At 29.4% G+C, this 288358-nt stretch overlaps 3 protein-coding genes and 1 long non-coding RNA gene across 7 annotated transcripts in view; 3 read left to right on the forward strand and 1 right to left on the reverse strand.

The window, feature by feature from the left end:
* The window catches only part of LOC126744212 (conserved oligomeric Golgi complex subunit 4), a 19302-nt gene extending 15880 nt beyond the window's left edge, over positions 1–3422 (forward strand). Inside the window, exons 8-9 of the mRNA XM_050451572.1 lie at positions 2818–3038; positions 3100–3422. Of these exons, the coding sequence (XP_050307529.1) occupies positions 2818–3038; positions 3100–3142 (264 nt within the window). The 3' untranslated portion in view covers positions 3143–3422. The remainder of the gene's footprint in view (positions 1–2817; positions 3039–3099) is intronic.
* A 4332-nt stretch (positions 3423–7754) lies between these two features.
* LOC126744211 (neural-cadherin-like) lies at positions 7755–240261 on the reverse strand. Of its 4 annotated transcripts, none has more exons than XM_050451570.1 (23): positions 240061–240261; positions 99498–99641; positions 80235–80350; positions 79785–79949; positions 61127–61264; positions 55120–56055; positions 49865–50125; positions 49472–49489; positions 39686–39812; positions 39421–39630; positions 39169–39353; positions 38956–39111; positions 38664–38900; positions 38526–38612; positions 31458–31627; positions 31022–31395; positions 30653–30965; positions 30036–30592; positions 29788–29977; positions 27951–28192; positions 23100–23306; positions 17123–17290; positions 7755–14447 (listed from the first exon to the last, which is right to left on the reverse strand). In XM_050451570.1, exons 1-23 carry the CDS (start codon positions 240116–240118, stop codon positions 14335–14337), a joined length of 5172 nt encoding a protein of 1723 aa, XP_050307527.1. In that variant the 5' UTR covers positions 240119–240261; the 3' UTR covers positions 7755–14334. The 4 variants fall into 4 exon arrangements, with proteins under 4 accessions (XP_050307527.1, XP_050307525.1, XP_050307528.1 ...); XM_050451568.1 differs by lacking the exon at positions 240061–240261 and adding an exon at positions 128407–128491; XM_050451571.1 differs by lacking the exon at positions 240061–240261 and adding an exon at positions 124637–124760.
* LOC126744217 (uncharacterized) lies at positions 23184–28068 on the forward strand. Its single transcript, XR_007663076.1, has 4 exons — positions 23184–23330; positions 24257–24493; positions 24558–24641; positions 27967–28068. It is a non-coding gene; the product is annotated as an uncharacterized LOC126744217 (long non-coding RNA).
* On the forward strand, positions 134864–135582 carry LOC126744214 (putative nuclease HARBI1). Its single transcript, XM_050451574.1, has 2 exons — positions 134864–134987; positions 135044–135582. Exons 1-2 carry the CDS (start codon positions 134963–134965, stop codon positions 135550–135552), a joined length of 534 nt encoding a protein of 177 aa, XP_050307531.1. The 5' UTR covers positions 134864–134962; the 3' UTR covers positions 135553–135582.
* Positions 240262–288358: the final 48097 nt, after the last annotated feature.

The raw sequence follows: 288358 nt of genomic DNA on the forward strand, positions 1-288358 counted from the left end.
TTTAAACTTAATATTGCCTCTATTATATCCTCATTTGATGCAGGGCTCAGAAAGAATGAATACGTCCCTCTTTCCTCCCTCCAGTTCATCTCATGATCATTATGTTGCATTTGTTCAGCCAGTCTTTCTGTAATACTACAAAAGTAAAAATTAAACTCGTTTGCAATTTCCCTTTTATTGATTATTTCTACATTCAGGTAATTTTTTATAGAATTAATTACCGATCTATTACCCTGATCATTTGTGGCTTCCTTGATCACCTTCCACAACTTTTCGGAGTCATGAGCATTTTCCTGTGCTAATGTTTGATAAAAAAGATATTTAGCATTTTTTATTAATTTACTTAACATATTTCTGTAGGTTTTGTATCGATTGACTAGCATAATATTATTTTGATTGTGTGTGCATTCTTTTTTCAATTTATTTCTATTTCTAATTGATATTAAGAGACCACTAGTAATCCAAGGTTTCAATCTCCTATTTTTACTTTTAATTCTTTTAGTAAGGGTGAACTTAGAAATCATAACTTTTAGTTTATCTATAAAGATATTCATAGCTATGTCAATGTCTGTCTCCCTCATAATATCATCCCAGTTCTCATTATTTAACTGCTCGGAAAGATTTTCATAATTAATATTGTTGATAATATAATTTTTGTGTGGAAAGTCTTTCATTTCATTGTTCAGTGGTATATTAATAAGAATAGGATAGTGATCTGTAAGATCGTTCTCCAAAATAACAGAATTAATAGCTTCAAATAATTCGCTTTGACATTTAATAAAACAATGGTCTAGACATGTGCCTGTATACTCAGATTTTCTTGTTATGTTATTTATTGTACTTCCAAAACCATTTCCCTGAAGTACTGTAAGATAGTTATTTGTTATATCAGACTCAGTAGATAATAAGTCGATATTCATGTCCCCAACCCATACATTTATGCTGTTTTGATCTAACTTTAGAGATTGAAGTATTCTGGTCAAACTCTCAAGATAATTTTCCGGTGTGCTATATGTAGCTAAAGTGATAAAACGTGCTATATGTAGCTAAAACATTTACATTTTTGCAGTTCTTTTTCAGTGAGACCTTAAGTATCTTTAAGAATCTTTTTATTATCAACTATTACCCGAGATTCAGTAAAATATTCATTTTTAACATAAACAAGACATCCATCACATCGGTTTAAAATGCTCTCATTGAAAAACACTGTTTATATATCATATATTCATCAGCTATTTGAAAGGAAACTCTTATATCTCCTAAATTTAAATCAAGAGAATCAAATGATATTAAAAACTACAAAGGTGTGTCTGTAGTCTTCAATTCCATAAGTTTTTGATAGCTTAATCTATAACTACTTAAATTGGCAATATAAAAAATTAATAATCGATAAACAGCTTGACAGCAGGTTAGAGTACAGAGTATAGAGTATAGTAACTAATCTACTCATTTACAAGGCTAAAATGTCGATGCCTTGGAGAGAGGGTATCATGCCATATCTACCGACTTCTCTAAGGCATTTGAAAGAGCAAATCACTTGCTGTTGTGTAATAAGTTTAAAAATATAGGTTTTTCTGATAGGTTTGCAAGGTAGGTGCTTAGTTTTCTATGTGATCGAAAGTTCATGGTGAAAATTATGGTAGAATTAGATTAGAGGTAATTTTTTATCAAGAGTGATTGATGTAAACTCTGGAGTCCCTCCTCAGGGCGGCCACTATTCCCCTTTTCTATTTGCTTTATTTGCTAATGATCCTAAACTGTTTTTGATAATTTTGAATGATATGGATGTGGATTTACTTTAGAGAGATTTAAACAGTTTTTCTAATTAGTGGAAGTGCAACTTGTTAGATCTTAACATTGATTTGTGAAGTGTTTAAAATTTTCCTTTAATAAAAAGAAGAATAAGATTTTATCATCTTATTCAATAGATGCTAGTTTCTGCAAAATTAAGAACGAGCTAAGGATTTGAGAATGCTCTTTGATCCTCAATAAAATGTTAAGGAACATATCAATTAATTAGCAGTTAAATCATAGGGGATGTGAGGATTGCACTTGCAGCGATTAAGTTATAGTGTGTGTGTATCGGGTTGGTCAGATCGCAACTTAAATATGGTTAATTATCGAGACCTCACAATGTAATGTTTATAAGTTATTACTTCAGAGAATACAAAACAAATTTTTGAGGTATTGTAATTACAAGTTTAATTTGAATCTCATTTTAGGACAGAAATGTGCTCATATTTTAAACAAATTAAATTTATTAACAAATTTATATATTTTAAATTATAAATTTACAAATAATAAATTTTGAAATACGGAAAATAATTTATTTTTCATGATTTTACTACCGATACTTTAGTTTATCTGTTGCCATGATGGAAGACTGTTAAAAAATGTTGTAATTTTTTATGCCAGTATTATGCACATTAATTTATTGTTATTTTCATAGAATCGATTATTTATTTCTAATTGCTATAGAGCGTATATAGCTTAAATTTGATAGCAATCGTCTTTGTTATATCATCTGGTGCATAGATAATTCCTCATTGAATATTGTGGAGTTTCCCTTGTAATTTTATTTGTTTTAAAATAAAGTTTGCAATAAACTCCACGTGATGTTCATCTGTCCGCATCATCAATCTTCTGTAAAAATAGCAAACCCTATGCGAAGCTCATCACATTATTACATTAGCTAACAATTGGCTTCCTTCACAGATCTGGTTCATTAATTTTTCAATTTTTGCGCAAAGCAAAACCATTTAATAGTTGTGACTTCCTACCACTGATCACAAACTAAGAAAAATTTTTATCTTTTAGTTAGGGGGCTTAGTCCTAGACAAAGAAGTACGTTCACTAGCCGGGTATATCACTTCGGACACTTACTGGTCCGCCAGAGACCAATTTGCCAGACTCACCCAAATCGCCACTATTTTAAATTTTGAACAAATCGAAGAAATTAGGGATTACTGGGGGAGTTCTGATGGAGGAATAACTTGGAGACTTACCCCTAATGAGATCAAGAGCGTTTTAGCGTTGAGGTACAATATATTTACTGTGTAAAAACATATATTGATAAATTGTTCAAATTCAATTTTTTAGGGTTGATTTTAAATCGGAGGAGGTCAAGAAGCTGCGACTGTGATTTATTTTTAATATTTTACTGATTATATTATTTTCTTATAAGGTGTAAGTTTGGCTGTTCTTATTTTTTAAATAAATTGAAAGTATGCTTACCAGAACTATGTGGTAAATAGTCAAAAACAACTAAACATAAAAAGTTTATTTTTATTTTAAGTGTGTTTTCCAAAAACATATGTTATTTTCCAGTTAATTTCCTGTACTTCATGGTTTTCAAAATAGCCTTGATCTTATTTTAAGATAGGAAAATGTAATTTTTCGAAATTATATTCAATTTACAAACATTTGAAATCGTTTTTTGTCCAGACCCTGTGTCCTCTGCAGCTAAATCAGGTAAGTATTCTAGACGTAAAAAGTCTCTTCTATTGCACTCTCTTAGATGTTTAATCTATTTTATAGCAATTTCTAAAGCAAAAATCTTCATGTTATTCCTTCCTCTCTTACCTGATTTATAACAACTGTCTATTTGATTACCTTCATGCCATTTATTTCATTAGGTTCTATTTAAGTAGCAAACTTGGGTAAAAGCTAAGAAAAAACTATGGCAGGTGGGAAGAAAAGATTTTAGGAAACGAGAAGAAGTTTTTTCATTGATGGAAGGCAATCCATGAGATTGAAAACAAAATCGCAATATTGGACATCAACACTTTCGATTGGCTGTTTGTACCAGATGAAGAAGTATGAACCATTAGGAAATCCGTTGGGCTGATACGTCTCAAACCGCCTTAATTTGATGGTACAATTATCGTAGAATATTTATCAGCGTCAGTTTGAGGTAGCTATAAAAGCAAATGGTTGGTCACCCAGGGAGAAGGCAACTGCGGATCCCAGGAGAGGAATCGCTCAAGCGGACCATTAAGGAGCTTCTGGAGAACGTAGCCGTCAGGACCGGAAGCTTAAGTGCCTGAGATGTGGCAAAGGTAATATAAAAAGAAGCTGTCCAGAAGACGTTAGTTTCATCTTGGCTAAACTAATGAAACCCCAGGTCTTGTTCGCTGTAGCACCATACCAAGTTTTCGTCGAATCGAAAAACCTCCGCACTGTCTTGCTGGATATGCGGATCTTACAAGATTTGCTCAGTAAATGATAATGGCACAGACTCGATGCGGGTGGGCGGGTATTCCAGATCACAAATATCACTTTCTTGACCGGATATTAAGAAGGGTCGGAAACTTTCTAAGCGATATTGAGTTAGACATCTGGTAAGCCATTCTTTATCTACTGTAACCGCTTTATAAATTTCGAACCATGCTAAACTAGACAAATTTGGCTAAGGGTAAAAATAGACCAGCTTCAACTTACTGTTTAATTGGTCGGTTTCTTCTGTAGCGCAAATTTCCGCCAAACTAATATGTACTTTCTCATCGTTTTCCATCATTACGCCTAAATCTTTGGCGTTCTCAGCACCCGATAAGCACAAAATGCTCTAAAAATACGTAAAAGAATTTATATAAGACGAGAATATGGTGGAAAATGTACCTCTAGGTTCAGAAATTGGGAGCAATAAAATTTGAAATTTTTAAATAAGGGATTTTTGGATCTGTTTTGGCGTGCCAGCTTTGGACCGAGGATTCCTGTTTGCATTAGGACTTCGTAAGGTTCCTGAAAGAGGTTAATGTAAACATTCATTTTCCTAAAAAACAATATTAAGGTATAAACAATACGGATAGTATAAAATGGAATGAAATTCGATGAGGAAACCTGTAGGAAAAATAATCCTCGGATCCGACATAGTAAAAATCTGCGTCTAAGGCTCGGCAATCACAATGGCGTCTGAAGATTGGGAAAATACGGCCTTCACAGTGGGTGCTGGATTATGGCAATTGAACGTGATGCCATTTAGACTGGTCAATGCTTCTGCTACTTTTGAACGGCTGGTTGAAACGATTATAAGAAGACTGTCCTGGAAGACTTGTTTGGTTTACCTTGATGACATTGCTGTGATAGGAAAATCGTACAAGAATCACATGAAATAACTAGGAAGTTTTTCTAAGGCTATGAGGTTCTTCTTTAAAGTTGAGCCCAAAGAAATATCATCTGTTTTAAAGGGCTGTGCAGTATCTGGGTCATCTTCTTTCCAGTCAAGAATTTGCGGTTGGCAAGGCAAAGGTTCAGACTGTCAAAGACTGGCCAGTTCCCAAAGATAAGCATGAGCTATAAGCTACTTGAGAGTATGCACCTATTACCAACACCACACTAACTAACCCCACACAAAAAAACACCAGGATGACAGAAGGAAAACGGAAATTCTAGTTGTCCCAAGACTCAGAAATCTCACATAAAAGAGCAAGCTTTTCTGACAAGCGTACCTATCCTGAGCTATCCCCTCTCAGAAGGAAAATTTGTACTGGACACCGACACTGACAATGATAGCATAGGAGCTGTACTATTCCAAATCCAGGATAGACAAGAAGAAAAAGTCATTGCCTATTTTAGTAAGTCATCCGTCGAAAGTAACTAGCTGTCGTTAAAGTAATGGAACACTTCTAGAAGAACCTCTTCAACATGGTATACTCGAATACCAGGGAGAATTCATGACAATGCAGATGCCTTAGGGCGATACCAAGAAGACCCTCTCCAGAAGACTGCAATCATTGTCAACGGGCAGAAGAGAAAGATGCTAAGTTGGTAAGAACCACCCTCGTCGATGATATACTTGGCAAAACGGGGATCTTATAAGAGACCGAAAGAAAGAATAGGAAGGGAAGAAGCCAACTTGTGAAGAAGCTACCAAGTATTCTCCCAATGTCAAGTCATATTGAGCACAATGGTACTTCCTAATTTTCGGAGAGGAAAGAAAGCAAATCATTGTCTAAATGTCGGATTTCAGAGTTGCTAGGAGAAGTTCATGCCGGTGTGTCAGGAGAACATCTTGGAGTAACAAAGACCCTGGAAAAAGTTAAGGAAAGGTTTTACTGGGTCAATAGTCAGGCAGACAGACATAAGGGACTCGTGTAGGAAATGTTTTGTATGTCGGTTCTCTTATCAGAAGCAGGAAACAAGTACATTGTGGTCGTGATAGACTATTCCAGCAAATAGGTTGAGGAATTCCCGCTACCAAACTAGGAACCTCTACTGTTGTTGACGCCTTAATAAAAGAATGGATCTACCGATTTGGTGTACCTTGACGCTCCAAAGGTACACCACCAAAATCTAATGTAGCGATACATTGAGACCAATGATGCAAATTTTCAATCTAGCTTATTCTAGAACATCTGTAAGACGCTTGGAATCGAGAAAACGACGACTACCGCATTACACCCGCAGTCAGATGGCGTGGTGAAACGAATCAAAAGGACTATTAACGGCATTTGGCCAAAATAGTCTTAAGAGACTGCGATAGGTTTCTTCATTTGTTCCAGCCATTCATGAAAGCACAGGAGAGTCTCCGGCTCGAATAGTAATGGGAAGAGAATTCTGTCTCCCATGCAATCTGAAATTTAGGTGGCCGCCAGGAATCGATGTTTCCAGGATGGGCTACGTCAGTGAGTTGTGTAGAAGAGTAGTCAGTTGAAGGTCCCATAAGTCAATGCGAAAGATCAGAAGTACAGGAATGGTCGTGGTTTGGCTTTATGACCCTAATAAGAGATAGAAGGATATGCCACCCAAACCTCAAATATTCTGAGATGGGCTATACAAAGTGCTGGAAATCATCAACGATATTCGTTACAGAATACAAAAACCGCCGAGAGGTAAAGGTCGAGTAATTCACTTTAATCGACTCGCTCCTTATTATGGAAACCACGAAGACGCTGAGCTACGGCAAATCCAACCAGACTCGTGAGATTTCGTGGATTGTTATTTCTCCAGTCTTGTGCCGATATCGACATCTATCATCTTTGGAATGGAGCATCAAAGAGGGGCAACAATATTACCGCCACGAATACCAGCTGTTCTTCGACACCACTGGAGACCCGTGGAAGGTTAGCGAATCTTTCTCAACAGCAATCTGCCGAGTATATAAGGAGCCCGTGCCGCTGGGAAACCAGTTCAGTTTGAAATATTGGCGCTATATTTAAATCTATAGTATAGCGAATATTAAATAAATGTTTCTAGTAGTTTCAAATGATCGCGTTTAGTAGTGTGAGTATGTAAATGAATAAATTGACTATGTTTAATTTACACCTGGAGAACATTATAAATGCTTCTTAAAAAATTCTTAATGATCAGCATAGGTTGTTAAATTAGGACAAGCCTTTTCCAACCTTTTCCTTTCTTTGCTTAGTGACCCTATAACCTGACGCTGCCTGTTATCATCGACTAACTAAATATATGTCTAACTTCTTTTATGTATAAACCACGTGTACATACTATGTACGTGACCTTTTCTAAATGTTTTTTAAAATTATGTTGTAAACTTTTTAATGGTGTTGACAGTCAAAAAAAAGGCATCTTAGGAATATATACTTGGTTTTCCAGGAATATCACAAGAACGTCCTAGAGACGGACTTTTCCAAGGTGTTCTGAAATATTTTTCTTAAAAATTTCTGGGATGTCTTAGAGTTGGGCTTTCCACAATCAAGGACCCCAATAAGGTCTTCGATAGCCTTAAAACCAATCCAAAAATAGAACGATATTCCGCTTATGGTTTCCTAATTAAAAATAAAACAATAAAATATATTTCTCTATAATTTTATTCAAATAAAAAATCTTAAATAAAATTTTTACATACCACAGATACGTAACTTGTCTAAAAGCCAAATTTATTCGTAAAAAACCAAGAAAATTACTGGAAAAATTAAAAACGCGTATAGACTCGCAACCTGGTACAAGTAAAAATCACTTTTAAGAGTATTCGAAAGAAACTTGAAATTAGTACAGCTTATCAATCGAAATATACTAATAAAAATGCCCGTTTTACTATAATAAATTAATAATAATAATAATAATAAATACAGGGGTGCAAACACTTAAGTATCTTAGGTAATATAATTAGCATTCAGATTTTCTTTTAGTTACATTTAGGAGATATTGGCACGACGCATACGAATTTTTCATTCACACTATAACATTCATTTTTGTTTGCCCTATATACATTACCTACAAAATAAATAAACAAAAATAATATAAGAAAGAATACATGGATTTTTACCATTATAGATAAAAATAGATGTTTTCTCGCGTACATTGTTTTTTTTTCTAATATATAATAACTTACGTCAAATTTAAGATTTGCCTTTAATTTGGGTAAAATTGACGCCAGTCTCACAAATAATGGACAGAGAGTAATAATAATGGGTGGGGGTTGGAAATGGAAAGGGTTAATACTAAGTTTGTCATTTTTTGAGCATTAGGAGTGTTTTTTTACGCTTTCAATCATATACAGGGTGTCTTATTAGTTTTTGTATGTTAGGGTCGTTACTACTTATTATCCCTTTTGTTATACAAAAATTCGTTTTTAGTTAGTGTTTAACTTTAAGTCTGGTAGCAAACCTAATAGAATGCAAACAAGTCTCATGAGGGTCAAACGAATAGTCAGATAAAAATATCCATGTTTACCTTCCAAAGGGTTATTTTAGGTCCGAAGTTAGACCTTTGCGAGCTAAAAGTTGTTAAATTGCTAAATGTATTCCCGGAGGCCACTGTAGGATATTGAGGTGGGCGTAGGGGGTTCACTCTATGCCGACAGTATAACAAGATACATTTCATTAGTTTTGTTAAGATCCAAAATATATTAGATTTATGCGTTTGAGGAAAATTAGAAAAAATGCTGGCCTTTTTCATCAAAAAAATATTAAAAATGAAGTTGTGAAACTTGAAAAAGGAACTCTAATTTTATTCTATTAGATTAATTTTTAATAAAAAAGGATTTTTAAATGTAGGGTAGAGTGCTCTAAGAGTGCGCGGTCAATAAGAGTACGCACTCGTCGATTTTTGGAGCACGTCGTCGACAACAACAAGGTGTTAGTTTTTCTACTGATTAAGAGGAGTGTCTGCATGTTTCTTGTGCATTTTAAGCAAATAAACAGCGATAATAACGTTATTAGGTAAATTTAAGGAATTTTATCTGTTTTGTTATTATATTTTGACATTTTGGATATTTTACACAACTGTAGTTTTCAAGAATTTCGCGGTCATATTTTGTCATGCTTACAATAAACCTTGAAGAATCGTATAAATCATACCGTTGTTTACAATTTCGAACCAAGATGGAGGCAGCACTGGCGCCTTTTAAAACATGATCGTTTTGTAAGAGTGCGCAATCATTAATATTGTAAGAGTACGCGCGCACTCTTACAAACCAGGTTTTTTGTTCTAACGGATAAAACGTATTTTTTCTTGTGTTTCAGCATGTCTGGCAGAAAACGAAGTTCTCAACGTGCTTTATGCTCACCGGCGGTTATGGAGGCAGCAAAACAGAGGATTGAAAATGGAGAAAGTAAAATAAGCGTGGCAAAATCCTTAGGAATGGCGGAAGGCACGTTAAGAAAAAGGCTAAAAAGAAGATTTCGAAGATTCGACATTACCTTAACAGCAGAAATGCAAGAAGAGTTGTGTAATTATATTAAAACAATAGATAACATATTTTACGGGTTAACTTCTAAAGCTCTAAGAGTCTAGCATTTGAGTTCGCTGAAAAAAACAAATTAAAACATCGTTTTAATATAACTTCAAAAATGGCAGGCAAGGGCTGGCTGCGTGGATTTTTAAAACGGCACAAAGATGTTACATTAAGGCAACCCACCGCTACAATAGCATCGCCAGGGCTGTTGGGTTTAATAAACCACAGTGTGAGCGGTTTTATAAAAACCTCTCGGAGTTAATGAACAAATATAAATTTCCGCCACATGCAATTTACAATATGGACGAATCGCGATTTTCAACTGTCCCAAACAAGCCCCCTAAAGTTTTCTCTACAAAAGGAAAAAGGTGTGTCAATAAAATATCAAGCGCAGAATGGGGAACCAATGTTACTGTTGTGTGTGCAATAAATGCTAGTGGACAATTTATTCCTCCCGCATTTATATATCCACGTAAAAGAATGAAGGCAGAACTGTTGGACGGAGCTCCGCCATCTTCAATTGGAATGGTATCTGATAGTAGTTTCATCAATCAGGATTTGTTTGTTGATTATGCCACACATTTTTGAGATCATGCTAAGCCAACAAAGGAACAACCAGTACTAATGATAATGGATAACCACACTTCCCATTGTTCTATTGCAGCAGTTGATTTTTTTCGACAATATAACATTATCGCATTAACACTTCCTCCTCATAGAAGCCACGGTATGCAGCCACTTGACCGATGTTTTTTTAGCCCGTTAAAAAAGTTTTATTCCAACGAGTGTGAAAAATGGTTGACGAACCATCCAGGGCGGGTAATTACGGTCTACTAAGTTGCTTCAATATTTGCACCTGCATATTTTAAAGCTGCTACTTCAACGAATGCGATTGAAGGTTTTAAAGTGACAGGGATATGTCCCTTTAATGATGATATATTTACCGAAGCTGACTTCATGGCCACTTTAGTCACAGAACGAGAAAATTCTGCTACGGCTACAGTAGAAGCGCCAAACATTCAGTTAGAAGTCGCTGATAACTCAACATCTAAAATCAATATTCAACCTCATCAAATCTCTGAATTAGCCTCTGAAAATGCTTCCAAAGTTCTTGATAGTCCAACTGTTGTTCTTGAGAGTTCCACTACTAAGAAAAATTCACCTCAGCCTACAGAGCTGGTTTCCAACACATCTGCAATCATTTCAACTTTGGAACAAACAGTTGCTGTAGCGCCAGAAACCAAAACATTTGATTTATAGAACACTCCTGGAACATCATCCACTTATATTTAATTAACAACAATTTCTCCATTACCCAAATCAATTACGTTCAGTTCAACAAGTCGCAGAAGCAAAAAGTCGGAAATTATCACCAGCTCCCCATATAAGGACCAACTAATTGATGAAAAAGAGAAAAAAAAACCGAAACCCATAGTCAAACTAGATATGGGCGATAACCTACCACCACCACAAGAGCTTTCGAAAGGGAGTTTAAAAAGAAAATGCGCTGTGAACCTCAGACAGGCAAAGAAGACACCGAAAAATGGAAAATCTGTTTTGAAGAAGCCAAAATCACCGCCTCATAAGAAAATGTGGAGCTGTCCAGGGTGCCACGAAACATTTAAAGAACCTGTTACAGAAGACTGGATTGAGTGCATATTGTGTGCTGAATGGTGGCATCAAAAATGCAGTGCCTACGAGGGTTCCGGATCTTATACATGTGACCTATATTCATAAAATTGCGTGCGTACTCTTACAATACTAAATGCGTACTCTTAAAAAGCGGTTTTATAAGAGTGCGCAAAATCACTTTTTTTAAGTTTAATTTTTTCTGTTGAAGTACTGATGTTTAGTTTGCGAATTATACCTTATTTTGTTGTTGAAGTATCAACAGTCATAGATAAAAAAAAATATTTTCGACGCAATTCGTTTGGATTTTTTACCTGATTAAACCTTAAGTGCGCACTCTTGAAGCACTCTACCCTAAAATGGGGAGAAAATTTAATCAGTTTGTTTTTGAAATTTGGATAAGGGACACTTTTACCATTAAAATATACATTTATACAATAATGTAATTGAAAAACAATTTGTAAATAGAAAGAGGAAATAGTAGCAGTCCTTGCTTAATAATTTAAAAAAATAGCTATTATGTATAAAAGAATACATTGATAAACATAAAAATTGGGTAATTTTTTTCAATTTAAATAAGTATTGACATTATAAAATAAACTTTTAAATTAGTTTGTCAATAGATATACAAAAAAAATACAAATTAGAAATTTTAGCAAAGGGATTTAAAGCGTAATTTTAGGAATTTTGTAAAGTGTAATTAAGTCATACAGTATGAATTTTTTAAAGTGTTATAATGAGATATGACAAAACACTCGTGCTTTCACACCCTCGAGGGAAGGGAGGGTCACTGTTTTATTTTAAATAGAATAATGTGTTTTTCATTTTAAAAATCGAATCTACGTCAAATGTGAAGGAAGTTTGCACAAAAAAAATTAAATTTCCCTCTTGGTTACGGCATTATGATCAAAATATTTCAATTAAATTATAACATAATTTGAATATTAACCATACTAACCTACCCGTTATCATGGAAATCCTATTGCAAACTTAATTATGTTTAAAAAAAAGAAAACGTGTGGTTTCAGCTGAACGAAGCTCCACCCCATTATGACATACAGGTCCGTAATTATTTAAATAAAATTTTTGATAACAGGTGGATTGGTCGAGGTAGTCCTGTCAACTGGCCTGCTCGTTCGCCAGATTTACACACTCTTGATTTCTTTATGACGATTTATAAATGATAAAGTAATGGTTACTATACCTACGATTCCCAAAGGACATGAAAAACACAATTCGTTGCTTTTATTACCTGCTTGTTTATTAGTGACATCAACAATGTTACAGCCGATACGAAACTCATTTCAGGAAAGAATAAGAAATTTTTTTTAAGTCGGAGGCGGTCAGTTTGAACAGGCATAATAGATGATAAATAATAAAAAATTGGTAAGAATTTTTTTTTATTGCAGTTAAATACTTTGTCATAATTCCCTAACAAATATAGTGATTTTAATCTTTTTTGCAAACAGATTTCATATTTGACGTAAATTCAAATTTTGAAATAAAAAAGACATCATTCTATTTAAAGAAAGAAAGTGGAATGATGTATTTTGATTAGGTTAAGGAATAAATGTCAACAATATGATGTTAACAAAATGTTAAAAAAAGTTCTTTTTGACATATCACAGCCTAACACTTTAAAAAACTTAACTTGCATATTCTCATAAGTTTTAATAATATCTAAATAAATTCCTACAAAATTATTACAAAAAAAGAAAATTAATAAAAGAAAAATAATTTTAAAAAGGAATATTTTTTTTTTAATTTTTGCCCCAAACCAGTTACAAAAAAAATATTCAGTTGGGCTTGCTAAATAACCCAATAATCAGCTCAAAAAATACGTCTGATAATCTTTACAATTTTAAAACCCAATATTTAATTAAATAGACATCACATTATTAGATAAATGAAAATTGGTATTATCTCTTTGGGGAGAAAATGGACATTTCTAACTGCTTAAACCAGTAGTACCAAAATAACCTAACGAACTCGACTGACCCTGATCCAATCATAAAACTCAGAATCTTCCACCCTGTATATGCAAACCACCCAAAACGAAATGAAAATCCAAAGAAAAAAACCATCACTAGTGACCTAAATTTTAAATATAATATCGTTAACGATGAGTATTATTTTATGTTTATAATCAATAAGAGAGTTAATTTTAACATATTATGGCAACGTACAGTGCTCTAAATATAAAATTGATGTGACTTTCCCACCGTGGAAATGCTCCTATTTACATTCGTGTTAGGCGCCCGCGTTAGGGCCTAATTTGACCCTAACAAAGGCCAATTGTTCTACTTTATTTAATTATTAATTATTAAAGTGACTTTTCTACTTAAATTAGTACTGGGGCTTGGGAGGGGTACGAAATATGACTTAATTATTTTAAAACGGAAAGGGCTTGGAAGGGAATCGGAACTGTTTTTTTTTGAAAGAATTTACACATTTTCTCTCAAAACTTAAAACATGTTTAACAATAATTATAGTTTGTTTGCTTAATAAAATTCTCTACTTCTATTATATTAAATAACTTATTGGGATCTTCTGTAACAGCAATGCCTGGAAAAATATACAGGGTAGTTTAAATAAGTGAGCTTAAAGTATCAGTTTGGCAACATTGCTTAGGGTAGTGTGATAGAGATATGAGAATCTTTGCTTACTAGCGTTGCCAGTCAAGTCAAATCTTATTTCTGATCCACCCTGTACCATTAAGATATTACACAAATATCCCAAAAAATAACTTAAATATATCCTATATAAAAAAACGAACAAACGTACACTGGTAGACAGTCTTATAATAGTTACTTAAAACACACAGTTGTTACATCAAAGCATCATCATTTCGAGTTTCAAGGGGGGCATGTATAGGTAAAAGGGACACACACACGAATTTCGTTTTATCATAATTATTTTTTTTACCTAATTTAAAGGGGTTTCTTCTTTTTTTAGTCATCGTTAAATTTAATTTAAAAGAAGTGTGAGGAATTGAGATCTTACGACTTAGGTATATCTTTGGTATCGAAGTGAGTAAAAGGTGAGGGTGAGTAAAAAGGTCGGGTTTACTCCTCCAGTTCAGTCTCCTCTCCGGGGGCCGTGTACATGTCGGCCAATTTGTCGAATCTGGGGCCCCACGCGTCCAAGTAGCCGTAGTCTTGTTGTTCGTCATCGGTACCTTAAATAAAATTGATATAAGAGTTAAAGAAATATAGGAAAATAGTTTTAATATAGGAGAAAACAAAAACTTCAGTTATAGAGATGTTTAGTTGGTTTGTTAAAGTAATCAAAGCAGGGTTATTACTTTAACCCTTTAGGGGGTAGTTTTAGTATTGGTTCTGAAAATAATAGGGGTGTTTCAGCGTTTCTAAAGACCATTGAGGACCTGGGTGCAAGAAGGGCTATTTTTTCAAAAGTCGCATGAACTTCCGTAAAGCGTAATTTTACTATCGTTCGGTCCTGATGTCTCTGACTCTCTCAAGTTCGATAATTTAAAAACCAATCGGTTATATGCGTCGAGCATCTTGGTACCTTTCAAGCGCCAACTGACCTTCGTACAGACGGCATCAGTCTGTAATCAGCGTTTTCCATCTGGTGCGCATTGATCCCAGTTTTCGTGTTCCATTTGTTTGCACCTGTAAAGTTTTTACATTCCATTTGAAAACCAGTGCACATAAGTTGCACCGAATGCATGTTTTCACGTACCTTCGCCGGGAGATCGTGTCGGTTCAGTATATTTACCAAATATAAAATATTGCGGCAAAAAAAAACAATAAAGATCTAGCTGCTGCTATTTTATCCATATTAAGCAGTAATGAATCAGACTCTGAAGATGAAATGGTAATGTTTGAACGTATCCCTCAACCGAAAATAAAAAATTCTATAGATGTAATTACCAAATTCAATAATAAACAGGCATTTTCTCTATATTATTATATAATTCTGTTTATTTGTCTTATTTTTTGCAGTTTAAAAAATACTTCCAAATTTTTTTCCCTATAGCTTTACAAGTTAATCTGTCAATTTTTTTGCATAATTTTTGAAATTGTCAAAATCATCTTACTTTTTTAAATCAATTTTTAAATTGTTGTTAAGTTAAATAATCAAAATGTCAAAAATTTAAAAAAAAGTCGTCGGTATGGCTCTATATCATTTTTAATATTTAAAATCGTTTCCTCCTATTGGGTTTCGGTACATCATCATTTACAAAATATTTTTGTTTGATGACACACTTTCAAAATTATTCCGCTCTAATTCCAACAATTCTAGAATTTCTGTACTTTTTCTTGGGCAAAAACATCATCTGTCATGGCAAACATATCTAAGTACAATCGAAAGTTGTGTTTGGTTAGAAACATCGGGCCTTCATTCAAAACTTGCTTTGAAATGAAGAACCACTACAAAACTTGTTTTGGTAGTTTCTGATTAAATTTCATCAATCATAAATGTAGACATGGCTTCAATAATATTGGTTTGTATGACATTTAAAACTACCCAAAAAACAGTTGACGTTGTTAACAATTTCATGTAATTGCCTTTATCGTCAGAGTCATCCCCTTCAAAATCACCCCGAAAGGGTAATTCTTGTTTGGCCAAAAAACAAGATATCTCTATAGATATATCTATTTTTTACTCTTTTATCCTATATTCAGCTAACATAGTCTATTTCTCTCGTAATCACATATGATATTGAAACAGAAAAAAATGCCCTTGATTAACTGGAAATTTCTTGGATTTTTTTTTATAAATAGAAAAGGTAACTTTAATTACATGGAAGAAATTTATAGGAATTAATTAGCTCCCTGAAAAGGTTAAATAATCCTTGGGAAGAAAAGTTAAAACTACAGGAAAAAAATTAAAAAAATACTTTAGGACACTCTGAAGCAAGAAAAATATGACTGAAACTGCCTAAATGAAATAAAAAAAAAAACGCCTTGACTGCCTGGAAATTTCTTTAGTGTTTTTTGAATTACTGCCTGGAAAAATTTGTTTTTCAAGCAGTTTTTGAGTAACAAAACTGCTTAAAAAACAAATTAATCAGTGCCTAGAAGAAGAAAAAAAATCCTTGATTGCCTGGCAAGATATAACATTATATAACCATATATTTTTTAATTTGTTCTATACATTTAGACCATAGGTGAAAAAAGTGTGTAGGTAAAAAAATATATTACAATATTTCATAGTAGATAGTCATAAAATATTTATTTTTAAGATTTTTAACTGTTACCAATGGTAACAATGAATACATGGGTGCTTCTCCACTGTAGAATATATATTATTTGTTTTAGCAGTGCTTTAACTTATTACAGATATACTAAGTCTTAGTTATAAGGTTTTATTTGTTTTTGGTGTGCAGAGATGGAAACATAGGTAATTCTGTATAGAGTGTGTTTAGCTGTTGTTTTTATCAATGTCTAGCTGCAGCATTAGAGATAATAAAAATGTAAATTTTTTAGCTTAATTTTAAATAGTTAAGTTTATGTCGTTTTTTGTTTTATCTCATTTATTAATTGGGTATTATAATCTGTTTAAGAGGTATGAATAAAATAAAAATTAAAAAATGCATTTTCTGATTAACAGAAAAACCCCTTTTGTGCACTCTACAACTCTAAATATAAAACAAGTATTTCTTATTAGTAATTAATATACAAATTTAGGTGAAATTATATATACAGTGAATCTGTGTGCTAAAAACAATATAGCCAGTGCAAAGTGCTTATAAAGCGCCGAAAAATTGACTACCAACGTACTTGACTTAATTGAACTTAAACCATACAGGGAGGGCAACCGGTATCTAACAAAAAACACTAAATTTTAGATATTTATGCATTTAAAATGATAAAAAGTTCTTACCAGATGCCAAGGAGCTAAGCGATCCAGCGGTGCTACCACCCCCTTCATAAGCGTAGTTTCTTAAGTCGTCAAATGGGGGTGCGTTAGGGTCGCTGTCGGCCCGTTTTTTATGCTCCTCGATGAAGTTGCCCACGTTAGGTTCTTGACCATCTTGCACCATCATGGTAACTATAAAAAAAGTTATTTTGTTTCTTACGGCTTAGTTAATAGCAAATGAGGGATGTCTGGACTGAATAAATTCTGAAATTCATTCCAAAAATGTTTGGAATCAGGCTAAGTTGGACAGGACGTTCGAAAAAGGTTATATAGCTCCGCTTATCCCCTATGGAGGATGAAGATTACAATCGCAAAAATAACTGCAGAACTCGAAATAAGTATAAGTTTAATTCAAATTCATAAAATATGTATTTGCCAAATAAAAAAAAAAATTTACTCACCTAATTACAATGTTAATTTCCTACCAAATAGGAATGCATCTTGATTCAAACAGAATACTTTTATTATTATTCATTTGAAGATTCTTAAAGAAACCTTTTAAATATATTTTTTAAATCTATATAAAGAGTAATTTTTTGCATAATCAATTAAAAGATTCCATATATGAACGACTAGAAAGACGAAAGATCTCTGATCTTGCCTGCTAAGGTAAAACAGTATATGTGAAAAAATTGCATTTTTTGATTTCCCGCGCATACTTGGTTTTCTGTCCTGCTCTCTCTAATGCAATTTTTATTATGGTTTTAAGACAAATAGTTTCCGAGATAAAGGCATGGCAAAACTGTATAAAATTGCATGTACTTAGAAATAAACCAGGGCAAAACTATATAACCAGCATATCCTCCAGCTTGTTTGCAAAAGTCTATACAAAAACGCCATGGCGAAAAAAAAATAGATGGTATAATGGATTCATCTATGGTTTAAAAATATTTTAATTTACTATCCTTCAAAGGTAAAAGCGCATATACCTACATGCCTATAAGAGGAAAAAAGCAGAGCACCTAGAAATGGTAAGAGCTTGGGGTTTCATATCTTACCAAAATTTAAAGATTGTTTTTTAGGTTCTCCAGACTCGAGAACAATTCAAGAAAGATACGACAGTTCCATGTGTAGAAGCTAAAACGTTTATGGCAGATATGCAGAAAGTTGTTCTGCTTCCAAGAATGCCAGATGTTAAGGAAACATTTTTTATTTCACGTTTAATAACCTATAATAAAACCTTTGCTTCTATGCAAAAAAAAGCCACTTCATTTTATGGCACGAAGGCATCGCAGGTCGTAAGGCTGAACATGCGGCAAGTGCTTTAATTAAATTTTTAAATTTAAATAGAGATGCAAAAAAAATATTATTTGGATGGATAACTGCACCAGGTAAAACAAAAATTTTGTAATTTATGCATCAATAATAAATTATATAAACTCTGCATACTGTACGTCAGAACAAATAATTTTAAAATATTTGGTGAAAGGGCATACATTTATGGCAAGAAAAACACACAATGTTTTTGACTTATGTGATTATAAAGCTGCTTGTCAGAAGGCATCCACTCAAGCCGATATAAATGTTTTAGAGCCATCAGATTTTTATAGATTTAAAAACATTATTCGATCTCGAAAATCGAAATGTACTGAGGAATCAGCTGACAGAGGAGTAGCTGCGTCGAAAAAGGCAAATATTATTTCAGATTTGGTATCTAAAATGCCTGCAAATAGAAGGAAATTTAGGATACACTTACCTGACAATCCAGTTTCAGCGGATCTTTTACCAGAAAATCTTCAAATATTTCATTTTAAATTAACATTTTAAATAGCTTTCACAAAAATTTTATTTTTTGTTATTAATAAACCAAGTTTGTTAACCAACTCTTAATTTTTTCCCCTGGCAAATATATATAAATTTATCATATACAAGTTTAACTTGGTTAATTTTTTTTTGTTTTTTTTTTTCAACCTCTGGATAAAGAGTATATAAAAAAAATTAAACTCAACCCACATGAATTTAAATACGTCCTGTACACTAAATTATTGACAAGATAATTAACTAGTCACATTATCAATTTCATATTTGTAACTTTATTAATACCAAAACGGCATCAAAAATTCGAAAAAACCTTATTTTTACAAAACTATGTTTTTTCACATATACTATTTTAGTATATGTGAAATTAGCAAGCAAGTGCTACGCGGCTGTACGATATTGGACTATTCTATAACGATTAAAATATCTACTATTTTGATTATGCGAAAAATCATATTTTCGCCTATTTCCCTTATTTAAATAAAAGTGAAGATTGAGAAAAAGAGATATGCGACTTCTGTATAAGATCCATAAGAAGACCTTAAACAGAAATTTTGCAGTTTTTAGATAGGATTAGAGACTGCACCATTAATTGCATTATTAGAAACTATATATCAATCCTTAATTTTTGGGTTCATCCACTTCTGGTAGATTTATGTTTTAGATTTTTGGAGTATAATTATTCCTTGCTACTTCGAGTTGAATTTTATTGGATCTTAAGAAAATAGTACATGATTTATTAGCATTCAATTTTAGACTGTCATTTTTAGCATATTTAGAAATTATTATTATTATTTTATAAGATAAAAGCCAAGAATTTACATTCTGTATAGCTCTATAAACTAAGTAGGCATTACAATATATTTTAATAAATCTTCAAATGTCCAAATTTAAATATTAAAATGTTATCAGAAAAAAAGGACTTAGAAACTAAAACAGTGCATTAGTAATATCTTATGAATAAATATATCAAGGGCTTAGCTAAAGTTTAGAAGGCACAGGCAAGTTGTTGGTTTCTTATTTTCATTTTATCTTATATCAATAATGATGTTCACAAGACATCGGTAAAATACTAAAAGACCTTAAATCTTTAAGCTTTATAGGGTTGGAAACTTTAGCTAGTGGCTTGATTATAGCTTTTTTCCACAAGTCTTTTTTCCGCAATTTATTTTCTAAAATACACGTATTAATCATAAAATGAAAAGCTTTTTTCTGCAACAAGGTAAACATTAAATTTATTATATTATTATATAATTAACGTTAAATCTCTTATAGAAAAATCATCTTCTCCAATAAAGTTGGTACTGATTAAATTCATTAGTTTTATTAGAGTTAATTCATTAATCACTCTGAAACTAAGCATATTTTCAATACCGTTAAAGTTAATATTTTTCAGATGAAATAAAATAAATAAAAAAATAATTAGTCAGATAAAAATATCAAAATCGTGTATCCGGTGTATCTGATAAACTTTTAAAGTAACCATTCTTTTCACAAATAATTGAATGTTTAGTAATTTTTTTTTAATTTCGATAATAATCATAGACTTATAATATAATAAGCGTGTTAATGCATGTGCATTTTGGCACCCAGGGAAGAAATTTGTCGGAAGTGTATATAAATACATACAAGTTGGGGAATTGAAGATTACGAATTGTCTTTGCTATTTTCTGTTTCTCAACTTATTATGGCCTTTTATTCTTTTTCTGAAAGAGTAAAAAGTCAAATTAAAAGGTTTTACGGAGGCAATTTGGCAGTACATAGTAGGGATTTATTTTTAATTACATTTGAAACTAGGCCCATTCGTTACAAAAAAAAGTTTTAAATGTATCGAATTTAGGGACTTTTGTCTTCAAGATTGTTATAAATGCCACACAAAAGGGCAAGAACCTTCTATAAAAGGGTCCAGGAGCAAAAACGATAGGAAAAAATGGTTTGTAGTGCTCTAGAAATGGATTTACATGATCGAAAGAAACTGAGTACCAATCATAAAACTAGAAAGATAGAGAGAGATAGATAGAGAAAGGAGACTATAATTCAACAATATGATACAGAAAGAAAAAAGACTTGAACTGAACGGTCTGGAAGAATATTTTAATTGCTCCAGGCAGTTGAATGCACTTAAGTACCATATAGTTACTTAGTTTTTTCCAGGCAGTTGAGTGCATTTAATAATGTAATAGAGAGAGAAAATAAACTACTACTGAACTTGGAAGAATAATTTAATTTCTTCCAGACAATTGTCTGGAAGAAATTAAATTATTTTTAATTAATAAATTATTTTAAATATTGCACTCAAATGAGTGTCATATGACAGAGAGAGAAAAGAGATCCGAACTTAACTGGTTGGAAGAAATGTTTAATTTTTAATATATAAAATAATCTTGCATTAATATCCAGTGTTTGGAAAAAACATGATCACAAATGTTACAAATATTCCAAAATTCAGGAGATATTTCCCGAAGACCAGTATCGAAGAATGGAGATTTGTGAAACCATGATGGAATAATAAAACAAAAATTAAAATTTCTTACGAAATATTCTATTTTCAGATAAACCTTCATTTCCATTACATAGGAAATACAATCCTCCTATTGTTTGAAATTGGCCTGTGGAGAATCAGCACACAATGAATGAATAATGAATGGCCTCCTAGTTCTCCATATTTGTCCCCAAATGACTTTTATTTTAAGGTTTATCTTAAGGAGGCCACTTACAAAGACAAATTTAGTTACGAACGAAAATTGTTGAGTGTTCCATTAATTATTGCCTTTTATTTAAATAATTAATTTTTGTTGAGGATATTTTTAGGAGTTTTAAATTTAAATTTTGTATAGCGTTTCAACGTTTCTACTTCTGTCAAAGTTTATATTTTATCTTTAGCAAGGCTCTAATTTTCATTCTGTAATACACAGCATAATAAATGTATGTATGTAAAGCCTGTATTTGAAAAATAATTTAGAAATATCTGAACTCTCGCTTTATATTTTGCGAAATTTTTTTGCAAGTAATACAGTTAGCCCTATCAAAATCAGACACTTACTAACATTGTACTTAGAAACAAGGAAGTGTATGCATACATGTTGCTATATTTCACCTTTAAACACCTCGCTAAGCATAATAATCGATTCCCCAATATGTTCATGATATGATATTGTAACGAAATTCGGGAACACACTTTTATTGTCAACGTCAAAAACACTAACCTTACTCGCCTTGACTGTAGTTTAATTGTTTCCAAGGTAAAAACTGACTAAACAATTAAAACTGAATGAAATGTCACGAAGCGCATCCTTTTTAAAACCCGATGGAACAGTTTCGAAATATTTAGAATTATCTTCATTGTTTTTGCCGAAAGAGACCAATAATTTTAGGAGAATACTGACAGTCAAAGCAAGCAAGTATACAAATTCTAGAAAATTAAAACTACAGGGATCTACGATAATATAACCTAAATAACCTAAATTGGGGCCAAAATGGGGCTCTCGAACAAGATGAGTTACTTAAAATCTAAACACTATAGATAAAAATAATAAACCAAACGTAAGTAGAACCCTAAATAAACCCTATAAACCCTATATATATATATATATATTATATATATATATATATATATATATATATATATATATATATATAATTATTATGAAAATGTAAATACGTTAATTATTCTTCTAGTCTTTGTATTATTTTATTAGTATTCTGTAGGTAAAGTTGATTCGTATGTATATATTTATATTTATTAGATCATATTTTATGTGTATATTATAAGTAAGATTTTTGACCAACTTCTCCACTAAGGGTAATTTTTAAGGATTAAAACATTCTGAAAAGAATGAAAATTTTACACTTTCAGGTGGTATAATTTTTTTTTAGTAAATTCTCTTGATTAAGATTTTTTTTAAAGCTGAAACGTTCTACATTGGGATGGTGATGATAAACCCAACCAATTAATTTTACATGTCATTTAATTTAAAAAAAACATCCAACTATATAATTTTTGTGATATTTAGGTTTAGGGATAGTTTTTACTCCCAAAAAATAAACAGTACTCCTCCGGCATATCAGGGGTAAAATTAACTTGATTCCAAATTTTTCAGATTGCTTCAGTTTCATAATAGTCTCAGGCTATATATATATATTCTCCTTATTTACTAGCCTATAAGCATAAACTAATACTCACATGCCAGTTTAGCAGGATCCAAATCAGGATGATGTCCATTGATGGGAATTTGCAATGGCGTGATATCGAATGCTGTCATATCATCTTCGCCGCCTCCCTCGTCATCATAATTTATGATGTTTTCTCTCACGTCATCGTCTGGACCTCCTTGGTACTTTATGTGAGTTTCCCTTCTACGGTTGTAGACTACGAAGACCAGGACCAATACTAATAGAAAAAATGGCTTTACAGGTGTGTTTTTAATTATAGATAAGTAAGTGTAAAACATGCACATTCTTGTGTAGAACATACGTTTTGATAGAAAAATTTACATGGGGTAACTTAGTTTTGGAAACTTAAATAGGCCTTAATATATTGATCGCAATGTATTTCAAAATAGTTGACGAAATTATTTTAAAGCATCCTCTCTAAATGTTATTTGAGATTTAAGCTATTTTAAGGTGTAGTTTTAAACTGTACGTATAGTAATCTTTAAAAATTTAATATTTGGAATAATCAATTTATTCAATAGTCCTTAACCATTTAAACAATATCTAATAAAATACGTGGTTTCGAAATTCATTTTCTACAAATTTTGTTCGAGGTTTAAACTGGAAGGGGTCCAAGGAACAGTTTTGGAAATATTGATAATTTGTGTAGTAGTATTTAAGAGAAATGCTTAATCTTTAAGTGATGATTTATTTTAATGATCAAAGTATGGAAAACTTGTAAATTTTTCTGATTAAACAAAAGTGGTTTGTTGTTTATAAAAAGATCTTCTACAAAAGTCTATTAAGGCTTAAAAGTGTAGTTTTGAAAATATTGAAATTATTTGCTAAAGGGAAATCTGGGTAATACCACAGTACATTATTCTTTATGTTGTTAAGAATTCGAATTAAAAATATAAGATATTTGGCATGGTTTTGCCCTAAAGCTTTTACTCTATATTCTAAAAAACTAATTCTTATGAAGAAAAAATATATTTTTTAGAAAAGCGTTTTTCAATCCCAGCAATAATCGGGAAAATTTTGGTATATAGGTATTTATGAAAATGGATGTATCAAACGGTTTTTAAATACAAATAGCATGCAAAATCATGAATCGCTTTTCCCCATATAAATCTTAATCAAACCTAAAAAGTAAATCTATTAAACAACCTCCATACATACCCATTAAAGCCAGAATACACCCGACTAAAGTCAAAATAAAATCCTTCGAGGGCATAATGGCACCAACTGAGGCCAATTCCAATTCACAGTCCAACCCTGTTAAACCTGACGGACAGACACACTCGTACCTGATTGGCGGATGATGATCGATACAAATGCCACCATTGGTACAGGGGTGCCAATGGCATTCGTTAATATTTTCACATTTTTCTCCGGTTAGTCTATAGCCTTCTGGACAGCTATAAGGTAAGAAGGACGGTAAGTACTTACCCTTTTTTAATACGAGGGCGTCCTTTTTTTTGGTTTGTAGAGCACTGAGGATTTGTTTTTTAAGTGAAAAATAGCTATGGCTACGAGAGTGCGAAATGAGCATGCAGTACAGGGATGGTTTCAGGTAACATTTTAAGAATAAAATAGGGATTTTTATGTGCGAAAGTATTCAAAAATTTTAATTTATTTTCGATTATTTTGTTTAAATAACCCATGAGCGTACCCTAGATAATGTATATGACTTACATTTTAATTTTTAAATACAAAAAAAAATTAAAACACTACCTATTCAAATCTCGACATTTGCATGAAATTATTCTATGGTTATAATATTTACGAATGTAATTGATAATTTTTCTTTTTTTAAAATGTCTATTGTAAAATTTATAAGAAAAAACGAAATTTTTGTAAAAATTTAGTTATAATTTTTCTTAATTAATTAAATCAATTTACAAACATGTAGACTATTTCTTTTTTCTCTTTTACAATTTTATATCTAATAGATTAATAATTTAATAATTATACAGGGTGAAAATAAAAAGTTCTACCTGTAACTGTGACTATATTTAAGTATTAATCCATTTTTTTGCCTGAAATAAACTTTTCATATACTGGTTTACATAGCATAAAAAATGTACAATATTAGGCCCCTTGAATTTAGTAGAATGAAAAAGGCCTAAATGAATATCAACCGAAATCAACCTAAAAAACTGGACAACTCCAGACTATAAGAGAAGAATATCAGATCGGATCTCAGAAATTAATTGAACAAGGAACTGAAACGAATGAAGAACAGCAACTACTGCATTTGTGGGGAATGATTACAAATTCCATAATAAGAGGCGAAATTTAGAGAACGAAACTTTACAAATAGGAGTTGAACGTAGACAAAACAAGAACATTAATACGGAATAAGAAAGACCAAAAGAAAATAGCTGGATGAAAAATGCCAGACTATTGAATAAGACAAAAACAGACCCATAATACTCGAAAGTAGCACAGAAAAGTGAAAGAATCCTCCATCTGCCTATGTCAGTAGATGACATAGGCAGATTCATAATAGAGGAAAAGAATAAGGAACGATGGACTAATATAGGTATTACGGATTTATCCGCTGACGATTTTCCTAAAGAACTAACAAATAAGCAATTAAACATGTCTTTATATCAACCACCAATACTAACGGAAAAAAATTAGGAAAGCTTTAATAAAAACAAAAATCAGAAAGCCACAGACCAGACGGAATACCAAATAATTGATAAGGAAAACATCGCCGCATTACAAAAAGTTGTTAATTACATACACGAAACTGGGAACTTCCATCGAATCTGGTTAAAATCTAATTTTATAGCTCTACTTAAAAAAATAACGTCCGAAGATGCAAAGTCCATAGACTGATGAACCACAAAACGCATGAGGACTTCAAATTCTAATACAAATTTGTCGAGACATTAACAAGGACATATTTATACGCTTTGTAGATTACGAGAAAGCGTTCAACTGTGTTCAACACTCAAAACTCATGCAGATTCTAAGACAAACTGACATAGATGACAGAGATATAAGATGCATCGAACAATTATACTGGTTGCAATCAGCAAGTATTACAACGCAAGATATTACTACTGAAGATATTACAATTCGTAAAGGAGCCAAATAAGGATGCGTCTTATCTTCTCTGCTTTTTAATTTATACCTTGAGGCCATATTTACGAAAACTATTAAAGATCAAGGAATGAAAGTGAAAGTCAATGGAATCCCAATCTTAAACATGCCGTATGCAGATGACAGTGTTTTTATTGCTAATGATCTTGAAGAACTTTAACAGATGTGCACAAGCCTAAATAATAACAGCAATAAATATGGGATAAACCTTAATGACAAAAAAGCAAATTTGTGATAATCAGCAGGAAGAATCAAGTATACGCAAATGCTCGAATTCACACAAATAATCCGAATATAGAAGGAGTAAAATCTCGAATTGAGATGGCTCGTACAGCGTTCATGAGATATGAAAAAAATCTTAGAAATAAAGACATACATAATCCCTTCGAGTCCAATATGCGAAGTGCTATGTCTGGTCGGTATTACTATATGCAGTGGACTTTTGGGCTATGAAGGCAAACATAATCAATAAAATTGAGACCTTTGAGAGGTGGACTTACCGAGGCCTACTGAGAGTACCTTACACGGACAAGGTAACAAAGGAAAAAATAGTGACAAATCCTCAGAACAGAGAATTGTTTACAAGTATTAGACTAAGAAAAACAGCTTACCTTGGTCACATCTTCAGACACGACAGATACCAGTTGCTACAACTGATTCTGGAGGAAAAGATAGAATAAAGAAGAGAAACTGGGAAAAAACCGTTGTCATGTGCAAGGAATATCAGACACAGTGTATCGGATTAAGGACGAAGAGCTTTGAGCTTGTCATCATGGCAAGAGACAGAAATTAATTCCTACATGTAGTCGCCAACATCATTTTAGTGCATAGGCAGTTTGATTGATTGATTGATATTGTAACGACATTAGCTTAGCAACAACGCGAAAATACCAGGTTATCTCACTTATTCGAGATTCACCACAGTGAAGCAGCGTGGAAGGTTAGTGAATCTCCCAGAACCATGGTATGGCGAGCATATAAGGCGCCGTCAATGTCAGAAAGCCATTTCAATTTTAAATATTGGCGCCATATTTAAAATGGGACGTAAATAGTAGTAAATAAATACGGTGTAAATAAAAATTTCTAGTAGTCTATAGTGACCGTGTTTAGTATTGTAAGCGTGTAAAATTAATTGATGTACTATTTTTTTATGCATCGAGTGTTTTCATTCACACTTAACGAACGGGTAAAAACCTTATAATATGTTTTGTAAATATTGTTTTTCTTAATATCTAGATAAATAAAAAATTCAAAGTTTAGGTAAATTAGTTCTTTATTTTTTTGTTAAATTATATATTTTAGCAATCTATATTATATACGTACATGTATTTAAATTGCCTCGGTTTTATTTATTTAATTGAAAAATATGTTCAAGAATATAATCTCAATTACATTTGTCGGTTAAAGTATTGTTAATTCTTTGTAGTGTTCTAAGGATGTAGATACTTCGAGATTTGAAAAAGAAGGCTTTTGTTTCTGTTATTTTTTTTAGTATTCCATTCCGCCTAGTAAACAATTTAAAAAAATGTCTAGGAAAAAAAATAATTTTAAAAGAAAGTTCCACGTATGCACTTTGTAGATAAATCGAGTAATTACATAATGCAAATGCAATTTAAAACCCATTGCAAGTCACTCCATGCTACAGGGTCATGCCTTTACTAGCTACCCTAATATACTAATAACTAAGTCCATGGTTCCACAGCCAAAGTAACTTTCTAAACTACTTTAAACTTTGGCCATAAAACCCAACAAAAATCAAAATGCTCACTCAAAATGATCAACAGGCAAACCAAGATGGCCGCCAACGCGCCCATAGACAATTTCAACGTTTGCCCTTCCTGGATCAGTTGGCAATTTTCGCCCCAGAAACCGTCGGGACAGTTGCATTGGTACCGCAGATCCGGTTCCAGATTAAGGCAGGTACCGCCATTCAAACAAGGCAGATCCAGACACTCGTCTTTGTCGGTGCAGTCTTTCGAGTCGGAGGACATAACGCGACCCTCGCCGCAGCTAATTGGGTTAATTTAATTTTTTTTTCTTAGGGTTGTTTTAGGGCAAGTTTTGTAAGAGAGTACCCTTAACTTCTAAAATCTTTATTTAAATTCGCAGGTATATAACGTGCCCAAGATAAGGAGGGTCAGTACAGGAAAGTCGGTTAAATGGGAAGAATTTGGCGGCTTTGGGTGCTCACTGATATGCTACTTTAAAATCTAAAAAGTTTCGAGTAGTTCCAGAGATATCCGAAAAAAACCGAATTGTTGAAAAAAAATAATATTTTCTGCTGAGTTTTTTACAACAGATTTTCGAAAATAAATGACGCTTTCTGATAGCCACTTTTTTGTCTCTTTAAGATGCTGTTAATAAGTTTTAGATCCGACGTTTCGTCTTCGGGCCACCATCATCAACTTTTGTTTTTCAAATACGGACCTGGTTTTTCGATATCAAAGATGCTTTTAATTCTGAAGTTAACGGTGTATCACAAGTTGTGGTTTAATAATATTTTATAATTTTATTAAGCATTATTAAATATCTTGGATGCCTGAGAAGAAACGCAAACAGCATCATACGTCCTAGGTACGTAATTTTTATGTTCATACGTCCATTATTATAAAAATAACGTATTTAGTACGTACTTTTGAATACGCAGTTCGTACGTACAAAACAGTATTTCACAATAGTTGCGAAGAACAAATAATTTTTTTTATATTTTCTTAAACATTTATTTTTTGTTTGGTTTTTTAGACATATACATGTTTTGTATATTTTTATATATTATTTTATAATATATATATATATTCAGTTCTTATAAATAAGTTATTTTTCCCAAATACATTTTACGACACAAAAAAGGATTTGTGAAAACATATATATAAGAATAAGATATAAATTATGTAATTAAAAAAGTTCCCAAATTTTCTTAAATTGTTTAAATTTGTGACTTTAGCATCTTTAATAATACAGCTTTAATTAATCTTTTATCATAATTTTAATTCAATGGAACTATTACAACCTCTATGAGGCATGAAAATTACGTTTTACTCCTTATTCAACTACAATCTATTCAAGTTTGATAAATATTATTGCCAAACATAAATAATGTTTTTTTTTCATAAAATAATTTGCAATCAAATTGTGTTACAGGGTACTCTCTCATTAACAAATTAATTTAGTTACTTATAGTACAATATACTAAACATTTACCATGAATATATCTACTGTTAAACTACCAATAGAATCCAATGCGAAATACCATGTCACTGATCAGTATGCAATTGTATGTATTCAAGTTTACAAAATCAACGTAAAAGTGCAAAAAATCATAAATAAAGCGAATAAAACATTCACACAAAAGAATAGAAGAGAAATATCACGACTGCATATTTCTTGAAGATAGAACCCGCCACTCAATCAGTGGTGTTTGGCAAAACTAAATTGGAACGAATAAAAAATGATTATAGGAAAATTATAACAAAAGAAATACCCAGTGCATCTAAAAAACCCAAAAAATAAGAACATTTATGAAAAATTAAACAAAAATATCAGTGTTAATATGTTCAGTGTTTACAAAAACTGAATTAAGAAACATTTGTTCAATATTAACTTACGTGCATTCAAAATCATTCCACAGATCCACGCATTCAAATGGTCCAGGACAATGAACGTTCATACAGGGTTTATTTGATGGACAACCCCGATCCAAGTTCCGGGCCATTGTAGCTTGGCCCCATTGAGTGCCGTTCATTGCTGGTGGAAGAGGTAATTGCTTACCTTCTAGTCGGATATCATCAATGCAACCTATTGAAAAAGTAAAGTTTTTTTATATCCTTCAATAAGTAAGAAATGAGGGTCTTACCCTTTTGATAATCCGCATAAACCTCAAATGTTTTTACTCCAGTATACTCCGCCTTCCCGCCGGCGTATACTCCCTCCTGCTTATCAACCAATAACCACTGATGGCCTCCAAAATGGAACGTTTCATTATATCTCCGTCCCTCTCCACCATCCAGTTCCAACGTTGCCGCACTACCATATCGAGAAACTCTGGCAACGTGCCACTGCCCATCATCCACAGGTACTGCGCTCAACCAAATATCTTTCTCTTCTGTCCTAAGCGAGTTCAAATTGTACCTAAAGTACAGTCTGGAATCTTTTATTTCCAAAATGCCGTATTCGCGATTGTGTTGGTCTGATACGCGGAATAATTCCCCATGGACCTCGCGTGTGCGGAATCTGAGCTGAATTTGGGTGGAGAATCGATCCGGTTCGAAGCTTAGAGCATATTTTACATAGGATTGAGGGTGGAATGTTGTGGGTATGGTGGGAGTTGTACATGAGGGTCCGATGAAGCCTGGGTGGCATTGACATTTCACTTCGTGCATGCTGCCTACGCATGTTCCGTGTTCATAGCATCTATTAAAGAGGATATTTTAAAGCGTACAATATTTCATTATAAATTAATTACTAAGTTACCTTGCAGTCGTATCAGTTCTTTGGCAAAAATCGTCAGTCTGCGGACACCCGGCCATACTGTGCCTAGAAAGTCCCGGATGTGCCAAATCATACAGCTTCGAATTGTGGAATAAATTCCGGATGCAACCGTCAAAACTCTTTCCCACAGGCATGTATTGCCAATGGTAATAAGTGGGATCAAACTGTTCTACGTAAAGACCTCCAAGTTGTAGAGGTGCATTGACATTTAAGTACTCGTTAAAGGGCGGAATTGTTCCTTGAGCTTGGCAGCTAGAATCATCGAATTCTGGTGGAGTTCCATCTTCCAGTTCAACTAAATTAGGATTAAAACATTAATATGAACAAAAAAGTCATTCAGGCCTATCTTACCAATATCAGCACTTTTACAAAAATCAACCACCATCCGGACATTCTCGGTATCCCAAAATATATCCAGCCGATGCCACTCGCCATCATCCAAAGTCTTTTTCGTCTTGACCCTTAATTCCAAAGTGCCACTACCGAAATCTAGTAACAGTCTTGGATAGCCGCGTTCCAGTTCTATCGCGATGTAATCGGACACCATCACCTCATCCTTTTCCGGTGGTACTATTGGGCCGTTATATAATAAAAGTCCGTCCCCTTTTCTTGTTACGAATTCGAAGTGTAAGTGACTCTTATCGCACATATCGAGGGCAGGGTACCATGCCCATCCATTACCTCGGAAACTTCGAGCTGTTTGTTGGCAGCGAGGACCGTTATATCTAGATAAATTTAAAAAATATTAATTAGGGTGACTTTAGAGGGGGTGCTTAATTAAACTTACCCTGCAGGACAGGAACAGCTTAAAGAGAACCGGGTTTCACTACATCTTCCACCGTTATAGCAGGGGGTGTTTCGGCAGTTTTCTTCTTTGGAAAAGTTTCTGGCGCCACAGGTGCATTCGGCCATTACATCCACTCTTACACCAACGAGAGCTGTTTTATTTGCATTGACCTTAAAGTTTTTTTGTATTTAGTTTTGGGGTTTTTTTCTTAGATGAATTAATAAGAAAACGTATCGTATACTGTAGTAAATGGACTGAAAGATTTGACATTTTTTCCTAGATTCAGTATGGCTACGAAGAAAACCTAGATTTTGTCTAAGGTCAAATTTTAGTTGGAAAATAAAACAAAGCATAGGAAGAAACCTTTTTATTATTATACAATCACACTGGTCAGTAGTTAGCTAAGATATTACCAACATTTCAAATTTTAATTGGACAACAAAGAAAATACTTTAAAAGTTTGCTTCTTAGTAAAAAGTTAATGACAAAAATAATTTTAAATTTACAAGAAGGTTAAGGGATATAAAAGAAATAATTTTTATCAAATATGTTTTTTTTAAAATACTTCAATTTTATATATAGGATGTTTTTTTAATATTGCGATACAATTTAGGGAGCAGGGTGTTCCTTGGACGCAAATAAGCAAAATGTTTCTACGAACATATGTCCAAAAACGTCTTAGATTTTACACTACAGTGTGGTAAACTTAAAAAAAAAAACTTTAATAAATTTAATACATGTATGTATTTGAGGCATGTATTGCACTGTTTTAGCGAAAAAACTTAAAAGAAAATACTAAAAATAGAATTTAAAAGTAATACTTGATTAAGATACAGATTTACGTGTTCTGACTATCCACAATAATGGTTTTCATTTTTTTATGCCAGGACCGTGCATCGGACGAAAACTTACCTAAACCAGATATACTCTAAAAAAAAATAAAGAGACTAAAATTTCTATTTCTAAAATTTCTATTAAAAAAAATTAACAATGCAAAGCCCACATGAACGCCAATGACGAATATAAAAATTTAAATTGCGTTTAGGAAAAAGCGCTATGGATGCTTAGAAACTGCGTTCCAATTTTCATAAACATATTTACAGAGGTATCAAATTTAGCGAAAAAAATAAGTTTAGAACATATATTCATAAGAACTTTTTTGTTTGATTTTCGTAGAAACACGCCCCTGAATTTTGTCACAATATAAAAAAAAACACCCTGTATAATACTGTAATTATACCAGTAACGTACTAGAAAATCATAGCCTTACAGGACACTCTTGGGATATCCAAGTGATTTTTTGTGATATTTTAAAACCAGAAATATTCAAAATAAAAAAGTAAGAATATCAAAGCAGCATATGGACAATAAAGGCAGGGCACATTATATATTTTTCAAAAATAAATAAGAAAGAATGGAGATTGCTGAACATTTACAAAAATCTGTAGGAATATTTTTGTTCATTTTATTGGGGGTAGCAAGGGATAGAAGAGGCCCTAATTTACCAAAAATCTCAATTTTCCATTGAAAAAGTTTTTAATTTTTTTTTGACAATATTAAAAAGAAGAAATTCATAAAAATTTTCCATTCTCAAAACGAGTATGTAAAAACTTATTGAAATTGGCTAATTTTGATTTTTGACTTAAAGCCAGCAATATCTAAAGGTTAAAAAGAAATTATATAAGATATATAAGATATAAGACAGGTCAAATATATGGCAATAAATAAAAAATGTGAATTTAAGCACTGAAAAATTTTATATTTAAAGATAATCCTTGGAATATTTGGAGATAATTTAAAAATAAATAAAAAGTATAATTCTAATAAACCTAGAATGTTACTTCTTTTATATTTATCAGGCACAATGAACACAATTCTTTTTTAACTGCATATAAGCTAAAATTGATTATCACTTTCAATAATCACTTCCTTATCTTGTAATTAATATTTGTGATCTAGATTTTAGTTTTATTTTATTGATCATTCGATATAAAAATAAGTTTAAGGAACATATATTTAACAAGTAAAATATATAAATAAAAGTAATATTAAAAAAATTACAACAAAATATTTATATAGAACGCAGTTATTTTTGATTTTAATCTCTAATTTATTGGAAGAATAATATCAAATTAATTAGTTAAAAAAAAGCTTTTCAAATTAAATAAAAAATTTCATTAAATTGGCAAGGAAAGTTTAAGCAGAATATTAAAAAAAAGAAAACAAAATGAGGTATTTCTAAGCACTTTTATAAAACGTGATATTGCAATTAAAACTCTAAAATACAAATGAATTGTTTCTTTAATTTTTTTACTTGGCAATAACTACGAAGGTTAATTAAATAAAGAAAAATATACTTTTATAATTAAAAAACTATATATTTCTCATTTTATATATATGAGGAGCGCCCAAGCAAAAGCAAACATATGATCAAATTTAAAAAAATTAGTTAAATATTGGATCGCTTAGTAATGGTAGCCACACGCACAAAACTTAAAAGTAACCTAACCAAAAGCAAATAAATCCGGACCATTTCATATGTTAAACATTGCTGGCCTGAGCAAAAACGAACAAATGCTCAAGTAGCGCCCGATCAAAAGCAAACATATGTTACCAGCCAATCAGAATCCGGTAAAATTGATCAGGTGACGGAAGTTTGATTTACGCACTTTGGGGCTAGAGGTTCGTTTGATGTTTTTATTTTTCACGTGTTTTTGTTTTGAAACAGTAGTCAGTACGTCGTATTTAGTACGTTTTTCTAAAGTACCTATTTAAGTAAATAAAAGTGTGAGTGTTAAGTTTTTTGGCATGGAGGAGATTGACGAGGCTTCAGTGACAGTAAGGGAAGCAGCAAAAGGTAGCAGAAAGAAGAAAAAGAAAGAATCTAAGCAAGAACAAGCAAAAAAAGCGCGGATTTGTAGACCTCTGGGTTCCAAGGTTTTTGTGGGATGTACTCATAATTCAGCACGCTTTTCATGCAGTAAAGTTCGTCCTGGTGATGCCTTGTTAATTCGTGAAAAGTTGCAATCGTGTGGGAGTAAAGTTGCTCAAGATAACAAAGTTGCGAATTAGATAAGTGTCTCAGATATTAAAAAGAAACATAGGCATCAAGAAAATTGTCGAGTTAAACCTCACTCGTTTAACGTTAAATATTATGTGCCAACGCAGACAGGAAAAACTGTTACTGTGTGTAAAAAATTATTTATGCATTTGACTTGTTTAAAAAATAATAGATTAAATAACCTTTGCAAATTAATGAAATCTGGAGAGTGCATTGCAGAAAGGAGAGGAGGTGATCGTGTTGGCCATAAATCATTTAAAAAAAAGGAAAAAGTGCAAGAGTTCATAGGAAATTTAAAAGGTACCGAATCACATTATAATAGAAAAAAGTCTGTACGAATTTATTTGCATAGTGAACTGACGCAAAATAAGCTGCGTGCAATCTATAACGTATTTATTGCTCCTGAATTTCAGGTGTCTAGGACAATGTTTCAGAGAATTTTTTCACAATTTAACATTAGTTTTAAATCGCCTGCTTGCGATGTTTGTACATACTGCACGAGGCTATCACTGCAAATAAAAAGTAAAAAAGATATTGCAAACAAAAATAAATTGCAGCTGGAGAAAAGAGTGCATAAAATGAGAGCAGCTGCATTCTATTCTCTGCTACGTAAAGATGATAACGAGGATACGACAACGTATTGTTTTAATTTGTAACAAGTACAGCCCTTACCAAAGACACCGATCCGGCAAGCATTTTATTCTCGTCAAATTAGTTTTTACTGTTTCTGTGTTGTTGACCAATCCTCCAAAGAACCATTTTTTTATACGTGGACAGAAGATCAGGCTGGTAGGGGATCACTTGAAATATCTTTAGCCTTATTAGACTTTCTTCAAAAAAATATTCGAATTTGTGGTAAAAAAAACGTTAGATTGTTTTGTGACGGATGCGCAGGACAGAACAAAAACAATATTGTGCTTCATGCTCTATATGGATGGCCTGGTTGTCCAAAAATAGTGAAAGTTCTGTCCAGAATATAACTTTGTATTTTCCAGTTCGAGGCCACAGTTTTTTGCCTGCCGACAGAGTGTTTGGGAGGGTGGAACTTTCACGAAAACGAAAATTGAAGAAACTGACCTCTATAGTTTCCAAGAAGGAGTATTTTGAAGTTTATGAAATGTTTGGAACTGTTCGTACTCTCGGCGAGGACTGGGTTTTACAAGATACTAAGGCACTTTCCGCAATATATCGCAATTTAGACAATATTAGCAACTTAAAGCGAATAAAGATCCTCAAAGAAAAAAAAAGGAGAACGTTTTTCTGTTTTAGTACATGGTCATATGTATCACAGATTTGATGAAGATACATCGCCTGCTACACTATTAAAAAGAGGAGTGTCGCCTCAGAAAGCTTGCTCTTATGTTATGAATCAGATTCCTTTACAACACGCAATAGCAGGCCCAAAAAAGAAAGATGTGGATTCCCTTCTAACTCAACTTTATGGTGAAACATGGAGAGAATGTTTTTCTGCTAGAAACTGGTATTCAGACATCCTTGATGATGGAGCAACCCTGCCAGAAGTATCGGCAAGTTCAGAAGAAGATACCGCAGAATATAACTGCTTAAACGATGATCTAGGTGTGCATATTTGAAGATAAATAAAGTTGTGACTGCTTAATTTTTGTTTTATTATAAAGATTAATTTTAACTATCAGCTTTGGGAGCCTGCGAAAACAATAAAATATAACTTAGCAAAATTAAGTGGTTTAAACAAAAGCAAATATCTTATTCGATAGTCTGATCAAAAACAAACATATTATGTTAAACCCAATTAAAACCAAACAAATGGATAATAAAAATGTAAATAAATCTTTTAAAAATAAAATATAATTTGAACTCTTTAGTTTTATTTTGTTGCTAAATAGTACAGAATAGGTTTTTTATTTGTTTGCATCTTTTAACATTCTACAATGCAAATAAAAATATTTTACGCTTTAACTCAGTTTTTTATTTCAGGCATTTGTTTGCTTTTGCTTGCGCGCTCCTCATATAAAGTTTATTTTTGTTAATAGAGAAATTAGACATTACATAACTTTAATGATAAAAGAAAGTACTTTATCTAACATTCCCTCTTTTTTAAAATTTTTGATTTATTTGCCTTTTGTCGTCAAGTCCATATCATGTATTTCTCATGTAATTCTCATTAACCCAGTTTAAAAATAAATATAATTAATTTTTATTAAAAAAAAAAAGAATTTTATTTTTATTTACTTTAAAAAACATTGACCAAAAATTCAAAGTTCAAATTAGGGCACCAATATTTTAAATTTAGTTTCTTAAATAAATGCTATCAATTTAATTATTTTAAGCAAAAGTCTGATTTGTAAAAAAAACTTTTCATTACATATTGGTAAAAAGAGATTTACCAAGAATAAAAATAATAAAAAGCTATTTTTTTCCAAGAACAAAATTATAGCCAATGCCGTTTTCAAAAAATTTTAATCTAACATCTCTATATAACGTAAGTTTCATTGTAATGTTAAAACATTACATATTAAATATTTTATCTATACCGGTTTTATTCTATAAGTAAAAATATTACGATTTTGCAAAATAAATTCGAAAATAATTTAGACAAGAAAATACTATATATTAAATTTTAATTAAAAAAAAAGAACAAAAAATTATAAACTTCGGTACTGAGCATGTAAATATTTTGATGAAATTTTGTTAATATGGATGAACATTTATATTTTTCAATATCTACCAGTATAAGGTTCCAGCTTATCACTGAATTATTTAGAAGAAAATATGGTACTTATAGTAAGTGTTAAATATATAAATTATTATTTTATTGAAAGACATTATTTTATATAAAAGTTAACACCTAAAATACCTTATATAATAAGGGACTATACCAATAAGGGAAATAAAAAATGCCATATGATTTTAAATAAAAAAATACTTCCATAAGGATACATGTATATAACATAAGAAATGTTGAAAAATAGAGCATTAAAAGATTAAACAACTAAAAACTAAAAGGATTTTTTGCTAATCTTTGGCAAAAAATTACTTAATCCAAAAAATAAATATAGACAGTTTTCTCTTATAATATTCACAAAAAATATTAAGAAAATGTTTTGTAACTACTATAAACATATATTAAACAATTTGAATCACTTTGTTTTTATACAAGGAAATTTTTTAGCCTCCGCATTTTTTGTAAACTTATTTATTTATATTTAGCTTTTATATTCGTCGCATATTTGTTTTCCGACAAAAATGTTAAATTTTTTTTTTGTAAGGTCCATTTTTGGTTAAATTATTAATAGCAAGATGATAAAGCGAGCGTCAGGCATAACTCGCGACATCTCGGGGTACACGTGCAAAGTCTGAATATTGGCGCGACTTTTAAATCGAAATAAATAGTAGGAAATAAATACAGTGTTAAGAAATATTTTTATCAGTCTTAAGTCATTGTATTTAGTGTGTATGTGTGTCAGTTGACTTTTTTCATGTATCGAGTGTTTATATTCACACCTAACGATCAGTAAAATGGCTACAATATAAGATTCCTTAAACTATATGGAAGTTAAGAGAATTTTATAATTATATTTAATATTTTACTGTAGTCTGAACCTAACTTATATTTACTAAGTGTAGGTAATTAATCTAGAAAACTATATTTGCTACCTAAGAAATATTTTATTTATTAAATGCATTTAAAGCTTTAACATCCTACAAAATCAAGAATAAAATGCAAGAAGGAGACTAGTATGAGAAAAAGTCAAATAAACTATCCTGAAGATACGGTTAGCAGCTTCTTATTTTGAAAAATAACAAATTGGAACAAATAGTAAAGAAAAAAGTCGCCTTGGACAGAAGTTTTGATATTCATTTGGCAAAAGAAAAAAATAATTTATTATTATAATTATTTTAAACTGTTAATTAAATAACAAAATTAACATTGTTAAATCAGATTTCTTAGAACCTAAAAATCTATATGAAAATAATCTAACCAATATACTAATTGTAAAATCATCAAATACAGTTTGAGAACTTACCATATACGGCAACGCACTAATATCCAAAGTATTCGTACAGGAGCCTTCACACATCTGATTTTCATATAAACACTCGTCAATTCCAACCTATTAAAATACAATTTTTAGCACTAAACATTTAATCCAATACACTCTTACCATAGTTATATTAATCCCTACAGCCCTTTCAATCTCCTCTCGATGCATCAAAACCATCCCGTTTAATCTTACGGGTTTATAATAAGGAGAGCCACCGTGGGCAGAAAATCTAATATCCGTAACAGGAGGGTGTTTTCTACGCAGTTGAACACTGAACACGTCCACATTTTCCCTATCGATGTTTAATAGTTCAGCAATTTTATCCCGGAATTTCTCTGCCATTGACTTGGGGAGATCCTGTATGAAAAATTGAATAATAATATGGAACAGAGAGTGGCTTATCGGGACTTACATGTAATCGATAATCCCATACTCGTATGAATTGCTCGTCAGTTATGCCTGAAACCCGCACTGATCCAGAGTTTATGACCGCCTCATGAGGGATTTCTTTTACCGTTACTGTTACATTTGCTGGAACATCTGTTTGTGTATGTTTCCTATCGTATACCTGAAAAATTTATAGCGTTTTAATCAGGTTGCCATATTTGTGGTGACCTTTTAGCACCTTAAATCTTAAGTGGTAAATTCCGTCCCTAGTACCGTGACGCATTGAAATCATGCCTGTGTCCTCGTTTAATTTAAATCTTGGATGTTCGGAATTGTTTTCCCAATAGAACTTTTTATCGGGCAAATCCCAGTCATCCAGGTCGTAAACATACACACGACCTATTTCGGTTTCTGGAGATTGGCCTAAAAGAAAGAAATATATAAATGCTTATAGAAATAAAAAATTAACTAATATATATTGCCCACTTACCTTGATAATTATAAACAAAAATATTCTTTGTTCCCGGTTGCATTTTATGATCATTAACATCCCCAATAACCACAGTCAAAGTGCTTGTACCAGTCATAGCCGGATTACCATGATCCTTAATAACAATCGGAATATGATACTCTTTTTGATCCTCCCTATCGAAAGCCCTCAAGGCCGTTACTATGGCCATTCCATCGCCGTTTGCACCCTCTAAAAGAAAGCGATTAACATTATAAAAGAAAACTTTTACTCCCATTAAACTTACTTTGATCCTGTTCCACTCTAAAACTGCCCTTAACGAAATCGCTAGCGCTTGGGTCCATACGAAATTGGAATGGCGGTCCATTGCTCTTTGATCTGTCATCGTCATCTGTTGCTAGGATTTCCACTACCTGAAAAGATAATTATGTTGAGGGTGTGGTCGTGGGGCAGCCAGGCTATAACCCAGGCCACAAGAAAGGGAGGTGTTTTACAATATACGGAAAGCAGGTTTTGATGAAAAGTATTATAGAGAAAATGGCTTTTAGTGCTTATAAAGGTTGTCCCGAAATTACATCGCAATATTTTACCAGCTGCATCTTTGTCTAAAATTGAGACAAAAACTTCATAGACAGGAATCTTGAAAAGTTAATCGTTTTTATGTTATGTGGGTGTTTTATAATTCCATTTTGAAGATGGTTTTTTGTTAATATTTTCGAAACGTCTGGTCGTTATTTTTCGATTTTTTTATCATATGCTACTGTTATTGTTAGTATCTGATTTTATAACATTTAATGCCATGTAACATAAAAACGATTCATTTTTCAAGAGCCCTGTATATTAAGTTTTTGTCTTATTTTTAGACAAAGATGCAGCTGGTAAAATATTGGGATGTAATTTCGGGACACCCTATATATGGGAGTAGAGGTCTTTCCGGTAAAAATAAAATAACGCAGAAGGAGAAACATAGATCAGTAAACGGTGTGCAATAAACATTTAGGGGATAACACATAACTAAAATATTTATCGTAAAAATATTATAAGGAAATTTCTTGGTTTTCAAGTTAAGAAAAAAAATATAGGAGCGTTATCTGCAATCGACGTTTCGACCTTTAAAGCAGTCATTCAAAAAGTATTACATCCTGATTAAGAGTGTCTTATTAACGGCCGAAATGGCGGAAACAAAAAAATATATGTTGCTCCAATATCTTTTGATTTGAAGTCAAGAAATTTCCTTATATTGTAATGTTACACTCTAAATAAATAAGTATTAACCGTGTCTATCAATGTCCCTTGAAACTGAAGAAAAAAAATGCCTTAATAAATGTATCAAAAAAATTCTTGTACAAAATTCGTTACACCTTTGGATGAATAGACAATTTTTGTTAAATTTTTAGGGTTTTCAAGACATATTTGTGTATTTTGACCTCGAATTGCTCTATGGCTCATAAACCGTTCAATAAAGAAAAAAGTTTAACTTAAAAAAATGTTGAATGCTATAATTGTATACAAGGTGTCTACTATAAAAACCGCCAAACTTTAAGAGGTGATTAAACAAGTCGTATAACATTTTTTCGAAAAGTCGTTAGTTCTTCTGGTATTTAACATTTTTTGATTTTATCAAATTTCTTTGTTTTTTTTTCATATAAACAAGAATATCTCCGTTATTCTTACCGCCACATAAAATTTAGATATACCATAAGATATGCTATAAGATGGGTATATTTAAGTTTTTGAGTAATTTTTGTACCGGGTGCAAAATTAGTGTTATCTTCTTCGTTGTCGTTTTTCTAAAATTTGGTAAACAGGTGCGTGTTTTTTTTTCAGCAAAAACTACTGTATTTAATATGCTTTCCAATGATATACTTATTTTTGTGATACCTATTTGTTTTCACAGCATTATCATGGGCAAAAGAAAGAAAACCACAAAAATTGAAAATTTTTAAATTTTATATTTCTTGATTGACCAAAATTAAAGAATCAAAATTTCATTAATCAAACCTAAAATTATTACAATTGTTGAAAATGTCTTCCCTCTTGTTTAATACATTTGATGCATCTTCTTCTGACACTATCAACAACCCGTTCAAGTTCAACGCGTTTTTGTCGCATTTCATTGCAATACACTAATTCGATTAATTAGTTCGTCTCGAGTATTAATGTCAATACTATAAACATTAGATTTTAATGTGCTCCAGACATAAAAGTCAAGGGGCGTAAGGTCAGGGCTTCTGGGCGGCCATCTTACTGAACCTTATCTTTCGATCCATTTCTCCCCAAAGCATTGATTCAAGGAATTTTGCATAATTCTGCCATTATGGACTGAGCATCCGTCCATTTGAAACCAAAGTTCCTAAAGGGCTAAGGGGATTTCCTCCAGAAAGTCAACAAGGTCATTATTTAATAAATTTGAACTCATTGGAATTGAGCCGATCAGGAAGTATTACAGGCCCGAAAAGGCGACCTCTTATTAATCCTATCCATACGTTGACCCTTATCTTATGCTGAAAATATGAAACAACAGTCGCATGAAGGTTTTCTGTATGCCATATATGGTTATTTCTTATTAATTCATTATTCCGGCTCTTGTAAATGTTGCTTCATCTATCCAAAATATTTGATCTGTTCCCCACTCTTGCGACTTATTCAAGTACCACCTACAGAATTGAAGCCTCACCTCACCATCTACTGGGCATAAATCCTGGACTTTTTTCAAATGAAACGGATGCAAATTATTTTTTTAAGAACTCTATGTACAGTGGAATGGTGAATCCTTAATGCAGCACCAATACGGCGAGTACTTCTAGATCTATCTTCTGTAACAGCTCTCATAATCGCAGGTTCTTGTCTCCAGCGTTGACCATTTTGACCACCTTCTCTAATCCGCAAACCTCGAAAGGAACCAGTTTCCCCACAGCGTCTGCAAATGTACCTACTTCTATGGGGCTGCCGTCTATTAGGACAACTAAGCGCATACTCCCTTGCTGTCAATGTGAAAACTTTCAGTTCTTGTCAAATTATAAATATCTATGCTTTTGTTTTAAAATCAAGTAATACATGGTTTGTGAATTTCCTTCTTTTGCGGATTCATTGCCATTTACAAAAGAAGGAAAACCTGCCTTTTTTCTTAAAGAATGAATATCGCGATATGTTATTTGTTTACGGCTTCTCTAATGGAAATTTGTGGAGTTGTTGTGTTAGGGAAGATAGATCTACAAGTACTCACCCCATTGGTGCTCAAAAGGTCAGGATATATAAAATTTGAAAATTTTCAATTTTTGTGGTTTTCTTTCTTTTGCCCATGATATTGATGTGAAAACAAATAGCTATCACAAAAGCAAGTATATCATTGGAGAGAATATTAAATGCAGTAGTTTTTGCTGAAAAAAAAACATGTGTCTATTTACCAAATTTTAGAAAAATGGCAACGAAGAATATACCACTAATTTTGTACATTTCCCAAATGTTACATTTAACTTCTGATAACGTCCGGTATAAAAAATTACTCAAAAACTTAAATATACCTATCTTATAGTAAATTTAATCTTATAGTAAATTCGCTTTCAGATGGTATATCTAAATTTTATGTGGTGGTAAAAATAACGCAGTTATTCTTGTTTATATGAAAACAAAAACAAAGAAATTTGATAAAATGAAAAAATGTTAAATACCAGAAGAACTAACAACTTTTCGAAGAAATGTTATTCGACTTTTTTGTTGCAAATGACTTGAATAATCACCTTTTAAAGTTTAACGGTTTTTATAGTAGGTTTTATAGTAGATATTGGAGCATCTTAATTTGTGAACGCACGGACGCCCTCACGGCGTTAGCACGCAACATCTTTAGTCAGTTGTATTGTTAATACTATTTTGACAGACAAAAGCTGCTGTTCATTTTTTTAAATTAATAATTTGAAACCAGAAATAAAAACGCTAAAGTTTCCAAATGATTGCAGGGAATGGGTGTGCAAAATGGCATAATGACGCAAAACGACATATTATAGAAAATGCTAAAATGAATTGCTAGATGACGCCTCTGCAATCCTTAATAAATGCCGTGATGCTACTCAGCATGGTGTATCATACTCAGCGATGCCAGGTCTAACATTTTTGAGGTAGATTTACCGTTTTCGTGCTTTAGCTACCCCTCTACCGCAAAGCTGTTTATATGTACCGTTAAAACATCTACCCATATTTTCAAATTAATTTCCAAAAAAATAGAAAAGAATTAATAAATATTAGTTATTACGTTTCGGTAATTTGCCCATGTCTTAAAAAAAATCGTCTTCGCACATGAAAAAATTGTCAATAGTTTGATAGACAAATTGCCGGTCTTTTGAAATATATGTTAGCGTTTTGTAGTTTAAGTTTTTAGTGAGTTTATAATAGAGCTAACAATAAAGAACGTAAAATATCAAAGAAAATATAAATTTTTTAAATTATTACATATTGATGACATAATATTTAAAAACGCGTCATTAATAAACCCTAAATGTATTTTTGAAGGCACATGGGAATCTTTATTAGTAGCAGATGATTATTTGTTTCCATTATCAAAAAACTACAGCAACTATCTACAGCTTTAATAGATGTCATTCAGTCCAAATGATGCCATTTAAGATAAATCAAGTTTTGATATTCACGTTGAGCAGTATGTTCATAATCCGAGGTACATAGATAGATATACCGAGGTATATCTTCTGCTCTCAAATTTTGCTTTTAATATTTCAATTTTCCTCATTTATCTGCTGATGCAAAAAGGAAATTTTCACAAATTAATTTATTAAAAACAAAATAAAAGAACAAACGACCCACTAACAGTATTGTTGGTCTGATGCTTTAGAAAGAATAGTTAATGCTATAACTAAAACATTAGTCAAGAATTATTGTCATATAATAATAATAATAATAAATAATGTTATGCGGCAAAACAAAATCCATGCCACATATAACCCTCCCAATCATAATATAGCAGAAGTTTTAGACACTCTCAAACAAAAACTAAGCGTTGCTGCACAACGATTTCGAAGATATAAAGAATCTAACCTTAGGAAAACATCCAATAGGCTGTTCCAGAACAACGAGAAACAGTTTTATCGGAGGCTTAGAAGTGTCACCAATAACGGCAGCGGTAAACCACCATCTAAACTACAAGTCAGGGAGTTCTGGGAGTCAATCTGGTCCGTACCTACAACTCATAACGTCGAAGCACCCTAGATACAAAAAGAGATTGACAGAATGGAAGAACTAAGACCAATGGACGAGCCGATAATATCTCCTGAGCTGTTGAGGCAGATAGTGGAGAATTCCTTCAACTGGAAAGCAGCTGGTAACGACCGAATTCATAACTTTTGGTACAAACGGTTTAAATGCACTCATACATATTTAGCTCGTCATTTGTTCAACTTACATTGCGCAAGGACCAACATATTTGCTGCCAAAAGATAACGATCCCGAAAATCCTGCAAAATATAGGCCTATCACCTGCCTGCCTACAATCTATCAACTGCTTACAGCATTCATTGCAAAAATAATTTATAAGCACTGCGAAGACCACGGAATTATCGCTCTAGAACAAAAGGGCTGAATTAAGAGGTCTCAAGGATGTTAAAGAATAGTTACTTATAGACACTGTAAATACAGAAGCAGACAAACTTATACACCGCCTTTATAGATTAGCGTAAGGCTTTCGATACCGTTCCACACACTTGGCTGCTTAAGGTCCTTGTCCTCCCACCGCTTATCAATTTATTAAAACATATGATGGGTTTCTGGACCACTCAGTTGAATCTTAACTGCAGAAATGATAAGAACTTTAGCGATTGAGCCTATTAAAATACAACAAGGCCTTTTCCAGGGAGATTCCCTGAGTCTCCTCTGGTCTTGTGTGGCTCTGAATCCCCTCTCCCATATGCTTAATCAAAGTCAACATGGATTTACCGTTAAAGATAACAGGGAAAACCTTTATAATATTACATATCTAATGTACATGGATGATATCAAAGTCTATGCTGGGACATCAACGCATTTCAACTCATTGCTCCGAAATATTTTCCCACGGGACTAAAATGAGCTTTGGTATCGATAAATGCAAAACTCAAACAGTTATTAAATGTAAACACAACACCACAAACTTTGAGTTACAAGATGGTAGTCTCATTCGGGCTATGAAAGAAGGGGTATACTTATGAGTACTTGGGCGTACATCAGTCAGCCCATACAGAGCACAAGAAAATGAAGCAGAACCTCCAAAAGGAATATATCAATCGTCTTAAGCAAATTTTAAAAACTAAACTGAATGGAAAGAACATGATTAAAGCGGTTAATACCTACGCTATCCCTGTCTTAACGTATTCTTTTGGAGTCATTAAGTGGACAAAGACTGATATAGAGGAGATTGAGAGGAAGACCAGAACAATCCTCACGACGTTTCGAGCACACCACCCTCAGTCAGCCATTGAAAGACTTACTCTTCCCAGATCCAAGGCTGGCAGAGGACTAACTGATATTTCTTTTCTCTTCAAAGAACAAGTAGCAGATCTTCAGGAATACTTCCTCACTATGAGGGAAACCTCTTCTCTTCATAGAGCAGTGGTGCTAGCGGATAACGGATACACATCCTTGAATCTCCGTGCAGGTATAGCAGAACACATTACTGTAACAAGATCAGAGCACACAGCCATTAAATTTAACACATGTAAGCAGAAGGCAATACACGAAAAGCATCCTCACGAACTTAATCTAATTGGCGAAACTTGCCCCTATTACCAGTACAAACCAGAAACTGTACTTGAAAATGACGACTTTTGCCTCTACTGGGACAGAACTGTTTTGACCGATCAGACGCTGACTTCAAATAGACCAGATATAACCTTAATAAACAAAGCCCAAAAGAAAACCTTTCTAATTGACATACCAGTGCCAAATCCCAATAATGTCCTAGAAACGACACACACTAAACTTGCTAAATACGCAGATCTGGCTCACGAGATAAAACAACAATGGAGGCAAGATAATGTATATATACTCCCTCTAGTTATTTCATCCACTGGAATTGACTCTTTAACACGGTCCAAAAACCTTACGCATTGAGTCTTTCCTCCTGGACGATTGTCACTATACAGAAATATGTTATACTGAATACATGCAACATTGTTCGAAAGTTCCTAAATCTACCATAGCAAAATTCATCTTGCCTTCAGGCCGATGAAATTGACAACACCGCTATCAGCGAGCTAAAACAGAATAATATAGTAAATAGTATATTATAGTATATAGTAATAGTAGTATATAGGTAACAATCAAATTTTTATTGATCATAACTATATTTTTGTGTTTATTAGGTTTTAAAATAAAAAAACGATGTGTTTAATAATCTTATTTCTTGTTTTAAATACAAAAATAAATCTGCCGTTTTATCTTTGAATCTACCGCTTTTTTGATGATAAATCTGCCGCTTGCGGTGATTTTAACCTGGCAACACTGATCATACTTTAGTTACCGTTAAACAACTATGTGAGTAGCACGTGGTCAAAATTTTATTTTTACTCCAACAGCTTCTGGTGTCTGCTTTAGAGCATATAACGCGAAAACAAAATGACCAGGTAAGAGGATATTTTTAGACCAAGTTGTAGGACTGTAACTCTAACAAAAACTAAAGTTTATTAATGTTTGGTCCAGGTAGATTTTTTTAAATTTATATTTAAAGTGTGACCTAGTAGGGCAAAACGGCCAGAAAGAAAAAATGTGAAGAAATGAGAAGAAGGACATAAGGGACTGTGTAAATAAGTTACAGTACGAAACTACCCGGTCAAAAAGGCAACGATCGATGGGATTGAGCTTTCATAGCATCTCACAGAACATAGAGCCTCCAAAGTTGGATGGCCAAACTACTTGGGCAATGTACAAGCGACAATTTGAGCCAATGGCGGGCATAATGGAGATAAGGCAACTGCTTTGGTGGTAAATCTTCGAGGATTGGCTTTGGTGACCAACATTAAAGGCAGCTATACCAATCTCAGGTAAGATCTAGACATCAAAAAGTCTAAAAAACTTTACAAGAGTTTGAGGCGGAAATCGGATGCCTTGGTCATCTGGCCTACCCAGGAACCTCTGAGGAACTCCAAGATGAACTTGCTGCCCAATATTTCGTAGATGGCATTAGAGACCAAGAAATCCAATGAATGCTGCGCATCACCAAATTTGACAACAGCAGTGAAGCACTATATATAGATTTTTATTAAACAAAAAAAGAGTGATGCCTATCGTGGTGGTCTACAAAATCTGTGTACAAAGACCATCAAGGCAGGAATTTAATGAGAAAGTTATAGTGGAGGACTATGTGAACGATGTAAAAATACAGCTGCACGATGTTCACGAATTGATGAAGACCTGATACGGCCTTAAAGCAAACTGTTCAGGATTTCAGCAAGGTGACAAAGTGTGGCGTTGAAACTCTAAAATAAAGAAAGGGAACTCACTACTGATTCTAGCCTGGAAAAGTCCACATGATAAAAAGTATTAATGATGTCATCTATATAATCTAGCACAGCTCGAAGGCAACGATGAGGGCAGTTTTTAATGAGTGAATGAGTTTTTCATTTTTTTCAAAGTTTTTCACTAAATAATTAATAAGTGAGTAGAAATAGTAAGTGAAGTATTGAATAAAAGTTTAGTGTTCAAGTCTGCTTATTTATTGAACCCACGGGAAATCCTATTCGAGTATATTAACTTTTTTTAACGAGTTTTATAAGGCATTAAAATAAATTACTTAACTTTGAAAATACAATGAACAGTAAAATAGAGACATTGATAGCTCCATAGATTTGTTAACTTTAGCATCAAAATTTAAGAAAACACAAAAATTTAAGGGGGATTTTATTCTAGCCGTCATTATTCCACTAAACACAATTATGCCACTAAGGGGTTTCATTAATAGTTCTTTTGAAATATAAAATATTTTAGGAATTAGTCGTTGCGCATATTATTATGCCTATAAAAAACTTAATAACTAACAAAAAATTAACCAGAGAAAATGGGTTTTTAATTTTTAATAGGGAAAAATTAAACAACAATAAGCCAAAAGAGGCAATTTTCTTGGCATTAAAATAAACTCAAAAACACATCAAAAATTTTTTTTAAGATATAAAAAAATTAGAAAAAAAGTACTTTAGATTTAATTATTCACTGCTGTGTAAAATCTAGTTTTTTAAATGTATAATATGACATTTAAATGTAATTTAAAAAAAAAGTATTTTATATAAGTTTGAAATTAATATTATAAATTATTGAAATATAGTTTATACTGTGATTTTGCGGAGAATCTATTGGTTTATGTATGTTTTTACTATATCTTAAAAATTATTAGGACATTATTGTAACCTTTAGCTCTGTAAATGGTTTATACTGTTGGGCTGCACTGCTAAAAATAAATAAAATAAATAAATATACAAATAAGTGTTTTACACATTTCCCTCTTCAAACAAAAATAGATGGACATATTGGTATGTTATTGAATTTCGAAGATAATAAAAAAGTCTTCATTATAAATAGAAATGAAAAAAAAGGGAAAAATAGAACTGCTGTAAAAACATGTCAAACGGAATTTTGAGAAAAAAAGATTTCTTTTTTTATGCCACTAGCGATTGTTTAAAAAATCCAAATTTATTTATTGTGTTTAGTGGAAGACTAACCTAATAAGTTAAAAACAAACAATGATGAAAATTTATTAAACTTAATGGGGTTCTACAATCTATTATTCTATAGTAAGCTTATCTAAACCTACAAGCGAGCAATTAAGGTAAACCTGTGCAAAAAAGAAAAAAAAAGCTTTTGTAGAAACCATGCGCAAAATAATATTTAAAAAAAAGCCAGTTGACAAGATAGATTTAATTTTTAAGGGGCTTATTGATTGTTAGTTTTCACCTGGGGACTAGCCTAACCTAACGTCTTTTTAATAGAAAAAAGTGTACTAAAAAAAAACATATATTTTTTTAATGCATTTTAAACACCAAACAAAAAAATATAAGTTTTTGTCTTACGGTTTTTCTGGATTTTGTGTGTCCGTACTTACCTTTGTGATGACGGTTGTCTAAAAAAAAGTGAAACATTTATAAAGACAACACAAAAAATGAGTTTTTGTATTTATTTTTTTGTTGATAATTGGTAAACCGGTAATACCACAACTTAGTTATTTGCCCCTATTTTATTAAATTAAAACAAACAAAAAAAAATTTAAAAAAGGTAAATTTTGACTAACGAATCTCTACCAAGCTTGCAAACCTACGTGTTGTTTAAATGATGATAACTTATTAGGTCTGTGAAAAAACTAAACAAAGTAGTAGTTTTTTCACAAATTCAACTAAGAAAAAACCCAAAATAAAAACGAAAACAAACCGCCACAAGGCGGAAATTATCATCATTTCTCTTCCTGCAGTCAAACCCACTTATCATCATTATCACTTACCTTCTTATTTCCCACGTGTTCAGTGATAACTGGACGATAGTCCTTTAGGAACCTCGGAGCATTATCATTTATATCTTGAACAATAACTGTGAGGGTTGCCGTAGCGGTTTTTGGAGGAATTCCATCATCAATTGCCAAAATTTTAATTTGATGTCTGGGCGTATCTTCACGATCTAAAGAGCGTTGGATGCTTACGGTTCCCTCTTGGTTTATTGAAAATTGTCGTTTTCGGTCTGAACTACGGTCAATTGTATAAGAAACCTAAACGAATAAAAAAAAATTATTAATTTTTCATGAAAAAAGGTGATTAGAAAGTTTGAGATTCATATAAATATGATTAAAAAAGTTCTCCAAGCTTTTATTATTTGGATAAAAAGTTTATTGCGATAAGTTTTAATTTTTGTTTGAGACTACGACAAACATACATCTATTTTTCATGCTTAAACTCTGATGAAGAGCCAACGCTCCGTTCTTTGTGACTGGATTAAAGTAAACGTAATTTAGCACGAAAATTGGGTCAAACTCTCAAAATTCTCTTCCGGATAATTAAAATTTAAGTCGGTTGCCATCTTTGGTGTTTTCTCTCAGATTTTGCTTTAATACATTCATTTTGTATATAATCACCAACTGATTTAAACTAGCATAAGTGTCATATCCAGTTATGTTATGCATCGCACACAAATAGAATACATTCAAAATCTTTGATTTTGAAATATATCTTATTTTAAAAATTGCTTTATTTTAAAAAAGTTATTTAAATTTCATCTCTTAACCTAAAGCGTAAGTTTAACCATATAATTATAGGAATATTAAGATTAATTTATTATATAACGATTTTTTAATTATAAAATACTATAAAACTCTAATACCATTAAATAACTATTGTTTCGTCAATAATATTATTAATGCTAATGCCACACGACTTTCACATACAAAAACAGTAATAGATAATCTTGTTTGTACCACTAATAAAAAAAATACTATTAGTAAAATGAGGGTGGAAGATTCATCTTTATATGAATTTAGAATGACTGTTTAGACACATAATTAAAAAATATTTGAAAATTGAAACCAAAAATATTTATTCAATATTCTAAATTAAACATTTCCAAATATCAACAAAAAATTTAAAATAAATTTACAGAAAAAAATGTTTGCTTATTTAGTCACCTTAATAATGTAATTTCTAAATTTAAAAATCAATCTACAGGTATTAAAAATATAAAATGAGGCCAAAATCATGAATGGGTAAAATCAAACCTGTGAACTCAAATTAAAGAAAAAGAACTAGCATAAAAAAATATATGAAATTTCCAGGCAATATTAATTTTAAATTGGAATTTATAAGATAAAAAAATTCAATAAATAATAAAATAAAATCTGTAAAAAATCTTTATTTATAATTCAAAGGGAAATTAAAAAGGATAAACCGTATTAATATATCAATAAAGGGACAGTCTTGAAAAATACAACACGTAAAATACCTAGGTTTGATCATGGATGAAAATCTGAACTGCAATGTGATTGATCATATAAAAAACAAAATAATAGCTTTTATTGGAGCATTTGGTCAATGTGCATACTTTTTAGGCAATAAAGCTTATTACAAAATACAGGGTGTAACATAAGTGATGACTTTAATTTTAAGGGGTGATTCCTTGTCATATTTTAAGTAAAAAAGTTCATATAAACATATGTCCGGAAAAGCTTCGTTTTCGAGATACAGGGTGTTAAACTTTTTTTTTTTAAATCGATTTTTTATTAATATCTCATGAACGCATTTACCGAATTTGTTGAAATCTTTACATTTTATTAGTCACTTTATAAGGTACCTTTTGGAATTCTCACATCTGGCCTAGAAATGTCAGGGGCGTGCCCACGGGCTAAGTCGGATGATTTTTTTGTAAAAAAAATATCTCTCGGTACATTTTTTGTAAGTATATTTCTTTTAAATAAAGCATCTAAATTAAACTTTTTTGCCTCTTAAATTTTTTGCGTATAACATAGAATTTTTTGTTTCGTTTAGAAATAAATAATTAAAAATCATATCTCAGCACGTCTCAGGCCTCCATAAAAAAAAATAAAATGCTTTAAAATTAACTAACAAATTACCAGCATGTTTATTATTTAACAACTAAGAAAAAACCTTAAATAATTTTTTGTTGCAAAAAGCATACTTAACCGAAAACAAAAATTAATCAGATGCTATTTTTGATGTTTAAATTTTAATGCAATGGCGTCGCAAATGGTTACCTATTTAAAATTTATTTGTTGTTTGTGTACGCCACCATTTTTTTTGTGCGAGATATTTGTACAAATTTAAGCAATTTGTACTTTTAGAAGAGTTTACAATCCAGTTTTTCAAATCGTTTTCATCCACAACTGGCGTCGCATAAACAAGCGATTTCAGATATCCTCAAAAGAAATAGTCCAGAGGATTCAGGTCTGGAGATCGTGCTGGCCATAGCTGAGGTCCCCCCCGACCTATCCATTGCTGAGCAAAAGTATCATTTAGATGAGCGAGCAACAAGACTAAAATGAGCAGAATTATGCACCGTCGTGCATAAACCACATGGTATTTCTTATTGCTAGTGGTACGTCTTCTAATAAATCTGGCAATATTTCTTCTAAAAATTGTCTATAAGTATCACCATTCAGCCTAGGAGGAAGAAAGTGCGGTCCGATAAGATGATCACCGATAATTCCGGCCCAAACATTTACGGGAAACTGCTGTTGAAATCCACCTTCTCCAATGGCATGGGAATTTTCAAAGTCCCAAAGATGGTTATTGTAAAAGTTTCTGATGGCTTCCCGTGAAAAACAGGCCTCATCTGTGAAAAGAATTTTAGTTGTAAAATTTGGATTCTGGGCAGTTTTTTGAAGAAACCACTGGCAAAACTCTAATCGTGCAGAAAAATCTGTTGGCAATAGAGCTTGCACCAGCTGAATGTGGAATGGATAAAGTAAATTTGTGTGCAAAACCCTCCAAACACTTTCGTGGCTGATGTTAAACTGTAACAATAATCTTCGGGTGCTAGTTGACGGATCGTCTTCCGCTGCTTGCAGAATTGCTTCCTCTAGTTGTGGCGTCATAATTACCCTCGGTCTACCAACGCGCTCAGCATGAGCATTGACAGATCCAGTCTCACACAGACCGGCATGGAGTCTTATGAAAGTTCTTTCTGCTGGAATTGGTCTATCGGGAAAGCGTTTATGATAAATTCGAAGGGCTTCTGCACCATTTCCATCTGCAAGGCCATAAATGAAATGCATTTGAGCTAATTCGGCATTATTCATAGTTATCTGCACAGTAAAACACATTCAACTAACAGTACCCAGTACCTGGTAAACGTTAATGTAAGACATAGGAATGTTCTTATCAGAGAAATTTTTATACATACCTGCATAAATATGTAGTATTCCCAATAAAATCAATTTTGGGGCCTTTTAGGTTTTTTTTTATGGAGGCCCGAGACGTGCTAAAATATGGTTTTTAAAATTTATTTCTAAACGAAGCAAGATACGAAAAAAAATTAAGAGACAAAAAAATCTTATTTTTAGATGCTTTATTTAAAAAAAATATCATACTTATAAAAAATGTACCGAGCGATATTTTTTTTACAAAAAAATCATCCGACTTGGCCCGTGGGCACGCCCCTGAAATTTCTAAGCCAGATATGAAAATTCCAAAAGGTACCTTATAAAGTGACTAACAAAATGTAAAGATTTCAACAAATTCGGTAAATGTGTTTATGAGATATTAATAAAAAATCGTTTAAAAAAAAAAAGTTTAACACCCTGTATCTCGAAAACGAAGCGTTTCCGGACATATGTTTATATGAACTTTTTTACTTAAAATATGACAAGGAATCACCCCTTAAAATTAAAGTCATCACTTATATTACACCCTGTATATAGGGCTTATATCCTTTCGATCTTAAAATATCTTATTTCAGTATGGCGTAGATGCTGTAAGTGTCATTTTTATAAAGTTTAAACATTACAAAATAAATTTCTATCCAATAATCTGTACAAAATAATAAAAATAAACACCATTGACCAAATATTTGTGTTAGAGCAAGCAAAATTGATTTATAAAATAGAAAATAATCTTTAAATGTAACACTATACAATTGTTTATTCCAGAGATATACATGATCGTTACGTAACAAATAATAATATTCGCTTACTTAGTGTTCTTACTTAGAAAAACGTTGCTTTGAGAAATTCTATCGAGAAGGCATCACAGGCATATAATAATGTACCAAATAAAATAAAAGAAGAAAATAACTATATTAACTTTATAAAAAAAACTAAAGCTTAAGTTTGCAAACTAAACATATATAATTATACTAGGGGCTATGTAAAATGTAAATTAGATTTAAAAACTGATACCAATACTATGTAAAGAATTGATTAGAAGTAGTGTTTTCGTTTAGTCAATATAGTGTGAGTTAGTTCTTTGAATTAGTATTTTGATTTTTTAGACTCATACTATGAATTATTATTGTTATCATATAATTTTGAAATTTAATTATTTACTTTAAAAATTGCTTGTTACATTTAATGTATCCATATATATTATGTATTTATATCAGTGCTTAATATATGAAGTGCTTTTCAAAAAAATAGTTTTCTTGTTTTATGTTTTAATTTTTAAACTGGTTTAATTTTTTTTATTGTATAGCTCAAATTTGAAAAAAACTTCCATGAAGCCACTTAATCCTCTCTTCAGTCTTACTAGCATTCTAATTTTATTAAATGAATTTATTCTGATAATTTTCTGTGCGATCTCATTAATTGTGTAAAAATAACAACGCCAGAAAACCGTTCAGTCCTCCGTGGGACCTTGTTCAACTTGAAAATCGGATAATTTTTTTTTTATTAAACTCTATCGGTTTAATGTATAACTCAGATTTTAAAAAACGTGCATAAAGCCATTTAATCATAAGCTTTACGAATTTTATAAAAATTGTAAATCAATTTATTTAGAAATATTTTGATCCGATCTTGTTTGCTTTGTGAAAATTACAACGCCGGAAGGTTGTTTAGTCTGTAGGATCTTGCTTAACTTAAAAATAGTAATAATGGTTAATGAATTAATTATAGAATTAAAGCTAAAAAGCAAGTTACTCATAAAGTAAAAAATAACAAAACAAACTAATCCAACATTTGGTAATGCGAATTTAGGCACTATCATTAAAATAAATTATTTCATTTCGTTCTTTCATACTGATAAAAAGGATAAATCTTACCTTACTCTTTCCACCTTGATCTGGATCAGTAGCCTTAAACGTCTCCAAACTCTTCCCAACCTCCGCATTCTCCGGCACACTGACCTCAATATTAGGTCGTTCAAATATCGGCTTATTATCGTTGATATCTCGCAGCTTCACCACCACCCAACTGTAAGCCACGTGATATTTATCGTTATCGTTGTCCTCACCCTTGTCGTTCACTTGAATCCTAAACCTGAACCCATTACTTTGCAGTAGATCTTCAAAATCCAACGGTTGAACGATTTTCAACGATCCGGTGCCATCATTGTTCCGTACCATTGTGAACTTATCTGCACCGTAACCGCTATTCTCGATCACTTTGTATTGGAATTTATTGGTTTCATCCTCATCGTGTACAGTCACGGTTAAAATAGGCATTTCCGGTAAAGCACTACCATCCGTTTCATCCACTTCTGTAAACCACTCGTCCTTAGTAAATGCCGGAGGCATATCGTTGATGTCTTTCACTCTTATACTGGCTGTCCCTGTCCCTTTTAACCCACCCCCGTCCATTGCCACCACTTGTATCGAATAATCCGGAGTGCGCTCGCGATCCAGGCAACAAACGGCCGTTTTAATTACACCGGTTTCCGATTCGATTTCGAATATCGGTGATCCAGTTTCCTCTTCTATCACGTTCTTTTCGATAGAGTAGACTAGGCGAGCGTTGGTGCCCTCGGAAGGATCATCATAGTCCACTGCAGTCATAGTCATCACTACCATTCCGGCAGTACCGTTTTCAGTAACGTTTCCAAAGTAGACTCCTTGTGGGAAAATTGGGGCGTTATCGTTGATGTCTTTTAGGTTCACTTGGACATCGGCGTAGCCTACGAGACCTTCACCACCTTCATCTTGGGCGAAGACGGTGAATCTCCATTGAGGTCGGCCATTTGGCTGATCTCTATCTAAAGGCTAAGAAAAGGATAAGGTTAGATTTTAATTGTTTGTTTCTTGTTGCTGAAATACATGGTGAAAAATAAGAGATTCCCTTTTAATCATATTTTTGGCGCCATATAAGTTAGAAAAAAGTAAAAACTACTAGGATTACGTGAATATGAACTCTTCATGAAGATTCTGGAAAATTATTCTTGTAAATTGGTGACCCAAAATGGTGAACTAGAAGTGCTAGGTATTTTATGGGTGAATTGGCTAATTGCAGACGAAAACTGTTTGCTTCTAGCCAACATTTTAAATTATATTTAGTTCTTCTTTAGCACTCTACAATAGATAGAAAGAAATAGCTTATTAGAGTATTTTTAAATATTTGTTTCAAAAAATTATAAGTTAACATTAACGCATATCATAAAATTTCAAGAAGGAGGAAAACTATCAAAAATACTTCCAAAGTCGTAATTTTCATCCGTTAAATTAAAATAGCACCTACGTATTAGAGGGATTAAAACGTAGACATCAGTTTAAGGCCGACTACGTATAGGATGCAATAAAATTAAAATATATAGTAAAGAAATAGTCCATACTTGCAGTTGAGTCGTAGGTTAAGGTAAAATAAGAGACTTGCAGCGTTGATTGAATAATAGGTATAATATATAATAATAATACTATATAATAATAATACTATTATTCAATCAACGCTTGCAGTCTTTATCCACTTATTTATTAAACATTTAGTGATTTAAAATTCCCTACATGTTACGGACACAGTGGTGTCTATTATCAGGGAGTAAAAGCTTTAAAATTGGTATTAAACATACGTTCCAGGGTTTGATTCCATATCAAAAAACCCTCTATTTATTATTATTGTTTTTTTTCTTTATTTATTATTTTTTTAAATTTTGTTTATTTACATTCTATTGTTGACAAGCACCGAACAGAATGCTAAAAAAATTATATATGAAAATTTTCGGTGCTTGTCAACAACAGAATGCAAATAAACAAAATTAAAACCAAATAAAATAAATTAAAACAATAAACAATAATAATAAATAGAGGGTTTTTTGATACGGAATCAAACCCTGGAGTAGACATACGCTTGATAACGCAACTCCTACCCGATTCTTTGCATTTCATTTTCTTTTACCTTTTATTGTATCAGCCTTAGAAATAATCCATTTACTTTTCCTTCATCAAACTGGATCAAATAATCCATTCGGAAGAAACACAAATATAGAAAAAGTATACTATACCAATTTTTAACCTTTTACCCCCTGATGATGGACACCACTGTGTCCGAAACATGTAAGGAATTTTAAATCACTAAATGTTTAATAAATAAGTGGAGGGAGACTGCAAGATTCGTATTTTACCTTATTAAAATATATGATATTAACAAACCAGTGGATTAGAGAATTCAGTACTAACTAAAAAAACTACAGAAGAAATAGATGTATTTATGTATGTATAAAGTGCGGCTCTTAATTGTCCCTCCCTCTTTAATTTTTGTATACGTTTATATAAAAAATTGAAATTTGGCACACGTCATTAGCAACCTAAATAACACTTTTTTGGCCCTAGCTCATTTTGCAAAACTTCAAAATGGTGGCGGGACGACATTTTGAGAAATACTTAAAACTTTTCGGAAAGTGGCAAAATCAATATTGCGACATGCATCAATTATTCTTTGACGTAAATCGAAGATAGATTCTAGCTGGGTGACGTAGACTTTTTGTTTCCAGTAACCCCATAAAAAAGTTCAGAGGTGTAAGATCGGGTGACGTGGCTGGCCACTCGGTAGGCCCTTGACGACCAAAGCACTGATTAGGGTAAGTATTAGTTAAATATTATCTAACGTTTCTACTAAACTGAATCTTTTTGAAAAACTGTTTCCAACTCAAATTCATGAGGATTGTCTTTAATAATCTCAAAAGTTTCAATGGTTCTACTGCATTTTCCAAAATATTTGAGTAAAGGTCTCCTATCAAATTTTGGTCTTTACTATACCTAAACAGGTGTAGTAAAGAAAATAAAAATAAATAAAAATTAGAAAAATAAGATTTTGAAAGGCCATTTTGCTATGGGTAGATGTAATGACTTAATATTCTACGATTAGTGGGAGCTTTCAAACAAGGTATCGCATGACTTTATTTAATTTTATTTTTCAAAATGGAAGCGGATCGCCAAGTTTTGCAAAATAAGCTAGGGACTAAAAGGTAGCATTTAGGTTGCTAATGATGTGCGCCAAATTTCAAATCTTAATATAAACGCATTCAAAAGATATAAGAGGGCAGGAGATAATTAAGAGCCGCACTGTATATACATATGTAAATAACTGATAAAAATAATAATAATAATCTTTATTCAAGTATAGATATGTATGCAATGAAAAGGGAAGAGTGTAGCTGAATATAGTTTGTTTAGCTGACTTATACACTTATCCTTATATAACTTATATTGGCGCAATGAACTTTTTATTGAAGAAGATTGGGGCAAACATGATAAATCATTTTTAAAATGGTTAGAGAAGACTTGGAGGGTAGAGGGGTAGACTATTAGAAACTATAGTCAGGTTATATGTAAAAGATCACTCGAATTTTGTGGATTAATCTCTAGGTTTAATGCTCCAATTGAATTGCAAATTAGGTGTATTAACATTCGTCATGAATGTGATTATTTGAAACAAATATTGAAGAAATTTTAATGTTATTATTTTATTATACAATACACTTCTGTGAATAAAACATTTCTGTTTCATATTTGCCGACCAGGCGGACTCCAGTTTATGACTTACTGGTTGCCTACGGCCAATACCATGAATAAATCTGAGACAATATTTTTAAACTCGTTCTATTTTCTCACAATACTCTAATAAATTGAAGCAAAGGTATTTTTTATTATTATTAATAGATATTGATACTGCGCTATCATTATACCAGGGTTTTAGTTTTGAATAAAAGTAACTGGAGATTAAGTAAGGTTCTTAGCAATAAAAATTGCAACTCCCGCCTTGAAATAAGCTCTATCCAAACCTACCATATTGTAGCCTGTAAAAGACATGGTTTTCCTGGTTAGAACCAGGTTTCAAAAGATATTAGGTTTTATCAGATTTCCAGGACGTAGAATTGATGCTCTAGAAATGTGGTGTTATAGGAGAATACTCCAAATTCCATGGACTCCACACCGCAAAAACGAAGACCTTCACAAAACCAGAAAAAACCAGCGGTGGAGAAGCTGATCATAGAAGGAAAAGCAAATGGACAAAGACAAAGAGGACGTTCACCGTCGCGGTGGGTAGACCAAATGAAATACCTGATAGCAGAGATACCATCACAACACTCCGAGGCGTTTGCGAACGACGACCGTAATATAAAAATTCCTTGTACCAACTGTGGCAAGAGTTTTGTATGACAAACTGGAAGAACGTATTAAACTACATAACAGAGATGTCCTAAAAAAATGTAATTCACCCTGCACCACTATTTAAGGGACTGGATCATTATTTCGACTTTAATAATATATAAATTCCTAATTAAACGCAACATAAGTGAAATGAAGCCTAAATTCTGCTTATTTAAATTTAATGTGTTAATCACCTATTTGAATACTGCAATCAAAATTTGACATACTTATCGATACTAAAATCTGACAAATTACACCAATTAAACAAGCTATCTAAATCCTTTTGAAAAAAATTCACAGCCATATTATAAAAAATTATCAAAAATAGTTTAACATCATCAAGAACTAATAAAAACTCACAATCTTTTATAGAATCTGTAAGATTGTTGACAAGCAGACCAAATAGCAAGGAGAAACAATGGTCTCCCTGATAAACTCCAGAGCTTACATCAATCATTCTTCATAAAAAATTTCATCAGAATCTCAGATCAGAAAACCATATCATAAAGAAAACAAAGCACCCACCCTGCAAACCTTTTAGAAAAAAATATATTTATTAACTCATTAAACAATAGCAAGTGATTTACTTTGTCAAATGCCTTGGGGATGTCGTTATATACGGCATCAACCTGATACCCTCTCCAAGGTACCTGACAGTTTAGTGTTGTAAATGAGTAGATTAGTTACTGTAGGTCGGCTTCCTGTAAAGCCATGCTGTTCATCGATTATTAATTCTGTACATTACCAATTTAAGTAGTTATAGACTAAGCTATCAAAAACTTTTGGAATTGAAGACTGTGTAGATACTCCGCTGTAGTTTTTATTATTATTCCTTTGTCCTAATTTAAATATAGAAGATATAAAACTTCCTTTACAAATAGTGGGAAATACCCCAGTAAACAAACATTTTTTAAATGTCCTAAATCCTAGAAAAATAAAAATAAAAACTGAATGATTTAAGTTTTCTTTGTGGAACAAAACACCTTTCTCCTCAACCTTTTCTCCTTTTTTGAAAATCTATGACACGCATATTAACACTTACATATATAAATAATATAATAAAAACGTTGACTAAAGACAAATAGTTTTTTTTAGCAATTGTCCAATTTATCCACAAAACACCACTTCTGATTTGAAAAAAGTCTTAAAACTCTTAGATTTTCTATATAACCATTTAACATGGTAAAATTTAAGAAGACATGACTTTATTTTCAAAGTCAACATTTTAAAAATATATAGCAAGCATAAGACAAAAATAAAATAAATTCATTAAATTTCATCCCTTAGTGCTTTTCTTATGGCAAAATAGATCCGAATAATCTCAAAAAAGTTTCCAGTATCTAATCCCTGTAATGCAAATAACTCTAGAAGGGGTTACAGATCAATTTTCCTATAAAATGTGACAAATTAATTTATCAGAAGTCTACAGAGCAAAGTCAAGACTTAATCTAATCGGATTTTGTGCGGCTCCGTCTTTTTCCGAGCGGAAACAATTAAGCGGATTAAAATCTGATAAATTCTGGGCGAACCAAAAACCGCATTGGAGATTTACGGGTGTATTAATACACTACGGATCTAAAAACTCGTATCTTCCATCTTAAAGATTTCCGCTTTAAGGCCCATTTATGGTGTTATTTAGGAACAGTTTAACGGGGCGTATATTCCGCGCGAAATGCAGTAAATTTCTTACCTTTAGTACGAATATTTCGCCAGTGGTCCGGTTAATGTCAAACTTGCTATTGGCCGGATTATCGGGATCGATTCCCTGGCCGGTAAGAAAGTAAACTATGTTTTGGGGACGGTCTTTATCGCCATCTGTTGCTGTAACCTATATACATTGTTAAAACGTTATCATCAAATTTACAGTTGACTAGAAATTGCAAGAAAACGGTGCTGTCTAAAAACCAAGCAATAAAAACTACGTGCTAAATGTAACTGAAAAGTGCTACTTGGGAATAATTATTTCATATAAAAAGGGTTTTGATCTTATAGGATTTTAATAAAACATTTTTGATTTAAATAAAGTAACCAATAAGAGAATGCAAATTGATTTTTGAAGCAAGCAACAGTTCTAATAGTGAAAACGGGCGCTACCTTAATAATTAAGAAATTAAATTTGTAAGGAATTATGGCACGTATCCTAATAGGTTATTCATAAAAAACATTGAAATGAATTATTTTTAATGGCACATTCTAATAATATTAATTATTAGCCTTTGAAAATTATCACTTTTAAATTAGGTATATCTATTAAAGTTCCTTTAAGCAAATTTCTTGATTCATCTCATTAATAATAAATAAACAATAAAGGTTGAATATTAAGGAAAGGTGAAAATCTAATATCAAGAAACTTTTCAATATCCAGAAGTCTTTTAGCATAAACACTGCTCGAGATTTAGCTTTAAACGACTCCCAAGGGCCATTTGAACTTGATCCAAAACATTAATGAAGCTGCGCTGAATGCGTTCAAATAACAAAAAAGCGAAAAATAAAAAGAGAAGTAGTAAGGGAATAACATACCTGTTCTTTAAACTTCAGCTTGTTCAAGAATTATTAGTCTAAGATTAAAAAGAAATATAATCTTTTTAAACATGCACCATACCTTAATAGGTTATGCGTCTGAATTTACTATATTCGTATATCATAAAAAAGTATACGCTACTAAAGTTGCTCTGTATATACAGAGTGAGTAAATAGGCGATATAAGCGACTGTATCTCAGGACATGACAATATTTTAGCAATTATATTTGAATTATTTTTGTTTTTTTTTTCAGATTTCGAAATATACAAAAAGTGCACAAAAATTGAAGAATGCTTACAAAATTAATTGGTGCAATTAGGCACGTTTTTGGTTTGCCCAGTGGGCTCAGGATCGTTTTCCCGATAATGAGCATTTTTACTAAAAAATCATATTTTTGGACAAAGCTCATTTACTTCGGAAACTATGTTAACAGGCAGAATTTTTAGATCTGGGGCTCGAAAAATCCACACATGACCATTAAAGAGCCAATGCATCCACAATGCCTACATTACAGAAGTGCCTATACTCTATAACTTGTAAATGTACCTGTACTTGTAAATCAGCCCATATCTAAGCATTTAATAATCAAAATGGTGTGATTCTTCAGATGTAAAGAATAACAGGATCCAACACAACTGCTTAGAAGTACATTGTTATTGGTTCCAAGAAGTTTAAAATATTTCAAAAGCTTTCATTAGATAAGTCTAACACTAAATCCTAAACTCAACTGCCTGGAGAAAAGTTCCTAGTTGTGCCAAGCAGTCGAGTCTACTAACGCAAATTTGCCAAAGAAGAATATTTCTGTTAAATACAAATTTTTGAATGATTTCTTTAATTATAGTTAAAGCAGACAACAAGGGATCTCAAGGTTTAAAAATAACCTCATCTTCATCGTCAGGTGCCAAGATATTAACGGATTTGCCAGACATGATTGATTGTGTTTAGTACAGGAGCTCCTGTAATAGAAATTGCCCAAATCACGGGAGTGCCTATACTCAATAAAATCATGCATCTCTTGTAAATTAGCCTATGTCCAAGCACTTGATGACCAAAGTGGTGTGATTCTTAATCAGGAGGTGTACGGATCGAACACCACTACCTAGAAGTACAAAATCTTTTATGGAATAAGCATGGAATCAGCCTTAACTTAACTGCCTAGACGAAAGCTCTTACTTCTTCCAGACAGTTGAGTCTAAAGCAGATTTGCCAAAGATTATGTTAAGTACAGGAAGGGGCTCTTATAATGAAACTCCGAAAATCTTAACTTTTGCAGCAAGGATTTCACTGATTCCTTTGATCATAGTTGAAGCAAACGTTAGAGGATCTCAAGGCACAAGAATGTCCTCATTTTGATCATCAGAAGACAAGTTATTGACGGATTTGCCAGATATGATTGATTGTGTTAGGTACAGCAGCTCCTGTAGTAAAAAATGCCCACACCACAGAAGTGCCTGTACTCATAAAATTATTCATCTCTTGTTAATCATCCCATATCTAAGCACTTGATAATCAAAATAAGCTTCTTGATGAGGAGGTCTATGAAATGACAGGATCCAACTCAACTGGCTGGAAGTAAGTTTTTATTTAAGTCGCCATTTGGTGTGATTTTTGGTCTGGATGACATTATCGGCACATTTTCCTTCGAAAATGCCTAAGGAGCCGCCATTACCGTCAATATATTATCGAGTTATGCTCAAGGACTTTTTATTTTCAAAAATTGGACTATATTTGTAACAATTGACGATAATGCAAGAGATCGTTATAGAATTTAAGTATTTTTTGTGGGGAACCATTAAGGACATTATGTAACGCCAACCATACAGAGATATGCGAAGACTAAAGACGCGAAATTGGAATTGATATTAATAAGATTCAAGCTAAAACAATTAAAAAAGTAGTGGAGTATTGGGTTAATCGACTGGATCATTGAAAGGCTAGTTCTGGCAGCAATATAAACGATATCATTTTTTATTCTTAAACAATAACCCGCATCTTTTTAATAAAATTGAAATTTTAAAGAAATACTCACTAGTTTCTTATTATACAACCGATTTGAATTCTAAATGTTAAATGGCTTGCCTTGTAAAAGTTCTGATTGTTCCCAAATCAATACATCCTGAGATTACTTTACTTATTTGTTCACCCACTACATGAATAAAAATGTATGATAAATTCGATAAAGTTTATGTTTCCATTTTAAGAAAAAAATCTAATTTAGTGATATAATAAGTACTATATTTTAATGGTTAAGAAAGGAAATCACTTCCCTAAAGTACAAAGATAAAAAAAGGCAAATGAAAAGAGATTTTTTAATTAACGTGCATAATATGCTAAAAGGTTATGCATAAAAGTAATCAAAAAACTATTTTATTTAATAGGAACTGTAGTTCTTACTTTAAAAAGTAGTTTACATTTCTCTAGTGGTCACATTAATAAGATCAAGAAAATAGATTTTAATTATACTTTACCCAATTAATTTTGATGTTTTTTTTTTTAAATTGGAACATATCATTTATAATATTCAAAATTACTACCTGCATAAGTATCATAGGATAAGTCCCAGGTAACTCCTCAAGCACTTCCCTTTCATAAGAGCTACAGTTAAACTTGGGCGGTAAGTCATTGACATCTTTAACATAGATCACTACAGTGGTGTAGTTTTCGTTTAGGCTATCCGAAGCTACCAGGGTTAACTCGTACTAGCATGCCAAAAACCAAAAAAAAAAGAAACAAAAAAAAAATCAGGGCTAAGCTCGCTTGGGACATTGTAGTTTTTTTCTTAGACACGGAAATGTCGTAAAAATTTAATAAATGCTCCGGAAAAGTTTTTTCCGGAGTATCGTTACAAGAAAACTTAATTTCGATGCTTATTAATTTTATAACTGAACAAAAACAAGAATACATTTTTGTAAAAGATGGCTCTAAAGGGGCTGCAAATAAAAGAAATAATAAAACTGGCAAAAAATCCATGCAGGGCACAAGTTAGTTAGGATTGAGCGAAGTTCAGGTTGTTTTTAATAGTCGTATTTTCTTAAATAGTCTTGATGTAAAGGCAGTATGGTTTCCAAGTAGCACAGTAGTTGATTATATAGTTATATTTATTCTACCACTTATAGGGTAATACTGAATTTAGTTTTTTATATATTGTATATCTAAAACTTTTTATTATAAGGATTTTTTCCTTTTTATATTAACTCACCAAAAGTAGACAATGGATTTTATCTATGAGTAAGTGTATGAGTAAAAATTTTTATTTGGTTATTGGTTAAAACAGTGATGACATTTCCTAGATATTAATCCTATAAAGATACAAAATTTTAAAGTTATTAGTTAGGTTTGGCAAAATTGTTTTTAATTTGTATATTTTATTTCAAATTTTAAGAATTGTATTCTTAATTATTTCAAAGTATGTATATCGTCAACATTAGAAAAGAAAACTGATAAAATTAAACTGTGGCAGATACTTATGATTACCGGATTTCAGTTGGCAAAAATGTAGCACATTTTAAAAGTTTAGATTTTAAAGCTTTAGTTTCCCAGGGAGTAAAAGTTACAAAATTCGCACAAAAATTAAATAAATGGGTCATAAAGCTTCTTTACATTTAACTATTCTGAATTTAGAATTTGTGATGACACATAACACTTCATTTTAAAATACAAATAAACAAAATTAATTTGGAAAAAAATATTGAAGCTTAACAATACTGTAATAAATTAAACTAAAAGAAGATATTTTATATTTTGTTATAACTCCGCCTGAGGTGGTTCTTTGAAGGAACAAAGTAGTCTAAAGCCCATCCTTGCAGCTTCGAAACCTGGATATAGGAGTAGGGTTAAGTATTGGGCTATCAAACCCATCTTGTATTTTTTTATAAAACCAACCCTTTGCCTCGATATAAGACGGACGAAAGACAATGACTATGACTATGTATAAGGGATATAAGTATTGGGACCCTAAATAAACTAAGCTGGTATAAGACAGAAGAAGTACTAAAAATAATAGAACAGCTAGAAGACATGCAATACAGGAGATCCAGTAGCTGGATTTAAAATAGCAAAACTTAGAAAAACCAACACCATGGATTTGAAACTGGCTTTATCGTACGAGAGGAGCTGGTAGGATTTGTTGTCGAATTATTAAATTATAATTAAACCTATTACCGATCGGATTTGTTAAATCAGATTTGCATCATAAAAAGATAAATGAGGGAGCTTCTTATGAGGAAAGAAATGTTTGACTCAACTGCCTGTAAGAAATTAATAATTTCTTCCAGGAATTTAACGTGTTTGAAGAAATAGAATGGAAGAAACGATTCGCTTAACTGTCTGTAACAAATCTATAACTTCTTTTAGGCATTTGATGTTTTTAAAAAAAAGAAGAAGAAGAAGAAGAAAAAGAAGAGAACGTTTGACTTAACTTTCTGTAAAAAATTATTATCCCCAATGCATAACTTTAATACATGTGGTATGTATTGACAATTTTAGTTTCCATCTCCACTCAAAGTGAACCTAGCCTCGAAGATATACACTTAATAAATACAGAAACGACATTTTTAAATTTTTTGATAAAACAGGATAATACCCTTAACAGCACAGGATAATACCCTTACACTCATTACCCTTACAGAAATACTCGTTTCAGCGCATACAAAGGTCTTTCCGACTGCTATCCCTCGACCAAAAACCTTGCCATGTATTGCGGGCTCACTTTACCATCCATGGTCACAACTTCCTCTAGAAACTAGTTCTAGAACAGTAATCCCTCTCACAATGCAAAATAACTGTATCATCGTCAATCTTCAGGTTTAAAGTTAAACTCGAAACCCTTGGTGTTCATTATGTCCGTTCCGATGATCACCTCATCTTCAATCTCAGACATTATTACAGGATGTTTACATGTGACTTTTCGTATGGTGAACGTGAAGTTTATTTCACTATGGAAATTTTCTTTATCCCCCATCTCTGTTCGTAGACACCATTTTGATTGTCGAACTTTAGCTACGGATTTAACTACATTGGGTCTTATGATTGTCTCTGTCGCACCTGTATTCATCAGCATAGTGGGAGGGTTTAATCCACACACTCATCGATGAAAACAGTGTTTGTATGTTCCTGCAGCGAGGAGATTTTTGGCTGGTTACAGGTCGACTAGCATCGAGTAGAACTAGCATCTTCTCCACTTTGTCTTCTTACGTGACGTGCTTTGCGGCATTTCCAACACTCCAATCGCCGGTCACAGCGGCTATGTCCTCTATTAATCCCTTCAATGATCCTCTCAACTGATTCTTTGTTCCCTTTAAGTCATCTTCTTCTGGCATCATTTGTTGGACACGAGTCTGGCCCCTGTTGTTATTCTTGGCCGATTCGTGTTTAAGAGCCCGTGTTAGTGCATCTATATCGGCTTCTAATTCTTGCAAGGACTCCCCTCGGTCGATTTTTCGCATCGATTTTTCTTCTGCATATGGTAGTCATGTTCCAGGTGTGATTGGCTATAGCGCATTTTTCAAATGCCTCACTAGGTGGTCACTTCATATTCTTCGGGAGATCTTCTTTTCAGTCTCGCCTTCTCTCTATGACGAACCGTTTGTGTTGTTGCCGCATCAAACTGACGCTGATAAATATTCCACGACGTTATGCCATCAACCTGTACAAGGCAGTTTGAGGCGCATCAGCCCAAGAGATTCCGTATTGTTACAATGTTAATACCTTTTGAAAACTTTTAATTTTATTAGTTTTATTTTTTTAAATTTTAAACAAAAAGTAAATTGTTTACTAAGAGAATGTTTGGTAAGATTTGTAAGCAAAAACATATCTTCACCATTTTTTTATTTAAAATAAAATTTTAATCATAACCATTTAAATTATGCGTATTGCACCACTTAAGTACGAAGAAAAAACAACTTTTTTTTATTTAAATTTTTATAGCAGGAAATCAGAACTATTTAATTTATGACTAATGCATAACTTAAATGGAGGCAAAGGTAAATGTAGGTTTATTTATAAAATATTTAATAAAAATAAAAAAAATTGAAACGAGCCTAACTGAAAATTCCAAAGTAAGGTATAGTTAGAATTATAAGAGACTTAAATGCTAAAGTAGGCAAAGAGGAGGCCTTTAGACCAGTAATTCTCAAACATAACCTAGATCAGGACTGCAATCGTAACTTCATTCGACTAGTAGACATGCCTGAATTCCAGCAACCTATTGATCAAATCAACAATGTTCGAATACAAGAACATTCGTAAACAACATTGTATACTGACAATAGAGGAACAAAAAACTAAATTGGCCATGTCCTAAGTAGAAAGAAGTCTTAAAAGTGTAAATTCAGATGTAAAGTACGGCCAAGAATATCTAGCCAAAAGTATAACAAAATAGTGCAGCCCGTTTCATAGAATACTGAAACATTGAAAGATGTCAGCAATAATCGAGAATACCGGATGATTACAGGATGTTGAGAAAACAAGGGGGAACATTCAGAGGTCAGTAATTGTAAGTACGCAAACCTAGCGAGAAAGAAAGGAGCTAATAGGAGGAACTCTTGGTTCGATAGGGAGTCTGAAGAGAAGATAAGGGCAAGAAACATGGCTCGATTGGCGATGCTACAAAACTCATAATACAGACAAACAAGAGCAACAACATGGAGAACATTTAGAGTAAAGAAAGGAGCACTTGAACAAAAATTGTCATGACCTGGAAGCAAGTCGAACCAATAACCAAATTAAGCTTCTTTTTCGAGAAGCGGGAAGCATTAAAGGAGGCTTTAGACCGAGAACTGACATGCTTTAAACGAAAGACTGTTAACAAATATTAGCGGGGTGTAGAGAAGTTACTTTGATCATTTACTAAAAGCACAGAAGAGAGACCTACTATACCGCAGATCCACTGGTCAAAGAGTCAACTCTTGAGGGGGTAACGATCAGCAGGATGAAAAATGACAAAGCACTGGGTAATGACACAATATCAGCAGATCGATTTAAAATACTAAAAATTGAAAAATTTGTTGTCTTTTATAGCGGAAGTCGGAACCAACACCATGAATTTGGAATTTGGAACTGGTTTTATCGTACGAGAAGAACTGGTAGAGTTTGTTGTCAAATTATTAAATTATAATTTAACCTATTACCGATAGGATTTGTTAAATCAGATTTGCATTATTCCGTTCTGCCCCAACTAAAGAAAAAGGTAAATAAGGAAGCCTCTTATGAAGGAAAAGGCATTTGATGTTTTTAAAAAGAAGAAGAAGAAGAAGAAGGAGAAGAAGAAGAAGAAGAAGAAAAAGAAGAGAACGTTTGACTTAACTCTCTGTAAAAAATCAATAATTTCTTCCAGACTTCTATGGAGAATTAAAACGAACATAACCTAGAACACCAAAGAAAGTTATAGTAATAGAGTAAAGAAAGGAGCACTTAAACAAAAATTGTCAAGACCTGGAAGCAAGTCGAACCAATAACCTAATAAGGTACTTTTTTGGGGAACCGGGAAGCATTAAAGGAGGCTTTAGACCGAGAACTGACATGCTTTAAACGAAAGACTTTTAACAAATATTAGCGAGGTGTAGAGAAGTTACTTTGACCATTTACTAAAAGCTCAGAAGAAAGACCTACTATACTGCAGATTCACTGGTCGAAGAGTCAACTCTTGAGGAGGTAACGATCAGCAGGCTGAAAAATAATAAAGCACCGGGTAATGACCCAATATCAGCAGAGTATCTCAAATATGCGGGAGAAGCTTTTCTCAAACACTTATATTCCAGATTTGGAATGAGGAGAAATTACGAGGATGAAAAAGTGCAAGGCCCCAACTATCAGAAAATATCATTAATTAAATTAATACTGGATATAAAGTTTGGCTCCTACTACTACTCGACTAACTAAGACTAACTTTCTATGAAGACGATCAGCTCGGTCACTACCAGCGTCGGTTTCGAAAAAACCGGTCAATCTTAGATCAGAGCTTCACAATTCGTCAATTAATAGAGAAGTGCAAAAGGAATCCGATAAAATCTTTATCGCGCTTAAATAAGCCTATGACAATGTCCTGAGGTTGGAGCTGTGGAATGCTAGGGTAGAATTAGGAACTCCGAATAAACTTGTCAGGTTAATAAAGATCAACTCTTAAGTTTTTCTAATGAACATGGCAAATCTATTTTTTTTCAAATCTAAAGCCGCATTAATTCGGACGTATATGATTTTTTAATGCAGTGTATTATTCAAATTTAACATGAATATTAGCCATAGCTAACCAGTGGACAGCCTGGGAAAGTTTAAGTTATCGATCGTTCAAGGAGTTACTACAACAGAAATTACGAACGTAAGCAGATGCCAAGCTCATTTTGCTTTAGAATTTTTTACTACTTAGCAAATCTATTTTTCTATGATCTAAAACCGCAACAGTCGAGGCGTACCTATATAATAATTTAATGTAATCTACGGAAGGCTCCCTAAGCTCAGTATGGATCAAAGGTAAGCTCTCAACCTTTTTTACTCTAAATAATGGGCTAAAACAGGGAGACGTCATGCCATCACTCCACTTCTTTTTAATATAGCTTTAGAGAAGATAGTAAGGAAGATAAAAACTCTTTTTTTCTGAGAAAAAAAAAATTTTGAAAAAAAATTTTTTTTTTTCAAAATTCAGAGATATCGTGACATAGATATCGTTGGAAACTGAACTATGAAGGTTAAAGAAGAATTTGTAATAATTAAATCCGCTATAGAAAATTACAGGCTAAAAAATAAATGAGAGTAAAATCAACTACATGACCATATCAAGAGACCATATCTGAGCGTAGGAATCGGATTGGACAAAATGTGACGATGGACCAATAAAACTTCGAAAGAATCCATGAATTTAAATATCCGGATGCCACTATCACGTCAGAGAATGAGATGAGTAAGAAACTTTGAACATGAGAATCTAAAGTACGAATGCGTTATAGAAAATAATAAAATCAAAAATATATCTCGTTCGACTAAAGTAAGAATATACCACTCCATTCTAAAACCGATTATGAGTTATGCTTGTAAGACGCTTGTAAAAAATAATAAAGCTAAACATCCTTAAATAAAGGAATTTTTTTATACATAATAATGCTGTATTAAAAAAATTTAAGTTTAAATACAATTTTAAATTTAGTTTTTTATATAGTATCTTTAAGAATTATATAATTATACTAAATTTTACCCGAACAAAATTTTGTGATGTTGGGTTTACTTGAACTTCAGTGGCAACCATATTTTATTATTTACAAAGAAATAAGATGATGATTGGCAATATGACATTAAAAAAATCCCTACATTTCAATGCACTAATTGATAACTTTATAAAAACTTAAAATATTTACAGCTTTGTTAAGATTGGCTTAACTTTTCATTTTCAGAAATTTAATAGCAACAACACTGCATTATCTAAATATTATACATAATTTAATATAATTCAAAATGTAAAATTGTTTATTTTTTGCCTCTACTTCTGTGCCAAAATGCCATTAAATCGTTCTCAAATGCTATTGTGTAGCTAATAGCTGTCATGAGGCTTACCGCAATCCCCCAGTGGGATTTTTGAGGTTCAAACTCTTTTATTAGCTAATCCAATGGTCTGTCAAACTGGATAATTGGGCGCACAATAAACTCGCTTCAGTGATGTGATTGAAGTTACAATTTAATTGGTTTTACTGTTACGCAACATTATATCTTTCACTTTCAGTTTTTATGCTTTTTTTAATTTATTTTTTAGATTTCTAAGAACAATCGCTGATACGAAATAAAATTAAATATATAATATTGATATTTATCTAAATATCTCATTATTTAGAAATATGGAATTTCTGCTTTCTTTATTAGCAATGTAAATTTTTTCAATCACTTTTTTTTAATAACGAATGCAATTTACTTTATTTCTAACGACATTTTTTTATTACCTTGCATAATGAAATTGCCACTATCAAAAAATTATGCAAAATTAGATCAGGAAGGGAACAAATAAAAACCTCTAAAAGAAATACCACTTACGCTTAATAGGTTGTGCATCAAAAAGAGCAACACCAACTTAAATTCAATTAAAAAATTATCAAATCTAATTTATGAAAAATTTTACATTTACATCCTTAGCAGCGACTTGGAAGGCTGGACATTAAAATTATGTCAAATGCTTGAAACAAAGCAATTATTTTAATTTCCTGTAAGACATTTTACAAATTATTTACATTGCTTGGAATAAAACAAAAAATATCTCTAGTTTAAATTTGATTGGCCTAGTACTACAAGGAGAAAGCTAAAAAAAAGAAAACTATAAAAAATGCGCATCATACCTTATTAGGTTATGCATAAAAAGAGGCTTGCTATATCTTTTTTTTATTCTTTTGATGGCTTTTAAATATAATAAATTTATTTTCAGCAACAATGCTTTATATTTCAAATAATATAATCATGATAAAGGCATTGCAACATTCCAATTTCTCATTACAAGCACTTGTTTCACCAATATCTTGTTTTTAATAAGATTTACATATCTTTTTTACGAAAACATGAATTACTTCAATCAGGGGCGTAATCAGAGGAAAATTTTGGAGAAGGAAGTCCAAACTTAGATGTTTATATTTGTGATAATTCGCCAACAGGAATAAGTTTTATTTTTAATGCTAATATAAACAATAGTTTCATAGGTTAAAATTCATACGATGTTTAATCATTTTAGAAAATCTTTCTAATACTTCTAGTATTACTTTGATGACGCAATACACATGAAAGAGAGCACAGTTCAGTCTCTCCTGCAACATCGTAGTTCTGAGCCAAGATTTGTTGCGACATAAAGAAAAAAGTGACCTTTGGGCGTTAGCTTTGATGGCTAGCAATGTTCACAATATGTGAAGTAGTGTGTGAATGACTGGATAAATATCCTTAAGGCATTTTTTCAGTATCTGGAACATAGATGGCTTTCCGCAGGCCAGAGTTCCAATTCCAAGTTTCAATTTTCACTATTCTACATTGCCTTGCAAAATCTTTCCGAAATATTGAAGAAGGCAACCTAATAATTCAGTTCTTTCTTTTTCTCTTAATTTTGTGTTTAGGTTAAGTACAAGTAGACTTAAATTGAAACTTTTTAAAACTTCCTCAGAGAACCGTGTTTATATTTTAATAAGAGGTATGTATCCTGAAACCTTACAGTATTTTTCACAACTTGGTTGTTGCGATTACTTTAACGACCATAAGTTTTAGGTTTCTTCATTTGTATATTCTCAGCTAATTTTGTGACATTTAAAAAAAAATCGAATAAAATTACCGTCTACGTGTTACCGTCGTTCACTAAGTGTCGCAATCAATGTTGTTATGTCTTCTGAAGCTTTCGCAAGGTTCTCGTTTCTTTCTGTAGAATTACACTTAGTGGCTGCATAAGGCAGAGAATATCACATTTATCAGACTAGAAGCTTTAGCTGCAGTTGTACTTTTATATTTACTATTTTGATAAGTGCTTTCACAATTTCTGGAAAAGCAATGGTGAACGATCTTACATAAAATAGCAAGTGAGATAAACATAATGACGAGAAAGCTAAGAAAAAGAAAACTTTAATAAAAAATGCGCTTCGTACCTTAATGGGTTATGCAGCAAAAATAAGCTTGCCATATATATTTTTTTATATTTTATTGGCGGCTTTTAAATTTTATTAAATTCGTTTTAACTAATACTTTTTATTTCAAATATTGTGATTATGATAAAAGCATTGCAGCATTTCGATTTTATATACATATATTACAAGCACTTGTTTTACCAATATAATGTTTAAAATAAGATTTATATATGTTTTTATTCCATAAAGTCTTTAGAAAACATACAAAATGACATTAAATATAATGAAATATTACTATAAATTACTAGAAAATTAAAAAAATTGTACATTGCTGGAAGCTCAAGAAATATTGAAAAATTTTTAAATTTTTAAAATGTCTAATTATATAAAAATTATAAACATAAGTCACATGCTTGACAAAAAAAATTAAAAATACTTTTTTTAAAATTAAATTATTTCTAATGCGCGGCATAAAATTCTCTACAAAAAAAGTCTCAAAATTCTACTGTACCGTGAGTTGGGCAAGAAAGCAAAAAGACCAGTTCATTAAAAAAATACGCACTAGGCCTTAATGAGTTCCACCAAAGTGAGGCTTACAATATCTAATTGTACAGGATTTTTTTAATATGGCTTTTAAATATATTAGATTTAATTTTTTATGCTATGATAATATAAAACTCATTTTCTAAAGTGCTCGGATTACAAAAGTTTTAGAATTAAAAAGTTGTTGCTATCATAAAAGTCCTCCAAAATTCTAATTGCTTACTACAAGCACTTGTTTTACCAGTTTTTTTTCAATTTTTTTAGAAATACTAAATATATTTAATTGAAAAATATTGTTGCGGAAATTGTGGAAGCCTTTGAAAAACTTAAAGAAACCTAGAACTATGAGCATTGTTTTCAATTTATATACGATAAACAAAATCACATAAAATGACAGGAATATAATGAAAAGTACCTTCAAATGACTCGATGACAAAAAAAATATTATTTTTTAAAAAACCTCAATAATTTAAAATACGAGGACATAAAAAAATTTCAAATAGAAATAATTTATATGAATTTAAAAAAATACCTCGATTATGTAAAAGACACCAAAAAATACATGTCTTTAATAAAATCCTATGCAAACAGTGTGTCTTAATTTAAATATTTCCATTCTAGTACGATTGACGAAAAAGAACACTGTTTATAAAATGTTCATCATACCTTAACGAATTATGCATTAAAAGAGGTTTGCCATATTCTAAAATTTTTCTATATAGTCTTTTTTTTGCATCGACGCTCTTCCAGACTCCTTTTAACAATCCATCTTGTATTACCAACAACTTCTAATGGATCCAGTAAAGTAAAGATGTCTACAGTGTTCTTTTTAGCCCTTAAAATATTTCTTCACAATTTGCTGATCAACTAAATACCATTTTGTTCTTTTTTAGCTTATGTAGAGGTTTTGCAAGTTGAGCGAAATTTCTTATGAATTTTTGTAATTAAATAATATCTGCAAGCTCAATTATGTCGACACCTTTAACAAGAAGTGAGATCAAGATGGAGACTGAGAAATTAATAGCACTGTTATTAAACATGTTTCCTTTAAATTTTTTTAATAACCACAAATAGAGGCTAAATTAAAAAAATATTGGTGAATTTTAAAAGAATACTATCAAAGGCATGTGACGTATAAGAGAACTCTTAGAAAAAATTATATTAAATCCATTTAAAATAAAACTAGTAAAACACTTTTTTTTTCAAGTTACATAAATTGCCACTTAATATCGTAAATTTTTGAAGAAGGAAAGTTTTCCTGAGAAAAAGGGCCAAATCATATTAAACAAAATTAATCTGATAAAAAAGAATGAAGGGTTTTAGAAAATTGATTGAATTGAATTAAATTCAGTAGTTGGGGCGTTAAATAAAAATGATTATTTTTAGTACTATAAATATATTTACCTTTTGTTTACTGTTTATAGGGTATAGCAATAATAAATATAAGTAAATTCGTTAAGCTCTTTTTATTTATTCATTATAAAAGGATTTCAACATTCCACTCTTTATAGTGAAGTACTCATTTTATCACCGTATTTCTTCTCAGATGTTGAGTATCTGAAGATATTGAAAAACATAATCAGAATTCTTAACTTTTAATTATAAGTTTTTATGATTTTCTTTTAAATATTACTACCAGTAATAGGTAGGAGAACAATAATCTAAAGAATAACATTGACAGTTCCGAAAATTAATCAAAATATTTTGTATAAGACAAGAATTACCAAATGAAAAGTTTTCAGCTTTAATGGTACGCTTTATCCCTAAAGAAAAGTAATTTTCAGATGCATTGTTTAAGATTTTCTATATTATCTTGGGAAATGGTTTAATCTTCCGTCATTACTGTAAGCAAAATCATTAAGGGTGCTTATTAAGGATTTTTTTTTAAAATTCAAAACTGTGTGCATATCGCTTATCGTAAAATTTTAAGTCGTAGGAATATTGTTTGATTCAATTATACAATATTTCAGCAAGCTTAGTAATGATTATACAATTATTATTTTTTATGGGAGGTTTAGAAAATTAATAGTTTAGGCAAAATGTTAAAAAGAATTATGCTATAAAAGTCCAAAAAACGAATAAATTTTAAAGTTTTTGAAAAATTAATCCTCTTAAAAGTAATGAAAAAAACATTCAGATAGGCGTACAAATACACACTGCCTAATGGAAAAACTTTCCAGTTTAATAATTCCTTTGTTAAAAATTTGGTTAAATATAAATGGTAATTTTGCTAAAAGACCAGTTATTTTGGTTGTAGTATTAGTGTGTTCGATGTTAAAAGTTTATTGTTTAAATCTTTTTAAATATGTATTACTTTAATTAAATGAATAGCTATTAAAGTATATGATTTAAATTATATTTTTTTTTATTAGTATTTCCAAATATAAATAAGAATTACACAAACGGATTCGGTAAAAAAAATTAAATAAATTAAAAAAACTGAAGAATTAGAAAATATTCAAAATGTAATAAGATCAAGAAATTTGAAGCATAATTGTCAGAAAAATGCATCAAAAAAAAGTTTGAAAAGATTATAATAAATATTTATATTAAGAAAGCAGGAACGCGTTGCTCCGCATTATTGCGTTTAATACAATTTAAAATTCAATATTTAATTTAAGTTCTAAGTTTTATTTTATTTTACTATACAGCAATGATTTTGAAGATAGATAATATTTAAAAAAACGTCAAATTTAAGCAATTTAATTGAAGCACTAAGGAAAAGTAAGCTATTTAAAAAGTCTTTTTTACTCGATGACAAAAAAATATTCTGGTTATTATCTGAAATAGTATTATACAATGTTCGTTCTATGTAAGTTCTTAATCTTTGTACGTTCTGACCTTCAGATACAAAAGTAATTTATCAGTAAAATATATAAGTTGACTCAATGAAACTTAATAATTTCTCATTATTGTAAGAAAATGTAAATGCTTGTAAAATATTTTTAATATTTAAAATATCGTGTATTTAATGGACTTAAAATCTTTAACTTTTAAACTTTTTACATACTAATAATTTTTATATAAATAATTTTGGTCCTATAAATTAGATGCTGATCAAGGGTCTTGTTTTATAATTTTGAAAAATAACGATAAGAACTTCAATTTAAGTAAAACATACTTGGTTTCATTTATTATTATTGCCTTTTCAAGTAATACATACTTTATATAAAAATATTAATGTTAAAGAGGCATATTTACATAATAAAGCTTTTTGATATAAAAACATGTATTGGTATTAGCAGATATAAGAAATTATTACACAAACGAACAAAATAAGTTAATTTTTAAATAATTTAAATTGCGGGAATACAAAAAAACATTTAGAAGGAAGTTAGATGCAAAAAATCCCTACTGCTTTTTTAAATTTTAACAAAATGTATTAACAAAATTAAAGTAAATATATTTAATTTAAAAAGAAGGACACAATTGTGGTGCTTCATTAGTTTCAACTTAAACATTTTTAAGTTATTCGTATTACAGTAAAATATTTAAACAAATTTTTAAAAATAGGAAAAAAAAGGAAATTTAATATTTGAAGAAGATTACATTTGGCAACATCTCTTTAAGAAAAATATATGTCAAAATTTTTTTCCATAAAAAATTTAACTAATTTTAAGTAGTAAGTACATGATTTTAAAATAAATTAATGCTGGGTTGAGATAAACTAGAAAAAAATTAGCAAAATTAAACGCCACATAAAATTGTTTACAAAGAAAATTAAAAAGCTTAATAATACTGGAATTTTGAAAAATACTAACAGCTTCATATAATCAGGCGGCTATTAAGTTAAAAACTATAAAAAAAAATTAAATTTATTATTTTTAGGAAAACTATAAATTTAATACTAGAAAATCTGTCAAAATAATGTCTTGCGAGTAATTTAAATAAGGATTCTTTGTTTAAATTTCACTATAAAAGAAGGATTTGACTGTGTTACTTGTAAAGGGTGAATTCAAGAATCCATTTTGAATAATAAATTTAAATTCAAAACCTGCTTTAACAAATAAATAAATATGAAATATTTAAAATAATTTAAAATAACAGAGCTAGACTTAATTGGACGAATATAAATATTATTATTTTATGAACTTTTTTATATTTTTTAAAACTTTAAAGCTCATAATTTTGTATTTGGTTTCCCAGCGAACAGTTTTAGGTCCATTATTATTAAAATCTATAAAATCTCATAAAACTGTGTTATTCGCAGATGCACAATTATTAATAATGACTTATCCAACATACTAATCTGGTTTTGATAATAAATTATATTTAAATTCAAGTACATCAAAATTTTGCATTTTTACCAAAAGATCGAAATATAATTGGATATATTGAGAATGTAAACATCAGTGTAAGTGACGAGAATATCTTTTATGAAAAACAAATAAAGTACTTCGGTACAATTTTGGGTGCAAATTTAATTGTAGTATTCGTACATGTAGATTACGCTATAAGAAAATTGTTCAAAAAATTTGCGCTTAATAATAGAGTTGGGAAAACTTGTCAATGCATACAAAACTCATTCTATACAATGCTCATCCCTATGTGCAGTTTTGTTCCTCATTATTGTTCAATCTACCTCAATACAAAGTGAAACAGTATGAAGTAATTCAAAATAGAGCAATGAGACTGATCCTTAAGTGTTATGGATACACTCCTGTTATTTTTATATTTTCTAGGTATATTGGCTTCCTGGCGTATATGTATTTATTTTTAAATTAAAACAATATTTGCTACCCATCTATATCTGATATAAAATAAGAGTGTTCGGAGCCGTTCACAAATACAACACTAGAAGTAAAAAAGAACTTATCGTTAATAGATGTAGCACTAGTTAGATGCTAAATTATGTACTTTACAAGGAGCTTATTGAATTTAATAAGCTGCTAAGTGAAATCAAAATCTACGATAAATTAAACCAATTTTGAAGGCTACTGAGCAAATGCATCAGTGTGTGAATGTTTTATTTAATTTTTTGCGTTTTAGCATTTTATTTTTAATCGTTTAATTTGATATTTTTTCTATTAATCACTTATTTTTAAGTTTTATTTGTACATAGCACCTACAAGTACACACTTTTCCTTAAAAAAATGGAATTACAACAGCATGTATCTTTTTAATCATGAAATGTCAAATCTATTTCTTTGTCTTTTTTTGTATTGTAAAAATATTGTCTTTTTATTGATTTTAATTTTAGGTTTAATAAATGTATTCTATGATTTATATACAATGTATTATCTTTGTAGCTGATGCTAAATAAATATGGTATTAATACTACTTTATATACGACTATAGAAAATAATCAATAAAAAATAAGCGAATTGTGCGTTAAAAAAATTTACATTGAACCTAATAATATTCTAATAAAAACATATATATCTTCTAATTTTTACACAGCTTTATGTCAAATATATACTTTTCTGTGATAAGCTTTTTAGAAGTTCACGTAAAATATAAATTGTTACCTTTATTACAGTACGGTTAAATTATTGCCATATTATTTTTATTTAAGATTGTATGTGACTTTTTGTTCTTATTTTAGAACTAAAAGACTGAGGTTCATCATTACATTTTTTAGTTAAAATATGACTCAATGTCAAAGTATTGCTACTTGGTTTCCATTAAAATTATAAATTTTTTCCAATAAAATAATGTAGTTTTCAACCAAATTTCGCTCAAAACTAACTAAAGAAAAATCATCTCTAAAACTCGCCCTTAAAACAGATTTTGGTAAATTCCTATCGTCTTCTTCAGTGATTTGAGTGCGGTACGTGGGCCTTTCAAACACCGGCGGATTGTCATTCACGTCTTTCACGTGAATAACCACCGTCGTGTAGTTTTCCTTAAGGTTATCCGATGCCGCCAGCCTTAGCTCGTACTAGTGATCAGGCATGGAAAAACGAGTTAGTCAGGGATCAAAATATAAAACACATTTAATTTAAATCAAGCATTTATCCGGCTTGCTCAAATTAAACTGAAATTATCATCCAAAGTTTAACTTTCGATGAGTTGTAGTCGAATAATTGTTTTCCGATTGAACGAGTAAATTTGATAGACTCGACTCGCATTTCCGATTCGAAGTTTTAAATGGAAACTATGGATCGAGTTTTTTTCCGTTTCAATAGACTCGGATGGCATACAAAAATATTTTAAATAAACTCACCCTTTTTCTCGTCTCGTAATCCAAGGCACCCGCCACGTAGATGGCACCAGTCATGTTTTTTACAGCAAAAGCGCCCCCTATGTTACCGCTTGTGATCTCGTATCGAATACGAGAGGCTAAAAAGTTAAAAGAGTGATATGTTAGAGTTCGGTCCTGTTTAACATTAGAAATAAGCACGTTAAACTGTCTCTGTTAATAATATAGAATTTTCTTCACATATTAATTGGTTCTGCATTGAACACGGAGGGCAAATAGGTGAGATAAGCAGCTGTATCTCAGGACCTGTACGTACATCTGGCAAAAAAGGATTTTTTTAATTGCCATAGAAGTGGATAAAAATATGGAAATTATTTTTAATTTATTTCATCGCTAGAGGGCTAGAGAGTAACTAAAAATTAAATAAGATTCTTTTTTTTTTCGAAAAATTATACATTAACTTACACTTTTGATAATACTATTGGAATACCTAGAAAGTTCTCTATCATTTTGGCTTAGGCTACTTTGGCCTACGAACGATAGTAGAGCTTGGGGAGTCTATTTAAAGTGTAATCTTTAAAATCGGTGTAAACTCTAAACCCACCTATTTTATTAAAGCAATTTAAAATTTATTGACAAGATATAATAATGTTATATTTATTCCCTGTAGCTACTTTAAAGGTCCGATCTCACTACTACTCAATAATAATAATAATAATAATAATAATAATAAAAACGTATATTATTCACCTTACAAAAAACAATAAAGTAACATGATAAGTTAAGTAAATGTTTGCATTTCAGACTCTTGCAACTTGCAACAAGCAACCTCTGTTTTTTCTTTATTGAAAAAAAGAAAGTCTTGAAATATATATAAAACAGAAAAAAAAGAAGCTTGAACATAAAAATTACCTATATTTAGTATGACAAGAAAATATTTAAAACTACCCAAAATATAAAAATACGTGCATAAATTTTTCCATTTTACTCTTAACTTACTGTGTTGTAATTTTTGTCTAGAAAAATGCATTATATAGGCACTGTGTCACATGAATATTATAATAAGACAGGGAAAATGCTAAAACGTCAAAACGTTGCCGAATTATCACGGCTAAAAAAACCCGATTTGGTAAAAGATATGCACACATTCGGATTTTCCAGAGTCTCCTGAATAATTTCAGATCGATTTCAAGAAGTTCTGAGCTATTTTAGGCATTTTATCAATGAAAATAAGAAGCAAGTCCGAGCCGATTTATCCACGTTGACGCCATGTTGTCAAAACCACCGTAAAAATCGGCATTAAAATCGCGCGTAGGCGTCAAAATCGACCATTTTCAGACGATGATTTTGGTTATAAAAAAAGGTTTTTACCTTATGATTTGTACATGAAAAAATAGCATAAAGCTTTAGGAACAGTTTAACATCAATTCTGGACCGATTTCAATCGATTTTAGTTGTTAAATTAAATTAGATTATAAAAAGGGTCTTTTTTGGCGGCTATGGTTGGCTTCGATAGTAGTAGCTCTTGTGTGGGTAGATTTTTAGCGATTTTTCGTGCTTGGGACTTTTTTGAAATAAAAAACTTTTAGGGTACTTGTAAAAATAGCGAAAAAATTAAATTTTAGTATGTTATAGTAAAATTAATGGCGCATCTGCCCGATTAGTTTTGGTTTTTCTATCACATACCGGATGTGCACAATTAATTTCCAAAGTCAAAAAATGTTAAAAAATTCATAACTCAAAAAAGGTTTTACTTAAAAGTACGGTTGAAATTGCAAAAAATTCTTCTTATTACACGCTACAAACCGTCTATAAGCCATTTGACTCTAAGTGGTACCAATAAAAAGTTATTAGGGCTGGAAAAAAAAAGTGTGAGAAAGGGTATTTTCAACTGAGTACTGCTCACCGTGTATAAATGATAACGCTAAACTTAATACGCCGTTTTATTCAAAGAAAGCGCAGGTTTAATTAATCTAAGTGAATTTTTTTTAAATTTTGCACCGTAAAAATTTAACACAGAAAAAACTAAAAAAAATCAATTTTTAGGGTTTTTTTAATTTTTTTCCAAAAAAAAAACATTTTTTTCAAAGAAAGTCCTTATTAAAAATTGTAGTCCTCGATGAGGCACACATATCTTCTGTAAGTCACTATTTCCGGAAAGATACCGTAAAACCGTCAGAAGGGCTAGAATATCACACATGTCTGAAACTTTGAGTATTAAAAAAAATACTTTCCATATGCTGAGAACAACCAAAAAGTATACAGTCAATCTAGAGATGCGGTCTAATCGACCCGTTAAATTTCATAAAATTCAAAGAACCGTTACAACCTGTATCGAAGCACGCGGAAAAAATGGAACAAAAAATTTTTTTTTCAGTTCTAAGGCTTCCCCCTCCCAAATAAAAAAAACAAATGAAAAATTGTAGTTGACAAAGTTGTAGCCTCATATATCCAGATTGTGAAAAGGTAAAAATAACTTCTACCTTAATTAGAAAAAAAGTTATAGGCACTTTTATCCGACGAGTCTCGAGGCCGTGCGAAAACTCCCAAAAAGAAGCGGCCCTCTATAAGAGCTACGCTATTATAATAAATATGAAGGTGAGCAAAATTTGATAATTTTAAAAAGTTACAATGAAGAATGTAGTTTTCCTCTTAAATCACAGTTGAAATATGATGAAACAAGGGAGTCACACAGTTCCTGCTTAATGTGCTAATCCAGGTACCTGTGAGAATAAATTGATTCTAAGAAGCTGTAAGATTTTTTAAGTACACTTGATATATGACTGGAAAATCTTAATTGTGAGTCTAGAGTTAAACCTAAGCTAAGTACTTGATTGTCAATGCATATAAAAATTGTGTATTTATGTTATTTTTATTTCCAATTTTATTACCAGCATTTATCATATTAATAGCTACTTGATATTCACAAAACAAAAACGATTAATATATTTCGGTGTCGTCTGCATAAAGATGGTACTTACAGTTTTTAATATATTAAGAAAAATAAGATGTATAGATACTAAATAAAAATGGTCTTAATATGCGACAAAGCATTAAAAAAAAAACATACAACATTAAAAAAAAAACATAAAAATCAAAGTTCTCTTTTTTTTTCTTTCTCTCCATTAGTACAGTAATTCAAATATAGTAATCAAATTTGTGTCGAAAAATTACTTACACACTTTTTTTTCCGGAAATCATTAAAAGAGCATACAAAAAGCTTAACTCTGTAGGCCGGAGGTATACAACTCTATGTCCAATTTTTGGCCAAAATTGAGTTAAGCACATAGTTTTATGGCATTTTTTGTACTTTATTTAGAGTCATAAGACACTATCGTTTATTTTTTATATTAACCCAATTCCATAGAAACCTTTAACACCATGTGACTTTTTTATACGAGGTAAAGAACACCAAAAGAAATAATTTTGTATGCCTCAAACTTAATATCCAGAAGTGCATATTTTACTTCGGGGTAAACAACGCCAAGTCCAGTTGGTGTTAGGTTAGGTTATATTTAGACCCTGACCTGAACATAGAAAAATTGTATAAAAACTATTTGGAATGGTGTGAGGATAAAGGTCTTGAAAAGGGACTAGTTGCAAAGAAATGGGTCTACTATGATATTTTCAATAAAGATTTTAATTTGTCATTTAAGGCACCAGAAGTAGACACGTGTGATACTTGCGACCAATTTGTTGCAAAAATTAAGTCCACAACATCAGACTTAGAAAAAGCAGATATTTTGAAAATACAGTTTGATAATCATCAAAAAGAATCAACTACCCGATATGCGCTTAAACATGAGGATATCAAAATCTCAAGAAATAACCCAACACTTAAAGTTTTAACCGTTGACTTACAAAAGTGTCTACCGACGCCACTATTAACCTGTAGTACCAGCTTTTATAAAAGAAAGCTTTGGACCTTAAATTTTACTATTTATGACGCAACGACAGGACAAGCTCACAATATGGTGGGATGAAAGCAAAGCTGGTCGAGGGGGAAATGAGATTGCATCAGCTTTGATTAAGTGGATATCTTTAATTATTAAGGACAATAAGAAGAGATTGGAATGTTGTATCTTAAAACAGAATTTGATGGAAATTTTAAAATGGTCAACCTGAAGAGATATGTAAGGAGTCCAAACATTACTCTGCCAGATAAACTTAATGTGCTTAGCGAGACAGGAAAACCAATCACCGAGCAGAAGTATCAAGACTTATTAGCACTACTGCCATATACAAGTTCCTATTGTCACGATTTTTATACAAACCTGAGACATGGCAGCAGTAATCATGATTACCCTGAGAGTGATGAATGTGACGAAGAAATACTTAATGTATTATTTTTTATAACAAATAACTTAATAAAAAATAAGTTACAATTTAACAGCTTTTTTCTTTTCTAATTTGTGAATTTTATCACTTACTTCTCACAACATTCAACATTATGGTGTTAACTCCTTTCTTACTTTCATAATTTTTTTAGAGACATATAAAACCATGTCCATCAAAATCCTATTAATATTTTTTTTTAAATATTTTTTATTGTAAATGTATGTTTTCAATAAAAGCATCAATGATAATAAAAAAGAATATAATTAAAATATTTAGTGCTATTCTACCTCTAATAATGTATAATTTTTTTATTGTTTTGTTAATTACCACAACTTATTATATCGTGACATAGTGTTGTATACCTTCGGCCTACAGAACTTAAAATTGATGACTTCGACGCGTACCGGGTTTTTGAAAAAACTCAAAAGTTTTTTTCATTTATCTCGGGAATAGTAAGTTTTTGGAAAAATTTGTAAGTACAAAAAATGTCAGGGACATCATTTTCTACAACTCTTCTTATTGAGTCCACTTGCTGCGATGAAAATTACAAAAAGTAGATGGCACCAAAATACCCAAACAAGTGCTTTTTCGCTTTTTGGGATAGAAAAAAAGTATTTATTGCAACATGGTCAACGAAAAAGTTGTTCGTCTCAAAAAAACCTACAAAATTCATTAAAAAAAATGTCTTGGCCGATAAACCATTCCCTAGTTATAGCGTGTACAATTACGAGCATTTTGCTTTGTATGATGAAATCAAGTTTTTTCATACTCAAAATATTTAAAAATATTCTCCCATATTTACAATAAGAAAAAATATTTTCAATTGCAAAATTATAAATAATAATAATGAACAATAATAAGAAAATGTAAAATATTATATGATTATTTAAGAAAAGTTTAAGTTGCGCTTAACACTATTATGTGGTTATAATTACAGTGAAATTAACTGTCATTACTTAATAATTCATGTTTATTAATTAAAGTTGTTCGTAATTTTTACTTTTAAATTATTACTTTAGAAATTATTATGCTTGCTCACTTTGATAAGGTAACATAAGATTTTTTCATTTTATAATAAAGTACGAAAAAAATTGTTGTTTATTATTTCACACATTTACAATAGATGGAATTGTTTATTTACTTATTTGTTTATTCATTAAATACATTGGCGTGTAAATCACCCTTTTGCGATAATAATACATAGTAGTATATGAGTGCACAATATAATAATAATAATGTAAACACGGTGATGAACAGATGAACTGCGATATTCGTAAAAATAAAAAAAATCACAGACAAAAAGATCATTTTTGTTTATAAAAACCCTTTTGCAATAATAATACATAGAAGTACATAAGTGCATAATGTAATAATAATATAAAGAAAGTTGGAAATGTTAATAAAATTAAATCACCTTAGTCGGTGATATACATATTTATATGCAAGTATATTCGTAAAAATAAAAAAATAATAACAAAAAAGAAGATAATTATCATGTATAAATTCTTATATATGATATCTCCGACATTTTTTGTTCTTACAAATTTTTCCAAAAACTTACCATTCTCGAGATAAATGAAAGCCAAAAAACTGTTGAGTTTTTTCAAAAACCCGGTACGCGTCGAGGTCACAAATTTCAAGTTAACCTTTTTGAATGCTCTTTTAACGATTTCCGCAAAAAAAGTGTGTATGGACTTTTTCGTCAAAACGGCCTTTTTTTCCACAGATTTACTGCTCTACATCTATTATACTCTTCTACCAACCTTACGTTACTTTCTATATAGCTATAGCGTTTTTATTTTCATTCCTATATTTTTTTTATGTACTTAATATATTAATGCTTAGTTTGATTCTTAGCAAATTAATATGTAGTTATTTTAATACGTTTATATATATATATATATCAGCATTATATTTATATTCTTAAGAATCTTTTTTACCTTTTTGTATACTGCTTTTAATTTATTTCATATTATGTGTTTTTTGTTTGTATATAATTTGAATTAAAAAACAAACACAATTTATAATCTATGTTTTAAAGTTTAAGACACATAATAAATTTTGTCACATTTACTTTACCCATTTATCGAAAATCGACCATAAACCATACTTAAATTAGATTAATCCCTCTGATAACTTTCTCGTAGGGGCATGCCAGAAGCCCTTAAGAATGAATCTATGAGGGTATTAAATAATCTGACCCGTAAAGGGTTCAGTTTGAATTATGGCAAAAGTAAGACGTTAAAGGTAAAATTATAGGATTTCTTAGAGGGACGTTAACTGAATTCTGCCGATTTTCAAAACAATCTTTCGCTCCGTATGAAAAAGCAAACTCAATATCACCGTCTGGAATTTATATTTGATTAAACCAGCATTCGTTGCTTTTACGGAATCCATATATCGGGCTATAAATCATTTTGGATGGAGGAAAATCCACTTACAGTAATGGCCAGAAGGACCTAATTTGAGGAATGGATTAAAAAAAAAATTATAAAACTTCAAGGGAAAATACAGTCAAAATTGAAATTGGCAAGTTTGAATTAGAGAAATATAGAATGTGATGCGAATATTTAAAGGGATAAGACGAATCTGGCATACTTCAGACCTACATCAGCCCAAAGGGCTGAATTATTACCGTAAGTCGTTCTGACATAACAGGGGATTCGTCCAGGAAATACTATATCTTATTCATTTTAATGCAAGGTGTTGCCTTGGCTATTTAAATGTAACAATTCTGGCTGAAAAATGACTTGCTTGAAAATGTGTTATTTTATAAAAATATATGTAGGTGATTTAATCGCCAAATAGTATGTTAGCCTTTTTGTAAATCGACTTTCTTTCAGAAAAACCACCATTTTAAGATGGAAAATAGATTCCTTGAAAAACTTCATTATTTATTAAAAAAATCCATATACCTACATATTATACAAAGAAAGTCCTAAAAAGCGGTTAAACACGTGTTAAACACGTTAATATTTCAAAAATGTGTAAAATCACGAGTTAAAAAAAAATGTGGTTAAAAACTTTTATCCATCAGTAGAATAATTCGGAAAAGTGGTTTTCGAGAGAAAAAAATTAAATTTCACTTTTTTGAACCTTTTATGATAAAGAGATTTTCAAAAACGTCAACATTTTTTTGCTATCAAAATAAAATTTTAAAACAACTTTTATATATCGATCATTAAACCTATCTGTTTATTACAACATTACGTTATTGTACGTCGACCGGACATCGTACTTGTCCCACTTTGCAAAATTGCATAAACTGATAAATGTAACAATTACCTTAGCATATTAATTAATTATATCGATATACTGAATGGTTTTCATTTATAATCTAGTTATCTCATATATAAACTCTATATATGATGTAACTAGTGTGTTACTACGGTTACTAGTTATGGTGTAACTAATTACATGTGGTATTATCAATTTGAACTTAATTTCAACCCTTGATTTGTAACATGTAGTATTGTTCTCTGCTTCTTTGTTGTTCTTTTTATTAGTGAATATACAAGTGGATCTGATGATGCCTAGTATGGGCGAAACACGTGTAATCCTCTAACTTTAATTTAATAAATTTGAGACATGTGACTTGGAGTTTGTTTCATTACTATTTAATGTATTTCTTGGATATAATAGGTTCTATTACTTAATGTAAGCAATATGAAAAATATTATAATAAATATGAGATTTAATAATGGCAAAGTATTCTGAGCCTAAATTACTGATTACGAAACACTCTAAAGAAATTATTGATGAAAGGTTAAAAATGTGGACAAACCCTGGGCGAGCATCGATATAGGTACCTAGGACATATAGTCCTTATCCAATGGAGATGGTTCATCAAACATCAGATCATCCATATCCTATTAAAAACCCAGTATAACGGTTTTATCGATGAACTAACACCTTATGATTCGAAAATTCGGAGAAATGAAACTCAAGGCAATTTAACGGTCAGCAAATTTAACTACTTAGCTATGTACCAAAAGAGAATCTTTGAGATAAAATAAAACTAAAGTGAGTCTCGGTACAGACTCTTGAGAACTCCACATTTCAGGATCATACTCTCCGACAAAGTCCCACAGACCACAACCATTTAAATGCGACTTCACATAATTAAATACATGGACGAAGAAAACGAACTCTTAAACAATTATTAACACTACATGGTGGTGCAAATTCAGTTTTAACCCTTAGAAAAATATTTTTTATTAAATTTAAACTAATTAAGAAAAAATAATTACATGTATCTAAAAAATATATCAATAAGGAATAATTTTAGTTATGATTTTATTAATTATACAAAAACTATTGGATGTATATACTAAACTTTTGTTCGAACTACGTTCTGGATCAGCTTGGATCATCAATATAAATATTAAACGGGTTAGTAAAGATGACAGAAAACATCTAAACTATAATTGGTTATATTTTAAATATAGTTGCTATAACTGTACTAAAATCATTGGAAGCAAATTGAAGTAAAATTCAAGCGAAATCAGCCACTAATCACTCAAATTTAAACGTCACTTATAATTATTAACTCAATATTCTTGATTTTTTTAAAATAAGGCTTTGTTTAGATGGACCTTTTTGCAAACATCATCTGAGAATTGTCTAGAATGGTATAAAATAGAAACGTGTTTTCAAGCCAATCACAATAAAAATAAGCGATGATATAAGAGTAATTGGAAATGTAGTAGTATAAATAAATATCCAATAATAGCCCCTAAATAGTAATGTTTTAACATCAAAATAACATGTTACATATTTATATGTTGCTTATGAGAAAAAATATGGCAGCCGAAATATGATCTATTCTATTATATTAATTTATTAAATTTTGAAAATTTGGATTTCTGTGTTAGATTTCTGTGATTTATCCGATGAAGTGTCATACGATCAGTGGTCATATACAGAAATAAGACTTAAACATTTATCAATTAAAACGTACACAAGTGTTTCGAAAGAAAAGTCCTGCGCTGACTAAGCCTATCAGGAACCAGAATTAGATGAGCTCTATATGTACATCTACAACCAGACTCTTAAGTGTTCAAAATAGTCTGGGAACAAAATCCAAAAGAGCAGAGATGTATGGGAAGATCACGTAAGAGATGAAGAGTCAACGTTGCAGATTTAAGAGCGACAAGAATAGAATCCAATGCTGCATTGATGCAAGATATAGAAATATGGAGAATGATCGTGCAATCAGCAGAACCACCAAGGATTGTAGAGCTACAAATAATTATGATGATGATGAATAAAATTTTTCCATAAAACATCGGCTATACACATCACATTTAAATATCAGTATTAACCGTTTTATCGATCGACCAATCTCTTATGATTCTAAGATACGAGGCAATGAAAGTTTTCAAGGAAATTGAATCCTATTGACGCCATAAAATGGCAGTATCGTTTAAATTGAACTACTTGGCTATGTAGAAAAAGAGAACCCAGGACAATTACGTAAAAAAAAACGTAGATCCCTGTATTAATTTATGAGGAACTGCAGATATAGGATCCTACTCTTGGACAAAGTCGCACAAATCACAAAAATATTATGAATACAACTAATTAAATACATCGACGAAGAACATGAATTTTTAAACAAAATATTGTCAATATTATTAATAGGTAAATAAATTAATGGGAAAATAGTTATTGATAATAGTACTGGTGATAAATAAACTACTGATAAATATATTACGAGTATTGTCATGATATAATTATATCCAGTGTCAAAAAATGTCATAAATGTAAATTTCGTAAAGTAGAATAATTTCCTAAAGAAAACCTTTTCGCATATAACTGACAAGCTTTGGAGGCATTTTGTTGGTACTCCCTACATGAACACTATTGTTTTATAAAAGTGGTCTACTTTTTCTTCCAAATATATCAGAAACTTTTTTACGTACATACTTTAAAGGACTAAAATTAATACGTACTTTAAAGGAATGATATCATTGATCTCACCGAAACTTTTACTGAATACCTAAAGTCCTAAGCTAAATCCTAAATCTTTACTTTCTTGACCTTTCTAATCGTTAGGGGTTATCTCCTGAATCCTAAATAACACTAATCTTACTTTAGGTTTTAGTTTTGAGAAAGCAGAAAAGTAAAGAAGAATTTATGGCAAAGTAGAATTAATTAAAGTTAAGTTATTATTTATTCCGAAGAGGGTAAAGACTAAATCTAAAAAGTTATTAGGTGGAGAAAAAATGTATATGTATATTAGCCTAAAGTATTAGAATCATTTAAATTAAATTAAATAATGAATATCTAAAATAAAAATAGATAATCAAAATATAAAAAAAACAAGAAACAAAATAGTACACGTAAGAGAAGGTGTTCAGAAGTAAGAAATACATTGATAATTATTACAGATCTCAGGCCAATGGAGAGAATATGAAAAGACTGAATATAATTATGTAGGAATAAAGTAAACCAGAAACAAGAGAAGTGTAATTAATATTAAACAAATGCCATATTAAACCAATACAATTATAATACAATATATAATATATACCAAAGAACAGTTTGCGATATTTTGATGTAGACGTCAGTTCAGTGGATAAAATACTAAAAAAGCAATAGGTTAGAAGAAAAGATAGACTCTATAAACATGAAAATAAAAAAACATCGAGATAAAAAGGGAGCATATTTAAAAGCACGGAACTTAATTAAAACAACAACAGTAATTGCATAAATAAAACTAATTGTACACGAAATAAGTAAAGAAGTATTTAGTAAGTTGATGAAAAGAACAGTGGGAATATAAATTAAAATTTTAAAAAACAAAAAATCAGAGCCAAACATAAAAAATAAAACTTAAAATTGTAAAATAATTTAGGACAAAGCAAGAGTTAAATAAAAACTAAAAAAGGATAGGGAAATATGAAGCAAAATTAAATATTAAAATTACTATATTACTATATTAAAATTAAAGATTTTAGCTGTAAGAATAAGAGTAAAATTAAAAATATTATGTAATTTATTATCATATATTTAATGATAATTGCTATATATTTTAGACCATTAAACATAATATAAAAAAAATACAATTACTAAAAAGAAGCATGGCATACCAGGAAAAGCAAAAATAACCGGAACAAGATAATAATATTAAGAAACAAAAAAAATTAACTAAAACATTAAGGAAAACAAAATATAAGTCACATGAAATTATACTTCAGTACTACGGAACACTGGATAACACTAAAGAAACTAAATATGAAATACATTTTTTCTTTATAATTACTATAAATTTTAGGCAGAAAAAACCAAGAGTAACAACATGAAAGGATGAACAGGGTAAAAGATATAAAAATTAGAACAAGGAAAGTGTAAAATCATATATAAAAAAAGACTACAGCTAAATGATAGCTGATAACAATCAAAATAGAAAAAATACTAAAAACATTTTAAAGCAAATAAAAACCCAGCAATTTAGACAGAATACTAAATAATCCTTTTAAATTGTAATTACTTATGTAAAAAAATTTTTTTTGTTAAAAAGTAGTATCTTCCCTACTACTTCTTAAAGCTGATTGTAATACCCATAAACTTGCAATCCCGTTGACCCATATAAATCCGGATAAAGCAATATTAAATAAATTCCGAGCAAATTCCTACGAACCACATACTCGACATACTCGAGCAGGAAATTCCTGCTAAAACGTCGTATAATATAATACAAAAATGCACTGACCAAGCTGTATTAAAATATTTAAAAAAATGCAAAATATGCATTTTAAATATTTTAATTTAATTTAGTATTCACGTTTAATATCAATTCCACCTGCTTGTAATTCAAAATATTTATTTTCCATAACGTTTAATCGCTATTGTAAATCCCATGTAACCAGATTTATTAGATTCAATTGACGGCGATTTAATTAGTAATTTATTTAGAATCCGAACTAGCTGTTATATACCGTTATTTAATTTAAAATATGTTGCTATGAGAATTATACAGGTTTAATTAAGCAAATATAAAATAACAAATATAGGTAATATAGAAATATTGAAACGGAGTTAGTTATAAAGATAATAATGGTTAATAATAATTTATTAAATAAAGTGTGACTAGTCCAAACTAATAAATCTTGATAAAGGGAATTAATAAGAAAATATCAAAAAGAGTTTTTTGATTCAAAGTATGTTGTTAAAGAAAAATTGATATTTGTAAAATTATCTTTAAACGTACTTTAAAAATATTCCCTGTTTTTTCTTGTCAATTTAAACTTAAACAAACCTTTAGCAGTAATTTCTTCTAATGGATTTAAAGAAGCTTGAAAAGTACTTTATTATTTTTAAAAAATCGAATCTTTTTGAAATTGTTTATTCTCGTTAATTTCCTCAATATCAGAATTTTACTTACTATTATACTAGGCCTAATTTGTAATACTTAAAAAAAAAAGAGGTTACAGGTGAAAAAAAAATACAAAAAATTACACAATAAATTTGAACATTGATATCCTTATATTTTTTGATTTTCAGTAATTTTTATTAAATTATTTTCTTTTAGTGCATATAAAATCAGAAGTTTAAATGTAATTGAATTTCTTAAGCTAAAATTGTCACTATTATATTTTTGACCTTGTCTTTATTTCTTCTAGTTATGGAACATTGCTCTATTAGCCAATGACTGAAAACCTAAGATCCTGCTTTTGATTGAGATTCACGTTACAACTAAATTTTTAAAACATTTTTGGATACAGAATTAAACAACGTATTAGTAACAACAGTAAAACAGGAGGAGTGATAGTATTGGTAAGTTCTGAGGTACGTTATAAAATTAAAAATGTTTTCTCTGCTAATAATTGTCTGCTTAAATTCTTTAAAATTTTCTGTATGAGATGTAAAATGTTTGTGCTTTGTGCTTTATTATTTACCTAAAAAAGAAGAAGTCAATTTTTTGGCTTTTTTTGAGTATTTGCATAAAGTTAGCAATTTTAGTGGAATCATAATTACTGTTAAAAATTTTAATGTTGATCTTCGTATAAATATGTTTTATGGTAACAAAATAAAAAACTAAAATTTACACCAATCGGTTTACACAGATTTAAAAAACACCTATCAAAATAATTTCTGCGAGCCAGAATCAATTTTATAGTCACTTATGAAAGACATCTAGCGCACAGGTAGGGCCACTTAATTTTCTCTATTTCTCTTAATCAAAAAATAAGCAAACTATTGGAACTATCAAACATCAATGATCGGTTAAAAACTAAAATCGCATTAATGACAAAAAAAACTTCTTGCTATTGATTGGAACAAGAATAACTCCGACACTTGATAACTGATCATTGATCACTGATATTGAAATTATTTTAGATCAAATAAATCCTAAAGTTCCAATTATCCAGAATAAAAATGTGTATACAAAATCAATAACGTCTGACATTAAGCAAATTATGCGAGAAAGGGATACTTTATATAAAAAGAAATAAAATTAGATAAAAACGACGGTGCCTGAAAAACTGGAGTATTAAACTAAAACAAATATTATTGTTAATAAGGAAAAATGTTATGCAGAATGCATAGATAAAGCAATCACAAATAAATATGAAAGAAAAATCTTAAATTTCTACTTTTAGGTAAAAAGTAGGTATATTTTATCCAATCAAATTATTTTTAATGGGAAGTCAGTCAGCAATTAAGCAATAATTGCACAGGATCTTAATACATATTTTACAAAAAGGACAAACTATTGTTACCAACATTCTATTAAATTATTGACTAAAAGTAGCGTCCTTAGATGGAGTTATCAGGTTTAGGACCAAGAAATCAAAAACTTCCTTTTTTGAAAAGGTGCCGACGTTTCGACGTTTATTTACATCTTTTTCAAGGCTGTAATTATGAAACAGAACAAACCTCTAGTAATTTTTTTTTAAGCACGTAACTGAAAATTAATTTTAAAATATCAAAATTATAGACATAAATTGTTTTTCCTTTATATTAAAAAAAATTAAAATGGATAAAAATAAGAAATAAATGAAATAGAATACAACAAACTAACAAAATTATAAAATCTTTAGTTTATCAATTTTGTAGATATTGTGATTTTAATGTTCTATTTTATTTTATTTATTTATTATTTTTGTCTATTTTTATTGCCTCTAAATTAAGTAAAAAACAATTTATGTCTATAATTTTAATATTTTAAAATTAATATTCAATTACGTGCATAAAAAAATACTAGAGGTTTACCTAAATAAGTTTAATAAAGAATACCAGCCCCTGAACCTAGTAAACTATTAGTTTAATCAAGTATCAATGAAATAAATTAAAGATATGCTTAAAAATTTAAAAGATACTAGAGATGAAGGAAATTGCATATCTAAGCAAGTTTTATGTGATGTATCTTGTGCTGTCGGAGATCGTGTCTTAAATGTTGTTAACACTTATTTAAAAATAAAGTCTTTCAGGAATCTTAAAAACTGCCTACTGCTGTTACTATTCCTAAAGTACCATATATCATCAACCATAGTGAATTTTGACCAATTATTACATTACCTGTCTATGGAAAGTTCCTTAAAATCTGTATAAAAGAGCATTTCTAAATTACTATGATGAAAATTCTATAATTATTAAAAATCAGTCCAGTTTTTGTGAGCATGTTAGTCTATTGTCGTTAATCTGTTTAATATATTTTTTCGGATCTATTGACAATAAAAAATACGTGTTAGCCTACTCTAAGATTTTAAACGAGCATTTGAAACTATAGGCAGAGAAATTCTACTTAATAAATTAAAACCAATAGAAGTGATGTCATGAACTGGTTTGAATCTTATTTGTGTTATAGAGTTCAACGTGTAAAATATGTAAATAGTTTCTCTAAAGTTCTTAATGTTGTATTTGGTGTTCCCCAGGGAACAGTTTTAAGTCCATTATTATTCTTATTATACGTCTATAAATGATATGGTAAAAGTTATAAAAAGATGTAAAACTGTGAAAGTTGCAGATGATATAATGATTTTTATAATGGAAAAAATATTGATTAAATGGTAACTGATACGAATATTATTGACTTAATCAACATATTCAGTTGGCTTTGTAGCATTAACTAATGTTTAAATATAAGTACATCTAAATTTTATACCTTTAGCATAAATTTTGGATGCAAATTTAAATTTTCTGGCACATGCAGATTAGGATACGAAAAAAATTTATAAAAAAGTTTCGTTTATTAATAGAGTTGGGAAAAACTTGTCAATGCATAGAAAACTCATGCTATGTACAAAAACATTGCTCTTCCCCATTTGCAGTTTTTTTCCACAATATTGTTTAATCTACCTCAATCCAAAGTGAAACAGTTTGAGGTAGTTCAGAATAGAGCAATAAAACTGAGCATTAAATGTAATCGATACACTCCTGTTATTTTTATGTTAAGTGTTTTAGGTATATTGTCTACGAAATAAAGAATTATATTTATTGTGTATTTTTAAATTAAAATAACGTCTATTACCCACCTACACCTATAATAAAAATAAGAGTGTTCGGAGACGTTCACAATTACTGTTATATAACACTAGAAACAGTACCAACTTTATCCTTGATATTTTGATGTAACATAGTTAGACGCTAAATTTTTTACTGAATTGAAGCAGCCACTTAAAATCAAGGATAATTTAAACCAGTTTAGGAGGTTATTAAGAAAATTTATCAGTATGTAAATGCCTCATTTTATTTTTTGCATTTAACCTTTTATTCTTAGTTTTCGTTGCTTTATTTTAATATATTCTCTTTTAGTCACTTATTATTTTAATTATTTTAAGGTTCATTTGTACATACATTATTTTAACATTTGATCATGAATTTTTCCTTTGTTAAGTTTTATTTGTATATTTATTTTATTTAAATTTTACAAGTTTAACACGTTCTTGTTTTATTGTTTGTTTTTTTTTATTATTATATATGAACACCATAGTCATTGTTTCATTTATTTATTTTTTACATTTTGTATAAGTACCTACGAGGATACACTTTTCTTAATTACAGTTTTTTCATGTCATATAATGTCAAACTTATTACCTTGGTTTTTTTTATTATAGAAATTTTGTTTTTATATGATTGCAGGTACAAAACCTGTATTCTATGGCATATATCGTCGAATTACTGCCAATACCAGATTAGTAATATTTTGCATTAATTGTACACTTACCCTGTTTTAGCTCTCTAGTTTTGAGCAAAATGAATAATTGCTCAAATAAGCCTACATCATTTACTACCCTTGGACCTATCCATTATCCAACACACTTATAGTGTGTTACTTACACTCATAGTGTAATTTTTTACACTATGAGAAATCTTAATATTATTTATACAAGATTATTCTTAAATATAACCTTAAAATATTAGGGTTCTTTCTTTAAATTCCTTTAAACTATTTTGCTATTTCTTTTTAAATTTAAATGACATTAATTTAGCTTAATTAGAGCAAATAAGACGTATTTTAAAAAATATATATAAACATCCAAAATACAATATTCTAGATAATATATCTTGGTATTTATTACTTTTCTTGTATTTTTTTAATTAATTTCTTGTCATTCTTTGAAGTTTCCTAATTTTCTTTAGGACAAATTAGGCTTATTTAAAAAAAAAAGATTTATCTTTTATTTAAAGGTTTCGATTTATTTTAACCATTAAATTCATAAGTAGAGATAATATAGAGAAATACACATTATTTTTTTATGATTTTTTTAAAATATGTATTTACCTAAAAACAAATAAAATGAAATTAAACATTTAATTTTTGCTCTTTTCCTATATTTTTATAACTTCTTTGACGTTTTTTTCTGTTTTATTATGCTTAACTTACTTTTATTGAAGAATTAATAGGCTAGCTTTAATCAGTCTTTAAACTAATGAATTATTCTGAAAAAAAATTAGATTAAAAAAAGTTCTTTTAATAATATTTTTGCTTAGGGTTTCCAGAACATTTATTAGAATTAATAATAATAATATATAATAATAAACGACTTTTATTTGCAAAAATTCATTACATAATATTTGTATTATAATATGTTTCTGAACCTATCAGTTGACGAAGTCTAGCCTAGGGCTATTCAAACTCAACCCTCTAACAGATTTCTTTAAATGCTAAATAATAAATAACACACATGTGCCAAATAATTATTCACTTGAAACGCACTTTAATTAATATAGTCTTAACTTATAGTTAACAGTAATTAAAGAAAAAAAATTCACAAAAAAGGAAATATAAAGGAACCTGAAACTGTTTCCATCATACACCTAACAAAAAATAAATAAAAAAACAATAACAAGAAATAGTCACTTTACTGAGAAAATTTTACGCTTCGGGCAGCAGGTGACAGACTAGCGGTGGGTCAAATTATAGTCCTGTACTTGCTTACTCATTATTATAGACTAACACAGATTTAAATTTTTTTGTTGTAAATACTTTCATATAATCGGGCAAAGAATTATAAAGATGAACAGAGGTATACAAAGAACTTTTTTGAAAAAATGCTGTTTTATGTTTAGGAATCACGAACTTTGTTTTATTTCTAGTGTACACTGTCATTCGTCTTGATTTTTTCTATGAAGCACGTTGAAATATATTTGCGTTTATTTATAAATTCATGAAAAAAGATTCCAAGATGTAATAGCCTTCGATTTGTCATATTTAACTAGTTTCATTAATTTTATAAGATATGCTATCATATTTTTCAATTGTGAATATTAAACGGCAATACATATTTTGGATTTTTTGTATTCGAAACTTGTCACACTGTCTGAGGCGCGGGCCATAAACTATGTCTGCATAATTAAAGTGAGACAAAACAAGGGTTTCACATAGCTTTCTTTTTAATTCGACGCTTAAAATTTGACGATTATTATATGATTGTTTTAATGAAATATATGTTTTTGAGTAAGGTTTTTAATATGGCTTTCAAAATTTAATTCAGTATCTATTACTACCCCTAAATTACGTGTTTCTTTGCAGAATTCAAGCTTTTCACCATTTATTTTTATATTACTAACAACTGAAAATATATTTTTACTTTTTTTTCGACCAAAAAACATAAGCTTAGACTTTGATGAATTAAGTTTTAAAGAATGTTCCTGTGAAATGTTTGTTATTATTTGTAGATCCCTATTTATGTTTTCTATTGTTTGGTTATGATTTTTAATATTAAAATGACAATAAAGCTGAGTGTCGTCAGCGAACGCTTGAACTTTACAACACTGAGGAGATCTTAAGACGTCAGCAGTGTAAATGATAAATAAAAGTGGACCCAATATTGACCCCTGTGGCACTCCGGATGACACTCTATACTCCTCTGAATACTCTTTAACTCGCTGTGTTCTGTTTGAAATGTATGCTGTCATAAGAGCCAGAGCGTCAGCACTGAATCCATAATATTTTAGCTTGGCGATTAGAACTTCGTGATTAATCGTATCGAAGGCCTTTGAGTAGTCCAAAAGTATTAGAACGCTCTCTAAACCTTCATCATAAGCTTGAAAAATATCATGTGTAACAACTGCCAAACTCATATACCCAACTATCTATTTTTCTCAATTTTATCTTAAAATTAAAATAAATATATAAAGTAATTTTTTGTTCCCATTAAACTCTTACAGGACCCTATCTAAGAAATTTAAGGAAACTATCTAAGAAATTTAATACACTCAAATAAAACTGCCCGACAGTGATTTTATTAGGTCTAAAAACACGCCAAGAATGTTTGAATCTATGAATAATGCATTCCAGCTTGGAATTTAATTGACTTTTTAAGTTGCCGAGGAATTCATATTCTTAATAAAGACAATTTTAGATTTGCTCCATCACGGAATGGGATGTACTTCCTACTTTACAAACTTTAGAAAGTCGTGGATTGAATCGTGAAAATATTATTATTTTCAAAGTTGACTGGGAGAAATTATAGAGAATTTTATTTTTTTACTTACATTCATCGTGATCCTTGGCGGTGACGGTGAGAACGGTGTGTTGAATGTCTTCATTTTCGTCCACTTCTGCTTCGTATAGCGCTTTATCGAAATATGGCGGGTTGTCATTCTTGTCAGCGATACCAATACGGATGAACTTAGTTACTAGAATAAAAAATATATATTTTAAAATCTAAAATATTATTCTAATTATTTGTTTTGTTTTTAAAATCTTTCAGTATCTTTTGTTATTTTTGTCTATTAAAATCATATCGCAGTGTCCTTATAAATTCTAAAAAAATTTAAATAGAACTTTTTACAAATATGTGGATAATTAGTTTATTTGCACTTAAATTGTTGCTGGAATCAAACTAAATATAAGATAATGGAAGAAAAAGGTATATTTATATTTTAATTTAAAAAAATATTATATAAACATTATTTAAAAAATTAACAGATAATTATGCAGGAACATATTTGTATAAAGAAGAAGAATTTAAAATTATGTGATACATATTACACACTAAAGAAACTATACTTACTTAAATCAAAATTTTAAAATTATATCGTTTCTTCCTAATTAACCCAAAAAACTAATTTATATATAAAAGCCATATTACCTATTTTTTTTATATATTAGGAATATAGCATTAGTGTTATTACCTATTTTTTTAAAAATGTAATTTAAGTAAATATTCTTAATTTTTTTATACAATATGCAAGTACGTATCTTACAATATTAAATAGAGTTCTAATGGTTTAGTCTCCTGATGATCACCTCATTAAATACGAGCCGTCAAAAAAAATATAAATACATGTTTGTCTAGGACTATTTAACTTTGGGCCTAATTAAGCAACTACACACAACCAAACTTATATGGAACTACTCAGTATCGATATGACATATTTTACCGGTTCACTTGGAATTGAGTTTATAATTTCTTTATTTAATTCATATTTTAATAAAAATGCCGTACATGGGATTATAAGTCCAGAGGTAAAGATTTTTTATTATAACTTTATTGTTTAGAAATAGAAAATGTTTATAATAAAGCTATCATAAAAATATTAGATTAACCAGTAAAAAAAGAACGCAAAAATACACTCAAAAAAAACTATATACTTACATCCACATCACCAGTAAAAAAGCATTAAAATAAAACCAAACTTATGTTATAATTGAATGAGAAGACAAGCTAAAATTTGTCTAGGAAGTATTTATCACTGCTGTAGTAACCCTTTTCTAAAATCAATTTCCTAACTCGTATCCTTAATAATTTATAAGATATAATATATCTAAGTAACAGTGGAAGATAGCTAAATATCTTCTTACATGTTTTGGCTTAAAGACGTTGTAGATATTGGCAATTTTATAGTTAATAATAACGGGTGTATTTTACATTTATTCAGTGAATGATTATATATCAGGTGACGTAGGAAAAAGGAAGCACTTAATAACTTTTTAATATTTAAGATAAAGAAATGAAATTTGGTATATCGATCGAATAGTTATAAAAGCATATTTTAACATATTCTGTTATTATTCGTCACATCCGGGTTAAGAGGAAGTAACACTTACTTTTTTATTTTAAATGGGACAATGGGTATATTAACGTATTTAAATAGAAAATAAAATTTTGAGAATAATGGTACCGGATTTGCTACTTTATGTTTCATACTTTGCTAATGAGCAAAGTAAATGAAGAAAGCAAAGACTATGGACTGCAAATGAATGTGAAAAAAACTAAATTCACGTCGATTAGCAAAAGACCAAGCAAGATCGGACAAATCTACATAATCAACAAGTAGAAAAATACAAATACTTCCTTACCATTATCAACAAAGACAACGACTACTCCCAGCAAATAAGAAATAGAATAGAAAACATGACCCTGAGGAAAGAAAATATAAGAAGACTTTCGAAGCTTTTAGGCTTCTTTAAGCTAAAACTTTTATGCTTTCAAATATTGGGCATACCCGAGAATACGAAAAATTAGCTGGATAGAAAGAATCACAAATACTGTATGATAAGACGGATAAACAAAGAAAAAGCAAGTATCCGGACAATTAAAAAACGAAAATAAGAGTATTTGGGACATTTCATAAGGAGGTCAAAATTTCAGATTTTTTCAATTATCAGCTTGATACAGCTTGATCTGTGTAACTGACGAAATATTTTACCGTTTTTTGTACTTACTATATTTGGGTATGTACTATACTATACTACTTGTGTATTTAGCTACAAGCGTTACTCTCATTAGTGCTGCAATTAAATAGCCAATAATTTGAGTCACCTCCAAATGTTACAAGAGTATTTTAAGGTTTTTGTAAATTTCATTCTAGATAACAACTAATTGAAATTTTAATGAGTAAAAATTGTTTTTATATACACATACATATACATTCCTATTTAGGTTAATTTTTAAGCTAACTAACTTAAAAACCTCACAATTAATTTCTGACGAACATGTTTAGCGACCTATTAATACGATTGTGGTTGATTTTTGGCATCACAAAACTCAATATCCATAAAATCGTATAAACGCATTTAAATTAATCAAACTTGGGATATTTGATTATGGCCCAATTCCATTACGAAAACGAGCACAATTAGCCAAAAACGTGAATTAACTGCCAATAAAATCGAGACAGTTAGACTTTAAATTAAGGTTCTTTTAATTAAATGGCTCATTATGATTCGAACTAGTGGAAGTAAAATAATGAAATTCTTTAAAAGAAAAGAAACAATTTTTAAATAAACGTTGGTAAAGATGGTTCTTACAAATACCAACACGAACTTATGATAAATATTATTTCCGAATCTCAAAGAGCAACAAATTTAATTTAAGCTCTACTTTTAATATTGTTTCCTTTTTGCCATTATTACGACGAAAATGAGGACAATTTAATATTTTCAAGCGACAAAAGCTAAGAAATCCTTATTGATATTTTTATTTCTCTTTTTTGCATTGTTGCAGCATTTATGTATTTTTTTATTTTGAACTAAAAATACAAACGTAATTTAGATATGCTGTTAAAATTTAAATAAACATTACAATACAAACGGGCATACACGATTTATTTACAAAAAATACCCTCGGCTCTGGTGAACTGGTGAACTCTAGGGCTATGTACATTATTACATTAGGCTACGTAATGTAATTAAATTTATGTGGCTCTATTTATATTTGCTTATTGTTTTGTTTAGGCGATTGTTTTGAGAGTATAATTAATAACAGGATTCTAATTTAATTACTTCTTTTTGATTAAAATTAATAGTAAACAGAAACTGTCGGAAAAGCACTATATTTTGAAAAATATTGTTTACATGCGCTAGTTAATGATATATGAAAAAATTAGAACCTGCTTACCATACTTACTTATACACAAAGGCTGGTATTAATTGAGATACAGAGTTGTAAAATTTAAAATTAATTTTTGTTTGAAATTTAAAAAAAGGGCATTTATCAGGGTTGATATTAGATTTTTCTTAGGGTGAAAAAGCACAAGTTTAGCAATGATTAAAAAAATGCAAGAACTTAGGGAGGAATTATTCCTATGGTGGGACAAAGTGGGAATCAGTGAGATTCAATGCAAAGAGAAAAGTGCAACACTATTTCGTTCAGGACATCTTCTTTAATAAATTCGTGTATAAAATGTAAATGTTCTACACTAACATATTAAAGATCATCGGTGGGCTTTATGATCACATGTAGGAAATATTCAAAGCATAAGTCCTCAAACTAAATAGTAAATACACATTAAAGGTATTACAGACCTGTGCTCTCTAACAATATTAAACCTATGCTACTAACTAACGGTAATTAACAGAGACTGGTTTAACTTATATGCCATAAATCGTCTTCTTTAAAAAGGCTCCCCAGAGAAAACGGACATTTGTTAACTTTTAATTTGTTAATTTGTTATTTTTTAAGAGGAAACTTGAACAAAGATACTAGAAACGTGATAAAAAAAAGAAGGAGTTTAAAAGAAAAAAATGAAGGGAACGCCACACAGCTAAGAAAAATTAACAAAGAGGTATCCACAGCAATTCGAAACGATTTAAAGCTACATAATACCGAAGAAATAACCAAGGTAATAGAGGAGAACAACGGAATTAAATTACTGAGGAAAGCGTTATTCGAACTTAAAATACAAATATGTAAGGTTAGATAGTAAGACTGGACTAACCTTGACTAATAAACAAGATATTTTGAAAATTGTTAGAGAATTATACGTGAATTGCTACAAGAAAACCAGGGGTCAGAGGATATATGTACCAGATATTACACTAGAAGAAATTAACAACAGACCATAGTTACACCAAATTTATCGAGTATATTTACAAAAAAGCGATTGCAGTCATAAGACTCCACGAAGATACTCCTGACTTCAAAATAGAGCGAGGTGTACTAAAAGGCTATGTCATCTCTCCCAAAATATTTACCATTTTTTTGATTAGTGAATAATTTGTATGTGTAATAAAAACTTACTTGAGCAGCCTTTGGATAACTGAGCGACATCTTAAAATCTGATAACCAGTGTGTTCTGCCTATGTTAACATATGGACTCGAAATACTGACTCTAGCAAAGCAAACGCAAACAAAATATAATTGACACAGAGAAGCATGGAAAGATCTATGTTAGGTCTTTCTCTGGGAGTTAAGATTTCGAATAAAGAGCTGAGAAGAAGCAATGTGTGAGTTATAGATGCAATCGTAAGATTATCGAATCTCAAATAGAACTGGGCATGGCTAGAATAAGCGATGAAATAACAGAATAACAAATGAATTTTAAAAATAACTAAATAAAGAGACATAATATAGAGATAACATAATATAGAGGAAACTATCTGCGGCATAATTCGTTATTTATTAAATATACATAATACTGCAATATTGCTGTTATGTAAATCCTGTCTTGCTCTATAAAATTTACCATTTATAGTTTTATTTTTACTAACAATAATCAATTTTTAATTTATTTTTCATAAATTATTTTATTTTTGGGTCCAACTATCTGTTACAACATATAATTTTTATTAAATATGCCCATCTTAATTTGATATTTAATTTCTGCCATTATCATCGTCTAACTCATCAAAACGCAGAAAAATTATAATTTTAAAATTAACTAAAAAATATATTATTTATACATAAATATTAAGACAAAAATTGCTAATAATAAAAAATATAAAAGAGACATGCATTGGTTTCTTTAAGTTAATTGTATATTTTTATACCAAAAAAAATTAATAAGTTTATTTGTTTGTAGAGAGTAGTATACCATGTATATATAGAGAGTCATCGTGCGCAAGTTTCTTCATCTAAGCTCTCTTCGAATGATTTAAATAAGTTTTATTACTCTATTGCAAAAGTGCTACCTTCTCAGCTAAATCCTGGACCAAATCCCTTTGATTATCTGCAAGGTAAGAGGTACCTAATTCATTCTTCTTGCCGTTAGTAGATAAAAAACTCTTCAAAAATAAATATTCTTCAGGCAATGATCACATCTCGATCAGGATTCTTCTTCACCTTACCGACGTTGGGCTTCAAGCACTTACGTGTACCTTAAACGTCTATTTCGACAGAACCGAATTTCTCAACGCATCTTTTAGTATGCTTTGGTTATGCCTCTTTATAAAGAGAGAGAATAATACTTCAGCAAACTTTCATTCAACTTCTCTTTTTCCTTTCCTAGGTAACCTAATAGAGCAGCTTGTCAGAAAAGAATTCTTACATTCATCCCGGATCCTTTACATCATCAAAATTCTTTCCAGTTCTCAATTTGGCTTTCAAAGTAAAAAAGCAACATGTGATGCTATTTTCTGTCTCCTAGAAAATATTTATTTAAGTACAAATGAAAACCTGGTTTTAGCAGTAACTTTCTGTGACTTGTCGAAAGCATTTGATTATGTCCATCATCATGTACTGCTCTAAAAGCTTGAGGTTTATGAGTTTAGAGGTGTAGCTTTCGATTGTTTTAAGTCTTAGTTATGTGATCGTAGTTAGACAGTATCCTATGGAGGAAAAATCTCCGTGTTATTACATTAGAATAGTTGTGAAGTACCTAAGGACTCCATCCTTGGCCCCCTTCCTGTTTTTGATCTATATTAACGATCTTGCCTCTATTCAGATCAGAGGGAGTTTTAGGCTTTTTGCTGATGATATTTCAATCGAGTACTACATCAAATAATTAATATTCACTAACTTTTGATAAAAACTGGGTATAATAGTAATAAACAATCCTTACCATACCAAAAACTAATATGTTAAACATTAAATGTTATCTAACTAACTTCTCTCTAAACCATAATTAAATACTTCCCGCTGTAAGTGTTGCAAATTCCTGGGTCTTACAACTAATAATAATTTAAGATGTGAGGAAAATCTCAGGGTTTTTTCGGTAAAGTTGGCTTCTGGTTATTATGGATTGAAAGTACTTTCTGATCACTTAGAGCTACTTGCAATGAGATTTGTTTACTTGACCTTAGTTGAGTCTCGCATTGCTTATGGATTAGCGTTCTGTAGTTATTGTAGTACCACCATTTTTTTTTCAATTTTTATCTTACAGGAACGGATTCTAAGGCTCATGTTTCAAATGTTTTTTAGGTAGTCTTCTAAACCAATATATATCTCATAAAATATCTTAACTCTATCATGCTTGTATTTGCATGAAAGTGTTTGCCTAGTCTATAAAAAGCATTTTTATAGACTAAATGTTACAAGGCAAGTGAATAAAATTCGATCAATAATTTCTAGGAGTACTTTGGTAAAAAATTATTTTGTTTACTTTGCTGACAGAGCCTTTAATCATATTCCCTTAGGTCATCGAATACATACAAGGGGTTTAAAAGGGAAATAAAAGTATTGCTTTTGGGGAAAGCTTATTATGACGTTAGTGAATTTCTTAATGATGCTCTCTCTATATATATTTTTTTTTTATAGATTTGTAAATGACATTTGTTTACCTTACATATTTTTATAATAAAGCATTTTTAAACAACTGAGCTCTAAATTAACGTATCGTCAGTCTTTTTCAAAAACGTCAATCAAAATTGAATTAAATAACATAAAAAATACCATAATAGGAACTACCTCGATATGATCTTACCAAAAACAATACTGAACAACAACACGTTGGAGTCTTACCTTATTCTCATGTTTATTTAAAATTATAAAAGAAGAAGAAAAAAGAAAATAATAATAATATTTAAATGTGCAGTGTGAATCTGATACAAGACGTAACAAACAATAATGATAGTAATAAAAATCAACTAACAAGATCTATCTAAATATCATTTCGTTTTAACTATTTGATGACTTTTTCATAAAACTAGGTTTAGTCAATTCCACTCGCAATATACGAGAAAAGGAATAACAGATTCTGGGAACTATAAATATGAATAATCCCTAGCCAATATTTCCGTTCATTTTAGGTAGACAAATGTCAAACCTTATTCTATTTTTATAGTTTTGATTAGTTCTTTACTTTAAATATATCTGAGGTTAGTTCGAGGCAAAAATAGCTACAGTTTTGTAAAAAATAGTTTTTTGAACAATAAAGTTATAAGACTGTGAATTTGATAGATATTTAGATTGCAGATATGGCATATACAAAACCTATTATTGCTTTCTTCTTTTTCGCCTTTTTTAATTTCAGTTTTAAATTTAACTTCGGTTTTTGTATTCCTTCAATTGTTCTTTTATTCTCGTTTAATTACTATTTCTTAATTGATAATTAATAGAGCATATTTAAAAATATTTAAGACTGCTTTTATTCTTCAACTCAGTAACAAAATGTCTTATGAAAGTTGAAAGAATATTCTTAAAGCCTATTAAACAAAATGGAAATAATAAATATACATAATAATAAAAAAAAACGTTTGTACGAGTAGAGGAGAAAAAACAAACAATAATAGAAATATTGTATTAACAAGGCTGCAAAAATTTAAAAATTTTCAGTAAAGTCTATATAAAAATTCTTATTTAAAATTTTTCAAACTGTTTGGTTTGCAAACATAAATCACACTATTGACAAATCTACAGCAACATTTTTAAATTATCGGCGCAAATTAAGAAAAATTCAGCTAATAATTATGATATTTCAGCTTTTGTCACTCAAGAATATTAGATTTTCCTCATAACGATCAAAGAAAATATTTAAAGGGGAACTTAAAATTAAATTTGCTGCCCGTTTGTTTCTGTCACTACATCTCCATTTCAGTATTTGTTAGGATCATCTTCAAAGCAGTCATATTAAATTCCTTTCCAGTAATTCATTAAGAAATCTGCAATTTAACAAATATATCCCCAATTTTCGGTTCGTATTTATCGGTAGTTAATTCACGTTTTCGACTAATTGCGTCCGTTTTCGTAATTGAATTGGCAGAGAGACAAATGTCCCGAATTTGGCTCATATTGGTACGGTTAAGGATTGGGCACATATATAGGCGATCTGATGAATATTGGGTTTCGTGACACTAAAAACCGCCAAAACCGCCTTTGAAATATATAAATTTATTAGCGTAATACGATCGTGAGTATTTAATTGGGGGACCGGAAAGTGTGATTGTCAATAAATTGTCTACTCTTTGTGTATCTTAAAAGTATGCCAAATTTATATTAGGATTATTATGCATTGTTTATATTATGACTTCTTTTAATATACTTCAAGAATGATGGATGAGATTTTGGAACTGGTGGAAAGAAGGAGATTGGTTAAAAATAAAACAAGAGGAAACATAAACATAAAGAGAGAAATTAGGGCGAAAATAAAAACAGTTAAAAAAATTAAGAATGAAACTGGAAAAAATGTATGAAAATCGAAGAAAGTCAAGGCAAACTTAATAACTTTAATCTGCACAAAAAAGTAAAGGAAATAGCGGGAGATCAAAACGCTTTGGGTTTCGATGGAATTCCTGTTGAAATATTAAAGTTTATCGAAGGGAAGAAACTAAGGTGACTTATAAAATTGTTTAGTGTGACTTATGATACAGGCGTCATATCCATGGTATGTGATATGATAAATATGAAGTTTTTAATCCTCCCCAAAAGCTTAATGCTAGGAAATATAACGAGTTTCAATATCAACTTTCCTATTTTACTTGCATAATACTAAATTTGTAAATTTTCAACATATTTCATGTACAATGTCCTACAGCAATTTTCAACTGTTTGGAAAATATTAAGTGTTTTTCGTTTTATTGCAAAAATTAATTACAATACACCACTTGATTGATAATATTTGATTCTTGATTCATAAACCACTTGAACATATTTACGAACTGATATAGGATTAAAAAAAATATATAAAATTATATTTTTCACTCTGATCTAAGATGCTTGGCCTTGAAAATTATTGTCTGTCAGCAAAAGCTATTAGTGTCCTAGTCGTTCGATCACTAAAATAAAAGACAAACATGGTGTTGAGGTGAATGGGCGTGAGGAAATGCTCTGAGTAGATCTCATTATTATCTAACATGGCCATCATTTGTTCAGAAAAATCCGTTCTCTTCGGTGCATTCTTAGTAGATTTTCCTCTATCTCAAGCACAATATCCAATTTGGTATCATCACTGATTACATTCGCAGTTGCTTACATGTCCAAGCTTGCAAAACTGATTTTCTATGTTACTAATCGTCTTGGGATGTAGAAGAAAAATTGGGAAATGTTTCATGGAATAATATAAAATAGCAACTGCCCGTGTGTCAATTATCACTAGAATTATTATTTTGTGTGTTTCTGTTAAATAAACCATTTTTCTTTTAAGTTATGACCTTTCATTTGGAAGAAGTAGAAGAGTGATTCAAAATGTAGGATCAGAAGAAATCTCCGAAATAAACTCAGACGAACTGATGAGGGCAGTACATTAAAAAAAATGGAAAGAGCCCGGGCGAAGATCGGGTCACTAGTGAAATGCTTAAAATGGATGGAGAGACCATGCATGAAAGCGTTCTAGTGCTGCTCAATAGGTGCTTGTTGAAGGCGAGAATTCCAGATAAGTGGGATAAAGCAGAAGTTATCCTGTTGTATGAAAGGGGACCGTAATAACATTGAAAATTATTGCCCTATTGGCCTCCTATCTTACTTATGTAAGTTTTTAACCAAGATAATTACAAATAGACTTTCATTAAAGATGGATATATACCAACCAGTCAAACAAGCCGGATGATCACTTGTAATCACTGCGCACCCTAATTGAAAAATCTACAGAGTATAATGTTCCTCTACATCTTGCCTTCGTTGACTATCAGGAAGCTTTCGATTCAGTCGAGGCGTGGGCAGTTCTAGGAGCTATGGACAATGCAAGTATCGACTCCCGATATTCAAACCTTATTAAGTATATATACGAGCACGCATCATTACAAGTTAAAATCAATGAAGAAATAATGACCGATTATATCCGTATATCGAAAGTCGTTAAGAAACTGGTCTAGTAAAATGGAGAGGAAATAATATTGATGGCGTATACCTTGGCCACTTACAATTTGCAGACGATATAGTCATTATTAGCAACTCCGCCGAATAACTTAACATCATGCTTCAAGAACTACATCATGCATCATCACAAGCTGGACTTAACTAAAACCAAAGTAATGAGCTCTCAAAACATTGAAGTAAGAGTCGACAACAAAATATTAGAAAACGTTTTCGAGTATGTATATTTAGGACAAAAAATTGAGTTAGGGAAAGAGAATTAAGCTCTTGAAATCTCCAGAAGGGTAAGCCTCGACTGGGCAGCATTTTGTAAATTAGGATTTATACCATAATCTCAGGACCTCCCTATAAATTATAAAAGGAAAGGTTTTGATGCATGCATATTGCCACTCTCTACGTATGTTTTAGAAATAATGGCATTAACCAGTAAATCGACTAATAAACTCCAAGTAACACAGAGGCAAGGCAAGATCCAGATAGATGGAGTTACAGAATACTGTTTTGGCAACCAAGAGATACTAGGAGAAGTGTAAGAAGACCCCAAAGGCGGTGGCGAGATGACATTCAAGGGATCGCAGAAAAAAACTAGATCCAGAACAGAGAGACGTGGAGAAATTTAGAAGTGGCCTATATCCAGGAGTGGATTAGTACAGGCTGAGAAAGAAGAAAGATTCAGAACATGCTTTGTTTTTTGATAAGTGCACCTTTACACTTCATGTTCATGCTAATCCATAAAATTACTAATGCTGGTCTAAAGAAAATCCTCACCGGAAGGAAGAACAATATACCGAACCCTGAAAAGGTCAATGTTTAGGAAGGAATTGTTGGTGAATATATTATAGGTCCCTTTGTCTATCGATGGTAATTTGAATGGTGATAATTATTTAACACTGCTCCAAAATAATGTCGCGCTAACTTTGACAAACTTATATCCTGATTCAGCAAACCAACAAGTTCCAGCTAACATCATATGGTTTCAGCAAGATGAAGCACCACGCCATTATCAAATCAATGTCCGGCAGTACCTCAACTGAATATTTTTAAATCGGTGGTTAGGGAGACGAGAACTGATGAGATGGCCAACACACTCTCCTGATCTGACATCATTAGATTTAATTTAGCTTACTTAAAAAGACGAATAACGGTTGTGATTAATTCGGCGACTAGTTCGCCTGGGATGCTGAGTAATGTTAGAAGAAATTTGTGTTTAAGATTAGGACAAGCAGTATTAGGATCAACAGTATTACTTATTAATTTTTGAGTGTGTTGCAACGGATTTATGTAACCAAATAATTTTCTTTGTTTTTAATGTTAATTTTTGCAATAAATCGTAAAACACTTAATATCTCCGACACAATTAAAAATTGGATAGGAGGTTATACATGAAATGTATCTAAAAATTAAATAATATACAGCGTGTTGCATTTAAAATGAAAAACTTAATACATATATATTAGAAACATATTAATTTTTTATTGAAAAAAATAGCAGGTAAAAATAACAATCGATGTGTTCGAAATGGTCACTATTAATTTAATATCGGATTTATTCTATTTGGCTCACATATACTGTATATTTATTTCTGCTACTGTTTTATATACATAATTATATTTTTTAATGTATAAACTAGGTTTAGTATAGAATTATGCTTATTCTAATTATGTTTGTAAATTCTTTAAAGATTGACAAATTCCATATGTTATATTGTGTCAATTTAGGATAATTAAAAATTGAATTTGAAACCATGGTTTTTCTCTTTCTGTCACGAAGGGAAATTAAGAACCTTAACTGAGAAGACGTGCTCTCCTTTATTAGGAGAACGTGTCACCCTATTAGGGAAACTAAAGTGGCCAGCGGTTAAAACAGGGGTTGTAGGAAAGGGACTCTTAGGCCTACCCGCCGGACACTGTCCCTCCTAGCATTACTAATACTACTAATTAAAACTAATATTTTATGCTCGAAATTTTAATTGATCTGTAATGCATTTTTCTTTAGGTAATTGCGTCTTATTTCGAAATTAAATTGGCAAATAAACGGGCGAATTTTGACTGGTTTTAATACGGTTTGGGATCAATTGCATATAGAAACGATTTCTCGGGTATTGCGTTTCGTAATGGGTATTAAGGTTTTAATTTGTGATCTACGTTTTAATTTATTAATTTGTATAAAATATAGAAAGGGTTTTTAACTTTAATCAGCTTTATTTGCTGGAATAAAGTCCTCTTTAAAATAAAAAAAAACCTTGCAAACTGAAACCTCAGGTAAAACGGAACGCTGCCAAATCCGATTAGAGCATATAGGGGCAATAAAAATGCTTAAGGGTTGTTTTTCAAGGGAAAATACTCTACGCGAGGTTTACTGGTGGAAAACGCATATATGTGATTTTCAAGCACTTTTGTCGTTCTCCTATGAGTGGCCATTCATTGCTTGAAAATGCCCGATTATTTAAAACAAAAAGGAGATTTTATGAGTTTTTTATTACATATAAAGCCTAATGCACATCTTGAAATAATCTATTAATCGAGCATTTTCCTGTTAAATAAAATTTTAAGAAGAAATACCAAAAAATAGATTCATCTAAGCAGGTAAGTTTTGTTATTAAAATAAGGAAAAACATAAATTTTGCTACCCAAGAAAAATACATCGTATGTAAAGATAACAAAAGGGCTCTTAAGCTCAATTAGATAACCGAAATAATTTTAAAAAGTTTAGCACAATGCAGAAAACAGACAAGACAGGTTTTAATATATGGCTTAAGAATATATAAAAATCCTCTTAGTAATGTAATAAAATTGACAAAGACATCTTATTTCGAAAAAAATCAATTATCAAAGGAAAACGTTAGACCTGAAAATAATAAAGAAGGCAAAAATTATTAAGACGGGAACCATCAAAACAGCTGGGGATTAATTAATGATGGTTGATCGAGCTCTAAAAAAAGATGAAGAGATAAAAGATGTTTTCAATTTTTTTTTTGCAATTTAGATAAAAAAATTGCAAAAATAAAATATTTTAGAGCTTTATGTGCCCAGAATATATATAAAAAAAATTATAATTAATTTTTCTTCCAAAATTCGAGTTTATTCGTCAACATTATTTTCAAGAATGATATTAGTATCTCAATGCTTCTTTAACTTTTCAATGCTTTTCTGTAGAACAATTTATCTTTGTTTTCAAAATAGCATTTACTTCTTTATTGGAACTAAGTCTCTTATGTTTTTGAGGTATGGAAACATCTAGGAGTCACTTGGGGTTAGATCTGAATACGCTGTTTGATTAAGCAAATCGATATGCGATTTATTTAGTTTCACTCAATTTCCTAATTATTTTTATTAATTTCTGACATGGTGGCTGTTCTTGATAAAAGAGTACTTTTTTAAACTCAGTCAAACAGAGTAAGTACATAGTAAGTAAATAAATACCTAAGTCTAAAAAGTAGTAATAAGTAGCAAATAGGAATAAAATACAAAAATGCAATTTTTTCAATATTAGAGGCAAACATCATATTATACTTAAGGTTATTACCAGAAACTGAAAAGAAAAAAAAAAAAACAAACAAAAATCAAAAGCTTGCATAGATGGCATATTCCCAGTTATGATCAAAACATTCAGTAAGACTGTAAAGTGCTTCACTTTTAAGCAGTGATACAACCAATTTTATGAATCAAATCAAAGTTTTTGAAGGCTTTATATTAATTAAAAGATGGTTAGAGTCCCTAGTCAATTCACTTATTGGAGTGAGCATTGAAATATTGAAGTTTTGTCTAGTATTATAGTTAGATTTATCGCTCGTGAAATGCAATACGTATTTTTTTAGAAATTAAGCACGTTGTTTTCAATGTAACCAAATAACACAACATTAATACCTTTAAATCTCTAAATAAGGATATACAGGTCTTTCTACCTGATTTGCTGCATAAAAATAATTCAAACCATTCCATAGCAGCACCTCTGAAAAAGAGTTTACCGAGTAAGAGTTTATTTGTTTAAAAAAAAACATTAAATACAAATGTAAGAGAGAGAACCTGCCAGACTTTAAAGAATCTTAACAGACAATCAATCCATTATTCCCATAAGAGTATTTATTTTTAGCTGTATAAAGAACACTTTTAACCTGAGTAAGTAATACTTTTACAGAGTTCGGCGACCGGTTTCTGCTCCAGTAAACATCATCACCATCAGTATATTATCATGGGTGCCAATATATAAGATTTATTTTCTTAAGTAGACTCTTAATAAATAGTGGATCTCTCAAAGTATTGTTTTAAAATTTGCATAATAATAATTATTAAAGAAAAAAATAATCGTTAATTATTGATAGATTAATACCGTATCTTAAAAAAAAATTTAAGTTTTCGTCTATTTTATGTTTAAAACCTTGTTTAAATCAATATATAAATTAAACTTTATAAAACAAATACGTATATAGCTTGATCCCAAAATTAATCAATAAACACATAAATGCGTGTGATGTACATATTAATTATGCTTTCATGACTCTATTAAAAGCATACAATTTGCATTTTAAGCTAAAAATGCAAATTCGAAATGTAAATAAACTCCTGCCTAAATATTATGCATGACTTTGTTGGCTTTGAGGAAATAGATAAATTAATTAATATTTTCTGGTAGTATTTAATCGAACATCAGTTTTTATACTTCTTAGCACGTTTAAAAACTGGGTGGAGCAACAAAAATACTTATTGAGCATCCAATCTTTAGCATCTAATAAAGTTAATATTGTCAGCTGTTTTATACTAATCTGGATAGCTATTTAAATAATACTGCTTCTAAAAACTGTTTGAACTTCATACTTTATAATATGACAAAAGCTAGTGAGCATAAAATAAAACAAAAATAGGCATCAAAAATATACTTTAATGTCTTCTATTTATAAAACAAAAAGAACAATAAATTCCATTTTTAAAATAGTATTTGAACCACAAAACAAAAAAGAGTGAACATTAAACAAATTATTAATAAGACTTTCTTTTTTGTCCAATATGGACATTTTTTGCCTCTACAGGCGGAACTGTATATTTTAATCTAATTGCTAGGCCCAGAAGATGTTTGTACATATACATCTTAAAAAACTGTGGACAATTGCAGTACCATTCATCCAATCATATTTTTCTTTGGGAATTGTTACTCTCCAAGTGGCAAAAAAAATTCTTTGAATTCATCAAAAGTTTCCCAAGGTTTTTCAGCCCTGAACATCCAATACTTGACCTCCTGGTACTATATAGACATTGTTCTTCATGTCAGCATCTAACACCTTTATTTTTTTGTCTAATTTTGCCCATTGATATGCTTTTGTCCAATCAGGAAGTTTAATAAGCGGAGTAATTGAAAAGGACTCCTCTGTAGTTTTGCAGGACCATTCGTTAACCATCTCCGATGCGATAACCAGAAAACGAGACAAAGGAAATCTTTCGCATAATGTATTGCTATCTTTTATGGTTCTATTAAACGATTTCAGTGCGTTGTTTGCGGCTGGTGATCCTGGGGCAGCACCTAGGTACCAAATGCGATTTTGAGTAAACCACTCTTCTTTGAAGTATTTAATAAAATTAGTTTGGGTTTTCCATTTCCTCATAAAAAGCTGTGATGCGCTAGTAAAATATTCAGGAGAAGTAACGGACTGTAAAGCATCAATGTCTTGTAATATATTCTTTCGGGCGTTTTTGTCTGAGCAAATTTGTTCAACCCTGGTTTGCATTTTTGTTTTTGCATGTGCCCAACACATTCTTACAATGGGTCCAGGACCAAAGACTTGAATGCTCTTTGCGGCATCACAAACTAATACCGACGGTTGTAGAGAATGTCCGTATACAAACAAAACCTGTTCTTTTAAACTATTAAATAACATGGTAAAATCTTCCTGACGCTCGTTTGTCGAAACTCCTAGACATATCGGATGAAATTTTCTGTTTATCTGTAGTTCCTACAACTAATACCGGAAACCCTTGCCAAATCAACTTGTATGTCGCATCAGCATGGATAATATTTGCATGACGTTCTGCTAACCCCAGTAAATGTTTTGTAGACAATGCAAAGCAAAAGGACATTGGTTCATCCTCGAATATATAATAAGAAAGTACAAACACTTGGTGTATGTCCTCGGGAACTGCTGTATGATTTAATATGCATCGCTCTAGTTCTCCTAGACTCCCGAATTTTACTCCCTCCATCTTACAAAGACTTTTTAAAATAGCTTTAGGCTTCAAATGTAAATCAAATAGTGTTTTTATTTCTGTCTTAACTTCTTGACTTATTCCGTATTCAGAACGAATTCCAATCGACTCGTGGTTATGGGCAGCCTCTACACGATAGAGCAAAACAGCATTTGATGTAGCTTCAAACAGTAAATAAATTTGTGCCGCACACTGAGGGCCACGACGATAAAACCTTTTCTTTTCTTCTTCAGTCATATGTGTTATTAAAATAGACCAAGTATTTTCTGCACAAAGATCCACTGCTTACTCTCGCCATGCTTTTTTTTGGTTTCTAATTCTTCAATCTCCGAATCACTGTCCGAACGATATGAAGGAATTTCTATTTCATGCTCCATTTGAATATTGTCATCAGAACTATTCCCAGGTAAAACAGTATCGAGTTCCACGATTATTTAGTTAAATTTAAAACGAAGAAAACGGTGCATAAAACAACTGTTTATAATACTGAAATATTATATACACCATAACCAATAAACGTATATGGGAATCCCAAACGCAGTTAACTGTCGCTCCAGTATAAACGCACGTTGCCGGATTTTTTGTAATTTATTAACGAAAGCTGTTGCCGAATGCAAAATAAAAACTTTTAAAAAAAAAATTGATTATATAATATTTTAGTTAAAATGAATTTAAAAATTAGATGCTCTATTAGAGTTTTTGAAGTTTAGTTGGTATTTTGGTAAACTGGTTTTGAAAATTAGAAGCTCATTTCTGCTTTTGTTGGCAGATTAAAAATACAATGATGCCTTAAGTTTGTTCACCGATAAATTTATTTATTATACAGAAATATAAAAGTTGCCATGTTAGTTAAAATAGTTACCGCATTTCGTTGTACATCCATAATATTTGATGCTCATTTAAAAATTTCCCAATATTTTCTAGATCTTTTAATTATGAGAAAAATATGAAGTCCGTTTTTCAAAAACAATCAATGCCTCCAAGAAATGGGTTCCTAAAAAAAGTTTTTGTTCCGTTATTAAAATAATCAACAAAATATTTATTACGATAAATTAGATAGTATAAATTATAATAAACGAGATTATCTTTAATTTATTTTCAACATATTTACGATAAATTTTAATACACTTTTAATAGTTTTCCCTGGTATCCGTATGGCTTGAATTCGAAATAAAATCAAGAGTCGAGAATAAATATTTTTTTAATACGATTTTCACGGTTGCAGAGAAGTATTCAAAAGTCTAACAATTTGAACTTATCCGTGTTTATTTATTTTACACAGCTTTCTCTATGTCATTTTTATATCTCTCTATTTTAGTTAGATTATTTTAGTTAAAAGCTCCAATTTTATTAACCACCTTCTTATTAAAAATGTTTTGTCACGAATATTTTTATAATTTAAAAAAAAAGTTCTCACATTTGTTTTAATACCAGATCGACATCTGGTTCGCACGTTCCTAATAAAATAATGTCAGTTATCAATAATGTATTATCAACATTCTCAGTCAGGTTTTAAGGCTTTATAATAAAGTAGAAACTGAGAAAGATTTACGAAAAGTCGTTGAAAAAAGTCAAGAGACAAGCCAAAAGATAAAATTATTTAAACATCAAAAAATCCAGTAAAAACAATTTGGAATATATGTAATTTTCAAAACCAAAACCAACACATCTATTGACTTCAATGTGTTCTTCTATACCATAGCTGCGAATCTGGTAAAAGACGTACCTCAAGTCACCCCTGACCTCCTAAAATACCTCGATGGCTTTTGTGGTGCCACAGAATCCTTTTCTTTTAACGAGATAAGCTACAACTTGGTAAAGGAATATTATATTATGTAAAAGTTAAAAAAAAATTAAAATAACTTTACACTTATAGCCTCACAGTACCTACTAGAATCAATAAAAAGCTTATTCATTACTCTCTCAGAAAGTGGATAAATTTATGCTTTACTGAAGGAATCTTTCTCTGTCGATTGCTAGTCCGATTTATAAATCAGGGGATAAAGATGGTCCACAATTTCTAAAGTTTTTGTGAAGTCTATGGCAAATTAAATTGTTGCTTATTGTGAACAAATAGACATTTCTCAGACGGCAGTATGGTTTCTGGGTTGGAAGGGACACTACTCAGGCTGCTTTGAATCTGATCGAGGACGTTCTGGGTGCATTTGAAAAACTGGAATATTGTTCCGTCTTGTTTTGTGACCTCAGCAAGGCTTTTGACTGTGTGTCTGACTGATTGTAAGAATACATGATGTGTCGCCAGTTAGGACAATAAATAATATTGATGTGACAAAAATAAATCATGAGAAAAAGTTTAAATTGTTGGACTTTTAAAGATTTCTCTGCAACCCTAAGAAACCAAACAAAAAAATACCAGAAGATTAAAAAACTACTTAATGAAATATTACAATATTTCATATTTTTGGAATTAGAACAAAAACTTTTCTTTAGAAACACATTTTTTTGGAGATTCTAATTGCTTTTGAAAGATGGCCTTCGTCTTTTTGTCATAATTAAAATATCTAGAAAATATGAATTATTTTTTAAAGTTTTTCCTCAAAACCAAAAAGTCATGCATAATATTTAAGCGTGAGTTCATTTACGTTTCGAATTTGCATTTTTAGCTTAAAATGCAAATTGTATGCATTTAATAGAGTCATGAAAGCATAATTAATATGTATGTACATCACACGCGTTTATGTGTTATTTATTGATTAATTTTGGAAACAAGTTATGTACATATTTGTTTTGAAAAGTTTAATTTATATATTGATTTAAACGAGGTATTAAACATAAAACAAAAAACGAAAACTTATATATTTAGTTAAAATATTTTTTTAAAGATACGGTATTAATTTGTAAATATTTAACCATTATTTTTTGCGTTAATAATTATTGTCATGCTAATTGTAAAACGATGCTTTGAGAGATCCACTATTAAAAATCTACTGAAGAAAATAATTCTTATATATTGGCACCCATGATAATATACTGATGGTGATGATGTTTACTAGAGCAGAAACCGATTGCGGAACTCTGTAAAAGTATTACTTACTCAAAGTGTTCTTCATAAAGCTAGAAATAAATACTCCTATAAAATTAATTGATTGTCTCTTTGCAATTGATGTTTTTTTTCTAAACAGTTACACTTCTGATAACCTTAAGGTATCTGTTGTAAAACCTTTACTTAAAGGTGGTGAACTAAATGACCTTAGTCTAGCTAGTTATACACTTATCTTACTTTTATAATGTCTATCTAAGATCATGTTGTTTAAGCAAAAAATAATGACGTTCCTCGCTAAGCGCAGAATTTTACGCAAATGTCAAAAATTTCAATGGTATTATTCATAAGTTTGAATATTGGTGACGCAGCCGTAGATGTATTTTTATGTACTGTAATTTTTCCAAAGCATTTGATTACGTGAATCACAGAGTATTACTGGGTAAGCTCTTTTTCTGTGGTTTCAAAGGTGCTCCTATGGAATTATTTTTGTCTGGCAGAAGGAAAATTGTCAAGTCAATAGAGGTCATGAGTCTTTAAAGAACATTGTAGCAGAGGATTTACGTTAGATTCAAGTCCTGCAAGGCACAATCCTGAGTTCAGTAATTTTCATAATCCTTATAAATGACTACCTATATTGAAAGTTTAATTAAGTATGTTCTTTTTGCTTAGGCTGTTATGAGGTTGCTTGAGGAGGCCAAGCTGTGGTTTGCTTCAAACCAACTGCTCCTAAATAGGCAAACAACCCAGAAACCGGACATTCTCTTTAAGAAATTTAAGTGATGTAACCCTAATGTAAAACTTTTGAGTCTATCTGTGGAACCCGAGCTAAGGTGCAATGTCCATATTAATAATGTAGCTAAGAGACTTAGATCAAACATTTTTCTTATCAGAAATCTGAAGTGTTTTGTTCTCGGTGTGTGTTACGGTCTGCATACTCTACCCTTTTTCAGACCATTATGTCATTAGGGCGTTATTGATGTGGGTCTTTTGTGGATAGAACTTTTGACCATAAGCGAAGAGCAGTCAGAATAAAGAGCTAATATGAACTTTTAAATATTTAAAGGCAAAATTGAAGGCAAAAGAGGTCGTAGACGTATTTTATGGCATAAAAATAAGAGGCAATGGTTTTATACCAATACAACGTTGCTTTTCAGAAAGGTAGTTGTTAAGGTGCAAGTAGCGCTGGTGATTGCCAACGTTCGAAGATAACATGGTACTTGAAAAAGAAAAAGTCAGAATAACCTCAAGTATGGGATATAGGCATAATTGCAAACAGGCTTTTACCCACCATAAAAATAAATTATCAAAAATACACTCTGATAAATACCATCATCACATGAGGCAGGTAGAAGATCCTGTTACTACATTTTGAATACTGCTCAATTACCAGAGTCACTTTGACTTTATGGGAATCAAATGTTTTAACATAGTGCTAATGGAAATAAGACAGCTTTCAGTAAACGATTAAAAGAGTTTAAAGAAGTTTTATTATCTAACCCGATTCCCAATAATTTACATTTTGCCACTTTGGTATTCTAAAGAAAAGTTATTTTCCATCGGCCCAAACGTAACTGGCGCAGTCGGTAGGATTGTGAGACGGTTTATCGACGTAGAATACCCAAAAATGCGTCCATTCAAGAATTTATCTAAAATAAGTCCTACAACGATAAAGTAAAGACTAAAGAGTAGATAATGCCGATCTAAGGCAGCTTCATGGACATTTTGGAAGAGAGTACCGATCTAAGATTGGTTTTTGCTCAACCAATCACGAGGGCAACGAGGTAGGAAATAGTGTTGATCTAAGGTAACTATCAAGTCACACAAAACCTCGTTAGACGCTAAAAAAGTGACAGAAAAATGGATTCGAGTAACTAGGACTGAATAAAAGAATCAAGCCAACTAAAGACATGCACATATTGACTCTTGTTACACTATTATGGTCTCTCGTCTACGCAGGAACACCAAGTTACCTGAACTTAAATAATAACCCTGGTGTTTTATTTTACAAAATAGCAAATGCACATAAAATTATAGACGTTTGGCCTTTCATTAAATATTTAATTTAAAAAAACTAACAAATGAATTTTTTGATTACTGTATTAAATATAATAAATAATAATTTATTTGTAATAACGGATGATTAAAAATAAATAGATAGATTACATTCTACTAAATCTACTAAAAAACGTGAAAAACGAGGTTTTATTAGTGGATTAGGTAATATAATATTACAAATAATCACCAACCTAAAAAAAAAACTCAATAAATATCTTTCAAGAATCAATAAAAAACATTTCTCATAACTAATCAAACTCTGGAATCAACTATTAAAGAGGAAGCTTATAAATGTAAGTAGTTGCTATTGTTTAGATACTTCTTTAATTAATTTGTTATTTAAATATTTCTGTATTTTAATTTAACCGATTTATTAAATTTTAGCAAATTTTTAAACCAATTCCTAACAATTTAAATTTTGTTACTTTGATGTAAATCAAAACGTTAAATAAAAAAATGTTAAATAAAAACTGTTTTTTAAAAAATTCTTACCCTCGATCAAAACTCAGGTTACATTGGTTTTAGTTAAGTGTATTTAGGTTAGAGCTTCTTTAGTTAAGTAAATCTTAGTTAGTATACTGCACAACGTTATTTGTATAGTTGTTTCTTATCTATATAATTTTTTTCCATCTTGGTATTGATGACTAGCCTCTTGTATATACTAAAATAAAATTAAAATAAAACAAAAATTTTCAAAATTGATTATTTCAATTCATTGCTGTTATACTAATAATAATACCAGGTTTTTGTATCCCTCAGAAATTTACTCAAATACTTTAGTTTTGTAGTGTATAGTTAGTTTCTTCTTTTTAAACGCCCTTTTTATGTAACATTTAAATTTTTTATGAAAAACAGTATAGTATCTAATTAAATAGATAATTTTTTTCTTAAAATACACCAAATAAGAACATTTAATCTTCGTGTTATATTTAAATTTTTTATAAAATTGCTTTAAGGTTCTGTCGGCCTCATTTATTATTCTTAATATTCTGACACCTCTGTTCTAAAAACTCAAACACCAAATCAATAAAATTTTAATTATAACGGAAATATTCTGTTTGCTTATTTTATGGAAAATAACTCGCTTTAAACTCATTATTTTCCAAGTTATATACGAGATTTATTAGATGCTTTATTTAGTAGTTCCTAAAATTAGTTTTTGAAATATTTAAAATTAAAATGATCTTTGACAAGAGGAAACATAAACGCTCCCTAAATATATTTTTAGATTTTATGATAAGATAAGAATATTTAAATAAAGCGTAGGAAAACAAATTTAATAGAAGCCTTTAATTTAGACTTTTAATCAGAAATTTGAATTTAAGCTTTCTATAAATATTTATACAAACTGGAAACAGTAATTAATAAAACACTTTTAAATTCTTATGCAGAAAAAATTATTTTTTAATTAAATTCTTATACAAACTATTTTTTAATTAATGCTTTCGGGAAATATTCAAAACTCAGCTTCAAAATAATAGTAATCAAGCAGTCCTCCTCATAAACAAAAGTCTTCATAAACATAAGATTTTATCTTGAAATTTCCGGGTTTTTATTAATTCCTGTTTATTACTGTTGTTTATTATCTTGTTTTGCTTGTTTAGGTTTTGAGAGGGTCATAAAGTGAACCTTAAGACCCTTAGGTCATTGTGCTTAAAAGAAAGTTATCGCACAAAAGAAAACAGTTAATTATGAAGTATAGACATCATTTTAAGCTAAGACACAATAGGTAAAGAAACCATTTTCGAGTAATATTTCCGAAAGAAATGAAAATGTTTTAATTCTTATAATTAGGAAGAAAATCAGGCAGGAAGATTCATGGAATAACGCAAGATGAACATAGATCGTAAATTTGATTTGATCATTCAACATAACTATGCCTTTGACTATGTTTCGAATCGATGCACTAAAGTTGAATATCTTTTTAGATATTCATCTTTCGTAAAAATTGATATGTTCCTAACTAAATTTAAATAATCAAAGTATTGTAAAAATACTAAAATTATCTTCAATATAAATATATAAATTATATAAATAAACAGTAAAAAATAAGTAAAGTGAAAAACAAGTAAAAAATAAATAATAAAATCTAGACAAATGACAAAGATAAGACTCAGGGGGGTTAAACATCGTCTGTGGGTGTAACTTGCCTTTTGCAATATTGTATGGTTACTGTTAGGACGCCTGTTAGCGAACCTAGTTTATATTTTATTGCAATTATCTTAAACTAAAATTCTTAAAAAGAATAAAAGTAACTCTAAGTTATTATCGTTCTATTAGGAATTTTGTTAAAAGACTTTAGAAACAATTAGTAAATCAAAATACATAAGAAGAACATAAAGTGAAGAAACAACGCGAAAATTAAATAGGAAAATTGAGACACGTGATGCCTCTTGTGGTAGAAATGTTGCAAAAAATAAAAATTATTTTCGTAATAATTAACGCGTTTGGTTATTTAGGATAATAATAAGTAGTCTGCCAAATACAGGAATTTAACCTATAGAAATATGAACTTACATACTAATCCCAGTCATAAAACTCAAAATTAATCAAAGTTTGGAGAAAATAAGAAGAATGGAAGAGAAACTGAAATTTGTGAACAGAATTTTATATAAAAGATATTTCCTATTAAACGCAACGGGTCTTGTAAAAGCGAACAATTAGTGGAGGATAATCAAATTCCCTAAAGGGATAGTAACCATACTAAGTCTAAACAAATCTAACCAGATTATTGTGACACTGTTAAAGTGGATTTCATAAAAAAAAGTCATACTCACATTTCACAAGGTAAAAAAAAAGGTACACAACAAAATATTTTAATGTAGTTTTCAGAGTAGAACTTTTCGAATTCCTAGTTGCAAATCTAGATCTCGTTAAAGCTGCATGATCTACTTTTGTTATTAATATGTAATATGAAGGTAAATTCAGAGTAATATAATGCCAAGATTAGTAATCTGATCAAGTCTGGTATCCCTCAATATGGTATCAATATGGTATCAAGTCAATATGGTATTCCTAATGCAATAATTGTTAAAACCTTGATTTGGATCAATCAATTCTTCATTTTTAGATTGGTTTAAAATAACTGACTAACAATAAAAATTTATTAATATTACAAAAAATAATTTAACCGACAGAAACTTACATACTAATTCTAGCCCTAAAATCTAAATGAATCAAAACACATAAGCCAGAGAACCATTTACATCGCCCAAATGACAGGTTCATCATAATATTATTATGAATTTAAAATGAAAATTTACAGTTAAAGATTATACCAAGGTCACTAATCTAAGCGAGCCTGCCTAATATTCTTGATAAAATTTATGGATTAGATTTTATGAAAGTTATTATTAGATTTAGTATTTTCTGATTTGCATAATGTTATTATTTCAGCTGCTGTTGACTGCATTTTTAGTAATAGTTTGCACCACGTTTCTTATTATAATAATATTTAAACTGACTCACCTTCACTAATGCTTGATGAATTTTATTTCGATTTTCGGACTGCCGACTTTGGGGCTATTAACTTTCATTTGGGGGCTATTGATTGGAGCATGAATTTTGATGGGTTGAATGTTGATGGTGCTGCGGGTAAGTTAAATAATATTTTACAGGATTGCCTTAATTTGTGTGTTCCTAAAAAGAGACTAAGTTCTTCATCTTTTCTAAATGGTTTAGTCCTTTACTTAAAGACTTAATTTGTTAAAAGAAGGCTGCACACAAGAAATGTACGTCTACTCCCTCATCTGACTCTTATGCTCGTTTTTCGACCCTTAGATCTCGATGTAAAGTAGAACACGATCGTTGCTTTAGTGAATATATTGGTAACGTGGAGAGGTCAGTGGTGGATGATAGTCGTTACTTTTGGAGGTTTGACAATGACAAAAGAAAGAGCAATGCATTTCCAAATTCGATGTTTTTGGGCCGGGAAATGGCAAAATCTAGGGAAGCAATTACTGATTTGTTTGCAAAGTTTTTTGCTACAGTTTACGACAACTCTACTTATCCCATTCCTGATTCTCTTGAATTTGGTTCCCATAATATTATTGTTGGACGCTTCACTCTCTCAGAGGTATTTTCTAAGATCCAGAAATTACCTAACCAGTATATCTGTGGGCCAGGTAATATATCTAATATCTTTTTAAAAAACTGTATTTAAACAATTAGTAGGCCTCTCCAAATGATCTTTAATATGTCTTTAGAAGACTCTACCTTCCCAGAAGCTTGGAAGCACAGTTTCATCATGCCGATATTTAAGGCTGGCAATAGGGAGGATATTGCCAATTATCGTGGAGTATGTATTCAAAACTCATTGAACAAATTCTTTGATAGTTTGGTTTGCGGTCAGCTAACATGGCAATGCAAAGGAATCATTAGTGAAAAACAGTCAGGATTCTCCACAACCAGCAGTTTGGTTCAATACGAGTGTGATCTGTTAGGGGCTTTGGAGGGGGGAGTTCAGACTGATGCGGTCTATACCGACTTCTCCAAGGCCTTCGACAGGTTGAACTTTGGTCTCTTGCTGGCCAAGTTGGAAAGGTGCATGGCTGTACTTCTGCTTTATATAGTTTCAGGGGTTCCTCAGGGATCTCACTGTGCCCCTCTGCTCTTCAATCTATTTGTAAATGATATTCTTAATGTGATGAATCATACACACTTTAAATGTTTCATTCAACAATAAACATTTATTAATAAAATTGTTCAAAAGGGAAATGAAATTACGAAATAATCTCTTAAGAAAGCACCGTTCACGTTACGCTAGCAAACTCGCAAACGAACTACTGACTGAAATATACAGTGAACGGCACAAATATGGAACTCAGTAAAAAATAAATAACTTTCATATTTGAAATAGAACACCCTATATGTGATTACATTTTTGGATTTTATATAAAATTATACATTTTAATATTTTACATACCATACTTTTATTCAACTGTTTTTAAAAAACGCGATTTTGAAAATTGCTGTTTTTATGAATTTAAGAGCCTCTAAAACATATTCTACTAAAAACAGAAGAAAAACGGATTTCACTTGTCTATTCTTACTTCATAATTCTATTTTTTTAAAAACATACAAAATATAATACATGTCAAAAAATATGGAAGAAATGCACTTAAAATTGTTTAAGTATCTAAGAAAAAAATAAGCATTGCTTAAGGTATAAAAAGTATATTTTCATGGTAAGTAAATTATCATATATTACTTGTGTCAGTGCGTATTTATAGTTAATACGGTTGTTTTAAATAAAACTCAATGAATTGCAAAAGAGTTTGTAATTTGTTTAATGCAAAATATCCGAAAGGCCCATTACAAGAAGTACAGTAAGTAAAATTAAAAGAAAATTTAAAGAATCAGAGATAGTGAAAAATCATATTATACGGCCAGGTTGGAAGATCCCCAGATCTCACACCACTTGATTTTTTTCTTTGAGGTCTTTGAAATCAAAAGTTTATAAAGAAAAACCACGCAATTTAGATGCTCTTAAAATTAGATATGAAATTAGCCAAATTAATGAAAATACTCTTAGCAATATTTTAAATAAGTTTGTAAATAGACTAGCATTTTGCTAAGAAGTGAATGGTGGGCATTTTGACAATTAATAAAATATTTAATTCGTTGAGTTCCATTTATAATTTTACGTACATTGATTTTTTTTTATATATATCATATTTTTTATGTTTTCAGAAAAAAGGAACTAAAAAGTAAGAATGAAAAAATTAAATTTGTTTTTTTTCTATTGTTACAAGAATAAGTTTTAGAGGCTTTTAAATTTAATTTTCAAAACCGCGTATCTTAGGAACAGTTAAATAAAAGTATGGCATGTGATACACCAAAATGTTTATAATTTTGTGTGGAATCCAAAAATGTAATTACATATAGGATTGTTCCATTTAAAACAAGAAAGTTCGTATTGACAACGGCTACATGTATACAAAATTTTTCTTGAAAAAAATACGCAACCAAAAATATTAATCAACGTATACGAGCGTTTCTTCGAACATACCCTCATTTATTTTATAATAAATTTGTTCCATATTTTTGCCGTTCACTGTAGATATATTTTATGCAGTGGCTATGAGAGGAAGAGAAAAGGAAAATGTGCGCGCGCACTCCTCTTGCACCTACAGTCATATACGAACCGTTACTCTCTCTCTTTCTATCTTCACTAACTCATTTTAAACTACCGTTTGCCTCGCACTATCACACTTTTCATAACGTATTCGCCGGCTAACTTTACTACGCCGCTTAACTCAAGCGTGCGTAAAGAAGTTTTACTTCAATATAAGAAAATCCTACTACTATATCTTCAGAAACACCCACAACGGTGCTATACTAAGATTGATCCATAACGATTGATAGTTGATGTGGTTGTTATATGTGATTGTTGACTACATAGAGCTGACATCGTCAGTTTTGACAAAAACAGGAAATCTGGTCTTATTATCAACACTATATCTCGTTTTTCTCAGACATATCCTGGTCTCAGTTTTTTAATAGCTTCGGTATTATTCTGAAATTGTGTTTTTCTATTGTGGTTTATCCAATCACATACGAAAACACTCATTTTATAATAATTCTTCGCTTATTGTTAAACTGCAGTTATGATATAAGTCTTAATAGAGTCAAAATCTCGACTTATTCGGATATGTAATGTCTCAGTTCTTTAATATTTGCGGTATCATTATAAAATTGTGTTTTTGTATTGTAATTAATTCACAATTATATACAATATTGCCACTGACTCACAATTTTAGTAAAACTGAACCGGAAAAAATCACCAAATCCATAGTACCGAAGCAAACTTATCAGTTGAACAAAGCCTCTATAATTCCACTAGTAATTTCGGCAGAGCGGATAATATTGACAAAGCTTTCCAAACATATTCAGTACATCGAATTATCGCCGAACGTCATAACATATTTATAGAAGGCAGTAATACTCCAAAACTGTCATATAGTCCGAAAATTCCTGAATGTTGCCTAAGTGGGAGACACTGAGTGTAAAACTATAATCATTGTTGCGATAGCAAATAAAATAATTTGACACAATGTTAAAAAATAACACTTTCTTAAACTATTAAAAAATTAATGCTGAAAATATATATAAATAAATATATAAAGGAGATACGCGAGAAGCTTCATAAAAATAAGATAAACTAAAAACATTAGTCGGATTTATTCTTCTATTTAAGAAAAATTTTATTTTTGTAATAAATATCATGAATACATTACCTATATAAGTGCTATTAGTTAATACCCAAAAGACTTTAAATGGGTCAACCATCACCCAAAATATATCCAAAAAATCACATGGCATACCACACTATAACTGTCACTTTAAGTAAGGTTATGTTGTGCACGGAAATTTCTTTATTTCATTAAATACCACTTTAAAAACCAAACTGGTCAATTGTATGTATATATAGAGCAAATTGAGTAAAGCTTTTACCGCATTCCCCCAGGAGATTCGTGATAATCCCGAATCCCGAGCTTAATCCGGAAATACAATCTTTTTCTAAAGACTAATTTGTGTTTTAGAAAATGCGATGGCGCAACGGTGGGACCTTTCATTGACATTAATATTTTTTATGTTTTTATAAAACAGATATTTTATTAAATGTTTGATTAGCCGTGCAAAATATAAATTAAAATATGTAACTTTATTTAGGACAAATGGCATTTCGTTTTATCAGGATTTTTGTTATTTATTTAGGCTGTATTTTAGCGAAATATTAATGTTTTCTGCTTTTAGCATAAAGGGCGACTGATAAAAGTGCATAAAAGCTTTTATATTTTGAGTAATTTATTTATTTAAATTATTATTTAGGGACAACGAAATTTTATCTAAATGAATTTTGATTAAAAAAAAGTAAAAACTATTCCTACTAGTTTTTGACATTTTGTACTTTGAAGTGAATGATTATCTTAAATACCAACTTTGTTTTTGCATACCACTGCGTAAAATATACGATAGTTTCAAAACTTCAGCTTGGATTGTTTTAGTCTTCAGATATTATTTCTAGGGAATATTTTTTTCAATAGTATTCAATTATTTAAATGAGAATATTTCCACGAGTCTTTGATATTCTGGACTTTCAAATGAGTGGCCACCTTAAAGATAAACTTTGTTTTTGGACATCATTTCATAAAAAGTATGATATTGCTGAAACTTCAGCTGAGCCTATTTTAATCTCTTTTTAAAGAATAATTTTCTTAATAATATGCTGTTTATTTGATAAGAATATTCCTAGTTTTCGATATTTTGGACTTTCAAATGAGTGCTCGCCTTAAAGATAAACTTTGCTTTTGTACACCACTGCCTAAAAGGTTCGATAGTCCTAAAACTGAGCTTGGACTATTTTGAGCTTTAGACTTCTTATTTCTAAAGAATACTTTTCTCAATATTATGCTGTTTGTGTAATAACAATATTCACACCAGCTTTAACAAAACAAAAAGAGCAATATGATTAAAAATTAAAAATTTAGTACAATATATAGAATGTGTGGTATACAGTGTGTCCAAGATAAGGATGTCTATCATGGGGATCTCAGCAGCTATAGGAGATACGAGGTTGATTAAATTAGAGAAAAGTTGCGCATTTCAAAGCCTAACAATACGGCGTTTAGAAAGTTTTAAAATTTTGAGTAGTAATATTTAAAATAGACCTATAAATAAGTAAAACTGCTATTTAAATTAAACAATAATAAAAGAAAAACCAAAGGTATTATATACAAAATAGTTAAAAATTTTAAAATGTTAAAAAATTCATCAAGACTATGATATGCCTTAGGTAATAAAGGTGATTTTATCTTTTAATATCTAATGTTTGTTCAATATATAGAGGAACAAGACTGTAAATATTTTACAAGAATAAACATGAAAATTATTATAATATTACATTATTATATATGCATATAACACGCCATTAGTATTATATGCAGGGAATATATATAATAAATATATATAAATGAAAATGTATATTGATTAGAAGCCATGTGTACTAATAATATTAATTATAATGTATTTTTTCTATTTATATTTTATCACGCCTACCTACTAGTACATTGGTATTAGCAAAAATAAAGTATTTATATTTTGGAAATAAACGCACCAAAAGGAAACTCTGAAATCAAAAAAGATCTTAAAATTTAAAATTTCTTATTTAAAATTCTTTTATAAATAATAATGTAATTAATAAATTTCGGATAAGGGAGGTGGGAATTTTTTCAAATGTAAAAAAGGGTTGACTTGGGTTGGGTTTCTTGTAACTCTTAACCCAGTAGAACATAGGTATCTAACTGCTTTTTTTTAAATCACAGACATAATGTTTATTGTCCCTTGTTGCATAAACTCTAAAAAAACATGCCATAACAAAGATGCGACTCAATTAATTAAAGAAAAGTACACTGAACGTGTACTCACTCCTCCCAGCTGCAAAACATCCAGAGGATAATTTTTATGCAAGATTAAGGAAATAATCTTTGAATACAAGGCGACCATCAATTACATGCCAAGGAACTTACAGGTTTCTTTATTTTGCAAGGGGTCTTCTTCACTAAACATCATGCCCTGCAAGTCACACTTAAACATCTTTTTGAAGCATACCACTTTGATGAAATCTTAAAATTCTCAAAAACCTTAGCTCTAATGTAATTTGAATCTTTATAATTTCATCATATGGTGCTATCACTAGCCAACGGAATAGCTTTTCCTTGCTATCTCAATGAGCCTAACACTAAACCTTAAGATACTCCAGACTTAAGGGATCTAGAATACCCAAATACTGTAACTCCCTGAGTACGATGTGATAGACAGGATTCCAAGCATTGCAATACATCCTTTAAACCATATTTTATGAGCCTATACAGCAGTATTCTGTGATCTATACAATGAAATGTCAAATGCCTTTAGTAGATCAGAAAACACTGCTGCCGCCGACTCTCCAGAAATATAGAACATATAGAATATCTCCAGAAAGCTAATCAGTTTGAACGCCAAATTAATTTTTAGATGACATATTATATTATTGTAAGAAAGACAAAATTCTGCTTTTTGCAGGTTTCTCAACTATCTTGGAGAGGGTAGATAAAATAGAAATTGCAAAGAAATTATAAGACTCATTTACATCGCCACTCTTATGACAAGAGGAGCACTGACTCTTTTAAACATGTAGGAAGAATGCCATTATGCCTGGAATTGTTTATGGTAGAAACCAAGGCATTCACTCAATGCTGAGTTAGACAAAGGGTAGTACCTTTGAAGATATTCCATCAGCTCCCAATGATTCAAGGTTTAAGGTTTTTTTAAACTTTGAACTGCATTCTCAACTTCGGTGAGATTAACACGATAAAAGAAAAAAGAATGTTGAAACTGACACATACAATAATAATTAACACAACAATAATAATTAAAATATATTATTTTCTCTGTGGCTCTGATTTTTTTTTATAAGAATGCCTAAAATCAGTAATAATTGACCAACCATGACACATTTAAACGATCACTTTATTTGTATATTTGCACAACTTAGTTATAAAACTGAGGTTTTTAGCCGAAATCCTGAGACCTGTTGTGAATCGTGGTTTTCTATTTCTCATTTTAAGCCGTTTATTAGGAAAACACTGATTTATCTTATCATATAGCACATGAAAAACTATACTGTCGCAGAAGAAAAAACATTCAAATTATTTCTACTGAAAACTCTTCCTACATAATGAGATAAAGACAATACAGTATTGCATGGAATCTTAGCAGGAACGGCTTCATGGTCAGAAGAGAGTACTCTACGTGACAGATTAATAGTTGTTGCAGCTAAGGATGCTAAACGTGTAGGAGAAAGAACATGCATTTTTAAGTCGTAAGACTCCAATATACTTAAAAGAGAAGTACGATGTGGCAAGATAACAGCAGTGAAACTAATATTCATTATATATAATGAAGTTACCAGCCAGTATAACTTTAGAGCTTAGAAAACAAGAAATAGTGCCGACGTAACTTCAAGCATCCGTAGATTTAATTTTATATGTTAATTTAGTTTTAGTAAAGGATTATATAATATTTTTTTACACCTAGGCAGTTGTATTAATGGTTCATTTTGAAAACTTAATTAATACTATTATAATAAATCAGTGGTTTAAGCTTAAAATGCAGCCAACGGGTTCTACTTAAATAAAGTGATAAAATAATATTAAAATTATCATGAAAATTAAATTATATTATGAAAATTAATAAATATAATTTACAATATTACAAAAAGTTTTCAAAATAATAATACTTAACTTTTTACTCAATTCAGTTTAAGTTTTTCTTAGTGTTATTATTTAATATATTTTAGATTTATATTTGCACGAATTTTTATTTTTCAAATGTAATAATTAAATTAAAATTAAGGACAGTTATTAATTTTTTTTCAACAATTTTTACTCAAGTAATTAAAGTATCATTTTGCTTTTGCCCAGTCTGGGTAGCATCCAAAAATAAATTTATTCAATTTAAATAATACGCATAAAAAAAATTTATTTAAATTATTTATATTTAAATAAAAATTGCCAACTACTATATTATAAGAAGTTCATTTAATTTTTAATTTTTTTTTTCACTTTTGGGAAAGTATTTTTTTTATTCAAAATTTTAGGTGTTTATTTTTTAACTTTACATGCATTGCATTTTTCTTAGTTTAGATTTACAATAAAAAATATTTTTTGCTAATACAGGCATGATTTAAATGAATAAAATAAAATTATTATAAAGGAAATACTTCTTACACTAAACTCATAACGCCTATATTATTATTTATTTGAATTTTTATTACCAAATAATTAAAATATTACTTTAGAAGAAGCTGCTTATACCTCTTTAAAATTAAAAAATATATCCTGAATCAAAAAAATTATTCCTAACACAACATAACCTAAAAACCCATCGTCACACACTAACATACGACATATGATAAAACCGCTATGCTAGCTATAATAGGCGATCGCGATAGCTGAGTAACAGCTGGACATACACTGAAAATCTGTAGCAGCTGTGTTAACGCTATAGTTGAAATTAGAGCGCTGATGCCAAACTGGTGCAAAAAGCTGACCTCATACGAAAAAAAAAACATTGTTGATCCTATAATAAAATATTTTCATCTCAAATTCCTTCAAAAACTAACAGGAGATATTTTTTTAATTTCTCTTTTTTAAGTTTATAAGTCGAATTGCATTCAATTTAAACGATAATTTGGCCAAATTCAAAATATAGTCGTTTTTCTATAAGTTACATAAGAACCCGGGCACCAGATGGAGCCTAAACCTCTCGTAAGATCAATATATGGCGGAGAGATATTGATTATGTAGCGCCATACAGTGAGCACTAACAGAATTAAATTGATACCGAGGAGGCTGCAGTAAAGATCGGGAAAATAATGATTTTCTGGCGACCTCAGGCGGAAGGCTTTGAAAGCTTTTAAGTGTTCTACTTTAAACAGCTTTTCCAGATGTTATGGTGAAGGAGCTTCAAATAATAATTATTGGATTAATTAACAGCTATTGTCGATCTCATCCTAATTAAAGAGAGTGCTTGAAATCCACGTAAGACAGCTATCTTTGATTGACAAACGAATAATTTTGTGTCCTAATTCAATAACAGTAATTAAAATAAAAAAACAAATTCGATAAAAATGTAAATTTATGTTTTAATTTAATGGAAAAGCAGCAAGCAGAAGAACAATTGGTTAAGACAAGGCAGTCACATTCAATAAAGAAAAAAATAATTTTTCCATTTGAAACAATGGAAATAGTTTATTGACATATTGTTATTTAAGGAAGGTAATTAAAGTGGATAAAACTGCTATATTTAATTACCAAGAGTAATTTTCTAATTTTTTTCAATGAAGCTAATTGAAAAGTGATAACAGAATTCGATTAGTAAATGATTTTTTTTTGACTAGCAAGATTTGTATTTTTAAATGTTACTCTAATTAAAAGATAGACAAAAATTAATTTTGTATTCATCATTTAAAAATTATAATGGATTGGGTGAATGCATTCATTTTCAAATGACAAAAAAATAATTGTCTGTCATATTTCAATATTGGTAATTAAATAAAAGAAAAATAGCTGCATTCTATCTATAAAAGAACTTTTAGATAAATTTACCATATAAAGTAGATAAAGCAGATACTTTTATGTGCTCAATTGACAGAAGAAGAGTTTTGTGTTCTAGTTTAAGAAAATCACTAAAAAAAGAAGACGCATTTAATTAACACAAAAAATTAATCTTCATTTTCGGAACGATAAAACTATTATTTTATGTCCTAATAATGGGTGGAATGCATAAAAAGTAGTATATGCTAATGCTTTAAGTATGTACTACATTTCTAAAGTTTATACTACACTAATGAAGCATTTACTACTCTCTGTAGCATATATAGAAGAAGGTGCTATGCTTTGGAAGTATCTACTAGTTATAGTAGTATTTACTACAGTTTAAATGAAGTTGGTGTTTGACAAACTTCGGCACCAGCAATCAAAGTGTTTTAGTAAAAAATGGCAGTTTTTATGGATGTGCATCGTCAAAAAGTATACAAACAAAGAACAGAATACAATAATGATGATTCATATCGAAAATTATTTAGGTAATTACCATAAATTTAATTGATTTTTCTATCCCAATCATCTAATCACGCTTTGCTATTTTAGATTTAACAGAGAAAATGTAGAGTGGCTTGGACATTATTTTCTCCAAGATGATAATGAACCGGTGGAAACAAGGGGTGGAGCCCTGTCACCGACTCGGAAAATGGAGGTTTTTTTGAGAAGTTTAGGTGTTTCTAATAAATTAACTTTGTAATTTGAAAAATTTAACTAACTTTTCTTACAGGAGATCCTGGATTTCAGCAAGGAGTTGGTGTTGATCTAGACGTCAATCAAAGCACTGTTTCCAGAACCTTAGCCACGGTATCTAAAGCAATTTATTCAAAAAGAAACAATTGGATAAAGTTCCCCAACACTAACGAATTGCTTAGAGTTGCTATTAATGAGGGAGCACGTGGTGAGCGAATGCCCAGGGTTATAGGTGTTATTGACTGTACCCATGTGAAAATAACAAAACCATCTATTCACGGTGATGAATACGTGAGCAGAAAAGGGGTATGCTCAATAAATGTTCAAGCTACTTGTAATGCCCGAGAAATGTTTACAAGTGTGGATGCATCTTGGCCAGGCTCCGTACACGATAGTCGAATTTGGCGAAACTCCATAGTGCATGGAATTATGTATAATAATGTGCATGAAGCAGCTTTATTAGGTGATGAAGGATATGGTGTTGCCCCGTGGTTATTGACACCATATAAAAATCCAACTACACCAATGCAAGAAAATTATAATTAAATTCATGCAAAGGAACGCTGTGTCATAGAGCGTTGCTTTGGTCAGTTAAAACGGCGTTTTCCAATGCTTCAGTATACTTTTCGCCTAAAAACTGAAAACATTCCGGAACATATTGGAAGTGAATTTGTACTTCACAATATAGCTAAATATCTACAAGATCCATACCTTGATTTTGATCGAATTGAGATGGAAGTTCAGCATCCCAATGAACTAATGCCAGAGGGTAATCAAGCACAAATTCGAAATCAAGGTACACAGCGCAGAAATGAAGTTGCTGAGTTTTTATTTCGTAATGATAACAAACATACCTAATAATTTAAGTTATTATTATTATTATGATAATTATATACTAAATAGGTAACTTATGAAATGTTCAATAATAAACTAAGTATAAAAAAGTAACAACTAAATAAACTAATTATTTCAATTCTAAGTTTGTGACAAAATATCAAACTATAAAAGAAATAAATGGATACTACACCTCATATTTTATTTAAATTATGGGTTCATACGTAGATTTTATATTCCTGTTAATAAGCCAACATGTCCGGCCTAATTAAATGGTCAACTAACTGCTCACCAGCTTTGGCAAAATTTACCAATGCAATCGCGGCCCGTTCCTGAGCTTCGGCTGAAGACTGTTGAGCTCGAGAAGCAGAAATTTGGGCTTCGGCTGCTTCGATTTGTTTTCGTAGACAGGTCTTTTGTAGTTGAATAAGTGTCTCCTCCTTATCAGCTGCTTTAGAACCTTTAGGTGTCATGACTTTAACTTATTTGGAGCCAGATTTAGAACTGAGGAAGTCATCTTCACTGTTTTGGAAGGAAACATCAATCTCATTGTTTACACCGGCCTGACATGCACCTGGTACTCTGTGTAGAACTGGGTTTTCTCCTACATTCCATAAGTCGTAGAATTTTTTTTGCCATTCCGTCAGTACAATTCTTTTATTTCCAGTTTTTTTCAAGTCAACTATTTTCTTAGCTTTTGTTTTCATGTTATTAAACTTTTTCAAAATTTATTTTGTGTCTAGGATTTTTCCCATTATTTTAATGAAACCAGTTGTTAACTTTTTTAGTGCATCTTCTTTTTCGTTTTTAATTTTTGGTGTCATCTTTTTATCAAATAAAATTTGATAACTTTCAAGTAGAGTAACAAATAATACTTATTAGTTTTTATCTTGTCCTAGCTCTTTTGTTGCATCGGAATCTGAAGAATCACTCATAGATAAACCAGTATTATAATCACTGAACTTTTAAAAAGTTTGACTCCGAACCGAATTACACAAACACACTTAATACTAATAGACGCACTGATAGAAAAACGAGTTTTGACAATTGTCTTGTCAATTTTGAGAACTTTGACCCGCGCTTACTGCGACACTAGTAGATACTTTTCTCTTAAATAGTAGGTACTTCTGTTGGGCCGTACAGTGTAGTATTTACTTCATAGGCGAAGTAGATACTTTTATGTAAAAACAAATGATACAAAGTAAATACTTTTTAGCGAAGCATTAGCATCTACTACTTTTTATGCATTCCACCCATTGTTACTTCTTCATTTAAGAAAAACTAGCGAAAAAGAAAAGCAACCATATAAAATTAACGCAAAAATAATTTTCTCTTTTACTTCAATAAAGGCAATTAAAAACATATAAATGAACAATAATAATCAAGCAATTATAATAATTGGTCCATATAAAGCAACTGGGGCAGATACTATTGTATCTGCTATAATTGCTTTACAATGTTCTGCTACAATTATTTGAAAAATTTACAATTATCAACTAGTTTATCAGGTAAAGCAAATGAATTAGTTCGATCAATGTTATTGAAAAAGTGCCTACATTTCATTAAAAAAATAGTTGTTTTTTTATCAGTAGTTAACAAAAGCCATGTTAGCTAAAATAGATGGATTTATCACATTTGATGAAGTACACAGTTTTTTTAATTATTTATTATGATATAACATGAATGTTTACTTAGGTATAGTAATTTATTTATAGGACATAAAAAAGTTAGTTATTTTTTCTATTACATTAAACAAATTATTTTACCATCTGAATAATGAATGTAATTAATAAAATAATGATGCACTAATTAATTAGTAATTTACAATTTTCAACAGTGTATCCATATGAAGTAATTAAAGCAGTTACTTTCACATTTTAATTTAACGACAATGATGAAAAAAAATTAACTACCCATATTCAATTGACACAAATAAATTCTGTTTTGTATTTTATAAAAATAACATAAATTCAATAAAACTGGTTAAAAAAAGATACCTCTATCACACTCGATTGAAAGGACCATTTTTCTATTTAATAGTATGAATATTCATTCAGGAAAAGTAATTCCTTAGGGACAAAAAAAAGCTCAATATTTCAAAACTCCATTTCATTTTGACGTGACATTGTAACTGTTATATCCCGTAACAATTTCGCTCAGAAGTATATATTTCTTTGTACACCTGTCTTGACCCTATTTTCCAAAAAAGAGCTGCGTGACAAGAGGAATATTTGAATCTAACAATGATATTCTTTGACAGCCAGTATTTGTTTTTCGAAATGGTTATTCATAAAATATTTTATAAAAGAAGTTTATTCTTAGATGTGTTGTCTTTTTGATGTTTAAGGGCGGGTTTCAGTGAGGCAATATTTCACACACAGGTCGTTATATCTTCATAAAATCGCGTCGGTTCTAGTTTTCATTTATATGAATTACTCCTTTGAGCTCCATATAATAAATAAGAGACGTGCGTTGTATATGAATTTATTTCTTGAATATCATATCAAAATAGAAAAATTTATATTAATATGAATGACAGTTAAAGTAAATAATATCTTTTTCATATTGGATATACGTAATTTGATAAAAGACCCAATAAAAATATTGATCCTAAAGGGTTTTAAAAATTTTCTGTAAAAACCAGAACCAGCAAATTAAATTTTTTTCCATTATATTTCCTTTTCTATAATTTTTTAGAAAACCCGAATTTTTATTTTGCATGGAGGTTTTTTACCATTCAAAAGCCATTTTAATCAACTCGTAAATTTCCAACTTTATAGGGAAAATAATAAAACCGTCGATTGTAGATTGCAAGTTTTTCCGTCATAAACCCTTATTTTATTTTCCCGAATACATTTTGAAAAATCGATTTTCAAGTATTGGGCTACTTTGAATTAATTTTCTGTTCAGAACCAAAATAATCATCTATAGATATTTAGGTGAAAACATTTAGTTAAAATAGGTAATATCTATATTGCACCCACTGATTTGTAATATTTAGCTACTAGGATACTAAATATTCTTAAGACAATAATAAGTTTTATAAAAGCAACCCTAAATGAAAAAATAGTTATAGATTAGAGGTGTTTCTATGGAAGATTTTCCTATAATTTTTCTTAGTATAATATGTCAACAATTTAAAATCAATAATTTTAGTAATTTTTTAAAAGCCATTCTGGTGTTAATAATTCAAATTCAGATTTCAATTTGCTTACATTTTCTAGCCAACAAAAAACTAAAACTTTTGGGAAAAATTTTAGTTTCCTATGAAAATATTATAAATTTCTAAGAACTCTATAGAACCTGAATAAATATTTAGTTGTCAAGCATTTTTTCAATTTATAAAAATCCCGAATTATTTTTCTTTCCAGGCAAACTTACATAAGATATATATTTATTTTTTAAGTAACAAGTTAAGTTTTGTTAAGGGTGCTACATCTATTTAATCACGGAATTAGGATTAGGACAAGTACGAACAGTAGGAAAATTTGAATTAATTTTGATGTCATAAACATTTAATTTACTTAAACTTTATATTAGGAATGACTAAATTTTGTTAAAAAAAAACAGTCTTAAAAAAAGAAAGCTGTTTGTTATTGCTTACGTACTGATTTATGTCACCGTCCTACTAATCTTATTACGATCCTACTAACCCTACGAATATGGATTAGAAATTGGCCAAACCCTTAAAAGCTGTTATTATATAATTATATTTTTCTAATCAGTATATATGGTTTAGAAATTTAGATTATTTAATAAATAAATTATATATAGATTAAAAAAAAACAATTTTTAACGCAGTCTAGACCGAACATAATCATTTAAAAATAATGGTATAATAAACCCCAATACAGGAGATACTATCGTAAGATAATTAGTCAAAGTACTCCCCTCGGTGTCTATTTAATTATATCATAAAAGCTTAAACTTGTATTTCCCTGGCAAAATTTTAAGTCTTAAAAAGTTGATTGTAAAATTAATGAAAAAAAATATTTAACCATCAGGATTTAAGCTTATAAATTAGACAAGCCTATAAAATTGTTAGTGTAATTACAAATAATAAGATCAATATAAATACAAACAATAAATCAGTTTCTTTTCAAACGGGTATTTTTATTAATAAATAAAAATTATATAATGTGTATCATATTATATATAAAAAAGTAATTTCTATGAAGCGCCGTGGTTTTGTTTGGGGTTGACACCACTATATTGTAGAGTTGTAAAGGTTTCTTAGGAGATGTTGAAGATTAGATTACATTAAACCGACTAATATTTATTATAGGGAAGATTCAGTAACCTAACTCCTTTAACCTAAAACCCAAATAGTTACTGGTTTTTAAGTTTGACTATTAAGAGAGTATAGGCTAAGTTCAAAGATCATTTCATAAATTTCGGATATAAATTGATTATTATAAATGATTTGGCTGTTTTACAGTCAAGGTTGCAAAATATGGACTCGGAACAGAAATTGCAACGTTTCACTCTGATAGAGTCACATATTAGATATGACTTACGATAAACAATAAGGGTTTGCCAAACATAATCTTTTTAATAAAAAAGTCAGTACGAGTATAAGGTGTCTTTGTCTTTTGCAAATTGCTATTTGTGTTCTCTTTCATCCCCTCTTATTTTGGAATCAGCTGTATTGATTTATAAATCTAATCGACCTATTACTATTGGTGGACATGTGACTTGGCAGGTATATAATCTACATCTGCCCTTTTCTACTTCTGTTCTTATTAATAAATCATATGATATATATAAAACTGAAAACTTAAAAACTCCTTTTGAACCTCCTTGGTTAATAGTGTGTGTTGTAGTTCTTAGAATATTTGTGTCTAAGGTATCTATCTTACATAATTTAGCACTGCTCTGTTCTATGATAATTGAAAATTTTTAAAAAATGCCTGATGAAGATTTTAACTTTACTTTGTAAAGTTAATTAATGTTACAGAAGTTTTCTAATTACTCTGGAAGATGTTCGGAAAGTGTCAAAAAAATTACCTAATCAAACTATACAAGATAATCAATTTGCTTTTTAAACATTAACGGATCAATTAATCCATCGTCGTTCCAAAACACGACAGGCGAGGCTGATTACAACCCCCTCAGTTGATATAAAAAGTGACTGTTTTAAAAATTAGTTTTGCCGAAGGGATTTATCTATTTTGTTGATTAAGAGCTGAGCTATTTGTATTTTAGGAAATAAAACGACGACGGGATTATTATTTAAGATAAACAACAGTTTAATTTTGATTTATGTTACATTGTTTGTCTCGGACTCCGGGAATGATAATAAGCTCGGTTATTTTTGGGGAAATTTTTGGTAAATGATTTGAGGGTAAGGGAAGAAGTTTTATCGGCGGAAATTTGTCTTGGAATCTGAGATGAGACGAAAACATATTTTTTTCCATTTTTCTGGGCATAAGATCATCTTTAGGAAAACGTTCTTTTATACACAATTAATTTAAAGAAATAGCTTGAGGTTTAAAAAAATAGCTATTTAATGAAAAAACAACATTTTCTGAAGCTACTATTATATATAGCTTCAGATACAAAACTCTCATTATCGGTTAAAATTAGTAAAAAGCTTAAGATTTCCAAAAAAAAAACAATACGAACTAGAAAGACATACCTTTGATAAAAATGTCCTTTTATTTATTACATAACATTTTTAAATTTTACTTTTTATTTTACGTTTTCTAATTCGAGTTTAAAATTTTATTTTTTAAATTTTACTCGGTTAATTATTAAAAAATTGTGCTTTATGCTTTCTATTTAACCTTATAAGATTCTTTTTTCTTAAAGTTTTTTTTTTCAAAAAAAAATCTAATTTTTTTCCTTTCTTCTATTTTTCTTCTATTTAAACACTTTTTCAAGAAATAATTTAAATTAATTAACCATTTTATTTAAATATATTCACAAGTGTAAAAACATCGAACATTGAAAATATAAATATTTAAATAAAATGTAAAATTTAATATGTTTTCATATTAAATTTTTAATATATTTTAAAACAGTTTTCTCATTTAAGCTTTAGTTGTCTAATATTTTTTATTTTTTCTTTTATTTAATAAATTTCTAAAAAAATTTCAAATATAATAATTTACTTAAATTCGTTTAGTTTTCACCAATATTATATTTTATATCCCATCATAAATAAAAAATTAAATAGTTACATTTTTCAACATAATTAAAGGTTTTTTTCAAAGGTACAACTTAAAGTTCTTTGTATATTTAATTTGGTACACATTTAACAAAAATCTTAATTCAATACAATAAAAAATGATTTAAGATTTCAAAATGTGATTCTTTAATTTATATTTAAATTTTCCATTATTTTTAAGTGTATTTTTTACAGAGTTAATTTTTGAAAAATTGAGTCAACAATTTCATATGTTGTTAAGAAAATAGTTGTAACTTAGACAAAAACATCTTAAAATTTCTAAATCCGTTTCCTTAATTCCCTATGTTGTTTATTTTTTTCCTTATTTTTTAATAAAATTTTAAAATATTTATAAAAGTAATATTTTGATTCAGAGGACTCAAATTATGTGATGTTCTTTTAAATTATCCTTTTTAATTAATTAGTTTATTTCATATTAAAACTAACATTTTTTACTTATTTATGTACAATTATTCATGAAAATAATAATTATAAACCAAAATAAAAAAAATTATTTATAATTGAAAATTACTTTTGACTTACAAATATGTATAATATTAATTCAAAAACTTAACGATGGCATCATGGGATTAAAAGGAATGGAAGGTCTGCCACTAAATCAAATTTTTTTTCTGTCCACTTATTTTCATACCATAATTACAAAAATTCATACAGAATTTTCTAAATTAGTCATAAAGTTCACTAAAACTATTATTTATAGCTTCTGATTCTAAACTCTTTATTATGATTAATGTTTATTTAATACTAGTACAAATGGGAAAACAATTTAAAATTTAAAAAAAAGAACAATACAAAAATCAAAATAGTCTAAAATTCATATATTATTTAATTTATTTAATATGTACCTTTAAATTGTTTTTAAGCTAAACAACAGAAATAATTAAAATGTTATAAAACTTAATCGTCTTAAAGTCTACAGAATTATTAGAAATAAAAAAAATAAATAAAATATAAAAAGTCAGAGTCAAAGAAAGTAACTACGCATAATTAAAAATATTTAAACTACAAGGAATAAAAATACAAAATTGGCTTTTTAATTCTCCTTTAATAAAGCGTTAAGAAAATTCTAAATTTAAATCTTTATTATACTAAATTAAAAATTTGATGTCGGAACTAAAAAATAAAAGCCACAAAATATAAAAATTATTAAAAGTTGTTGACATTTTCGTAACAAGAGTTTCATAACAAAATTTCATTTTCAAAATGTAAAAGCTTAGTACCTTTTACGAATTTTAAAATGTAAATTTTAAACTAGTTTTAAATTTTTATTATTTTTATTTTTCTCTCTTACTCAATTTATTTTTGAAAAATTAAATTTTTTCTTCAGACCTTATTTAAAATATATTATTATTTATTAATGTTATATATAGTTTCAAATAAAAGAGAAAATAGGTTAAGATAACTTAGATTGCAAATATTCAAATATACTTCTTAATTCTTGTAACTTTGTTTTTTTTATTTTAATATATTTCTTCCAAGAATTAATTATATATATTTTTTTTAAATAAATATATATGATTTTTTTAAATATGAAATACCGAGTTCTTTTTATACTTTTTTTAATTTATATTACTATTGGGCATTGTGATAGACATTAAAAAATAAATAAACAAAATAAACTTTATCTTCTTATTACCCTTTTTATTCCGTTTGATTTCCCTTCAAACCTATTTATATATATCAGACATACGTAATTGTTAAAATATATATATTATATTTTATATCATGCTTTTTAATTCATATTCAAAAAAAAATTTTAAAGTGTGATTTTTTAATTAAGTTCATTCTTTCATTCATTTTCCTATTTATCTTCTAATTAAGTAACTTTTGAAAAAAATTAGATTTCTTTTTTAGTCTTATAAATGTATTTATTTTAATCATATCTCTTCTGTTATAAAAAAATCTAAATATAAATAAAATAAGTTGTAATTTAAGTATACTTTCATAAACAACCCTAATTAGCTAATTATATTTATTACAATTATATTTAAACTAGTATGAATAAACAATGCAAAGAATAATAGATAATATGATAATTACAGAGGGAAATTTCTAATTAAAGCATAATCTCGACTAAGTTAGTGTTGTTGGTCTGCCGTTGGTTGCGGTTTTGCTATGTCTGTTTCGCAAAATTGTATGCTCTTTATTTTCATATATTTTTATTTTAGGTAAAATATAATGAGTTTTCATTTTAGTAAAACTGGAAGATTCCAAATGTGAAAAATGACAGATTTTACCTATATACATGATAAAACAGATTTGGGTTAACAGATTAGGCTAACTTTAAAGTTTTCCTATTGAAATACCTTTTTGTCTAACCGCTTTTCGGTTTGATTTCAAAGAACATCAATACATGTAACTTTTTAGAGACCAAATTTCTATAAACTAAATTTACTTACTCAAAAAATTCGATGAAACTGACATCTATGCTGAACCTCATATGCGGTCTCCATTATTAAATAGGCCTGCTTTTTTCTGCTTTTTTTACCTTTACTGCTTTTCCTTTTTTTCATCACATGTCACAGTATGGATACCTCAGATAAACTAATGACAGATCACACAGGCAACAATATGGGTATTTATAATTAACAGTTTACTAGTGACACCTTATTTTATAATTTAAATTTAAATATAAGTTTTACGGAACGTTACACTACAGAAAATTGAAGTGATAAATAAAAGTCACCACGAACCTTGAAACCCACAATTAGGTATTGCAAGAACATGCACAAATTTGGCGCCCAACATGGGACCCTCTAATTTTATTGACTTTGGATTATTTGCAGAATTGCCTTATATTCTTAGTTGATCTTTACCTAAATGGCTTCGCATATATTAATTACAGATGCTTAAAGGCTGAGCCAATTGACATGATATTTCAAAATAGCTCTGAGGTAAAAAACATTCAAACCTCTCTCGTAATTCAATTAGGTCACTTTATTATTAATGTTCCATTCAATTTCAATGTTCAATTTTAATGATGAAATGTGATATTTATGCAGTATAAAGTTGATCCTCATTAATAATATCTTAAGATTTCTGGACTATACCTACGTTACCCGTTTGAAAAGAAACTGATTTATTGTTCGTATTTATATTGATCTTATTTATATAATATATATAATACAGTCTCAGATGCCAAATACTATGAATATGATCAACCACGAGAGATAAAAACATAATCCAGAGACTCTATTGACGTCCCATTGAATCAGCATCAATATAGAGAGTAAGGCCTCTCGGGTGCCAAGTCTTTACTCTATATATGCGTGCTTGGATTATATTAAGGAAAGATTTTGGGATGTGACTGATCTAGTTAATTATTCTGTGGTTGGAACATTTAGTTGGGTTCTCCTTTTTGGGAAGTAAGATAACGTGTGCATTTTTTTGAAGAGGTTGGTCAATAATTTTATATGTTCTATGTTCAGTAGTTTGAGACCTTCTTCATGAATCTGGTCTGACCCAGAGGCTTTCTTGTTTTTCAGTCGTTAAATGACTCATTCCACTGCCTTCCGTGTGATAATAGGCCCTTCCTTGCCAATTAATGCTGGCACAATATCCATGTTTTCGTGTCCAAAAACTTCTTTCCCTGTCCAGTTCCATCTTATGCGTTTTTATCAGACTCGGTTATTGTGTTGTCATTTGAGTCTAAAATTATTTTTAGGCTTCGTCTTTAATATCTTCTTATTGCATCTTTAATTTTTTTTATGAAGGTTAAAGTTGTCGCATTTGTCTTACAAGAATCCGATTTTCACACATTTTTCCTGTAGCCACTTTAATTGCTCTTTTATGTAGTGCCTCGTATTGTTCAGTGTTGTCTTCTTTCTTTTATAAGTTGCAAAATATAGTTTGTCATTGTTGTTTTTTCAGTTGTTATTTTGTGACACAGGTTACAGATATTTTTATTTTATTTCACGTTTATCTTTTTCTCTTTTGTGGTTGCTGTTTTCCGATATAGTTTTGAGTTCCTTACAGAGTCTTTCTTTTGTTCGTTGGACTCCTTTGTCTCGCTTAAGCGGCCGCATATCAGGACTTGTTGACGGTTTCTTTTTGACTAGTTCCTTTCGTCGAAGTTTAGTACAAGCCAGTAACAGGTTGAGATCTGGTCGCATGTTTGCTCCTAGGTACCTCTTCTAAGAGACAACGTTGCGGTATCTTCTATTTATCATCACAAAGTTCGTCGTTTTGATTCCTTACGATTCTATTGTTGTGATGAGCTAAGACCCTCCAAGTGTATAGTCGTCTGGGAGGTAGTTTAAGAGGGTGTTTATGATTGGTATGTCCATTTCTTAGCTAAATTCTATTAATCTTTCTCCTCTCTCATTTGTCACTTCCAGTCCAAATCCACCAACCACACCTTCAACCTTTCCCTACTGGTCTTAGCGTTCATTAATATCTTCCTTTTTTGTTTTTTAGAGAGTAGTAGTCTAAGCTGTTCATAGAACTCCTCTCTTTCTTGCTAATTGCATTCAGATAAGTTGTTGCATATTGATGTTAAGATCAAAAGGCTTAGCTTTGGTCTTGGCCAACGCAACTTTATTCGAAATAAGCATAACTCCTTTTAGGGTAATTGATTATTAAGAATTATTGCTACTCTATTTTTGTTTCTAGTGGTATTGTCTCCAGAGAAATATATGTGGTGTCCATTTTTGATGCAGTGGCCGGAATTTGGTCATCTTGTTTCGCTGCATTCTTATATGTAGATCTAAAATCGTTTCATCTCTTTCGCTATATTTGCTGTTCTTTCGGCTTGCTACGTACTTTGCACATTCCACGTGCTAATTTTCCTTTCTTGGTTCATTTTGAAGATAACATTAAAGTACTGAGAGATCCTTAGCAGTCTCCGCCCGTTTAAGGGTTGCTGGGACTAAGGACTTGGAAAAGGAATTGTAATGCCTTGGGGAATATATAACATGAATATATATTGTATGTAAGTCAGGTAGCTTCTCATTGTTTTTCTCACAACTGCTCCTAATATGAAGGTCGTGGTATCCTGGGTGCAGGTTTTGGGTGACCTCGAGCATTCGATTTCCTCGATAACCCCATAACTGGAAAGTATTCCTCTATTCGTCACTTAGGGAGGCATACGATCTAACCCTTCACGTGAAGCGTAATTACTCCAATAAAGAGGCGTTAAAAATTTATTACTAAACCAAAAATTTTTTCTGGCCAGGACCATCTGTCAATTTTTATTAAATAAAAAAAACAGGACAGTAATTTTTTTACTCAAGTGAATATAAGTAGTACCAGATTTTGATTTGAATTAATTATGGGAAAACTTTATCTGTATCCTAAATAAGGAATTGATAAAATACATCATTGTACTACGAAACATTTATCTAGGAATATAGGTTCGGCGAACAGCATATTGTGCTATTTTCATTCTCATGTAAGCTGTGCAGTTTAACCTTAAAGACATTCAAATGTTCAGGGATGTTCAGGGACCTGGTTCACAAGGTAGAGCTTACTTCTCATAGATCTGGATAATTGAAAATATCTATATAGTGTTTACTCAAAATAAGTAACAGTGGTTCAGACATAGGGAGGATCTGGGGCTGTTGTGAGACAATAAAAAAAAAAGAAATTAAAAAAAAATTACTATCAGTTTTGAATGTCTATTGCAGTTGTCTGGACCTAGGACTTCCGTTTCTAGTTTCTGTAACATCTGTGACGTCGCATTAAATAAAGAGAACAATTGAGCAATAGATCTACATTAACCAAATTTGAAGTATATATTATGTATATGTTTGAAGTATTGTCTGAATAGGACTAAAGCTAATAAATCCATCTCTAACGTAATCTTTTTTTTTGATATATTGCATTTTAATAAAATTAAAGTTTCTAGTCTCATTACTGTCACCTATTTTTCGAATTTAATATAAATTTAGCATTTAAAGCTTATACAGGACAACCATAATGATACTTTTTATCTTTTGGATCTATTCAGTATATATAGAAATACCAAAATGATTCTTTTTATGCTTTGGAGATATTCAGTATTAAGAAAATACAATAACTAAAGAAACCTTTCATTTATGGAATTTAATTTTATTGGAATTTTATTTTCATTATGGATTTAACTTAAATTTAATAATTGAATTTTACTTGGGATATTTTAAATCATTTTTAAATTCTTTTGATGTACTGTATTTTAAAACAATTAACATTTCTAACCTTATGACTGTCACCTATTATTCGAATTTAATTTAAATTTAGCATTTAAAGCTTATACAGGATAACCACAATGATACTTTTTATCTTTTGTACATATTCAGTGCTAGGAAAATACTAAGAGCCCCAACGATCCTTAAAGTAGATTTTATCAGTAAATTTAGATGTTTTAAATCTTGATTTATTTTACGTTAATGTTGACAACAAAAAAAAATACTTATTCGCTATTGGTTCTAAATCGTCTGTATAAAAAAGAAGATACTCTCAGACCCTGATTTTTGTTTTCAAGTATTAAGAATTCTTGCAGGAATATGATAACTTGTAACACAATACATAATAAAGAAAATATAATGGTTTAAGAGTTACGTTAAAATCATCCGTGTTAAGTGGAAAATGCGAAAAGCTTAACCCAAGGGTTTTTAGTAGGAATAGCTGCAGAAAGAATTTGTAACAAGGTATATGATGTAGGATCTTGTAGATTTATTTATTTGCATTATACGAGCCAAGAATTCTGCCAAGGTAATTGGATGTAAGAAGCATACAGCTGCATAGTTATTGAGCACCTCTAAATACGAGTCATAAAATTCTATAAGAGTATTATGAAACTTGGGATAACACCAAACCTAGTTTAGCCAGAAATACAGTAAAGTTTCTAGTTAATAATTAAGGTATTTACAACAATAAAAACTGAAATGCTGACTATTTAAGGTGGTAGTGCCTCTACTAAAAAATTTGACTTGGACTTCTCCAGTATTTAATCAGCAAGCATGATTATAAAATTTCTATGCATAAATGATAAAAATATAATCTATATAAACCTTTCGTAAAACTTTTCACTAACTTTACTCTTTTCCCGGTTAATATCAAAGCATATTCGCGGTAGTCCTTAAAACTTTATATGAACTAACTCCAACGGAAAAAAGAAACTTCACAACACCGAAAGTTTACATAATAAATAAAATACATGCAGGAAGTTGCTGCAGGCACGCTCCTGCAGATTCTCTCCTGCAACATCGTTAATTATCAGAACAAATTTTCACCTTCCGTGACTTCCTTGAGAACGAGTTGGAATTTTGGGGAGCTTTTAGGGCGCCGTTTTTGTGCTTTGCCAAGACCCTTTTAGGTTGAAATAAATTATATTTATTTTTAGACAATAAAAACAAACGAAAGGGGGAATGTTTGTAACAGACGTTGTAATTTATCTCGCTATACTGGGTTAGTAATGGGGCGTGATTTTAAATATCATTCGACCCAGGACCTATACAATTTTTTTTTTCTCCTGTTAGATTAGATGTAATAACAAACACAGTAATATTTTTATGAAGGTTTATAGAACTGAATCCGGTTAAAAAATATTTTTTTCTTATTAGCTTAAATGTTCTAACATATAATTGAACAAAGAAAAATTATTCGTGAAGCGAGAATCTAAAAAAAATATGTTTCGTCATAGGCTTGAATTTAATTTTTGTCTCCTAATTAAAAGAGTTTAGCAACTTTTTCATTTGCAGCAGTAATATATTTATAATAGTAGTGTTTGGTTTATCTACTTGTAACTACTATCCAAACTCAAAAGAACTATTAATGTAATGCAAGTATCTTACTAGTATTTTTTATATTTTGGCAACGTATTAGCCGCACTTCTTAATATAAACCAAATCACATTTAAGTGATGATTTTTAACGTATATATAACAGAAACTAGTCTTTTTTTATAGGCTAAAAGATGCTAACATAGGTATATATCCCAAAAGTGAATTAAAAAAATCTTTCTCCCATTGGATTTTATGTACTAACATCTAGACAAAACAGGTTCATCTAGACAAAATCTGAAAAAAAATGTGTGTTAGCTCTAAAGGCTTAAATTTAAAAACATATTTATCATAGCAGTGATTTTAAAAAGGTAAACCAATACTTAGTAGCATTTTTGTCTTATTGGTTTAGTTGGTTAAATATACAATGTCGCATCAGTTAATTTAAAGGTTCATAGAACTGTAATCGCAAGGACCATTGATATTGTTTATAGCAGTGATTCATCAATTTAGAATTATTATAGAAGAGGTAAAATAAAAATCCTACAGTCTCCCTCCACTTATTTATTAAACATTTAGTGATTTAAAAATCCCTACATGTTTCGGACACATGGGTGTCCATCATCAGGGGGCAAAAGGTTTAAAATTGGTATTAGATATACGCACCAGGGTTTAATTCCATATCAAAAAAATCATCTATTTATTACTGTTTATTTATTTTTTTTATATTTATTTTTTTTTAATTACATACTGTTCGGTGCTTGTCAACAACAGAATGTAAATAAACAAAATTAATAAAATAAAATATAAAAAAAATAAACAATAATAATTAATAGAGGGTTTTTTTATATGGAATCAAATCCTGGAGCGTATATCTAATACCAATTTTAAACCCCCTGATGATGGACACCACTGTGTCCGAAACATCTTTAATAAATAAGTGGAGGGAAACTGTAGGATTTTTATTTTACCTTAACCTACGACTCCACTGCAAGTATGGACTATTTCTTCACTATTAATGTAGAAGAGTTACTAGAGAAATGAGCGTTTATTATCGGTTTAAATGCAAACATTTAATTATCTTCGCATCGATTTTTAAGATCGTTAGCTTTTAATAATAATAATAATCTTTATTTATTTAGCATTAATGCTACATTAAAAGAAAGACAAAAAGTATTTAATGTGTATAAAGCTTTATTTTTACAAATCTTATAGGCCAAAGAAAAACGTGTATATCACAAATAGTAACGATATATTAAAATTAAAATAAAACAGTTAAAAAGTAGTTAAAACTTATTTTCTCAATAGCCTTTTTGACTGGTTTAAGTTATCACAGTTTTTAATGTTAGAAGGTAGTCTATTAAACTCCAACAGGCCCTTGTTAAAAATTGAGAACATTTATGAACTATTATATATGAACATGTGTCAACATGTGTCTTCTCTCCAGCACATTGTAGTCAAGGTCGATATCAGAAGATCGTGCGTCTGGCGGATTAGTGATGACTTGACAGTTGACTTTCAACTATCGTGGGTGGCTGTTCGTTTTGTGAAGTTTTTTTTGGCGGTAGATAAGTTAAAAGTCACGCGTGTTGGTGCTGCACGTAAATCATGGAATCCCGATGGGCGTAAGTATCTTTTTAGTTAATTCTGTGTAATTTTCAATGAATTTATTGTTATTATTTATTAAAATATAAGTGACCAAATACCCTTGAATGTAAATAAACCTTCTTAAAACTCACATGACGTTACTATTATAGGTCAAAAGTCACTGATACCATATGGTATCCGTAGGCGTTTGTGGACCTAGCAGTGTCATGTTTTAGGCTTTTCATTTTTTAAAGAGGTTTTTCGCTTTCCCAAGCATTGGATATGCTTGAAGAAGATGACGAACTGCTACATGTAGATGAAATATTTGTGGAACCTCCTGACCCCAACGTAGACTCAGATGAGGATTTCAAAGACATTCAAGAAGTACAAAGACATATCACCTGTTAATCTCTTTGAGTTTTTTGATGAAAACATTTACCAATACTTTGCTGAACAAACCCAACCTTATGACCATTTTAAAAATGAACCTGATCCAGAAATAACATCAAACGAAATCCGCTGTTTTATTGGAATTTTAATTCTTACTGGATACAATCCCATACCTTCGAAACGGTTATACTGGGATGTGAAAGACGACATGCATAACAAACTGGTAGCAGACTCAATGAGGAGGGATAGGTTTTTAAAAATTCAAAGATTTATCCACATTGCCGATAACACTAAAATAAATCAATCAGATAAGGCTTGGAAATTACGCCCTCTGACTTGAGAGAAAAAATTTTGTCCAATTTTCAACCTACTCAAAATTTATCTTACGATGAATCAATGATCAAATATTATGGGCGCCACGGATGTAAGCAATTCATCCGTGGCAAACCTATCCGCTTTGGTTACAAAGTATGGGCTCTAAATACTAAAGATGGATATCTGGTTGATTTTGAACTTTATCAAGGCAATGATCCTCGAGAACAAGCGGACATCAGCAAATTAGTTGGTAAATGTGCAGCGCTCACGATTTTGATGTTGAAAGAATTACCACAGCCAAACTTGCCATATACAATTCACATTGATAATCTGGTCACCGGTGTAAAATTATTAGCTTTTCTTCGAAATTTAGGTTAAGGCGCAATTGGAGCGATTCGAGAAAACCGAATTCCAAAACCATGTCCGTTGACCAAAAAACAAGATTTTCAAATAAATAATAGGGGTTTTTGTGAACAGATTATTAAGAGAAATGACGGTGTTCTATTTGTACAATGGATGGATAATCCTGTCATTACTATAGCATCAACGAGTGCCGGTGTTCAGCCCGAAGGAGCAGTAAAAAGATATTGCCAAAAAGAAAAAAGGCACATCATGATTTCTCGTCCTCACTGTATTGCTGCCTACAACCATAATATGGGTGGTACCGATCTTATGGATCAGGGTATTGCTACGTACCAAATTGGAGTTCGTGGTAAGAAATGGTATTGACCAATTTTTACTTGGCTGATAGATGTAGCACTGCATAATGCCTGGTACCTTAGATGCAAAAATGAAAAGATATCAGCACTTAATTTTAGAAGAGAAATCGTCCAAGTATATTTGACCAGGTACAAAACAATTGCCAAGGTTGTTGGAAGAAGCTCTTTCTCAAAGAATGTACATACAGATATCCGATTTGATAGGGTTGATCATTTTGTGGTTTCATGTAACCGGCGAAGATGTGCTGGGGTAGGATGCAAATCATTCGGTAGAACAATGTGCCGAAAGTGTGATGTTGGCTTGGGTGTCAATTGTTTTGCCACTTATCACACTAAATAAATTTATTTTGACATATTTTATTTGTATTATGCAGTTTAAAATTTTTTGCAATAAAAAAGTCTTCAACACCGATGGATACCATATGGTATCAGCGTTTTTTTATCAACTTCCAAACTCCAAAAAAAAATTAAAAAGGTCAATCTAAGATCGTTTACCTTTATTTTCTACAAAACAATCAAAGAAATAATCAAAATAATAAAAAAAAATCTCGGCATTAATGGGTTAAGTATAAACAAATAGACATTAAACAAAATTTTCTGTCTGACAGATATCACATTTAAAACGTGTAACATAGTCATTATTGGTGCATAACGATTACATTTTAGAATGACTCTCATGGCTATATTCTGGATCTTTTGAAATTCATTTATTTTATACTGGTGTAGAGAGAACAATAGGTCGAGCAGAACTGTAAATGCGGTAGTGTAATTGCATTGTATATTAATAATTTAACGTGAAATGATAGGTTAGTTCCAATTCTTGATACGAAGCTGACCTTCTTTGCAAACTTTCTCATGAATGTGCATGTGCAATGAAATTTAAATTTAAATCTAAAATAACCCCCAAATATGTTATTTCTTTTGCATACTGAATTTCCTCTGCATTTACTATGATCTGTATATTATTAATTTGTTCAGCATGATTTTTCGACGAATACATAAAATTTGGATTTATTAGTATTTAAACACAATTTATTTTCGCAGAGTCATATAAATAAATTATTCAGTTCACTATTTACAGATTTTAACATTTCTTGTATATCGTTGCCAATTATATACTACATTGTATCGTCTGCAAATAAGACCAGTTTATTTTTTTTATTACATGTACCATATCATTGATGTTCAATAAAAATAATAGTGGGCCCAGTACTATGAGGTACGCCATAATCAACATTTACAGATTCAGACACACAACTTTTATACACTACACGTTGGGTTCGGTTTCACAAATACCTCAAACTCTCTGGACTCAAACCGCCTTAAAACTTTTTCCCTAATTCCTAATTTTTTTAGTTTTGTTAATAATATATATCGACAGTCTCAAAGGCTCTCCTAGAATCTAAAAACACCGCCAACACCAGATTATCACAGTCAATTGCCTTGAGAAAATCATCACAAATACCAATAACAACCGACTCGCATGAATGGTTCTCTCGAAATCCGGATAAGTTGGGCACTAATATACTATTTCTTAGACAAAAATCATGCAGTTGATCCTTTACACATGTTTGCAGTAATTTTTCATATATAGGAACTGTACTTTTTAACAAGGTACATTTAAATGCCAATATATTTATTTCTGCAGCGATTTTTTAACCTTATTCTAAAAAAGCTTAAAAGTTCTTCCCTGCAATACTAATTTTGATACTATAAATTAATTATCTTAGCAGTATCTTTTAACTTCACCGACTCCTAATCAGAATTTTTTTTCTTGTCATCGATAATACCATAATATGTTTTTGCACATTTTATTGTCTAATTTGTATTTTTTTGCTTTGGGGTGTTTTTTTTTGCCTTGACGTCATTCATTTCAGATGCGTTTTTAATAGCATTGTTGTGCAATGTTTATTATTAACTTATTATCAGCATTTTCCATTTTATAGTTTGTCAAATTTCAAGATTGTTGTTCGCCCTGTCGTCATTTTTAGTTCAAATCTATTATAAGCAGTTTTTTGAGAATGTAACTTGTTTACAATTTTACCAGTAAGAATAAAATTATTAACATATTTAGTCATACTAAAATAAAAATGTTCAACGTTTTCATTTGAGTGTAAAGTTTTTTCCATTAATATTAGGGTATAGAGCGGTTTCCTATTACCTATGTAAATATAAATACAAATTTGCTGAAATACGATCCACTTCAAACCTTATACTTTTTTACCAACCGAAAAGATTCCTTTGACTCCCGGGTCTAATGCACTCCCCTTATATACATATAAAATCTTGAACGAATCTTGAATAAATTTTAAAAGAACTGAGGTTATATACAAATAGTATACAAGAGAGAAACAAATTGAGCCATATAAAGTTTTTCCTTAAGGATTTTTTTGGGCAGACATTTATATATTATGTATATCCATTGATCCAAAGGAAAAAATGTGTAAAAATCATGTGACGTGATTAATCTTTGTTTCTCCGAAGATGAATCCTCGGACAGTGCACGCAGGTGTTGAAAAACTCCAGGGTCGAAATTATTTACAAAGTGAAGGTGATAAATTACAAATTTAATCCGGGTTGACAACAGGGGTGATGAATTACCGATTGATTGAGCAGAGAACAAGAAGCGAGCAGATAATAAAGTTTCAGATAAAAGTTATATGTGAATTTATCAATCATTGAGGACATTCGTTAAACAAAAAAAAATTGATATTAAACAAAAGCGGGCCAGTTTAGGGATGGGACCTTGGCTTTATTCCAAAACTTTAATTCGGTTGGCCTCGTTGTCTCTTTTTACCTGCTGCTGCGGCTTTAACTTGTCAAAAAGTTATGACGGCCTTGTTACGTTCTCGCCGCTTCGCTTGGTTGAAATCTTGCGGTTTATTTAGGTTAGACTGTGATTTAGTATAGTTGCGGCTTGGTTTAATAAATATCTCAATGAAGTTTTTTTGCTGCTGAACTCATAACTTATAAATTCATAAAATAAAAATTTAATGCAAGTTTAAATTATGTTATTAATCGTACCAGATAAATTTAAAAAGAAATATAAAAATATAATTAAAATAGTTATGTTATTGGTAACTAAACATTTAATAAATGTAGCAGTTATATTTAATATGAAATGTAGTAGTTATATTTAATCTAGAATAATTAGGTCCTAATTTTGGATAGAAACAAATCTTTCTTCTTGGATACTTTCTATAGAGAAGGTGAAATTCTTGATCTTATCCAGCTTGTTTATCAATTAACAGTTTTAAGAAAATTAAAAAAAAAACACTTTAGAATATACAGGACGTCCCACAATTAATGTCACAGGCTATAACTTTTTTATTTTTTAATATAAAATTTAAAAAAAAAATATTTTTCATAGTTTCTTAGGATCACTACGAAAAATTACTTAAAAAAAACTACTCCTGACAAATTCATCCCCTAAAAACCATCTTAATTTATGTGTTAGCATCAACGTAAGGAATTTTTAAATTAAAAAATTGTAGTGATCATCCTATATCGGCGAAAAAAATTAATACTAAAATACAGAAATACGGTAAATGTTTATTAAAATACCATATATATTGAAACAAAACGATAGTTTTTTTCCTGAATTTAAAAAAATATAATATATTGACAGTTAGTGTTTCTATATATTTGCATTCAAAAAAGAAAACAACTTTGTTTTACCACACCGAATTTGTTATAAATAAACCAAAAAAATTGACTGCAATATCATGTTTCATTATTAAATATTTGGCTGTCTAAATTAAAACGGTATGCCTGATTAAAAGTTTTTTGGAATTTAGCTTCATTGTGCTGTTACAAAAAGCATATTAGAAATTCTTTGAATTAAATTAATGTTTCAGAGAAGTTAATTATATCTTTAAATTATAAATAGGTACGAAGAATAATATATTCTTATTTCATTGAATACAAAAGAATTGGCTGATATTTATCTAAAGTAGGTCAGAAAAGATGCTTACTTATTTTTAGTGAGATATGAGTTAAAATTATGATTCTTGTGTTTCTTTTGTTGTCCTAACGCAAATGAATTTTAAAAATTTTATAATATTATTCATTGTAGAGTTAATGAAAAAAAGAAAAAAAAGGACCCCTTAATACATCCTTTTATAGATGAGTAATAAATTTTACCTTCCAGATTTACTAAACGAATTTAATTTATCGTGGAAATGAGGTTTACCAGTAGCATATTATGTTACTTTTTGTTCAGAAAATAAAAATACATTTATGTCCTTTTTTTAGCAAAGACAAAATATTGAAAAAATTTTGGGTGAACTTAAAGATAAAAAGCATATATTAAAAAAACAAAAACGGAGTGTTAAAAATGTGTTTATATATTTTACAAAGTCCTTCATTTCAAAATGAACAATACCTTATAATGTTCTTAAAAAAAAAAATTTAATTTAGATATATATGAAAAGTTTAATTTTTGTATTAACAAAGTTGTGTTTTAACCTCCAGCTAACCTCACTTTGATAATTATGTCAAATGGGAATCTCCGTCATGTGTATTATCACTTTATTATACAGGGTAATTTAAAATTGAGTGCAAAGATGTCAAGGGCGTATTTAGCAGACAAAAATAAAAACTTTTTTTCATATCAACATATGTCCTAACTTGCTTTGTTTTCTAGATACAGAGTGTAAAAGTTTGTTAATAAAATCGGTTTTTTATCAATTATTCAAAATCCTTTTAGCCGACAGCAGTCAATAATGTAACTTTCTTGAGTCTTACTCGTATCTAACTTTATTTCCAGAAAAAAAATCAAATTCTGTGCCTGGTTCTATTAAAACAAATACTAAATTCGCATCGATAATTAAGATTCATTTAATTTTTTTTCAAAATTTAACTTAGCCCAAGTAACAGCTACATACAAAAGCAGATTTTCATAACAAAAAAAAACTTTTACACTCTGTATCTAGAAAACGAAACAAGTTAGGATATACATTTTAATGAAAAAAACTTCTTATTTTTGGCTGATAAATACGCCCTTAAAATCTTTGCACTCAATTTTGAATCACCCTGTATATTAAAGTAAGCAGTATAAAATTGTCTATTCAACGATCAAAAAAGTCTAAAAAAAATTAAAGTATTAGACTCATAAGCAATTATGTAGGACGGATATTTAGTTCAAGGAACTTATTTTAAAAAATATTTAAAATGTGCATTATTATTATCGAGACAATATTTAAGCCTATTTTGAACAAAAAATCAAAAAATACTAGATTCGACTGGAATTTGAGTGGTAGGTTTACGAAATACAGGACTTGTGTAAATGTGGTAAAACAGTTTTGAAGTTTGGTTTATAATAAGATCAATGGCTACATAATAATTTATAGATATTCTTCTTTAAGAAATATCTTCCTTTAGAAGGTTGTCTCATCATATTTTCACTTTTGATGCTGCAGCTCTAAACAACTCAATGGAACTGTAGTCATACCATTATTTTCAATTGTGTAATCAGGAAGTGCTTTTTTTTCCACTGCTTCTTTTTCCCTGTATCTTTCTCTGCATAATATTCTGCAACAATGTATATTTCTCTCCCTTTATCACAAGGCCCAGATATTGCTGCTTCCATAAATTAATCTTTCTCCAGTACCTTCTCATTTGTTACCATTTCCACCTAACTTATTTTTAAGATTCATCGATTCAACCACATCATAAATGCTTCCAGTTAATTACTTATATATTCTTCTTTAACGTCCAAGATTCCATCCATACACGTAACATCTCAGTATTCTGATTCTAAGTTAAGATCTCTACTGCATAACACATTTCTCAATCCGTTAAATATAGTTCTGGCATGTCCAATTCTTCATTTAATTTCCTTAGTGTACTCATTAGCTTCATTGACCGTTATTCAGAAGTAATTTGATTTACTAACTTTCTTTGACGAAGAACTAGTGCCTTTGTTGATCCATAGATTTTTCTGTTGCTAAACTGATTTTGTAATGGTCATAAATTTTGTCCTTTTGATATTTAAGGTAAGTCTCCTCTCTTTGCTGACTATTACTACTCGAACAATTAAGCTCTACATACGGGATATTGTTAATGGTATTCTATTAACTTTTACTTCTACTTTTGTTTCCTCCAATGATCTCCGATTCATTTCTTCCGAATAAAGATTAAATAATAGCATCGATAGTATACATCCTTGCCTTGCGTAACGTAATATTTTTAGTTCTTCAAGAGTTGTAGTCGTCTGATTCTAGTAGAAATTATTTAATAACCTAATATTTTGCAAGTCTATACTTTCACTCTTAATTAATTGAATTGGAAACTTTCTGAAATGCTTTGTGATAGTAAGGAAACAGACATCCAAACATGCATCTTTGAGTCAACATGTTAAAGGCCAACAAGGCTTCTTTTATACCCAATGCATTTCTGAAGCCATTTGGGTTTTGCTAATATCTTATTGCTAAAAATTCTCCAATCTAATATCTTTATGAATATTTGGAGAGCCTCACTCATAAGACTGATCATATGATGGTGGCTACATTCTCTTGCCTATTTTAGTAATGTAATAAAAATCCATTTCAGCCACTCGACTATGTTGGATCCATTTATCTCTTTCTATGAAGTAAACTCATTCCATTTTTCCAGTTTCTCTTCAGTGTGGATTTTTTTGCCATATCAGTAAAACATGATATTGCTTTGTGTTGGTCTTATCATACCAGCTAACTCCTTCATTTATTAGGAAGGTTAATATTATCATGTTTTATTAGTAAATCTTTTATTTCTGTACTTTTTTCTCCGTACCATTCATTTTGGGTTCACATATTCTTTTTCTTATCTCTTTATGTAAAGTGTTATATGTGTTGTTTGCTGTGTTTTTATACGACCTTCTTTCCTCTAATAGCTTTTCATCAGTGGTTTTTGTTTGTCAATAGTGTGAATATTCTCTGCTTGCATTTTGATGATCTTTGGTACAGCTTTGATCTTACTTAGTTTAGTGTTATTATTTTTGATCAACTGATCTCTCATTATTAAGCTTTTGAGGCTTGAGGTTTGCAGATGTTTTTTATTTTGATGGGATTTATTTTGGCTTCTTTAGTCAAACTCTAAGCCCTACCATCACCGGTTAATGATCTGTTGCTAAAACTGCTCCAGCATAGGTTTCAGTTATTATTCTCTGGATTATAATGAGATCGACAGAGTACTTAAGAATTTATATCATACCCATGATGTTGCAAATAAGCCTCGAAACTACACTGCCTTACTTAAAGAGAGTTTTTGAGGCCAGCATTGAAATGGGGTATGTTCAACTAACATGGAGGGCGGCAAATATGGTCTTTATCCCAAAACCGGGCAAGAAAGACTACCGTCAACCAAAGTCCTTTAGGGCAATAAGCCTGACCTCATTTTTACTAAAGACTTTAGACAGGTATATAACAGAGGAGATTCTAATAGAATCGCCACTACATAGGAATCAGCATGCCTACATGAAAACGAAGTCTTCACTCTATAGTGAGCAAAGCTGAAAAAGCAGGAGAACAAGGAAATAGCACTTGCTCTTTTCTTTGACGTGGAAGGAGCATTTGATAAGGCAAAAACAAACACTGTCTGCCAAGCCCTCCTGACCCTCCTGACTCAGGCTCATCTTGTCAGATGGGTCAAAACGGCACTGGAAGACCGGAAGATCAGTGCTACACTGTTGGGAGACTGTCGTGTCGAGGCCAGGGTGAAAGGCGGCCTTTCGCCACACCTTTGTTGCCTGGTGATGGAGTCTCCTCAGGAAGCTAGAACTTGAAGGATTCTATGCACAGGCATACGAGGACGACGGACTAGTGATGGTCACGGGTAAATTCGTGAACACAGTCTGTGAGCGAATGCAAGTCGCGTGCAGGATAGTGAAACAGTGGTGTCGGGAGACAGGGCTGTCGGTCAACCCCAAAAAGACCGAGCTCGTTCTCTTTACTAAGAGGCGGAATTTGATAGGCTTTAAACCTACCATTATGTATCAGACTCGCCTAACTTTGAGGCAGCAGGTCAAATACTTGGGAGTCATTTTAGACAGCAAGCTCACGTTTAAAACTCACGTAGAGCAGGCAGCAAATAAGGCAACGGCCCTAATACGGCAATTACGACAAACAATAGGTACAAGATGGGGTCTTAAACCCCATGTTCTCCAGTGGCTTTATACCGCAGTCATTCGACCGAGGCCAGCCGTATTGAAGGTAACCAACGCCCAAAAGCTGACCAGACTTCAAAGACTGGTCTGCTTGGGAATTACTGGAGCTATGAGAACAACACCTGCGGCAACACTATATATTCTTCTTGGGATACCGGACCTCCCAGTCTGGATTGAAAGGGAGGTCATGGCGGCATATAAAAGGATGAGAGATAGCGGATGAGAGATAGCAATGTTCACTTAGGACAAGGCCATATGACGATTGCTCTCAGGAAGTGTAAGAACATACCAATTCTGACATCCAGATGCACTACAGAAAGTGGCAAACTAAGGTTAAAGAAGGGGTTTCAAGTCGAAATCCCGACAAGGGAAGAATGGTCGGCGAACCAAGTTAAAGAGCCAAGTGGTTTCCAGGCCTGGTACACGGATGGATCATGGATGAAAAGCACCAATTCAGCCGGAGTCGGAGTGTACAGGATGGAAATAAACACAGGGGAATCCTTCCCGCTAGGGAAACACACCACAGTTTTCCAAGCGGAGGTGTCTGCTATACTCGAAGTAGCGAACAAATAAGAGGCATTGGAAGGTGACGGGGGATTTGCATCTACTCCAATAGTCAAGCTGCCTTCAAGGCGATTCAGAAACCCAGGGCCAGCTCAGCGCTAGTCCAGAAATGCAGAGACGCATTGGACAGGCTTGCAGCACACAAGGAAGTGAGACTGAAGTGGGTCCCAGGATACCAAGGTGTTGGGGGCTATGAGCGGGCCGACAAACTAACAAGACAAGGTTCCGTTAACCCCTTCGTAGGCCTCGAACCTTCTCTCGGTCTTAGCAAAAAACACATCTCCCAGGCACTTAATAATTGGGCCTGTGAAAAAACAAGGAAGAATTGGAGAAGGACAGAAGGATGTAGACGGGCCAAGGAAATGATACCAGACCATGACGGCTCTAAAGCAAGGCGACTGCTAACAAAGACCCGACAAAGTATCAAAGACTCGGTGGGAATCCTGACCGGGCACAACAGTCTAAACAGGTATCTACACCTTCTTGGTATAAGAGAAAGCCCACTCTGTCCGAATTGCGGTACAGGGGAGGAAACTTCATACCCACATAATAGGTATCTGTGATAGGTGGAGTCGCCTAAGAAGGATAATTCTCGGATCAACGACACTCCAGCGGGAAGATCTTAAAAGTCTGGACTGGGACAGCTTGCACGTTGTCTTTATTAAAAGGACGGGCCGACTCACTGAAGACCGCGCATTGAAAGTGCAGGCGTAGTAGGCCTACTTGTCGAGCTCTAGCTCCCCCACCCTTACTACTACTACTACTAAGAATTTATAAATTTCTTAAAATTTAAGAAAAACTGCTATTTTTCACTTCAAAATTGGGCTCTAAAAATGCCGAACCTCAGAAATCTGAGGGCCCCGATTTTGGGAATTAGATTTAGAAGAACTAAAGTAATAAATAACCGTTGAAAATATAAAAAAGGAGTCCGTATTTTCCTTATAACCTTCTTGATAAGTATGAATTAAAAAAATCGAAATTAAACTACTACTACAGCAGCAAAATCTTATGTCATATATCACCAAAATACCAGGTCATGATGGGATCTTAATACAACCTAAGTAATTACGGGATTTTGAAGGTTAATATTCTTTAATTTAGATGAAATTAGAAAGTTGTACATAAATGCGTAGACTTCTTAGACTCTTTTTTCCAAATAAACTTAGCCCTATAATCGAAAAAAATTATCCAACCTAAAAGTGATGAATTAATCTCCTTTCATTACGAACCAACAAAAAAATAACCTCAAAGCAGAACAAAGCAGAACGAATTAAATTTTTAACTTTACAAAACTTCTGCTTCCCATCCCTAATAATTTACTTAACCCCGCCAAAAAGCGAACAATACCGGAGGAGGAATCCTTTAATACAATATATTTAAGGCAATCCGGTAATAAATTTCCGCTTTTGTTCATAGTAGCGAACCCTAAAACCACGGGACTCATAAAATCGGAAACTTTTTAAAGTTTTCTTAAAATTAATTTCTCGGGAAGCAAAAGAATTCTTTTTTTTTATCACTAAAATTATTGGGTCATAAAAGAGTCGAAATTGAATTACACGTAATTATACTTTTCGGAGAAGAATGTTTATTTGAATGTTTGAAATGTAAGAGAAAATCAGGATTCAAGAAATAGTAAATAGTTGATTTTTTTTTCATTTTCTTGAGGCGTTTGACACCATAAATCATAAACTGTTTTTAGCTAGACTTCATTATATTGAGTTTTCTAATGAGGCTAATGGTTTCTTCAGGAGTTTGGTAATTTTATAGCAAAGTTCCGATGGTACTTAAAGATTAGAATATAAAGTCACAAAAAATTTACGCGTTAGATTTTATAAAGTATATAGGCAATTTTTAGCGTGTCTGTTATTAATAATAATAAAAGTACTTCATAAAGCAAAATAAATAATAATTTAAAAAAGAAAGAACACGCTTTTATTCCTAATCGAACTAAAAAGTAGAAAATAATTTTTAATTACAGTTTATATTAAGTTTTTATTGCAGTAGTAGGAGGTCAGAAAATCAATCATAAATAATTACCTCAAATAAAAATCAGAATAAAATTTGAGTTATCAACAGAATAGTTCAATATTATAGAATAATTGTCATATTTAATATATCGATTAGCCCACGCTTTTAACTTTGATTTGAACTATTCTATTAGTAACTTAAATTTTATTATGATTTTTATTTGAGGTAATTATTTATGATTGATTGTCCGACCTTCTACTACTGTAATAAAAACTCATTGCAATTAAAAATGTTTCTTCTTTTTAATTCGATTAGGAATAAACGTGTTATTTTCGTTTTTTTGAACTAATATTTATTTTCTACTTTTTGTTTCAAGTAGCAATAAAAGCGAGGTTTTTATGTTTTCCTAAACTATTATTTATTATCTTGTTAAAAGCATCTCATATTACCTGAATACTTTCAGGGGTGGCGGCATGTTGAAACTTTTCATACTCATATTATTAAAATTGATAAAATAAATGTTAACTGCAAAAGTATACTAATTTGATAAATAGAAAATACAGTGCATTTAACGTACAATTAAGCAAAATTCTGCTGGCCGTTTGTGCAACTATAGAGAGACCCATTTAAATGTCATTGATCACATATTGTTTTTGAACGTTAACTAAACATGTGTGTCAGTGTAAATAAAAAAGAATTTATTATTTCTGGCAGTCCTAATAAGGATAATGGAAAACTATCTAATTATTGCATTGTCATCGGTCCTTAATACGCGTGTAAAGTTTAAAGTTGATCAGACTTTTGTGACTGGAGAAAATTAAGCTTAAAAACTCCGTTACATACATAGATACAACCCGAGCTAACAAAAGCGTGTTAAAAAAAATTTACAGTAACTATTATTTGAATATTACTTTTAGAAATACTTTATCTATACTCTATTTCAGAAATGTATAGAGCAATAAAACCTCATTAGGTATGCAAAAGTGGTACCCGGTGACCCACCAATATTTAAGCCACTACCCTAGTTAGGTATTAGTTTCAATGTAAAATTCTTTCTTTTCGTCAAGTGCAGGTAGTGCCACCCGGTTTTGGGTCAATTTATGAGTTTTGCCCATTGTTATCCACTGATAAACATTGAAAACGGTTCGCCAAAGGCGTGCATCTGGGACATGTTTTTTTATGAGACTTAATATTATATGTTACCTTATGATTTTTGTAAATGCTATTTTATTTGAAAAAAATATGCACAAAGTATGCACAGGGTATCCCAAATTCTTGGGTCAACATCGGGAATTGGGAACTTTTAGAGATACAGGGTTGGTTGAGTTGGTTAAATTAATAAAAAGTTGCGCAACATCATGCATAACAGAATGCCTGCCCCATGTTGGCCGACGACACCTTATACATGGTATAATATATACATAGATATAAAAGTGTCCCAAAGAAAATTTATAGATATCTTTTAGATCTATATTATAAAATATTTTTAGGTATACGGAATCGTGAATAAAAGTTACTTTCGTTTAAATGAAATAATATATTTTTTTCACAAACTTATTGAACATAATTATGTAGAGCAAAACGGTTGAAAATTTCACTTTTGCATCTGGAACTTTTTGCACAGAGTGTATAACAATTAAATTATGATAGATTGTAGTCTCCGTCATCTGACGAACTGTCATCACCTCTTGACATTATAATTGAATCGGTGAGTGGAAGAAGGGTCAAGTGCAAAAATACACATTTTCCAGGAAATACAAAAAAATAATTATATCAATTGGGAAGGAGAATTTCGTGATAGTGTTCACAGGTAACTTGTTTATTAATTAACTGAAAGTTAATTGACGAAGTTAGTTGACGAATTACGAAGTTTTATAGGGAAATAACATTTACAACGACATTGAAAACTGATCTTTTTGCCAAAAATATTCAATGATTTTGGACCCTTCTTCCACTCAATAGATGTTTTCGAAACTTTTTATTTATTATTTTATTTTGTTTTTTTGCATTCTAAGAAATATAAGGGATAATAAAAGAGTTAGTACAATAAAGGTGAGCTTTTATTCAATAGTTTCAGAAGTAGTAACATTCCATGAAATAATATGGTAATAGAATGCTAAATCTTCACCACTAACGTATTGTAGAACTTTCTTTAAGTCCTGGATTTTTTTGTCATTAATAGGTACTGCTTCGAAATAGGCTTTGTCATTTGGAAGCTCTGGCCTTACGTTCGGTTTAACCAGTTTAAAACTGGAGGAAAATGCACCGCCAATGATGTTAGAAACTGTTACTATTGTTGATGACCTGGAATTATAGCATCAAACGTAAATTCACGATATTTTAAAACACTAAATACATTGTTATTTCTCTTTTCGATAGGCTTACAGCTTTTTTTGTAATACTGTGGCCCCCAGTTTTTGTAGTCAATAATTCGTGGTACGAGATATTTTTAAACTCAAATGGCTTAGTGATTCTACTTTTTAAAATCATGCTTTCGTATTCTTCTGGATGATAAACCCTGTCGTGGTTTTTGACTAACCTCTTTAATGTACCAAAATCGCGGTCACAAGTAAGGAAAGAGTGTAATAATAAAGATGGCTATCTCACTTCGAAGTGTCAATTTTGGTCACTGGGACCGTTCTTCCACTCACCGATTCAATTAAAGGGTCGACTGTCTGATCGATCAGGTTGTCAAGATCCCACATTTTGTCCTCTTTCTTAATTACATGCTGGACTGCTTTTCGCCAATTCGCTGGTGTTGCTTCCATAATGGCTTGATCAAACAGTAGCTTAACGTCTTTCATTTTAAAAGACGTGTTTTGTCTTGCTACAAATCCTTTTACCTGCGCCCATATCAGTTCTATAGGATTTAGTTCGCAATGATATGGGGGGTAAGCGTAGTACAGTTATATTATATTTTTCGGCTATATCTTCCACGGTGTATTTCATGAAACGAGTTTTATTTGCTATCCAGCAGTTCTTTTAAAAATTATCAAATTTACTTTAAACGCAATATCTTTTGCCAATCGATAAAAAGAGTGACATTTTTTATCTTTTTAAAATAAAAAGAGCGAACTTTTCTTCGAATTATACATTTAGTATTTTCATTAAGGAATTTTGTTGGTCGTCCTGGCTTTTGCTTGGGAGATTCCACTTAAAATAATAACTTTTTCACTCAGTGATAGTGGAGAATTATTAGAACATCTTTTCGTTAGACTGAAAACCTCAATTTTTTTAAATATTGTTATAATAATATTCTGATTACACTACAGCGTAGCAGTAAATACTGACGTTTAAAATATGATTTAAAAGTATTTATATTCTGTATATATTACTTGTCCTCATTTTTGCATGCTACAAAGCGTTAAGAGGTATATATTATACAAAAGGATTAAAAGTATTAAATTAGTATTTAACCTCTTTTAAAATAAAGGTATTTAATCCATGAAAATTAAATTAATAAGTATTATAAGTACCTACGTCTATGAACGACCACGAAATTTAGCCAAATAAAACGGAATTCCCCAGTTTATTACTCTATACATTTCTGAAATAGAGTATAACAAGGTAATTTAAATAGGTTTTATAGGTAAAAACGGCATATATACATAACTGTCAACTTTATTATACACTATTTTAAGTGTAGAAATACCTATGCATTAAGATGCAAGAAATGTATTTCTTTTTGAGCTTTAAGTTGAAGAGAAAATAATAATACTTCAACGTTCTCCACTTTGCGTGAAAAGAGAAATCCAATATTGACAGACATCAGATCTGCAAATTTTCTCTTTTATGTATATGAAGTACATACCTGTCACGTAGTTCAAGTCACGTTTCACGTCGGCGAAAGTCACATTTATACTTGTGACAGTAAAACAAGAGAAAGCTTAAGAAGCATTGTCATGTAGCTTAGTCGTCGTAGATTTCGATTAAAATGTACGAATAACTAGTTATATCTTCCAATCATTTGGAAGTAACTTTTTAACTTTCATAGATTTGATGTATCTATGTTCCAGGTTACCTACACTTAATCTATGTTTTTCTATCTGATTTTTGGGTATTTAATGTATATCTTTGGTCTTCCACGAATTTGAAATATACAGTGAAACCTCTCTTGAGCGGACACTCATGGGACCTTCAAAAAGTGTCCGCTCAACGGAGGTGTCCGTCCAAGGGAAAAAGGCCATACACAAAAGCAAAATTAAACAGCATGTTATTTTTTTAAACAAGTTTAATATTAATTATTTAATGACAATAAGTATATAATTAGGGTTACAAAATAACTATAATTATGCAAAAAAAAATAAACACAAAAAACAAACCAAAACAAAAACTTATGAAATAACAAACCGAAAATAAACTAAACTAATACATACATATATATAAGATTTTTGTAAGAAATAATAGGTAAATATTTTGGAACACATGTACAAATTAAGATCATTGTTTATGTTTAAAATATTCTAATAAAGACGTTTGTCGATTTTTTTTTTTGAGAAAAGTATCTTGGAAATGAAGATCAAGCTTAGATAGTAAATCTAGAGCAGATAGTTCACCCCTAGCCTGAATGAAGCGTTTTAACTGTTGTGTCATATTAGAAGCCTATTGATAGGTAGTCAATTCCTATTCTTCCTCAACGTGTTTCTCTTCTGACTCATCGGATGATACCACAACTTCCTCTTGATTCGAAACCTCCAGAGGAAGGTCATCAATTTGCTCCAATATTAAATCATTGTCTACCTTAAAAAATTCGTTGATATCATTATTGTTTATCATTCCAAAATTATCCTTATTCTTCAACATTTGAGCTAAAAGTGACAATGGAATGTCGTCTTCATTTTCCCAGATTTCCAAGTTTTCTGCTCTACTTTCTGGACTATTAGAGTGTGTAATACCAGACTTAATAAAGCGATTTTGAACCGTTTTCTTTGTCACTTGGTCCCATGCAATGTTTATAAAGTAAATTGCATCTAGGACGTGTATTTTTCTGGCTAATTCTTGGGCTGATTCAGCAGTATTTATGGCTAATAAAAGTTGTTTAATAATGATTGTCCTATAAAATGTTTTAAAACTCTTAATAATGCCCTGATCAAAGGCTGTACAATAGAAGTGCAGTTTGGAGGCAAAAAAATCAATTTCTTATATCTAAAAATCTTATATCCTTTGGGTGACAACATGCATTGTCGAGAAATAATAAAATTTCTCGTTTTTCACGCATCATTTTTTTATCAAATTGATTTAACCATTCGGCCATTAGTTCACCGGTCATCCAAGCTTTTTTATTCCACCTATAAGTAACTGGCAATTCTTTCACATTAATATTTTTAAATGCTCTTGGTTTGGCCGTTTTTCCGGTCACTAGAGGTTTTTCTTTTTGTCCCTCCATATTTACACAAAAAGTATAGTCAGTCTCTCTTTTGAAAATTTACCTCCAATACATTCTTCTCGCTTCAAATGTAGAGTCCTGTTTGACACTGCTCGGAAAAATAGCCCAGTCTCATCAGCATTATAGATATTTTTGGGAGCATAGTTCTTAATTATAGATGGTACTTTCTCCCAAAATGCCGTGACATCGGCAGAGTTCACACTTGCGGCCTCCCCAGTAATAGTTCTAAAAGCAATGTTGTGCCGGGTACGAAACTTTTGCAGCCAACCTTCTGATGCACTGAAAGTTCTATACCCCAAACCATCAGCGATCTTTGGCTTTCATTTTAACAATTGTACCTAAAAAGATAATAGACACATGTAAAATATACAGTAATATGTGTAATAATTGAAGTATGTTACCTGTAAATGGAATATTTTTGCTTCGAGCTCTAATGAACCACTCATAGCACTGTCTGTCAATATTTCTGCCTTCTTCTCTTAGGAAGGTTCTTTTTTCATTCACATTTATATTTGAGTGGAACTTACTTAATAAAACATCCTTATTTTTAATAATCTCAGCTGCCTGTGTTTTTCCTATTCCAAACCGTTTTGCTAAGTCGCGTACGCTTAGTTTGTCTTTATTAAAAATCTCAATTACGTCAACTTTTTCTTTAAGAGTTAGCACTTTACGTTTCGACGACATATCGGTTGTTCCGCTAATAACGCTAGAAGATACGACAATAAACTAAAGCCAAATGCATTAACAAAACAGTCAAAACACAAAAACATCCCGATAAACCGGCGCCATGCGAGGAGTACCGTCGTATCGGGGAAAACCCAGGCTCTGGCGCCAATGCAACCCCCGATTGCGTGTTTAAATTTTTTCTGTGTCCGCTCAAGAGAAGGTTTAGCGGTTCTTCGGACCACTTTTAGGTGTCCGCGTCCGCCCGAGAGAGGGTCCGTTAAAGCGTATGGGAATTTAGTGTATTTTCAATGGGACCAAAAAAAATGTCCGCTCAAGGGAGTTGTCCGTCTATTAGAGGTGTCCATATGTCCATTATGTCCGTCATTACTTTATATCTTTTAGGGGCTAAAAAATAAAGTAACCACCACTAGATAGTAAGTTTACGTTAAATAATATCAAATTATCTTGGATAACTTTTTATAATGTCAAACTCATAAAACTAAAGCCGACTATATTAGAATCACGCATAGAAGTTTTTATTTGTGTCATGAATATTCTGTGAAAAGTAAATTTATGTATTCTTAAGTACCTTTAATTCTCTTTTTTTTAAATTTTTTAGGACATCCTTTGCATGATGGTTATTAATGAACTTAATGCTCATAGTTGTACCCAGATACAACTACTAATCCACATGGATAGTACCAGTATAGAATTTAAGTTTGGATGGTGCCTTTGGTTAATTTTAATTTCTGGTAAATAATATAAAATAATTGTATGTATCAAGTTATGATGGCAAAATGTCAGATATGGAACTTTTCATATTAGAATCTTAGATATATTAAAAATGCTCTATTTTCTAGCAGTAATCTTTTCGATTAGGCGCTTGCTTTATGATTTTGATTTTCCCACCTTAATTTGGCGACGCCTTTTCACCATTTCGATTGGTACGTCAAACTGTTAAATTAGTTACAACAGTTTCCGTTGCCAAGCGAGAGGACGTTAGCAGATTTATCTGAAGAATTTCTATCAGTTTGTATGCAACCCGTATTTCTCTATACTTTTGTATTTTGTAGTGAGTTAATACATTATTTTCCGTACGCAAGATCATGCATACAAAATCATTACGAGGGGTTAACCACTTCATTTAAGGCAAAAATCTTAACACAGTAATTCAAGCGCTTAGTAAAGCGCTTAGTAAGTAACCAATGTTTTTGTTATTCCATTGCATAGAACTACCTCAATGATTAAATTGCCTCGAAATGATTAAATAAATAAAATATATGTTTATTTCGTTATCTATGTCCACACGACTTCTGGCGGGTTGTGTTCCAGTGTTCCCTTTCACAAGTTCACATTTATACTATTGTACATCTTATGAGAATATATTAATATTTTTGCATATTTTTTTTATTTAGTTTGTTCTTAACTTAGTTATATTGTTGTTCACAGTATTATGTACATTTATTGGAAAATAAATAGTCTTGAAGTTGACTATGCCTTTAAATCATTCATACTAATTTCGCTAATGTAGTAATATTTATAGCCTAATCATATAACCGATTTTTTGGCAGGAGGCAAAGTCTAGGCTAACTTACTTGTACTCTATTGCATATAACTGCACTTAATGTGACAAAATTCGTATGATTCAAAAAATAAATAAAAATATTAATAGATTTTTTTAAAACATTGAACTATTTATTCTTTCTTTAAGAATTGATACAAAAAGTAATCCCAACCAAGCAGTTCAAAATCCCGGAAACCATGAGACGCAAGAATAAAAAAATTATTGTTTTCATTAAATTTATTTCTAAGAAAGCAAAATAATTTTTTTACTGGGTTATAAAAGAAACAAAAATTAAATTAAATTTCACTTTACGTCTTGGCAATTAGACGAGTGTTGTAGCTGTTTTAAACGTAGCTGTTATAAGAGATACAAGTTTAAATACTCTCTATTTATTGACACTGAGAAAGAAAATTTAAAGGAGATTTTAAGAGGGCAGTAAAGAATTTATAAATGCGAAAGATTTGTTTTGCCTGCTAGGAGTACCTGTATTATAATAACAAATGGTAAAAATAGATTTGTAGGACTTAAAAGGTAATTTCTGAAAATGTAAAACAGTAATATCTATTAAGTTTCACTAAGAATCATGTGGCTTTAAATAATTTAAATCTAATTGTAACTTGAGCAAGGCATTAATTTCTAATAATATAATCCCAGATTTTGGCTAAGGCAAAGCAAGGGCTAATTAACTTGTATCCTATCGGATTAAACTGTCTTTGGGTCTATAAAATCCGTTCATTTTAAATACATTTATATCTACTCAATAGCAATTGGAGTTTTATAACAGTTCTTTAAGTACAAAACTTACCTGCATTGTAAGTACAAGCAAAGAACGCAAAGAACTTGAATCTTTCAAAATTTTGCATCTTAAAACTATATTTAAAGTTAGGATTAGAGGAATTTCTTCAGCAAAACATCAGTTTCAATTATCAACTAAGCTGTTACAGATTCTATAAACAAGGGGGTTTTAGGGATGAAATGATTCCTTGGTTTGAGTAAGTCCTCTGACACAGCAGTAATTGCTATTAGACAAACTTAAAATAATAGATAAAAGAGGCATTGTTTATAAATTATTAGAAATAATGCTTATAAGGCTAACTAAGTGATCCTCATCTGGTGGAAATTGGCGTGCTATAAGGTACAGTCTTAGGACACATTGTGTTTATTATGTATTATGTACGGAAATGAGCTTTCCAACTTATAAATTAAAAAATTGCTTAGGAACAAGTTATATTGTGCGGATGATACTTGTTAAAGGTAATAACTGGAAAGAAATAAAACATAAAGCATCAAAGGAACTACCAAGAAATAGTTTATTTCTAGGTTATGTTCACCTAACCTCATTTATTGATTTATTTTATTTATTTATTTATTTATAATCTTTTAAGGATATAAACAGGTAAACCTACAACAGTATCCACATCAAAATGTATACTAAGTTAACTAAAAACTAAGAAATACTAACTAAAAAACCAAAAAAGATCAAGAAAATTTTACCTACTTTGGAACTTACATAAACATGTAAAAAAGAAATGTTTTCTTAAACTTAAATATCTAAATCTCTGACAGAAGGCTTTTAATTGTTTGCTTCAGTTTTATTTTAGACAGGTTGAAAAAATCCAAATCTAAATCAGAATATAAAACATTGGCCTCACGCATCATCCTTATTATAGAAGAATTTTGAGCATGCAAAGTGTGTCTAAATGGGACCTTGAACAAATGGTTTACCCTAAATGCTCTCGGCGCTATATTAAATGAGATTTTGCTTAACAAATAAGGAGACTTTACTTTACCTGTTAATATTTTATAAAGAAACATAATATCAGGTAGAATCCTTCGATCCTGAAGAGTTAAAATATTATAATGATTTCTCACAGATGCTAGACTAGTAAGCTGAAGCTGGTTACCATATTTGAATGAAAATGACTTCAAAAACCTTTTTTGTACCCTTTCGATTGCGTTTTTATAAAAGGACTCCAGATTATTGACGCAAAATTAAGCTTGCTGTGTACATAAGCATAATAGAGTGTTAAGTATGTATTTGAATTTGAAATTAAGTTAGATTGTCTATTTATGAAGCCCAACATTGTAAAACTCCTTGAAATTGTTAAATCTATATGTTTTTCAAATGTAAGTTTATTGTCAAGTGTTAAGCCCAGATCTCTAACCTCGTTTTCTCTATTTAAGGCACTGTTACCAATTCTGTAATTGTATTGAATTGGATTTTTATTTCTATTGAAACTGATAACATTACATTTATTTGAATTTATAAACAAGTTATTTTTAAGACAGTATTTATGAAATTGATCTAAATCCTTTTGCAGCAATTCACAATCGTGCGGAGCTTTAATTTGTTTGTAAATTTTTAAATCATCGGCGAATCCAAGAACCATAGAGTTGAATGAAAAACAAAGTTTTACATTATGAACATAAATAAGAAAGAGCAGAGGTCCTAGATGGGATCCTTGTGGTACCCCTGAGGTAACTTTTATATTCATAGATTCAACCTCATTTACCAATACAGAAAAAGTATGACCTCTTAAATAGGATTCGCACCAGTCCAGAAAAATGCCATCCACACCGACTCTTTTTAATTTATATTTCATTATGGTATGATCAATTTTGTCAAAAGCTTTACTAAAATCGGTGTAGATAGCATCCACCTGAACTCCGCTATCCATGTTTTCTCTAATGTATTCCGTATATTCAAGAAGGTTAGATTCAATGGATTTATTTGGTAGAAATCCATGTTGCTCAGAAATTAGCAAACGTTTGACAATATTAAAAATATATTTATAGATATATTTTTTAAAAACCTTGGCACAAATACAAAGCTTACTTATTAGTCGGTAATTGTTAATTACGTTTTTTTCATTGTTTTTCAATATTGGAATGACATATGAACGTTTCCATTTATCCGGAAAAACAACGCACGACAGTGATTGATATAATAACTCAGGACGCTTGAGCAAGACTCTAAGGCAGTATATGCGCGATGTTGTTCCAGACTTGGCATCCCCTTCAGTTGAAAACTAAAATGAAAGACTTAAAAGTGGACGTTGTTATCTCTATGATCGAAATAGAGATCGCAAATCTAGACAACTTTGCAAGGAGTGTCAAAATTTCGTATGCGCGGAACACCATGTAAAAGAAGTGAAGTGTATTAAGTGCAAAGAAAATTAACTATGTTTTTTTTTATAATTTGATTAGTTACAAGTTTATTTTATGTATTTGTATAATTAAAAACATGTAAATGTATCAGAAGTATCATTTTCATGATGGGGTACAAATGAACCCTACTTGGGACTTTACGTAACTTTTCTAACGTGGGAAGGCGAAGGTTAAGCCAACCAAGCTCCTAAGATTATATAATGCGCCCTAAGATAATATAAATCGAATACAAGAATTTAGTACACGTTGTAATCTTAGTTTAAAAACAATATCCCAGAAGTGGCAGTATACAAAATTAGAACAGTTTAAATGCGACAATATGCTTGGCCAAAAGTTTTTTCATGCTACAGATAGTTGATGGTAGGTCTTGGTTCTTATAGAGGTTTCTAAGTGATGGCCTTTGTAGTATCTTTGCCACATGAGACCGAAGACCTTTACATTCATTAATGGAGTGCAACACTTCTTTAATTAAAATATTCTCCAAATATTTAGAAAGAGTATTAGAGCCAAAGACAGTGAAAAATGATTTTAAATAATTTAAAGTTAATTCCGTTATTCTTCAAACAGGCGAGTAATTATTGGGGGAGCATGTCTATTATTCATTCTTGGAAAACTAGCATAAAGCATATATCATAGTCATACATTGTTATACAATAAATGTCACAAGCAAAAATAACAGAAGCGAATGATCCTAGAATGGAACTTCCTTAGTAAGATTTACGATATTACATAAGACCTTGCAAAAAATGTTAGAGACTCATCTGAAAATCCAAAAAATTTAAATTTACTCAGTATGAGCTAGTGATCAATGGTATCAAACGCCTTACTGTAATCAAGGAGAACAAGTGCTGTAGCTTCACCTTTATCTGGACGTCTTATGATATCATCAAGTATTGCAAAGATATAGAATGAAGGTGGTGCTAACGTTTCAAAAAGCTGATAGATATGGACAGGGTGGATAACTCTCCTTTTCTACTTAATCTTGACATTATTATCATAGTAATTAAATGAAATTAAAAGAGACATAACTGTAGGATAGAATAAATTATATTGACCATAGGAATTAAAGTAAAAAGATCTGCACTATATTCGAACGTGAATATCATAAAGAGCTTGTAAAACCTAAACGTAGTTCCTGGAAATGTCAGGCAACGATTTTCATTAAATTTTACTGATGTGGCTTAAAATAATTGGGATTCAGTGGCAATTAAGCCAATGTGTTAATTCATACTAGACCTAGATTTTGCAACGTAATTAACTAGGACCCTAGCGGATTAAACTCTTATTGGACCTATACAATTTGTATGCTATAAAAACTAATTATTATACATAGTTGTAGTTTTATAAACCATTCAACCTTTATTATATTTAAAAACAAAAAAATTGGCGCAAAATAGCGAATACGGAAACCACTAAACTAAAAAATGTCTTTAAAGTTTCTTTTAAATTAATTTCCCGGAAAGCGAAATTTATTTTTACTGGACAGTAAAGAAAACAAAATTAAATTAAATGTAATTTTGCTTTTTTTTCAAAAAATATTTATTTAAGACGAGGGTTGAGACGGTTTTAAAACAGTTAAAGAAAGAAAATAATTTTCGAGAACCTTTTAAGCAACAACACACTAAGAAACATAAGTTCGATCGCTTTTTATTTATTCAGCGAGAAAGAAAATTTAAAGGGATTTTAAGAGAAACTCGGAGTTTATTTGTTATTTATAATGCGAGCAGATGTTGGCTGCGGCAGGTTTATAAATTCGAAATAATATTTTTCCTTTTGTCTCTGCTACTGTAGGTTAAAGTAGTAGTTTAGATTATAAAAATATTATAAAAGGGAAGTTTTTAAAGGAAGAAAATATATTAAATTTAACTATATATGCTTTTAAATCATTGGAATTCAGATGGTATTTGGCTGATGATGATGCTACCTAACCATGACACAATACCCTGTGAAAAAAAAAAGTCACAATTCCTCATCTGCATTTAATTTTAAAACTTCAAATAAAAGAATTTCACGAAAAAAGAAATTTAAAGCAATTTGGTTAATTAAATCTTTTTTGAGAAATTAGTCATAGAATTCTAATATTCTAGTCAATATAAGAGGTTAATCGAAGATTTTATATAAGTCCGAAAGAATAAGATCGATTGTAGCCATCATTCTACAAATAAAATTGAACCAATTAGTTAATTCTCTTAAAAACTTATCAGACCTTAAAGTTTCAAAATAATTTTTGTCATTCCGACTAATCTCAGTAGATTCAGAACTGCATCTTAATCAATAATGCCATCATTTGCATTGAAAGTTCTGATTAAGGTAATAAATAAATATTATCCTTATTAGTAATGTGGATCAAGAAAAAATGATTCTTATTTATAGGGAAGATACTTGAAATGGGTCTTCTAAATCAATATCACTACTCTAAATCATCGTATTGAAATTCTACGGGCACAATCCAGTCGTAAGATATGTAGGTACAAAATTGCGTTAATAATAAAACTATTCACCTAGTGAATATATTAGAGTCGATAAGCTACACTCACAAGAAAATGTCCATTAAGAGTTTATATGAAGACTAAACGACGGCCGGTACGAAATAAAAATTTGGGTTTGCTCAGACTCTAATACTGCTTGTATGTTGAATACTCAGATATACACGGATAAATTTTCAAAAAATTTAATTTGTATCTTCTTGTATCTAAACTACTATTAAAGGAAGTATTTTTAACCAACCCTTAATTAATTTAATTAATTAAACTTCTAAATTTATCTAGTTCAGCTTTCAGATTCGGTAGCTCTGTGATAGCTGACGCCCAGTTAGGACAGAAAAAAAAGATTCCTTTAGATCGGCTTGGAGCACATCGAACCTCCTGTGTTAATAAACCAGTATAACCTCTACATTTTATTCTTTTGCAAGTGTCACAAGGACAATAAAATAAATTAGTTTTCAAGTTTTTTGACTTTATTTCATAGGGTTGGGATTTGTAACAACTCAAAGCATTCGCACTTTATTTTCCAAGTCTTTGTTAGGAATTTCAATATCTATTTATCCGTATTACACTCCAAAGCAAAAAGTATCGATTCAAACTTCCAGCTTCACTTAACACCAGAATGAACTGGCAACCTCGGTGCATACTTCAATTTATGGATTCGTTTTGTACGTTTGCGTCGGCCTGTCAATATCAGCTGATGTAAACAATAGCAAAATGTGTTTTTTTCCAGTTTGGTTTTAACAGTCGTGGTGTTCGCATTGCGGCTTGGTCAGCTCCATTTTGGCGGGAAAAGCCATGGAAACCTCGACTGTGGAAATCGAATTCCACTAGCCAGTTGGAAAAATCGTTGCTCAAACCGAAACTAGGCGCTGTGAGCGAAGATTTCTTTAATCTAGAATCCAGGGTTTAAATCCAGAGTTCTTGAGTTGACGAAAGACACAAGGAGGATGGTATGTGGCGGCCATATTTAATGAGTAAAGTTCGTCCGAAATCTTAAGACTGAAGGTAAAAAAGACCGGTGATTCGTAAAACCTGTAGCAGTCTAGAGAGATAACTTCAGTACGACTGTGCCCCGAAACAGAACGAGAAGAGCCTCACTCCACCCTACATAGCGACGGTGTGAGGACACATAAATCATAGGAACAATTTTCCACCAGTACATCCCGGACGCGAGAAATAGTAAGAAGAAGTCAGCCTCAGTGAAGTACAAACCCCAATCGAGGCCAAAGAAACTGGTCAGAATAGCCTCAGTCGCTAAGACTATCGACTCACCTTTGATGGGCTACAAATAGAAGAAGAAGAAGGAGAACACGTATTTTTGAGTCCAGGAAAATTGATAGAATTTCTACTAAAAAATACTGATTTCGCTGAGTTCTAAGTTTTATTAAACAAAACTGTTTATAAACCACTAAAAGTTTGAAACCAATACAACGCCAGTTTTGAGAGTTGATGACTTTCGAATGACACAAAAGGTTTTAAGATATAAAATCTTAAGAATGTATATATTAGTGATAGCGTAAGCTCTTAAGCATTAAATGTTTTGAAGATTTGAAGTCTTTAAATAATGACGCAAACAACGTGACTTGCAGTGTACCTTAATGTGAATATTCTGGTGCAGTCTCTGAAGGATTTCATTAAACATGAACTATTTGTTCAAACTAGTGAAAATTGGCCTACTCCAAGCTACAAAAGTCGAAATGTGCTGTCCAGGATGACCTCAAATCCGATATGGAGAAAAAAAATGTGGCAGTTCGATCTTGCACTGGTGTGAAGATCCGCGTAGTGAGTCTGAAAGAACGCACTTACACAAATTACCCTCACTAAAGTGGGACCAACCATGGAACTATCAATGACTCCTGGATACTCAGTAAAGGATGTTTTGACGTACCTTAGCACTCAGGGTTTGCCAAATTGTGATTGTGAGGAGCTTACCACATCAAGCTAGGGAAATAAATCATTTAAAATTGGAGTGAACCCTAACAATGTGCTATATGGAGGAGTGTAAAAGTTTCTTATAAATCAGCAAGGTGTTGTACAAGTGTCACACCTTTGGGAGTCGTGTGTAAGTTGGAGTTTGAGGCTGCTGGGATTAGGTTATATACCTATAGGTATACATATACCTATATACCTATCGATCTCTAACTGGTAACTTTGAAAATTTATTTCATATGTTGGAAGATCCTTTAAACAGCCTAACTATTACTGATAACTAATTATCACTGGTCATTTTAAGGTAAGGTTTAACCTAGACCAGGGGCAATCTCATGTTTCATCTCGAGATGTTTTCCTTTGCTCCAGTTTTGGGTTTGAAAATTAGTATTAGAAAATTTAACTTTAAAATAGGTGGTGCTGCACCTATCAGCTATCATCCTATAACAGACTGGAGTTTATGTTATTTATATATATAAGACCAGTAGAGTTAATAAATTAGGCTAAAATGTATAACTCCAATGATGTTCATGTCTCCGTCACATTCTTTGTAAATTCTTTTGTTGGTCCTACTTTGTTCATTTGAATTGAAATCCAAATCAGTCAACTGCTCAAATCAGGGCCATCAAAGTAACTTGATGATTCTTTGAGCAAAATAAGAAATAAATGTTAATTTTTAAAGCAGGTCAACCAAAATTCGCTACTTAGTATCCGCTGAAGCCGAAAAAAAATCGATTTGGAAAAAAATAGATACATTTATAAAGGAAGCTAGTAATGCATTTCAAACTATGGCGAAATACATTAGAGCTTCTAATAATAATGTGGAAGAGATGTCACCAAGTCAAATAAATGCTTGTCATATTAATGAGACATTTGTTAATGCTTCCAACATCTTGAAACGAATTTCAAAATTGAGTAACTTATCTAATCCAAAGGGCATTTTTTCCCCGATTGTCTTAAAGTTGCAAGAGTCATACCCTTACATAAAAAAGAATCTATGAAAGGAAAAGATGATCCCGAGAATTATCAGTCAATTTCTTTAGTCCCAATTTTCGGTAAAATCTTTGAGATCTTACTGAAGAGTCAAATGAAAGATAACCTTAACCAAAATATATTGTTTTACGTTAGGAAACATGGATTTAGAACCAATAGTTACAGATACAGCGGTCAGGGACCTGTGTGATAAGATTCTGGAGGGTTTTAAGTGCAGTTTTCACTCTCAGATAATATTTTTCGATTTGTCAACAGCTTCCGATTCTGCTGAGCTAGTATACTTCTTCAAAGGCTCAACTTTTATAGATTTGATAATGATTGAAGCATTAAAAATTTTAATAATAAAAACAAATTATTTTAATTATTAGTGCTTTATTAACTTTTCAAACAATATCGCTTATTTTACATAAATTATTTAAGTATTTCAGTGGGATACCACAGTACCCACATAGTCTGAACTTTTTTGACCATGATTTCGAAAATGTTAACATGAAGGAGAATAACTTAAGAATGTGCTAATGTTCAAAGGAATATCCAGCAATTTTCCCCTAGACCATTTTGATGTGCGTCGAATAAAGCTTAAAGGTCTAAAGATTGTTAAACTTTTACAAATTACATTTTTTCTTTGAAACGTACAAATTTTTTATAGCTTCACATGGTGCTTAATCCGAGAGAGTAAAAAGCCCTTGCATAGCCAAAATTTGGCGTTAGAGTATTATAAATTAACGCGTCGACCAAATTGCCACTGAATCCCAATTATCTAAAGCCACATAGAGTTTAGTAAGGTTTAAATCATCTCGTTGCTTGACCTATCTAATTTTACTATTTATATTCGCAATACAGTTCGCCGTAGTAGAGACAAAAAGGAAAACATTTTGCATTTATAAATTCGCATTAGAACTAACAAATAAACTTAGAGTCTCTTTTAAAATACGTTTTAGTTTTTTTCCTCAGTGAATAAATAAAAAGCACTCGAACTTGTATTTTCTAGCGTGTTGTGGCTTAAAAGATTCCCGGAAAACATTTTCTTACTTTTTTGTTTTAAAACTGTCACAACACTCATTTTAAATGGAAACATTCTTTGTCAAATGTTAAAATAACATTTAATTTAATGCGGTTCTTTTTGTAACCCTGTAAAAAACCATTTTGCTTCCAAGAATTTAATTTAACCGGAACTTTTTTAAAAAGTTTTAATTTTTGAATTCTGTGATTTCGGGATTCAGTAATTGGAACCCAAGGGGAAATTAGTGACGCATAGATTAGGGACTATGTAGTTGCCTATGCACTAAAAATGAATAATTATAAAATTTTCCTAAATTAATTAAAAAATAAGTTTTTATTTAATGTTAAGAAAATATTAAAATAACATGACAAACCAATAATTATAGGGTTTTATTTATAGTTATTGGTTAAATAAAGCGTCCGACAAAAATGCTTATAACTTTGGTTCTATTTGGGGTAAAGAAACGACGTTTACCTTTTTATATTCTAGAAATATGGGGCTACGACCTAATTATTTGCAAATTTTCATTTGTTTTGACTATTATTTGACATTGACTAGAATGCCTTCAAAGTTAAAATTTTTTTTTTGTCCAATTTTGGTGAGGGGAATTTGATACAGATCGCAACAGTTCTTTGAATGTTGTGAAATTTAACGGGTCGATTTGAGTTTACGTGAACCTTATCTAAAAAAAAATATTATTACTTATTACAAATAAAATAATTTTGTATTACCTAATAACTTTTATATAGGTAATACGAAATACAGAGATAGGAGTATTTAAATCTATTTAAATGTAATTTAAATCTAAGGAGTTTTTGGACATTAAGTGCGCAGAATACGAAGAGTTTTATTTCTAGCTATGGTGTTTGAAAATCTGACCAGTGGTTTCAAAAATGTAGGTAAAAGAACATTTCTATTATCAGAGTAAGTAAACAAGAACAACATGAGTTTAGGGGTTTAGCTTTGCATATAATACAGATCTCTTCTGCAAATCAGATAATCCCGCAATTAAAAGGTAATTACGTACATTGTATATGTATATCGAATATGATCATGGTAATGATAAATAATAAACACAATTTTCCAATTTCAGGCAGTAACCGTTTTCAGCAAAGTAATTCGAGGCAAATTTCCTTTTAAAAGAGAAAATAGGTTAAAACATGGACTTATCATCAAATAAATTTAAAGTCGGGATAAATTGAAATATGAACTATTGATGTATCACGTAGGTGGCATTTAAATTATTGAAGACAGAGAATGAGAGATTAGGTAAAATTATTAAAAATAAGACCTAGGTCGAAATTAAAAATATCACAGATTCAAGTTTGAATTGTATTTTTTTTCGCGTTAGCAATCTCCTTTTTCAGGAGATCTAATCTTGTGACATAAGTGAACAATAGTCATGTTTTTTTGGTATAGACACTTTTTGCAGCAACTGAAAAAATATTAATTTTATCTTTGTGATGACAGTAGATTAAGCACCCATGCCAGCAGATGATTTTTAATAAAAATGAGTCTGGACCAAGAAAACAATGGCTTCAACTGCTAGGAAGGATTAAAACTAACTTTTTGATTGGCTGAAATTTATAAAAACCGATTAGAAATATCAAAAAATAACAAAATTGCTTATAAAATGATTGATTAATTAATTTACCTTTACTAACTAAAATACGTAAATAATTCTAGGTATCATAAATTTCTAAAAGAATATTTTCTAGGAAAATATTTGATTAAAAAAATTTTATAGGATATCCTAAGTAATCTCGATATTCCAGGAAAAGAAAAAGAGAAGTTCTATATTCGCGTGGAATTTACAGTCCCAGTTAAAATTAAATTTATTTTTTAATTTTTTTGACAAATAAATTTAAAAAAATGTCAATAAACTCACTTAAGGATAGGAGGATATTAATGAAATATTCTTGTAATATAAAAATTCGTAATATACATTTAAACTCTTTGACTTAATTATTCCAGGAATCTCTTGTGTTAAAGGTGATAATTTAAGCCTACATGGTTCTACTTATTGGTTTTTCTTACATACATATTAGTTTTTAAATTAAAAATGCATTTTATAATTTGTGTTTTGGTTTAACATATATTAAATATATTTGTCCTGGTACGATATACTCCTTCCTATGGCATTTTTTTTTAGACAAAACAGCCTAATTAAATTTTTCTCGACAAGTCACAATCATGGCTTATTAAATTATGTATCAAATAAAGTATATATTTCCTGAACTGCATATTATCAAATTTTAACTACATGTGCTTTTTGTAGTTTTTTCGTAAAAAACTGTTTTTTTGCCTTCATAAGCCGTATCTTTGGAATTTTGTAAGTCAAAGACCTTACATCATTAACATAATATCTTAGTCATTTTAAATTAAAAGCAAAAATTCTGATATCAAAATAAATTATAATTATAATTCCTTTCAAGAGACCCAGTATTGTTGGTATGTAAAAATTATAACGCATCCATAAATAATGGGCAGGGAATGCTAACTTGGTCCTTGGTGACATCATTGCCCTTCTTAATACTATAGAAGCATCTTAGCTTTTTTAATAATTTTTATTAAAAAGATGTTCTTATACCGCAGTGGACACCATAGTCGGAACTTATATAGACTTCAAGATAGGTGGAAAAACAACTCAATTTAATTTATTGTTCTAAATGACCCAGAAGATATTCTGTATTCAAATTCTGATTTATTTTTTACTCTGCAGATTTTACTCTACTGCTCAAGACGATCCATACAAAAAAGTCATGTTTTATTCAAAGTTTTCTGAAATTATATATTCATAATAAACTATATCCTTAAAATCCATACAAGTAGAGTTTTTAGGTTGCCATCACCTCAGGATATAGCAGCATCATTAGATATTTAATTTTTCTTGAAACCCAAATTGAGCTCTACTTTGCAGATCCAATATCCTTCTTTGTCAGAGGTATTTTTATTCTTAATCGAATGAAGACATATTAGTAGTATTAAGCAAACTGAAAATTGTATTTAGTACAGTTTTTGTTGCAAGTGCAGTAAAAATTTCTTTTAAGTTTTTATCGCGTGCAACATAGTCAATCGTAAATAAGGCAATATTTTGGTCATAAAACAGAGTGACGAGCTGTTGATGGTATGAACATCTGCAACGTCACAGAAGCTATACATTCTTCTGCCAAAAGCACTATAGCAAGGTTATTGCAGTGATTTGAAGTGTTGAAGTTATGTAAGAGAAAAACACACTGATCCAACAAAAGCAACAAAACCTATAAATTTGGTTTATTCCACATGGTTTATTTGTCTTTAAGCATTACGCAACTATACTATTATTGCCAGAACCCTACTGTTATTACAGCTAAGAAGTGAGGTTCAAGATATATATGGCGTCAGTGTCACCGTTTAAGCAATAAGGATCACAACACGTGCAAAAAATCTTCATGCCAGATCGCGCAAGGAGAATAGGATATGCCGAAGAATATCAAAATTGGCAATAAGCAAGAATTTTTTTTACCGATAAATGAAGGTTTAACTTACATGCTTATTTAAGAAAGCTAAGGGTGTGGCAATTCATGTCACTTGCAAGCCATTAAAGAAGTTGATAGGTACAAAGGTGAAACTTTGATAGTTTGGGCTAAAGTTTCGATAGGTGCTTAGAATAATCTGGTTTTTCTCATTGCTCATCCACATATATTGGTATATTATTCCCTACTTGCTTTCTTGTTCTTAGCTTCACTTTGTTGCCTGAATAATTTTCTCCTCTGTAATCGGTAAAGCTTCATAAGCTATCTTTGTTCTTTTGTTGTCTTCTGTTTTGTTGATTCTCATCAAACATTTCTTTTACGTCTGTTAATAGCTTTCTTTTTCTATATGCTATGATTCCATGATGTTGCTTTTTTCGTATTCCTGCTGCGTCTGATCTTTCCACGTTGGTATATGTTCTTTAAGGAAGTAATTTAAAGAAGGTATTCAATGTATAGTATACTTTTTCTTGGCAGAATTATACTACCCGTTCACCTATTTCATTACGTATCTCAATCTTTTACCTTGATCAACTTTGGCGCTAAAACCTCCTAATATATTTTTAACCTCTTCTTTTCTTAATTTGATGAAAATTTTGTATTTATACATAATGCATTTGTTACAAGAATGACTAGAAACTTCTTGGAGCAGCACAATATTCAGAAATTGCTATGGCCTGTGTAATCCCCTGACTTAAGTCCTATCGACTATCTTTGATATATGTTGAAAAGGCATCTTTTAAATCAAAGAATAGTGCTCCAGTCAAGGAAAGGGTTGCAGAACTTTATGCAGGGGCAAGGCGTGGCAAGGGCTACAAAGCAAATCGACATTAACAATTTAATTAGAAGTATGCCAATAATAGGGGTGGTTATACACTCTTTTAACAAGGACCTTTTATTTATTAATAACCTTTCTTAAATTTTGTTATTTCACATTTTTAAATAGTTATACATTATTAATTCTTTGGTATACCACGATAAATGCTTGTGTTTTTTAATAAATTATTTAGTAGTCAGTGTTTCTAGAGTGACTCCAGATCTGTTCAATTTTAGTATTTTTTTAAAATTTTCATTTAATTGTATTTTCATGCCTTTGACCTCTAGAGCATTTTTATGTGTATTTTATTAAAATTATGAAAAAATTTAAATCAGATTTAAAATAGCAAGTACTGAAACACGCAACTCAAAAACGTTTTTGAAATTAATTTCTTTGGGAGCAGAATTACTCCTTACCAGAATATAAAAAAAATAAGACAAAATTAAATATGATTTTTACCTTTTGTCAAAAGATGTCTATATAAGACGACTGTTTTAAAACACTAAAAACAAAAAAATAATTGTTAAGAGGTTTTTATGCAACAACACAGTAAGAAGTATGTGGGTTCCAATGCTTTTACTTTATTTAGATGGACAAAAAAATAAAGGGGTTTTAAGAGGAGCTCATAGTAAACTCGGTAAATGAGAAATCAATGTGAAGAGATTGGCTACAAAAATATTGAGCAACCTATTCCATTTTACATACAAGTTCTATATTGTATTATAATACTAAATATTAATTGTATGATCATGAGGCAATTATCTGCAAAAATAAAATTAGTCATCCGGTTCTTTATTTGCATATTATTTTAATATTGTAAATCTGTTTAATACTTCGCATTTTAATCAAAAGAATTAAACAGAAAAAAAAATTAAAAGCATTTTTCTTCTTTGGTGTTCTTTAGTATTTTAGTAAATTTGCTTACAATCAGCGTGTAGAGAACTTTGAGCAAAAGATTTTAGACATTTTTGAAAATAAGGGTCACTGTCACAGCACTTTAAAAACTTAATAAAATAAGCATCTTTTGACTTATTTTTCGTTTTTTTTTACGCTTAATCCTTAAAATATATTCACAGGTTGACTTGATTTCTCCAAAGGCACTAAAGAAACTAATCAAATAGGCGAGAAAAGATAGTATCGGTCTCAAAAGTCACATAATAAAATAAATTTTTAAAATGGTGACATGTTTCGTTCAAAGTATGGAAAACTAATAACATATACACTTGTTACCACCCATTGCAAAAAATCATGAAAACATGTTTTTTCGGCTATTTGTTATAAAGAAAAATATAAAAAATCTTGATCTTACTTTTGGCAGTCAAATGCCCCGGCACGTATCTCATTGTATCCAAGCAGCTTATCTTGGACATAAATTATTATAGAGCAATCGACACATTCTATGGCAAGGATTAAAAGCAATTTTATGTAACGTTTGTAACCTTGTTCTGTGTTTGATTATGGAGATGTCGTTTATGGAAACCGCTCCTTACAAATTCAAAAAACCGTATATAAAAAGTCCAAATTACCTGTTTGCGGTATATCTAAGGAATTCATAAATATGAAAGAATTTCTTATAAACTCTCGGCAACAAACTGACTTAAAATTGAAACCACGTTCGTTGGCCAAATTGGTTATTATTTTATAAGACACCTGTATATCTTTTCATAAAAATATTTATTTGTAGATCGCATGTACATAATATAAATAAATATTTAAAGGTTTGATAACACCTCCTACATCGAACATCTATTTATAAACGAAGTTTTTCCTATAATATTTCAAAGCTTTACAGCTCTATTCCCGATTGTTGCAAGATTTTGGAGCCATGAATCTTTAAACATAAAATCTTTAATTATTATTTCCAGCAGGATAGTTAAATAAAAAAAATATTTATAATAAAAATTTCAAAATTTAAATGTAAAAATTTTTTCTTTGAACTTTTTAAATCTGTCCCTTTTCTATTTGCTGTTTTAAAATTATTCTATTCTTTGTTTCATTTCATTTATTTAAATAACTACATATATGCCCTATTCACAATATATATTTATTTATGTTTTGTAAGATTTTTCTCTTGAATTAAGGTACTATGGATATCTAAGGTTAAGTAGAGTAGAGTAGAAAAACCTATTTGTATATCTAGACTTTTTTCACAGTAGTATGTTAAGGATAGAATAATTAGCAAATCTAACTTGGTAAATTATGAAAATAAAGTCTTTATTATTATGGAGTTCGCAGATTTAGGACCAAGAAATCAAAAACTTTTTTTGAAAAGGTGCCGACGTTTAGTTACGTCTTTTTCAAGGCTGTTTACAGTGAAGAATCTTTTTTGCCGATTGCATATATATTAATGGCAACGGAACAATAATATATGTAGATGGGCACATATGTGATTATACTTTGAACAAACATAACGTAAATCACACATAATAGACCTTAACTTGATTTTTTCAAGTGCGGTCAAGAGCCACGGATAGCTCTTAATTGCGTTCGTTTATTTATAAATATATATGTATATCGGAGAAGTAATATGTTAGTTATCAAATGTATTAAAAAAAAATTATTGTTTATTATATGTGATTTATGTTTGTTCAAAGTATTGTCACATATGTGCCCATCTACATGTATTGTTCTGTTGCCATAAGTATACAAGCAATCGACAAAAAAGCTTCTCCACAGTAAACAGCCTTAAAACAGACGTAAATAAACATCGAAACGTCGGCACTTTTTCAAAAAAGGATGTTTTCCATTTTTTTTCCTAAACCTGCGAACTCCATGTACGCTTCTTACTAAGGATGCTACTTTTGGTCAATATGTTTATTATAATTATTATTATTTAAATCCTATATATAGCTGTCATATAGCTGGTTTGGTAACAGGTGTATATGTTATAATTTTTCTTAGTCTTCCGCCACTCAGGTCTGAAGTCTTTGAGCGAAACATGTAACCGTTTTGAGAATTAATTTTATTATATGACTTTTGAGACCGAGACTTTGTGTTTTTTTGCCTATTTAAAATCACATTGAGCGAAATAGATTAATTTGTCCGACTATTGTATTATTTTGAGTATTAATTGAGCTCTCAATCCCTTTTTCTATTTTAAGATATAAGTGATTGTGTCTGCCCCCGTTAAAGGATGTAATGTAATTGAAAACCAGCCTACACAATGTTGTTTTCCATATTTTTAGTTATTCTGGATTTAAATTGATACTGCATGAGAAAAGATAATAACGTCTTATGTCAGACTAATATGCTACGGGGAAAAATAACAAGCTAGACTGCAGGCTGCGAAATTTATTCCAAAATATAAAGACGGATTATAATTTGCTCCGAAACGGTAGGAATTATAGTTTTAAATTGGCCTGCATGTTTATCCGATTTAAATCATATTGAAAACTTATAGGATCAGGGCAAAAGGAGGGCAGGAGTTCGGGAGGATAATCCTGGAAACATCCCAAAACTTATTTGAGCCGTATTGCAAGAATGGGAAAACATACCTCGCGAGAAAATTGGCGATTTGATTAAAAGCATATATCAGCGCGTATTGAATCATATATAAATTAGAGGTAGAGAACGGTTACAACGATTATTAGATTTTGTAATTTTTGTTTCTTTAATTTGTAAACTAATTTTTTCTTCTTTTCTAAGAATTAAAAAAAATCCTTTTTACGTTCAACTTATAATGTAATAAACTCCATTTCGAGTCCCCGTATTTAACGCGATTTTATAACGTATATGTAAAAATTTTGTAAATTTATCCTGAAACATTTTTATCACAACAATTTAATTTAATATGACTTTTTAAGACACTAAAATCAAGGAAACGTTGTCAGAATATTTTAAGCTGCAACACGCTAATATAATTTCGTATGCCTTTTATTTGTTTACCCAGAATGGAAACTTAAGGGGATTTTAAGAGAACCTCCGGGTTTGTTTATTTGTTTATTATTTGTAATGCGAACGGATGCTGGCTGCGGCAGGTTTATAAATGCGAAATAATATTTTTCCTTTTGTCTCCGCTCTAGGGCAAACTGTATTGAAAGTATAAATAGTAAAAACAGATTTTCAAAAGCTTATAGAATAAAGGATATTTTAACATAGTAAACTAAAATAATAGTTTATTTATAACATAGTAAAGTTACAGTAAACAGATTTAATAATTCTACTAAACAATAAGTGGCTCTAAATCATTAGGCTTCAGTTGCAATTTTGCCAACGCGTTAATTTGTAATGATATTATAAGCCCGGATTTTGGCTCGGGCAAAGCAAGGGTTAATTAACTTGTACACAGTCGTATTAAACTGTATTTAGGGCTAATAAATTTAAAGTTTGAAAAGAATAAGTGCTAACAATTTTTAAGTGTATTTAATTAGTAAATGGTATTAACAAAACAAAATAAAAATTTGTTTAAATTAAATTAAATTTTTGACTGCTAGCGCTGTTGGTAAGACAGATGTACCAGTCTTGAAATTTTTTTTCTTGGATGCCCCAATAGCCATGCAACCAAAAATCATAGAAAAAGCTAAGTTAAATTAAATATAGAATCCCAATATTTTAGGATAGATTCTTTAGATTCCTTAACCTAATTTTTTGACACTCTGCAGATGAGTACTTGTTTTAGACAGTAGTATTGCACCAAATTGCAATAAAATAATTCTGATTTTGTGCAGTCAGTAGAACTATAGAAGACCAGTTTTATTTCAAGATGAATAAAGAGGCAGATAAGATGTAATTTATTTGGAAACCTCAGAATCATAAATAAAAAACATTAAATTATCGTTATGAAACGACGACGGTCGTTTTTTTATTATATATTTTTTAAAAAACGGGTTATTTTAGGAAAAAAAAATGGAATCCAGTAGAAATAAAACATTCCCAAAAAACTAACATTCAATGCATTTTGAATTTTAGACTAAGCAATTGTGAAAAATTATAATGGAATGATACTTATTATCTACGAGAAATTATGTACTAGAACATAGTACAATTCAAAAATACCTTAACATTTACATTTAATCCATTTAGAGGCTTAATTCAAACTGTATCACTGCAGAAAATCGTAATGGTATCATTCTTTTCATCTGTAGGACAGCAGAAAACTGTACACGAAATCAGGACATATTTTATGTAAAACTTGTTCAGCGTCATTATCGAAAATGGTGGTTATTGTGTTATTATGTTATATAGTTATTGTATTAATATTTTTGAAAATTGAGTTAATCCTTTTTCATATAAGAGACTGATTTATTTGTGAATTCAGGCTTAAACAGCTCTCTCTGGATTTTTGTTTGGTGATTTTGTTTATCATTTTTAAGTGCTTGTGATGGTTCTATTACTATTTTTTCGCACTCTTTATTACACTAGGGTCGGCTGTATTTTTTGTTCGGTGAATATTCATTTCTTTTAAAGCAAAAAGAGCAGTGAAATTTAAACAAAATCCTTATGTCAATTACTCGTAAGACATTATTTTGACAGCTATTCTAGTATTAAATTTATAGTTTTCTAAAAATAATAAATTTAATTTTTATATAGTTTTTAACTGAATAACGGCCTGATTGTATGAAGCTGTTAGTATTTTTTAAATTCCAATGGTATTAAGCTTTTCAATTTTCTTTGTAAACATAATTTGATGTGACATTTAATTTTGTTAATGTTTTCCTAGTTTTTCTTAACCCAGCATTATTTAGCCCTTGCTTACTACTTAATAGTTAAATTTTTTATGCTAATAAATATTTTGACATATATTTTTCTTAAGCCGGTGTTGCCAAATGTAATCATATTAAATTTACTTTCTTTGCCTATTTTTAAAAGAAATTTTAAACATTTTACAACAATACGAATAAATTAAAAAATTTTAAGTTGAAATTATTGGAACAACACAATTGTATCCTTCTTTTTAAATTAAATATAATTATTTTGATTTTATTGACACATTTTGTTAAAATTTGGAAAAGCACTAAAAATTTTTTTTCCAGTAATTCAAATTAATTAAAAATTAACTTATTTTGTTCGCTTGTGTAATAATTTCTTATATCTGTTAATACTAATAATTGAATTTGAATTTTATTACGAATTAAACACATTGTATCAACAAATAATTTAATATTCGGTAAATCAATCCTTAATAAAATATTTTCAAATGGTTCATCTTCCTTTAAAGACTCAAAAGCAGAATTGATATCACTATAAAGATCATTCATAAGCCTTTGTATCGTCAAACCACCACTTTTTAAACCTCTTTCAAATATCAGTTTAACCGAGCCATGCATTGTTTTATTTATTGTCGTTTAATAAAATTAACGCAATTTTTTTTAATTTAATTAAAACGAATATGGTTTGAAGCATTACAGTGTACACAATAAATAGAGAAATTTTGGCAAGATCCATTAGTTTCGCTTACCACTCCACAATTTCTACATCTTTTATATTGCGTATATGTATGCCTATATCTCAAGCATTTAAAACATTAAATTGCAGGAAAGTTATATGTGTCTACAAAGCACGTTAATTTGCCAAAAAATATAAATTATTGTAATGTTAATTTTGCAAAGATACCCTTCAGTATTTGTCTTTTTTTTTTAAATTGCCTTTTTTTATTTTATTTTGAACTCTGCGGTAAAGTCTTTCAATTTTAAGAACCACAACAGAAGTGTTAATGATTTATAAGTAGTATCACCCCCACAAATAATATAAATTTTTTAAGTCAAATTCAAAGGGACAAATGCTATAAGATTGTGTTTATTAAAAAATTCTGTGGTCTTTAATAAATTTGTCACTTAACTTCAAAAGAATATCATTCAGTTTTTTAGGGTGTATTTGCCCAATATTTAAATATTTGTGTTTAACAAAAATAAAATAAGATCTACATACAGGGTGTCCCAACAAAAGGAGGCGATAGAGGAGGTCAGTAGCAATCAAAAAAACCCTATATACTATTATTCGATTATTGATAGTTTAAAAGTTATTACCGTTTTTCTGTTTTTTATAAAAATAGTGTCATGAATTCTGTAAAGAACTCATAGAAAGAATATCCTCACGTATTTGCGTGGTATTTGTTATGAATGTTGCCTTAAATAGTGTACTTTTTTATAAGTAATAATTGCATGCAAAACAATTGCTTCTGTCACTACTTAAAAAATGATAATTTCCCAATATATTTAAGTTTTACATACACATTTTTGCGTTTGAATTGATGCTGCTACAAAGCACGTGTTCGACCAAAAATAAGCAGCATCAGAAAAAGTTGCTTTATTTATGCAGATTCTTTACGATCAAATATTTAAGATAAGAAAACTAAACATTCTTTTTCAAATAATTTTTAAGATCAACAAACCGTTTCCCTATCGCGAATGTAGTTAGTTTCTTTCTGGTTTTTCAACAAATTAGGCTTTATTTCTTTAACTTAGACTGTTTGCTGTTTTAATTTTCGGAGTTTTTCGTGTTTTAACTCTTATGCTACTATTACAAGTAAACCTTCAAAAATGGCTTATAGTTCCCACGAATATGCAGAAATGCACTATGTTTATGAGCTTTGTAATGGAAATGCTCGAGCCGCTGCCCGAGAATATGAAAGACGCTTTCCCGGTCGAAATCGCTATCCTGACCATAGAGTTTTCATAAATGTGCATCAGAGTTACTTGGAAGGCATTATTCCTGATCAGCCACGGAGAGTAGGAAGACCTAGAAATGATAACGATGAAGATGATATTGTGGAGTTTGCAACAGAGAATCCAACAACAAGTGTTCGTCGCATAGCAAGACGTTCGGGACTTCCCAAATCCACAGTTCATCGAGTCTTACAAAGAAATCTGTTATATCCTTATCATGTGCAACGTGTTCAAGTACTTCTGCCCACTGATTATGAAAAAAGGATTCACTTTTGTCGGGAAATGCTACAGCGTAATAGAGAAGACTCTAATTAACCATTAGAGCTACCAGGAAGACTTAACGGCAAAAATTATTTACATTTCTTGCAACATAACTTGAACGATTTACTTGAAGATGTATCTGTAGCAACATGGCGAGACATGTGGCTGCAACACGACGGAGCTCCTGCTCACTCTGCCCGAATCGTAAAGCAACATCTTGGTACTACTTTTAATAATCGATGGATTGGAAGGGGAGGAACCATCCAATGGCCGCCGCGTTCACCTGACCTGAACCTCTTAGACTTTTTTTTATGGGGATATTTCAAAGAACTTGTTTCTATCAATGAAAGCCAGACTGAAGTAGAACTGCGAAGAAAAATAAGACAAGCGGCCAACGTTATTACCAACAATGACAGAGCCTTTCGGCGCATAAAAATTAATTTCATCCGCCGTTGCCGAATGTGTATTAGGGCAGGTGGTTCGCATTTTGAACATTTATTGTGATGTTTAATAGCAATAAATTCTTTTTTTTTCATTATTTAGAATTAGATTATTTAGTATTACAATATTTTGATTTTTGTCCAAAAACGATTAGTTTAATAAAAATGTCAATCAAAAAAGACTCGTATCACTTATCTGAAAGTATTTCACTATATGAAAATCTTCATTAAATAAGTAACTTTTGCTGATAGTCTTTAACTTTTTGTAGTAAATTTGTTTCTGCCAGGTTCACTTAAAAGCAAATAATTTTTAAATAAAAATTATTTTTTTCTTAATAGTGAAAGAAACAATTATGCATCCAAATCATATTTATGAAAGGGTGCACTCCTTAGGGTCACACTCGCACTAAATACTAAGTAAATAAATTATGATATTTTTGTAATAAATTTTGTGCATGATGCATGAAGCGATTTTTACAAAAATCAGAAAAATAGAAATAACTTTTAAACCATCAACAATCGGATAATAGTATATAGGATTTTTTTGATTGCAAATGATCCCCTCTATCACCTCCTCTCGTTTGGACGTCTACTTTTGGGACACCCTGTATATAAGAATTCTATTTTCTGTATGTATTCTTTGTATTTTCTTAGATAAAACGTTTTAATTTATTTGAAAATATTTCGTCTTCATATAATTATTATCACTAGAACGATTTACTTATTTTGATCCAGATAATCCATCACTGCCTGATATACAGCTAATACAAATACTAACAAAAAACTAAATCTAGGTACTAAAAATTATTTAAAAATAATATAATACAAAACAATAAAATTGATTTTAGTAACAAAATTGATGTAAATATCGATAATCCTTTAGTCGGTGAAACGTCTGTGAAACGTCTTCCCTAAATAAATATATAAAGTAACGCCGCATCGCGGATTTTCGAAAAACTAGTATTATTAGTTTTTCTCTTTACATATGTAAATATTCATTTAAGAGCAAGTTTTCTCAACTGGACTAAGGCAATGGGAATTTACGACAATTTTTGTAATAGTTAAATTTTTTTTAATAACTTCGAATAGAGTAAATCCTAAGTCAACGCTTCCTATCGGACTTTAGCAAATGCTAACAGTAATATTTTTTTGATACAAAAAGAAAGCAATATAGGAACTTTTAAGTTAAGTTTATTTCAAAAGAATCCGCCTACCAAAAGCCGACTTTCAGCGATCACAAGCTAAAAATTTGACAAGTGACAGAAATTTTTGTTTTAACTTTTTTGTGTAAAAATGGCTGGAAATTATTACTTTAAAATGCCTGGCATTGCAAGGTTTTTGAAAAAAAAAATTATAAATTTTGAAGTAGCTTTCACGCACTCTTGCGGCCGACCAATGAACTTAAAAAATAATTTTCCAGCATTTTTTTTGAGCGCTTTTATATCAAAATTTTTTGTTTGAAGGTTTATTAGTTTATTGGCGTTTATTAGTTAGTTAATTTTTAAATTAAAAATGACACACCCTTTATTAATATTTATCAAAATTAGAACTTAAGTATCTTAGTAAGAAGGATTCAATATGATTTAACAGATATGAAATAAATATTGTCCTAAAGATAATTTGCTCTTTAATCGAAAAATATCAAACCCCATTAAAGTGTACGTCTATGAGCATTTCTGGGCAAAATATGCGCCTACAGCCTCCTACCAAAAATGGAAAAAACGCTCAATAAACAACCAAGATATAGACTCTCAACCAATGTTAATACTATCTACTAAAAGAATGTAAAACAATATTACTTCTCACAAAAATATACATGTTTATAAAAAAAGTTGTTTTAGATTAAAAAAACAAATACCACCTAAATACAAAACTGTCCTATATATCATCAAACGGTAACTAAAACTGGCTTCGGATCGCGTTAAAGGGCTCAAAGGACTTAATCGGACGGACTCTATTAAGGGCCACTTTACATCCAGACGCGCCGGCCAAAATTGATAAGACCATTCCGCCTTTCGAGTCCATTTAACGTGGCCGCTCTTTTATTTATTAAGACGAAGTGCTTCTGCACCGGACAGGATTTAAATTGGATTTATTACGACATCAAATAGAACTCAAAAGAATTTTCTTATTTACACAATAAACGTTACAATTTCAAACGTGCGGTCGACCGAACGTTCTTCCGAATATTTACGGGAGGTCACCACGGGGCGGGTCAGAATAATGAATCTCATCATTTAACCTCGGCCCTTTTAAGACTGTTTGGCTTAGGTAGGAAAACACTTATCTAGAAAGGATTCTCGGTAAGAGTAAATTAAAGAGATGTTCATTTATAAAAGAGTCGACTTTGTAGGGGCGCCCTTAAAAGTGTGCGGTCTCTTTATGTGTTTTTTGGAAATCTTCCAGGAAAATAATTGTTGAAAATTTTCTTTAGTTGCTACTAATAGTTTTCTGACTAGAAACTGGCTTGGGATAGCTTCAGTTAGAATTTTTCGAGTTATTTGATACGCCATTCTATCCAAAAGTCGACATAAAAGACACTTGTGTAATAGTCAACTGATTTTTTTTTAAATTGTTTAATTTTAAAAACATCAAATAAAGAAATCCGTTACCATTATGTTCTGTCTACTATTTGACTCAAATTTTGCGAATTACCATTGGATTTCTCAACTTAACAAAAGAACTTAAATGTACATGCTAACTGCCATATTATATATCTACACTATGTTTTTGCTATAAAATACAAAAAAAATATATTAATGTATAATTTTTCCGTAAATCTACATTTATTAGTACAATAATTAATTAATTACTGTATATAATATAAAATTTCTAAGTAATACTAAGTTATATATTTCGTTAAATGAGCTGCATAATAAAATTTTAGATTTTAGTAGAAAATTGGTGGATTTTCCCTCTTATATCAATAGTAAAATCACTTTTCTAGAAAGCCTTTAAAAGAAGTGAATAACAATTTATGTATTTTTGGAAAATTTATTAAAAATTTCTTTATCTTACTAAAAACTCCTTTAAATAGCAAAATATTAAATTTTCCGAGTAATTTGGTACGCTGTTAAATCCAGGAATCGACAAAAAATGGAGATTTTTGACTGATAGCAGTCAATTTCTCGGGGAACAAAATTGCCTAATTGCATTTGAAAAAGTAATTCCTATATCATTTTTTAATTGTTGTAGTGCTGTTTTATATAAAAAATAAAAAAATATAAATCAAATAATTTTTCCAATAAAGCATCCGCATCATAATACTTACTAAAATTCAATTTTATTAGAAAAATCGACGAATCCTTTAAAATATATTTATAAGAAAACCTTTTTGCAATTCTTTGTACGTTTCTGGAAACCTTCCAATAAAATTGTTAGAAATTTCTGTAGTTGATAATAAGAGTTTTCCAACTAAGAACTGCTTTGATAGCTTAATCTTAAATTTTTCCAAGTAATTTAGTACCCGATTGAATCCAGGAATCGACAGGAAATGGGTGATTTTAGCAGTCAATTTATTAGGAAACAAAATTGCCTAATTGGACATTTAAAAAATATTATTTTACGGATGATTTAGACAATTTTAAAAAACTAGGCATAATTTATTTTGAAAAAATTTGAGATAACATTCTTTGTATGGTATTTTTTGGCGCATACTTTTAAAATGATTTTATATATTTATTGTATCACATATATGTAAATGTAAGCTATTATTTTCGTAGTTCCTTAAAAATATAATTTTTCAATTTTCTTGACAGTTTTTTTTTTGTAAAAAGTAATATTTGTTAAATGAATTGTATATTTAATTTTACTAATAATTCTAACTTGGCTCATAAAAGTAAATAGCGGATTAAATTATTTTGAGATCCTTGAACTAATGTTTGAAAATTAAAAAAAAAGTAAACATGAACTGGTTAATTTTTACTACTTATTTTTAAGTAGTTTGGATTTTTTTAAGTTAGTTCAACTTAAAATAAGAACGATGTTTAATTATCTGCTATTTTATTAACGATTTTTTTAAATTAAATAAAATGTTAAGATATCTGTTAATTTTTATTATTTATGATATTTTTTATTTGCTTTATTTTATTAATTAATTTATTTTAAAATTCTACAAGCGGCACCCTTTCGCGAATTTGTTAATAATTTTTTTAAAGTACTCTGAGTTAAGAAAGATTTTTTTTAAAATTTTTGGGTTATTAAATTTTTTATGCAAATAAGTTTTTTTTTTAATAATTTTTCATTGGTACTTCGCAGGTTATTTTTTATTGGGTTTTAAAGTGTACTTATTTTAATTTAGTTTCTAATTTTTTTTTGGAAAAACATTTTTATATATTTTTAATCTTTACCTCAAATAATTTCTTAATATTTTTGGAGAGAGATTTTTTTATATATAAGTTTGTCTTAATCAGTTTTTTAGTTGTTCAGAAATATTCAAGATATACTTTTATCAAAAAATTAAAAAAAAACTATCTTTAACAAAAAAAATATCAAAATTTAATTTATATTCTGTAAAAATCTGCTTCATTTCCTTCTTTCCGTTAGTTAATTCTTTGTGTTTTGCTTTTTGAGTTAAAGTCCTTTTTGCCTCAAATAATAAAGACGACATTCAATTATTAAAAAAAACAATTACTTTCTATAACTTGAGGCTCGTAATTCAAACAAAAAAACTTTAGCATTACTTTAACCTTTTTCTAGCAATTTTTTTATAAAACAATGACAAAACGTAAATAATATCCTTTTATATACTTTTTATTTCTTTTCGTATGTTACCCTATTCTTTCTCTTCTTGCGACCTTTGTCATCACAATCTCCACATTCCCACGTTAGAGTTCAGAATAAATACAAAAATATAACACTCCTGGATTCCGTCAATTTTCATAGAAAATCCGGTAATCCTTTATTGTAAAGATCTAACAACCGAAACATAACTATAAGCCTTATGAAAAACGGGATTTTCTTTTTTAGTTAAGCAAAATGAATGACTTCTCACTATAACAAACTTTGATATTTTCAAGCTAAACCTACATAAAATATTCCCATTCTTCAGCATAAAATTCTGTCAAACAAATTGAAAGTAACTACATTTTGTTTGCGATGCAACGCGACTCCGGTTCCCGGATTTCAGCGAATATTGACAGTTCCGGGTATCAGGGAGATAGTGGAAAGTCGGATAAAATATTTTGTTCCATTATGTATTATATTCTTGAGTTCGGTTTTATAAATATATATACCCCACTTTTACATGTATTATTTTGTTTTGTAGTCAGGATACAGATTTACATGTTTTATGAGAAAAATATGGGATGTTTTAAGAAATACGCAGGCAGACATAAAGGAAAATAAGCGCAATTTATTATTAAGAAACTAGTCATGTAGACTGTTCCTTTTCCGTTTGAATTCACAAGTGAACGTGCTGAAAAGGATAAATTGGTTCAGTCAGTTGTAAGTGCCATAAAATTAAATAACATTGCAAAAGTTAAGAAGAATAGTCGCATAAATATTTTACAGCATTAGCTCATTGGAAATTGACATAGTGAATTATTACTTTAGTAAATTATTTTTTTTTTGAGTATTCCTTGACATTTTTTTTTCGAAGTGTTGCAGTTATTTGTAGTTGACGCCTTGAAAAAATTAAAATTATATATTCAGAAATATTAATACTAAATAAGATAAACACAGCAATAATTTAATACTTTTAAAAGCCATATATCAAAAAAAAAAAACATTACACGTATTCATGAGCTAAAAGCCTATTCATCATCATGGCAAGACGACATATCCTTGATCCATATAATTCTGTAAAGAAAGTACCGAGAATCAATCATGTAAAAATCTCTACTAAAGTTATTTTTTAAGCTAAATTGGCATCTATATCATACCGATTTTGAGTGCCATCCATCATTTGGTTCCTTTACAGTTCTGATTTTGTTAATTAGCCTTAAAAGTATTTTACAATTTTTGAAACGGAGAAATATATCGAATAAAGATTTTCTCTTAAATTTTGCATGAAAAAGATGTGAAAATCTTGCATCAATGACTTGATTAAAACCATGTGCCTATGAGTGGTATATCCAAGATTTACATCAAGATATCTTAAAATCCCACAAGTCTATCATTATAAACAAAATTCTGGCCAAAAACGCAACAAATCCTAGTGAACAGCATCCATGATATGGCTCGGCTGACTTTTTTCTCATGTAGCTAGTTTTCAAATTGTCAAAAAATGACTTGGTGGTCAGTACTGAAGTCGATTCCAAAAATTTTTTTTTGATAATTGGTCTGTTCATTGGCGTAAGTGTATCGTATTGGAAATTTTACACTAATTGTAGCCACATAATCGTAAAACCTTCGAAATTTTATCCTAATAATCTACAAACATTTTTATACAAAAAAGTTTTACCAAGTGACATAAATTTCACTTATCAAATAAAGTGGTGCGGGGAGTCTATCTTGAGTGAGACAAACAACTGGAAGTTGACGCTGGATGGACTGGTTTTATTAAAACCACTTCTGTTCCTTAATTTTTTTATTTTTATATTTAAAAGATAACACTGTTTTTGCTAACATCTGCTAGGGGGTGCTGACTTGGGATTTACTTTATTCGCCAACGTATTTCAAAAATAGGAAAGTAATCTGAACAGGCTGATGAAAATCACATTGAGATATTATTCCTTATAATGAAATTATTAAAAAAAATTAACGAAAAAAAATCAAAATTGCATAAATTATCATAATTTCCATTGCCTCAGTTGAGTTAAGAAACGTCGAATTTAAATGAATGTTTGCAAGAAAAAATGTTTTTTCGAAACCATCAAATCGATCTATTGTAGTAAAAATATGCACAGAAAAATTGTCAAAATTTAGCACGTTGCAAAATCAATAGAAAACACACTAGTAAAACATTTTGATAGTTATAATAATTCCATTAATGCCGGAAATAAATATCAGCTGACTTATATTAATAATAACTAAAATCTTGGATCTGTATCAGTAGCGTAGGAAGTAACCTTTGAAAATAAAATTTCTTTGTAAACCAATAATATATTTAAAACAAAATGCCTTTTATTAATCACGAGGCTATTGGTTTATTGTTGTGATGTATTATTTAAATATTTTCAAAATGCAGCAAGCATGCGAGATGTGCTACCCAAATCGCAGACATGTAATACTGGAAGTATTCATCAGCATGTATATTATAGACGTCGTACTGGTAGAACCAAAGGAAATCTAATTAATGTTCTAGCAGATCTACAGTTTGATCCTTACGTTACCACAAGAGCTTTCACGTTGAAACTAGGAATATTCCAAATTACCATTTAAAACAAGTATCCTTAATATTTTAGAATTAAGTGTGTCCGTTTCATATTGATTCAATTGTGTTCTACTTTCGGTGGGGTAAATAACGTCTTCTTCACGTTCCTCAAAAATACATTTCTAAGTTTTTTATTTTATTAGCAAAGTAATAAATGGTTAATAAGAAATATGCTTTCTTAGAGGAAGTCACAAAAAAGCATAAAATAATGGAAAATGCCAATCTCGTTTGACGATGAGTTATCTCATCAAAATGCATCACCCTTTTGTGGACAAAATAAGAGGTATTTAAGGAAACATCTTCCTAATTGATAATCATTCATTAAGTAATGAATGATTCCACTTCCAAAATAGACTTTAATAAAACATAAAAATTGCAAATGTATTTTCAATCTTCCTTATTAGCATTTTTATTAGAAGTTATAATAGATTTCTATAACTTGATGGATGTCTAGCGCATTTTCAATAAATGTGTAAGAACACCGATATATACTGCACCCAGATTAATGGATAAAGAAAGGAAACCTGTTTTACTGGCCAGCCAGGTTACCCGATTTAGCCATTTTAGCTTTTAACCTTTTGGGAAGAGTAAAGTTCTTATTTTTCAGTCTAGGCCTACATAATTCAACATGTCTAGAGAGGAAATTAAACATGCCATTTTACCTACAAGAGGAAGAGTGCAACTATATGTTGAACATAACGGTATCTATTTTAAGCATCTAGGAAGATACTAGAGCAATGTTTTAATAATCAGTTTCTTTCAACTTCACAATTTCTTTTAAAAGAGTTCGTTAAATTTAAAAATCTTTACAGTGATGATGATTTTACAATCAAAATACTTTAGTAGTAAAAAGCTTTCTGCATTGCTTATTTGTAAGTAAATAATTTAGATTTTGTGTTTTATTCACCAACAAATTCTCGAAACTTTTCTACAGAGTAGCTTACCTATATATATGAAATCCTCTTGCGAATACAATAAATTTATCAGTTACTTATTTTGAAGTTTTATATGACATGAAAACATCAATTTAAATACCCATTTTTAAATCAAGAAATAAATAAAATGAATCGAAAAATTTTCAAAAATAATTTAAAATAAAAACAAAAGAAAAGACTATAAAAAAAATCATCATCGATTAGTCAAAGACTTTATATACAGTCTAATATAGTATGTTGTTTGAGTAACTATAATAGGCTGGAATTTGAAACAAACTTGAAAAAAAGACGCTAACAAGTCCTATACAGGGTATCCCGGTTCATATGGGAAATCTCTCGGATTCAGGTAGAACATCGAAAAATAATACCGAACGTTCCTATAAAAAAATTCCTACAGGCCTTCTTTATGAAGATACAGCCTCCTAAAGGACGCTGCTAGAAATTGGTTTTTCATAAATTACTTTTAAACTACCCAGTAGAATTTAATAAAAATTTTAGGTGATTAACACTATTAGGGACCTCTTAAAATGACATCCTTAAAATACATTTACCTTGTTTACTTTACCAGGGGCGGACTAGGTTGTACATTTTAATGCGTATATTTTAACCACCCTGTATGTTAAAGTCTAAAAAACATAAATTTGGATACCTTGAACCGTAGGCTAAAAAAAAGGTACTCTTGTTCATTATCGATAAAATGAACATTTTGGAGAAAAAAAATAATAAACGAGCCAATATTTGTTTTTTTTAAATGAGATAAGTACGCTAGTTATTTAAAAAACAGAGAAATTTACATCAAAATTTCTCTCATAAAAGTCATTTAATTTAAAATAATACATATTCCTAAAAATACAGTGGTGTCCTAAAAAATACTTTTTCAAGATAATAAAAAAAAATCTATGATGAGTGTATGTTTTTAAATTAGAAAAAACAACTTACAAAAAAATGTCAAAAACCAGCAGGTTTTAAAGTATGTATAAAACAGCATTTTAAAAAATTTATATTATGAAAACTTCTGTGATTTATTGTGATAATAACAAAAAGTCCTATATATATTATTAAGATATATTTTTAGTATTTATTAAGAGATTATTAACATCTAATACTGGTCATATGACTCGCCAGGTTAACGATTTTCCCTTACCAATCCCTACATCCTTCCTCACCAAGAACTCACTTATATACTTTAGCAAAAAAATTTACAACCATGTTCCTCTATGTATCAGACAAATTTTAGAAGTTAAGAAATTCAAAAAGAAATTAAAATCACTTTTATTATCCAGGGAAAATTATAGCCTTGACGATTTTTTTAATGATACCTTTTGACCTGTGTTCTGACATCAATTTAGTGTTTTAGTTTTGTTTCCTATTAAATATTTTATTTTACTTCCTCTAAATTCTGTTTTATTGACAGCTTTACTTATTTTTTAATCAAATTTATCAAAATGATGCTTTTTTTTTCAATCTGTTTTGTTATAATTAATTTTGGTAATGTGTGTAAATTTTATGGTAAAATGGTTTAGATGTTATGTTTGTTTGAAATTTGAAATTTAAAGTGAATTTTGAATTTTTTAGTTTTTAGGATACTTGTACACAAGATTTTGTTTTGTCTTAAAATTTGCTATATAATTATCAGAAATTAGGAATTATTTATTAAAACAAATATTTAGTTTTTCAAGAAAAATATTGTTTAGAGTGTAAAATATTTTTTAATCTAAGATATGCGAGCCTTAGTTTATTGTTCATATGGCTTTCAAATGTAAACAGTTACATATTTTACTTCGTCAGTGATTGGTATAAAAACATTTTCTACAACAAGCTCTTTAATCTGGGAATTTGAATGACAAAATACTACTTGAGGATTAATTTTCAAATTTTGGACCATTTAAATCAGTTTATTTTTAATTTTGCATGTTGAATGTTTTTAGTGTTGAAATACTATTAAGGGTCATCTACATAATAAAAAATGTAATATTCATAACTATAAATGAAACTTTATTTGAAAAAAATACAACTATATTTATAGAGTAAAGCCTATAATAAAATCTAAGTTTAAGCATCGTCAAATTAATGGGTAAAGAAAAAAGTATTTAGTTTATAATAAGATATTTATCAAACGTCTGACGCCAACTATAAAATGTTAGGTAAATTAATAATTTGCCTACAAAATATTGTGCTTTATAAAATAGGTGTAAAATATTGTGACCTAATTGATAACTTCAAAAAGAAATATTTATAAAATGTTAAAAACTATTAAATCACTTACAAAACATTGTACTTAATAAATACAATATAGGTATAAATACAATTAGTAGTGGCTCCACTAGACTAGGTATTATTTTTTATCCGTTATAAAATCAGCCTGTCCAGTGATGAAGTAAGCAAACATTAAGAAGTGTTACGCTTTACATCTACTTTATAAAAAAAAATAACGTCTTTAAACAGAAATGGCTCTGAAGATGGCCTAAATAAAGGCCAAAACTAAACGACGTTTCTTTTTTCTTTTCTTCTGAAATAAAATCAGTTTTATGTAAAGTTTAAAACCACCGACACTTTTACTCCATTTCATACTAAGGACGTTTCACTTTATTAATTAAAAAAAGTAATAGCAATAAAATTAAAACTTGATGAATAATATTTAATGCTAAAATTCATTTATACATATTTATATATGTAATCTATTACTGCTATTTACATAAGATATTTCTCTTTTATGAGATATAATATGACGTTTAAGTTCTTGATTATGTAATGGTTTAATCTTAAATTAAATTATTAATTTAAGAAAGGGAACTTAATCTTTAATTTTTTTTCTTACAAGTGATTTAGGTCTTTAACTAGAGCTGAAAAGAAATTTGCTCCAAACTAAATGAAGGTTTAAAAAATAATTTCTTTTAAGACAAAGCTGTGGCATACCGTTTTTAATCATTCTCACTAAATATAAAATCTTTTGGATCAAAACATGCCTTTTGTGTCTCCAAGGAGTGTGTACCAATATTTATAAAAATATCTCAAATATTAAAAAAGTTACTACTAAAAAATATTTATGTTTTTAAAACTTTAACATCTTGTATCTTAAAGACGAAGTATTTTTGATATATAACCAATAATTTCCCTATAACCAACAATGAACCCAAATAAAACTCGTGTGGTACGTCTTGAAAATAAGGTAAACATTTTCATTGTTAAAATTACTTTTTTATTATTATTATAAATTGCAACACTAGAAGCATTTTATAACTAAGAATATCAAATCCATACTAAAATCTAGTTGATCCAAATATGTATAAGTTTTATTATTTGCAGTTCTAGAAACATAATTTTTTAAACTTACAAGAATAGTGGTGGCATAATTTTTCCTATAACGTCTTCTAGACTGACAATAACGTAATAAAAAATTACAAAAGCGCCTTGGATATATTATCCCATTCTAATATTGCTTAGAATTTTGATAAAATTGTGATTGGCTTCTCTCCCTAAAACTTATATTGTTACTATGGGTTTGATTATTGATTAATTTTTTTTTTACTTACTTATTTAGCGTCAATTATTTTTTTTATTTTGAAAATAAGGGCCAGACATCTTTATTTTAGTTTGATCCTTGAATATATTTTTTCAAATACATCAAAAGTTTAAACCGTAGTAATATTTTTATTTTAAATCAAGTGTACAGAGTTACAGGTATATTTACTTTATAACAAAATATTAAATAAAGCCAAATAAAAAAATGGCATCATTAGTTAAGCATTTTTGAATGTCTTTTCTTCTTAAAACTATTTAATCGACTACACTAAAAGTATTTTTGCCTCATTAAAATTTTGAAAATAATTATAATTTATTCCTCTGCTCTCTGTATAGCTGAAATCAATTGTTAAAATAATAAAAAAGCCGTTAAACCGAGCAACCGATTTGTTTTTTATAATTTAAACCCGAAATGAAATATTTGTTTCGCATCCTGGAAACAAATTTAAAATCGTTTAATTTTAACAGGACCGAAATAACTCGTAATTAATTTTGATGACGCATATCTATGTAGATTTTTAATTGTTACACTTGTCATTGGCGAGAACCTGACTTTTGTTTGGATTTTATAGATAAAATTAATGTTTTTTGATTACTTTTGTTAACGGGTATAACGATTTGGTATAAACTGAAAGTAAACTACATTTTTACCAGCAACCTTTCAAATAATCTGCTTTTTGCAGATTATAAATGTCTTGATTTTTATTCTCGGTATTGTTATTTAAAGCCTTTTATGATGATTTTACGATGCTATTATCAAAATGTATAATTTATAAAAATAATCCATATTAAAAAAAAAAAAATAGTTCTTTATTAGAAGAAAAGTTACTGCCTATAAATGTAAAGACTTAGAAAGAATACTTAGTACGAAATTCTTAAGCCTTACTCTCTTTACAAAATTAGTCAATTCTGTCCCACTTTTTAGTACTAAATAGTCTCAACCCTTTCAAAATTGCAAATAAATTGTCTGTATAAATAATGCAATATTCGATATAATGGTCTTGGGCAAGCCTACTGACTGCGCCAATTAGCGGTTTCTAGTTTTTTTAATTTAAAAAGCAAACTTTTTAGTTCGAAAATATGAAGAATAAAACTATTTATAACTCATATTAGTAGGGTGGATCATAGTAAAGCCTTTAATATTTAAGTCTTAAGTAGTCAAACCTCTTGCTCTGATGGCAATAATCTAAAATTAATGAAATATTGCTGATATATTAAATAAATGTTTTAAAAATGAGTAATCTGTGGCTCATCAAAACCTGTAATTAATGAATACATGAAATATATTGTAAAATTATTAAACTTAATTTCGTTAACTGCAAAATTGCATAATAGGCTTACAAAAAAATAAAATAAAAACGTCCTCTTATTTGAATTCGTTGCATATTTTGTCAAGATTTGTGTTTTGCCTAATCTTAACTATTTAATTTTATTGTTTATTTTATATGGCTTGAGTAATTTATTTAAACATTTAATTGTTTGTACATGTTTTTTTTGTTAATTTATTTCAAAATGTTTTTTGAAAGGTGTTGCTTGTTTACCTTTTTCTTAATTACTAATTTTTTCTTAATTAGTGTTAGGAGGACAAGCGAAACGTATATTTTTTTTCGCAACTTATTAAGGTATAAATATAATTAGAATATGAATGTGAGGGATCTTTATCTATATTTATTATTTAAAGAATTTTTTTTTATGCGTTGAATTAATGAAAAGGTATTTTTAGATTACTACTGGAAATAAGTATGGAAAGATTTATGATTCCCAACAAATTTAATAAAAAGTTTTCTTAGAATTTTTCACAACTCTACTATACGTTAAATATTATGGAAAAAGAAAATAAATATTAAATTTTTAATTTTTGTGTTTTTAGATAGTCGTGACAAATTTATAATAATTTGATTTAAATGTTATATTATACGCAAAATATAATTTTTGTAAATACCGTCGTAATACTAGTTGTCTTAAGTCTTTATAAAAATTGACTAGTGATTTTTTTGAGGTTTTACGACATTTCGTGGTATTTTGTTTCCTAATAAAGGCTTTAATTATACATTTATAAGCGTATTAAATATGAACAGCATAATATCCATCAGAAAAAAAGGGAATAAAGTGTTTATGTATGAATCATTATAAGAATAGATTCCTTTATTTAGCTTCAGATATTGTCTTTATAGTGCCAATTTTGAATCATTTAATTAGGTTCCAAATAATTTTAATTACTTTTATTATGCTGATTATAGATCAATAACATGATTTTGAACCAAATAACGTTGACAAATTTGTCAGAATTTCATTTTAAATTTTTTACTAATTAAAAAAAAATCTATTAGTTATATAACAAATATTACAAATTTATAATAACAAACATATAATAAATTCATAATGTGCGTTTTGATTAAAATGTTACGTGATACTTCTGGGCAAAATACAATTTTCATAAACTATTTATTATTTTATACGGCATTTATATATTATCTTTCACAACATTATTGGAAATATAAATTTTATTAAAAACAAGTGCTGTATAACTTAAAATTTAATTTTATTAATAATAAAATAAAATGGCACCTATAAAATTTGATCCGTTTTATCTTCATAAAACATGATTTCTATTAAGTCACATAGCATTAAATTTTCCATAGAAATTTCTGGAGCATTTTATTTTGTGATAAACGCTTAAATTATATTTTTTTTATACAAACATAAAAAGCCTTTTAAAGGATATGATCATGTTTCATTGTGCTTCTCTATAAGTATTAGAAAAAAATTCATACTAATACTGGATCAATATAGTAGCTTATTTGCATTTTTTACTATATAATTATACTAAAATATTTTATAAGAAAATAATGTCGAAAAATATGTTTAATGGCATGGATTAATGTTTAATGTATGGGACTTCCAATATCAAGAACCCCCAGTATAGTTTGCAAAAATGTTTTAAATCATAAAAGGTAGGATTCGGATAAATAAATAAACGTATGAGTTGAAAAGTTTTTATTTATCCCAATTAGACTATCTTCGGGAATCAAATAATAGGAACGTCTTAAATATTACACTTATCTTTTAAAATCTAAATATTTAATATGTTTGCCTTATTAAACAAAAGCAAAATCCTAAATATAAAAAATGTACAACCAAAAAAATAGTAGTAAAAATTGTTAAAAGAAGCTCTTGCTTTTCAAGAAAATCAAGTAGATGAAGCAAATGAGACTTGAGATGCATTGACAAATAATATATGCAAAACATAAAAATTATATATAAGTAAACGAAAACTTAACACTAAAAAATCAAAAAAGCCATGTTTATTAATTATCACCACCAATATTCAGTAAAAGTCACACTAGAAGAGAACTTAGCAATAAGTTTTTTTTTAATTTAATTTTACACTTTAGACCTCAGTCGTATTTTACTTGATGGAAATAGATGCCTTAATGACAAGTATGAGATAATAAATTATAAAAAATAACATGTGTTGTGACAAAAACAGGGTTAAACATATTGTTAGTTAACGTTAGAAGGTCAAGTTCTGTCAAATCTGGATAGGCTTCTCGTATTTCTTAAATCTTATAATTCGAAGGTCAGTGATACTGACAGAAAGTCATAATGCTGCTTTAATGTCTATTCCGATAATGAAAATTTTAATTCTTTAAATGGTTTATTAGTATATAATAAGTGGCATTTAAGCCCAGAGTCATGGCCATCGAAAAGCTGATAGAATGCAGTACTTCTGTCACAAATCTTATTTTAATTTTGAAAACATATCTTTCATTCTACAAATCTCAAATTAGTCTCAAATATGCTAAACTTTCTTAATGACGTGAGCTGAAATCTTAAAAATAAACAAAATGCAAATGCAGATATACTATTGGGAGATCTCATATAAAATAACAATGATAATGAAATTAATCAATATACACACACACTTCTTTATACACATAGGCTTTTCTCAATGTATAAAGATATCACAAGGACTGACCAAAAACTTGTATTTATCATCACAAAACTAAAGTTGAAAAAAGATACACTTAATTTTAACCCTTATATAAATTATCGTTTGACTATATTGATAAACATTCTGTCAAATAGTAGTTTGCCACATGTAAATAAGCCTCAATTCAAAAACATAAATTATGAAAGAGTAAAAGCCTTAACACAAAACAAATATTGGAATGAAATAATAATTGAGCCATTTAGTAAAAAATATAACTGAATCAGTCCAGCAATCTTCTTATGAAATAAAAAAAATTAATCTAAAAAGCTGAAACCTAGTACAGAAAATATAGTTGAGTATATAAATTCGTTAATTGCATTTATGAATACGAGGGCGGGCCAATAAGTCCATGACTTTCTGAATTTCCCGCCCTTTTAATGGCAACTGTGCTCCTGTCAACAGAGAACTATCAGTTGACGCCTGTCAAAATTTAAACAAGCTGCGTCATTTAGTTAGTGTTTGACAGCTGTTGATCGCAGACTACCACTCGTTTTGAGAAGAAAATGAAAAAAAGTGAATTTCGTGTGCTCATTAAGCATTATTTTTTACGGAAAAAAACCATCACTCAAACCAAGGCTAAGCTTGATAAATATTATGGGGACTCTGCACCATCCATTTCCATAGTAAAGAAGTGGTTTACTGAATTTCGAGGTGGCCGTACAAGCACGGAAGATGCCGAACGTTCTGGACGCCCAGTCGAGGTCTCTACATCCAAAACAATCGAAAAAATTCACGATATGGTTTTAGCCGATCGAAGATCGAAAGTAAGGGAGATTGTGGAAGCCATACGCATCTCACATGGTTCAGTAGTTTCAATTTTGAATGATCATTTGGGTATGAAAAAGCTTTTCGCAAGATCGGTACCGCGTTTGCTCACAATCGACCACAAACGCAACCGTGTGACAATTTCCTAGGAGTGTTTGGCGTTATTCAACCGCAATATGGACAAATTTTTGCATCGTTTCGTCACCGTGGACGAAACGTGGATCCACCACAACACGCCGGAGACCAAACAGCAGTCAAAACAGTGGATTTCTCGGGGTGAATCGGCGCCCAAGAAGGCAAAGGTGGGTTTGTCAGCCAATAAAGTCATGGCGACCGTTTTTTGGAATGCACGCGGTATAATCCACATTGACTATCTTTAAAAGGAGAAAACAATCAATGGAAAATATTATACCAACTTACTGGATAGATTCAATAAGGAACTGAAAGAAAAAAGACCACATTTGGCCAAAAAAAAAGTTCTTTTTTACCAGGACAATGCAAGGGTCCACACATGTGCAGTTTCTATGGCAAAAATCCATGAATTAGGTTTTGAATTACTTCCTCATCCGCCCTATTCTCCAGATTTAGCCCCCAGTGACTATTTCCTATTCCCAAACTTAAAGAAATGGCTGGGCGGAAAGAGATTTGACTCCAACGACGAAATCATCTCTCAAACAAATGCCTATTTTGATGACCTCGACAAATCATATTTTTCCGAAGGGATAAAAAAATTGGAGAAACGTTGTACTAAGTGTATAGAACTCAAAGGAACTATATTGAAAAATAAAATAACTTTTTATATAAAAACCTGTCTTTTATCCAAAAAGTCACGGACTTATTGACCCGCCCTCGTATTAAATTAATATGGGCTAAAATATAGCCGACAGTATCAAAACTCAAATTAGTATTAAAACTCAAGTCTTACAAACTCTTGTAAGTCAGAACAAGATAACTAAGTATATGAAACCTCTGAAATCATATATCTCTACTGGCAAAAAATTAAATAACCTCCAAAGTCCAAAAATCTTACACACATATACATACTCTATCCTTTTCTTGTACGTATAATAAATGTAATATTTAAAAGTAAAAAAGTTCCAAGCCATTTTAAAATATCTTGTCTGCCTAGTTTTTAAATCGGGAAGTGAACAAGAGATGGAAAATTATTATTACGATCTATCATTGGCTTAATCTTTGAAAATGCCTAAAAGATAGATAAGAATTTTATTTTAATTGAAATATTTGTTTTACTACTGAGGTTAGTAAAGTTAATGTCATGTATGAACTTGTTGAGATTTAACTACAAACCTAGACGAAAATAAAAACTCTCTGTTTCATGGCACTCATGTCTTGTGGCATTCCTTGACCTAGCAAAAGCCTTTAATACGATTTCCTGTCCTATAGAAATATTATATGTATTAGAAAAATGTGGTATCAAGAGGAATGTATTAAGACTAAAAAGATATCTTTCCGATCGAATTCAGTAAACAAAAATAAATAACACCAATAGTGATTTAAAAATGGTTAAATTAGGAATACCATAGGGCACAGTGCTGGGGTCTCTTCTTTAACGTAAAATAATATCCTATGCCGATGACATTTTTACACTTACAAAGCATTTTTCATAAGCAGTGTCAACAAACCAAATTTCCTAAACATCAAAGCAAATGACATTAGTAACAAGAAACTCTTAAAATGTAGTTCCTTGAGGTTCATAAGTCCCTTTCTCAAGTAAATGAAATAAGATCCAAGCTTAAAGACAATAAAATTCATTGAAAGGATGCCTATATATTTTCTTTTGAAGCAAAAAATAATAAAAAACTCAGCTTGCTTAAATTGTAGTAACGTTAACAGAGATGGCTAATTGAATAAAATCTCTTTTCAAAAACACAAGTTATTTATTAAAATGTAAAATTCGTAAAATACATATAAACTTAAAGTGATCTAAAGCAAATAGCTATGGCCAGTAGCTATCATTTTACTCTGACTAAATACGAAAAGTTGAAGTGCTGAAATAAAAACTGTAATATAATATATATAGAGTGCAAATAAAAATACATATAGAGTGAGTTGTATATACCTATAGGCTCGAACTCCTTGCGAAACTGGTCAATATGGTACTAATATCATTCGTTTGTGATACTATTCAGTTAAATTCACAATGTATTTACATTAGTTATTACTGTTTACTGTCCAATGTTCATTCGAATTACTTTCGAGCGATTATATTTTATACTTATTACGATTATATTAAGTGATCTAAGGTAAATAGTGTTATGCCTTTAGTCTACGAAAAACATAATGAAAACAATAAAAAGTACAACATTATTAATATATATAGGGTGAGTTATGTATAACTATCCTAGTGACTGCGCCAATCAAAAATTCGTAGCACTAAAATCCCATTTTATAAAACACAACGTATTTATTGAAATATAAGATTCGTAAAATATAAATTGATATGGTAAAGCCTACTAAATATCTAGAAGTACATATAAACCAAAACTTAAAATAAGAAACTTATATTAGGTACAAAATAATCAAGGCACTTACTAAAACATACATTTTATGAATTTGTGGGATTTTCTAAATATTAAAATAAATTTGATGAACCTTTTTGGAGATACAGGTTATGATTATGGGTTGGTGCTCATTTAAACTACTACACACAAAAACTCGCAATTAAAAATATTGTTTAAAAGGCCAAAGCTGTTTTCAAACAAACCAATTATACAACTCAAATTTTTTTTAATACATTTACTATACAACTATTTTTTGACTATATTTCTTTCTTTACTGCCTTATTTCTTACATAAGGAATATGAGTAATCTACAGTAATGCCGACTCTTATCCAAAAGAAAAGTATATCTACTGAAAGTAATCTTACGTATTTATCAAATGCATATTTATAGAGTTCCTTTAGAGTATGTTTCTGAGGCAGCCTCATTATTTGTATATTGGATTTGTATTTCTCCTGTATTTTTATTTTAGAAATAAAAAATAATACTATGGATTGATTTATTTATTTATAGTTAACTGCCAACATAAAGTATATTTCCTTTATTTTTAAATTGCATTTTCCTATTATTAGTTATTATGTAATTGTATAATATTCTTTCTTTTATTCTGGCTTTAGTAAATATAATATATTTCGCCTAATTAGGCATTACATTAGGGTGTTTTTTATATTTTTTAGGTCTAATGATGCTTTATTATATACTTAATGTTATTTCGTTAAAATCTGAGTTTAAAAAAATCTCAAACTTAAGCCTACATAATTTTCTTACTATTTACTTAATAACTTTTTGATCTCGTCAGGGTTGGGGATAATTTCTTCAAAATTTTCATTGCAATGTAAATTAAAGCAAATATTGTAAATAAAGGGAATATAAATATAAATACAGAAGTATATATATGGTTTAAACGTTTTATATTTTGAACTGCTAAATTATTATTATTAAGTTAAATAAAATATATTTAACCAGTTTAAAGGAAGAAAGATAATTTTAATTTGTTTATAAAAAAACGTACTTTGGATCAAAAAAAGGCAAGTTATTAAAAAAAAACTCTATACTCAATTTTTTCAAAAATACAATTCTAATTTCAAAATACAATTCTAAATCAAATTTAAATTAAATCGTATTTTCAAGTCTTATAAAACTCAAAATCTTACGAGTTTGTGTATTTCCCGTGGCCATGGCCTAAATTTTCCTATTTTAGGCCTAAATTTTGCAACTACAAACTTTTTAAGATGTATATTTTTTTTGTTTAAATGTATTATCTAATACTATTGAAGTTACAAATTTTGCTTTAAAAGTTAATAAAAAAAGGCTTAAAATTGCTCAGTTAAACAATTTTTAATAGCATAAAAAATTTGCGGATATTAAGGATCTCAATGAATTCCACTCTATTTAAGGACTTTTCATAATTTTTCTTAGTAGAATTCTTTAATAATTTTTAACCTAAAAAGCCATAATGTAACTTACCATATTTTGCAATAATGGTATATTACATTAAAAGCCCTACTTAATAATTCATTATGTCCAATTGATTTTTATAAATAACAGTATAGTATGGTATCTTATTATAAATACGGCTCAATATTTATTATTTTCGAATATAAAAAATGATCTTACCCTAAGCCCCATTAGGTTTCCGATAACACGTGCTCGGTTAAGCAGAAAACCGTTTTGGAAACTATTAAGGCTTGTTTTTATAGGCGGTTGGTATCCCAAGATAATTTTTATTATACTTAACAAGGTTTTGCTACCGTGGTTCTTATACATCGGGATCCTCATCTTAAACTCACTGCTTTATTATTGCAAATTGCTCCTTTCCTGAATGCTACTCACGCCAATTTTATACACTAGACCGATCATAAAATAAATAAATATTCACTTTATATACCACTATGCACGATATTCGATGTGAATATTTATGAAAAGTCGATAATCTAATCATAGCAGGTTGTTTTGCATCGAAGCACAAGTCTCGCATACACCGATCTCTGTGTTAATAATGTGATTTACTTCCTTTGTACTCCACCGCTCCGAATATATTGGAATTTATTAATATTATATGGGGATAGATTCCATTTTTGCATAACCTTAAGATGTACGACACTACGTATTCTAGATTTTTCTCACTTGATTCATACTTTATTAAGTCTATCTCTCCTTATTATTTTAAGTGCAGTTCAAAAGTCTTGAATAAATTTAACAGTAAGTTTTTGCAATAGGACTAAGATTTTTTGTTTCAAGAATATTTTGACAATCTATTAGTTGGCAAATGTCTGCTCCTGTCCCAAAATTATTTTCCTTTGATAGCTATTTTAGCTTAAAAATTAAAACAAGTAAACAGCATTTAGAAAAAAATATTCTTTATTAGGGATAATAGATTGACGCTTGAGAAACTCCAATTTAAGAACGACTTTTATAATAAACAACTGGCAGCAAATCAAATTTAGGACAGACCTCAATTTAGCTAGGGATTCGTAATTGCCCCAATAGTATTGATGCTAATTTAAATTTCTTGGTTAAAGAACCGAATTACAGTACGATACGACAATATTTCTGAAATAGAAAATATTATTTAAGATTTAACTTGAGATTAATTTATTCATATCAATGTGCAAGTTGTCTAGCATATTTTATTATTTATAAAAGTGTAAATTATATCTATTAATAAAAATATATAGTAGCTTATTTTTATTTTGTTGTTGTTTAAAGGTTTCTGTTGGCTTTAGTTTATAATATCTGATTAGTTTATCATTTATTTATATTTAAATGATTTTTAACCGTGCTTGTTTCTTACTTAAAACATATTAGTTTTTAACAAAGTTGTGCAAAAATCTTTGCTTCTTCTGAGTTAAGCAATTTGATTCTAAGAATGTTATGTTCCTTTGAACTAAGTTTTTTCATATTTTTCTGAAAAAATAAAACACCTGAAAAATTTAAAATCGAACATTGTACTGTCCGCATTTAAAATACGACTCATTTAAATTATTAATTAGCTTTTATCCAATATGTAATCTTACCGACAGTATTTTAAGAATTTTTCTATTAATAAACTTAAATCGTTTAAGCACCTTTGAGGCTTAAACTCTACATAAAAAGTTTATGAATTGCTTTTCTTTAAGAATTACCTAAGAAATATAAAAACAGGAATCTTATCCATTTAAGTTATGCAGCTGAAATAAGATAATATTTATATAGAAGCCTTTTTTAGTTCTGGTATAATTTATATTTGTACTTTATAAAATATAAATTTAGTTAGTAAGTCAAAAACTTTAATGAAAATTAATTAATATACTTGTAGATCATAGGGAATGCATGCTTCATATATTTAATGCAAAAATTATTATTTTAGTCTAATATTAATTCAAAAATTATATTTCAAAAGAATAAAAAGTAACAAAATAAGAGAATTAAACACTATTTATTAAAAACTACCCTTTATACAAGGCAATAAAATGACGCTTCGGGAACTTCATTATAAGAACGACTTTCATAATAAGCAACTGGCGGAAAATCAAATTTGCAAACATTTTAAATACTTTTTTTATAATTCAACATAGTTTAGCTTTTATCTACTTTAAGTGATTCTGATGACTGCGTGATATTTTTTTTTATTTTGAGATTTGTGTAATTATTTAAAGTATTTAAAATTATATTGTTTTATCTTTTGGGCCTCAAATGTGGGAAAACCTACAATATTAGGAAGAAACTAAGAAAAGAAAATAAGGCATAACGATTGTAAATAATTATTTACTACTAATTAAGTAACTATTATAAGAAAATCATTGTTTAATTTTGGTGTAAGCAGAAGATTTATCTTTATCAGATTTTAACCAAAATTTATTATTTTAACATCTTTATAGAACGCATGTGAAATTAATTTAGTGTCATTATAATCAATAAAGTATTTTTATTTATTTTGGGAGATTCTTAAATCATTAGAACTAAGTTTACCTCATAATGCATATTTAGCATATTGTATAAAGAAAATAAAATATACATATATTTCCTCCTAGACTCTTAGACTTAAGTAATAAAATATAAAAGATGGAAACTCAATACAGATAAATTTTAAACTAGAGAACTAAGAAAAAGTAATTATTTTTTTCATAAAAAATATGTAATTTACCTAAAATCCCATTAACTTTAAGATTACTAGAAGAAACACGTTAAATATAAAATTAATAAAAGATGCGTACTAGATCCATTTAAGTTATGCCTTATAAACTAAAATATTTTAATTTTCAAAGAGACAAAAGAGAAAAACATTTTCATAAAAGTTATTGCTTCGATAATTTCACTACAATGCCACCTGCTTTTGGTTTATATCCTTTGGCTATAAAATATCAAAATAGGACAAGAGGGAAGGATAAGAGTCTATCGAAGAAAGTTTTTATTACTTTGACTTAGCTTAACTAAATTTACAGCACTTATACTCGTTTAAGAAAAGAAAGTTTGGTAACTAATAAAAAATATTCGCGGTTACTTTAATTTCTATTATATTATTTTCTTATTTTAAATAATTTTTTTTTATATCTAAATTGCACTTGTGATACTTCATTATAAAGATAAGGTTTCGGTTTATTAAATGGCGTAGTATATAGGGTTGCCACTTAAAATTATTGACTATTTGCAGTAAAACCAGAAGAAGTATTCAACTTTTTTATTTTTGGAGCTTTAGAACATCATATTGCAATTTAAATTTTAAACTTCGTACTTAAAAAATAAATAAATGATGCTCTGGAAAATAACTTAATTATTACCAGGTATACACAAGTCATATATATTAAAATTTATATATGACTTGTGTATACCTGGTAATAATTTTATATGGTTTTGTATATAATTTTACCTGGTAATAAATTTCAAGAAATGTATTATTTATTAAAAAGTAGCATCTTGACAGCTTAATCTCAAGAAAAAGTTGATTTAACTTGTGATTAAATAATAGTAATTAACCAGAGGCCACTCATTAAGGTTAACTTTTTGACAACGACATAAATTGAATATATAATATTATTACAAAAAAGTTTTACTTGGCGTAGCCTTTAGCTACGCCAATTAAAAATAATAAGCCTAAACTCACTAGCTAGCTTTTACGGTTTAGCTTATTTTCGAGTAAACCCGAGGCTATGTTAATAGTGTGTGGTTAACAAAGATAATGAATAAGCCCAATAAACGGTTTAAAATGTTACGGCATACTAATGCCTTCCCAACTCCTTGTACAAATAAAAAAATAAAACAAAAATAAATGCAATATGTACAATTAACTTAGTTCTTTTCATGTTAAAACTCTATCCTCCCAAGACCCAAGTTGGAAATGAAATTTGTTATCGATGCGACATACAGCCCTGTAAGGGACAGATAGGACAAGAAGCAAAATATGCTTATGCAAACAGCCCTACAGTTTGATAAATTTCCCATATTAAATGTTGGTGAAAAATTCAACATAGTAAGTTATTTTTAATTTAAAATGTCTTAGCGCAACAACAAACTGATGAAGAAGAACTGGTACAATATCCAATTAATTTATGCATCTAAAACATAATTAATTACTGATTTTTTTAATTAAAGTGGCTCTTATTAAGGTTTTAATTATGCAGCATTGGAGCATTGAAGGCTATAGTGCATATTTCTTGACAGATTACTTAATAACTCAAAGCAACTTCCATAATAGTTTGAAAGAGTAAATAGTTGATAAAGATACATTTCAAAATAAATTTACTATGGAGACTGACGACTGCATTCGTTGCTCATTTATTTCGCTATTTTTAATTTAAGTAGGTCTTTTCTTACTAAAGCTTTAATTATATAAAGCATTGCGGTCTTTTTTGTGAGCAATTATTACTTATTAACTATTAGCAACTTTTTTGATATTTTAAGAAAGTAAATAACTAATAAACTAAAATATTTATAAATAAATTTACTCTGGAGGCTGAATCTACATTTATTGCTTATCCATTTAAAATTTATATTATTATAATAATAACTAATTTAATTTTGTCGATATTATTATCTATATTACCAATAAAAAAAAGTAAGATTTAATTTATTATTTTGCATAAAAAGCAAAATATCAAAAAATTTTATTATGAGCAATGTAACAGAGTTATTTATTTTTCTAAAGATATTTAATAATCCCTGTATGCAGCAGATAGGAAAAAGCCAACTATGCATATACAAACAACCCTTCAGTCTGATAGAAAATCCATATTAAACCTTCGAAAATTGACCATAGTAATCCTTCTAGTTATTAAATCCCTAAAGCTATTTAGATTAAAACTGTAAATATTTTATAATAAAACATTATTTTTTTTTTATAGAAACTGGCGTCTGCTTTAATAAGCTATTATTATTAAAAATAGGACTAATTTAATTTTGTAAAACTATAACCTATATTACTATTAAAAAAAGTAAGTTTAAATTCAGAAACTTCAAAAACACAAGAACGATAATATGACAAAGCTAATATTATAGAAAAAATGTCACAAGGTTATTTGTTTTTACAATAGTTTCTGTAATCAAATGATAAGACAAAGCAAAATATGCATATAAAAATAACTCCTTAGCCTGACAAAAAATTCATTATAAATCCTGGCGAAAATTGACCATAATAATTAATCTACTTATTACATCGTATAAGTTATTCTAACTTATAATGTCTTAATTTAATTACCAATTAAAAAAATTAAAACAGGTACCGTATCCAATTAATCCATACACCTGAAATATCATTTAAAATAAATTTAGTCTAAAGACTGGAGTCTACAATCATTGCTCATTCATTTTTTCAGAAATTAATAAGACTTACATGAAAAACGATAATATAAACAAGTATTATTATGAGCAGAATGTAACAGGATTGTTTATTTTTCCAGAAATATCCATTAATTCTTGGAAGCGAAAGGTAAGACAAAGTAAAATATGTATATACAAACAACCTTTGGGTCTGGTGGAAATTTCATTTTGAACCTAGTTGAAAATTGGTCATAGAATTATTATATTCTCTAAGGTATGTTAACTTGAAATGTTTCAATATTTAACAACGAACTGAAGAATTCAAAAACCAGTACTATTTTCAATTAAGTTATGCATCTAAGGTATACTGATTTATTAGCTATTTATTAGATAGTTGTTTTCTTATTTAGGTTTTTTCGTGCAGAGCATGAGTACCTCTTATGAGTGAATATTACTTAATAACTTGAAGCAAGTTTTTTTATAGTTTAAAATAGTTAATATTATAACATTCGAAAATTAATTTTTTTGAGACTATAGAGTCAGCATTAATTTTGTATCAATTTCAAATTTATATGATTGTTATTGGCACTAATTTAATTTTTAAATAAAGTTTAAATCTAAAAATGATAATATAACAAAAATATGGTATGGGCAAAATATAACAGGGTTGTTTATTTTTCCGGAACTATCCAATAATCCCTGTAAGCGAAAGATAAGACAAAGCAAAATATGCATATACAAACAACCCCTCAGTCTGATATAAAATCCATATTGCACCTTGGTGAAAAATTGACCACGGTCCCGCATAAAACACATATGCCGGCATTAGAGTTTCGCTAACACCTTCTGTTATCTCTAAAGCCAGAGCTCTTTTATCTTACCGAAAGACCCCGAAAATCCATGGGTTAAATGGAGTTTTTAGGTATGAAGGGTTCCATAAAGTTGTCGGATTTAAGGGCGGGCTAGTTTTTTCTAAAGCTTAAATCTTTTTCAATAAATCATCGTTTATGCCGGGACTTTCTTTAACCGCTCGACTGGTAAAAATAAACATTTATTTAATCTAAAGCAGATTGTTCTGCAATATTTCATCAGTTTTCGGCCCACCTGTCATCGACATAAGGCCATAAAACACGTAACGCGATATAAATTGTGGCCATTTTAATTGCTGCCACGTCAAACGGATTATTATTTATATCGAGAATATAAATTTCGATCGGTTTGCGATTATTGATGGATCGTGTCAAACATGGAATACAGTAACAGTTTTAGTACAATATTCATTATCTCTGATTTTGGAGTTTAACTTTGTAAGCAAATGCAATTTTATTCTGAATGTCCACAAATTTAAGTAATTTTTTCCGTGAGATAAAATGTAAGCAAAAATATAAGAATGTACTTTACTTAAAGGGCATAAACTACACTTTATATAAAAATTAATTTCCAACAGTCTCCTTAAAGATAAACAATGCTTAGTAGATTTTATTTCACGTTATATTACGGAGAAAAAGTTAATTAATCTGAAAGCCCATGTCAAAGCATCTGAAAGGCTAAAGTTAAAGTTTTTAAAGTTTTTTCTCACTAGCTTGGCTTCATTTAAAAAAAAAAACTTTTAAGGGTGAAAAAGATTAAATATTTACCATGATAATAAACTAAAAATAATGTGGTTGGTCCTAAATCCATCATTTTAATTACTTGTTTAATTTGTAAAATGGTGTCGGTTTTACGTAAAATAAAAATAAATGAAATACGTTGCTTGCATTTTTAACTAGAAAAATATAACTTGGGTTTGGAATTTCATGAAAAAAACATCAAAAAATACATTTTGACCCCAATTTTGGAATATAAAAATATTGTAAATATCAAAAATAATTGAAACCGAAAATTATAGGCACGTTGCTCTCTGAGTTTTTGTTTAAATCGATATAATTTTATTATCCAAAATTATTTTATTATTTTGCAAGTTTTAGCTTTATTGGTTTATCTCATACTAATATCTCATAGCAAAAAATTAATAAATTTTTTTTAGATTTTATATTTACTTAGTTTTGTTGTAATAATAATAACTTAAAACAAAATCTTTCTTTTCATTTTAATTTATTTAATTTTTTTTAAATTACTAAAAAGTACAATATTATTATAAGTAGCCAATCCTCTAAGCTATTATAGATGATCTTTTATTAATATGTTATCTGTTATTATGATGATCACCTTGATGACTTCTAAATCTTCACTAATTCGTGTACTTTTTTCTGGTAAATGTGATGAAATGTAGATAAAAATATATTAATGTATTTTAGGAGTCTTCTGAAGGTAAACAATGTTTAGTTGCTTTCTGTTTCACGCTATTCTACATAGAAAAAGTTAATTAATCTGAAAGTCCATGTCAAAGCAACGGAAGGGCGTGTTAAACGTTTTTTCTCACTAGCTTGACTGTATTTAAAAAATGAAAGAGGGTAAAAAAGATGAATTAATTAACATGATATTAAACCTAAGTCTGGTTAGTTTTGATTTTAAATAATTGTTTAGTTTGTTAAATACGTTTTATATGTTGTATGGTTATTGTGTAACGCATAAAAGTTTATAGGATAACTTGCTTACATTTTTACCTGGAAAAATTCTCTTTTCTTACTCAATAATTACATTGTGAAATATCATAAAAAAGGCATAAAAAAATTGACTTATTTCAACTTAATCTCATAATACAGAAATTCAGTTAATAGTAAACATAAATTTAAACTTAAAATTATAAGCACGTTGCTACCTGGGTTTTTGTTTGAATCAATATAATAATTGTGTTATCAAAAACTCTTTTATTCTTTTTTTAACTAACATTACTATCTTATACCAAAGAATAAACTAATTTTTTTTTCACATAGTTCATTTACCAATAGTTACCAAACTAAACAACTAAAAGCTAAAAACAAAAACTTCTCCATCTCTTATGAATTAGTTTTTAAATGATTCATTTTATTTAAGAGAGAAATCGTGTACAGCAAATTTTTTTCATAAGAGGAACTATCTCTAGACTTTTGCAATCGGTCGCGTCGATTTAAGTTATGCCTTTTAAATAAAATTAAATTAATTTTTAAGAAGCTATTGCACATTTAAATTAAGTATCAAAAATTAAGCAATAATTACAAATAGAAAAAAAAACTAGAGTTAGTTCTTCGAGAATAAAAAATTATATTATCTCAGACAAATTTACATTTCCTAAAATATTTCTGAATTAATAACCCTTGGGATTAAAAACAACCTTTGCAGGCTAAATTAGAATACATTTTATCGCGATCTGTAATATTTTTTTAGCTTAGAAATCCAGAAGGATTATGCAAAACTCTTCAAATTATATGCCATATCTCATAACTAATATGACGTTTTTACTGTACTGGTTACACCAATTATAACTGCCTAACTTCTTGTAATACAGATTCAGTTCTAAATGTCTAATAAATTATTAAAGGAAACATGTAACAAGAGCTATATATTCAGTTTAGAAATGCTTGCTACCGTAAACATATGAGGGATAAAATAAAAAAAATTGTTTTAACTCAAAAGGAAACTTATAGAGAAATTTTGCTAATTGTAGAAACAGATAAGAGAATACAATTTTGTTACAACAAAAATAAGAATTTCAAGTAAAATAGGAAAGATTCATAGATTCTTAGGGAAATTATGAAGTAAATATAAGCTTTGGTATACAGGGTGTTTCAGAACTAAGGGATCAAAGTTTTGGGGGTTGTTCAGTGTAACAGAAGAATCCATTTGAGTATAGGAACCCATATCCAGAAATGCGTCACTACGCCACTACGGCCTTAGACGCGTTAAAATTTATAAAAAAACATTATACCTAAATAGGATCTGCTGCATTTATTTTTACCTTTTGTACATGATACCATAACAACAATTGTTTAAAATCAACGCCTATCAATGTCAATTCTCAATGTCATGTTTAAAAATTTTATAGCTTACAATTTTTAAACATTTATTGCTAATGGAAAACTTACCAATCAAGAATTGGCGGATATGCATTTGGCATACGGAGCAACAAACTGCAATGCACGAGCAGCATTGCGGTTGTATCATAAACGTTATCCCGAACGACAGCATCCTAGATACAAAAAGTTGATTGCGGTTCATCGGCGGCTCGCTGGGACAGGTATGTTTAAGACCAAGAGGCATGATACTGGTGTTGCTCGAACCGTAAGAACGGTCGAATTTGAAGAAGAGGTGCTTCAGCGAATTGCCGATGAACCATCAAATAGCACACGTGACGTCGCTAAGAATATGAAAACGAGTAACGCTTGTGTCTGGCGGGTACTACACGAGCAACAACTCCATCCTTACCACTTCCAGAAAGTTCAAGGATGACTGCAGCCGATTATCATCCTAGAGTTCAATTTTGTCGATGGCTTCTGGATCACATCATTGCACAACCAAATTTTTTACGATATGTTTTGTGGACCGATGAAGCCTCTTTGACAAGAGGCGGTATTTTTAATAGTAGGAATAGCCATGTTTGGTACGAAGAAAATCCTTATGCAATTTTTCCAAGAAAACATCAGAATCGTTGGTCTGTCAACGTATGGCTAGGCATTGTTGATGATTATTTAATTGGGCCATATCTTCTACTGGAACGGTTAACAGGACCTATTTATCTGCGTTTCTTGGAGGATGTTCTCCTAGAACTCCTTGAAAATGTTCCACTAAACGTTGGACAGCAAATGTGGTTTCAGCATGATGGAGCGCCGGCTCACTTTGCTGTACAAGTACGAGAGTATTTGGCTCAGCGGTTTGAGCACCGTTGGATTGTCAGAGGTGAAGCAGTTTCTTTTCCTCCTAGGTCACCCGAGTTAACGTCGCTCGATTTTTTCTTGTGGGGACATGTAAGGTCTTTAGTCTACAAAACACCAGTAGAATCAGAGCTAGACTTAATTGGATGAATAACAGCAGCATTTGAAATCATTCAAAACGAGAATCAAATTTTTAGTGTAGTCCGCCGAAATCATGTGCGGCGTTTAAATCGGTGTATTAAGATTGGAGGAAGACATTTTGAACAATTATTGTGATAGTATCATATACAAAGGGTAAAAATAAATGCATCAGATCCTATTTAGTTACTTAATATTTTTTCTAAATTTAAACGCGTCTTAGGGCCGTAGTGGCGTAGTAACACATTTCCGGCCATGGGTTCCTATACTTAAATGGATTCTACTGTTGCACTGAACAACCTCTAAAAGTTTGATCCCATAATTCTAAAACACTGTGTATAATCATAAATAACTACTACTTGAACCAGAAAATCATAAATATTGGTTATTGTGCCCATTTCATTTATGCGTTCTTAGGAATGTAGCAAAAGAATATTTTTTACCATAGATTTGCCAGTACTTACTGATATATTGCCCTATAATATTTTATGATTTTTTGTTAAATGTATTTAATTCATTTTTAAGGAGCTGAAAAAAAAGCAATTGGAATTAAGTATAAAAACTTAATTCCAATTGCTGTTTTTATATAAAGAAATATTCTATTGTGGTTATTTAAAAATATAAATGGTTTAATTTATATTTATAATATCAATAATATATTTATAACATCATCGTTAAGTTTTAAAAGTAAATATAATGAAAATAAAGAAAAGTTTTGAAAGTATAAACTTTATAGTTTTTCTTAGCCTCGCTTTAAAATATTTTAAAAAACAAATTACCTTCATTAGACAGATTTCAAGAAATTAGGCATAGTGCCCATTTAAGTTATGCATAAAATATAAAATGATTTAAAATCTTATAGTAGCCAAATATAGTACTATTATTAGTATAATAGTTTAAAGAAATAGTACTTTGCACATCAAGGGAGCTAAACCTGTGATTTTTGACAGGTATCACTAAAGTAGTACCCATCAGAATATTATTATGTTATTTATATCATAATTTTTAAAGAAAAAAGTCTGGCATGTTTGTGTTTTTTATTACTGAAAAAAGGCTTTTTAGAAACGTAATAACGAACAGAATATAAAGGATAATCCATGATTCGTGTGGGTAGACATGCAAACCGCAGTTTTAGGTTATATGACTATCGATAAAATATACATTAAATACTAATGATTGGTCCGATACATTATGACATGATAATATTTAGTATGTATAGCCCAGATAACTTTTTTAGGTCGTTTTTCTAAATACAACTCAAGGAATACAATCCTTAAACAGCCTAATCTTCAAAGAACAAAAAATCATATATGAAGTGTAAAAATATCAATAGATAATAAACCAGTAGAAAGAGAGGATTTATTTATACTACATTGGTATTTATATGTATTTATTTTTTTCCTATATCAAGAAGATACACCTATACAGGATACATCACATAACAAAATTACACTTGAAATCAATAATGAAATTTACATCATTTATCTACGTCGAAACAAAAACTGACTGGTAAGTTAATACCGGTTAGCTACTGTTTCGAAACTAGTAGGAATTTTATTAATCCAAACTAGAAGCATAAAATAAAATTCAAATGTTCCTGAATTAATAAATCTAAAACAGCATCTGCCGGGAAAATTAAAATAAATTAATCGCTATCTGTAATATTTTTTTAGCCAAAGAAATCAGAAGGATTTGGGAAAATTTTCCACATAGTATGCCATACTTTGGAACTAAATTGACGTTTCTACCATAATATTCATGATATAAATTATAAATCTATAGCTCCTTGTAATTTAGATTCACTTTTAATTGTCTATATAGAATAATAAAGCAAACGGTTGGAAAAAGAAATGATTTTACATTACAAAATAAAAAAAAACAGTTTAATACATTTTACGATTTTCTATTTTAAACTTACTTAATTAATTTTAAAGGAGCCCTAAGAATAAAAAATTATTGGAATTATATTTGTTTAAAAGGATATTTTGTTACTATTACTGCTATTTAAAAAAAAATAAATGGTTTATTTAAGGCTTTTTTTTTAAGAGCAAATATAATGAAGATAGGAAAATAAAGGTTTACGGTTTTTCCACGCCCAGCTTTAAGACATTAAAAAGAAAGTAATAACTTTTATATAGTGATTTAAATACGCAAAAAATATTTAATTGTTGATATTTTAAGAGCGATTTTAAGATATGGGCATTATGCCCATTTCAGTTATGCATATCGTGTAAAACAACTAGAATCTTAAGGCAGTATTTTGTAACAATTCTACTATTAGTCTTGCAGTACAAAGTAATAGTACTTTACACATAAGCTGTAATCTTTTATTGCGTGTGACTATAGTAATACGCGTTAGAATAATAACATGTAATTTAAAAAAAAAGTCTAGCATGCTTGTGTTTTTTATTGTTGGAAAAAGGATTGTTGGAGACATAATAGAGAACGGAATAAAAAGGATAATCCATGGATCGTGTGACTAAAACAAAGACATGCCAGCCGCAGTTTTAGGGTAAATTACAACGAAGAGAATGAATATTGAATACTTGCGAATGGCCTTATATATTTACTCACGATAAAATTAGGTGTAATAAAATAGCTTAATACCTTGAACCGTTGAGATAACTTTGTTAGGCCGTTTTGTTTAATACAAAATAAATAAACACTGTATCCAGGAATAAAATTTTTAAACGGTTTAATTTTAAAAGATCAAAAAATCGGGTATTAAGTGTGAAAATACCAACAGATAATAAGAAAGCTACATTGATTTTTTTTTTTAATATGTGTTTAATTTTTTTTTCAATTCATATATATATATATAAGCCTAACTAAGAAGATGTGTTTTTTACAGAATCACATACAGGAAACACATATTAGTTATAAAATGAGACCTTTGAAATTGACATATTGTTTTTTGATAAATAATATCTGGTCATTGACACAAGCCGATAAAATTCACATCATTTATCCACGTCGAAACAAAAATTAACTGCTATATTAGTGCCAGTTAGCTACTATTGCGAAACTAGCAGGAATTTTAATAGTCCAAACTAACAGCCCCATAAAGCATATTTGTTTAGCGTCGAACCAAAACAGATAATCCGGAATATGAAAGGCAATCAGTGCCGCGGTTAAAAGCACCGTAGCGGGTTTAAAAATAATTACACAAGCGGGTTGTTATCGGGCCAGAGTCGCCGTATTGCAATATTACAAGCGTACTCTAATGCCATACACATAGATATGAAACTAATGAGAACAACCAGATAAATAATTAATTCGATTTTAATTAACAGTGTTGCGGATGTGAAAATGAATCCGGTCGAAATCTGATAATGTGAGCCGTAGATCGTTTGAAAACATCAATATTTGTTACTGTTTTTCAAAAACATTGTTTAGAGAATACCCTGTTTTATAGCACCGGTAAAATGACTTAGAAATATTAAATTAAACAAAGTAATTAAATTACAATAACGTTACCGAAAATGGATTCTATTTGAAACTTCTCCATCTCCCTTGTCGATCAGTATATTATTGTTTAATATAATTATGCTATTAATTAGGTAATTCAAGAGCTAAGTAAATTCGGAATTCTACAGTGGTGCTTAAACCCCATCGGTGTATTCTCTATATAAAAGTAAATATTCAGGAGCTAGTACAGCTAAGTCTAAATATTTATTTTGTTAAATCAGCATTTACGGAATGATAATTCTAAGAAATGAAGGGGAAAAGATCAGGCTAATCGAGATGACTGCCAAACTAGGAACATATTTGATAACGATTTATTTATTTTAAGTAGTATAGCTCAAGAAAATATTTATTAACATGGCAAAACAGCTATTAACATTACAAACATTTATTAACATGAAAAAAAATTTATTCTAAGTAATAAATTTAAATTAGTTATTAACATGTCATTTATATACATATATGTAGAATTTTTATATACATACACAGATGAGGGTATTACCCGCTCCCTGAACTTTTGCAGTCGTAAATTAAGGATATTTTATTATACAATTAAAGCAATTTTCAAAAAAATAATTCAATATTGGATTGGTAATTGGACAAGAAGTTGGCTACTTTTGGAATTCTCAAGCAATAAATGTTGGAGAGTAAGAAGTGATATACAATTTTACATTCAACGTTCAATGTTTAATAATTTTATTATTTTTAAATAAATGTATAGGTCGACAATGTTGAACATTTGACAAAAAATTTAAAGCTGAGTTAGGCCGCAATTGTCATAAGCAATGAAAATTATCGGAACTTTGACATCAAAAAATCATCACACATATTTAGTTTAGTAGCTTTTATATTTCGTTTAAATCGCTTTGTACAAATAATTTCAAATTAAGTTAAGAGTTTGGAAGTCCTAGAAAATCACTTCAAGAGTCTGAAAAATAAAAAACTGCCTGAAATAAAACAAAACTTTATTTTAAATGCATGAAATAATTAAAAAATTACTCCATTAATCTGGAAAACTCTAAAAACTGCTTAAAAAGCAATCAAAGATATGGAAAAATTACCCCAAAAACTTGAAATAAAACAAAATTTAATTACAAATGCCTGGAATAATATACAAATACTCAAAAGTTGTAAGTTACTTCAATAATTCTGAAATTAAAAATCGAAAACTGTTGCGTATTTTAATAATACACAGGTGTTCTTGATTGATAATAATTTTAATGCAAAATTATGTACAAAACTGACTGATAACACTGACTGAAAAGTAACTGTTTGTCTGTAAAAACTGAGAAAAACTCGATCGACTGCCTCTGTTGCGTATCCGAGAGGCACTGGTAATATTTTCTGTGACTGCCCGTAAAGTAGAGTCTATTCTATATTACATTATTTTAAATTGTTATGAAATAAATATAATTAAAAAAAACTAAAATAAAAGTATTTCTACAACAAAAACCAAAACTTTTCATTTCATTTTAAAATATTAAAATTAAAAGAAAAGTGATTTGAAATACCTGGAAGACGTGGAAAATGATTGCAAAGTCCTGGAAGAAAACCAGATTTATAACATAAGAATACCAAAATGAATCTGGAAAATGTTGAACATTATTTTAGAAATTTCAAAAATTCCGAAATTAAAAATTAAAAACAAAAATTTATCCTAAAATATTCAAATTAAAAAAAATATATATTTTAAATAGTTGGAAGACGTGATAATTGACCCAAAGCACAGATTTAACCAGCTACGCTAGCGAGCGTAAAATTACAAATTGAAAACAAGAAACTATCTTAGAACATTAAAATTACAAGATAAATTATATAAAATATTTGAAAGACGTGAAAAATTACCCTAAGCTCTAGAAATAAAATTATATTTTATTCCAAATGCTTGGAATATTGTAAGGATGTTCGAAAAATTTTGAAAATACCAAAAGAATTTGTTTGAATTTTAAAATGTCTGGAATTAAAAATTGGAAACAAAAAACTTATCCTACAATATTAAAATTAAAAGAAAAATATTTTGAAATGACAACAAATAATTTTGTATACCTCTAATAAATATAGTAAATCTATATGACAGTAAATTATTATTGTGCATAAAAAAATCACCTAATTATCATGTTAATATGAAATACTTAAATTTGTTTTTAAGAAAATACTAATTAGATTCCACTATTTGTACAAATCGGTACCGTTGCACTGATTTAAGTGTACATTATTATACTAAGTTAACATTTGTGGTTCAATCAAGAAAATAAGACCAGTTTATAAACATCAACTTTGATAGTGAAATTAATAATTTTTTATCTATAAAGATTTTACTATAAAAAATTAGTCGAGTTAAGTAAGTGATTATGTACTAAAAAATTTTTTCGATTATATTTATAATTTTTTTTAATATCGAAAATCCTATAAATAAAGTTGATTTTTGATTTTATTGTCACAAGCCTTTCTCCCAAAACCTCAAAAATGCTAATTTGTGAATGACTTTATAATAATAATATAATATATGAGTTTAGAAGGTTGTCAGAGATGGTAATTTTATTTGAGACAAACACTAAAATAATACTGTATCATTTTATAAACCTGATAGAGCAACCTTTGTGTAATTCAGCATTGAAATATACATTTAAATCAATACAACGTTACAGCTTGTGTCCAAATAGTATTTCCTTAAAAAAAAAACAACTTTTAGAGACGTTAAGATTAAATTTGTTTCTAGTACAACCCATAATTTTACATTGCAAGACATCATCCTATAACGTGATAAAATTATAAATATTCCTAAATCATTAGCAAATAGCAGTTTTTTTGACTAAAGAAGCAAACAAATATTTTCAAAAAAGGTTCTTCTCTATCGTACCCCTAACAAAAAGGCCTAAAACAAAATATATTTTTTAGGGGCAAGCAATTATCCTTAGACAGTTTTATTGGGGTATTCAGAATGTCTTACATTAGCTGTATTCTCACATGTAAATATATTTTTTTATATTTAAAATTTAGCTGCTATATAAGGCTATAGATCTCTTGTAAACTGTAAACATATTAGAAATAGAATAAAGAAGATGTGTTAACTAAAAAAACTTTTAGGAGTACTTTATTAATAAAAATAAAATGTTATATATTATAATAAAACAAATTATTAAGTTAAATAAGCTTTGGGATAGAATCTTAAATAATAAATATTGTAGTAAAACAAAATAAATGAATAACAGACATCGTGCCCATTTAAGTTATGCAAGCAGCAAGAAAGTTTCCAGTTCTTACTGAATTATTACAATGTAATATTTTCATGATTTTCTGTTCCAAATCTACTTAACTGATTTTTGAGGAGCTTAACGAAAAAAAAACTTTATTTAAATTGTTTTTTTTTTGTTTAACGGGATATATTGTTAATATAAAAATATTAATGGTTTATTTTAAGCTGTACTCTATAAAGTTTTAAAAATAAATGTTTCATAATTTTTCCTAGCTTAAAATGATTAAAATATATACAAAATATAAATTATTAAGACTTGTACAAACAAATTTAAGTTTTAAGAAGCCTAAGCCTACAATTTTTAATGCGTGTGATTATAGTAGTACGCGTCAAAGTATTATAATTTTTTCCCTAGATTCGAAGGATTCAATTGAACATAAGCATAAAAATAAGATTGGATGTAATGTATTAAAGAGAATATGAGTAAGACATTTAAATTTATAAATATTTTAAAAATCTGCGTTGAGTTATTTCAACTAACAACTATCAAGTCTCATAAAATAAGTTTTCAATTACGTCGGCCTACTCAAGTTTCAATCATATATATTGAGATTTCAATTTATATAAAGTTTCACTCTTTAACAAATCTCGAAAACTGAGGATGATAGAGCCCAATACCCTACTTGCTCTATTATGAACCTATAAACAATTATAAGGGTATAATATAATAGTGTAATCCAACTTATGTTTTCTTAAGAAGAAAACTGTTAAAGACGACTTAGTTTGTTTCTAGTACAATACAAATATATATACTGTCATCCATGAAGCGATATAATCATTAAATTTGTTAAATAATTTGTTTTTTAGTACTCTTAGGATGAATTACTGAAGGGTTTCTTTTTAAGACAAACGGACATTAAGAAACTGTGTCTGCGACGCATCGTTTCCATTTGTTTTATTTGAAATAAAATATTTAATTGTGGTAACCACAGCTTTTTCTTCCATCATAACTGGGATTGGCTCGCTGTTATTTGATACCTACGAGTACTTAACCAACTATAGACATGTGCCTCAATAAATTTTGCGAAAAAGCCTAACAGCATAAAAAAAAATATTCAGAGTTGAGTCTAATACTGGATTCTAATAGTGGAATTCTCACCTATATATTGTTCATTATTTACAAATTAGCCGCCAAGTAAGGTTACAGCTTCCATTAAAAGTCCTAATTTAGATTCTTTTTAAGAGTAATTTGTGATTCAATTGATTAAAAGCCTTTGGAAAAACTAAATTGATTGTATCTATTTGATCCTAATAATTTAGAGTATTTGTGATAATTTATAGTAACATTCCTAATGATGGAAGCCGTGTCGTTGTACTTACATAACTTGAAAAGCAAATTATGTACTATAAAACAGTATGCGAGTGAAAATGAGCAGAACAAAAAAAAGCGAAAAGATCTAACAACTAGAGCAATAAAATATAATACTGTTATAAACGTATGTGAATAAAAACTTTAAAAACCAATCAATTTAAGGAATTTTGGGTGGTTCAACAATTGCAAGTGGAGCCGATAGTTCTGTAATTATGATAAGTATTTATCGCAAAATAATTTATAAAGAAAAGAAGATACCAGATAACCACTTTTTTTTTTCACTGCATCGCTTAATTAATGATGTATATTTTATTGCTTTAGCAGTCAGATTTAATTTAAGTGAATTGTCCTTTGACAAGTTTGGGAATTAATATTGGTTCTGCAAGTATGATTGCTCATTGATGTTTATTACAAAGTGCCGTATGTATATATGTAGTTTGGCGGACAGTAGTTTAAATATTAACTTGATTATTATGAAATGTTTGAACCTAAAGTTAAATCGATTTTTCGAAAGGTCTCGCCATGTTTTTTCACGTTAAAGTTTCTTCCCCTCAGAAACAAACTTGACGTGCGGTACTTTGTCGATTAGTCAACCCATATATATATATAAAACCAGGTGATTAGACAAAATGCTACTAACTCTATTTGTAGTAACTTCAAGTTTAAAACTATTCGTACATAAACGGCGAATTGTGTATTGTATTTCACTTAAATATTAATAGTAGTAACAGTAGAGTGTGGAATAATTGCTGAGTTTATAATTCATATAAAATTATTCGCTGTTATACATGTGCATCAGCTTAAATATTTGACTTCTTTTATGTCAAAGTTTTTAAATATGTAACTAAGAGGGGTGCCACATATGAAATACTGACTAATTAATCTAAATATAATATTATTAATCTATCTTAATTCATTAATAATGTTCTTATGTAACTGCTAATAAATTCCTGGGTTCCAAGGAGGAGTAAAATGAATATTTTAATTATGATTATTACAATTTTCAAATAATTCGATTAATCAAAATTCTTTACCGTAGATTTTAGAAGCTTCGGAATTTTAGAATGCTTTGTTAATATTCCGTTTACCTGCTATGCATTACTACAAACCCTAGATTATTTATGCTTCATATCCGGTAAATATTTTACCGAATTTTAGGGAACAAACCAAGATTGACTGACTCCATCTAAAGCAACTCAATATTAGATTTACATAAATGATATATGTTTTAGAAAGGGATATAAAAAGAAAGCAAGAAGATCTTAAATTATTTATTTATGTGCCTACGTGACAATAATTTAAGTATTAGGGCACTTCTGTATTTTTGAATATAAAAACTGGATAATAGGGGTAAGTAAAATAAATAATAAATTAAATAACTATTTTATTTGAATTTAATTTCTGGTTACTATTTTAGATTCATGTCTTAATTTTTAATAATATAACGAACAAAATCTAAAAGAAAATAATTTTTATTTCGAGAATTAGGCAAATATTTTTCTTAAAACAAAATAGTTTCCTTAATAATAACATCGTTGTACCTCATTTAGATTTTTATTTAGAATTTTTATTAGGCATTCCAAACTAGACGTATTTTTCAAACTTGAGCAATGAGCTATATTAAAATGTTTACCAGATATACACCAGTGAATACCATGTTTATTACATATATTAAGTATTTTGACTGTTATACAAAATATTGTATTTAATGCATGCACTAAATATTCCCTGAATACTTGTATGACTTAGACGATTTGGAGATTTCGTGACTAGGGGTAGATTTATAAAAATTAAAAACTACTGTATAAAGGAACAAGACCTATAGTAAATAATTGTCTAGTTCTAAGAAATATTTAAAAAAAATCAGATAGACTTTAAAAAGGTTTTCATACTTTCCTTTTAAAAATTCTTTATTTTCAGTGTATTAAGTATATTATAGTAAAGTTTTCTAGTTTTTTAAGGTTCTAAGTGTACTTAAGAAAATTTAGTTTTCATTTCTTTCTTATATGATTTTTACATTTAAATTCTCCACACCAGGTAATTTTTAAAATGTATCCCTTAAGTTTCTTATAATTTTTTTTTTATAAAAAAAATGTGACAACCTGCTGTAAGCCGTAGTGTATTAAGTTTGACTCACTTAATTGTTTAAATCTTTTTCTAGTTTAACTGTAAATTGTCATTAATTTTTATTATTAAATGGGATCCCTCATCTATTTTATGTTTATTTACGGTTATCTTATATGTAAACTTGAAATATCTGTCAAACAGTTTTAATCTAGCATACCATATTTTTGTAAAAATTACGAGTTGTTGGACAAAACATTTCACTTACCGATTTTTATATAATTAAATTCTTATAAACAATATTTTTATGTATATTCTACAAAAAAAAGCATAATGCACATTTAAATTATGCATGCGATATAAAGCGATTTAAAATTTTAAAGTACTTTGTGCAATTCTATTATTAGTAATATAGTTTAAATAATTAGCTTTTTACTCACCAAAAAACGTAATTTTTTATTAAATGTGACTATAGCAGCTTAATAATTTTACAATAAATTTTAAAAGAAGTCAATCATGCTTATGTTTTTTATCACCAGAAGAAAATTTGGAAACTTAATCGAGAACAGAATGAAAAGAATAATCCAGTATTTATTTGGGTAAAACAAAACCATGCAAATCACAGTTTTAGGGTAGATTAAAATTGATACAAAGCATTTTAAATAGTTGCAATTGGAGCAATATATTTTCACACAACAAAATTAAGCATGAAAAGAAGAACTGAATTAAATTTACATTATTTTAAATAATTTAGTAATTTAACTTTACTATTTAGGTCGTCTTGTTCAATACAAAATAAATAAATACTATATCTGAATCTATATCTATATCTAAAATCAATATGCCATCTAAAGTATATCATATCACCTTTATAATCAAAAGCAACTTAATATATGTATTACGTTTATAATATTTTTATTAAGTAAAAAAAGGGCGGTTTAAAAAATCTATTTTATTTAATTTAATTAATTTAATTTAATCTCTTTATCTAATCTAATATAGGACTGATATTTAAAACACTCAAAAAAAATATAATGTCATTTTTTATCGAATAGGTTGAACGCTACAAGAGTTACCTAATAGACGCGTTTTCAAATAAACGTTTATAATTTATACATAAGATCTACTTGTCTGCTAACTACGGTTTTTAATACTTTGTAATTTCATAAAAAAATTTATTAAAATTAACAAAATTTTTTGACATTAATATATTTATAAAACATTTAAATGAGAAAAGTATGAAAAAGAGGATATCGTGTGGCTTGAGAGCACTAAATGAAAGAGGAGATCGGTTCATAAAATTTTGTCCGAAAGATCTGATTATAACAAAAATTTACTAGAAGCCACCACTATGTTGTATGTTATATGTTTGTATGTATCATTACATTAACAGAAAATTCAATAACACGTTCGAAGGTACCTGACATCCCCGTTTTAGAATCCTTCCCCCTATTTCTTCTTTTGTTAATAGTTCGAGAAAATTGTGTTTTTTGTCGTTGTATAAATTACAGGAGAATTAACCTACACCACCAGAAATACAACAAAATGGTCAGGAGTGATCGGAAATATTCACTAGTGGATGGCAGCCAAAAAAGATGACACAGTTCTACTAGTAATAGATAAAGATGATTTACAGATATTTCTGTCAGCCTTATTAGATTACAGCAAGCAAAGGACTGTCACTAAAAAAATATGCAAAAGAATCGAATGTGGGCTTATTGCACAATATGAAGAATATTGGGGATAAGCAATCGCTTGAGTACTTTGCTCACATAAAGAGAAATCTAACAAATGAGCTACTATATATTCCGTGTATATTAGCAGAGAAGCGGAATACTAGACGACAAAGACACCAGGAGTTACTTATTTTATTGGGTATTACGTCACTTATAGCGTAAATCAATTTAGAAATTACTATCTGACATGTACAAAAATTGAAAAGAAGAAGAAAATATACTTATTCACGTATTTAAAAGAAATATGAACTTAAATCTATAATGATACCGTTTGATATACTTAATTTTATTTAAGTTCAATAAGTTTTAAATACAATAATTAAATTGAGGTATATTAGATTTTTTTTATATACCTAGGAGCTGAGGTTTAGTCTATTAATCTCTGAGCTCGTTTCGTCTTTTCAATATCCTACCTAACTTTCTTATGAATATTAAAATTAAAAAACAATAAAAACAACGAGAAGACCTACTTTTTTAAAAAATACCTAATTTGAGCCAACGTTTCGGTAGTATCTCTTACCGTTATCAAGGTAATTAAAGTAAAATTAAATTAAATTAAAAATATAAACAAAGTATACTTATCTTTTAAATATCCTGATACCTCCTTAAAAACTCCTTCCTAATTCGACAATACTTTAAATACTTTTTTTATATAATTTCATGGTTTATTAATAGTTTCACAAACTGTTTTGAAAGATAACAAAAAATTTAAAGGTTACTTCTTCAAAAATTAAAGGGGTGTGATCTTAATGTAAATTAATGATAGAAAATACATAAATATCAAATATTTTAAATTAATAATTAATTTTGAGAATACCCTGTTCTACCTGTCTTTTAAGCAAAGGAATCCACGTATTAATAAAATCAACCGAACAAGTAACTAAGCATTTATCTTCATTTAATATTGTTAATGCACTTTCCTTTAGTTTACGTAATTTTGAAATTGGTTCCTATGCTAAAATTGAGGAAGCATTCCAGTTTATTCTATAGTTACTGTCGAATGCATGTTGTGTAATTTTGGATTTTTGCAAACCATTGTTTTTTATGTAAGATTTATATTCATTAATTCCTTTTGGTAATGGTCTACGGGTTTCACCTATGTAAAATTTACCACAAGTACAAGGAATTTTATATATTACATTTTTATTAAATTCATTTTCATTAAAAGGTTTAGTTTTTGTTAATAAATATCGTAATGTGTTTTGTGATTTAAAAATAGTTCTCATATTAAATTTATTAGCAATTCTTTTTATCTTATCAGAAAAACCTGGAATAAATGGCAAAATAAGATTTGTCGTAAAAATTGGTTGATCATATGAACTTTTTACCATTCCTCTTTTTACCATTATTGGATTATTTGAATTAAAATTAAGATATCTATTAGTATCAGTTGGTTTACGGTAAATTCTAGTTTCAAAATTGTGCAAATCTTCTTTTCAAGAATAAATTTCATAGTAGATTCTTTGCAGTTAATGTAATTTATAAGATAATTAATTATAAAGATAAAAAAAATTATAAGATCTGTTTCGTTATGGTGATATATTGAAAAAATATCATTAATATATCGCCACCATATTTTAGGTTTTTTGTCAAATGTATTAATAATTTCAGATTTAAAATTTTCCATGAATATATTAAGTAAAATTGGTGAAAGAGGAGAACCCATAGCCATACCAAAGTTTTCTTGATAAAATTCATTATTGTATTAAAAATAAGTAGTTTTTACAAAATAGGTTAAGAGTTCTAAAATTGTACTAACGCTTAGTATTTTACATTCTGCTAAACTATTATCATTCTCTAATTTATTTTTAACAATATTTAAGGTTTTGTCAACGGGAACATTAGTAAAAAGACTTACAATATCAAAACTTACCAATAAATCATTAGGGTTAAAAGATATTGTGGAAAGTTTTTTTAAAAAGTGTTAAGAATCAGATATATTAGTGTATAGAGTTAAGATGTTTAAAATATATAATAATATATAATAAATATATAATTTAGGTGAACTTATACTACTAATAGGTCTTAAAGGAATATTTAGATTATGTATTTTTAGTAAAATATAAAAATGTAGTGTTTTACTATTATGTGGAGTTAATTTAAATGTATCAATATCAGAAAATTGGTTTTATGCTTTTTAAATAAATTATAAATTTGTCTTTTAATTTTTTCTGTAGAATCTTTAGATAATTTTGTATAATTACCATCATTAATTATTAAATTTAATTTATTTTCATAAGTGTTAATATTTAAAAAAATAGTAGCATTACCTTTATCGGCTGGAAGTATTTTAATAGTATTATCGGATTTAAGTGTCTTTAAAGACACCAGAGTAAAAAATCTGCACCAGGGGTATGGAGCCAGCAATCTATGAACCTTTATGGATCCGCTGGGAACAAAATAAAGATCATGTATTTGATCGTCAATCTTCTTAAACGACAAGGCACTTAAGGTTATGCTAAATAGTCAAAGTTATTTTTTTATGGTAAAAAATTAAAAAATTACAGAAATAAATAATTCCTGAGAACCTTTTTTAAGAACAAAAGGTTTAATAATCTGAAATAACAATCCTAAAAAAAATAAATATAATTTTATAAATTGACAACCATATATTTACGTGTTATGTTCTCCTAGGACATTAATGATATAATTACAATTTTATTTTATTAGCAACGGCTCGACTTCTATTTACACTATACCACTCTCTTAGGTTTTTCAGACAGAATGTCTGTCTTCTTTCTGGATATCTTCTTTCTTGGATTTTACCTTGCATTATATTATTACAGTACTTTTTCCCTATCATAACATGTTCAAAATATTCCCTCTTGCATTTCTAGTTGCTTGTCAAGATAGGTAAGCATCTGACTCTATCTTTCATGGTATATTGGTAGTAAGAGACGGTAGCACTACATCTCAGACGCTTCTATTCAGCTACACATTGCTTTGTGTAAAGTCCACGCTTCCATTTCATAGTAGAGAATTAGAAAATATACAGTACCGTATTAAACAAATACATAAGATTATTGACAAGTCCCCAGATATAAGAATTCCAGATATTTAAAGCTGGAGACTTGCTGAATCTGTTGGTTGCTTGAGCCTTCTTTCTTCGCTTTCAACTACAACCATGTCTATTAACGTCATCAGCACCTGCCAGTAGGACTGTATCGTTCGTATAACGCAAGTCCTATTCCGGTAACAACAGTTCCTTACCATGCGTCATCGAATGGGTCGGCGAAAACTTGCTTAAAGTATAATTATAGAGTCTAGAGCCTTCTGTAATCAAAAAAACCAGCGCATACATCAGTAAACACATCGCGGCATCTTTGAATTAATATCTGTATGCCGAATAGGGCTTCTCTCCTTCCAAGCCCGAAAATCCAAAATCCAAATTGTGTATCAGAGAGGTATTTTTTGCTTTTATAATATTAAAATAAAAAAAAAATAAATAAAACAACGTATTATTATAATACAAAATTAATAGCCCTTTTTTTTCCCGTGCTGAAAATTGAAAAATAGTAAAAATCTGACATAAATAAACGTAAAAATCGCAAATTGTCGGATGCAATAAAATACACAGAAACGAACTGTTTAGATTTCACAAAACTAGAAGTTAATGCGTGATAAAGTTTATGTCTAATTACGCTGCCAGCTGTCACACTTTGTCACCCGTTTTGTTACGTAAAATGCCCCATTAGAATGTAAAAGAGTTATTTGGTTAATACAAATTTTAGTTTTAACTCACTTTACCGAGTTGCGATGGTAATTGCCGAATTATAATTCCGCGTTAATTTAAATATAAATTAAAGTTCATTATTTTGTTGGTAACGAGTAAAGTTTATTAATTAAATCGGGTACTTACTAGGGAAATGAGGTTGATGCAGTGCTTACCTGAAACAAAAAGAAAACTTGTTAAAGATGTTACATAAAGGAAAATAAGAGAAGATTTTCAATCATAAAAGTACACGGATTTCTTTCCATCTTAAAATGTTCACGGCTGGTTGAGTGGGAGCCATTTGTTATGAAAACATGAAAAAACATTAAAATGCCTGGGTTTAGCGGAATGATATATTAGGGTGAGTATAAGAGGCTTGTGGGAACAAAAAACCTCGGGTTAATCATATATTGTTACGCATTTTCAGGTTTTATTATTTATTTATTGCATAAAAGATAAAAAAAATAAAATTTCCTTTTAAATTTTGGGTTCGAGTGCTAAAATTATACAAATTATTCAATTCAATTATGTTCCAAAACATGTTTAGAAATACTTACCCACTAATAATCTTAGCAGCGAGGCCACGAGATGCAAATTGTATTCGGAGAAAGCCATGAGAAAGGGCCATTATAATACCATCTTAGTCGAAATTGGACCCTTCAAGGGCCTGCTGGCTAATTGGGCGAACATGCGACGATCCGACATTATACGTTATTTATGTAATTTGCTATTAAAGAACATTTATTGAAGGAGTCTTTAGGGTAAATTGGGGTGGCTTTAAAAAACATTACTTGTTAGTCATTTTCTGTTAAAAGAGTTAATTACTAAATACTTAATGGGAGTTAAAAAGGTCTAAACAACGTAAATTTTTTTGAATATATTCACTAAATAGTTAAACAATATTCAGAACTTACAGCAATTTTTTAAAGAAAAACTTTAATATGGCTAAGTGAGCATTGTGTCCATTTGTGTTATGCCTAAATAAACAAATAAATTTTATTCTTATATTACATAGTATGTGTTATTTTCTTGCTACAAATTATATAGTATAAAATTTTAAATATTCTTCAATAGGAAACAAAATTATTAAATTGTTTAAAATTCCTAAAAGTAGAAAGCATTTTAACTGACTATATATGACTAAAGGCAAGAAATTTAATTATGATCAAATATAAGCTTTAAATTAAAATTTTCCCTGGCATAAATGTTTTTCTCTTTACTCTTTTGTTCAGTATTAATGTGAAAATCTTAATTAAAGAATGTAACTTTAAATAAAAGATAAAAGTAGAAGAAGTATTTCCATTAACACAAAAAATTTATAATTCTCAAATTAATGTATCTGAAGCTTTTTATATGGTTTAATTTAAGGAGGAAAAAAGATATATACTATGTGATTTCTTTAATAATTATTATATAATTTTAATCTTTTTTAATAGTTCAATCATAATTTATGTTTAATTTAAATGCTGTTGAAAAAAAAACTTGGGAAGGGATAAACAAAATATATTAATCTTTTTTAATAATTTTTATTTAACAAAATTATTGTAGACTAAATAATATTTCTCAAAACAAAGAAGGCTTCAAACGTTTCAATACCTAAATGCCAACAAAGATAAGAAAAATTAAATATAACAAAGTAGGTATCGCATCCACTTAAGTTGTACCTAATAAGGTATGTAATTATTTTAACAACCAATTTTATATATATTTAAGATTGATAGTTAAAAAGGTTTAAAACATTATTAAATATCCCCAAAAACCAACTAATAAAAAAACAGATATCAATTATATAAATTGATATCTGTTTTTTGCATATTTAAAAATTAAATTAAATTTTCTTACTAAAAATTAATTTTTATAATTTTTTTCAGTCTTAAGTCAAAAATTCCAATTAGAAAACATATTTATAATAAATGACAATTGTATAAAGGATATTTTCGGTAATTTTATAATATTACCATTGTTTTAATGCAGTTATTACTCTTTGAATAATATATTTTTCTAAATTAGGTTTCATGCAATGAAAGAAAAAAAGAGAATATGGCTTAACTGGTATTTTGCTAAATTAAATAATTCATCTGTAATTATTTAATTTATATTAAAATTATAGCAAATTTTGTGTGTAAAATAAGTAAAAGGAATTAATCATTATCTATTTTTAAAAAAATAACTAATGCGTAATAAATAAACTTAATAAGAATAATGAGTTTAGTAATTTTAGTTTTTATTATATAAGTAGTTTTATTATATTGGTGGTTTTATAAAATATTAACTAGATCCTTTCTTACATTTAAAACACACAATTCAGTTAGCCTGGATCATTTTAATAATAGTAGAATAATGATGAAAAGCTCTTCCTAAATCTTCTTACATTATACTTTGTCAATCTCAAAATCGATAATTTAATCCACTTTCAGAGAAACGAGAAAATCCATCATAAGCCAACAAATCTCAGCATAAACCTATAGTTAATATTCTAATTTTAAAGCTACTTAAGGCAGAAAATGTCTGGAAAAATTAACTGAATTTAATGTAGACTATTATTTTAATTTTTTAAAAACAAATTTTTAAAGCAAAAAAATTACCATTTAAGTCACTCAATTAAAAAAATAAGATCTAATATTGACAATTGAAAAATTTAGTAGTGAATTTCTTTTACTTGCAAAAAGAATTTAACATGGTTTCCATAAGAAATTTTATTGAGTACTTATCGAACATTTTGTTAGGGAATATCAAAATAAACATTTTATTATAAAATTTAAAACTTTTTTCTTATAAGAAATAAACAAAGCCTTCTCCAAGAGCTTTCAAAAAAAAATGCAATAAAACGTTTTTCTTACCAATTTATAAAAAGTAAATTTTTCAAAGGGTTCTACAGGACTACCTCTTATTGGTTTACTTTACAAAGTAGAATTTTAAAATTTCTTTAAAATTTTGGAAAATAGCGATTTTAATCAGAAGTCAACCGTTAAAAAAATCTAAGTCTAGTAATTAAAACAGTAATATCAATTAAGATCAAAAAATTGTTTTCTATCGTAAAATCAGTGTTTCCACAAGTTATTTATCTGAACAGCTAAAATTCAAGCCCAAAAGGAGATATTAACAAAAAATTTAATTAAAACTATAAGGCTTTAAGCTATTTTAAATACCTACATGCAAGCAAAAATAAAGAGAATTGAATATGACAAAGCAGGTATTACATCAATTTAAGTTATGCATATAAGTGTATTTTATTATTTTATTAGCACACTTTATATATATTTAAGATTGATAGTTAAAAGGGTTTAAAAAATTATTATAACTCTTTTTTCCTATTTTATGTTACAACTATATATATATATTTAAAAAAAATATTATAATAATAAAAAGTTATCGTAGAAATTTAAACTGGATTAAGTTTAGATTAAAATACCAATTTTTGGGCAAAAAAAATTGCCTCCTATAGTATGTAAAAAATTAAAAACGAATGTAAATTTCGAAATAATTTAAAATAATATCGAAATATAAATTTGCATATAAATTAACAAAGTACAAAATGATCTACATTTAAACATAATTGCAAAAAATGAAATTATATTAATTTTATATTTGTCATTATTCAAAAACACAATTAAATAGTTATATTTACTAGGAGTTGATAAGGGTGTTTAAAGACTAAAACTCTTATAATTTATTTTACTGCAATCAAACAGCATAGATTATAAATAAGGATTTTTTTTAATAAATGCAATAAACTTTATCCTAAGGATGAGTACTGCTAATGTCTTAAAATTCCTCAAGCGAACAGTTATTACATTAATTATTTAAAATGCATTCCCGAACTATTCTCTAATTTATTTTCAATACTAAAATTAAATTAATTTCTTTACAAATAAATTAAAATAGTAAAAAGCTCTAATTCTTGTATCTCTTTTTATGCTTTGAAACCATTTAAAACGATATAAAAAGATTTTTAATTGATTTCACATTTTTGTATTCTTGTATAAATTACCGAAAACAATCACTTTTTTTTTTCAAATTGTACTCAAACTAATAATTTTTATAAACTACAAAATAAATGTTTGTAAGGTAACAAAAACTGGCAAAATTTTGACATTTTTTGAATTTCGAATTTTGAATTTTTGAGTAAATTTTAATTAAATAGTTTAATTATGCAAATGATAATGTGCTTAAGCTAATCTTTATTTGTTTTATATATTTATAATTTTTTCCCTATTTTCTACCAACATCTTTAATAATAGAGTGCATGCACTATTAGTGAAGATTTATTATAACTTTATTATATCTTATAGTACTTTAAATAATTTAAAAATTTGAACCTTGTATATTATTGCAATTTATAGCTAATTTATTTATTTAATTTTAATTTTTTTTTCTTTTTTTATAAATCTATTCTATCATTATATTTAAAAAAAAATACCTAATATAAACTGAGCACCGTACTCATTTAAATTATGCTGTATTTAAATTGAAATATGATTTGTTCGACAAAAAAAAAATTGTCAGGAATAGTATGTAAGAAATGGAAAACGAATGTAAATTCACAAATAATTTGTAATAATATAAAAATTTATATTCACATATAATTTATCAAAAGGTGGTCTCAGATCAAGTTCGAAGTGATATAAATTTATTTTACTAAATTTGAAATTTTATCAGTTTTATATTTTTTTATAAATCAAAAATACAATTTCAGGGCCATGTTGGGGAGGGTTGCTAAAGCACTAGCCGTTTTGTAATTTATTTTTATAAAGATCAAAGGGCATAAGTATTTAAAAAAAATATATTTTATTTTTTGATCCATTTTCGTTCAAAATCAATAAGATCATTTGTATATTTACTTATCCCCTTTAGTGGGATTTCTTTAGGCAAGAAATTCTTATTTTGCGTCAAAATCAAGAAAAAAAAGGCATCGTGTTTATTTTAATTATGCCTTTGAAAATAAGAAAAATATATATATTTAGCAAAAACTTTAACATCATTTTTAAGTCCTTACAATATCAGCAAAATTTACAACTTTCGTTTTATAATTTTGTTTATATATATTAATAAACTGTAAAATAATTAGTTCATTATAATGAATGAACATTTATCCATTTATTTATCTATTTATCGTATTTTATATTAACATCTGCAATAATAGCTCTCATATAATGTCTGTGCAGCAATAATATGATTTTATGACATTAGAGAGCTCTAAATGCCCTATATATTGAAACCTTGATTATTATCGCAATTTATAACTAATTGACCTTTATTTAATTTATAAACCCCGTTTTCCATGCTATATATTACCGTTTTTTCATTTCTGGAGGAAAGAATATAATTTAAAATAGTAAGCATATTGACTTAAATTATACGGTGTTTATATTTAAATACCATTTATGCGACGTAGTGTATGTAATATTAAAACCTAGTAGTTTAAAATAATATCGAAATATATATTCGCATATAAATAACCAAAAGTGGCCTGAGAATAACTAATAGAATTGCATATATCCGTTTTGTTGAATTTGGACTTGTATCAACTGTACGTTATTTTATATATCAAAAAGGAATATAAATGAATAGTTAAATTACAATATCATTGTTCCTAGAAAATGGAAAGTCTTTATGACTTACTTTTACAGAGGCTCAGAGATTAATATTAAATTTAGAAGCATCTCTGAAAAGAATATTTTAATTATAGGCTCATTTGATTTCAAATAATTTATTTTTTATTTATTTCAATCTAATTCAAAGACACCCTTCAATTTTTAAACCTTGGTTACTACAATTTCTACCGATTTTATAAACCGTTAGTTAATTAATGATCTTGACTAAAAGTAGCATCCTTAGTAAGTAGCGTATATGGAGTTCGCAGGTTTAGGACCAAGAAATCAAAAACTTCCTTTTTTGAAGAAGTGACTTATGACTAATTGTTTTTTTTTAAATAAATAATATGAAAAATAAAAATTTCTTTTTTCCTCAATTTATAGGCAAATAAAAATGGACAAAAATAATAAATAGATAAAATAGAATTAAAATCACAATATCTATAAAGCTGACAAACTAAAGATGTTATAAAAATTACCTGTTTACTGTAATGAAGCTTTTTTATCGATTGCATATATACAAACGGCAACAGAACAATATCTACATATTTTTGTTCATTTCTTTTGCCTATAAATTAAATAAAAAATAATTTTTCATTTTATATAATATAAATATATCTTGTATAATATATATTTTTGTTCATTTCTTTTGCCTATAAATTAAATAAAAAATAATTTTTTATTTTATATAATATAAATATATATGTCTATGATGTGGATGTTTTAAAATTAATATTCATTTACGTGCTTGTTAAATTGTTCTGTTTTTTAATTACAGCTTTAAAAAAGATGTAAATAAACGCTGAAACTTCGGCACCTTATCAAAAAAGGAAGTTTTTGACTTCTTGGTCCTAAACCGGCGAACTATATCTACGTTAATTAATAATTCTTAAAACATCTATAAACAACAAATATTTATTTAGCGTCCAAACCAAGAGAAGACAAAAGTAAAAAAGGCGTCGTGTTTATTTTAATTATGCCTTCTAAAATGAGAAAAATGAAAAAACAAACTACACAACCAATTTAACGCTCATTTAGCAGAAATTCCAACATCGCTTCCCTTAAGGGCTTACCAAGTCAGTTGAATCTACAACTGCCTGTTTACCTAATAAACAAAAGTCGTTTTCCTCTTGAAATCCAAAGCTTTAATATAAAGTTGGAGCTTGAATGTTTGATTTTTGATCCTTTAATTAAATCCTCACGACTTTAGGCCATATATGTTAAAAATCCTTTTATTATTAATATAACGTTATATATAACCAGCAGCACCAGTGCAATTTCCAAGATGTATGTCCAACATAACTTTTCTAGGTTAAATGACATTGGGGAGCCCTTAAATCGTGAGTGAGCACAAACACATCTTGAAGTTAGTTAAATATTTATTATTTAATTTTGTGGTAGACAAAGGCTATTAGAATATAGTACTAAATGCAAAGGTGTTTAAAATTCAAAAATATAAAAACGCACCCAAACAAACCATTTAGGGTTTAAACTGGTGTTCGCTTGATAAGTAGAGCTAGAAGCGAGAGTTTTAAAACCCTAAAAGCAACGACGGTAATTTGTAAGGGTTAATGGAAAAACGACTGCAATATTTATGTTATGAGTGTACTGCGAATGCAACTGTACTTTTCTCGCGTAAATGCTTTTTCTGTGCTTGTGCTAAATTTTATAGAATACGGCACATATATGGTTAATTTAATTTTCCTGTCAAAAATTGCCCTTTACGTATTAAAAGCTGGTAAGAGTTTAAAAAAATGGGAATTTTAGATAAGGTAGTAAACGTAAATTTAAGTACGTGTTATCGGAACGAGCAGTAGTCTTGGTAAAATTTTCGGCGAAGATAAAGATTGGGAACGGTTGATTTATTTCTGCTATTTGGCACCCCTTTAAGGCATAAAAGCCGGCCGAGTTTTATGAATGATAAAATGCACAAGAGGTGATTTTTTTATGGAAAGAGGCCAGTTGTAGAACAACTGATTATTAAAGACTAATATTAAAAAATAATAGATAAGTATACAGAGTGTCGAGTTATTTTAATAAAGTCATTTTCAATGATCGTGTGTATTCAAGTTATGCTTATGCTAATAAAAAATATTTACCATCCAACTGAGTTTCTGATAGCGGTTCATGACTATCAATATTCAAAAAATCAAATTGTTTCTCGATAAATAAATCAGAAACTCAATACTTGTATATAGTTACTCTTTTCACTCTTTAAAACTGTATATTCATTTCTATTTTTTTAGACTTTGTTTCAATAACAATAATTTTTTAAGGATCAATCCTATACTTTAAATACCTGATTGGAATTACTAGAAGCGAAATAATTTTTTTTTAATAATTGGTATCTAGGGAATCCGGTAGTCGATTGGACATTTTAAAAGACTAATTAAAAATAGGGCATTAATAAACAACATTATTAAAAGATAGAGCTGTTAAGCCTAAATAAAAGCAATTTTTAATGGCCGGTATAATTAAGTTATTTTTGGTTGAGTTCCATCGATATTTTTATTCTTGACCAACTTATCTAAAACTAACTTAAATATACTTTAGTAATATATTTTTCTATAGAACGTGCATCATAAAGAAAACGTACTTAAAATCCAATAATTTACTTCCCATTAACTAAAGGTTTTATAAATTAGTTATATCAATGTAGTAAGCAAGGTTGTGTAGTAGTATTTTTGTGTTTATCTTCCATTTAGAGAGGAATAAAAAAATAATTATTTGAAATTAGATCAGCCAATAAAAAAACATTTTATGCTTACAGTTTATCCTCAGATATGCTGCTGAGTTATGAGTTTTCGTTTTCTAGACACTCTTATTATATTATCTTTAATTCGACAAGAATTTGGTATTTTACTATCCAATCTCTTTCTTTTTTAACTAAAAAAAAATTACACTGAACACAATTCAAACCTTAGCAAAATAGATATTAACTATTCTGTATATTATTTTAAGGACACCTTTTTAAAAATTACATATATGCGGATATATATTTTGATATTATTTCAAACTATAAGGTTTTAATTTTTACATACTCTACGAGTTAAATTTTGTCTTTTGTCGAATAAATTGCATTTAAATATAAACAGAGCATAATTTAAATGAATGTGCTGCGTATTTTATTTTTTTTTTTCGTTTCTCCGAAATATAATATTAAAATGGTAATATAAGGCATGAAAAGGGGATTAATGAATCAGATAAAGGTTAGTTAGTTACAGATTATGATTTTTAACCTGAAACTGACTTAAATATTCTATAGTAAAAGATTCCGCTTTAAAATTTGCAGCGTAAAGAAAGCCTCCGTGAAACCTAGTAGTTTCATTCCCTTTTAATTATTATTTTTTCCTAAAATAATTTCCTTATTCATGACATTATTTTAGTTAAGAAAATTTTACTCATTAGTGATTTTAAAAATATTCAGCAATCATTTTCATTTATCAGCTTGAACTTAATAAGATCAATATTAACAGCGGGTTTTCTCGAGCCAGAACAAGTAAAATTTAATTTATTTTCACAAACTGGCAACAAGTCATATTCTCTTTAATAATTTTCAAATCAAGAACACACGAAATCTCAGGAATTTAAAAAGTTTATTAAAATTAATGGAAACTTGTTTTTCGCTAGAAGCTTTGGTTCTAATCAAATAATAGTCTTAGCAAAAAATTTCAATGCTTTATCTACCTGGAACCAGTAGCACTCCTTAGTCCATGTCGTTTTTAATATTAAAAATTATTTATCTTAACAATTATTTTTAGGTCTTGCTAAGATGGAACTAATTGAAAAAATATATTTTTTTCTTGTAAACCTAAAAATAATAATATACGATTCCCTATAGTAAGCGTAATAAATCACGAACTTGTTTTCACATTACTGATTTTTAATTTTTTTTAATTAAAACCAGTAAAGACTTTCTTGTTTGCTATTATCAGTTTATTTTATATCCGCTTTTTTAGCATCAATCAAAAAAACAAAACAAAAATTCATAAAGACAGTTGAATTTTAAGCTGGAATATATTTAAAGAAAAGCAGTAGTAATAATGGTACTATTGATCCATATTCTCTTAACATCGTTTTAACTTCCACTACATTTAAAAAATAATCAGACTGAAAAGATGGACTTAAATGATGAAAAATTTATAAAAGAAAAGAAAAAACTTTTTCATTCCAGAGTCTACTCAATTATATAAATACTATTTTAAGTCTTAACATACATAGTATAAGGAATAAGGTACATTTGTTAAATTGCATTGATAATTTGGGTATTACTTGACTTATAATGTATTTTCAAGTTGGGTAATAACCAAAGGTATGTGTTTAAATAAACCGTGGTTAGTTCAAAAAAATACTTATGCATACCCCTTGGATAATTTTAGTTTAATTAAATTTTTTTGTATTTGTATATTCATCATGATTTTTGAGCCAAACCTATTTTTCCTTAAACTATACGTAGTATTGATATACATTTTGTATTTGTGTGCACAGTGCATATCAATAATACTTGGTTGATATTAGGTTGAGAGTTATTAGTATTTATAAATCACCAAATGCTGCATTTAAAACAAACTTTAAGTGAATATTCAAAAATTTTCCAAAAATAAATCAAAATTAAAATCAAGCAAATAAACTATGAGAATGAGAGTTAGAGACCAGAAAACTAAAAACCTTTTGTCTAGTTTGTTAAATGAAATTTCATTTACAAATCCATTAATAAAAATTATGCTTTTAAAAATATATTTTTATAAAACTAAAATGGATATTCAAGAATGTTTCAGGAATAATTAAAAATAAAGGTCTCTAAAAGACTTGGAGATCACAAAACTTAATACTTTTTATGTAGGATTGATAGATAGCAGTCCACCAATAAAACCATTATTAAAAATTGTATATTCCTAAATATTTAAATAAAATTTAAAGTAGGTATTCGAAATTGTTCGTGAATAATTTAAAACAATAATAAAGTAACTTGAATCAATAAAATAAGAGTTACAAATCAGGAAGCTCAAAACCTTTTTCAAGATCTGTTAGACAGGAAGTTTTTTTTGAAATATAAAATTTTTGGTCGTATTTAAATAAAACTTTAAATAGAAATTTTTAAATGTTCTAATTATAATTTTAAGTCTTATTTGCATAATTCAAATTTAGAAAACAAAACTTATAAAATAAAAGTTAGATACCGAAAGACTCAATTTTTTTTGTATAAGTTTGTTAACCTACAAAACCATTATTAAAAATCATATCTACTTAAATACTTAAATGAAAATTTGAATGAATATTCGAGAATATTTCAGTAATAGTTCAAAAAAAAAAAAAAAAAAACAAAAGCATCATAAAACAATCAAATGAGAGCTTAAGCTTAAAAGATTTTTTCTAATTTTGCTACAGAGCAATTTATCTACAAAAACATCAATAAAATTTTTATTTTTACAAGTATTAAAATAGAAGTTTAAAGGAATATACAAAATTATCCAAGAAATAATTCAATATAAAAGTCAAGCAAATAAAGCTATAAGATGACAATTTTATGTACAATACAATATTTAATTAAAACCTTAAATAAAACGGATATTCAAAAATTTATCAGCAAAAATATAAATCAAGCAAAACGAATCATTAGAATGAGGGTTAGAGATCAATAAGCTCAAAAAGTCTAGTTTTGTTAGATGTTAATCAATATTACAATGTTATATTTTTTTTAAACATTTTATTCGAGTTAAGCACAACTTCTAGAAATAATTTTTTGCAAATATTAAATATTTTCTTAGATGTTTTTTAGGGATCTATAGTAGAGCCTGTTTTATTTTTGATGTAATAACCCTTTATTTAATTTTTTCAATTCGCTGATGATATTTCTTGTATTCTTATAGCAGAAAATAAATTCAATACTAGTTAAGAGAATAAGAACTGCTATAATTGAAATGGTGGTGGTGTCAATAGATTAGGCTAAAACCTCCTATCTGACACATTAGGCTGAAAACAAATAGAATTTCATTTAACATGATAGATTACTTTATGCTACCTTAAATGGTAACAGTATCCCTCAGGTATCGGAGAAAAAGTTTCCAGCAGTATTAGTTTAACAGGGTATTGAAGTATTAACTGGGAAAATTTAAAGACTATAATATATAGTCAAATAAGGAACAGCGGTACTTGGAGTCTCTATTATCGTACTATTATGCATCCGTATAATAAATTTTTTAGTACAGTTTAATATTTTGGTACAACTCAACTGGTTCGGAGAAATCCATGCTAGCTCAAAAAGGCTAATAAGATACATGTTAGAACTAACAAATACCCAATCTTATAGACCACAATTTTAGAATCTTAAAATATTGAGAGTACTTTGTTTGTACAATTTTAAATATGTCTATAGCTTTAACAAAAAAAAACAATAATTACTGTCCTTTCAAAAAAATTAAGATATCTAGCGTAATGACGACAAGGCAAGGCAAGAGTCTTAAAATTTTATCAAATCGACTGGCAATGTTTGAAAGATGTCCCTACTTTAACTGCGTCAAGATGTATAATGCTTTAGCTGATAGTAATTAAAGTTTGTCAGGTGAAACAATTAATATGTGAAAATTACTTTAATTCGCTTAAGAAATTTTACAACCACATAACGTAGAGACTCTAAAGTCTAAACTTACACGGGTTATAAATTATATGTATAAAATCTAGTTTTCTTCTGAACGAGGTATGTTTCTTGTGTGGATTTATAGTTTCATTAATTTATATGACTGGGTAGTTTTAATTATTTTTTTTTAACCTATTGTAACTTATAATTCTAACTTTTATCAATTTTGATGTTTCTATTAAGACTGATATGTAAACTTGTAATTCTTTAAAACATGTTAGTTTTCTAGATAGTCTAATAAAATGACGCTTGAAAACTCAAAAGTTTCTTTTTTTCTAATCGCTTCGTGTCGAGAAGCACATTTAGCCCCAAGTTCCTAGCGGAACAACGGTATTTATATTGTATGATGGCTCTTATCTCACAGCTACCTATACACCTCTATGTCAAACAAATTACAAAAACATTGGATTAGTTAAATATCTAAAAACTATCTAACTCTCTATAATATAGATATCTGCTTATATAGATATTTACTTTATTTATTTTTATATATCTACTACCTAATAAAAAATAATTTTTTGTTTTTATTCTATAATCAAATGGTCTATGCTATAGGGTATGTATAACAAATTGTAAATTTTAATTTGTATAAAAATTTACTCTTCTTTTTTTACTTAACATAAAAGAAGTATTTTCTTCATTAAAGTTATTAATAAAATTAATCTTCATTAAAATTTCTAATTTCTAACCCTAACGTTTAACCTTTATCATATTAAATTTCAAAATATTGATAGCAACCCAAATGTTGCGCTCTAATTCCCTTCCCAAATCCGCTTACCTCTTTTGCTTATTCCTAAAAAGTATCGAAAATAAATTTCTCTCGGGCTGTAAATCTGGAACATTGACGAGAGGAGCACGTACCTCATTATCCTCCGCCCAAAGAAGGTTATATTTTATAATTTTCAGTTAAAATTTAAGAACATTTTTATCCTTTAAAATGGATAGCAATTTGTAAGATTATAATATAAGGCCGAATACATTTAACTCCTTTTGAAGTATAGGTACTTAACTAACTCTAAGGTAAAGGAGAGTAGTAGGCGAAACGTGACCACAAACAATACAATTCGCCGACATCAGAGGATGTTTAGGTTTAATTGCGCATACTAAACGTCGACAAATCATCCTCGTCTCCAAGAAAATGGGCAAATTATCCGGAAATGCACTGCAACTGCCCTTCATTTACATAAGGAGGATGAACTTAGAACTAAACTAGGACATTGGTTTTAAGGGCCTCGAAATTAAAATAGTTGAGATTTGAAGATTACGTAATTGTTTAAATTAGTAATAAGCGCATCCCATCTAATCAGTAATTAATTTGAAAATAGAAGTATAAAGTAGCTTTAACTTAGCATAGACAAAAATATTTTTCATTAATAAATTTTAGTTTTAGTAATTTTAATTTTAGTCATTTTGAGGTTTTTTATAGACTTTAAAAGTTATTATTTATTTTTTTATTTATTTAGATATGAACGAGGCTCTCTAATAGACACATGTAGCTACCAAATTAGAAGAACGCACAATAGAATACAGAAGAAAAAAACTATGCTAGTAAACTAGTACAACAAAATTTTTTGCAAATAATTGTATTTGCTATAAAAGAAGTAAGAGCTAAGCAAAATACATATGCCAAAGTATCTTAAGCCACAATCCGTCTTAAGTGTCCTTTAAAATTATTAAAACCTATAATGAATAAATTAATTTGGATATAAACTCACATCACTATTATACATGGTGTTCACGTTGAATTCGTCAAAAATTCTAAAGTATATACAGGAACCACGGACAAATAGATTGGGTTGGGACATCGATGGTCGGACGTGCGTCGCTTCCAAAATACAGAGTATTGTTTGAGTTTTTCGCTCTGCATTAAAACGCTTCTAGGGATTTTAATAACAATTCTAGGCTTTAAATGTTGGCTTTAACTGATGGTGATGAGGCCACTTAAGGAATTTTAAGGAATTATAGCTGATTTGACTTCTCCAGAACTTGCAGCGCATGTGTGTTAAATTTTTGGTTAAAAAAAAGGACGTAACACTTTTAAAAAAACATTTTTTTTAATTTTCGAAATACCCTATTCATTTTTAACAAAAAAGGGCTCTTGAATTTTTGATCGCAAAGCACGAACGCTGAAAACGCTCCAAAGCACCGTTTTCATATACGAAATAAAATCCATACGAGAGTCTTTTATTTTTATTTCCCAAAATTTTCAGTTGGTTTTTCTTTAAAATATCCATAAAATTAAAAAAAGGAGGAAAAAAGATTCTGCATATTTAATTGAGTTTAGTGTCGGTGCACACTATCATATTTTTGCGGTATGGCAAGAAACAAGACCGCTCAATGATGGTAAGTATTGGTAAATGACTATTTTTTCTGTCGCGTTTTTGTATAAATATTATTCTAAAATGCGATAGTTTTTCTTTACAGATTGATCGCGTAGTTGCCAGGGCATTAGAGATACTTTAGAGGATGAAATTGCATGCCATCATTTAAATTAGGCTCAGTAGTAGCACTCGTCAGTTAGCGTCAGCAAATGGTTGTGGCAAAAACACCGTCCACCAAGTATTAAAAAGGCATAATCTTCATCCTGCCAATTTCAAAAGGTTCAGCACTTTGTTCCTGGCGACGGTTCTCGTCGCGTCGGCTTGAGTTCTGCGAATGGTTCTTTCGTGAAACTGAATGAAGTGTCAATTTTTCAAGTTTAATCCTCACAACCGACAAAAAAAAGATTTTCGCCCGAGGGGTCATTCAATTCTTGCAATAACCACGAGCAGAGCGATCAAAACCCCATACTAAGCACATTTGAAGGTATTAGCAGAAGTTTAACAATAACGTTTGGGCAGCTATTCTTGGCGACCATGTAATTGAGCCATAGTTTTTATCTGATTACCTCACTGGAGATAATTACTTGGTACTTTTGCAAGATGTTCTGCCCGGCCTAATGGAAGATGTGTCCTCCAATTATAGAGAAAAGACTGATTCCAGCACATGCCTTTGCTAGGCCACATCTACAACAATAAATGGATTGGTAGATGTGGTCCAGTACCTTAGCCCGCAAGATCTCCTGATTTAACACCTCCAGACTTTTTTCTCTAGAGCCTATATACGCAAATCCTGTGCCTACCAGAGAGGACCTTTTTGCTAGAATTGTGTTGGTTGCGGAATTTCTGAGGAACTATTCAGGCTTTGTGTTAACAGGTGCAGAAAGTATGTGGAAATGCATGGAGAACACTTTGGTAAAAAATTATTTATCGTAATTATATTAAACTTCTCGCTATGCTAAAAAGTTTTAAAGGACCTTTGTATGGAATTTGTTTTTTTTACACCAAAACGGTGCGGAGCGCAAATATTTAAGGTCACTTTTTTGCTGAAAATTAATAAGGTATTCCAATAAAGAGTAGAAATGTAAAATAGTGGCATTTCGGTTCGTTTTTCATTATATTTAATATACATGCTGCATAAGTCCATCCCCGAAGAAGTTAAATCGCCTGCAATTCTTTAAAAAGTGACCTCACCACTTATCATTTAAAACCTTAAAATTTTATTGAAATCGCTGAAAGTGTTTAAATATAGAGAGAAAAATACTATTTTTTTTTTAAATTTCCAGACCCCATATTTTGGAAGCGACGCCCTTTCAACCATAGGTATTCCTATCTCAAACTACTTCTCTATGGCTCCTGTATATACTCTAGCATTTTTGACCACTTGGACGGGGACACCATGTATGTACATGTGAACCTAATCTTTGAAGAATTCGATAAATAGATAAAATAATAATCTGTTTACAATAAAGTAGGTCTACTGCAAAAAATGCGGGAATTCCTATTTAAAAATAATCAATCCTATATATGAATTCAGATAAATTTTAGAACTTAAAAAACATTAAGTTCTAAAGTTCTAAAAGTCTTAAAATACAAAAAATATTAGCTTAATTTTTTTTCAAATCACATTTCAGTTACCACTTTAGAGATTTGCTATAAAACAATATACAATTGCATTTTTCTTAAGAGTTGACAAATAGACAATTTAAGAAACAATAGATCATAATATTGTTCAGGTCTTACTTGCTTGCTTGCCAGGAGTTTCTTTAAATTTCCTTTGAAATTTAAAGGTTTTCTGCATATAAACTGTTTATGCTGTTTGGAAAATACTGTTTCATATTTCAGTAACTCTTACGGACCCTAACCAATACACCGTGCACACCGAAATTTTCAAGTTTTACCAACAGTTTTGGATGAATGATGAATTTGAATTTTATCGAACGCTTTAGAAGAATCAATGTACACGCTACATGTCTCAGTGCCCCTTTTCATATTTTTCCTCAGAAAGTTTACAAATTGTAGCAGATTAGTTACCACAGACCTTTTCTGAAAGAACCCATGCTGATTTTTTTCAATGGGACCCTTTGCTTTGAAAAACAGTTGCTCCAAGATAAGTTTTTCAAATTATTTGTCAAAGTGATTTAGAAGATATATCTGATGATCACTTTTAATAGAATTGTTATCACTTGACTTATATATGGGGACAACCTGAGCCACATTCCAAATATTATGGCTATTATCATTGAATATACATTAATTATAAAGATATATAAGTAAAATAAAGATCACATAGAAAGGGACGTAATTTTAAAAATAAAGAAAGAAAACCATGCAGTCCAGGGCTTTTTTTAATAATAATGGAGCTCGAAGTTTACCCTATACTATCTTGATCTATTCGAATTACAGTAAAAAACTTTCTTTTTTTTTTTAATTTTTAATGAATGACTAAAAATCTTCTGTACCATATGTAGAATGCTAGTTTCGGTTTTAGCAATATATTCTTTATATTTCCCGTCAAGATTTGTTCTTGTGTTTTTCTAAATTTTCAAAAATCTGCATAGTCTGTGTCTCCCTTGTATAATTTTTAGTTTTTGCGTGCTTTTACTTCATTTTTTATTAAATTAATAGTTTGCCTGGAAAACCATTTAGGCTATTGACTTTTTAAATTTTTACTTTTAACATATGTGTATTACTCAACTTATTACAAAATCATTTTAGGTTCTCATTTACCTTATCAGAACATAATATATTATTCTATTAAAAAGCCCAACTTTTATTCATATTCTAATAATTTGCTTTAGAAAACTAAATCTTTTAGTGTGTAATATAGAGAAGGTTCTTTTGATAGGTCAGATATAGATCTACCTAAAGCGACCCATGATGATTATGCTTGAGCATCCCAGGATTAATATAATAAATTACTCAAGTATTTACTGAGTTAGTTATTATAGGATCTAGAATTATATTTTTACACTAAAAAGATGATTAAATTTTTCGATTAATAAAGTAATAAAAGGCTTCACAAGATTTATTGCTATTACTAATTTTAAACTTTATTAAGTTTTTTCCTAATTTTTTAGAGTTTTTTAAAGTTTTCACTAATTCTTTAAATAAATTCCAGAAGCCTAATTTTTTGGTAGTTCCTTAACTTCTTTTTTGAAAGCTCTAGTTTCGATTTTGAAAATATTTTTATTTCGTTTACCTTTTTCTATTTCTTAATTTTTGGCAAACTGTTATTAAACTTTATCAAACTGTTATATAATAACAGTTTGATAAAGTTTAAATAAGGAAATATTACAAAAGTTTAAATATGATATTATATATGAACTTAATCAATCTTTTCAATAATTTAAATTTTAGCAAATTTAATTTATGAAATATGGTTTTCATTATACAACAAATGTATGATATTGGGTTAAAGTTAAGATTTTTTTCTTTAAAATAACATTTGTTTTATTTGTTGTTTTTGTTTGCTTATTATGACATCATGTAGTTATTGCTTTCTTTGTTTTTTAATAAGTTAACAAAATTTATTTAATTTTTATAAAAATTTATATTAACTTTGTATAAAAAAAAACGTTTTAGGCAAAAGAGAGGCTTATCTTCACATATTAAAACGTTTAATATGCTTCATCATAAAACTGAAAATTCGTAAAAAGTGTGACTCTTGAATTTTTTCTTGTTTTACAATTTCAATTATGTGTAATGATTCTGTTAAGTTCCTTATTTTATATTCAGAAAATTTTATTAAAAAAAAAACGATGTAACTTAAAAAATGTATAACATTTTTTAGAAATTTTTTTAAGTTAATTTCTTAAAAACAAATTTGAATTTTTTTCCATTAAAATATGTTTAAAAATCTTTTTCTTGTATATTTTTTAATTTACGTATTGCTGATATTTTTTTATTTTCTTTATGAGTTTATTAGATTTATAAAAAAATTATTTTGCTGAATTGCCAATAAAATTTTTTTTTAGAAAAAACGTAGTTTTTGTTTAAAGTTATATGATTATAAGATGTAACGAATCTTAAAACTTAATTATAATCTTATTTGTTCAATGAATCAATTAATAAAATATATTAAAAATTGATTAAAATCAAATAAATAAATCTTTTTTAGAAACCTTTCTTTAAATTAAAAAAAAGACAATTCCCTTATTTATTTGCAATATCTACTAATTTATATCAACGCAGTTAAATTGAAGAAACAGAAGTCAAAGTAATATTAAAAAAGTTACCCAAAATAAAGAAAACTTCTCAACTAAACGGCTTAAAAGTGTTAAACAGTTTATTATTGGGAGTTAAATTACAGCAGCCTGATTTACAGATTTACTCTTAAAAATTTTCATAACTAAGGTAAGAGTTTTCATAACTAAGGTACCAGCACAATTTGGTGGCCAAGTTTAGATGGCCAAGATAGTTAAAAGTAAAATTTTATTTTATATTTTTTGTCAGACACCCTGTAGTTTTGTGAATAAATTTTAAATTTATTTAATGCGTATTTAAAAAAAAATAAAAAAAATCCTCAATATCAACTTTACAAGTAGCTAGGTGGAAACCTGATCACAAGTACACAAGCCAACAACTTCCCAAATTTCTCTTAATTTGTAGCGATTTTTTCAAATTAAAATTTAATTTTTATAAAAAGTTAAAGTTACCTACAAAATCTTATCTCTACTTCAAGCTTTTTTTCTTTATTTTTGAAAAGCAGCAGAAAGGCATACATAATGATCGTATATTAAAATTTGTTTAACAGTTATTCATTAATGGGATAAAACGTGAGAAAATAGAGAATATTCCTGTATTTTAAGATACGTCAATATTTTTTAAGATATATACAGACAAATGCAGAAAATGAATTTACAAATTTTAAATGTATCAAGCTAACTTCAAATAAATTAGTAGTATAAGTAACTAATATTCTATATATAAATTTTAATAGCCCAATAAATTTGTATTGGCCGTCATAACATAGATAAATATTAATTCAAGTGAGAACTAAATATTAAGAAATGAAGGTTTTTAAATATACTTTTATTATTAAAAATTTAATTTGCTTAAAAATTACAAATTTACGCATTTCTAAAGGTGCTTAATATATTTAAAATCTTGCATGCATCAAAACGACCAAAGCGCCACAAATCAAAATCTAAATTGCCACCACGATAAAACACTAGGTCATAACAACTTCACAAAAACCAGAAAAAAAAACATTTAAAAGCAGCACAGTAACGGTATTCGCATATGCACATTTTCGCCTTGTAATAGAGACAAATGAGATTCGCATTTTGCAAAACTGGTTTCGTTGTTTGTCGGAAATTCCTAGTTGTTAAAAGGTACACCGTGAGTAGCTAATGGAAATTAGGGCAAAAAACGGGTTTATTTATGACTTGGTTTTTGACTAGGAAAAAAATTATAATGAATTACGAGTATTATTTTATCGTACAACAATCCGTTAATTTACATCATTAGTGACAATAGCACGTCCACGGTGGTAAAGTCGGTTCGAATATGGGGTAATAAATAATAGGCCCTATCTACCCATTGTCTAATTCGAATCACTTATATTGGCCCTAAATTTTACTTAGGACCGGTGCGGGGACACGATAATATGAGATATGATGGTCATTTATCCCTAAAGGGAACATGGACGCTGGACTACAGTTCAATAAGTCATTGGTACTTACCAGACAATGCCTGATTAAGTTATTGGGTATAGGAGGATTTTTAAATAGCGTGTAATATTTACTTTTTAATTTATTTTAAACCAATTTTCGAAAATAGGAAATTTTTTGCTTAAAAAAAAACGGAATTTACTAGCATTTTTTCAAATTTCAAATTACAGTTTAAGGATTGGAGACTATTTCTAATATTTTGCGATTAATTCTTTTGAAACTTTTACATTTTTATAAGGCATCCGCAAAATTATCCAAGTGGTCTTCAATATTCTTGCAGTAATACTAAGCTTCAACTTAAAAAGCTTCTAGTACTCACTTCGTTATATATTTTAAATAAAACTATATAAAAGAACAACACAATAACTGTAAAGGTCAATAGCCATTATAAATAAAATAATTGTTTTTTGGACTCTTTCTCCTTTTTTTTTTAATAGCTATTATTGGATAATGTTGTTTTTAAAAAAGTGAGTCATAGCCACTTAAGTTGAAGATTTATAAGCTAACCTCATAACAAAAATTATATCAAAGTATTCAAACGTTGGTTAATTCAGTACTTTCACCTAATAAATCAAAAAATAACCAAACTGACAAACATATTATTATGAAAATGTAAATACGTTAATTATTTTTTAAATTGTAGTACTATTTTTATTAGTATTCTGTAGTTAAAGTTGATTCGTAGGGTTTCTTTAAGGTTCTACTTATGTTTGGTTTATTATTTTTATCTATAGTGTTTAGTCTTCAAGTAATTCATCTTGTTCGAGAGCCCCATTTTGGCCCCAATTTAGGTTAATTAGGTTATATTATTGTAAATCCCTGTAGTTCTAATTTTCTAGAATTTGTATACTTGCTTGCTTTGATTCTCAGTATTCTCCTAAAATTATTGGTCTCTTTCGGAAAAAACAATGAAGATAATTCCAAATATTTCGAAACTGTTCCATCGGGTTTTAAAAAGGACGCGGCTCGTGATAATTCATTCAGTTTTAATTGTTTAGTCAGTTTTTACCTTGGAATTAATTAAACGACAGCCAAGGCGAGTTAGGTTAGTGTTTTTAACGTTGACAATAACAGTGTGTTCCCGAATTTCGTTACAATATTTATCAAATTATTTTTATAATAATGCTCTCTTAATAAGTACATCATCATGTACATCAACGACTTACAATTCAAGAATTGCAGGTTTATGCCTAGTTATTTGCAATTAACTCCACTATAATTAATTAATGTTCATAAGGCATTCTGTAAACATATCCAAATGTATCTCAATACTATTTTGCATCACTAGGTGATTTACCAAGATTTTCTTAAAAATCTGTTCGAATCCGAGTAAAAGAAGCAATTTTACTCTTGTGTAAAAAAAATATTAAAAGGGGTAATACCTATTTAAGTTATGCATTTATAAACGAGCCACATAACAAAAATCATCCTCTAATGCAAGCAAAGAGGTATTCAGGCGTTTGTTACAGTCATTAATTAATGATTCAGACCCCACTGCAAATACCTGTGACAATTTATCATTGAAACGACTAGTGTACATGGCCGTAAGCACAGGTTAAGTAACGCAATATAATTCTGCAGAATTATTTATGACCCTTAAATATGTTTTGGGTTTATTATGTGTATGGAGAGGATGATCTATGTGAAGGACTGCGTATTATAAAGGTGCTTTTTGTGTTCATTGACTTCATTTTTGCTGATGATTAAATTTTAAAATATCCTCTAAAAGTAATTAATTAGTGCGCCATCCCGCACAAAACTAAATGAGGGTATCTGTTCATTATCCCAAAAATCCGAAGCCCGTAAATTAAAATCAGGTGCAAAAACTGTCCTGGATTTTGATTAATGGCCAATATTTCGCTTATATTCGATAATTTATCGATTCGGGAATAATTCGAATTTTGGCTGCGTATGCGGTTTTCGTTTCAGGAGGGAGAAAACCAAACGTTTGTTTTGCATTAATTGACATATACCCCTATATTATTTAATGTTCATTATAGTTTGCCATCTGTACGGAGCCACTTGAGTAAATTACTGCTCAAGATGCATCCATCTGCAGCCTATTACTCAACTTGGGTTATAAGTTAAAATTAATCTCCAGTTTGTCTTGATTTAGCTAGTATAGGCCCGCGGCATTTTCCTAGATTAACCCAACAGGACATATTAAATAGACGTGATTAAAATAGCTGGAGTAGCTGAGATTGTACCACTCGCCAGAACAATTACTCCTAAGTAAATCCTTATAAGTATAAGATTGTTTATTTTATTTCCTTAAAAACAAAATTTACGATCTATTTTCGTATAATAAAAATGATATATACGCCACTTTTCTAGCTGAAAAGCGCCGGAAAAAACTACGTGGAGAGGGACATTAAGACCCATTTAAAGTGACTCCGAGAGCCGAATTGAAAATGCGGAAATAGAGAATATCTTTTCTGAGGATTTAGGGAATGATGCGGCAAGGGGGATTTTAATATATTCAAGTACCTTATCACGGGAAATCAGGAATACAATTCGAAACACGGTGTTGCTTCGGTCTAGTAAGCCGATTAAGGTGAATAACATGGAACTCCTGAATTTAATAGATAGAGGATTATATTGTTATACTATGTCCAAACTTCTTTATATTAAATAAAATTCCATATTTTTATTAGTTTTTGATGCATAATTTAAGTGCACGTGACATTTTACTTGTTTACACTAGCTAGGTTTTTAGAAATACAATTCTAGACGTGTTTATTTAATGAAAACTTAAATGGAAGGCCAGCTTAAATATTATTGCAGAAACTGACTAAAATGGTGTCATCATATCCAATAAAAACCGGAAATAGACTGCTGGAATCTGAAATATCTTGCCCTAGAACTGGCACATCTTAAATTTAATATAAATTGTCCTATTTTAGGTCAAAGTTTGTCCTTCGTTGATTCTAATAAAAAGCAAGGACAGTTGTATTTTTAAAGTAGTTTCATTACTTCTGGTGCTTTAACGGTGCTTTTTCATTTTATGTTTTTATAGAAGGTAGGATTATTAGTGCAAAATAAAATCAACTTAAATACAAATAACAAATTTTAAAAAGTGATTCTTCGTATATCTACGTAAAAATATTAGCAAAAAAAGATGTCAAAGGCTAATGTAAAATGTTTAAGATATATTAACATACTGAAAAATGAGGCTTATGAGATTCATGTAAAACCCAGCACGCTTCAGCGAGTTATAAACGAAGAGGTATTAAGAAAAATAAAAAAAGTAAAAGAGTTATTACAGGAAAGAGTTAGGGAAGAGACTTGTTGGAAGTCATCAGAATTGGTTGAATATTACCAGGTTCGGGTACACTTAGACAGAGATTTTTAGAGCTGCTATAATATCCAAGACAGTATTGACGATATGGATTTCCAACCGTGAGCAGAGGGCGCGATAAAAAGAACACATAAAGAGGGTTATATTGTAAGCTCAATATCCAACTGTAAAAACAAGTGATATCAAAAAATTACTTCCATTAAAGTTGTACGATGGGTGAAAAATTAAGGATCAATTTTTAAAATTTAGCCACTTTTTAAATGCCGAATTTAAAAGGCAAAAACACTGACGTTATAAATAGTATTTAAAAAGAAGTTTGGAAATAATATTGAAAAAGTAGTGTCAGGGTATACGTTAGAAATTGAATTTCGTAAGAAAATATATTTTTTAGTATTTTATTTTATTTATAAGTTTATATTAATTATCGTATAACTTGTATATATATTCTTTTTAATTCAGAATCTAAATTAAAGTAAAAAAATAAAAGCGTGTAGCTAAAATTAATGGCATACAAGAGATACTACTAAGCTACAAAAGTTTATAGATAACCATAACATTAACCTCAGACTTTATTTCTAACTACATTTTTATAAGGTAAGTTTTCTCGTAAAAGTTGTAAAGCTAGTTAATTATTTCCTAGTTAAGTCTCAAACTCGATAGCTTTTTACCCAAAAATACGCTTTTACAAAAAAATTTATATAAAAACATTAAAAAGGCTCGCTCCGATCTGCCTTTTACAGCAAACACGTTGTTTAATCAGCCCTTATGTTGAAATTTCAAAAAAATTTTGTATAGAGTTCAAACAAATACGTTTTTAATGATAAAATTTTATTTGTTCTATTGTGTTTTCCATTTTTCATTGTTTTAACAATAAAAGGTACATACAGAATATGTTTTCCAGTACTTTTATTTATTTTTCACGATTATTTACGCTAGAAAAACTCTATTTGTAATTATAAATAAAAAATATCGAGAGAATGTACCTCACCTGGCGTAGTAATTTAACTTATCAAAAGGGAATATGCCAAAGGCACAGGTGTTTGTTGCCATTTGAAATTGTCTCTGATTTTCTATGAGAACAAAAGCTCTTGGAACTATACAGTGCTACTGCTGTCGGCATATATGGGATTGTGCGGTTTTTGTTGTATATGTTTAAATTTATAAACCCTTTATATAGCTGGGATATTTGAAAACTATAGTAGTTACACAGGGGCTGGAGACTAGGTTTATACAAAATAAACTTTTAGCAGAATATTGTTTCTCTCTAATAGCTTTATTACCTTGAATATTATATTTTTTAGACCTTTTAAGTGTTTTTAAAATTATGTTAAAATTTAAATGTAACGATTTTATAGCAAAAGTTTTAATTAAAATTCTAATAATAGATACGCGTATGAAATGGCTTACATGTTGTTTTGTTTTCAAGAAAATATATAGATGAGAATATTAATTGAACATAAATGAGACTGGTTTTGATGGTGAATTTCTAATTTCAATTAATACAAATACAGTCGCTCCTTGAGACGTAGAAACAAAAAAATAAGTACAATTTTTTTTTTATTTTTAAAATTAAATTTTTTATTTTTAAATCTTTGCTTTTTTAATAATAAAACACAATAATGTCACGTTCGGACTTCCACCCTATATATTACCCTATAACGCTTTAATCTTATCCCAAAATGATTCGAATTGAGTTAATAATCTGAAAGGTCAAGATATCCAATAGGGTTATGCCTTATAGTATTACTAAAGCACCACCATCGATATTTATTTTGGTTTAATTTTGTGAACATATGCAAATCAAATTATAATTTGCTGTAATTAACTATAATTTCAACCATTAAAATATACACAATAATAAATTATAGTGCACTAGCCTAGTATTAAAATTAAATTTGTTTCTCTCAATATCTAGATTAGAATTCCAGTGGCCCAAGTACATAGGATTGATTATTTAATTAACAGTTAAGGGATTTAAGTTTTAATACCAATACGTACACATAGGATATTCGTCAACGTATTTTGATACTAAATCTATAATTCTTTCTCATTACATGAAACATTTTACGAAAAGTTTTTACAATTAGAGAGTCCAATATATTATGTCGCGGACGTACCTAGCCATAAAGTTTATCGAATTTATGTATTCTCTATCTAAGCCGAAGTGCTCTGTAATGCTAAATGTTTGCCAAATTTTTTTCTACAAAAATGTTTGCAAAATATACATAATTTTTAAGGTGAAATATATAAAGGTCTTAAAATTTAAACAATATTGTCAATTTAGGACAAAAATTGTTAGGTTTAAGTTAACTAAATAATAAATGAGCACGACATGCAATAAGGTTATGCCTTATAATATTATTATAAAAAACATTTACATATACTAAATTTATTGTTTTCTGTGAAAAGTTAATTAGATGTGAGATCAAATAAAACTAGAGGTTTAAATTTTAATATTTCAACATCTCGGCCAATATTAGGCATCCTCAGAGTGAAAACATATTTTCCATAAATATAGTGAACCTTAAAAAAATTATTATAAGCCTTTACTAAGTATATTTATTTATAAAGTACAGAATACATATTTGTACATATGAATTTATATATGAAAATTTTGTATCTATATTTTATATAAATATTTTTTTAATAATTGAAAAATACATATGAAATTCTTAAAATATTTTCTTGTATCGTAGCTTTAGTTATTTCTGAATTATTAAAAACTAATAGATTTCTTATTATACTACTATCAATAAGTAGTTATCACTACCACTGAAATTCTACATAAGGAAAATAATATTTTTTATACAATTATTTTACAATTATTTTCTTAGTTTTTTTAAATTATGAAAGTAATATATTTATGAAAAGTGAAATTTATTATAATACTTTTACAATAATTGCTAGATTTCTGTATTGCATTTTATATTTGAAATCAAATTTAACAAAAGCATTTATTTTTAGCTTATGTATTAAAGTTATTTATTTTTATGTAGAAGTTCTTGTTTGACATTTTGCTCTTTATAAATCTCTAAATATATATTAATATTATTGTTAAGTAAAATTTTGTTTTATATTGCCTTCCGTGAAATGACCAAACATATTTGATCTATATGCCAGACATATTTTTTTGTAGACGGGTCCAAAAAAGCTATAAAATTATATATGAATTAATTAATTAATTAGGTATATAGGTATTTAACGTTATTTTTCTTCTCTCTTATGAAATAGGGTTGTTAACTATTTTTACTTGTACCTATTTTTCCTATGTAACAATAACACTTTTGTATATAACTTTATGTAATATATTTGAATTTTAATTTGAATCTGAAAATTTATGTACTCCCTAAAAAGCTCTATAACGCAAAACTTTGCTAAAAAACGTATTTTTTGTTAGTAGTTCAAATAAGTATATAAAATGAATGAAAGATTATAAAAAAAATGTAGATAATAATGATTAGATTAGAGAAGAACTTCTACCTTACTTTATTTTACCTTATAAAACTTTAACATATTAAAGTAAATACAGTTAAGATAATTAATAACCAACTGCGTAAAACATCCAATTAAATTATGCCATATAATATAATTAGTAAACTTTAAATCTAAGTCATCTTTTGCGATTTTGCTATTTAAGGAAATGAACATGTACAAAACAAATTATATTTTGACATTTGCAATATAGCCAAAGTAAAACAACGGGAAGTATAATTTATCCAAATTAAAAAAATGTGTTGCGGAATTGTTGGAAAATTAGGAGTTTTTAAATTTAAACTATTAAATAGTTTGTTTTATATGTTGATATATATATTTTTTTTATTTCTAGGATGTAAAAGTACCACTTTCTATCAAGATACAAAAAGAGAGCTTAAAAGGGCTTAAACAAAAACATTTATATATACACCCAAAGAAAATTAATTAAGCTAAAAAAAAAAGCTAAATTAAGTTCTTAAGTATATAAACAACCAATGATAATAGTCGGTTTAATAGATTCCACATGTACTGTTTTTTAATGAAAATTTTAAAAATAATATTACTTACCAGACTAATATAAGAAATATAAAATTGCTTACAAAAAAAATCGCTTTCTAAAAACAAAGGTTATATACTTTTTATTTATTAATTGCCTTGTTTTAATAATCAAAAAAAAAATCTAGAAGCAAATATACTATAAGCAGAAATTTATAATTAATTTTGTGAAACCGTTATTACAACTTGAGCCATATGTATACCCTATTTTTTGTGCAAGTGTAAGGTCTACCACTTTATATAATCACCCGGCTTGTAAATCTTATAAATGACAATAACAACTAACAATTTTATGTTAATTGGATTTTAATAAGGCATCCGACATTCTAAATCATGATACAATTTTAATTAAATTTCTCTTGTTGTATTGCTGACTCGCAGGTTTCAATGCATGGAGATTACCTCTTATCCCTTATAATTAAAATCTAAATTTATTTTTTATACTACTGGGGTAGCTTAGGGATTTATATAAAAACTCTGATTATTCTCATTCTAGTTGATTTAAAAAATAATATAACTTATTCAAAAAAGTAGTCCATTTTTCTCAAAGAGATCTCTTAATAATAAAAATGACTTTTATTTTATTTAGTTTTAAAACCGGATATAATGTGAATGTCAGCAATATTTTTTATACATTTATTTTTTATTTTAACTTAAATGTTTGTGGTGTTAAACGAATAGCTTTATCAATCTGATGATGTCTTAAAGCGAAACATGTGTAATTCGAGTAGTTTTTTTAAAAAATAAACATAATCAGAGACCATTGACTTTGCGTTCCTCCTATAACTCATGCAAAACAACAATAGTACGCAAATGATTCTTAGATTTATACATCGTTTTGACCAACTTTCTTCCTACTCTCACAAACACGGTTTAATTCCGACTTAAATAACTTTTATGCTAAGCCTCATAATTTGAAACTAAATGCTCCAAAATAGTGTGTTTTATATCTAGGATCCAGTAGGAATAATAAACACCATATTTTTAAAAACTCTATGGCTAAGATAGATAATACTATAGTACCTGTGGATATTGAAGTAAAAAATTAAATTTAATAATACCTTGGCTATTTCATTATACATAAATAAAAATGTAGCTATTGCTTAAACATCACTTATTGAGTAAAATCAATTAGGTTTAGTGTAACTCTTTAATATTATCATTGTTTGAATATGGTGATGTGATTTACAATGACGCAATTATATTTGCATATTCGTCTTTCATGCAAAATTTTTGTATAAGGTTTTCTTCAAATATTTAATGCAGAAGTCATATTACACCATATCTTAAAATATCATATGTACTTTTTTATACACAGACAAGTCAGGAAACCTACTATATCTAAAAAAACTTTTTATTATGCATGAACACATGTATGATACCATAAGGTTTAATAATTCTAGAGTTTCTCAACATACACAACATATGCATCAGCAGTTTTTTAAAAATCATTCAGTTGTAAACGTTGTAATTTATTCGTGGAAAAATTGCCTTATTTTATTAAAGACTTTCCTTGTTAGAAGTATGAAAAATATGCTTATGCAGTTACAGTATAATGACAAATAAATAAATATTCATGGAGTTGCATATGAATTTGGGTTCTTTGACATTGGTAAATAAACTTATTGTAAATAAACTCTTGAATTTAAATAAACACGATGTACTATAAAATTATGCCTTATAATTTATAATCTCTAATATGCTTCAATTGAAAGATTTAAACAAAAAAAAAAGTAAAAGAATTAATAATAATTTCAAAATAAAAAAACTTGAAGCTATCTTAGGAGCATACACAAAAACAAATATAAAAATATAATTGGAATATTTAAAAATGGTATACCAGTTAGGCAATAAATTCAGATCCAAAATAAGTTCGGTTAAATAAAGAAAGGCATAAAACATTAACCGAACTAAAACTGCTGTCAGCTGTCGTTACCGCCCCTGGATTAATTAAAAGTTATAACGGGGTTTCTGGAAAATTTACATTAGTTTACCATGCAAGGCGCCGTCCGAGTTGCCCAACAACTCGGACAGATGTCACCTGGGTACGGTCTTGATGTTTTGTTTACATTAAAGGGGAGAACATAAACAAACATAAATTTTAATTGCCCCCTTTTGATTTCGGTACCGCGAAAGGACGATGGAATTAAACAAACTTTCTACTGTTTATAATGGATTTTAAAAACTAACAAATTTAATTTAAAAAAGCACGGCCGGATTTAAATAATGTAATCACGATTGACGGTCGCGTCCGTTTAGCCAGAAGGGTAATTTTATCTCAAATAAAACCGTGAAAAAATATATTTTTTTTTTTAAACTTTTTTAGTTTGTGCCCTTTGTTTCGTGTGTGTGTTTGTTAATTATGCCGCGTTAAAATGTCACGATGATTTTTGATTATTGTGATTTTAAATAAATTGTCGATACGTAGACAATTTTATGAGAGGGCGTTTTTAATGAAAAAATACCACAGACACTTATGAGTTATGGGTTGTACAGTTTGCGTCAAAATAAATTGTCGAAACGTGAAGAGGTTTTTAAGACAAAATGGTTAAATATCGTAAGCGGACAATACATAAGTAATGTTAGTTAATGAAGGGAAGATTTCATCTTCAATTTTGTACAATTCTTTTTTAAAGTATAGGAAACTACATTACATTTAAAGGCCTGGAGTTAAATGTAGTTTTCAATAGAAGCAATTTTCCAGGACAGCTTTTTGTTATAGTAGTATAACAAGCTGTTTACTTCTAGATCCTTGGAAATATTATTTATCAACAAATTGAAGAGTAGAGGTTTAAATATAAAGTCCAGTGGTACACTTGAACGAGCTATTATTTTACTTACCAATTATTAGTACATTATTACTAACGCACCAATAGGTACATATTCCTCAAGAATAAATAAACTAAATACGGTGATATGAAACCACTATGTTCTATTTATCATAATTAAATGAAGTGCTTTTATGTTCCTGTTTGCCTTAAAGAAGGCCTAATTGAGGCCGAATATAGGCGTTAGCAATTAAAGATAAAATTTAAAAGTTTGGATTTTTTTTGACCATTTATCCAACTACACCTTCAAAAATTAAAAAAAATTGACTGGGTCATTAAAACAACACACAAAATAAAATTAGTAAAGTATTAAAGCTTCTAAGGTTTTTTTACTTAAAAGGGTTTTTTAATCTTAACAAGTTTTTTAATCCTTAGAATGTATTGAAAATATGTTTTCTGATTTTACCCTTTGATTATTATTCCGAAGTTGTTTGACCTAACCCTAAACTATATTGCAAAACAGTATTTCCAGCTACATTGATAATATGTTAGTTAATTTTAAACACCCACATTCTGTGTTGATTTGATATTGGCCCTGGAGACTATTTTGCATGAGCGATAGACATATCGTGGCTTTATACAATCCGTAATAATGTTACCAATTATGGGATTTGCCAAGAAATATTTTATAAGCATAAAATAATTTGTTGTTATCTAATTCCTTCAATAGCTACTTAATGGGAGAAACCTAAAATGATCGCGTATCTAGCCAATAGTTAAAGAAACACGTAATGCTGCTTTGGATTTTTAAATAAAGTTTTATATTATCCGCTCTGTCAAAAATCAAGAAAAATCAGTTTAATTTACCCTTTAGCATTAAAAATAAAGGCCTAGAAACAAATAATAAGTGATAATGAAAGAAGGAGTATCTATAAAATTATAAATTATAAAAGAAATACTTCTACATACTTTAGCAGCCTTAAGCTTAATCCCTTTTGTGATTCAATTATAATTATATTATATAATTATATAATAAAAGAATTGCGATGTAAAGATTTTTTCAACTTAAGTCTAAAATTAAATAATCCTTTTATATTTTTTAGTATTGGTCCATTTATATATTCCATATTGGTAAAGTATTTTTATTGCTATTTACACAATTTATATCCAGCAATTTTATTTAGAATTTATTAAGTTTCATAATATTTTTGCAGGATGTCAATATGGGTATAGAAGAAAATAGTGAAATTTTCGAAATTTAGGCAGAGTTCTAGTAAATAATTTTTGGTGTGTATTGACTGATATATCCTCAACATTTGACTAAGTCATTCGGAAAAAATTATCTCAAAGACCCTTTATTGGTATCTAAAAAGGCCGCTAATCTTTACTCTTGGCATACCCTAGAAATTTAATTAATGTTTTATTTATGATTAAGGTTAATAATTTGTATATTTTTGTGAACTTTGTAATATGTGTAATAAGCATTATTTATATAACTGAAGTATATGATAGTGTATTAAAAAATATTTGAATTTATAGTAGGTAAACCTATTTAAGAGATGAATAAAATTATTACATATATCGTACGACTGGATAATAAATATGATTTAAAAATACACTGAGAAAGAGAGTAGGTATTATTAAATATATCAAAATTAGAATTCATCAAAATATTGAATATTAAATTTGTGACATTGGTTTGTGACTCGTTATAAATATGTTTTAATATTGCTATTATTTTTTTAATTTAGTTTTATATAGATGTTTTCTCTTAAGGTATTTATAAAAATATAAATTTCCTAAAACAAATGAGATAATTATTATATTCACCATAAATAAAAAGGTCATTACCGCCAGTTTTGTTATAATTGAATTTAAATATTCGGTATCTTTCTAAACCTCAAAAATAAAAACAGATATATTCTTTAAAAAAAAATAATTTGGATTTAGACATTTAGTGATACAGTGTATCAGCCTTATTCAATTAATCAAGCGAGATATCGAGAGAGTAGTGAACATCATCACGGCGTTGTCCATTGGCACAACTTTAGATTAATAGTTTTAATAGCCTTCCATGTGGCTGACAATAATAATTCCAAAGTTTGGTCGGGCTCTATGAAAGTGTAATCGATAGTATCATTAAGTGAACGTCCGGGTTTTAAGGGTCTATCGGATCGAATACGACGGATATATCTGCAAAGTTTGATGGGGTAACGATAATCATTTTGGTCTGCTACTGTTAATTGCCGCTCTAAGTAGCATTGTTTACTCGCTAATTTACATTTGATTTATCTATCTATTTCTATTGAAATACATTCTACAATATTATTGAGTAAATAATGCGTTTATTTAACAATTGCAAACATTTAAGAGATAATAGATAATCTTCCGAAAACTCTTTTGAAAAATACATTATGCCGAAAGAATCAATATAATTATTAATAAAATCATACACCATCATCAAACACCTCATAGGGACATAAAAACCATAATTTTTATTTTGCAATAATATTTATGGAATAAAAAAGTTCAGGCTAAGAATCATAACTATTATCAGGAAATTGCCTTCTTTCCTTATAACGATAAAACATCCCTTCATTTTAATACTATAATCGATCTTATAGATATCCTGATGTCTTATAATTCACACAGAGTATCATATGAATGTTGACGACTGTACCTTAAAGACATCTATATAGCCTTTAATATATTTAGTATATTTGTATAGCTTTCCGTCATTCACAAATTGCATTACTATTGCAACAGCATTATTTTTAACTTTCTGTTGTTTACTATGTTAACAATGTGACGTTATAAAAAAGATGAATAGTATAGCACCACAATGACATCTTTATGGAACGCCTGAACTTACAGTTGCCTATTTTCTCTGAAATAAACTTTATCACACAAATACACTGAATACGGCCTGATACGAGCTTCATGTTCAATCAAGTCTACTTATAACAATCTTATTCTCAAGCCTACTTATGGTAGAACAAATTTTGATTTATTGTATCGAACGCATTCGAGCAGTCGGTATGGATGTTCTCAATCAAATCCTTTCTCTCAAAGACAAATGATATTGTTGAAAATCAAGCAAGTTTATGATCGCTGATCTATCCTGCATAAGCATATACCTATTCGAGTTTCCTGTACTTCCAGACAAATTGGCTATAAATCAATTTATCTCAAAGTTTGGCTGCACTTAATTTAACAAAGATCTAAAAAGAGCTGTCAAAAATTAAACTTCCATATATGAGTAATAAACAATTTTATAAATGGCCTTGTTTTTGATTTTCATATTCGAAACTAAAATTCATTATTTTTATGCATAATCTAATAGAACGGGAGGTTTGTTTTATTATTTTATCGTTTTTGTTAATATTTTCATGTTTTTGGTTTATTTGGCAGTTTTGTAAATTTATTAATATTTTGTTTGAGCACATTAAATTAATTAGTGAAGTTAAATTCTAAGCATCAACTAAATGGCCGAGCTTAATTAACAACCTTTTGATATTTGATTTCAATAGCCTGTATTAATTATTTACTTTACGTAGAGATATCGAAATACACTATTTAATTTTTAATATATATTTAAATTATGTTTGTGATTTTTTGTTTTCGAAAAATCCAGTTTTTATTGCAAAATTGAATATTTGACGACAAAAGTTTGATAAAAAATTTTATTATTGAAATTTTGCAAATACTGGCAAATAGGCCTGAATCTTAGTCATTATTATTAAATAAGTTATATATTATAAAATAATACGAATAAAATCATTGATCACAGAAATATATTATTAAAAAAAAATATTTACCTTATTAATGATTTTATTTAATTACTTTAAAAGACTTTTTATATAGAAAAGTATTTTTCTTCTCGTTATAGCCTCATGGCCGGTTAAAAAAGGATTTCACCATATCGTATTCATATTAATTGTAATCGGATGATATAAAGTTTATCGATGATTTAATTAATTTGATCACTATTGCTTAGTAATTTGTTAAACGTGATAAATATCTATAATGATATATCTAAAGACCAGTGATTCGATATTATCTAAAATAAAATTATTTTCCTTTAGACCTGAACTTTATAAAATGTCTAGTATAATAGGAGCTTAAAAAAAGTATTGATATATTTTGGCTAAATAACATAGAATTTATATAAATATTGGAAATAAATAGAGAAAATGACTAATCTTAGTAATGATTTATTAATTTTTCCTAATCATTTTACTATAACAAAGACAAAATAAATTTTATCATAAATCACAGCAAATTTTTTTTCACGCTCATAAAATATTTATTTATCTCGTAATATAATAGATTCTATAATCTGAACTAAAATTAAATAGATTATATTCTTATCCCAGTAAAATTATTTATCTCAGTAGTAATTTGAAGGATTTCACCACTCAGAAAAGACACAAGTGACTTTTCTTTTTTAATCATAAAACTGATAAAATATATTAAGTTTTTCAGTGATATAGTAACAGGTAAAGAAATTTTCTAGTTAGTCAAATTTAAAAGAAAAAAATGGTTTATCAGTGTACACTATAAACTACACTATAATGGTTTATCAATAACACTTTAAAATATTTTACACATGGAATTTAATTAATAATAAATTAATAATTTATTATGAATAATATCCTTGTTGTTTTGCACATATATATGCCCGACAAATGTTTTTCTTTGGTGCCAAAATACCCGTGCATTTACTTGCAATGCAAACTCGTAGGCAAAACATTAAGTTAAAAAGACGACACTGATGTACTAGTTGCTTGATTTTTTAATTAAATTTTGCCTTAGCTATCCCTCAACTTGGATCAGACTGTATTTAGTAGAGGAGCAAGTAGGAGCAGAAACGCTATCGCTCTCTTTTTAATTTGATTTCCGCACTCATCACTTTTATTGGCCAGGCGTATACAACTGACCTTTTTGGTTTATTCTATAGTCATCGTAGTAGTAGGCTCTAGCAGATAAATGTAAAGTGATTATATTGATAATATTAATAGAGTCCTGTCAAATGTCAAATTTTTCTAGATTCTAAAACTTGCACATGTGATGGCTTCTAACATATTTTTATGTGTGAAAATGTTCTTCTTCTTATCAGGCCCTCTCCTCACGAAGGTTGGCGATCCCAAAATTGTCCTGGATACATCAACTTTAAAAATATTAGTTAAAGTATACCCGAACCATCTTCTAATATTCTTCAGCCAAAAGTTCTAACGTCTTCCAAAAGACTACTTTCTTAAATTTTTCCGTCAAATATCAGCCTCAACAATTCGTATTTTTCGCCTCTCATGAGAGTGCTACATATCTTGTTTTTCTTTCTTTAATAATGTTTAATAACTATTTTGCCTCTTTGCTTCTAACTCGGTAAATCTAGGAGTTACGAAGCATGTAATACACAATATGCGATACACAAAAGCCTTACATTAAAAGCCTTAATCCCCGTCGAGAGTACAGCCTTTACTTATCTAGCCATGATATAGCTGAGGTCAAAGCTTAAATCAAAACTTGTGAATAACTGCTTCATTCCTCCATTATAGAACATATCTTCCGCTTTGAGTCGCAATTTGATTATGGTGCCATTGATCCAAAGCCTGTCGGTGATATTATGAACCTGCGAGAAAGCGATTAATTTGGTCTTGGATGAATCGTTCACTGTGTTGTTCAATCTGGTCCATCATTGTTTAAAATCTGATGTGAATAAGTATATGCGAATAATCTGAAGTGGTAATGTGGACTCCATTTATTTTAATATTTTTCTTTAGAGCCTCTTGGAAATGGCTTTCGAGTAAATGTTAAACAGAAGCGAATACACAATGCTTTCGAAGTCTCTCTGTGTAGTCTCACTTCCGTAGTTTGTAGAGCGGTGGGTTTTGCGTGGGTAAAGTTGGATGTAGAACTTATTATTGCATCATCTTTCACCACGTTCAGTTCAGTTTTAAAATGGCAACCGAAGAAAGTGGACGTGCGCGTTTAGCATAGCGTTTTTATGAAGTTTTTAACGAGTTGGTGTCTACGAAAAGTGCAAATAGTTTTTATTTTAATAATGAACAATACCAAGAAATTTTAGAATCAGTCAAGTTGGCAAAAAACTCTAAAACTAAGACTACGCTACAACATCGGCGGTTAAAGAGGTTTGACATATGTTCTGTTAGAGGCGTTGAAAAGCTTATTGCTCGTGTATCGTCAGGTGAATCTAGCATTAAATATTACCTTACAAACGACGAAATGTTTGACATTTTGCATGATGCACATTTAGCTATAGGACATGGCGGTAAGCACCGTATGGAAAGCGAATGTAAAAAAAAAGTACAAGAATATAAGATGTTATTAAGTTATATCTGCGCTTGTGTGAAGGGTACCAAAAGAAACTGAAATCTGCCAAAAAAGGACTTGTGGTTAAACCAATGGTTTTTTCGGAGATGAACATGGATCTAATTGACATGCAATCCCATCCGGATAGAGAATACAAATTTATTATGGTGTATCAGGACCACTAAACTAAGTTTGTTCAAATACGTCCATTAACGTCGAAAGGAGCTGAGGAAGTAGCTAAGAGCCTGGTAGACATATTTTGTATTTTCGGCGCCCCATCTATACTACAATCGGACAACGGCCGGGAGTTCGCCAACCATGTCATTGAAGAGTTATGTACGATGTGGAGTGGCCTTAAAATAGTCCATGGGAAACCACGTCACAATCAGTCACAAGGCAGCGTGGAAAGAGCAAATCAAGATATACAGAACATGCTTATGACGTGGATGGACGATGAAAACTGCACGCGATGGTCAGAAGGTCTAAGATTTGTTCAGTTAATGAAAAATAGGGCATACCATGATTGGATAAAACAAGCTCCTTATTCCGCCATGTTTGGGTATGATATTAAAGTCGACCTATCCACATGCGCTTTTTCAAAAGAAGCTATTGAAAATCTACGAACCGAAGAAGAGCTCGAGAAAGTGGTAAGGGAATTTCGTTTAAGTGAACAGCCTCAACAAGAAATAAATATAAACCAGTCTATGGATAGTGACCCAGAACCAGACAATTTGCAAGAAGATATTACTGAAGGTGGCAATATGGAAAATGGCAACAAAAATTATCGAGAAAACGCTAGTAATACAGAAACTTCAGAAAATCAGAGCAAGTGTGTAGAGTGTTACAATTTAAATACATCAGGGAATATAAGGTGTGAACTTTGCTTGTACCAAAGGAATATACAATCAAGCAGACCAGACGCAAAAAGAAATTTAGGGAATCAAGCAAAGAAGATGAAAGCTTTATCTAATCTAAGAGAGTAAAAATTCCAGTCTTTGATCGAGGAAGGGGTGATTTTAGAAACATTCTCATGACAGTTATCGAGAAAACTGACGACGATTTATATAAGCTAGCGAACAAGAGAGGAACTATCGAAGAAATGTTTTCCAGGAACCAATTTTCTGTGTGCAGTGAGAAGCTTATTGAGATGGAAAGTGTATCACCGGAAAAGAAAAATTTAGGGCAACGTGCAAACGAACGGTCACTTTTAGGAGGTCAAGGTTATAAACGATGCAACTGTAAAACTAAATGCATGACCAATAAATGTAAATGTAAAGCTATTAGAAATCTTTGTAACTTGAAATGTCACAGCAGCTTGTCTTGTTTGAACAAATAGATTATATTATCTTTTAGTTTGTTAGGATACAGTTTTAGTGTAATCTTTGATTTGTAAAATCTGTTTTTTTAATTAAATAAATTTTTCCAAATATTTATGACGTTATTTTTTAACATTAACCACGCCAAGGCGGATAGAACGCGGTTTACCCGGGTAAAGCCCAAAACGTGTAAAATTTTATTAATATTTTGGACTTTATCCATGTTTTCTGGGTATTGTGCAGTTTATCCGGGTAAACCTAAGTTTAACCGTTATTCTAACTTTACCCGTAACATATACATATATGCTCAAGCCTTAGAACATTGAAAAGCTAGAATTGGTAAACAATAACTTCGTTTGATTGAAACATGTGCAAGGGGGGTGTTTAATTTAACTTTAAATGTTAACTTCTTTGTAGAGCATTTTATCATATTTCATGAAAAAAAAATGCTTCATATGTAATTAAAGAGGAATAGTATAGTCTTGCGTCTATCAAAATAAGTGAAAAATTCTTATAATATAATAAATTGTGTTTTTTTTTGCCATTTCTACATAAGCATTTGACATCATTGCATTAGAGATGTTGTAAACAAACATACTATCCATAGTTCCAGGGCAATGCTAATTCTAGCCTTTCAATGTTGTAGGGCTCAGCCCCTTACAGCTCTGTATTAGCACGTTAACATTGTTTTGTTCGAGGAGGTTAAGACTATCGACATCTAAAATAACTATCAAAAAAAAAATCTCTGAAATGATACACATAAAAAAACATCAAAACAATATGAATAAATTAACAAGATATTGACAACTTAAGCCTATTTTACTCAAATTTTACTCATATATCTCATACAAAAATATATTACTTATAATTAAATATTTATAACGATAATTTAAAGCAAGTTAAAAAAAACTCAAAAAACACTAAAAATTCAAACCCACAGGCTAAATAATATTCATTATTTTTTTGTTGCTTACACACCAGCACTTTAATATTCTTAAAAACGAATAAACCAAATAAAATCATCAAAAAAATAGAGCTTAGTTCCATTTTTTATAATCAATAATGAAAAACTTTGATTTTTCTGTTGTAACTATAATGTTATCTGAATATTTCCAATGAATTTTAAATGATAATTAATATACTCAAATTTTATTGTTGACTTTTATCTCTTTGTGTAAAAGATGTATTTAAGCAAATTTAAAATATTTTTTTTTTAATTTTGTAGTGCCCTGAAAAAGGCCTAATATAAGCTTAAACGTTGGGATTAAAAAAAAAATGTAAAGAGCTTGAATTTTAAATAACTACTTATACAGTTTACCTCTTTAAAAGTTAACAAAATTAAACTGAGTCACTAAGGCAACACACAAAAAATATATCTCTTTTTTCATACTAAGCTCTTCGACTGTGCAACGTGTTTAAATCCGATTGAACCATTAACTAAATTCGTGCCTAATCCAATCCACTTTAATTTTTAAAACAACACTTAAAATATGTTGCTCGCATTTTGTCCATCATTAAATACCGTGACGAGATAATGATAGCTCAGCTCAAAAGTTCCCAGCTACATAAGCCTCGCGAGAGCTCTAATAAAAATATTCGGGAAAAAATAGCGCGTTGAATATTCATTGTTGCCCTTTTTACTTCTTCCGCTCATCTCTCGACGCGCCTTTTGTCACGAGAATAAATGCATAATCGGACCTGGTAAGCGGACAGCGAAAGAAATAGAATAAATACCGTTGTCTCTGGCGACAAATTGCATATTTTGTTATGCCGTAGGGCTTTGGGCAGCCCCGTAAAATAAAAATAAATATGCCTACATTTTAGGGAATTAGCGAGAATTTTTTTAAAATGATAAACCCTGTCCGGACATAACCGGGTGAAAAGTTAAAACTTATAACGAGTGAATTGCGAAGGGAAAAACTCGCTTTTCATTCTTTTGTGCAGTTTCCAATTCGCTTATTTTTATCCCCGATACCGATTCCGAAGAAAATTAAATTTTGTTTAGGAACGCAAACTATTTTCCTTTTGCATTGTATTTTTATGCTATTGTATTGCATTATCCTGTTTCCACTTCTCGAAAGGATCGGTAGGGAAGTTAAGTAGTTTCCTACTTCATATTTTCGATTAAATTAGGCAATCGTTCGCAAAATTTGACGAGATATTGCACAAAATTATTTACGTGACAAAATTCAAGATTGTCTCATTTTGTAGAGAAATCGAGGTAATATTTTCCAATGTCGGCCCTAGTTACGTTCATAAGGATAAAAGGGTTTTAAGGGACGGCCTTTATAGTTTAGGGTAATAAAATTGTTATGCCTTAATATAGCTAATTAGGTTATTTAAGTCGTTAAATTAATGGCTGCATAACTTGAGAGATTTCGAACCTCATTTTAATGATTTAAGGAGTCCACATAATTTATTAGACTTTCTTACTAATTTGAACATAATTAAATATTTAATGAGTTTTTTCTTTTAAAAGAAGTTTTATAAGTTTGACCTAAGCTATACCAATAATTAAAATGTCTGTATAATTTATATTTTATTGTATTTCTTATAATTTATTTATATTTTTGTAACAAGTTTTGAATTTCCTTTAAGAAAGTACTCAGCTGCAGAGAAATTTTTGTTGATTTTATTGAACAAAAAATAAAAAATAAAGAAGTTTAAACGGGATATTAAAGATTATTTTTTATAAAATTAAATTTAAAATTTTTTAAACCAAAATATATAAACAATTAATAAGTTTGTATGTCTTAATGAATAAGGGGTGAAAGGTGGTATTTTCTGACAAGTGTAAGGTTTGCAATTCAAGCAAATAGCAAACTACCCAGTACCCAACTTTTCGATAAACGAGAAAACAGATTTTGTTAACATTTTATTTTGCTACCCTAGAGGGAAACGTAATTTTCAATGTAAGCTAATTTTTATGTAACTGAGTACGAACTAGCATTTTTTGGCAAGTTAAAAGACAACAAAAGCTAAATTTTTCATGGGGATATTTTACAAAAATGTTCATGTTTAATATTGTTATGCCACTGTGTAATATTATACTTTTATGTTTAATTATTTGTTTCTTTTAATTTTTTTTAAACCTAAAAATAATATACAAGGTTTTTTAGAAAATGACGGTAGTCCTTAGAAAATTAAATATTTAAATGATTTTAAAAAAGAAAACTTTAAATAAATCTATGTCCTAGACTTGTTTAAACCACAAGTTTTTACGCCATTTAGAAAGCATTCTTTTTTTTTTAATATTTAAAACTATCTAGATACTATAGAAATAAAATTTAGCACCTACATTTTGGATATCAATAGCAATTTTGCTAAAATTAGATTTAATTACTAAAGTCCTTAACAGATTAATACTGGATATTTAAAAAAATATATAATCTACGCAATTACTTTTTCTAAAAAATTCCAAAAATATGATAATTTTAAAACTAAAAAGTATTTTTAAAATTCCTGTTAATTTTATAGCAAATTTGATTTTTTTTACTTTTTTACAAAATTATTCATTTATATAATAATACGCAAATTATTTATTTATATTGATACTACTCTGGATTTTTATTTCACATATTTTTTTTTAATACACTTTTATATACCTGGTTTCTGAGTTACTTTAATTTTAAAAAAAAATTAAATTTAACAAAATCAAACAAAGCGCAGTGGCGTAAATAATATTTTTTAAGAAATATCTAATACACATATATAAACCTAAGTAATCAAAATTATAGAAAAATCGTTTACATATTTTCTCCAATGAATAAAATTTTACACTTTACTTATACCTATTCTAAATGTATTTTGTTAAATTTATACTAATAATTGTCTTATGGCTAAAACCTTTTGGTGTGACGCTTGAATTACGAGACAGCTTGCAGAGAAATTTTTTTAAATTTTATTAAACAAAAATTATACATTAAAAAAAGTTAAACGAGATATTAAAAATTATTTTGTAAAAAATTAAATTTTATTTTTTTTTAAGTCAAAATATATAAACAATTAATATGTTTAATGACTAAGGGGCGAAAGGCGGTATTTTCTGACGAGAGCAAAGTTTGCAACCCAAACAAATTTTGCAAACAACCAAAACATTTTTTTTTGTAGAAAAAAAAAATAACGCAGAAAAACAAAAATCATGAACTAATATTGAAATTAAAAATCCTTAAAGATTTATGTTAATAATATGTGGTAATACCAGCCCTATATAAGATACAAGAAATTATTAGGAGCCTATTAACCTTAGGTATAAAGTAACATAATTTTTTCATGTCAAAAACACATTAGAAAAAAAATAATAAAAAAAGAGCATCGAAAACCCTTAAGTTATGCATTTTTAATAATAATTATGTAAGCCAAAGGGTCTGTTATGCTCATTTTAAAGTAAACTTTTCGATAAACAAGAAAGGACGAAAACAGATTTTGTTAACATTTAATTTTGCTATCCTAGAGGCAAAAGTAACTTTCGATATTGAAAGCTGCTTTTATGTACCAGTATAAGAACTAGTATTTTTTCGCAGATTAAGAGATAAAAAAAGCTAAATTTTCAATGTGGATATTTTAGAAAAATGCTTATGTTTAATATTGTTATGCCACTGTGTAATGTTATACTTTTATGTTTAACTATTTGCTTCTGTTTAATTTTTTTTAACTTAAAAATCATATACAAGTTTTTCTCAGGAAATAACGGTAGTCCTTTAGGAATTGAATATTTAAATGATTTTTAGAAAGAGAAGCTTAAAAAAATATATGTCCTAGACTTGTTTTAACCACAAGTTTACACACTATTTCGAAAGCATTATTTTTTTTAATATTGGTAAGATAGTTTACATATTATAAAAATTAAATTTTTGCACATACCCTTTAGATATCAATAGCAATTTTGTTGAAATTAGATTAATTAGTAGAGTCCTTAACAAATTAATACTGGATATCTAAAATGTATAATCTATGCAATTGCTTTTTCTAAAAAATTGCAAAAAATATCACAATTTTAAAAATAAAAGCTATTTGGAAATTTTCTGTTAATTTTTTAGCAAATTTGATTTTTTTACTTTTTTACCGCAAATGATTTATTTATATTTATACTACTTTGAATCTTTTATTGACATATGTTTTTAAATACACTCTTGCATACCTGGTTTCTAAGTTACTCTAATTTAAAAAAAATTAAATTTAACAAAATTAAACAAAACGCAGTGGCGTAAATAATATTTTCTAAGAAATATCTAATACACATTCTGTAGCCACCTAACTAATTAAAATTATAGAAAAATCTTTTACATATTTTCTCCGATAAATAAAATGTTACACTTTATTTATATATACTCTATACGCATTTTGCTAAAGGAACATATTTGCTAAAATAATTGCCGAAACGAAAAAAAATGCCTCTAATATATAAAGTCTGTTTCTTTAATATATTTTGTATTTTACCGCTGTTTGATGTGAAACGAATATAGTACTTAACGTATATGGAAAGGTGTTTTAGATGTTGTCGCGAAGGTCACTTGCTAAAGAATAGTAAGAAGAATAAGTGTGTGCTAAATGTTGTAAAAGTCATAATTTTAATGACTGTAATGTGAATACTGTTAAGTATGTAAATTGTTTATTGCCTGGTCTTACTTTCAATGTTAAAAAAAGTGTTAGTAGGTGTGAATCTTACAAGAGAATTTCAGATATACAAATAAGGAAGTACATCAAGTGGCAATTAGATTTAAATATTTTTCTTAATATTAGTATTATATATTTGAATTCCTTGGGTTCTAATATAATTAATGATTGGCAACACAAGATTTTACTTTCATGTAAGACTCATGTAACACCTAATAGTAAATTATGCAAGCTACACATTGATGGGTATAAGTTGGAATAATCTACTAGTAACAACAGTAAATCAGAAACAGTTATGACATTCATAAGAAGTAATATAAGATATCAGCTTAATAACTTGCACATTAATAGTTTGTCTATGTTCGTATATGGTGTAAAATATTTTAATGTGCATAAAAACACATTTTACGGTAACAATACCAGTAAAATAATTTACATAAAGGGATTTACAAAAGTTGTTAAAACGCCTGCCAGAATAGTTTCTAAAACTACGACGTTAATCAATTTTATTATAACTAATGACGAGCATCTTACACATAAGGTATATCTTACGCCTAAAATAACAACAAATTGTCGATATAAAAAAATATTATAGACATTTATTTAAAAAATTTTAACTGAAAGCAATAACAATAATAAGAATATATCTAACGTGAATTTATTGACTGATTGATTTATTACAGATATTAAAAATATTTTAGATCGAATATGCTTCGGAATTATTCGGAAAATATATCCCAAGTAACAAATATAATTCATATTAACAGAGCCTCTGAACAGAATTGTAATTTTTTTAATATTGAAAAAATTACACGGATTAAAATTAAAGAGAAAGTGAGAGTGGCATATTCATACAAGTTTTCTGTGATATATCTTGCGCTATTAGTGATCATCTGTTGGATATTATTAATATGTCTGTGAGTAATGGTTTTAGAGTCTTGTAAAGTCTCTACTATTATTCCTGTACCTAAAGCTCTTTACACAAAAGGTACAACGAATTCCGACTCATTAACACTGTTTTCATTTATGAGAAGCTCCTTAAAATTTGTGTTAAAAAGCAACTTCATAAATTTTGTAAGGAAAGTTCAATATTAGTCTCTAATTAGTCAGGTTTTAGTGAAAATCTGTAGTCTTATTTGTTTAGAAGAGTCCAACGTATTAAGTTTATGAATCATATATCTAAAGATTACAAAATGGGGAAGTATTTATCTCCAAGAAATTTTTTTTTCTTTGAGATATAGACTTCCCCATTTTGTAATCTTTATATAAACATTCTTCTACAGCATATGGACTTCTATTCAACTCATATATCTAACATTATTTGTATAATCTTGAATGTGCCGATACTGCAGGCAACAGTTTTGAGACTATTTCTATTTCTATTATATGTATATTAATGATTTGGTTAAAATATATAAAATTAATATATTCACGAATGACCGAACGATATACGTTATTGAGAATCTACATGAGTTCTTAATAAACATTTATAATAAACCATGAACTTATCAACTTGTTTAACTGGCTCTGTAATGTTTAAATACAAATTAATGAGTTACTGATTATATTGGGTATTACGTCACTTATAGCAAAAATCAATTTAGAAATTTTTATCTCACACGCTCAACAATTATTGAAAAGAAGAAGAAAATAGACTTATTCACGTATTTAAAAGAAATATGAACTTAAAAGGATGTTAGATTTTCTTCTTTTTATTTAATTTAATGTTATTTTAACATTTGTGTGAGTGTAGCTTTTTATCCCTACACTAATTGTGTTGCTGTAATTTAATTTATAGAGTTTTATTTATTATATGGTTTTAGTTTTACATATATAGTTCAATTCTTTTAAAAACTGTTACATAAGTTTAAATTAAGTTATTTTTTCATTTAAGCGACTTTTATACTATGCATCTATATGTAGCACTGATTCTAAATAAATACTTAATTAATATTATTATTTTTGTAAAATGTTTTAAATTTTCCTTAATAAATTGCTAAGTTAATAATAAGAGAAGTTAAATGAGTATTAGAAGTAAAAAGACATGAAAGAGTTTTCTTAAATAAAAGCTTAAATAATAATCCTTAAGAGGATTTAAATTTAGCTAAATATACATCTTCTTAAGGATTAATATATTAACTTGAAACACTTTGTGGATTAAGCGGAAGCAAAATGTAATTTTATCCTATGGATAAAATATTACGCTTTGCTTATACATATTCATAAAAAATTTGTTACGTTTATAGTTTTTAAAAAATATTTTTCCTAAAAGAATAAATTTAATCAAATAATTTCCTAAACAAAAATCTCTCTTTTTTAGCACATTTGTATTAAATCACGCCCCTAATATATAAGCGCAATTTCCTTAATATTTTTTGTTTTTTAGTAGGTTGTCTATAACACTTAAATTTAATTTGTTTTACATTGCAAGAACCATAATAGAAATGACTAGAACTCCTTTAAATAAATCTTATAATAATTCTCTTCGATGGTTTTAAAAAATTACGTCCTTGAACACCACTAAAGAAAAATTAAAATAAGACACCTTAAATATAAATTAAAAAAAGACAATTTATTATCTAATATAAACTCTTGAAAATCAGTGAACAAAACCTTACATTAATATGCAAATATAACAAGACGATTAACAAGAACATCCATTGTTTGCTCTCAAGTATATATATACTAAACCAAGTAGAAACCTATTATAAACCTATATAGTTATGTACTGAAAATAGTTATATGCGGAAAATAGTTCAAACGATAACAACTATGTATTATACCGAGTTTCGTTGTTCCTTAACGAACTTACTTGGTATAGGAAAACTTTTAATTACAAGCTGACGAATGTAAACTTTTAAGGAGCCAAATACTACTTCCGGTGGGTTTAAAGTTTCTTGTTTTTTTTTTTTTAAATCTTGGCACTTTCCATGTTTATTCAGGTGAAACTCCATTTCGGTATAATTGTCTGAATAAATAGGTTTATGCAAAGTCGGTCGCGAATGTACAATATAGTGGTATTTTTCTTTGCGATTTGCATTTAGCGATCTAGGTTAAGTATATATTGAAAGGAAAAAGTTTTTATTAGTTACCTTTTTTAAATTGGATAAATTGACATATTTAATAAATCTTTAAAGAGTTTTTATACATTAATTTAAGGTTTATTTTAGATTTTTTGCATAAACTTAATAAACATAACTCTTATTTCCTTTTAATCCATTAAGTAAAATTGAGTTATATCCCACAGATTGATGAAGTAGACTTTTTGGAAAATACAGAAGAATTTATGTTTAATATAATTTAGTTATTTTAATATAATTTTTTACAGATTTTATTTTTTAATAAAAAATTCTTCAATCCAAGTGCAGTTTCACAAAGCGTAAAAAATGAATAAGCTACATTAGTCATATAATTATCAGTTTTATAACGCACAAAGCTACACGCAAAAATATTCGCATATAAGCCAATATTTTTTTTTCAAATTCAATTAATATAGATTAAAATTAAAAAACCAATATGTATGCATAACTTTATTGGACGCGAATATAATTTAGTAGAAAAGTTATTTTTAAATGTTTCGCCTTTTATAGTTTAATAAGAGTATCAAAAATCTTTCTCTTCCCAAAATTATTAATATAATAGATATTGTTTAATAGAAAACTTTGTAAATTTTAAATTAGCTATATTTCAAAATATTTGTATATAAACAAACTATTTAAAAAAAAAATTAAATTATTATAGATAAAAATTATTTAAAAAACCAAAATGCATGCATAACTTTATTGGATCCAATTACGATTTTATTAAGAAAGTAATTTTTTAATGTTTAAAACATTACTTAAGAATAATGATAAATAAAAGTTTGTAGTAGACACGTAGTTTAAGATTGCTCTAAATGGTTTTTTGGTTTTCTAAAATGCAGAAGGCCTGATAAAAACGTCTTTATTTTTTCAGTAAATTGAAACATTTTGTTTTAAAACATTAGGTTTAAAAAATTTGTTGATTAATTATTAAAAAATATTAAAAGCTTTTGAAAAAAACAGTTATATTGAATATTATGTTATCAAAAATTAAGATAAATTGTACTAGATATGAGTTTCATTTTGTGGGGTTCTTTAAAAGGCCTTGTAAAATTTTCTGGTATTTTTAAGTACAGTGAGTGTAATTACTCTCTTTCTTTTGTTTAAAAAACAAATATAAAAGACTGTGTGTTGTAGAATTTAAAGTAGTTAAAAATACAATTTCCTTGTTGTGTACTGAAAATTCTGAAAATTCACAAATAAACCTAGTGTGGGATTCAAATATTACGACCTTTTATAACTTATAAAGGATATTTCAATAAGAGATTTTTTATTTGCTTCTATATTTAGCTCAAATAGTCTTTCTTCTATAGCCTTAGAAAATAAGTTATTCGGTTTTTATTTTATTGGGGAATTCGTTATAATTTTAAGCGCTATAAAGTCAAACAATGTGTTTCCATTATTAAAAATTATTTTCAAAATGTGTGTTCGGTGCAAGACACCTATCGGCGAATTCATGATAAGTTTGGTCTACGCATTCGTCTTTCACAGTTAACCATTCACAAAATAGTGCTTAATTTCGAAGCTATTGAGTCTGTGTAAGATATCAAAATAAAAGTACGGGAACGTCCACCTGGTTCGGTTCAGAATATTCAACCTGTTTAGAAAGTGTGGCTCAAAATTCACCAATGTCTGTTGAAAGGCGTTCGCAAAATTTAGGTATAAGCGTAACTTCGACGTGGCAAATTTTGAAAATAATTCGGTCTACTTCTTTTCCAGATTCAATTTACAGAGAAGCTAAAACCTGCCTATTATAAACAACGCCGTACTTTGTGCAGTTAAAACATAGAGAGGAAAATAGAGGCAGCAATTCTTGCAATAAAATAATTTTTAAATACGAGGCTCATTTCCAGTTGAAGGGTTACGTAAATAAACAAAATGTAGGCATCTGGGGTAATGAAAATCCTAAGCAGATCCACGAAAAGCTTATTCATGCTCAACGTGTCATAGTTTGGTGCGATTTTTGGGTTGGGGGTATCATTGGACCAAATTTTTTTGGAAATAAAGATGATCAAGCTGTACATAGTAAACGAAGAGTGATGCCAAACGATGATTGATGGCTTTTTATGGAATTAAATAAGGTACTTGAGTTTAAAAAAGATGTGGTTCTAACAAGATGGTGCAACACGTCATATAGCACGAGACATATTGAACTTATTGCGTACATGGTTTGTAGGGAGAATTACCTCAA

This window comes from Anthonomus grandis, chromosome 13 (genome assembly GCF_022605725.1).
Source record: "Anthonomus grandis grandis chromosome 13, icAntGran1.3, whole genome shotgun sequence".
Lineage (NCBI taxonomy): Eukaryota > Metazoa > Arthropoda > Insecta > Coleoptera > Curculionidae > Anthonomus > Anthonomus grandis.

Bases quoted from the DNA above. Each gene is read 5' to 3' on its own strand.
- LOC126744211 (XM_050451568.1), bottom strand. From the start codon at position 128,491: ATGCCATGTGATTTTTTGGATATATTTTGGGTGATGGTTGACCCATTT. The intron at 79,950-80,234 runs GTGAGTTTATTT...CCTGATCACTAG, and splicing joins ATTACGAGACGAGAAAAAGG to TACGAGCTAAGGCTGGCGGC. The intron at 61,265-79,784 runs GCGAGTTTTAGA...CAATGTATATAG, and splicing joins TACCAAAATCTGTTTTAAGG to GTTACAGCAACAGATGGCGA.
- LOC126744214 (XM_050451574.1), top strand. From the start codon at position 134,963: ATGGAGGTTTTTTTGAGAAGTTTAG. The intron at 134,988-135,043 runs GTGTTTCTAATA...CTTTTCTTACAG, and splicing joins GGTTTTTTTGAGAAGTTTAG to GAGATCCTGGATTTCAGCAA.